Raw genomic sequence first — 252,104 nt, 5'->3', positions numbered from 1 at the left:
TATATTGTAACACTCCTGTCTGTTCTCCAACTTATTCCCTGGTCTGGTCACATCATTGCCAGAATCCTTAACTTTTTTTTTTTTTTAAGATTTCATTTATTCATGACAGGGAGAGAGAGGCAGAGACGCAGGCAGAGGGAGAAGCAGGCTCCGTGCAGGGAGCCTGATGTGGGACTCGATCCCCGGTCTCCAGGATCACACTCCGGGCTGAAGGTGTCCCTAAACTGCTGGGCCACCGGGGCTGTCCCGAATCCTTAACTCTTATATTGTTCTGCAAACATCGTGTTCTGCGGGTGTCTGGAAGTTGACATGGAAAGGTGAAAGCCGCTAGCTAGAGTTTACATGGCTGTGAGGAGGAGTTATTCCTGACCTCTGCAGGGGCTAAATTACATTTCCCTCCATGTTCAATGTCTCAAGCCTGTGCAGAATTGGGTGAGCAGGGTTTGGGTGCCAATAGGTGCTGTTCAGTGTAAAGACCATTTAGGAATCCCCAGTTTTCAGCCCATTTCCTCCTCCTGTTCACTCTGCACTCATATCTGCAGGCCCCTGGATTCCAAAAAAGCCAATCTTCTCCAGATATGTCTGTGGTTTCTTCATGGGCTTAGTGCTTTCAAAAACTCTATTGGAATATGTATTTTACTTTCTTTCACTAATATTTTATTTCTTCACATTTAAATTATTTTAATGGATAACAAAGTGTGTAGGAGACAGCCTCGATTATAGTCTCCCAGAGGGGAGTTTCGATGTCTTTTTTCCCTCTGATTTGTGAGCCCAGCGTGGTCCCTTTTATTACTTTGAGAGAATTCCTCAGGGTCCTTTTGAACTTTGAAGAAGTCTCTGTGGAGACTTGACAACCACACTTCTAAGATTGTTGCTTTCGGCAACCATTAAATTAAAAGCTGGAGTGTTCCCTTAAGATAGCAGCATGGTGCTTCAGAGGATTCCCAGGTGAAGGGGATTTGGCTCTGTACAGAAAGTCTGTGCATGAAAGCTTTGGAGTCCACTGTGCATCAGTTCTGACCTTGGACCAGTCTCCACGTAAGCTATGTCATGCCTCCATGTAAGCTATGTCATGCCCTGCAAAGTGAAGGAAATCACACCAGGAGGAGACCCCTGGGGTCAGTTTTCACAAGTTTTCCTCTCAAAAACAGGGGTTCCAAAAGACTTCTGTAGGGCTCTGGGAAAGGAGACTTGAGATCTAGCTGTTCTAAAGTGGGTGATTGTCAGTGTGGGAGGGGATATAAACTGGCTAGGGAGATGTTTCTGTTCCTGTTCTTCTACCCCCACTTGTAAATAATCCTCTATAATGATTTATAGACATTCTATCACAATTCTCCTGACATCAGCAGAGCTTGAATATGTGCATTTAATTTTTAAAAAAATATTTATTTATTTGAGTGAGAGAGAACTAGTGCAGATGGGGAGGGCAGAGGGAAAAGGAGTCCCAAGTGGACTCCTCACTGAGCATGGAGACTGATGTGGGGCTTAACCTCATGTCCCTGAAATCATGACCTGAGCCAAAATCAAGAGTCTGACACTTAACCTATTGCATCACCCAGGTGCCCCAAATGCATTTAATTTCTATTCAGAAAGACTTTCAAAGAGTTTCCTAATATATAGAACCTTTTTCCTCCCTGTGGGGGGAAATCTGGCAATGATTCTCTCTAAAAGGAACTTTAGAGTAAAGTAGTGGCTTACCTACTAGTTTATTTATCTAGACAACACATAGTAAACTGTCACAAACACAAAAAAAGAGACTTGAGAACAGAACACATATGATATCCTGTGACCATGCAGAGCTCTGGTCTCCTGTGAGGAGGTCTCTCAGTCCTGGGAGCAGCAGAAGAGGAACTTTTGTTGAGTTCATTGAGGAGAGCCAGCCGCCATCTTGGGGGAGCTGGAAACCATCTAGCAAGAATGACAGTCATGTGAGAGACAGGTCATCATCGGAAACCCGGCTAGGAAGAGCTTATTGAATCTCACAATCTGATCCTGTGCTAAATTACTGCTTGAGATGCCCACCTGGAACATTCTTACACCTGTGGAACTTTCCAGAGTAGCATCCGTGCACCAACACATCTCCCCTCACTTTCCCTTTACACTTTCTCTCTTTTGAAGTTGTAATCCTTTGGAGGTGTTTTGGGACACAGTCTCCAGTCATCAAAAATTCTCTAGTGAGAGGACCAGGGGGAAAAAAAGGAAAAACTCTCCTACTTTGTAATTTTAAGTTTTAGTATCATGTAATTAAAAGACCTCTGACTTTGAAAAGCCATTTCTCTCATGTTTGAGGTTAAAAGTCCTTTTCGTAGGCTCCTGGAAAAGCAATTTTGATGGAGGCTCAGAGTAGGTAGTTGCCCTTACCTGAGTGAATATTCTAAGGAGAGCTTATGAGCTTTCAGATTGACTCCTGATTCTGCTTTTTGGTAAGACCACCTTGGCATATCCAGAGCAATAATTTTTTGACCCAGCTGCATATCAGAATGACTTGTGACACTAATGGAATTCTCAGGTTGAGAATACCCCTGAGACCCAGATCTACTGAATCAGAATCTCCAGCTTGTGGGGCAGGAACCTGCACAGTTTACAATATCCCCAAAGATTCTGAAGTGGAGATATTTGTAGGTCGCTGTCTTAATATATATTAATCCCTGCTAGCAATCTGTTTATAAGCCTCCAAGATCTGGATGCCATTTGATGAGCTTTTGAATTTTATTTACTCTAAGCATCGGGACTGACTACATAATTTGTAGGGCCCAGCGCACAATGAACATAGGGGCCCCTTTTTTAAAAAGTAAGAATTTCAAGATGGGAGCAGTAGAGCATTAAACCAAGTGCGGGGCTTGGGGCCACTACACAGGCAGCAAGCCTATGAAACCAGCACCGCTAAGCATCTAACAGCTGGCAATGATTATAGGAGACATGAAGGCTGGGATTAACAACACTTCCAAAATTCAATTAGCAGCAAACCTGGAAGGTGAAGACCATTTATCTATGGGCAATTTTCATAGAAGATAGCTCCCTGTGTGAGCGAACAAAGTATTTAGCCAAGTCAGGCTAGCAGGTAGGGCTGGGTTGTTCTGCTGTGTGTTGCTCTAGAGGATGTCAATCTGTGTGATGTCATCCTCTTGTGTATGCAGTGCTCAGCCTGCATAGCCACACAGGGTAACCCTGAGTCAAGATAGATGCTGACTGGTAACCTGTGGGACATGGCTGGGAAGGAAAATGCATGGATGTCTCTGGTCAAGGTTAAGATGGATCGATTATTTAAATTTAAAGTCCTTATTTATTTACTTCTGTATTAGATAATTAACCAAGGCTTCACTGAAAATGATTACATCCCCTTCAAACTTGTTCTTTTAAAGTCTGACCAGTTGTGTAACAGGAGTTTAGAAACTATAGGGAGAGAGATTGAGCTGGACACAAGATATAAAGTTTCTTTAGGAACGTTTCAAAACCTAAAGAAGATCCAGTACTGTGCTTGAGGTATTTTGGAAAGGGCTTCTGCACTAATAATACCAATTGAGATTCACATGATACTTTCAGGATGTTTTCCTCTTATACCATCTTATTTAATTATATCTATATCATATTTGCCATTATCTCCTTTTGATAGATGAACAATCGAAGGTTCAGAGAAGCTAGAGTTTAGAGGTTAAGCAACATCTGGAAGGACTCTAAAGCAAGCGGGTGGGAGATCTGGGGTAGGACCTGAGACCCCCGATACCAGACCCATTTCCTTCCCTTTTAGAAGGGATTTCTTTTCAGCGAGGGCAGTTGGCTCATCCACTTTAAAATAGCAGATCAATCATAAGGAACTGAATAAGACTTCAGGAAAAATCTCTCACCATGAAAAGAGATTATTTAGATCTTATCCAGAATGGTGGGTCTCAATTCTTGCCAACTTAATTTATCCCAATTTAGAAACCCTCTGGTATAATCCTCTTGGACTGCCTGTAATTGAACTTCACTTTATGTCTTAGCCCAGGCTGCTATAACAGGTATCACAGGCTGGGTGGCTTAAACAACAGACATTTATTTCTCACATTTCTACAGGGTGGAAGTGAGGTGCCCACAGATGTGTCAGATGAGAACTATTTCCCTGTTTAACAGACCTTCTCAATGTGTGCTCATGGGTCCTTTCCTCAGTACACACCTGTGAACAGAGAGAACTCTCCGTCTTTCTCTGCTTCAAAGGGCACTAATCTCACCCTCAAGACCTCACCTAGATCTAATTATCTTTTCAAAGCCCCACCTTTGTCCAATACCATCATCCTGAGGGGTAAGGCTTCAACATACGAATTCTGGAGGTGGGGAGGAGCAAATATTCAGCCCAGGGCACTTGGTTCATACACACGTAAAATTTCTCTGATCCCAGAATTGCCTTATCTACATTCATTTTTGCTTACATTTACTGAGTGCCAACATTGTGACAGATTATTTTATTTTTATTTAAATTTTAGTTAACATACAGTGCAATATTGCTTTCAGGAGTAGAATTCAGTAATTTACCACTTACATGCAAAACTGTGTGCTCATCACAAGTGTCTTCCTTAATACCCATCACTCATCTAGCCCATTTCCCACCCACCTTTTTCCATCAACCCTCAGTTTGTTCTCTTTTTTTTTTTTTTAAAGATTTTTATTTATTTATTTATTTATTCATGACAGACACAGAGAGAGAGAGGCAGAGACACAGGCAGAAGGAGAAGCAGGCTCCATGCAGGGAGCCCGACGTGGGACTCGATCCCGGGACCCCAGGATCATACCCCTGGCCGAAGGTGGCACCAAACCACTAGGCCATCAGGGCTGCTTCCTCAGTTTGTTCTTGATTGTTAAGAGTCTGTTATGGTTTATTTCCCTCTTTCCTTCCTCCACCCTCCCATATATTCATCTGTTTTGTTTCTTAAATTCCATTTGAGTGAAATCATACAGTATTTGTCTTTCTCTGATTTATTTCACTTAGCATAATACACTTTAGCTCCATCCATGTCATGGCAAATTGCAAAATTTCATTCTTTTTAATGGCTGAGGTAGTCCAAGTAACATTATCAAGAATAGCCAAAGGTCCATTGACTGATGAATGGATAAAGAAGATGTGATATATATATAATATTTTATAATTATATATAATTATAATTATATATTAATATATTATTTATATATTTATATTATAAATATATAATTTATTATAATGTAAATAAATATATAAATAATATATTAATATATAATTATATATAATTTATATATATGATATATAAATTAGTATAATATTATTAGAAGAGATGACATTTTGTTTTGTTTCTTAGCAACACTGTCCTACATGCAGCCTGATGTGTGTGTGTGTATATATATATATATATACACATATATATATATCATATGTGATCCTTTGGGTAAATACCTAGTATTTACTAGCACTTGCTGGATTGTAGGATAGTTCTATTTTTAACTTTTTATTTTATTTTATTTTTATTTTTATTTTATTTATTTATTTATTTTTTATTTTTAACTTTTTGAGGAACCTCCAAACTGTTGTGCAGAGTGGATGTACCAGTTTGCATTCCCACCAATAGGGAGAGGGTTCCTCTTTCTCCACATCCTCACCAACACCTGTTGTTTCTTGTGTTGTGAATTTTTGCCATTCGGACAGATGTGAGTGGTATCTCATCTTGGTTTTGATTTATATTTTCTTGATGATGAGTGATGTTGAGCAGATAGATAGATGTTTTTCTTAAGTACTTAGTACTTTATGCACATAACTCATTTACTTCCCATGACAAGGCTGTGAAGTAGTTCCCATTTTTATCCCCACTTCAGGGATGAGGACATTGAGGCATATAGATTAAGTGACTTGCCCAAAGTCACACAGCTAGCAAGTGTTTGAACCAGGATTTGTGCTCAGCTTTTAAAAGCATATATATTGGAGTACCTGAGTGGGTCAGTGATTGAGCATCTGCCTTCAGCTCAGGTCGTGATCCTGGGGTCTTGGGATAAAGTCCTGCATTGGGCTCCTCACAAGGAGCCTGCTTCTTCTTCTGCCTATGTCTCTGCTTCTCTCTCTGTGTCTCTCATAAATAAACAAATGAAATCTTAAAAAAAAAAAAAGCATATATAACAACACTACTTCAGAATCATCATCAATAAAGACAATCTTTTAGCAAATCAAATTTCAGTTTTAAGAGGCAAAGAATAGTGATTCTCAACATTGGTTGCACATTAGAATTGTCTCAATAGCTATTAAAAAATACCTATGCTGGTGCCTCACCTGAAACTAAATCAGAATCTCTAGTGTCTTAACTTTCATTTTTTGAAATATGAAATTTAAATAATTAGAATAGCTGTTGGATTATTTGGTGTATGCACAGCTGCATTTAATGTCCCATTTCATTCCCTTTAAGTATACCTGGGCTGGTCACACAATCGCACTGTGGAAGAATATAAAATCATCCGGAGATAAATGTACTTCGTTTCCGGGATCCCTGTAGATTAGTATATCCCTAATCTGAGTATACATACAGATTGCTTGGGGATCTCATTAAGATTCAGATTCTGATTAAAGAGTTCTGCAATGGGTCTGGGATCCTGAATTTCCTAGATGAATCCAATGCTGTTGGAATCCATAGCAAACTTGTAACCAGATTTTGCTTTTCTACTTCTAGTCTTACTTCCTTTGATTCATCAGCCCTCTTTCCCCCTTGGTTTGGCTCCACTTGAACTTCCATTCTCTTTCTGTTCTCTTTTATTGATGAATCTGTTTGCACTTGATATGCCTGCAATATTTTCATAGCACATAAATTCTAATATAACCATCTGGTTCTAATACTTTACCAGGCATCTTAGTAACATCACCTCATGGCCATCCTAGACACTGTTTAACTCCTGCCAGTCCTGCTTTTTATCAGTCCTCCCCAATAGGGGAGAAGAATGGCCCAGCCAGAGCAAATAGGGATATAGATATACTTCTTTGTACTGGTGATCAGATTTTTGTATCAATATATCAGTCAATGTTATTAATCCTGGCTGCACATTTGAAATCACCTGGGGAGCTTTAAAAATGCTTTATGCCCATTAAACTTTTAGACATTATGAAACAATTGGTCTGAGGTGGGGTCCTAGGCAGCCATAGTTGTAAAAGCTATCCAGGCAATTATGTTGTGCTCTCAGGGTTGAGAATCATTGATCTATGCAAAGGCTTAAGAAGCTACTGAATGTTTGGGCTTATTAACAATGGATTAGTCAGCTACTGCTGTGTAACAGACATCCACAAAAATCTCACTACAATAAGCATTGTCTACTCATGTATGCATCTCTGAGGGTGACTGGGCAGCCCTCATGATTGTGGTTGGCTTCAGACCACAGGTTTAGTTTGTCTTGGGTTCATGTGACTCTTATTCTTTGGAGACCTGAAGGTTATTCAGAGCATGCATTCTTCATGGCAAAGACAGAATTGCTAGGAAAGTGAGTAGAAACACATGATGTCTTCTAAGGCCTATGCTTGTACTGCCACACTTTCACTTATGCTCATGCTCGACTGGCCAAAGTAAGTCACATGGCCTAGCCTAACAACAGTGGGCTCTGCAATCTAATAGTACTTTTTTTTTTTTAAAGGATTTATTATTAACCAATACGATTTAAGGTTCTTAACTAATTCAAGTAAATGTAACTTCATAACTAAAATTGTAAATATAATTGTTAGATAACAACATTTAAGTGGAAGTTCTATTGAATGCCCTCTGTGACCTCAGAACATTTATGAATATTTAGTTTTAATCAAGGATGATACATTTCTAGATAATATTACTAAAATGAGTTTTTTTAAGTCACCTTTTGTCAAGAATCTTGACAAAAACTTTTTTTTTACAATATCAAACAAAAGGATTTATTTATTTAGAGAGAGAGAGTATGTGAGCAGGGAGGGGGAGAGGGGCAAAGGGAAAGGAGAGAATCCCAAGCAGATTCTCTGCTGAGCATGGAGTCTGATGTGGGGCTCAATCCCAAGACCCTGAAATCACACTCTGAGATAATGGCCTGAAGTGAAATCAAGAATTGGACATCCAACTGACTGAGCCAGCTAGGTGCCTCTAATAGCTCTTTTAGGCTACTTTCCTTGGCTGTGGCCTCACTGGAGATATTTTGAGCAGAGCTACAACTGAGTTATTATCTCATGCTGCAATTCCCTCCCAGGCTTAACAAGATTCCAGGAAGGTAATTATTGTTTCTTCCATCTAGTGAAGCTTGTAATTTAAAAATAATCTCCCAAATCACCATCTTTCTACAGCCATGCATTCACCCTCCTTTTTTTTTTTTTAAATATTTATGTTAACTCTCCATTGGTCTCGTCCAAAACCATATTGGATCCTGAAGCAAAAGGAAAAAAAAATTAGTAACACTAATCCTGTGATTATTATGATATTTCATCAGGAACTTATTTTCACCACTTTTTATTTTTTTAAGTACTGCATTAAAATATTATTTATTTTATGGCTGAGTTTTTCCCTCCCCCTTAGTTTAGGCCCTGTTCTTCAGAAATGTATGCCTGGGTGAATTGTGGCTTCCAAGGATCTGATGCTGCGCCCTCTCAAGAGGATACTGCTGAGTGTACCCAAGAGATTACTTTCTACCCCAGCTTTTTATGTAAACTGCTTTTCTAGAACAAAACTCTGAAGTCTTTTCATCTGACAAGTAAATAGGTTCATGTGCTATGGCCCCCCTTTCTGTGTTAAGATGAGACAGGACACCCTCCCTCATTCACCACAAGGCTGACTTCCAGAAGTTCTGGTGTCTGAACTCAGGAATCTGGAAAACTCAGCAGTCAGTTGACACAGTTCTTCATATGTCCCTCCACAGGGCACCAGGGCATATGGCAGGTACAAATTAAACATGGTAGTAACCTGGATAGCTAATTATTCCCTGAGGCAAATATGTAGATGAAGCATGCTGAAAACGCTGGGTTACATACTTAAACCCTTTGCTGTTAACTTTATGAAATATATATATAGAAAATCTTCATCATTTGAATAGCCCTCAGAAAGGTGACTCTTGGATAAATAAAGTCCCGAGGTATGATGACACAACATGGATTTTGGAGTCAGAAAGAGAAGAGTTTGTATCTTGGATCAATCAGGTATCAAGTGTGTGACTCTGAGAAAAGTTCTTAACCTCTTTGAATCTCAATTTAGTGAAGACAATGCTCTCTCCCTCTGAGGAGGAGGAATAGGTACATAGCTCATGGCATATGACAGAGCTTAAGAAATGTTAGTTATGAGGTACTTGAGTTTTTGACCTAGAAAAAATATTGTTGATTTAAGCATCAAAGCTTCTTAAAAGTGTAACCCTTTAGATAAAAGTCCTTAAAAATTCATTACACATTCGCTTTCCTCCTTACCTAGAATAGACTGAGTTTACTTTATCTCCATGCTCCAAGGCTGTTAATAAGCACAGCTGTTCTTGAGCTCTGATGAAATGCCCCAGGACCTATTGATTCATGAAGGCCAATTTGTCCTTGTGTACATCGTTTAAGATGTCAGTGTGCTTATCTGCTTTTTCTGCTCTTTGGCCTTCTCCCTTGCTGTCACCAGTCTGCTGTCACTCGTCCTTGCTACCCTATTTGCCTCTCTTTACTTGTGAGTCCTGACTTGTGGTAGGTTTGCAAACCAGATGGCTAACTTACTATGCTTATGGGCATTTCAAAAGCATTACTAGGTTATGAGTAAGGACCAAGGGAATCTCCTCCAGGTAGGGCATGCATTTTGTGGCATCTATTTTATAAGGAGTTTGCTTCTTGGCTGGGTCCTAAATAGATAAAGCTGTCAGGCATCGGGATTGGGGAGGAGGAAAGTGGAATTATAACATTTCATGTGGTTTTGAATGGATGGAAGGGCTTAAATAGTTTCTTTTCTTTTCTTTTTAAGTTTTATTTATTTATTCATGAGAGACACACACAGAGAGAGAGGCAGAGACATAGGCAGAGGGAGAGGCACACTCCATGCAGGGAGCCTGATGTGGGACTCAATTGCAGGTCACTCCCTGAGCCAAAGGCAGATGCTCAACCGCTGAGCTACCCAGGCATCCAGGGCTTAAATATTTTTTTCAGTGAGGCAGATGGCTGCTTCATGAGAACCAGGACTCTGCTTTGTGTCACTTGCCATCATTCACAATGCCCAGCATATTCTGTATTCATAATCATTGTTAAACAAATAGTTTCTGTCTTAAAGTAATTTTAATATACTTGTCTAGAGAAAAGTAAATGCCCTCAAATCATATTAATAAAGAGTTATAAAAAAAGAGTTATAAAAAGCATAAATATTTTAAAGGGACTTACTTCTTCTTTTGAAAAATTTAAAAGTGATTTAAGAGAAACACTGTTTGTGAAATAGTGTTGATGGGTACAGAGATGCCACCTCTTCACCATGGTGTTCAGTTTGCCACTAACTGTACTGACTTATGTGGGAATGCCCCAGGCAAAAGAAATTTTAAACTAGAACAACACGTAGGTCAAATATCCTGGCCTTAAATTACTTCCTGTATGTATTGCTAGAGGTGGGTAAAAGTGAGCTATTGAGCTGTCTTGGAATTCAGGTAAAATTCTGTGCCTAAATATGCTTCTAGAGAAACTCATACTTCTTGAAGAGACACATGTCAATGAATGTTCCCAAAGGGAGATTATGTAAATGTCCATCAATGGTGAAATGGATAAATCATGGTACATTTACGCTATGGAATGCCATGTAGTTATGAATATTACATATAACATGATTGAATTTCAAAATATAATATTGAAAAGTCACAGCAGAGCATTCACCACACTTGCTTTTATGTAAAGATAATGGGCAAGCAAATGGAACTATATTTTACTGCAGGTGTACTTACCGGTGATGAAGCTCTATTGAGAAACCAAGGGTTGTATCAATCAGTGTATCCTTTATTCTCCTGCAGCCACCAACAACCTCAAAACTTCTGTGGCTGGAAATAAATTTTACCACTCTGCTTTCACATTATTATCTTCATTTTAGGATCCACACTGATGGAACAGCCACCATATGAACCATCGCCTGAGGCAGACAGAAAATGAGAAGGTGGCAAAGCACACACTGACTTTCAACGCTTCTACCCAGTCCCTTCTGACCACATTTTATTTGCCAAAAAAGTGATATGGCCAAACCAAACTTCTAATGTGTGGGCAAGTGCAGTCCTACAGTGTGGCCAGAAGGAGAGAGCCAGCATAATTGTGAGCAAATCTGACAACAAACAAAGGGATGATTTACCTAAAAATCAACATACTTTTAGAGGCTATAAGTAAAACACAACTTGGGAGGGACATCTGAGGGCTTCTGATATACTCAATGGTCTCATAATCTGGTTGGTGAGTTTATAAAAAAGAGTATTCTTTAAGCTGTACATATATATTTTCTCATATTCCTCAATATCCTATTTCATAACAAAAGATAAACTATAAAAGAAGAACCGTTCAAGATATATAGATTATATATATGATAATATAGTTAAAGTATTTGAAAGTATTTAAGAGATACTGTTAACTCAGAGAGGGAGGAGGTATTGGGAGATGAAATGGAAAATTTTGCATTTCATAGCTTTTGCTTCTGTCTAAACTTCTTTCTTATGGTGTATATGGTTTGCTTACACAATGAAAGACTGATTTGAAAAAAAGAATGAAAAAATCAAGACATGGGATAAAAATACGTTCCTGGCCTCTGTGTGAGACATGTGTTTGCTCTCCAACTCTAGATGATGACTGGTGCTGGAAGAAGATGGAAGAAGGCTCTGAAAGTGTTTCTTGAAACTAAGAGGAAGGAGTGGACAGTCTTCACGGTGGATGGGAAAGTATCATAACAGCAGGAAGAGGGGTGGATGTGATTTGGCACCAAGCCATCCCAGAGTGTGGACCTCTGAAAACCCATCCTTGGGGGTCACTGTCCAACAACTCAGAGCCTCGCAAGTCCACAGGATGTTGAAGATGAAGGCATTGGTCAATTTGTGAGGATGGGTATCCATCTTCTGGCCCTGGTTGACTGAACCACATCAACTGGAAATTTCCTGCTGGAGCAGTAGATTTATTATACCTGTAATGAGAAGTCAATTTACATAAAAATAGCCTTGAGGAAAATTAAAAACAAAATCTTTATTTAGACATTGAAATTTGAGCCCAAGATGTGGAGAGCATGACTTTTGAATTATTCCTTGAAGTCTGCATATGTTTTATTTTTGAGAAATAGGGCGGGCAGAGTGTGCTAGTCAGGAAGGCATGGTGATGGAGACATGGGTTGTATGACAGTGACAGGGATGCCACTGTGGCTGTCCTCAGGGGGCTTGAGGAGGAATAGAGAAAGAAGGAGGGCTTGACTCCCTGTATTAATTTCCTGTGGCTTATGTAACAAATTACCACAAACTGGGTGGTTTCAGAAACAGAAGTTCACTTTCTCATGGTATTAGAGGCCAGAAGTGCAATCTCAGTTTTATCAGGCCAAGATCAAGGTGTCCACAGGGCCATGCTCCCTTTGGAGGCTCTAGGAAAGAATCTGTTCCTTATCTCTTCTAGCTTTTGGTGGCTGCCAAAATTCCTGTATCAAAGGTGATACCTGCTTGTACCTGTATCACTCTGAACACTGCCTGTCTTCACATTGCCTTTCTTCTCCATGCCCAATCTCCTTTTCCCTTCCCTTTAGAAGGACACTTGCGATGACATCTGGAGCCACCTGAATAATCCAGGATCATCACTCCACATTGAGATCCTTGGCTTAATCACATCTGCAAATATCCTTTTTCCTTTTTTTATTTTATTTTTTATTTTTATTATTTTTTTTAAATTTATTTTTTATTGGTGTTCAATTTACTAACATACAGAATAACCCCCAGTGCCTGTCACCCATTCACTCCCACCCCCCGCCCTCCTCCCCTTCTACCACCCCTAGTTCGTTTCCCAGAGTTAGCGGTCTTTACGTTCTGTCTCCCTTTCTGATATTTCCCACACATTTCTTCTCCCTTCCCTTATATACCCTTTCACTATTATTTATATTCCCCAAATGAATGAGAACATATAATGTTTGTCCTTCTCCGACTGACTTACTTCACTCAGCATAATACCCTCCAGTTCCATCCACGTTGAAGCAAATGGTGGGTATTTGTCATTTCTAATAGCTGAGTAATATTCCATTGTATACATAAACCACATCTTCTTTATCCATTCATCTTTCGTTGGACACCGAGTCTCCTTCCACAGTTTGGCTATCGTGGCCATTGCTGCTATAAACATCGGGGTGCAGGTGTCCCGGCGTTTCATTGCATCTGTATCTTTGGGGTAAATCCCCAACAGTGCAATTGCTGGGTCATAGGGCAGGTCTATTTTTAACTCTTTGAGGAACCTCCACACAGTTTTCCAGAGTGGCTGCACCAGTTCACATTCCCACCAACAGTGTAAGAGGGTTCCCTTTTCTCCGCATCCTCTCCAACATTTGTTGTTTCCTGCCTTGTTAATTTGCCCCATTCTCACTGGTGTGAGGTGGGATCTCATTGTGGTTTTGATTTGTATTTCCCTGATGGCAAGTGATGCAGAGCATTTTCTCATATGCATGTTGGCCATGTCTATGTCTTCCTCTGTGAGATTTCTCTTCATGTCTTTTGCCCATTTCATGATTGGATTGTTTGTTTCTTTGGTGTTGAGTTTAATAAGTTCTTTATAGATCTTGGAAACTAGCCCTTTATCTGATATGTCATTTGCAAATATATTCTCCCATTCTGTAGGTTGTCTTTTAGTTTTGTTGACTGTATCCTTTGCTGTGCAAAAGCTTCTTATCTTGATGAAGTCCCAATAGTTCATTTTTGCTTTTGTTTCTTTTGCATTTGTGGATGTATCTTGCAAGAAGTTACTGTGGCCGAGTTCAAAAAGGGTGTTGCCTGTGTTCTTCTCTAGGATTTTGATGGAATCTTGTCTCACATTTAGATCTTTCATCCATTTTGAGTTTATCTTTGTGTATGGTGAAAGAGAGTGGTCTAGTTTCATTCTTCTGCATGTGGATGTCCAATTTTCCCAGCACCATTTATTGAAGAGACTGTCTTTCTTCCAATGGATAGTCTTTCCTCCTTTATTGAATATTAGTTGACCATAAAGTTCAGGGTCCATTTCTGGGTTCTCTATTCTGTTCCACTGATCTATGTGTCTGTTTTTGTGCCAGTACCACACTGTCTTGATGACCACAGCTTTGTAGTACAACCTGAAATCTGGCATTGTGATGCCCCCAGCTATGGTTTTCTTTTTTAAAATTCCCCTGGCTATTCGGGGTCTTTTCTGATTCCACACAAATCTTAAAATAATTTGTTCTAACTCTCTGAAGAAAGTCCATGGTATTTTGATAGGGATTGCATTAAACGTGTATATTGCCCTGGGTAACATTGACATTTTCACAATATTAATTCTGCCAATCCATGAGCATGGAATATTTTTCCATCTCTTTGTGTCTTCCTCAATTTCTTTCAGAAGTGTTCTATAGTTTTGAGGGTATAGATCCTTTACATCTTTGATGAGGTTTATTCCTAGGTATCTTATGCTTTTGGGTGCAATTGTAAATGGGATTGACTCCTTAATTTCTCTTTCTTCAGTCTCATTGTTAGTGTATAGAAATGCCACTGACTTCTGGGCATTGATTTTGTATCCTGCCACACTACCGAATTGCTGTATGAGTTCTAGCAATCTTGGGGTGGAGACTTTTGGGTTTTCTATGTAGAGTATCATGTCATTGGCGAAGAGGGAGAGTTTGACTTCTTCTTTGCCAATTTGAATGCCTTTAATGTCTTTTTGTTGTCTGATTGCTGAGGCTAGGACTTCCAGTACTATGTTGAATAGTAGTGGTGAGAGTGGACATCCCTGTCTTGTTCCTGATCTTAGGGGAAAGGCTCCCAGTGCTTCCGCATTGAGAATATTTGCTGTGGGCTTTTCATAGATGGCTTTTAAGATGTCGAGGAATGTTCCCTCTATCCCTACACTCTGAAGAGTTTTGATCAGAAATGGATGCTGTATTTTGTCAAATGCTTTCTCTGTATCTAATGAGAGGATCATATGGTTCTTGGTTTTTCTCTTGCTGATATGATGAATCACATTGATTATTTTACGGGTGTTGAACCAGCCTTGTGTCCCAGGGATAAATCCTACTTGGTCATGGTGAATAATTTTCTTAATGTACTGTTGGATCCTATTGGCCAGTATCTTGTTGAGAATTTTTGCATCCATGTTCATCAAGGATATTGGTCTGTAATTCTCCTTTTTGGTGGGGTCTTTGTCTGGTTTTGGAATTAAGGTGATGCTGGCCTCATAGAACGAATTTGGAAGTACTCCATCTCTTTCTATCTTTCCAAACAGCTTTAGGAGAATAGGTATGGTTTCTTCTTTAAACGTTTGATAAAATTCCCCTGGGAAGCCATCTGGCCCTGGACTCTTGTGTCTTGGGAGGTTTCTGATGACTGCTTCAATTTCCTCCCTGGTTATTGGCCTGTTAAGGTTTTCTATTTCTTCCTGTTCCAGTTTTGGTAGTTTGTGGCTTTCCAGGAATGCGTCCATTTCTCCTAGATTGCCTAATTTATTGGTGTATAGCTGTTCATAATATGTTTTTAAAATCGTTTGTATTTCCTTGGTGTTGGTAGTGATCTCTCCTTTCTCATTCATGATTTTATTAATTTGAGTCTTCTCTCTCTTCTTTTTAATAAGGCTGGCTAATGGTTTATCTATCTTATTAATTCTTTCAAAGAACCAACTCCTGGTTCTGTTGATCTGTTCCACAGTTCTTCTGGTCTCGATTTCGTTGAGTTCTGCTCGAATCTTTATTAACTCCCTTCTTCTCTTGGGTGTAGGATCTATTTGCTGTTTGTTTCTCTAGCTCCTTTATGTGTAAGGTTAGCTTTTGTATTTGAGTTCTTTCCAGTTTTTGAATGGATGCTTGTATTGCGATGTATTTCCCCTTTAGGACTGCTTTTGCTGCATCCCAAAGATTTTGAACGGTTGTATCTTCATTCTCATTAGTTTCCATGAATCTTTTTAATTCTTCCTTAATTTCCTGGTTGACCCTTTCATCTTTTAGCAGGATGGTCCTTAACCTCCACGTGTTTGAGGTCCTTCCAAACTTCTTGTTGTGATTTAGTTCTAATTTCAAGGCATTATGGTTTGAGAATATGTAGGGGATGATCCCAATCTTTTGGTATCAGTTCAGACCCGATTTGTGACCCAATATGTGGTCTATTCTGGAGAAAGTTCCATGTGCACTTGAGAAGAATGTGTATTCAGTTGAGTTTGGATGTAAAGTTCTGTAGATATCTGTGAAATCCATCTGGTCCAGTGTATCATTTAAAGCTCTCGTTTCTTTGGAGATGTTGTGCTTAGAAGACCTATTGAGTATAGAAAGAGCTGGATTGAAGTCACCAAGTATAAGTGTATTATTATCTAAGTATTTCTTCACTTTGGTTAATAATTGATTTATATATTTGGCAGCTCCCACATTCGGGGCATATATATTGAGGATTGTTAAGTCCTCTTGTTGAATAGATCCTTTAAGTATGATATAGTGTCCCTCTTCATCTCTCACTACAGTCTTCGGGGTAAATTTTAGTTTATCTGATATAATGATGGCTACCCCTGCTTTCTTTTGAGGACCATTCGAATGGTAAATGGTTCTCCAACCTTTTATTTTCAGGCTGTAGGTGTCCTTCTGTCTAAAATGAGTCTCTTGTAGACAGCAAATAGATGGGTCCTGCTTTTTGTCCAGTCTGAAACCCTGCGCCTTTTGATGGGGTCATTAAGCCCGTTCACATTCAGAGTTACTATTGAGAGATATGAGTTTAGTGTCATCATGATATCTATTCAGTCCTTGTTTTTGTGGATTGTTCCACTGAACTTCTTCTTAAAGGGGAATTTTAAGAGTCCCCCTTAAAATTTCTTGCAGAGCTGGTTTGGAGGTCACATATTCTTTTAGTTGCTGCCTGTCTTGGAAGCTCTTTATCTCTCCTTCCATTTTAAATGAGAGCCTTGCTGGATAAAGTATTCTTGGTTACATGTTCTTCTCATTTAGGACCCTGAATATATCCTGCCAGCCCTTTCTGGCCTGCCAGGTCTCTGTGGAGAGGTCTGCTGTTACCCTAATACTCCTCCCCATAAAAGTCAGGGATTTCTTGTCTCTTGCTGCTTTAAGGATCTTCTCTTTATCTTTGGAGTTTGCAAGCTTCACTATTAAATGTCGAGGTGTTGAATGGTTTTTATTGATTTTCGGGGGGGATCTCTCTATTTCCTGGATCTGAATGCCTGTTTCCCTTCCCAGATTAGGAAAGTTTTCAGCCAGAATTTGTTCAAATACATATTCTGGCCCTCTGTCCCTTTCAGCACCCTCAGGAACACCAATTAAACGTAAGTTTTTCTTCCTCAGGCTGTCGTTTATTTCCCTTAATCTATCTTCATGGTCTTTTAATTGTCTGTCTCTTTTTTCCTCAGTTTCCCTCTTTGCTATCAACCTGTCTTCTATGTCACTCACTCGTTTTTCCACCTCGTTAACCCTCATCATTAGGACTTCTAGTTTGGATTGCATCTCATTCGATTGATTTTAAATTTCTGCCTGATTAGCTCTAAATTCTGCAGTCATGAAGTCTCTTGAGTCCTTTATGCTTTTTTCTAGAGCCACCAGTAGCTATATAATAGTGCTTCTGAATTGGCTTTCTGACATTGAATTGTAATCCAGATTTTGTAACTCTGTGGGAGAGGACTGTTTCTGATTCTTTCTTTTGAGGTGAGGTTTTCCTTCTAGTCATTTTGCTCAGTGCAGAGTGGCCAAAAGCAAGTTGTATTGGGAAAAGGAGAAAAAGAGAGGAGAGAATGATGGAAAGAAAAGAGAAAGAGAAAAAAAAGGGAAGAAAAAAACGAAAAAAAAAAAGAAGAAAAAGAGAAAGAAAAAGAAAGAAAGGAGAAACAAGGGGGGTGGGGGAAGGAAACAAATCAAAAAGCAAAACAAAAAAAAAAAAAAAAGAAAGAAAGAAAAAAGAACCACTGGGGAGTATCTTCTGATTCTGTGTTAAGTCCCTTGGCTTCCCCTGGAAGTTGTCAGTCTAGCTGGTCTTCTGGGGGAGGGGCCTGCTGTGCTGATTTTCAGGTGTTAGCAGTTGGGGGAGCTGCTGTGCCCCTGCCTGGTGCAGGGCTCAGTGGGGGTTGTTTACCCCGTGAGGCCCCAGGAGCAACAGCCCTAGTGGCGGGGCCGCTCTGGAAACCTGGAGTCAGCTCCCGCAGGAACTCCGGAGCTCTCCGTCTGCAGGGCCTGGAGGCTCCGGGCGGGGCCGCTGATCTGCTCAGCTGGGGCAGGAGCGTCCTCGCGGTCCTGGGCCCTCCCGGCCTCTGCCTGTCCCGGGGGGAGGCCGGATCCTGGGCTGTGTCCCGGCGCCCTGTGCTCCGGAGCCTGCGCTGGTGGATTCGCGCTCCCGCCCCGCAGCCCCCTCCACGGAGCCGCCCCCGAGCCCCCCGAGCTGCTCCCGCCCCGCAGCCCCCTCCGCGGAGCCGCCCCCGAGCTGCTCCCGCCCCGCCCCCCCTCCGCGGAGCCGCCCCCGAGCCCCCCGAGGTGCTCCCGCCCCGCAGCTCCCTCCACGGAGTCGCCCCCGAGCCCCCCGAGCCCCCCGAGCTGCTCCCGCCCCGCAGCCCCCTCCGCGGAGCCGCCCCCGAGCCCCCCCGAGCTGCTCCGGGTCCCGCCGTGCGCGCTGCAGCCCTTAGGGAGCTCGGCGCACTCCCCCGGGGCGCAGGTGCCTGTTAGCGTCCCCGGAGCCCGAGGGCATCCCCGCCCTCCTGGGGTCCTGCTCCACCTCCCTGCGAGCCCCTTTCCCCCCGGAAGGTTGGTGCAGCTCCTGCTCCTCCGGGACGGGGCTCTCCTGTCCTGGGGACTCTCGCCCCGGCCTCAGCCCGGCTCCTCGCGGGGCCCCTCCCCCCTTGGAGGCCTTTTGTTTCTTTCTTTTTTCCCGTCTTCCTACCTTGATAGAAGCGCGAACTCTTCTCACTGTAGCATTCCAGCTGGTCTCTCTTTAATTCTCAGGCCGAATTCATAGATTTTCAGGATAATTTGAAGGTTTTCTAGGTAATTTGGTGGAGACAGGTGATTTGGAGACCCTACTCTTCCGCCGTCTTGCCCCTCGTCGTCCTTTTTCCTTTTAATGTGACATTTATAGGTTCCAAGGATTAGGATCTGGTGCCTTGGGGACCATTATTCAACCTATAAGAACCCAGATCATGAAAGTGAGCCCTTGAGCTTTCTGTGCCTAGAAAATGAGGATTTGGACCATGCAAGGATTTATGAATGTTATTATAATGTCATCTAGTAAATAAATCCTTCTGCATTCACCTTGGACAGGTACTTTTTATTGGCTTATTGCACCTACCTTGTGCCTTTGGGCAACAACAAGTATGTGGCCCTTGGACCTTGTAACCCCTTCAAGTTACTCTATGCCTGAGAAAGAGTTTTTATTTGATAGCTCCTGGTACTATTATTATTTCTTTAAAAAACAGGGCAGGGGACATTTGTTTTAGACTCATTTGGGAGCCAGCTGCTGTGTACATTTAAATGAAAGGGCACAAATCTTTTCTGAGTTCAGTTTCCTTGTAAGTGAGCATACAGCATATTTATTTAGAATTATAATTGCATTCCTTGGCAGAACCACACGAGCTGGTACAGGACGCTGGGGAGATCCTGGTATACATATTCCATTTATTTCTATTTCAGTTGGAATCAGTAGTGCAAATCACAAATAAGAAAAAAAAGCAATTTTACTAAATGTGTTAGTATGGGAAGATAGTTAAGTGTTGAAAAAGAGAATAGAACAATTGTTTGTAAGCAGGGGCAAGTGATATATATATTTCACATCGTGATCAATTTTTGATTCAGTAAAAAGTTGCTGCCTCTTCCATTATTGTTTCTGATGCCTCAATCTTTCATCCCTTCTGGAAGTGATTTTGTTCATCTCTCAGTTGAAAGTCTTCTTTAAACTTCTAAAATAGTATTGTTGGCAGTATTGTGTGTGTGTGTGTGTGTGTGTGTATAAGATTAATAAGGCAGAAATGGAATTAGTTCTTGTTTTCAGTGTTTCCTTGGTTACAGTGTTTAAATGTGCATTCCTTTTGCATTTTCAGGGTTTGCAAAGTGCACACCAAAGACTCCAGAGAAGACGTTGCCAGTTCATATCACAAATGTTGTTCTCTTGAAGCCCATGAGTGAGTGAAAGAAGGTAAGACCCTGTGTGAGGCCACAGAGTGGAAGGGACAGCCCTTGTAAAATTACCAAGTCCCAGAAGATGTTGCATGCAGCAAAGATATAAAATTAAAAAATGCTTCAATATCATGGGAAAATAATTTGATAAATCAGCATCAGGGAAGAATATTCTTAACATGTTATCCAGTTTACAAGTTTCTTTCATATATGAATATATTATAGTAATCTGAATATATACAGTTCTATGAGACAGGTAGAACCCAGTGTTCTTTTCACTACATTACACTACTGTGATGGTTGACAAAACCCTTCTCAAAGGCTTAACACTGACACACACACACACACACACACACACACACACCCCTACCTCTGCATTTCTTGTCTGAATGCTTTGACTGGAATGTACAACTTGCCCCAGTAAGAATGGCATGTTATAACAGGGAAATGATCTTTGTTGTTTAATCCAAAAAGATAGTGGGGCAACACTGCGTCAAATGATAAAGAAAAGGAATACTTTCTTCCTCAGATAAGTACCCCTCAGGCATAAGCTGGGATGCTTACTAAACATTAGGATTTTTCTTTGTTGCCCAGACCTCTGAAGCAGACGGTAATTAAGCATACTAATATTTGAGTAGCACTGTCCTTGACTAACTTGCTCTTTGGTTGATATATGTATATATATATATATATCTCCCTTCCCTATTACCTACCATGTCCATTGAAGATACCAATGTTGCTATGGTAGAGATCAATTACAGACTTATTTTGCTGTGGGCACTTAGCCCATAACTCCTTCATGTTTAACTAGTGATAGGAAAAGGAATTATAGTCTGATCTAAAAAACCTGCAAAGGGTGCTGAGTTATGCCCTAGACATCCATGTGGCTGCATCCCCGAGTCTGTCTCTTGAGTGCATTCCACATAGAGGATGGAGGTCAGACTTTGATGGGGAGAGGGAAGATAAGAGGGAGTCTCAGAGAGACTCTGGTAATTATCTGGGGACTGAGATCTGTTTTGATTCCTATGTGTGCTTTTTGTAAGTGGTGTCCTTTTAGATAAAAAAGACAAATTTTCTTTTGTTTATGTGACTTATGTTTGGGATTATTGTTTTTTTTTTCTATTAGCTGTTCTGCTACTACTTCCGTATCAGATTACTCTCCATCTCTTGCCTCCCCTCTCCCTTGTTAACCAAACACTATCTTGCACAAGTTTCTGCTCTTTACATGAAAGCAAGTGTTAGAATCAGCCACAAGGAATGGAAAATGGTTGGTCTAAGTCAATCAAAGAGGATCTGTGTCTTTGTCAAAGATTGGTCTAGGCAAGGTCATGTGACATCATTCTGGTCAATGCCATACAAAGGGAAGTCTGTGGAGGGGGTTTCTGGAGAAATGTTTTCTTCATTCTCAAAAGCAGATGTTCATGAAGAAGCAGATATTTTCTGCTGCTGACATATTTCTTCCTGCATGTGTTGCTTGGAACTGTGGCTATCATCTTGAGATAATAAAGGAACTAACCTGAGGAGACCATGCTAAGTATGACTGAGCGGAAACATAGAAGGAAACCTGGGTCCTTGTCAAGCTCATGGGGCTTTCTGATTGACTAAGCCTACAACCTCCTCATCTCAGGACCTCTTGTCATATGAAAATCGATTTTGATTCATGATCTGAGTTGGAAAGAAAATGGCACCTACTCACATTTGGAGTTCATGGACACAGCTCAGAAGTTTGAGGAGACAACTTGTACGTTAGCATGGAGATTCCAGGGCAGCATTTCCAAAAACTTAACGTGCATTTGAATCTGAGGAACTTGTTAAAGCACAGATCTGATTGAAGAGTTCTGGCCTCAGACCATAAATTCTACATTTTTTGTGTGGTCCCAGCAGATACCACTGCTATTAGTCTACAGACCACGATTCCAAACATTGGAGGCTAAAAACCCATTCAACTCAACTTTCCTCTACCAGGGTTCCATTTAGGTCAGGCCACCAAACATTGAGCCAATTACTATTCTGGAAAAAAAAAACACCAAACCCCTTTTTTTTTTTTTTTTTGGTAGAAAGTTTGAGATTGAGTTCTCTAGGATACAATACTGTAGAAATGCTATTTGACTCAGAGAATAGAAACCTGAGAAGTCTCATTTTGATTTTATGCTATCTTGTATCTGTGACAGAGACAAACTTCACCCCTCCTAAAAGGAGAAAGATTTTGAAAAAGTAATGCTCTTTTCCTTCTATGCATAAAGTGCAATAGGAAATGAGTGAGCACACGCCAGCAATTGAATGTAAATGTTTAGACAGCCATAGCAAACCTAGAATAATGGATGTTTCAACTTTAAGAAAATATGTTGTCATTTAAACTCAGGGATAATGCCACCATCAGTCCCTGCAAGCAGCACCTTTTCTGAATAGTGGTGAGGGAATGACACAGAGTCATTTAATATGAAATCTGACTTGTCTCATGTAAGTTATGAGGGCATTGGACTGGTCAAGGGTGCAGATGCTGCTGTTAAGGAAAATGTGACTAATGTGTCTATATGAATCTTGAAAGTGTCACTTTAGTCTCAGGAATACTCTGGTTCAACTAAATTACAGTCCTTCAGTTTATTCATTAATTCATGGAACAAATATTGAGAATTTTCTATGTGCCAGATACTGTGCTAGGTGCTATAAAAAGCTATAAACAGATAAGTTCTCTAATCTTTAGGAATTTAAATACAAACAGTGAAAAACACTGACATGGAGGTACATTATAGTAAGTTATAGTGAAGTTATAGTGAAGTTATAGTATAAGGCAGTCTGTGGATGTAGAAGCTGTGGGGTTCTGGAGAGTATTTGCCTCATCTAAAGGCACTCAACGGAAATGAAAATTAAACTCTGTCTCCCCATCGTATGCCTCACAGCACATCCGTGGCAGGATTTGGCTGATAGGTTTGTTATGTTTTGGTTACTCTTTTGGATTAATATTATTTTAAGGAGGAATATTCTGAAGTTAATACTATTTTGTTTGAGGCTAGGAGCATTAGGAGGCTTCAATCAGGAACTTGAGGGGCCTATTTTGGACCCTGTGATTACATTGGAGTCTAGAGATAAAATCGAGTGGTCAGAAACCTAAAACCTACATTGGATTCAGCAGATTGGCAAATGGTATCATGGCTGTAACTGGGGTCTTCAGATTTTAAGCTAACATTCCTACCCTCTACTTGCTTGGAAATAAATTTAATAACCAGCCTCTCATCACTGGAGTCACTTGGTAAAGCAAAAACCAACTTCTGTCTCAGAATGTTTTAGCATTCCCCCGGGTAATATGCAGGATTTCCTAAGTCTGGGTATCTGACTGTTCTGCTGGTAGGAGCATGGAGATGGGACCCAAATGTCAAAAGGGCTAAATCCTTCAGTGCATTTGAGAAGTGTTAGGGAGAGATCATAAGGCAAGTATAGGAATGGACCTCCTCAGAAACAGTCTGTGGATACCTACAGTGTTAAATAGGTGATGGGGTTGAAAGAAGGCACCTGTGGTGATGAGCAGTGGGTGTTGTACGGAAATGTGGAATCACTGTATTGTATATCTGAAACTAATATTACACTGTATATTACCTAGCTGGAACTTAAATAAAAACTTAAAAAAAGAGAGACACTTGCAATAGTAATGTGATCTATTCATTCCACCGTGAGCTACCCTAAGGGATGTGTCTTTAGGGACTTGAATCTGGGAGAGATTGTAAAACGTACTGGAAAATTTTTTTTTTTCTTTCTCATCAACTTTGGTAAAATTATCCATTGGAATACAGGCATATCTGATCTCCTGTGCAGTTGTAGGCACTAGGATATTAATCAAGTCCAGTAGGTTTTCACTATCTAAATCTGTCTCTGTTTTCACTGAAGTTGTCCCAGAAATCTGCAGGACCACAAGCCACAAAAAGAGGATCCATGCACTGCTGGAGAGTAGGGCTGCCAGATTTAGAAAATAAAAATATGAAACAGTCAAACTTGAATTCCAGAAAAATAATAATTTTTTTAGCATAAGTGCATTCTACATACTTCATTAGACTTCGGGTCTTTGAACATTATTGTATTCTACAGAGTTCTACCTAAGAGAAATTGTACCAGAAAGCCATTTGGAAATGGACTTTCACCTAATATGGGAATTAGCTATCAAGAAGTTCCTGGAATTATAATTACCCATTGTAAACCAGAAGCCTTTCCATCATTCATGTTCATAGAAGGAATAAACCTTTTATGCTACAGAGGGGCCTTTATGAAGGAGAGATGACCTGACTTGTAGAAAGTGTAGGAGTCAGTAATTAGGATGGTTTTATGACCTCCTTTCTCAGGAAAGAGGAGCAGTTGACAATTTGGCTTCTGATCCCCATTTACAAAAGGTGTCGGAAGTTACTGTTTTGAGGTTTGTAGCATTAACAATTTTGTAAGACTTCCAGAGTCTTCGTGATTCCTCATCTCTTTTATTTTAGTAATCTCTGATTTCCCAGAGCAACTGGCAGTGAAACCCTTAAAAAAATTAAAGAGTGGGTTTCTGGTCCAGGAAGCATGGCGAAGTAAATTAACTAAAAATTCGCTACTACGGTTTTCAGAAGTGTGGGGTAACATCTAATGCATATTATTCTAAATGCATAACTGAGAAAAGCAAGAAAATAAAATCTCAGGTGTTGGAAACTAAGCTAGAATGGGAAACCAGAGCAGAAAACATGTGAATTGCTGTGGCTGACTGAGTTGAGGCTGTCAGCTTTGATGTTACAGCATGGATTTTAACCCTTGTGAAGTGAAAGGGGATAAGTGTTGCTCCTTTGTGAGGTGGCTCTTACACATCTGCCCTAAGTTAGACACTTAAGTGACCCACCTGTGGACTAGAAAATTATTTCCCACTGGGACAAACAAAACACAAGGTATTTTTCCTGTTTGTTGGGTTCTTAGTAAGAAGTCAAAACTATGGATGTCAGCCTCCATCGTTTTGGGGTTTGAGTTTTATAACCACTGTAGTCTGAGACTTCAATTCTTCCACTATACAAGTGAGCAAAACAGATTTTGGTGGATATTTAAGCAATTTCCTCTGCATTATTCTTTTATATTTTAATAATTTCAGATTGTGGAAGGCCATTTTTATATAAGTTGCAAAACCCCTAGGCCATAAAGAGAATTGATTAATTTAGCTCTATAAATATAAAAAAATTATTATCTAGCAAAATCACCATGAAGAAAGTAAAAAGATATGATTAATCTGGGAAAAAATAAAACTCATTCTGTTAGAGAAGGTTCTAACTCCCAGATGTATGAGGATGGCCTGAATCAAAACAAAAGAACTATGTCCATGTATTCTTCTAAGGGTTTTATAGTTTTAGTTCTTACATTTAGGTCTTTGATAATTTTCTGAGTTCATTTTTGTATATGGTGTGAGGTCGGGGTCCAACTTTATTCTTTTGCATGTGGATATTCATTTGTTACAGCACCATTTGTTGAAAAGGCTTTTATTTCCTCATTGAATTTTCTTGAAATCTTTGTCAAAAATAAATTGACTATAAATGTAAATATTTACTTTGGATACTCAATTTTATCAAATTGGTCAATGTTTGCCCTTTTGCTAGTACCACACAGTCTTGATTATAGTAAGTTTGTAGTAAGTTTGAAATGAAGAATTATGAGTCTTCCAAATTTTCTTTTTATTTCTTTTTAACTGTTTTAGGTATTTTGGGCTCCTTGCACTTCTACATGCATTTTAGGATAGGCTTATTCATTGCTGCAAAAAATATAGCTAAGAGTTTAGTAGGGATTGCATTGAATCTGGGATTAATATGGGAAGTATTGCCATATTAACAATATTAAGTCTTTTGATTAATGGGCATGGAATGTCTTTCCATTTGTTTAGGTCTTTCATTTCTTTTAACTTTTTAAAGAAATTTTCAATGTAAAATTCTCACACTTCTGTTAATTTTATTCCTGTTTTATTTATTTATTTATCTATTTATTTATTTATTTACTTTTTATTTTTGAGAGAGAGAGAGAGGGAAAGAGAGAGAGAGAGTGTAGGTAGGGGAAAGGAGCAGAAGGAGAGGAAGAGGTACAGAATCCCAAGTAGGCTCCATGCCCAGCATGGAGCCCAACACAAGTCTTGATCTCACAACCTTGATATCATGACCTGAGCTGAAATCAGTAGTTCAACACTTAAATCTATTGAGCCACACAGGTCCCCCATTTTATTCTTTTTGGTGTTATAATAAATGAAGTTGTTCTCTTTTCTTTTCTTTTTTTTTTAAAGATTTTATTTATTTATTCATGAAAGACAGAAAGAGAGAGAGAGGCAGAGGGAGAAGCAGGCTCCATGCAGGGAGCCCAAGGTGGGACTCGATCCCCAGTCTCCAGGATCACGGCCTGAGCCAAAGGCAGGCGCCAAACCGCTGAGCCACCCAGGGATCCCCTGTTGTTTTCTTAATTTCATTTTCTTAATAATAGCTTTCTTAATTTTTTATTGTAAAGGTGTATAAAACTTCAATTGATTTTTGTATATTAACCTTGTATCCTGCAAATGTGCTAGATTCATTTGTTAGCTTTACTAGTTCTTTGTGGATTTCTTAGGATTTTCCTCATACAAGATCACGTAGTTTACAAATAGAGATAGTTTTACTTCTTCCTTTGCTTATCTTTTTTTAATATTTATTTTTTTAAATATTATTTTAATATTTTAATATTATTTTAAATGAGCAGAATTCATTTATTTGACAGGGAGAGAGAGAGAGAGAGAGCACACAAGTAGGGGGAGTGGCAGAGGCAGAGGCAGAAGTAAGCTCCCCACTGAGCAGGGAGCCCAGGATCATGACCTGAGCTGAAGGCAGGGGCTTAACTGACTGAGCCACCCAGGTGTCCCTCTTCTTCTTTTTCAGCTGGATAGCTTTTACTTATTTTTTACCCTGGCTAGACTCTCCAGTATAATGTTGGATAGAATGGCAAGCATAGATATCTTGTTTTGTTCCTGATCTTAGAGAAAAGCACTTTTAGTCTTTATTAAGTATGATGTTAGTTATAGCTTTTTTGTAAATTTCCTTTATCAGGTGAAATTCTCTTCTATCCTTTGAAAGTTTTTTTTAAATAATGGAAAATGTTAGATTCTGTCAAATGCTATTTTCCGTAGCTATTAAAGTGATCACGTGATTTCGTTCTTTATTAATATAGTATATAGCATTGGTTAATATTTGCATGTTGAACAAACCACGCATTCCTAGGATAAATCCCACTTGACCATGGTTTATAATCTTTTTAATATGCTATTGGACTTAGTTACTGGTATTTTGTTGATAATTTTTCATCTATATTCATTAGGGATATGGGTCTATAGTTTTCTTATATTGGTTTTGTCTAGTTTTGGTATTGGGATCTTCTATTCTTCATAAGAATTTGTGAAAGATTGGTGTTAATTCTTCTTAAACATTATGTAGAATTCACTAGCCATCTGGGCCTGGGCTTTTCTTTGTGGGAATTTTTTTGATTACTAATTGTTTCTTTACTTTTTTGTGTTTCTTCAGAGTTTTATTTCTTTTTTGGGTCAGTTTTAATCTTTTTATATGTCCAGGAACTTGGCCATTTTATGTAGGTCATCTAATTGGTTGTCATGTAACCATGATTAGCATCTTATTTTCACAGGCAGTTGTAAGAGTTGCTGAAGGTTGTAGTATGGGAACATATGATGAAGATAGTTATGGATTAGGGGAAAATAAGAAAGAACCCACCAAAATTGATTTGTCTATAAGAGATAGGGGGAAAAGTGTAACTATGATATTTAAGAATGTTTTGGAATAAATATGGTGCTCACATGCAGATGCCATGCAGTTGTACAGGTGTATCAGTTGCCCAGTCTACATCCATGGGAAGTGAGCTTACTTTCATTCTGATTGGTTAGTGCCTGCACTGTACCAGTCTTAAATTTTTAAAATATGACTCTTGGATAAATACTAGAAGCAAATGTAGGATAATTAGAATAATAGTAATGTTCATTTAATAGAATGCTTAATTCTAGAGTATGTGATGTGAAGAACTAGACATTATGAATTCTCTGCTGGACAAAATGAGAATGCACAAAAAGTTAGACCATTGATAGTCAGAAGTAGGAGAAGCTATTGCTAGAAACTAGAGCAATAAGGAGCATTTAGAATAGGTAGTCTTGTTAAAGGAGAAAATAAACAGTGACTAGAAAATAAAATCTTTTAGAACTTCAGAGAAATAAATGTAAGATGGTAAATTAGTTTAGAGTAGATATAATGGAGATAGCAGAGTTGATTCTTGTTTTATATATTGATGAGCTTTCCCAAGTAGGGTTTTCCCTTATGTATGACACTTAGAATTACAGAAGGGACATCTGAGGTCATGCAACTCCTCCATCTCTGATGAACAATATATGTTTGTAGTTATAAATACCAGCTCCTGACTTCCACACTTTCCATACTGTGTAAGGCAATGTGCTTCTGGTTCTCACCTGTGGTTGAAGGATCTGTTAGCCTTTTTGCTTTATGCTTAATATTTCTTGAGGCCTTCCAAGGAAAAAGCCATCTTTGCTATGATTTCTATATAAGATTAACATATCAATTATATTCTTAGACTGGATTTAAGACAGCTAAGAAAATGATCCCAAAGCATTTTGTGATTGGTCCACTTCCTAGGATACCTTACTTGTCTTAAATCTTGAAAAATTGAGCTACTCCATGTAACTTAAGTTTTCCCAAATGTTATTTAAGTATCATACTTTTTAATTTTAAGCATCTTAAACAGCATCTTTCTGAAATCTGTTACACTTCTCAGCCTTGTTGAATAGAATATATAGGACACGATTTTATCTTTTTTTCAGAAGAAAAAAGATTTTTTTATGATTATATAAAATATTTTTTATGATTATATAAATTTTTTTTATTGTTCACACCACTTAAAAGATTGTATACTATTCACTTGCATGAAAATTTATAACTTACCAAAGAGTTTTTTTTATTGTTGGTTAATAAGTCTATTTCAACTTTTTTCCCTCCTTTTCATGAATGCTATCATGATGAGCACCTTTATATAGGCTATTATTAAGCATATATATTATGTGGTGTTACTTAAAATCTGGTGTCTTTCAAGGTCACTGAAGAACATGGGGTTACTTGGCATTACCCTAAAGGTATAGTTAATTATGCTTTTATTCTCATAATTTCCTATTTTAATGGTTTTCTTTTCTCCCTTGATGTCAGACTGTTCCTCCCTCCAAATGTTCCTGTTTTCTTAACATTTATCTCCTGAATTCTATTTTTTCATATTTCAAATTAGTTGTAAAATGGGAAACCAGGTAACTGAGTATGATATACTTGCATATGAAGAAAGGTAGGTATAGTGTAAGGAGAAAATTACTCATGTTTTATTAAATAGAATTATTTACCCAGACTAGAAAAAAATTTTTAAAACAAAACTTCTGGTTTGTTGGATGAGGTTCTTGTTACTTGACAAAATAAAAAAAAAAATCTAAAAATAATAAGAAGGTTTCAGTTGAGGCATGCCCCTGGTCACAAGAAAGTCCGTTGAGATTTGTGAGTGAGGAGAAATATCTTATTTTTATGACCTGGTGAAGTGGTGTGAATCCAGGAGGGTTTAGGAAGAAGGGAAGCATTAGAATTTATGGATTTGAGGAGATTGGGATGATCTGCTTGGTTGCACTCTGGCACTGCTCACTCCCTAGATGTATAAACTGCCACCTGATTTAATGTGTTGTTGAATAGTCATTTCATCTAGGGCTCCATGACATTTGTTCCATGACACACAGGCCTCTATCTGATCTATTTGGAATGTAATATATTATCAGTCATGGCGGCTAATGCTAATTGCTGAATATCAAAGCTTATAAGCTAGCTTCCACTTCCTAGGTGATTATCCCAGCAGTTCACAAGGGAAAGTACAAATGTACAAATCATTATACATGACTTTGAACTCCCTTGCAAAAACCCTGGGGTGGTATTTTTGAAGTAGATTTGGCTGAATACAGGGCACAGAATTGCCAAATGTAAATTTTAAGATTGGATGCCAGGGGGTTTCTTACATGGCTAATGACACCTAGAAAGCTTTTCCATGAGAAACCAGGATCTATCTTCTAGAATAGAGTTGACCAATAAGGCAGGCTGGGATGGCCAGAGAGTTCATATGAGGCTGTCTCTTGTCCTCGGTAGACCCTGTGTTTGGCAATCTCTGTTTTACCCCAAGACGCCCCTAAATTCATTTGGGTGGGGATATGAAATATGACATCTCTGAGTGAAAATGATACGAGAAAATGTTATATAATATGAGAAGACAGCTTTTGAACTATTTTACTAAATGTGAAACTCACACATATACAGAGACACACACACAAACAGACAACACACACACATACACACTCACACACACCAAACCAGAAGATCTGAGTTTTAGTCCTGGCTATAGCAATCATTTATTCTTTGATCTTAAGTCACTTAACTTCTCTGTGTCTCATCTATGAAATAAATTGGAATAGATAATGGGCAATAGTTCAGTTTATAATAGATTAGAAACAGTGTGCTAACTAGGGAGTAGGTGAAGTCGTTATAGCAAAAAGATGTTACTGGACTTCCTTTAAAAATTATGGGGGCACCTGAGAAGCTCAGCTGATAAACTGTCTGACTCTTGGTTTTGTCTCAGGTCATGATCTCAGGGTCATGAGATGGAGTCCTGCATTGGGCTCTATGTTCAGCAGGGAGTCTGTTTCCCACACCCCATCCCCGGGCTCATGCTCTTTCTCTCTCTAACAAATGAATAAATCTTTAAAAAATTATGTAAAAGCTTTGATTTCCCCAAACTATATTTCATAAAATTTCATAGTACTCGCTAGAGTGGTCAGTCTAACAGAATGCAATGATAAGATATTCTTTATTGACTTTGTGTTCATCCATTCTTTTTTGATTCTATATAAAATAATTATATTCACAGATTCACTTATCTTAGTACATACAGATTTACAATCCATACTCATGTTAAGGTTCTGCTCACCTTTTGTGTTTACATTATTTTGAATTCCATCATTCATAGTCCTTTAAAAATATCTACTTATGCACTTAAAGGACCCTCCTTTGAGTCAGTGGTACATGTACTTTAATTGGGAGAAAAATGTAACCTAATGGTAATGATTAAAATAAAAAATTTACCCTCAAATATAAGCTAAGGATAGGAACCCCACACCTGAGATAAACTGCATCTTGTTAACTAAATCTAATCTGGAGCATAGTGACCAAACTGGTCCTTGCAGGGTATGCATAACCTTTGAAAAAATGACAATTAAGAAATTCATGAGATGTCTGTTGAAATCCTAAATACATTTACATTCAAATTTGTAAAACATAGTTGAACAAAAGAGTATCATTGCCTTTCTCCTCTGAAATCATCCCTTTATCCACCATAGTCTGGTTAAGAAACACCGGTCTTCACACAATACCTTGAGACAAACAAGAAGCTGCATTGAAGGCACTGCTACAGGTCACATGGTTGAGTCCCACATAAACCAGTGGTTCTCAAACATGGCTGGATGGCAGAACCCTGGGGGAGCTTCTAAAACATATGGATTCCTGGATCTTATTCCTATCTTCTGAGTTCAAATCTTGGGTTGCTGGGTCTAGAAATTGGTACTTTTTTAGAGGCTGGAGAGCTAGCCTAGCCCTTAGCTGCATGGAAAGAGGGGCATACACATTATTTTGAAAATTCTATAGGAACTTTTTAGTTTCCTCAGATATCTTTGGCTGCATGACTTCAAACTTAACAACTCTTATAGTTTGGAAATTCTTTTTCAGATCTAACCCATGTCCTTCATGCTCAGATTAAGTCTATTTTGTTTTGGAGACTAAAGAACAACTGATGATATTCAGGCATCTTTTGCATACGGGAGCCTGGCAAGCCTCACTATTTCTTTTGTTTAGATAGCTAGTTTTATTTCCTTTACTGTACTTTTTGCATATCATTTCTATTTCCTAACTTTTAAATTATTTAATATTCTCTTTCAATGCACATTCTTCTCCAGCTGGAGAGAAACAGGGGGAGTAGAATAAGCAAGAGACAGGACTCAGAAAGCCTTCCATGTGTAAGTTGCTAGGTATCTTACCCTTGTCAAGTCATTCATTTAATCATTCATTCTTTTGAAAAATATAAATTGGCTAGCTATTGCTAAATAACGAACAACCACAAAAAAAAATCTCAGTAGCAGATAATGAATGTATTTGGCTTACATATCCATGGTGTCTGTTGATCTCTGCTGAGTTTGTTCATTTTCCTGTGGGTTGGTTCAAGGTTACCCATGAATGCTGGGTCCAGCTAATGTGGTCCTACAATACACATCTCTTGTACTCCTGCCTGGCCCAGTAGACTGACCTGGACATGTTCTTCTCATGGAGATGATAGCGGGACAAAAGACTAATGGAATTATACATTGTCTTCCAGCATTTGGAACTGGTAATGAAACAATAATTTAATTTGCCTCAAGTGTCTACCATAAATGTCTTCCAGGGCCATTTCTTTTTTTATCTTTTGTAAAATTGAGACAGTGATGCCTGCTTTTGATTCCCAACCTTGGAAGTTTTTTGGATGAAATCTGAAACTGGTTCCTGTATGCAGAAGACAGAGAGAGGCCAAAGAAAGAGACCACTGCAGATCCATAGGTAGCAGCTGGGTTTTTTTGTTTGTTTTTTTGCTTGTTTTTTTTTTTTTTTTGTTTGTTTGTTTTTGTTTACAGAGAGGGCAGAGAGGAAGACAGAGAAAGGGAGAGAAAGGAGGGACAGAGGGAGAGAAAGAATCCTAAGCAGACCTGTGCCCAGGACAGAGCCCAATGCAGGGCTGGATCTCACAACACTGAGATCATGACCTGACCCCTGACCCAAAATAAAGAGTCAACACTTAACTGACTGAGCCACCCAGATGCCCCTATAGGTGGTATATTTAGTAAGTAAGGAAGCTGACACATGAGGGTTATTTTGGGGGCTGCAAGATGAGTAGATGTCAGTACCCACCTGCCAGATCTTAAGTTTATATAGAGGACTTAATGGGGTTAATTCATGTACACGGGGCAGATGGACTTAATAACACATTATTCTCTCAAGGCTGCATCTTTGAAAATGGCTCCAGCTATGGGGATGGTGGGTAGAGCATCCATTCCAAGGACAGGGGCCAGGGTGAGGAACCTGTGATTGCCTGTGTGCAGCTCTAGTGTCAACTAAAGGTCATGTCCTCTCGATGTCCTCCTTCAATACCTACTTTGGGAACTTCATCGTTTTGTAATAGGATTGAATGCGATGTTAAATAGCTTAGTCAGCTTTTTTACCGTGGAATCTTTGGGCTTTCCAGACCTGGTTTTCAGCAGAGCCTACTAAGGACAGTGGAGGGAGGGCAAAGCTGCCAGACACTAGGTAGATAATGGTCAGGATGGAGGCCTCTGACTTCATGGAACTTATAGACAGACATGCATCAGAGAGTCATAAATGAAACGCGCACACACAATTTAAGGTGCCAGGAGAGTATATATTGGGAGTGATTAACCTCCCAACACAGAGAGGTCAGACAGGTGTTCTCCAGGCCATTGAGATAGAGATGAGCCCTTAGAGTTAACTAAGACCTCACTTAATCAAAAAGGTTGTGCTGGGGAGGGGATTGGGAGCCTAGGAACATGGCCAAAACTGATAGGTGAGAGGGACCTACAAGGCATGAGGCCAGGCAGGTGAGGCGGGGAGGAATTTGAGGGACATAGATGGGCACTTTTGTCCTGTAGCGTGAATCCTAATGGGCTGTTTTCTAGACTGCATGCTGAGGTGCTCTGGGATGCCGTGATGAATTCACAGGGGTGTCGTGTTTTAAAATCTTGAGGGAAACAGCAACCTCTGTTGGACACCATGTGAACTACTACTCTAACTTGCCTGCACCTAATTATTTGATAAATGGAGCAACTAGGTATTCTTTCTGGCCTAGGGGCTCTGGGGAAAAAATGCTGGGACATAAAGTCACTGTGAGCTGAGCAATTTGGGAACCTGTCCTAAGGGTGACCTGTAGCCATAGAGGGTGACTTTTGTTCTAAAGAGGATGCTGATAAGATTTGCATATGGAAAAGAGGACTCCAACTAAAGGTGGGGAGTGGCTTAAGGGGAGCTGATACAGAGCTGATGTGGAAGCACAGGGATAATGAGACAGAAATAAGAATGAGTCTGGCCTGGGAGGCCCCGAAAGCCAGGTCAAGGGTACCCTTGGCTCTTCCTCTATGGTCCAACACATAGGTTCTAATCCTTATTTGACCTGCACAGAGCATGTGTCCTAATGGTTTTTTTTTTTTTTTTTTTTTCAAATGGGAAACTTTATCTTGGGTGTTTTTTCCTAGATATAACCTGAAGTTGAGTCTAATTGGCCTATAATAGGCTTGCAGAAAGTTCTGAGTTGGTGCAAGTTCCTATACCCTATGCACAGTCTTCCTTTACCCATAGTAAGGAAAAGGACATGAGATATATGACATATTCCAGACCAGATCACATGAATTGAAATTCCAGCTCTGCTACTTACAAATTCTGTCACCCTTGGGATGTCATTATGCTCTCCTGCCTCATGCACTTCACAATTGCAAAGATTAGAAGACAGCCACATGAATTGCTGAGAGCAGAGTCTGGCACACTGTTAAGATTTTGCAAACATTAGCTATTGTCATTGTTAGAATCATGCTTACCTCCCCTGGATACTTAGGTCTCATAAAAATTCCAGAGGCATATAGGGGTGCCTGGGTGGCTCAGTTGGTTAAGCGTCTGACTCTTTATTTTGGCTCAGGTCATGATCTCAGGGTCATGGGACCAAGCCCCGCATTGGGCTCCATGGTGGATATGTATCCTGCTTGGGATTTTCTCTCTACCTTTCCTTCTACCCAACCCCTCGCTGTCTCTCTCTCTCAAAAAGAAAACAACAACAACAAAAACAAAACAAAACAAAACAAAACAAAACCAGAGGCATATAATACCACGTACAATCTCATCCACAAATGAGAAATAATAGTTGGAATGGGTATAACAAGATTGGAGTACCGTGTTATGGGTTTTGATACCAGTGATCTGGGATGCCTTTCTTCTAGGTCAGGTTGGAGCAGATTCTTCTTGAGTTTGTGGTGCTCACACACCATACTGTGGTAGAGGTGGCCATCAAGACTCCATGTTCACTGCAGTGTAGGCTACAGGTTTGGGCATTTTCATCTGGGCAGCCAGTTTGCTCAGCTTTGTAAGTATGAGACCATGAAAAATCACGTCTGTTGTTTTTTTTTGGGACAAACACATTACTGCGTTGCTTTTGATCTGTGAGATTACAAAGGATGCTGTACTGTGTCCATGTAGTTAAATTAGGTAATTGTGATGAGTGGGAAACACCAGGCCCCTCACATTCTGTATAAGGTTGAACAGGGATTAATTTGAATTTTACCCAAGCATCTTTACTTCCATCAATCCTTCCCCCAAACCTCTTTAAATAAAGGGAAAACAAAATAAATTTCCTGATACAAAAAGGATAGTAAAAATGCTTTAAGAATAAATCCTTACAATTGTTCCTAATATTTAGATACATAAAAGATGTCAGATAAGACAGAGTCTCAATATATTCTGGTCACAACTGGTGGGTTGAAGACTCGCTTTTCACTGTTCTTTGTTCATGACCTTGTGACCAAGATTAAATAGTGTGAGAGTCAGCAAATGCCAAGGGTGACATTTTGAGCGGGTTGGCCTGCCAGTGAAGTGCCGTAGCGCGTCTCTTCACACTGTGCAGCTCCTCTCAGCCTCGGCCAGCTGCTTGGCTGTTAGATGTTTTTCTTGTGAAAAAACCAAACAAACAAGCCTGACCCTTAGAATGGTAAATAGGAACAGGCAATCACTGAAAACACAGCTAAAAAGAGAAACCATTTGAACAAATTCCAAGAGAACAAATGGCCTTGGACATATTCTCCTCACATATGGAATGAAGAGAATTATGTTTTTAGAGTAATGGTTCTTAACCCTGGGGCACATGTTAGAATCATCTAGGACTCTTACAGAGCACCAGTCCTGGAGCCATAGTGCTATGAAGTCAAGGGATGGGAATGGAGGAGTGGGAGGGGGAACAGGGGCACCATGTTCTACTGTAACTAGGGTTGGGTGCCCCCTCCTGATACAGGAATGTTTATGGAAGTAAGTAGTAACAGACGATCGAGAATCCTGAGATCTCCAAAATAGAGGGGCAGTATTTAGCATCTTGGAGTCTAAATCCTTATTCAGCCGATCATTACCCGAGTTACTTTGGGAAATTGTCCAACATCTGTTAGCTTCAATTTCCTCCTCCAAAAAATGATAATGATTGGCATGAGAATGCCTATTCCAACAGGTTTTTGGAGATGCCCATGAGATGTGGCCAGGCAAGTCTCTGTCCCCACCCCACCCCCCTCATATTTACCACAAAGCAGGACTCTGGCATTTTCTGTACATTGTTGCACACCCCAAAGCAAATCTAAAGTCACACAGCATTAGCAAGGGGGGAAAGATTTTGCTGACAGCCTCCCAGAGGGTAAGAATGATGTGGGAAACAAAAGAAAAAGAAAAATTAAATTTCCTTACTACCTACAGCCCACTGACAAGTCCTTGAAATAGGCAGAGTGACCTTCCTCTAGAAACTCAGCTGCCTTCAAGTTAATACTTTGCTAAGGGCAAAAGGCAATCTTAGCCCAACCCCCGGGATCCTGTAAGTCTACTTTAACATATAAAAATTCCTTTGGAAACTTCCTTTATCTCCCCTCCTCCACCCCAGAAATGTGCTGGCAATCATCCTCCAAGGATACGACCCACTGATATACCTCTGAAGGGTCTCATGACTCAGGTTTTATTAGACAATAATATCTAACCTTCTCCCAACAATAACTAGCCTCCTCCAGATCCTGGAAACCTTGCCTCCAAATTCCCTAGAGACTTAGGCTATCCCTAACCTCCTCTTAACTTGAAAGGATATAATGGGCCACTCCTCATGACCCCAGGGCAGCTCTTTCTGCCCAGGGGTCCTGTCCCCATGCTTTAATAAAACCACCTTTTTGCACCAAAGATGTCTCAATAATTACTGATCCTAGGCTTCTAACTCTAACATCTTTCCTGCATCAAGAAGACATGGCTTTCGTCTTCTTCATGTAGCAAAACTTAACAGTAACTTCTCTCTGACCTCTCTGACCTTCTCCAAATCCCACAGCTGTCCCACCTCCTCAAATGTCCCTCCTCCAGGAGATCCCAGTCTGTTTGGAAGCCTCATGGCTATCTGCTCTGTACCCCCCCTCCCCACAGCCCAGGTAGCTGGCTATGTGGTTGTTGGCCTAGAGTAGAAGAAACGTGAGGTACAATCTGAGAAAGTGGAAGGCCTGGAAGTTTCCTCCTTCTATTTCTTAAAAGTTTGGGAGACTGAGGGACATGGAGAACACATTTTTCCTGTAGGGTGTGGTTTCTCAGCAGAGGCACTGTTGATATTTTGGAGTAGATAATTATTTGTTTTGTGGGGGATGTCCTGTGTGTTTGTATTGGTTTTCTATGGCCATATAATGAATTACTACAAACCTAGTGGCTTTAAACCACATCCATTTATTATCTCACAGTTTCTGTGAGTCAGAAGTGCATATGGCTGGGTGCTCTTCTCTGGGTCTCACAACGCTGCTTGGGACAATGCTCACCTGAGGCTCTGTGGCCTCACGGTTGTAGGGCAGTGGCCTCTACTTCTTCCTGGCTGTTGAACGGGGCTTGCTCTCAGCAACTTGAAGCCGGGGGCAGTTCCTGCCTGATGGGTCCCTCCATGGGCTGTTCTCAACACAGATGTTTGCTCCTTCCAGGCCAGTAAAAGCATGTCAGCTGCAGCTCCAGACCCACATGGATATTCTCCCCTTTGCTCAATTCAAAGTCAGTTGATTAGGGATGTTCATGCAAAAAATTCCTTGTGCTATATCAAGAAACAATCATAGGAACCATGTCCTATCATATTTGTGGGTTTCCTCCTAGTTAAGTGGAGGGACTGATGTAGGACATATGTAGCAGCAGATGGAAGTGGTGTCCACCACAGCATTCTAGAATGTTCAGCAGCATCTTTAGCCTCTGCTCCCTAGATGTGAGAGCAAACCCTTTCCCTTTCCAAGTTATGACAATGAGAATGTCTCTAGACATTGTCAAATGTCCCCTGAGAAACAAAAATACCACTATCATGGAGTCTAAAATGAAATTACCTCAAAGATTTCCTCTTCACCAACCCAGGACAGACTAGCAAAGCGAAAGCATATGGAGATGCAAATGGGTTGAGCTTTCCTGAAGCATTCGTGGCAGGCACAACACTCATAACCTCTTCTATGCACCCACCTCTACTGGAAGGGAACCAAGAGCCAGTCAGCCTGCTGGGTGGGGCAATGCCAGACTGCACCTGAGGCCAGACACTGCCTGGAGAGCACTAGAGACTCCAAAGTCTTAGGGAGTGAGATGGTTCAAAAGTCCCATAAGGTAGTGGTCAAAGCAAGAGGAATGAGACTTTAGATCACACCAGCCACCAAATCCAGCCATGCGTGCCAACAGGAGGACTAGGGACACTGGCCTAGAGACCACAGGAGCCAGAAGACTCCTTCACCCCATTGCCAAAAAGTCACATGAGCCACCCATCTTCAAGAGAGTGATGCTGAGACACAGCACTATAGTTAAAGAGGCTGAGAAATCCAAGAGATGTGATTTAAACCGGCTTTGATAGGGATTGGACCCTGAACAGACTAACCAAAAAGAGACAATTTCAACCAGAAAAGACTAAAATGTTGATTGGCTGTTCTGATTTGTGCCTTTGTGCACACAAACATCATTTAGAAGCATAGGGGGTAATAAGGAATAGGGGGCTTTTAGTGAAGAAATGCTGACATGCATTTTTTTCTGAAGTTTTATGTGTAGTGTGAGTAACTTGTGACCCTGTAACAGTGTGATAAGTATTGTTAGAAGAAAAGTTCTGTGTAATAAACAATAGAGAGATAATGCTCATTGAGTTTTTTTTTTTTTTTTTTTTTTTTAAGATTTTGTTTATTCATGAGAGACACAGAGAGAGAGAGACAGAGGGAGGAATATGCTCCTCACAGGGAGCTGGATGCAGAGCTCAATCCCCAGATCTGGGATCATCTAAGCTGAAGGCAGACTCAACCACTGAGCCATTCACGCATCCCTGCTCATTAAGATTTGATACCATTGCTTTGTATTAATCCGGCATCCTTCCAGTTGAAAATAACAGAAAACACACTAACAATAGCTGAAACAAGTGGCTTCCAAGTTTAGTTGCATCAGAATCACCTGGAGGACTTGGTAAAGCATGGAATTCTGGGCTCCACTGTCAGAGTCTCTCATTCAGTAAGCCTGGGGTGATGCCCAGAAATTTGTATGTCTAGCAAGTTCCCAGGTGTTGCTGATGCTGGTCTAGGTACTTAATTTTCAGAACCACTGGCTTAACTCATTGGACATTCATGGTTTAATTAGCAAGAAGCTGCAGACAAGTGATTCTCAGGGTTGGCTTATCAGCTCAGTGATGCATTGGGGACCCAGCTTCTTTCTATGTTTTGAGTCCACCAGGCTTCATGTGCTAACTTTTCATGTCACGCATATCCTGTGACCGTTACAACACAGCTGCTGCTGTGCCATCATGTGGTCATCACACTCTTACCTGGCCTTCAAAGGCAGGAAGAGGGGAAAGGAAATGGGAAAAACCCATAAATATTTTTCAGGCTAGTTCCCTGGATACATGTGTAATTGGAGATAGCTAATGAGGCCATTTTAGGACTGGCACATTATCACACCTTGGGCATGTTTTCCTTGTCAGAGAGGGTAAAAATTGGGTTATTAGTTGATCTATGGTCATGTTGCTTTTATGGAAGCCACATTTACCTCCCCTGCTATTGTTTTGGAATTATGAACTATTGATATCCTTGAAGGAACTGACCCTGTCAATAGCTTCCCATAAGTTAGAGTCTTTGGATCTTTTTAATATAGCCTTGAGAACATCCTTGAAATGCTATTTCTGTCCTTATCTTGAACAGACATTGATTGAATTGGGAAAATAAAACCTCTTTGAGAAAACCTCTTGATACATGTACTAAATTTTATCATATGCCATATCTTAATATCTCATGTTTTTAAATCAGAAAGTCTTTGGCTTGTTTTGGTTTTGCTTCTGATTTTTCTTATCAAAACACTGTAAACATTTTTCTCTTAATCTGATCAAAACTGGCTAAGTCTGAAATTATAAATAATTCTTGTTTTTATATGTTTGGGATGTCATAAAATTGTGCTGTAGGCAGAATGCTATGGACTGAGAAGATAAGTCTGCTTGAAAGGGAAGGAAATATATGGTCTCTGAACTCCATCATTTCCTTAAAGGAAAAACTGACCTGTGCCTTTAAGATTCTGATTAATTCATAGGCTTCTGTTCAAAAATTTCAAGGGGGAAATGTGTCTTTGGGTTGGGTGTTTTGCTTCCTAGTTTGGGTTACTGCCAACTGGAGAAAATGCTGTTCTAGCAGTTTATAAGCCAACTGGAAGCACAGGATCTGTGTACTCTCCTGGGAAAGTATTGTCTTGAAATTCCCAGGGGTTGGTGTACATTGAAGCTAAGAGATTGACAGGAACATCTGGCTGGAACTGGTGTGTGTTTCTCTGCTGGGGGAGCCCAGCTAAGCTGGAGCCAAGTAGTATGTGCTCTTAAGGTGCTTACATGGGACCCCTGAGTTGGCAGTGGCTTTGTCTGGGGGCCACTGAGGCAGGGACTGTGCTTGATTCCAGCCAGATTTCTTTCTGTGCTCTCAGGACACTTACTGGCAATGTTTCTTTAATGGGCCCATTGCATCTCCTAAATTGGGAGTGGGAAGGCTACTTCTGAAGATGGACTGGGAACTTGGCTTCTCATTTCCAGTTAAAGTCTCTGCTTCTCAACCTAATGCAAACTCACAGACAAGGTGTGTCTCCTCTTCTCTTGTTTTATTAGCTCCTGTGGTTAAAGACATTGGCTATTGATTGAAACGATAGGAAAGAGGACAAGACCCTCAAACTTACAGACTGGTGGAGAAACTTGGTATGGGAGATTTGTAGATTAGAAGCAGGAAGGGTGGTGGGGAGACTTCTCTGGTGGAAATCAGGAGGAATGAGTCAAGAGTAGCATTCTTTCTAAATTGTATTTGTGGAATTTGAATCACAGGGGTGTTCTTTTAAAACAAAACAAAACAAAACAAAAAGAAACCCACAAAGGATCTTTGACCCCTGTTTCAGATTAATTGGATCAAAATGTGGGGGGTAGAGAGGAATATCTTACAGGCTGAATTGTGTCCTCCCAGAATTCATATGTCAATGCCAGCCCTGATCCCCAGGACCTCAGGATCTGATTGTATTTGGAAATGGGGTCTGCAGAGAGGGAAATGAATTAAAATGAAACCATTAGTGTGGGCCCTAATCAAAGTGATCTGACTGGTGTCTTTATAAGAAATGGTAAGACCACCTGAGGACACTTCGAGAAGGTGGCCATTCAGAAGCCTAGGGGAGAAGCCTCAAGAGAAACCACGTCTGCTAACACCGTGATCTTGGACTTCTAGCCTCAGAACAGCAAGAAAATAAATTTCTATTGTTTAAGCCACCCAGTCTGTAGTACTTTTTATGACAGCCCTCACAGACTATTACAGGTGGAAATGCATTTTTAAGATATCAAGCAAGTGATTTTTATGTATGCTAAATTTAAAGAATGAACATTTTAGGGTTTAGAGAATGGAATTGAGTGGAGCCCCATTTGTTTTTTAAATTCACCTGGGCAGCTGATTAAAATGATCAAGAAGAGTAGAAGGTCGAGGAGGGGTGAGGACACTCAAGCTCACAAATCCCTATTGAGTAATGGCAAAACACAGGTCCAGGATTATGTGGGGTTTGTTTGGCCTTCAAACCAAGAGGAACCAGGAATTCAGCAGACACTAGAACTTGGCAAAACACAGCAGAAATAAACAATTGGCAGTGTCCTTAAAGGTGGATGGGCTGGTTCGTGTCACACCGCATCAGGGCTTGGACCAGGAAGAGGCAAGCAGGTGACTAGGGCACAAGATTTCAGAGACAAGGTTGGACAAATGCCGACCACCTATGTATACACCAAAAAGCTTGGGGCAGAGAATATAAAAAGACACTCACTTCCAGGGTCCTACAAGGACAGGGTAAGCCCTAGTGTGACCTTGCCTTTTTAAGTTGCAGGATTCCTCACCTGCTTGTCTCATCCTGGTCCAGGGCCTGGCACTCCTGGTCCATTTCCCTCTGAAGAAATTGCCCACTGAATGTTTATTTTTGCAGATAAAGAAGGCAGTGTGTGGATCTGGCTGAGTCATAGAGGGTGGCAGGGACGTTGTGTCCCTGGAAGCTGTGTCCCTCTCAGTGTTGTGCCAGGGCTGGGTGTCTGCTTAATCCCCAGTTCTTTTTGGAACTGAAGACCAAACAAAACTCAGCATGTTTGTTGACTGTGTTCAGGTTAAGTGACGGCTTAGGGAGAGGTAGGGACAGTTCCTCACCCATTCTTTGTGCTTTGTCCTGGCGGCATCTTTGCCATCCTACCTGCTAAGTTTAAGAGAGTGCAAACAAAAGCTGGCAATGGTTTTTGTGGAGTTTTCTGTTGCCTGGGGTGTGTTTCTCCCACAAGGTAAAGTGTCATCTAGGGATTATCCAGTCCAAGGACCAACCCCAAGGAGGTTTCCAAGTTCATCTCAATATCAGCTCTCACAGTAAAGGATTCTAGAACTTTAAGGGACCTTAGGGATCATTAAGCTGATCCCTTCATTTTGTGGATGAGATCATTGAGACAGAAGGGAATCAAGATACCAAGCAACATAGTGGAAAAAGAGGGCCTCACAGCTACATTTAGACAGACCAATATCGCCTGTCCTACACTAGGCAGAGTCAGACCAAGCAGACAACCAGGTGGCTTCTTAAGGGATCCAACTGATGTCTTTATATGTTAAGGCCAAAACAGAAGGACATACTCTGTGCCTTCCTGATAGGCCTCAGAATCACATGTCTTCTCATGGGAGGTGCTTCTGAAATACTGTTGAATGAGTTAATGTGCTACGTTCCCTCTCAGCTGTCACCAAATAGGTGATTTCTTCTGAGAGTAAGCAAATGAATTAATTCGTCAAGAATGAAAGAATTGTCCTTGAGTACTACCCTAGAGTATTGCACCTAGAGACTCACGATTGCCCTAGAGCCAGGGGCTCATACCCTGCTGCAGGCAAGGAGTCTCTGGGCCTGTGGAGACCATATGGACACTGTTGTGTGTTTTACAGGTTGGGGTTCTGTTGGTGAATCTTTTGCATCAACTTGACTGGGCTAAAGGGTGCCCAGACAGCTGGTAAAACATTATTTCTGGGTGTGTTTGCCAGGGAATCTCTGGAACAGATGAGCATTGGCATCTGCAGACTGATAAAGACGAGGCCTCACCAGTGTGGTGTGTCTCACTTAATCCATCAAGGGTGTGAATAGAACAAAAAGGCAGATGGTGGGATTCTCAGCTTCCATAACTGCATGAGTTAATTCCACATTAAAAACAAAATAAAACAAAACCTTTGTCCAGGGGTGCCTGGGTGGCTCAGTCAGTTAAGTGTTTACGTTCAGCTCAGGACATGATCACAGGGTTCCTGGATGGAGTCCTGTGTCTGGCTCCCGGCTCAGCAGGGAGTCTGCTTCTCCCTCTGCTTCTCCCCCTGGCTCGTGCTCTCTCTCTGTCAAATCAATCAATCAATCAATCAATCAATCAATCAGTCAATCTCTCTTCCTCTCTATCTCTGTCAAATCTATCTATCTATCTAACTTTCACAAAAAACCCCGAAAACCTTTGTCCATTCTATATATATATATATATATATATATATATATATATATATCCTAGTAGTTCTGTTTCTTTGGAGAACTCTAATTCAAGTTATTTCTTTATTTGCATTTTCTTCCTCTTCAACAGCACTGCGCGTGCCTTCAACAACAACACTTCAAAATCGTGCCACAATTAACAGAAGCAAAGTAAAGTTTTATTTGTCTTGTGGATGCTTCACTTGGGAAGGTGAGGCCCCTCCCTGCCCTCAGTGTGTGGACTTAAGTGAGTACCCTTGGACCTGAAATGAGGTGCAAGCAACCTCCTGGGCCTCAGCTAGGAAAGATGGCACCAGTGGTGCAGTGGAGTAGAAAAAGAAGAATATCTGATCAGGGTACAAGGGCTTCCTGGTACGCATTCAAGGTGACCTTGCCTCTGATTGAGAGACAGCCCGTTGGGAGGAGTAGGGAAAACTGCACCATTTTCTGAAAGCTGACTCTGTTTGAGACCAGCTTTGTCACCAGGGAAAACTGTATGTTACAGTGGTTTCAAAGTGTGGAACAGAGAATTAGATTGATCGGGTCTCAATCCAATTCTGCTACTAGTTGGAGAGGTAACTGGGCCAGCTTATCCAGCATCTGTGTACCTTTAATTTCTTATCTGTGCAGTGATGACAACCCTAGCACCTATACCTCACTTGAGTGTCCTGAAGCTTAAGTCAGTGACAACACAGAGCTTGGTACATGGAAAGCAAACAAACATTAGCTGTTCAATTGCAAGGGACAATGATGTACATGTACCGATCCTGAGGGGAACCATCATTAGCTCTATAAAAATATATAGTCTTGTCAAGGTTTACGTGTCGTTTTTCTTTTTTAAATTTTTATTATCTACATTTTTTATTTTCTTGAAAAGACTTTATTTATTTATTTGAGAGAAAGCACAAGCGTACAAGCAGGGGGAATGGCAGGCAGAGGGAGAGGGAGAAGCAGACTCCCCACTGAGCAGAAGACCGATGTGGGGCTTGAACCCAGGACTGCAGGATTATGACCTGAGCCGAAGGCAGATGCTTAACCAACTGAGCCACCCAGGCGCCCCATTTTTTTTTTAAGATTTTATTTTTAAGTAATCTCTATACCCAATATGGGGCTCAAACTTACAACCCTGAGATCAAGAGGCAAATGCTCCACCAGCTGAGCCAGTCAGGAGCCCCTACACCTCAAATTTTCAAGTTAAATTACTTTATTTTATGCTTTCAGTAAGATAGTTTGGTTTGATATATTAAAAAAATTCTCATTCTGAGTAGCAAAAAGCATTAGAAAGGGGCCCATTGTATTAACCAAATGCATTACTTTGTCCTCATAACTTGGATTCTCCAAAAAGAGGAAAGTCTGGTGGCAAATTTAAGTGCTTGTTTCTAAGATTGTTGAAGTGTTATTTCTCAATCAAGTTCTGGCAGCATTACTGAAACCACCGAACTCTCCAGGGCAATTCTCTTCATCTTGCTTTTGGCCAGCGTGATGCCCAGTGGGCAGCTGACACGCTAGCACTGCCTCCTTAATCCTCCACAGAACTCTGTTCCCGTCTTCTCTATCACCCGCAAGCACCAACTGGGATGCAGTTAATTAAGTTTGCCCTTTGGAAAACTCCAGAGGTCAGGAAATTTAACCTGCTCTCTCCCCTCTTTGTTCAGGTAAGGGACCCAAGCTGCCAGGTTTTAGAACACTGAAGCATTTTGCGCCATACCACCTGCTCCTTAAATGTCAAAACCAGCAGCGGTGTTTACAGTTCTATACAACAGATATTCTCTAGCAACCCCAAAAGCAAATTTCAGGGCGTTATGTATCCACTGCCAGGTGAGAAGGTTAAAAGACTAAGAACCACGAAAGTAAATATTTGGCTCTCTATGTACACATAACACAAAAATCCTCTTTTCTTCACAGTAGCAGTTTTAAACTAAATTGTTTTATTAATGCTGATAAAATTAAATGATATATTTCTTTGGTGTTTAATTTTAAGACATATAAGAAGAAAGCTGGGGTTCTGTATTTTGCTATTGTATAACACTCTTGTTCATTTTTGTCCTTTGCTTTAGGCCTGGGCAGAGTCAAGATAGTGCTGAAATTTGGGGAAATGAATGTCTTTCCAATGCTGCCTCTGGTTTACTGATAACACTGATGCAATGAATAAATTCTCATGCTATTTTGTGTATCCTTCTTTGACCCCAGGAGAACCTTCCAATTTTATGTAGTAAGTCTGTACATCACAGGTGCTGTTGAAAGAGAGAGAACACCTGGGGACAGAGACCGGCCAGGTATCCAGTCTGCCAGCCTTCTGCATGGGTTTTGGGAGCCTGCAGAGAGTTGCTTGGGATGCAGCAGTGGTTCTGATGCTCGGAGTTCAAGGTGAGGTCAGATACTTACTTCACTTTCTTTCTTCCATGGGGACGGTGTCTCTGTTCTGGGCTGCTTGGGCTTGGGGAAGGGAGATAGAGGAGTATGAATCTATCAGTGAGTCCTTTCTTATCCCTGTGCTTCTTCCCTCACCTGGAAACCTCGGCTTTTGTAAAAGTATTTTTCTTCACGGCTAGTTGTTTGTGGTAATTCTGGGATTGGGGAGAGGGGAGAGAGAAAACACTGGAAATTTCTATGCTACCATTTTGCTCACATCACCCTTGTACATAGATTTTTGAGAGAATGTTGGAAGCAGCAAGAACTGATGTAGTCACAGAGTTTCAGGGCAGTGGTGGGGCTTGAATCAAACCTTGAAGAGTAATTAAGACTAATAGGAATATAGGAAGGAAGAAAACCTTTTGGAATTGAGATCAGCCTGAAGAACAGCCTGAGAGTGGGAAATAAGATGAAGTATTTTGAGGAAGATTATTGATTAGAGAAGAAATTGCATCATGAGAAATAATGGCTGATGACAGATTATAAATAGCCTTGAACAATCAGGCACAGTTGTTTGGAGTTTGTACAGAAGAGAAAAGGTGACGCTTTGGGTTCTTAATATTTGGAGTGATGTGAGAAATATTGTATTTTAGGAAGAATACTGTGAAAGCATTACTCAGAACATATTTCTAATGACGTGGTGGGGAGGATCTGGGATAGAGGGTAGAGAGACGGGTAACAAGAAGATAAGCATAACATCTGTCTCCCTGAAGCAGCAGTCTTCCTAACCACCTAATTTATATCAATTGAAGGTACTTTTACATCTTCTAGGCAAGAAAACTTGGAATCATCTTTGCTTCTCTAATCTTTATTTTCTGAGTCAGTGGAGTCACCAAATAGTTTAAAGTGGCACTTTGGCACATACATCTCTCTTTCCATTCCCAGTGTCTTGGATCATTAGTTTAGTTAGGATGAGAAGTTCATTTGAAAGTTCATTGAGGGCAGCCCCGGTGGCTCAGCGGTTTTAGCACCGCCTTCACCCCAGGGCCTAATCCTGGAGACCCGGATGGAGTCCCACATGGGGCTCCATGCAGGGAGCCTGCTTCTCCCTCTGCCTGTGTCTCTGCCTCTCTTTCTCTCTGGGTCTCTCATGGATGAATAAATAAAATCTTAAAAAAAAAAAAAAAGAAAATTCATTGAAAGTTTAGTTAGGATGAGAAAGTTCATGAAAGAGTTTCATTCAAAAGTTCATTTGAAAAATCACATCGAGACTGGATATCTAAATGGAGAGGTCCTCTAAGGAGTTAGAAATATTAGGTGTAATCATAAATCATATTTTCAGACTAGAGATGAAGACGTGGGAATCATCCACACACCCTGCTAAAGGAGTAGATACATTTATTGGAGAGTGTGTATGCAGGGGATATTTGTCCTGACAGACACCTATACAAAAGCATGTGTAGAGAGGGCAAGGTCCAGGCAGATAAGAGAGGAAAGAATATAGAATGGTTAGAGGACTAGAAGGACCATACAGAGCAAAAAGAAAGGAAAAAATAAATTGAAAATGCATTTGATGAAAATGAAAAGGAAATCTCGAGTAAAGAATTAAGAGTTGAATGTTTCAGAGAATTTAGGAAAGTGATGATGGAAAGAATACTGGGTTTTATTTATTTTTTAAATTTTTAAAAAGATTTTATTTATTTACTCATGACAGAGAGAGAGAGAGAGGCAGAGACACAGGCAGAGGGAGAAGCAGGCTCCATGCCAGGAGCCCGACATGGGACTTTGATCTCGGGTCTCCAGGATCAGACCCTGGGCTGAAGGTGGCGTTAAACTGCTGAGCCACCAGGGCTGCCTGAATATTGGGTTTTAAAACAAATACATTTTTGTTCTCCAGCAATGAACAAGGCAATTTGAATTAAACCTCATGCTAAGAACAACTAGAAAACCTGAACAAATATTTTTTTAATGATTTATCTATTTATTTTTTGGCATAAATATATTTATTTATTTATTTTTACATATATATATTTAATTGGAGTTCAATTTGCCAACTATAGCATAACACCCAGTGCTCATTCCATCAAGTGCCCCCCTCAGTCAGTGCCCGTATTTATCTATTTAAAGTCATCACAGAAACAACAGGGTTGACTCATGCTGAAAGGTGAGCCTTACATTCGGGCTGTTTTTCCCTTAGACAGATCTGCTAAATCTGGAAGAGATAATTGAGAAGTGAGGATACTGGGCAGAAATTTTGAAACCATTTGTGGTGAGGGATAAGAAAATTAAAGTTCAGAACCTTCTGGTAGGACATGGTAAAATTCCTTTTTTGGGGTTGAGAACCCAAATGATTAAATCCTGGGAGTTAAGGGGAATTGGAGGTAGATCAGTCTGGGAAGCGACTAAAGTCATGCTTTGGATGATCTCAATTCATGAGATTGAATCAAAGGCAATTCCATATGGAAATTAAGTACATGGGAAACCTACAGCTGCAAAATGCAAAGTGAAGTATGAAGAGTTAAAATTAGAAACAGGAGAAGAGAGTGTAAACAATACTGCAAAAGAGTTGGAGCCCCTGGAGCAGTGAAGACAGATAATGAGCCAGAAACACTGTGCAATCTGATCAAATCTGAGAATTTTCTAAGGTTAGCAAAAAGTATTGTCACATATTCAATCATCTTTACAGACTCCAAGCAGGAGAACAACCAACAAACCAACCAACTTAGGCTCCTTAAAATATAGCATCTGAAACCAAAAACAAAGAGGAAATCACAAAGGCATCCAGAGGATGGAAAAAGCCAAACTACTCTCAAGGAAGCAGCTATTAGAATGACAAGCTGACTTCAGAATAGAAACAGTCAAAGCTTGAAGGTAATGAAATGTTATCTCTAAACTGTTCATGGTAAATAAGTGCTGCTAAGAATTCTCTTGCCAGTGAAAATACCTTCCAAAAATAGATAAATAACATTTTCAGATAAGTAAATACTGGGAGAATTTATCACCTGTAATCTACACCAAAGACAGAGAGAACATTATTCAGGTTCCAAATTTGAGATACCGGAAGAAATAAAGTACAGTGAAAATGAGAAACAGATGAATAGGTTTAAATGAATAATGACTATGTTAAAAATAATAGTAGAGCCTTATGAGAAAATATGACAATATCACAGAAGAAGAAAGGGAATGAATACAATTAAAATCTTCCAAGTTCTTTGCACCGGTCTGGAAGAGGGAAAAAATACCAAAGAATATCAGACTTTGATAACTCAAGGGTGAGTATTGTCATCTTTAGGGACATCACCAAAAGAATTTTAAGGGCAGATATTACTACTAAAATAATAGTAAGAAAGGAATGGAATAATAAAATGCTTAATCCAAAAGGAGAAAAGAGAAAAAAAAATAATGAGGAATAGGTGAGGCAAATAGAAGGGACTAAGTCTGAAAGCAGATGGAAACCCAGATATGTCACTAAATATATTAACCATAAATGAACTAATCCTCCCATTTGAACACAAAATTTGTCAAATGAGATAAACAGTTAACTATACAGCTTATAAGAAAAACATCAAAAATACAAAATTAAAGATAAAAAGAAAGATGAGAGAAGATACACCATGCAAACTCCAACCAAAACAGAGCTTGTGTGTGTGTGTGTACACACACATACACCTGACAATATACATTGTAGGCAGAAACATAAACAAAAGAAAGATAGAGGGTTCAAAATAATATAATACTTCAATGAGAAGATATAAAAATTCTATTTCTGCGTACATCGAATAACTGAGACATGTAAGGCAAAAATTAACAGAAGTGGAAAAATTCCCAATCATAACAGAGAATTTTATTTTTATTTAAAATTTTTAAAGATCTTATGTATTTTAGAGAGAGAGAGAGTGGGGAGGAGGGGGAGGAGGAGAGGGAGCGGGACAAGCAGACTCCACACTGAGCATGGAACCCAGTATGGAGCTCAGTCCCATGACCTGGAGATCAAGACTTGAGCCAAAATCAAGACTTGGATGCTTAACCATCTGAGCCCACCCAGGCATGCTGTAACAGAGATTTTTAAAATGCTTTGTTCAAAAAATGTTTGAGGAAGCAGACAAAAAGAAAAAAAGTAAATGGAATATTTGAAAAATGTAAATAACTACTATACTTCCTAATTAGAGATATAAAAACTGTAACCAACAACTATGAAGAATATACATTTTTTAAGCACACAAGGAAAATTTACATAAATTGACCATATGCAGGGCCATAAACCATTTTCAACAAATTTCAAAGCACTAAAATCATATGGAAAATGTCACTCAATACAGAGCAATTCAACTATAAAAATAAGTAACACAAAGTTAACTAGAACATCTCTAATTTGGAAATGAATACAGTCCAAATGACCTATGGCTCAAAGAAGACGTCATAAGGGAAAATAGTACATCTTTTGAAATAAATAATAATAAAAAATACTACTTATCAAAATTTGTGAAATGCCATTAAAGCTGTGTTTTAAGGATAGTTGAGAGCCTTAAAAACACATATTTAGGAAAAAAAAAGTTTGAAAGTCAATGACATAACTATTTCCAAAACATGTATCTGACAAAAGGCTTGTATCTAGAATGTACAGTGACTTCTTACAACCTGGAAACAACCTGAAAGTACATCTACAGTATTATGGGAAAATTGTGAAGTAGTCAGTTATATAGTACAAATGCCTGCAAAACTATGAAAATGGAGGAACTTGTTCCTTACATACAGTGGGATGGGTGCATCCAATGGCATAGGTGAATCTCGCCATCAGAATGTTGAGTGATATGAGCCAGACACAATTCCATGACAAGGCCGACACATGATTCTGTCCATAAAAAACTGAAAAGCAGGAAAAACTAACCGCAGAGGATAAGGATAGATATCTTTGGGGAGGAGGAAGGCATTAGTGATTGAGAGGAAGCATGAGGGATTGCTTATGGGAAGTTGACAGTGTTCTATTTCCTGGAAGGTGGTGCACGGCTGTTTTCTTTGTGATAAATTATTGATGTTTTTGTTTTATTCAATTTTCTGTTTGTGTTATACCTTACAATAAAATAAGGAAATACTATAGGGCAGTCATTGGTGATCTTCAAGAGAATGATTTCAGCAATGCTACAGAGACAGCTTCATGAAGGGGAAAGCTGGGCAGAATGTAGAAACAATGGTGAGCCGACCCCTTTCACCGGTGTTTGGCAGTGGAAGCAAAGGACAGAAAATAAGATTTGCTCTATTCATTATTGTGGAATGTTTTAGTTTTTAGTAAACTCTTTTTTTGTCCAATAGTGGGAAGACATAATTCTGTGTTTTTACTTCCTGATACTTTTCTGTGAAATCTTAATGCTGTTGGTTCCTTATCTTTTATTTGAATGCCTACTTAAATCGCACTAATATTAGATTTTGGAAGAAACAGACTTTCTGTTATAAAGAGCTATTTGCTGTCATGTAGAATGAGCGTAATTTTGCTCATTCTGTATGACAGTGAGGACAGAAAATTGAGGGAAGGCAGGGGATATCTCAGCTGCACAAAAGAAAGATAGTTGCTCAAATTTTTCCATTTTTCCTTTGAGGATTGCTAAAAGGACCTAGTATTCCTAGTGTTGCATAGGATTCTCTCTGGGCGAGGAGACTTTGCTGTATCCGATGGCCCCTGAAAGCATCTCAGCTCAACCAGCTGTCTAAAACAATCCGTGTGCTGATAACAAGGGAAATTGAATAGAAGGGTGCCTACTGTTGTTAGGGCTTTTATCACATTTTATTGTATGAACTGCTTCCATATTTAAGTCTCGGAAAAAAAAAAAAAAGGTAAAATGAGAGTTAAAATTGGTTACACAGCAGTTTCTTAGAGAAAGACTTCTATCCTGGCTTGGAGATGAAAACAAAGTGGGTCAAGAAGAAGGAGAAAAGAAACTTCACAGATCCCCAGCTAGAAAAGAATTGAGCCAGAAATGGGTAGAATTCTGAGGGCTCAATAGAGGAATTGTTTTATTCAAATTCCTTTTGGTTGAAAGGAACCATCATTACCATGACTTTACTGTTTTGATCAGAGTCAGAAAATATTAGGAGAAATGCAAAATCTAATCAATTGTCATTTAATTGTCTCTATGTGGTGAGGCCCTACCAGCCAAAATTTCATCTGACCAAACATCTAGATCAGGTGACTAAATTAAGAATTTTGCCAGTGACCAAGAAAATTTATTACGGGTTTTATTACAAGAACATTAATATTAAGAATTTGATTTATTCCATCATTTTGTACCATGGAAGCACTGATACCATTCCAAGCAATTTGGGCTTCCTATCTCAGCAGATTGAAGTAGGAAATTCATTCTAAATTATAACTCAAAAACTTATTTCACCTGAAATATATGAGTCATCAACTTTTCAGAGATTAAGTTTGATCTTAAACAACTCCATGCAATAACTAAGGACCTATAGCTAAGTATTCTGTGTTAAACATCAAGCATTTAGATGGAGGGAACAGAATTTGTTTCAAAAACATTCAGTGCAACTTGAGCTATGAGAATCCTTAATGCACTGATCTTCAATCAGTGACACATTCCTAACCATTATTGTGAGGAAAATATATCTTTGATTTCTAATTTACTATGGCACATCATTATTTAGAATCCTGGTGACCTTGCACTGCACTTCTAAGCGTTGATTTTATGTTGTCATTTCAGAGGACCTTACTTTGTTGTTTCCATGTAACTTATATATGTCTACCTCCAGGTACAATCCTGATCCAACTCTCGTTCTTGTCCAGGACTTGCTATTTTGTTAGAGAATAATCTTGCATTGCATCAGATTAGGGCAAAGATAGATTTACCACAGTCTCATGGGTTACTGGGCTATGAGCTAATTGTGTTTAACTATTGGTAATTAAATCTCATCTATTTATAATCATGATTATTCAGTGACTCAGTTTCAACTGTTTTGGGGTGAGTTGACCAGATGTTCTCTTTTTTTTTTTTTTTTTTTTTTTTATTTTTTTTTATTTTTATTTTTTTTTTTTTATTGGTGTTCAATTTACTAACATACAGAATAACACCCAGTGCCCGTCACCCATTCACTCCCACCCCCCGCCCTCCTCCCCTTCTACCACCCATAGTTCGTTTCCCAGAGTTAGCAGTCTTTACGTTCTGTCTCCCTTTCTGATATTTCCCACACATTTCTTCCCCCTTCCCTTATTTTCCCTTTCACTATTATTTATATTCCCCAAATGAATGAGAACATATAATGTTTGTCCTTCTCCGACTGACTTACTTCACTCAGCATAATACCCTCCAGTTCCATCCACGTTGAAGCAAATGGTGGGTATTTGTCATTTCTAATAGCTGAGTAATATTCCATTGTATACATAAACCACATCTTCTTTATCCATTCATCTTTCGTTGGACACCGAGGCTCCTTCCACAGTTTGGCTATCGTGGCCATTGCTGCTAGAAACATCGGGGTGCAGGTGTCCCGGCGTTTCATTGCATTTGTATCTTTGGGGTAAATCCCCAACAGTGCAATTGCTGGGTCGTAGGGCAGGTATATTTTTAACTGTTTGAGGAACCTCCACACAGTTTTCCAGAGTGGCTGCACCAGTTCACATTCCCACCAACAGTGTAAGAGGGTTCCCTTTTCTCCGCATCCTCTCCAACATTTGTTGTTTCCTGCCTTGTTAATTTTCCCCATTCTCACTGGTGTGAGGTGGTATCTCATTGTAGTTTTGATTTGTATTTCCCTGATGGCAAGTGATGCAGAGCATTTTCTCATATGCATGTTGGCCATGTCTATGTCTTCCTCTGTGAGATTTCTGTTCATGTCTTTTGCCCATTTCATGATCGGATTGTTTGTTTCTTTGGTGTTAAGTTTAATAAGTTCTTTATAGATCTTGGAAACTAGCCCTTTATCTGATATGTCATTTGCAAATATCTTCTCCCATTCTGTAGGTTGTCTTTGAGTTTTGTTGACTGTATCCTTTGCTGTGCAAAAGCTTCTTATCTTGATGAAGTCCCAATAGTTCATTTTTGCTTTTGTTTCTTTTGCCTTCGTGGATGTATCTTGCAAGAAGTTACTATGGCCGAGTTCAAAAAGGGTGTTGCCTGTGTTCTTCTCTAGGATTTTGATGGAATCTTGTCTCACATTTAGATCTTTCATCCATTTTGAGTTTATCTTTGTGTATGGTGAAAGAGAGTGGTCTAGTTTCATTCTTCTGCATGTGGATGTCCAATTTTCCCAGCACCATTTATTGAAGAGACTGTCTTTCTTCCAATGGATAGTCTTTCCTCCTTTATCGAATATTAGTTGCCCATAAAGTTCAGGGTCCACTTCTGGATTCTCTATTCTGTTCCACTGATCTATGTGTCTGTTTTTGTGCCAGTACCACACTGTCTTGATGACCACAGCTTTGTAGTACAACCTGAAATCTGGCATTGTGATGCCCCCAGATATGGTTTTCTTTTTTAAAATTCCCCTGGCTATTCGGGGTCTTTTCTGATTCCACACAAATCTTAAAATAATTTGTTCTAACTCTCTGAAGAAAGTCCATGGTATTTTGATAGGGATTGCATTAAACGTGTATATTGCCCTGGGTAACATTGACATTTTCACACTATTAATTCTGCCAATCCATGAGCATGGAATATTTTTCCATCTCTTTGTGTCTTCCTCAATTTCTTTCAGAAGTGTTCTATAGTTTTGAGGGTATAGATCCTTTACATCTTTGGTGAGGTTTATTCCTAGGTATCTTATGCTTTTGGGTGCAATTGTAAATGGGATTGACTCCTTAATTTCTCTTTCTTCAGTCTCATTGTTAGTGTATAGAAATGCCACTGACTTCTGGGCATTGATTTTGTATCCTGCCACGCTACCGAATTGCTGTATGAGTTCTAGCAATCTTGGGGTGGAGACTTTTGGGTTTTCTATGTAGAGTATCATGTCATCGGCGAAGAGGGAGAGTTTGACTTCTTCTTTGCCAATTTGAATGCCTTTAATGTCTTTTTGTTGTCTGATTGCTGAGGCTAGGACTTCCAGTACTATGTTGAACAGCAGTGGTGAGAGTGGACATCCCTGTCTTGTTCCTGATCTTAGGGGAAAGGCTCCCAGTGCTTCCCCATTGAGAATGATATTTGCTGTGGGCTTTTCATAGATGGCTTTTAAGATGTCGAGGAATGTTCCCTCTATCCCTACACTCTGAAGAGTTTTGATCAGGAATGGATGCTGTATTTTGTCAAATGCTTTCTCTGCATCTAATGAGAGGATCATATGGTTCTTGGTTTTTCTCTTGCTGATATGATGAATCACATTGATTGTTTTACGGGTGTTGAACCAGCCTTGTGTCCCAGGGATAAATCCTACTTGGTCATGGTGAATAATTTTCTTAATGTACTGTTGGATCCTATTGGCCAGTATCTTGTTGAGAATTTTTGCATCCATGTTCATCAGGGATATTGGTCTGTAATTCTCCTTTTTGGCGGGGTCTTTGTCTGGTTTTGGAATTAAGGTGATGCTGGCTTCATAGAACGAATTTGGAAGTACTCCATCTCTTTCTATCTTTCCAAACAGCTTTAGGAGAATAGGTATGATTTCTTCTTTAAACGTTTGATAAAATTCTCCTGGGAAGCCATCTGGCCCTGGACTCTTGTGTCTTGGGAGGTTTTTGATGACTGCTTCAATTTCCTCCCTGGTTATTGGCCTGTTCAGGTTTTCTATTTCTTCCTGTTCCAGTTTTGGTAGTTTGTGGCTTTCCAGGAATGCGTCCATTTCTTCTAGACTGCCTAATTTATTGGCGTATAGCTCTTCATAATATGTTTTTAAAATCGTTTGTATTTCCTTGGTGTTGGTAGTGATCTCTCCTTTCTCATTCATGATTTTATTAATTTGAGTCTTCTCTCTCTTCTTTTTAATAAGGCTGGCTAATGGTTTATCTATCTTATTAATTCTTTCAAAGAACCAACTCCTGGTTCTGTTGATCTGTTCCACAGTTCTTCTGGTCTCGATTTCGTTGAGTTCTGCTCGAATCTTTATTAACTCCCTTCTTCTCTTGGGTGTAGGATCTATTTGCTGTTTTTTCTCTAGCTCCTTTATGTGTAAGGTTAGCTTTTGTATTTGAGTTCTTTCCAGTTTTTGAATGGATGCTTGTATTGCGATGTATTTCCCCCTTAGGACTGCTTTTGCTGCATCCCAAAGATTTTGAACGGTTGTATCTTCATTCTCATTAGTTTCCATGAATCTTTTTAATTCTTCCTTAATTTCTTGGTTGACCCTTTTATCTTTTAGCAGGATGGTCCTTAACCTCCATGTGTTTGAGGTCCTTCCAAACTTCTTGTTGTGATTTAGTTCTAATTTCAAGGCATTATGGTCCGAGAATATGCAGGGGACAATCCCAATCTTTTGGTATCGGTTCAGACCCGATTTGTGACCCAATATGTGGTCTATTCTGGAGAAAGTTCCATGTGCGCTTGAGAAGAATGTGTATTCGGTTGAGTTTGGATGTAAAGTTCTGTAGATATCTGTGAAATCCATCTGGTCCAGTGTATCATTTAAAGCTTTCGTTTCTTTGGAGATGTTTTGCTTAGAAGACCTATCGAGTATAGAAAGAGCTAGATTGAAGTCACCAAGTATAAGTGTATTATTATCTAAGTATTTCTTCACTTTGGTTAATAATTGATTTATATATTTGGCAGCTCCCACATTCGGAGCGTATATATTGAGGATTGTTAAGTCCTCTTGTTGAATAGATCCTTTAAGTATGATATAGTGTCCCTCTTCATCTCTCACTACAGTCTTTGGGGTAAATTTTAGTTTATCTGATATAAGGATGGCTACCCCTGCTTTCTTTTGAGGACCATTCGAATGGTAAATGGTTCTCCAACCTTTTATTTTCAGGCTGTAGGTGTCCTTCTGTCTAAAATGAGTCTCTTGTAGACAGCAAATAGATGGGTCCTGCTTTTTTATCCAGTCTGAAACCCTGCGCCTTTTGATGGGGTCATTAAGCCCGTTCACATTCAGAGTTACTATTGAGAGGTATGAGTTTAGTGTCATCATGATATCTATTCAGTCTTTGTATTTGTGGACTGTTCCACTGAACTTCTTCTTAAAGGGGAATTTTAAGAGGCCCCCTTAAAATTTCTTGCAGAGCTGGTTTGGAGGTCACATATTCTTTTAGTTGCTGCCTGTCTTGGAAGCTCTTTATCTCTCCTTCCATTTTGAATGAGAGCCTTGCTGGATAAAGTATTCTTGGTTGCATGTTCTTCTCATTTAGGACTCTGAATATATCCTGCCAGCCCTTTCTGGCCTGCCAGGTCTCTGTGGAGAGGTCTGCTGTTACCCTAATACTCCTCCCCATAAAAGTCAGGGATTTCTTGTCTCTTGCTGCTTTAAGGATCTTCTCTTTATCTTTGGAATTTGCAAGCTTCACAATTAAATGTCGAGGTGTTGAACGGTTTTTATTGATTTTAGGGGGGGATCTCTCTATTTCCTGGATCTGAATGCCTGTTTCCCTTCCCAGATTAGGAAAGTTTTCAGCTAGAATTTGTTCAAATACATATTCTGGCCCTCTGTCCCTTTCGGCGCCCTCGGGAACCCCAATTAAACGTAGGTTTTTCTTCCTCAGGCTGTCGTTTATTTCCCTTAATCTATCTTCATGGTCTTTTAATTGTTTGTCTCTTTTTTCCTCAGTTTCCCTCTTTGCTATCAACTTGTCTTCTAGGTCACTCACTCGTTCTTCCACCTCGTTAACCCTCGTCGTTAGGACTTCTAGTTTGGATTGCATCTCATTCAATTGATTTTTAATTTCTGCCTGATTAGCTCTAAATTCTGCAGTCATGAAGTCTCTTGAGTCCTTTATACTTTTTTCTAGAGCCACCAGTAGCTGTATAATAGTGCTTCTGAATTGGCTTTCTGACATTGAATTGTAATCCAGATTTTGTAACTCTGTGGGAGAGAGGACTGTTTCTGATTCTTTCTTTTGAGGTGAGGTTTTCCTTCTAGTCATTTTGCTCAGTGCAGAGTGGCCAAAAGCAAGTTGTATTGGGAAAAAGAGAAAAAGAGAGGAGAGAAAGAAGGAAAGAAAAGAGAAAGAGAAAAAAAGGGAAGAAAAAGAAAAAAAAAAACAAAAAAAAAAAAGGGAAGAAAAAGAGAAAGAAAAAGAAAGGAGGAAAAAAAGGGGGTGGGGGAAGGATACAAATCAAAAAGCAAAATAAAACAAAAACAAAAACAAAAACAAACAAAAAAAGAACCACCGGGGAGTATCTTCTGATTCTGTGTACTTTAAGTCCCTTGGCTTCTCCTGGAAGTTGTCAGTCTAGCTGGTGTTCTGGGGGAGGGGCCTGTTGTGCTGATTTTCAGGTGTTAGCAGTTGGGGGAGCTGCTGTGCCCCTGCCTGGTGCAGGGCTCGGTGGGGGTTGTTTACCCCGTGAGGCCGCAGGAGGAACAGCCCCAGTGGCGGGGCAGCTCTGGAAACCTGCAGTCAGCTCCGGCAGGAACTCCGTCTGCAGGGCCTGGAGGCTCCGGGGCGGGGCCGCTGATCTGCTCAGCTCGGGCAGGAGCGTCCTCGCTGTCCTGGGCCCTCCCGGCCTCTGCCTGTCCCGGGGGAGGCCGGATCCTGGGCTGTGTCCCGGCGCCCTGTGCTCCGGAGCCTGCGCTGGTGGATTCGCGCTCCCGGGCCGCGCAGCCCCCTCCGCGGAGCCGCTGCCCGAGCACCCCGAGCTGCTCCTGGAACCGCGCAGGCCCCTCTGCACGGAGCTTCTTCCTCTGCCCGAGCCCCTCCGAGCTGCTCCCAGGGCCGCGCAGCCCCCTCCGCGGAGCCGCCGCCCGAGCCCCCCGAGCTGCTCCGGGTCCCGCCGGTCCCGCCGGGTCCCGCCGTGCGCGCTGCAGCCCTTAGGGAGCTCGGCGCACTCTCCTGGGCGCGCAGTTGCTGTTACTGTCCCAGGGAGCCGGAGGGCATCCTCGCCCTCCTGGGTCCTGCTCCCACTCCCCACGAGCCCCTTTCCGCCCGGGAAGGTCGGTGCAGCTCCTGCGTCTCCGGGACGGGGCTCTCCTGTCCTGGGGACACTCGCCCCGGCCTCAGCCCGGCTCCTCGCGGGGCCCCTCCCCCTTGGAGGCCTTTGTTCCTTTATTTCTTTTTCCCCGTCTTCCTACCTTGATAGATGCGCGAACTCTTCTCACTGTAGCATTCCAGCTGGTCTCTCTTTAAATCTCAGGCCGAATTCATAGATTTTCAGGATAATTTGAAGGTTTTCTAGGTAGTTTGGTAGAGACAGGTGATTTGGAGACCCTGCTCTTCCGCCATCTTGCCCAGATGTTCTCATTTGAGTGAGTAGTGCTAGATTTTAGGGCCCTCAATCAGGGATGGGATGTGTTAGAAAGTAATCATTCAGCTGAGGATCATGGTTCAAACAGTAGAGGAACTGGCAGAAGGGAGTACAGTAGACTGACGGCATTAATGGCCTCATTCTACACCTCTCCCAGTTCCCACTCCTTTTGCCTTGTCACTCTGCAGTGTCCTCTTGATTGGGCATTCTATCCCATACCTCGACTCTGGGCTTAGCCTATGTCTTGCCTTGGACAATGGCATGCTTGCAAATGTGACCCCCCCCCCCCCCCGCCCCCACGTGGAGATCTGAACAATGCTTACATATTTTTCCTTGTTCTGTTGCTCCTCTCTGATTGTGGTGACCAGGTGCCTGGCTGGCCTGCTGTGAGGTGGGACATGTGGTCCAGAGCCCAGTTGTTCCAGACATCCCAGCTTGACCCCAGAGCAGCCAATAACCTGCTACCACCAGACTGGAGAAATCAGCCTAGCTGAGGCCAGAGCTGCTCAGCTAAACCCAGCCCCAATCAACAACACACACACACTCTTAAACAAAATAAGTGCTTATTATTTTAGGACCCTGGGAGATTTGCCATATATCATTATTGTAGGTAACTGACAAAAGGTAGTACTGTCAACATTGAGTTTTTGGTTCCGTTGGTGGTGTAGCACTTCCCAGACTCATTCATTCTGCTTACCTGATGGTCAGAGAGGGCGAGTAAGGACCTTCAACACATTTGAAGCTTAGTCACTTGGAAGTACAGAAACGTAAGGCAGAGATCATTTTGCCCCTTCTCAACCTAGCTTAGTTCTGGGTTTGGGGAACAGTGGGTGTCAAGTCAGATGAAGGACTCCTCCCCGAAGCTGTAGGCTTTCTTTTCAGCCCACCAGCAAGTCCAAATAGAAAATGATTGTTCTTCCTTTGTGTTTCATGGGCTCCCTTCTTCATTGATGGCTCAGAAGCCTCCTTACTTCATGTGAAGAGGAAACCACCAAGAAGCATTTGAAATGTGTACATCATGCCTTTCCAGTTGCTAAATAACTATTCCAGCTGGTTCAGTACATTATGGGGGACCTAGGATCACATACATTTTAAGATTTTAGATTTTAAGAAAGATGTTTAAGTCCATCTCGATGTTTTTACAGTGTAATGTGGAACATGGTGCAAATGAATTTCTATAAGTGGATTCTTATTTAATGATCCTAATAATACTTATCTTTTTTTTTCTATATTAGCACCATAAATTTCTGCATACTCATCTCAGTTAAAGTTATCAGGGAGAAAGGAAAAGCAAAAGCTCAAAATAACCCTGAGAAATACTGTTTGGGTGATTCTGCTCACAAATCATCTTATTTCACAAGATTTTGGAAAGCGTCATCACTCCCTGCTGCAACTGGGCCATTTTGCAGCTTGAAGTTTTGAGGTGAGTCACCTGAAAATGGAGCTAACAGCCGACTGAATGAGAAGGCTCAGCAAAATGACAGATGTGATGTGTGAGACTTACCAAGAGAGAGGCTGTGCAGTGTTCTCTGTACCTCACTGTCATTGCTTGTCTGTCTGCAGGGTTGGCCCACTTGGAGAACTTTGGAATTTCTAGCTCATTAGGTGGTTTAAAAATATTTATGTTATGACTTTCAGATAATGACGGCTATTATAATTTGTACACTATTCCACTTCTACTATCTTGACTGACAGAATAATGGAAAAAATTATCAGGAATCAGACATCACCACTTGGAAATTATAAAAAGGAAATGCTAAAAAGCTGGAAACACTTCTTTTCTACTTAATGCAAGTTTTTCCAAAATGAAGCAGGGCAAGGAGGATATAGGGTTGATTGATACGCTCAGAAATGTTCCACCAGTGGCCAGTTTGGCAGGTGAGCCCTACAGACCATGGTGGACCTTAAGGAAAGTCAGGTATATCCACTGGATGCCTGTTCGTGGATGGGGATCCACACGAGATGAAAGCACTGCAGGAGGGAGACTTTAGAGTTCACGCAAGATTCACATGAAGCTGCTAGTGAGGTGAGATTTCTTCTGGACACATTTCGTTTTCTATTTGATGTAGTAAATAGCAGCCTGGGAAAGCAGGTTGGGCAAGATTTTCCATGAACCTGGCATTATGGGTAAACCAAAAAGAAGAAAAGACCAGAAGCTGACCCTTAGCAAAGTGGATCCCTGGAAAGAGTTTCTTCTCCATTTCCTCAGCCTCTGACAGCTAGCTGCACATGGAATTTATAGACAGCAACCTTGCTGCCTAACGTTTGCAAGGAAATTTTTAAGAAAAATAGAAGAGTCAGCGATGGGGATCCAAAGAGCATGAACCATCCTTATTAACTATGGATGCACTGAACAGGGCAACTCAGCGTCAGACCAAACCAAGTGTTCTGAGGCCTGAAAGGAAGAAATGCTCAAGTTTTATTTCTAAAAGAAATAATTTTCCAGAGGAAGAAGAAAAGATTCACAATAAGCTTTTTGTGCTTTCAATAAAACTCTAGAAAATACAGAAGCATACAGTAATAAAACAAAAGACTGGGTTTAAAAAGGGAGCCGGGTAGGGGTGCCTGGGTGGCTCAGTCTGTTGAGTGACCTACTCTTGGTTTTGGCTCAGGTCATGTTCTCAGGGTTGTGGGATTGAGCCCCAAGGGGGGCTCTGCATTTAGTGTGGAGCCTGCTGGAGATTCTCTCTTTTCCTCTCCCTCTGTCCCTCCCCTGTTCTTGCATGTACACACTCTCCCTCTCTTTCAATAAATAAATGAAATCTTAAATAAAGGGGAGGGGGGTAAGCTAGGAGACAGAGCACAGAAACACACCATTGGACAAGGTAGGGAAAGAGGAAAGGAACTAACATGTAATAGCTGATTCAAAATCTGAAAATAAGTCAGAGAAAGACAAATATTTGATTTCACTTATATGTAGGATCTAAAAACAAAACAATTGAATAAACAAACAAAAAGCAGAATCATATCTATAAATACAGAGAATAAACTAATGGTTGTCAGAGGGAAGGGGTGGGAAGAGCAAAATGAGTGAAGAAGAGTAGGAGATACAGGTTTCCAGTAATGGAATGAGTAAGTCATGGGAATGAAAGATACTACATAGGGAATATAGTCAGTGGTATTGTAATAGTGTTGTATGGTGACAGATGGCAGTTATACTTGTGGTGAACATAGCGTAAGGTATAAACTTGCCAAGTCACCATGTTGTACGCCAGAAACTAATGCAACATTGTGTGTCCACTCTACTCATATAAAAATATATTTAAAAATCTGTCTGAGGGGCGCCTGGGTAGCTTAGTGGTTGAGCATCTACCTTTGGCTCCGGTCACGATCCCGGAGTCCTGGGATCGAGTCCCGCATCAGGCTTCCTGCATGGAGCCTGCTTCTCCCTCTGCCTATGTCTCTGCCTCTCTCTGTGTGTCTCTCATGAATGAATAAATAAAATCTTAAAAAAAAAATCTGCCTGAGAAGGACTAAAATTTGCATTAGGAGAATTAAAATGGAAAGGCTTTTTCCCCCTGATGCAAGGAGTTATAAAGGAGAGGACAAGTTTGAAAAGTTTTTTCAGAATTCAGATGAAGAAGATAAAGGGATGACATTCAAGAGGAAGAAAATAATTTGGTCCATGCATTCTAAAGATGTAATAGAAAGACCATGATCTTTCTTTCTTTTCTTCTTCTTTTTTTTTTTTTAAAGATCTTATTTATTTTAGAGAGAGTGTGTGTGAGCAAGAGAGAGAGACATACAGAGAGAGAGCCAGCAAACATATGAGCAGGGTCAGTGGGAGAGGGAGAAATAGATTCCTCCACTGAGCAGGGAGCCCAATGTGGGGACTTGATCTCAGGATCCTGGGATCATGACCTGAGCAGAAGGCAGATGCTTAACTGACTGAGCCACCCTTGTGCCCCAGGACCAGTCTTTCGAATGTCCTCACTTTTGGTGTCTTCTCCGAAACACAGACTAAAAGAATAAATGAATTAAGGCTTTCAGATTTTAAGGAAAAAATGTTTGTCCTGAGAATTTTATGTTTAACTGAGTTTTCATTCGAATGAGAATTAAAAAGTACATTTTTAGATGTTAATCAGCTACAAAAAGTATATCACTAATAATGTAAGTTATTTTAAGCCACAAGAGATTTATAAGAAGATAGAAAAATAAAGGCAAATTTAGAATGGGACTATTTTTATAAAAAACAATTAATGGCAAATATTGAAAAACTTTGCAGCAAAATAAAATCGAAAGGATTACTGTGATTATAGTATAAAATCAGTTATGGTTACTGAAAGCTGTTAAAAAATTTTTTAAATTAGAAACGAGGTCAGTTTAACAAAAACAAAGTAGGAGGTGAAGATAGGGTATAGGTAGAAAGATAAATGTTTTCAGTTATATGTAAGAGAATACATAGGTATATATTTTCTGATATGATTTTTGAGACTACAGTTATATGTGAGGTTTTTCTTCATTGTGAGATACAACATTCTATACAGAATCATGCACACAATGGATGTGTAATAATTGTAAAGTAAATACCAGTGTAACCACCAGTCACTGAAGAATGAACTTTATCCCAACCACTCAGAAACCTGCTTTGTTCTGATTATACTTCCATTCCTTCCCACTAACTTCCCCTCATCTGAACTTCCCTTGCCTTCAAATAAAATAGCATTGCCACCTATACCATATGGTGCACTTTCACCTGCTTTTTAGCTTTATGTAAATAGAACATAAGCATTATTTTGTATTTTATTTTTGTGTCATCCATATTGATATAGGGCAGTTTGTTTGCTTTTATTACTTTGTAGGATTTTATTATCTATTCATACAATTTATTATTCTTCTGATGTTTGTGAATTTTTGGCTTATTTGCAGGCCTTGGCTCTTATGAGAGGTAGATCTTTAAATATTTTAAAAGGTGATGATATAGAGAATTGAAAACAAGAATAGGTGAAAAAATGAAACATAATTTAAACATCAAAATAATGTTAAAACAGCAAGGAATCTTAAAATGGGCGCTATAAAGTGGAATGGCAAAAGTAAACCCAAACACATGGAATAACAGAAGATGCTACTTTTTATTAAAAGGTGAATACTAGAATTGGGTTAAAACATTATCTGAGAGCCTCTGATCACAAGTACTTATACAATGAAATAATTTAAAAAGGTTAAGTATGAAAGGTTAGGAAAATCTACATAAGCAAAACATGAACAAAACAACTGGAGTTACAATAATAAAATTAAACAATTAGGATTCATTGTGAAATCATTAAATAGGATAAAGAAGGTCCATAATTTTTTAAAAGAGTATAATAAATTGTGTGCTTCAAATTAAAAAACCTCACCAAATTATATAAAAACCAAGGTCCATAATTTTTTTAAAGAGTATAATAAATTGTATGGTTCAAATTAAAAAACCCCACCAAATTATAAAAACCAAGCTGTTAGAAATTCAAGAATAATTTTTAAAAATATTTTATTTATTTATTCATGAGAGACAGAGAGAGAGAGAGAGACAGGCAGAGACACATGCAGAGGGAGAAGCAGACTTCATGCAGGGAGCCTGATGTGGGACTTGATCCCCGGTCTCCAGGATCACACCCTGGGCTGAAGACGGTGCTAAACCGCTGAGCCACCGGGGCTGCCCCTAGAATAATTTTTTTTCAAGAATAATTTTAAAACACAATAGAAGTGTAAGATGTTAATATGTTTTCCTCAGTACTTGACAGATTAAGTAGGAAATAAATGGCAAAAACATATCCAAATAATAAAATAAATTTAGATAATTTATTAGATATATATTGAGCTATTTTTTCTATAACAAAGGGTGAAAAGAAAAGGTACTCAGCACATAACTAAAAAATTAGGTAAAGAATAACAAAATATAGCTTACAAAGGAGAATAAAAATTATGCAAATAGCAAAAATCAATGAGGTTAAAAAACATAAAAATAACTGATGCCTCACTACAAATGAGGACAGATATTGAGAGATAAAAAATTATAAGCAAATATTATTTGATTCTGCCCTAAATAATTTTCAAAACTCAAAAAACAATGAATAGGAGGAAATATAAATCATAAAAGGGATTCAATAAGGAGAAAAAAACAGAGTCTGAGCATATAAACAAACAATTGAACTACATATTGAGGATGTTTGTCAAAAATAACTTTCTGAAGGGGTGCCTGGATGGCTCAGTCAGTTAAGAGTCTGAGTCTTGATCTCAGGGTCATGAGTTCAAGCCCCCCTTTGGCTCCACATTGGGTGTGGATTCTACTTAAAATGATAAAGCAACAGCAAAAACCTATCTGAAAATGCTTTGGGCCAGAACACTGGAGTTCTGTTACTCTGTGAAGGATAGGTAAGAACATTCATCAGTACTGTGCTCTATGAACTCTGCTATGGCACAGAGATAACTGAAAAAACTAGTTATTTTACAAACCAGTATTTCCCAAATTGGATCATGAAAGCACAAACAAACGAAATAAAAACTAATTTCATTTATAAATATATGATCAACATTCAAAGTAAATTTATGGTAAGTTAAATCCCAGAAAAAAATCATACAGTTAGTTACATATTAAAAATAATTTTATTACAAACCTAGTAAAAAGTGTGGATGAAACTTTTGGAGTGGGCAAGGTCTATTTAAACATAACAACAAAGGTAGAAACTATTAAAAATAGTTCATAAATGTGTATCAACAATAGAATGATCCAAAATAAAATATAACAGCCAAAAAGGAAAATAAATGGCAAAGTTCTGTCAAAGCACTCATATGCTTAATATGTAAAGAGCTCTTACAAATAAAAAAAAATGCTTTAATAGAAAATTGGGCATAAGTGCAAGCAGACAATTTACCAAGAAATTAATGAGCATTATTAATAAACAACTCAGTTTCTCTAGTAATTGAAACATTAGAAATTCAAACAACTATTTGGTATCAAGCTATGGTCAGTTCATTTTGACCTTGTGAAATTCAAAGCTATTTAGGAGATCCTGATGTATTCTTAGGGTTTATATTCTCAAGTCATCCCTGACTCTGAGTTTTCATTTCCAGGAGTTGTTTTGGGAATCAATCTGATGCATGTTGATTTTGTCAACATAGGGAAAATTAGGCCCTTTTCAATAAACAGACAAACACATACACACATGCACACATACACACACCCTTCTCCACCATTTGGTGGCCTTTTTCAGGAAGATGCCTCAGCATTACCATACCAGGTTGTCTTATTTCTTCCTCTCCCACTGGCACTCTCTCTTTTTTCCCTGCACCGTCCCCCTTTCTTCCCCAGCAGTTCCTCCTATGCCGGTGGTAGAGCAGGTTAGCAGCCTGCTGCCTTAGCTTCTGCCTTCAACTGTCCTGTGAGAGTCTCATCTTCTATACCAAGGAGTTTATCAAAGCAATGTCCTAACAAGACAGTTCTTTAAGAAAAATCTGTTGGCTTTTAGGATAATAATGCTTCTGCTACTGTATTAAGACCAAACGCAAGATTTCAAGGAAAATGTATTCGCTGTGGACTACTTTAGATTACCTCCCACAGATCTCTACTAATATTTTCTTGGGACATTTGTTTGCTTTCTACTATCATCAGACAACTTTGAAAATCCCCCAAGTGAAGTATTATTTACCAGTTCAGGAATCTTCTTTCAGAATTTTGGTTTCCAAAGTTTAGGAGGACCGTTCTTACCTTTGTCCCCATGGTGACTAGTGACAACCTAGTGAGCTGGTCTTGGTCGTAGTTATGGCGATTTATATTAAGAGATCTAATCATCTTTAATTATATGGAATTTAATTATATGGAATTCGAGGATTTATGTTGGAATCCTGAGTCCTATTCATGGTGGTCCAAAATATGGAACTGTAACTATTAAGCATTTCAAGTCATTTGGGCTCTATATTCATTAATTGCATGTTATGTACATATGGCCAAAAAGTTATATGTGATTAAGACTCTACAATTTTAAATAAATTGAAATTTTTATTTGGGAGAAATCAGACCCCTGCAAATCCTTGACTTAAAGAAAAGAGGAAGGAGCATGGAGAATGATTATTTCTTGGTTATCTAAATGTCCCAGGTATTACTTTATTTAATGCTCACACAAACTCTATGTGGAGGGTCCTATTATCATTTCCATTTACAGATAAGGAAAGAAGTTTTGGGAGGTTACTGCTTTGCTCAAGGTCACACATCTAGTTAAGTCAGACAGCCTAGTTTTTGTATGTAATCTTCACAGGAAACTCTAAGATAATTTAGACAGTGGTTTTTGTTTGCTTCATCTAAATTACAGAAATTACCTGAATGAGTGGGTTTTCTGTAATGGAAATCTAGCAAGGCTATTGAGAACCTGGAACCAATTTTCCAGAAGTCTCTTGGTCACCCTGAATCGTATTAACTACCTTTGCTTTAACTTGTTTTTTTTTTTTTTTTTTTTAATCATTGTATTGGCTGCTTTTTAAAAAAAATTCCCTCTTTTGTTCTTTACTTATTGCTGACTTCTAGTCCCACTTTGTCTATTACAGCCAAGACACTGACATTCACCAGTAGATCATTGCACTTAAGACACCCTCTTAATTGGAAGAGGGTGAATGTTAATCATCTGAATTATTATTATGATATTTTCAGTACCAAGGGTGCCCAGGAGGCTTTTTAATATGGAAATCCACCAAATGATAATAGGAAAAAATTTATTTCTTCCCTGTGCAGTTATAATTTAAAGGTGAAAATAAGTACAATACAGCTAAATGGAATTATTAGTTGGTGTTAAACATTATAACTTTACAAGCTATGAATAATGAATTTCCCCACAGCCTCCTCCTGAGCTGTTTGTAGGAAATTGAAAGCACAGCATAGATACCTCACCATCACTATATATAATTTAGAATTCAGTTTTTTGGATTTAATGTCCTTGAGTATAAGAACAAATCTACTAGGACTAACTCTTAATTTAGTTACCCATAAGACATGAAAATTACTGCTTCAACTTCAGGAAATGTAAAGTCAACATCAGATTTCGGTAGGTGGCTGATGATTAGGAAGGTTTCTCATCTATAGCTCGCTTGGACTATATTCCAGTGGGTAATTGGGAAGTGGCACTTTCTTATTGCCAGATCCCAAAGCCAAGAGTTTACTTTATGGCCCTCTCAGTTTGTCTCCTTGTACTGATCTGTGAGTGATGTTTCTAGTTCTGGGGGAAAAAACCCCACAACAAACCAAACCAACAACCATGAATCAGCAATTGCCCACCTTAGTTTTGAAAATTCTCTGGCTCATCATGCTACTTTCATATCTTTCGGAGGCTTAGGATATTCATCTCTCCTTACTTGAAAACAATTGGGATGAACACGGTTGGTAAGGCTCAATGACAGCTTGCTTTCTTATAGTACCTTTTATGTATGAATCACAAAGCCTTTTCTAAATCATAACTCAGTTCTTGCAGCTCCTCAGAGAGGCAGGTCCCATTAACACTGTTTTACAGATGGCCATGAAACAAGTCCAGGGAGTGTCAATAAGCAGCCTAAGGTCAGGCAGTGAGTCAGTGGGAAAGTCTGGGGACCAACTTGTGGTACTTTTGACATGTGCCTCGAATTTGATGCCTTAAGAAGGGTGAAGAATTAATAAATGAGCAAGATAAATGGACATCCACTTGAAGAACTGTTTTGCAATAGGCAATAATTGTTCCGATGAATCATTCAAATTATGTCTTAGCTTAAGAGAATCTGAAATTGCAGAACATTTTTCCTGGCAGCCCACCATGGCATACAATTTTTTTGGTAAATTAACCTTTGGGTTTTAGCATTTAAGTTTATAAGTATATAAATGTGAGATCACAGGATCACTGCTAGGATGGTATTTGGTAGTTTCTGTTATGTGATGTAAATAACTAAAGAGGGAGATCTTTAAAATACCCCACAGTAGAAAAATGCAGTGGGAGACACAAAATAATTTCAAGTAATACAGTGTAATATTTGGAGATGCAACAATAAACAATTAAAAATTGGAAGCTACTTTTTTCTAGAGGTCATTTGGTTTGTCCAACCTCTGCTACCCGTAAACCATTTTACTTAAAAGAGGATTATTCTATTTGCTAAGAGCACTTGGAGAAGGAGGTCTTCTTTAGACAACGTTATAAAATGGTCTATTAGCAGGATGTGTAGCTCTCTGGTGCAAATAAAATTATTTCATCATTGAGGGAGGTAGATTGGCTATCTAAATTGGGTCTGTTGTCTGTACTATGTTTAGAGTCACTAGAAGGCCAGGGCCTGCTCCTCAACTTTACACGCTAGGCCTTTTAGTTTTGTTAGTTTACCCAGGGTTAGCAGCCCCTGGAGGACTGGGTCAAGTTAGCCAAACCTTAAAGAGACTGATGTATAAACTACACTGGCTATTTAACTCACATGAAAATCAGATTAGCTTATTTGTGCTGGATACTTGGTACATTTTATTTCTAATAGGCTAGGCCAATTGGAAAACCAAATTAATATCAGAATTCTATTTGAGAGTCCAGTTCGAGAGGTGAATGATCTGAATGACATGTTTATTATGTCTGAAAAAGATGTATTTGCCTAGTGGCCAATAAGAACACCTGCTTGGCTCTCAGATGCCCTGCAGGTCTCTACCCTTCTACAAAGATCACATTACCCTTCAGATGTTTGCATTAGTTGAAATGCAGTTTCTCAAATAATGATTATCATTTTGCCTCAGTGTAGAAGATGTAGATGACAATTTAGTCTAAAGAAAAAAAAAACATTTAGAACCTATCTCTTCCAAAATTGATTAATTCTGAAGATGTCCACACATTTCATTCATTTTATCTCTTTCAGTTTTGATGGATTCAATTAACCTCTATTTCCATTCCCACCTTCAGATTCCGGGTCAGCACTACATTGGGGACTACTATTATTCTTGAATTATATATAATACATAATTTAATCCCTTACATTGAAAATTAATCATTGCTTTTAGCTCTTCTTAGTTATTTTTTAGTTTTTTTTCTCTTGTGCCCATTTATCCTCCAACACATTAGCTATTTTTGCATCCCTCTTAGAATAGTATCTCTATCTGAAAGCTACAGACTGAAAAGTTGTTTTGGCTGTGGAGCCCCCAGTGGGTTTCTAGGCAAAGAAAGAAAACTTTGTAGCTGTATTAATATCAAGAGGGGAAAAGGATGCTGAAGTTAAGAGATGATGTGAAAGATGAAAATGGCTATCTCGGGTCCAGTTGATTCTTTTTCTGTAGGGTCATTTTTTAATCAACCTTTAGTTCTTTTGTTATTTAACAAAAGTAATTGCTGGCTTTAGGTTCACATCATAGTTCAGTAACAGAGATAACTGTGGTCAGAAAAGCAAGGACTGAGCAATAGTCTATGGTTAGTTTAAGAAGACTGAGCCTTGACCTTGAGCGGCCATCTTAACTATGGCTAAATTGCATGTGGGGAAAGACATTATCTTAAAACACAAAAGATACTTGTGTTGTTTCACCCTATCCCTAAATAATAGGAATTCAGTAACAGTAAGAGACATCCTGAGGACACCAACTCTTAGAATATAAAATTGAGGCCAAAAATGAAAGGGCAATCTAGTAGTTGGGAACAATTCACTCTTTCTGGCATTACTGCTGGTATTGAGTATTTCTAGTGTTAATTCCACCTTCATAATTTTCAATCCACAACAAATTGCAAAGCAATTTCACTGAAAATCTAACACTGCATTAGTCTTCCAAGGGCTGACCTAGATTGGTAGAGTTCCCATAGTTTTGAGTAACACCTGGGGGTCCCATGTGTCTCACTACTCCTTCTGTTGTGGAAGGCCTTGAATTCACATATTCTCCATAGATTCTGGAGTTTCATAGTGTTTCATGAGAAATAAAACCAGAAGAAAGATTATTTCGAAGGGCTGAAGCTACTTGAAGCACTGAGGACTGCCTTTAGCTAGACTCACTGCCTTTGGAGCATACACCTGCAGCTAAGTGACTGGAATCCCAAGGCAAAGCCTTGTCAAACTGGGGAGTCAGAGAGAGCTGTTTAATGCACAGGTACTAATTCCTATAGGAGTCCCCATCATAGGAGATTCATGGAGGTAATGAACCACCTATTCACTTTGAACATTCTAATAATGAAGAACGTGAAATTCAGATTTTCTGAGAGGAAACGAAGTCTCTCACAGAGATTTCTAGTTCTGGCATCCTGGCAACTCTGTCAGCACAGTAATTTTGATTTCATGGCCAAAATGACATTTTCAGTCCCATGTACTCAGCTGGAATTTTGTTCCTCCCTCACCAACAAGGAGTCTATTTTGCCTTCCCCTAGACATGAGCCTCTGGGACACCTGTGACAGAGCATGTGGAAAAAGGAATGCCCCATGACTGTGAAGCCCAGGTCAGAAGAAACACTAAAGCTTCATCCTAATTCTCTCTTCTGGGACTCTGGCTTTTGAAAGTAGCCACTATGTTGGAGAAGTCCTTCATGGTCACATGAAGGGCCACGCATGGGTATCTCAGCTGCCAGTGTCAGGGAGTGAATGAGCTTTCAAGTGAATAAGTCCCCAGATGCCCCATCTCTTCCTTGTGTGGGCAGCAGAGGCAACCCAGCCTTGGGGTGCTTTGCCCAACATCTTGAGCCACAGAACCCCAGGGCACCCCAAATTTGCTCTTTTAGCCATTAAGTTTTGGGATAATTTGTCACAAAGTAATTGATAAGCAAAAAAGAGAGAGGGGTCTTTTGGAATATATATGCATGTGTGAGCGGGTCTTATTAAGTGGTCACATTTTCTGAATACAGAGTGAGTTGAATTTTTAAAAATATTTATGAAACCACTTAAAATATTTATTATTTAGATATTTATTCAACCATCTTAGTACACCATTAAACCATTTAAATACTTTTTAAAACACCATCATGATTCTTATGCTAACATTTTTGCCATATTTTTATATCAAGTTCATCATTATCCAATTAATACTCTTATTTATATTAACTCACTTTCTAAACAAAAAAGCTTGCTTCAGCCTCAACCTATGTAATGATATCCATAAAATTGTGGCTTAGATAATTCAGCCATATTTTATTAATACATTTGAAAATAAATATGTGACAATTAAAAGTAAAAAGTATTTATCCATTATTACCTAAAATGATCTTGCATTTCATAGTTAGCTCACATCTCACTTTGGGAAAAATGGGTCCTAAATCTTAAAAACAACTGTGATATCAAACTGACAATAATAATGTCTTTGGGGTGTCAGTTCTTTTTTTTTTTTAATTTTTTTTTAATTTTTATTTATTTATGATAGTCACAGAGAGAGAGAGAGAGAGGCGCAGAGACACAGGCAGAGGGAGAAGCAGGCTCCATGCACCGGGAGCCCAACGTGGGATTCGATCCCGGGTCTCCAGGATCGCGCCCTGGGCCAAAGGCAGGCGCCAAACCACTGCGCCACCCAGGGATCCCTGGGGTGTCAGTTCTTAGGGACTAGCCTATATTGGGAAATAACACAGTGTGATTGGCATTACTTGGAGGAAATTTTTATAATCTGCTTATGATCTAGCTGTGTTTAAGAAATCTTGTAGTTTTTTATTTGCTCTTTACAGAAACTCCTCTGGAAATCCAACTGTTACTTGTTTGATGCTCAGTTTGCATACAAGATTTTTCCTAGGGTTGCATAGATAGAGACATGGATGTTTCTTTAGGGGCTCTGAGTTAGGGTTTAGGACTGTTTTTTTTTTTTTTTTTTTTAATCTTTCAGATGGAAAGTGTTTGAAACATGGTGTCTTGGTCTGATTTCCCCTAAAAGCAGGGCTTGAAATAGTTCATTTGGAAATTTTATTTCAGGGACTGCAGCACATGGGGAGTGACACAGAGGAGGGGGAAGACACCACAAGAAAGTTTTAGCAAGTTGGCCATGATCGTGAACAACTCATGTGCGATTCCAGGGGACTTTTTGGAAGAATTTCATACCTGTCTACCTGGAGTTCAGAAGGTGGAAGGATCTGCCCATTGGTTTGCATTCCCCATTGCTTAAGCATCGGTCCACTTCTGGGTGGGCCCAGAGCATAGGCTTCCCTTGCCATGACATAGAGAAGACACAGGACAAGAAGCAAGAAGTAGACAAATGACCTTGACATGAAGAAGCAGTGTACTGGTGCACCCCCATGGAGCTGGCTTAGCCTGTGCAAGAAAGTACTAAGAAATGGAATGACACGAGTTTGAACCAACGCACAAGAAGATCTGATACACTTGACAAAGATACTCCCTCTCTGGGACTTATTTTGTTATCAGTCAGAGGACAGCATTGGACTTTAAGACCCAGTTCTGATAGTCTAATTATTAGCGTGAGGTAGCGCTGGCCCACACTACGCTCCTAATCAGGCAGATGGGACCAGGGAGGCAGGAATGTGTTGAAAGCACAAAAGCATGGGTGTTGGGAAGGTCACCGAAAAGACATGACCACCGACTGACCCGAGAGCTGGACTCGGGCACTCAGAGTCTCCTCACCCCCTCCCCTATCCTTTGATGTGGGTTCTGTTGTCCTCTCCCACTCCCAGAGGCTGCTTCAAGGACACAGCCTTGAGATAATGATATGGTGTTGAGAACACCTACACAACATGTGTGAATGAACCCAGTTAAGGCCTCTTTATCAACTTTTAAGATTTGGTGGGCGGATGCGGGTACCATTTGTCTTGCTGCCGCCCAAGACAAGCCTTCTATATAAGTTCCCTTTGCTCATTAAAACTTGCTACCTGCCAGGTTGGAGTGGCCCGCCTCACTCTTTGCTCTCTCCCTGCCCTCCGCATTGGGGGTGCCGATTTGGGAAGTTCTGAGAGAGTTGCCAACCAACAACTAGGTCAGCTAGGTGATGTGAAGAGCAGATCTACTTTACACTTCTGTGTCCTACCTAGCTCCTAGCATCCTGATCCTGCTAGGTACCTAGTAGGTCCTCAGCAATCCTGAATCAGGGAAGGATAACACATTTTGAATGATTTGGAGTCTTTTGTCTCAGGCCTATACAAAAACATTACTCATATGTGGTCACAACTGGGTTTACCTCTCATATTGAAAGACTGGGAAGGGAACAATGCCAGCTACATACACATGGGACCCTCCCACATGACAGTGTGTCATACCCCAAACTTGAGATTCTGCTCATTTTTGTTGACAGCACCCTGATTTTGATCCCCAGTGGAGGCACATATGAAAAATTACATGAATTTGCAGACAGGTATCAAGAGTAAGAGAATGGTGGTTTAATTTAGGATTTTTCAGCCTTGACGCTGTCCTTGGAAGGTTTATTTTTATAGAAGTCATGTAGCTGGTGACTGGTATTCTCAAGTTCTAAATGCAGAAGTTATTTTGCTGGTTTTCATTTGTGTCTCTCACCTTCTGCTTTCTGCCCTCCAGTCCCAAAGACTCAGACGTTCTGTGATTAATGCTTTTTGAAAAGAGTTTGGAAAATAAATTTCAGTTCAGTTTTGTGGTGCAAATCACTCAGCCTTTGGGGGTTCATAATGTCTTGGTTAATAAGGATTCTGGTGATTCAACTCAGAGGTCTGTGTGAAGTGGAGAAAAAAAAAGGCAGAACAATTCAGCCAAGATGTATTTAATTTTTAAAACAACCATTATGTTCTGTGCTTAAATTTTGAGTTCCTTTTTTATATTTCTTAAGAGATAATGAATAGCTTCAATTTGAGAGTGTGAGCATCCTGGAAAAATACAGAATGACAAAATCTCATTTAATTTTTATTAATTTTTCAGCAAGTCCACTCTTCTCCCATTGATGAGACTAAGTAGGTTTTTTGAACTGGCATTGGTCAACATTATTACCAACTTTGTGATGAATAATATCCTTCTTGCATATCAAACGTTCAGCCTCCCACACATGCTTAATTCATTTTATTCTCAAACGCTTGGCCTTGTAAGTGATTGCTGTGATTCAGTTTTGAATGAAAGAATTGCTCAGTTGCAGCCTGTGATAATTATTGTATAAGGCTTAGATTGTTTTTTACAACCGAGAGCAAATTCTCCATCAGTGATGAAGATAATGGGTAGCAGGTCTTTAATCTCTCCTCACCAGCTCTCACCACACCTCCCTCACTTCACACTCTACAGACATGAGGACAATCCTCCTAAGGCTTTTCCTGGAGTTGAAACTTCATGTTGCATGTAACTACATGGTGATAGCTGCTGGCCAGATCTTTCTTACATGCCAAAGAAGGGATGATTTGTTGATCTCATATAACAAGGTTGTAGAATTGTGTGGAGTTTCTTCACTGTTGCAACTTATAGTCAGTCAAAATGATGTGTCTAAATGGTTGCAACTAAAAATAGAATGCACATGGGCATTAGTAGCTTTTCTCACTCTGCGGTGGATAGAGTAAGACACCAGTCTTAGCTGTTACCTAGAGAGCCTGCCTGCCCTTTTGCAGGTGTCAAATAGCAATCTGTTGAGTAGGTCCCTAAGATTTAATTACTGAATGAAATAATTGATTTGGGGTACCTTGTGAGTGGAAGAAGACTACTTATGTAGTCTTCCATGTAGACTATATGTAGTCTATATGTAGACTACCTATGTAATGATTTCAGAGTTTGTGAATCCTGTTGCTTTTTTTCCAAAAGGTCTTACAACTTAGACCTGCAAACTCAGTTCACTTCTCTGCTGTTGCTGAACAATTAGTTGCAAGTCTTTGCTGTTATAGATAATTGTAATTTCAAATTGTGGCTCCAAGCTATTGATGGCTCTCTGTCTTTTCCTGCTTGCTTTGTAGTAACCTTGCATTTCATTCTAATGAAGGAAAAATTGTCAAAGGTGTATAAATGAAACAACACATGAAGTACAAGGACAGCAGTGCTTTTAGCTTACTATTTAAAAGTTTTATTTATTTTTTGTTATTGAGAAGCTGGAAGAGAAATGAAAACTATATTCTTTGTAGTATCATTAATGGAACATCGATCGATTGGTTCTTTTTAGAACTTTTTGCTGGAGCTTAAATGAAGGCATCTCATCATATTTAAATATACCCAGTGCAGGTTGATAGTTCGTGGCTCTGTCTTACTTGAATCTCAACTTAGTCAAATATAAACTGCGTGATCTTGGGAAGGCATTCAACCTCCCTGAACATTAGCTCCTTTGCGTGACATGATACCTACTCCATAGGGTTGCTGGAAGTATTTAATGTGATGGAGAATGGAAAGCCTCTAACTCGCTGCCTGGAGGAGGGTCATGTGCACAAAAAATGTTAATTTCCTTTTCTCCTAAAAATGTTGGAAGAGATTTTCTAAGATGCTTTTATTTGCAATTTTCAACTTTCAGTGGAAAAGAGGAATCAGGACAGAGTAATGTTATACAAAAATCTCTACCATCTCAGAAATGTGGTAATGGGTCCTGCAAACCAAACTTCTGTGTAACCTTACTACTGACTCTCTTTTTTGCTTCTGTCACTCGATTAATTTGCATGATTAAGTACTTTTCCATCGCAGGCAATGAATTCATAGCTGGTAGAAGCCTGTAAACTACTCATCTATTTAAAACAAGGAAGCCAGCCCCTGTGACCAGGGACTCTGACCTTCAAACACTAACTGGGACATTCCCCAAAGTGGGAAGAGCATAGTTATAACATTGTGGAAAGCAGTCATCTTGTTAATTTCTCCCTTGGCCTGAGAACACGCTGCGAGTCACTGAGGGAGAATTGGTCTGATCCCTGGGAATTATAATACAGCTCACAGCACAGCACTGTCTTATTTGGGTGTGTTACTGGCTTCCAATTAGAAACTTGGGGAGCTTCCGACATGGCTTTAGAGTAATGAGTAGCGATGGATGAAGCCTCTTGCAAAGGGACTTCTAATGAGTCCTAACATAAAGCTGTTTACTTTGTGGATGTCTAAAACATAGCCTATCTGTAACCGTCAAAACTATGTAAATCCTTGATTGTCCCTCTCTCCTACTCGCCCCCCCTCCCGCCCCAAAAGCCAGTTTACAACACAAGTTGGGTCTTACAGCTGTTTTGATATAGAAATATCCCTGACCCCTTAAGCTATGACAGTGAGCTATGTTAAAGTGACTTATTTTGCCAGAGGCAGAATGGTTGTGAACAGGTAGGTGGAGAGGATCGGCCTTTTAGGTGTTCAGAATTGACTGTCTTGTAGGGAGACGAGATAAAGGAGAATGATATCCTTATATGGTTTCCCCAGGAATAAAAAAGAATAATTAAATATTATAGGGCACTGTTCACACATTCATCCATTACCAAATACTGACTAAGTGCCTGCTTGTTTACGTGCTCCTCCCCATATCCCTGATGTAGACAATCCCTTCAAGAGCCTTTCGTTTGTCCACGATAAAAATGCATGCTATCTACATGTGTCTGTGCAGAAAAAAGAAAAATTTTGGGGGTATATTGAGCATCTTGGGAGAAAGACACTGTACCCTTTTAAATTAACATTATAATAATTTTAAAATTTAAGCCTGTTTCACTGGCATATTAATGAGTCTTATGAGTCACTCTTATCCATTGTTATTAGACTAAAAATTTTAGGAATAAAGCTCATCCGATTTATTTAGAAAGAGACTTGGCTACAAACGCAGACCCACTTAATTAGCTTCTAATTTGTTTTGCTGCTTGAACATAATAGGTGAGTCCCACTGCCCTCTACCCTTCCTGAATGTGTCTTGCTCTGGTCACTTGATTTATCTTCTGAGCCAGCTCATACTCTAAATCTAGGTCCTTGTGTCCTTTTTCCTGACAGGTGTTCTCATGGTCATCTTGAAGCCTATTCAAGGAGGTTCCATGTCTATTAGAAGCCCCGTTAGCTATGGAAGAGTGGCTGATTAAGTTATACTTAAAACATATTAAGTGCCAACAACAAACCAAACAGGGCGTGGGTTTGTAACGAGTCCTGGCTGGAAGGGAGAGAGTGTGTGATGGTAGGATGGTGGCATGTTTGGTGTTACCATCAGATCACCACTCATTGTATCCAAGCGAGATGAATAAGGGACAAAGTGTGGGCTGGGATGACCTGTAACTTTGAAGCTGTCAAGTAACCTTCTTAATCCTGAGACCGAGTGCAGTACAGAAGCCTTATGATTTAGTTACCAAACTACTAAACTGTCTTTATGAGGATGAAGGCTTCTCAAGACACAATTAACCTAGAGATTCACAAGATGTTCTAAAGCATGCTGGTCTGAGCCAAAGAGGCCAGGCAGACCAGGGCGGGAGCCCCACCCACCTGCAGGGATATATAAAAGCTCAGGACCTGAAGGGACATTCACAATTCAGGAGCTAGCTTCAGCAAGTTACCCACTGCTCTCTCTCTCTGGCACCATGTCCTTCAACTGTTCCCCAAGGAACTGCTCTTCCAGGCCGATTGGAGGACACTGCACTGTCTCAGTAGCTCCAGCTGCCACAGCTTCTACCCATGATGCTGACTGCCTGAGTGGCATCTATTTGCCCAGTTCCTTCCACACTGGCTCCTGGCTCCTGGACCACTGTCAGGGGACTACCTGTGAGTCTGCTGTTTGCCAGCCAACCTGTTACCAGCCAAATTCCTGCAGCTCCAGCTCTGGACAGGTGACCTGCTCTCGACAAACCACCTGTGTCTCCAATCCCTGCTCAACTACCTATAGCCGACCACTCACCTTTGTCTCCAGGGGCTGTCAGCCCGTGGGTGGCATCTCTACTGTGTGCCAACCAGTGGGAGGAGTCTCCACTGTCTGCCAACCAGCCTGCGGGGTCTCCAGGACATACCAGCGGTCCTGCATGTCCAGCTGTCGAAGAACTTGCTAAGTGTGTAGGAGCCAGTGAGCGAATCAAGACTCCAGGACCTGCCAGCGGTGTTTCCAGGCTCGTCCAGCATGCTGCCTGTCCCTGAACAACTCTTCATTGCTGACCACTGTTCTGACTGCCTGACTGCTTTGGCTGCTAGCTCTGAAGAAGCTGCCTTTGGCAGTCTATGATTTTTCTGGCTAGCACCAAGCTTATTTTAAGGGTTGATCACTGGTGGCGCATATGCCTCTGGAAGTTTCCAGAAGCTTTACTCCCCATATCCCAGTCTCTGGTGGTTTTAACATGTTTTGACCTTGCTGCTGTGTCTTCTGGCTTCTGTTTCTGTGCCTCTGAGGAAGGGAACTTGTCTCGCTCTGTATTTTCTCAATAAACCTGCTTACTTGGCATTGCAAATGTACGTCTCAATAGAGTTCTTTATTTGCCAGGGTTTTCGCTGTCTATGAATCATCCTTGCGGATCAGAGTTTGACTTTCTTTTCTGAGCATAGAGTATGGGTTCAGTCATTGTATTTCATGACAAGCAAAGGAATAAATGATATTTTACCTGGTAGGAGAGTCTTTGGACATGTAGTGATAGAGAGTGATGGGTCCTCTACATTTACTCTGGATTTTATGGGTGCACAGAAGGACTTCCATGTAGGAAAAAGAAAAGTTACCCAAGTAGTTTCGGAAATTATAGAGTGAAGGAAGCAGCAGAATCAGAGTCTCAGAGTCTTACTTTACCAGAGGACTGCAGTGGAAAACTCTGTAGAAGATGCCTCCATGATCAGACGAGATGGAGGGGAAGGAGGAAGGGTGGAGAAGTTGTTTTCATGGCATCAAAGGGTGGTTCCAGCTTTCGATATTCCCCTCACTTCCTGCAGAGGTTCAGTAGATCCCCCACACCCTTCCCCTGGCCAAATGCTCTGAATAAATCCAAGCTCCAGGTATTAGTAAATCTGGGCAGGAGAGACTTAAAAACAAACTTCAAAAACACATAGGGGTTTATTTTCATAAGAGCCTTGTTTCATGCTTATTTTCCCCAGGAACCAACCCGTGTACTGATAAAACAAACCATCTAGACTGGTGGTCCACACCCTAACTCCTTTATTTTGTTTTGTGTTATACACATAAGGTGTGTGTGTGCTGAGAGCAATGGGCACCTTTTCTTATAATGAGGAGCTCAGTACCTGGAGCAGACTGATCTGCAACCCCTGTTGTCAGCAAAATGGTTTTCTCATTTCACTCATGGTTTTTCAGAGAGGTACAGATGATTTCTGGATAAATGGAATATTTTCAAATTTTTCCTACTGCTCATTCTATGCTTAGAATTAAGGCTCTCTTTAATCAGACATGTTAGGATGTCTGACTCACAGTAATATCTCATTAAAGTAAGATATGGTTTTTGTTATATATTATTCCCAGCCCCACTACCTTTATTTTTTTTTTATTTTTTAAAGATTTTATTTATTTCTTCATAGAGAGAGAGAGAGGCAGAGACACAGGCAGAGGGAGAAGCAGGCATCATACAGAGAGCCTCACGTGGGACTCGATCCAGGGTGATCGAGTGTCTCCAAGATCACACCCTGGGCTGCAGGCAGCGCTAAACCACTGCACCACCGGGGCTGCCCCTATCCCCACTACCTTTAAAAGCAAAATTCTAGGTTTCAGATACATTCTGGTTTATTCTAAATTATAAGTCACCAAGAGAACCCTTCATGGTTGCTTGAAAGCTGTTGCTTACATGACTGAGATATAGTCATTTCACATATGATCCGGAAAATTCAGTTTTTTAGAGGTTGAAACATTATTTAATTTTTTTGTTTTTTATTCTTTAGCTTTCTAAGCTTCAATATAAGTTATAAGGATGAAGATGCCTTCCTTTTCTTTCTTATTTAGATGGCTAATCCTCTTAATAGATCCATGTATTAGTAATTTGTAACTACAGGTTTTATGGGCTGCTATGAATAAACTTTTGCTTGGGCAATTTATTATGATGGTGTGAACATCCAAGGATGATGTAGCTATCCTGCCAAGCTGCTTCCTTGCCTTTATTTCTGTTTGGGGAATTGTTCTATTTGTACTTGAACTTTGAAAGTTCTATTCTTTGCTTTATCTCACAAAAATGATAAAGTTTCTGTGTTTGCCTTTGAAGACCATCTTTTACAAGATAGGGCAATGATTTCTTTCTCTTCTTGGTCTGGGGCAAGAGAATATGTATGTATGTATGTATGTAATATCCCATAGCTGTGGGGAAGCAGATCCAGGGCCTTTGGTTCAAATCCTTGTTCTGCTGCTTGGCTGCAGGTTTGTTAAGCTACCTAAGCCTTAGCCCATCTGTCAAATGGACATGATGGTGGCATCTCCTGCCTCTGTCTTTGGGAATAAACTGAGGTAACATGTGTATCTCCCAGCTATCAGCTGAGGCATCCTACATTTTATATTAAAGTGAACCTGGTGTTCTTGGGGCACCAGAGTGGCTCAGTAGGTTAGGCATCTGCCTTTGGCTCAGGGCATGGTCTTGGGGTCTTGGGATCAAGCCCCAAGTCAGGCTCCCTGATCAGCAGAGAGTCTGTTTGTCCCTCTGCCCCCCCTCCTGATCTCTCTCTCTCAAATAAGTAAATAAAATCTTAAAAAAAAAATAGTCAACCTGGCATTCTCAACTCCTTTGGCTCTTTCGTAGAAGTCCTGGCTCTTCCTGGCATCTCGGGGGGGTCTGAGTCCAGAAGCTGGGAGGAGTTGATTTACTGTTTTCTTTCCTCATGCCTTTGGCTCTGAACTTATACTTTAGAAGAATGAGTTCATTTTACAGGTCTTCTGATTCCATAGTCTGTTTCTGTTCAGACTATAATGATTCAGACATCTTAGCACTACTTCTTTCCCTTGATGTCCATGAAATCCATTTACACAGGGCATCTGTGTTTCTAATAGACTTTATAGAAAGTTTGAGACCTAGATGGCATTTATGTTTTAGTGAGGGAAACAACTTAAAATGGAATTTTAGACATTAAGAAGTTCCTGGGCCATTGTTTCTGGAACATTATCATATTCAGTTCAGAAGCAAACCTTTCCTTCCCTTCCTCCCCTCCTCCATCCCACCCTTCTTTCCTCAAATCCCAAACCTCTAGTATTCCAGCTTCTGTGCTGAGTTTGGCTATGTGGTGGTAAAGAAAACCTCCGGGATTCTTGCCCTCATGAAGTTCATAGCTGAGCTTGAGTAATTTCTGTAGAACTTTGATATTTTCTTCTGTATCTTCCTCTACAAATGCTTATCATTGCTTAGCAAGGTGCTGTATTACATAAGTAGGTTCTTTGAAAAGGGTAGGTTTTTTCACCTTTTTTCATATATGATGCTTATTAATATTACAACTATGATAAAAGCTGAGAATACAACCAACCCCTGGGACATTTGGCTATAAATCCAGGAGACATAAACTTGTGAAAGTCAAGGGAATGTGCTGGTAATCGATCAAATGGCAAGAATAAAAGGTTGACAAACTGGGATGTGGACTCAGACTAGTGCCCTCTAAAACAGCACTCTGCCTTTTAGAGAAGGTAGGCTCTGCTAGAATATCTGCTTGGTCTCTTTATATTTTTTGGAAACTACCACTCCTGCTTAAGAATTTATAAATGCTTTCATATCTGAAGGGCATTGTACTAGCTTTCACGGGGTCAGGATCTTTATTTATTAGGATCACTAGCTCCAACTTCTTTTATATGCTCTATTTTCCTATACCTAACTGCCTGCTAGACATTTCCAGAAATATTCTTTATAGTAAAATTAAAAGAAATTTTCAAAACTCAGATTGGTCATAATGTAACATTAATTGGGGATATAATTTGTGTTGCATATTTCAGATTATATAACAGTTGTGATCAGGAACCAGCTCCCATTAGCACAGGCCAAGAGCTATTATAAGCAAATATGAAGGCTTTATGGAAGTTGCTCTGTGCTTTATTATGGAAATGGATGATAAAAGGGACAACACTAAGAATTGTGTAAGAATTGTGCTAATGGTAGTCCTGGTGACTGTGAGAAAGGCTGGCGATCATCTTGAGCAAAAACTGAGTGTGGTCAGGGTAGGATTTATTTAGAGGTGTGCTGGTTTCATAGCTACAGACTTTCTACCATGAAACAGTTTTCTATTAAAATTCCTTCAGAAAAAGTGACTTTATTAGCTTGGATCTGAAAGTTGAGTTCCACTAAACCACCTTTTCCAACAAACGTTTTATTTTATTTTATTTTATTTTATTTTATTTTATTTTATTTTTTTATTTTATTTTTTCCAACAAACGTTTTAATACAAGTTTTCTTGGGAACACATCAATTGCAGTGTGGCAGAGAAGACCTATCACTCAAATGAGATATTCTTTTACAAAAACTTCTCATTATATTAATTCTTGCCTCTTGGTTATTGCTGCCACTATCTTCCAAGTTAACCAGGATGGAAATCCCATGACTGTGTTTTACTTCTCTTTCCCCTAACTTCACACATTTAATTCCTTTTTTTTTTTTTTAAAGATTTTATTTATTTATTCATGAGAGACACAGAGAGAGAGCGAGAGGCAGAGACACAGACAGAGGGAGAAACAGGCTCCATGCAGGGAGCCTGACAGGGGACTCGATCCTGGGTCTCCAGGATCATGCCCTGGGCCAAAGGCAGGTGCTAAACCACTGAGCCACCCAGGGATCCCCACACATTTAATTCCTAAGAGATGTAACAATTCTTTGTTTCCTCAGCATTTCCTCTACCTCAGCCTGCTGTGGGCAGTCGTGACTTACACTACAGTAGAGAATTAAGCTCATAAGAGATTTTAGCATTTCTATGTCCTTTCTGGAGAGCTCTAACAGATCTGTCAGTATTAGCTCACCAGGGCTGCCATAACGAAACACCAGAAACTGGGGAGTTTGAACAATAGAAACTGATTGTCTCCCGGTCTGGAAACTAGGTATCTGAGATCAGGTGTCAGCAGGGTTTGTTCCCACTGAGGCTGTGAGGGAGAATCTGTTCTATTCCTCTTCCTGAGGTTCTGGTGGTTTGCTAGCAATCTTGGGTGTCCCTTGGCTTTTAGAAGAACCCTGATATCTGTCTTCATCTTCATGTGCCATTCTCCTCGAGTGTGTATGTGTCTGTGTCTGTGTCCAAATTTCCTCTTTAGATAAGGACACCAGTTATGCTGAGCTAGGGGCCCACTCTACTCAAGTATGACCTCATCTTAACTAATTATATCTGCAATGATCCTATCTATTTCCAAACAAGGTCACGTTCTAAAGTCCTAGAGGTTAGGACAGCAACATAGAAATGTTTGGAAATAGAAAGCAACTCATAATACAATCAAGGCACAACTCTGATAATGTCACTTTTGTACTAAAAAATATCAAAACATGCTTACTGCCTAATGAATGCTGTTTAGGCTTGCTAGCCTAGCATTCATAATTCCCAGCAGAGTACTTAATAAATGCTCAGTAATCATAAGAAGAGTATAATGTTTGAGTTTTGGGATTCTTATTCATTTCTATAATTGAAAGTCTAATTAATATTTGATATACTATATTCGTTGTGGTTCTCCAAAAAAATAGAACCAATAGAAATATGTAAATATATGTTATATATATATATATATATATACACACATACACATATATTTATATTTATGTTTCTTATATATAAAAGAATACTTATGTTCACACTCCATTGGCAAGTTCCAAGTCATATGACTACACTAAAGTGCAAAGAATTTGTTCATATGGTCCAGATGTGGGTGAAAAAGGAAGAGAAAATGGGTTTGGTGAACAGAGACCCTGTGTCTGCAACATTTCATCATGTGGTTATAAGAATGAAGAGTGTAATATGGAAGTCTGACTCATTGCTGGTACCCAGAAAGTTGTGAAAAATCTGAATTAGACTTCCATTTCCATCTGTCTATCAGAGGAGACCTGTTGCAGGAAAATATCCCTTTATGGAAGGGATGTTTGAGCAGTAATCTAATATAGTCAGGGGTTGCTTGTAGCAACAGATTTAAGGATCTGTCTTTCTAGGAGCCTTTTTTTTTTTTTTAAATCCAAGGAAAATCCTTCTAGACAAAAATTGAATGTAAACAATTAGTGCTCATTTAAAAGGAGTTAATTCTCATAATGGCTACAATGAGTGGGAATAATTGAGATGTTTCTAACTTGAAATAAAATGGAAATTGGCCCAGCAACAGTTCCGTAAACGAAACACTATTCTATTTCCCTCTAGTTAGCATAAACTACATAACATTATCTGAAATTATCTAGTCCTCCATTCTGGCCCCTGTTTTCATTGTTTAACTATTTTCTGAGAGATGTCAGTGCTAGAAGAGACTTCCAGAGTTACATACAACTCCGTTATTTAAAAATGAGGAAATAGAAAGGGAAGGACTTTCTTGTCCAATAAACATAGTTAGTAATAGATCCACTAAATGCCTTCTGATTTTTTTTTAAAGAAATATGAAGATTTTGTGGCTTCTTATTCATTCTCCTTTCTTGTCGAGTTATCCTGCAAGTAGTCTATCCAGGAGTATCATGTGCAATGGCACCACTGTTAGTTTCTATATTCTTCAACAAGAGCTTCATACACTTGTAGTTTATCTCAAATTCAAATGTAACTGGGAGTCATATATATATACACATATGACTTTATTTAGCCAGCATGTGAGCAGGGGGAGGGGCAGGAGGAGAGAGAGAGAGAGAATGTCAAGCAGACTGAATTGAGTGCAGAGTCTGATGCAGGATTTAATTCCACCACCCTGAGATCATGACCTGAGCCCAAATGAAGAGTCAGCTGCTCAACCAACCAAACCACCTTGACACCCCGGGATTGTATATTTTCATTTGGTAAACCTGGCCACCCTAGATGTGGCATCCACATCTAGCGTCAGTGTACACTTAGGGAGCTGCTGTACTCCAGAGGACTTAGCCAACTATCCAACACAAAGGCTGACCAACTCTTCTTGATGTTCGGCCTATCCTGTTTGACATGACCCTCAATAGTCCTCAGGGGCATATGAAGGTGTAATAAGACTAAATGGACATACAACTGACCAGTAACAAATTGGTCAAGCTGAAGATTCTGTTGTAGCTTGTTGTCCTTACCCACCCAGGACATCTTCCCTATGCTCTTCATCCTCCACTGTGTCTAATTATCTGTACATCTAGCCTTAGTCTTTTTTTTTTATTGAAGTTTGATTTGCCAACATATAGTATAACACCCAGTTCTCATCTCATCATGTGCCTTCCTCAGTGCCCGTCACCCAGTTACCCCGTCCCCCTGCCCACCTCCTTTTCTGCAACCCTTTGTTCGTTTCCCAGAACTAGGAGTCTCAAGATTTGTCTCCCTCTCTAATTTTTCTCACTCATTTTCTTTCCTTTCCCTTATAATCCCTTTTACTATTTCTTATATTCCCCATTTGAGTGAAACCATATGATGATTGTCCTTCTCTGAATGACTTACTTCACTCAGCATAATACCTTCCAGTTCCAACCACACTGAAGCAAATGGTGGGTATTTGTCCTTTCTAATGACTGAGTAATATTCCATTGTATACATAGACCACATTTTCTTTATCCATTCATCTATTGAAGGACATCAAGTCTCCTTCCACAGTTTGGCTATTGTGGACATTGCTACCTAAACATTAGGGTACAGGTGTCCCAGTGTTTCACCACATCTGTATCTTTGGGGTAAATACCCAGTAATGCAATTGCTGGGTCATATAGCCTTAGTCTTTTTTAAGTAATTTTTTTAGTATTGGCATGCCCATTTGGGACAAGTACCAGGACATACTTATATTAAAATTTTGTTGCTTATCTGAAATTCAAATGTAACTGGGATTCCATGCTTTTTTTTGCAAAATTCAGTGGAAGTCTTGTTTGATATCGTGTTAATTTTAGAATGGAAAAAAGGAGTCTGTTGGGCAAATGTTTGAGAAGTTCAGATTCAATTACTTTTGCATGGTTTGTTTATTCATTCCTTTCAGATTTTTAATATTGCTACAATGTGCTGTGAATCTCTACTAGAGAGAGCCATATGATGCAGGTGTTCATCTATTAACTATCTATTATCCATCTAATTAACCTATTTTCTTTTCTTTATTACTTCTTTTTTTTTTTTAAAAAAAATGAAACCTTTTATTGCAGAACATCTGGCAGGATGATCATTTTCTGAAAGTATTTTGGAAAACACCGATGAGGAGCTACAACTGGGTGACTCCGGGAAGTCAGCCAGCAAGGTAGATTCTATGCTTCCTGTAATGGAAGGTAACAGTGAAAAGACCAAGACAGTTACACCAATCTTAAGATAAAATAGAAATATCCATTTGATTTGCACAAGAGCCAGTGCAGCAAAATTTTGATGAATCATTAAATTGTTCTATCTTCTACACTGTGTAATATGAAGAGTCAGAGACAGGCTGGTTGATCAAATTCTTCTCAGATTCAAAGTTAAGGCCATTCCACAGGTACTGCTAAATTAGCATGTCTAAACCATGTTCTCTTTGAATGGCTCTCAAGGCTGCCTATATCTCTGGTGCAATGGCAATTGGAAAGGCAAGCTGCATTTATGAGTGAATAGTGCTGACTGAGCTATGTAATACTTTGATGGGTAGTTTTGGGCCTTTCAAAGTGAAATGTGACATTTGAATGCCAAATAACCCCTTTGCAAAACAACCCCAAACCTTTGGCATTTTAGAATAGTTTCCTGATTCTTTTTCTTCAGAGAACTTATTTTTGTGTAGAGCCTATCAAGTGAGTGATTTCTCAAAGCTGCTGACTGGTCTTCTCAAGGTCAAGGGAAAAATTGATGGTTTAGAATTATGATTAGATTCTCCACCTACTCCTTTCCTTCTTTTATTTCTTACTTGATGGCTTTATTTTCTCATTTTATCTCCTAAGTTTGCATATTTCCCTGGGATGGAAGGTGGCCTCAGAGACTTACTGAACAGAGAGTTTCCAGTATTTTTGAGGTATCATTTACACATTTAAGATCAGAGGACGCTAAAATGACCTTATAGTTTAAAGCAAATGTTCAGTTAATCATTCATTCATCTAGCTAATATTTTTGAATATATGATAGCTCTTTGACAGTCTCTCTTATGAAGATTTAAATATAGTGAGGAAGCAGATATATAAATAACCAAGTAGCATGAAGTAAGTGTTATAATAGGGAGGCATATATAAAGTGAAATAAATTTGAAAAATGCTGAGTGAAGGAAAGTTAACTTGGTTTCTCTACTGTAGATTTTATCTAAGTTTTTAATAGAGTAGTATACGATATGACTCTCTAAGAGTGGAATAGAGCTTGGAACGTATCTGAAGCATTTTTCCCCCCTGGAATATCTGGAAGGACCAAGGTCCTGTTAAACACATTCTGTAAAGCCATACATTAAGGTGTATATACCCAATTGGAAATGGATGATTTTTATTAGAATGTGGCTTTCTATATTAGCTACCATTTTTTTTTGAGTTTTCAAGGTGTGTCCAATCTCAATATTTTAAATAATTACTGTATAAAAAAGTAGTTATTTTGAATTTCAGGGTTCAATCTTAACTTACTCTCTCTCACGCTCTGCCAGACCAGAAATAGTTTCTTTTAGTTCTTTCTATATGTGTGGTACATGTCATCAAGGAAAGCTTTTTGCTCATATAGGTACAATATGTTTAGGTATTGACCCATGTGTATATATGTGTGTCCAACCGATTTTAATAGTAGGATTTTTTTGTTCGATTTCAAATAGGCTAAATCCAACCTAATATTAAAGGGAGGTTAGGAGTTGCTAGTCCTTCTGGCGGAAAAAGAGACATGTATTAAATTGCTGGAAGATTATGCTAAATGGATAATCAGGAAGAAACATACTATAGTCCAGTAGAAATGAATGCACATAATGTTTATATACAATTTGAAGTGGGAAAAGGATTTAAGAGAATGTGACAAAATTTAGGGAGACAGAAGACACTATTTAAAATATGTTGGCTCTTTCTCAACATTTCCCTCATGCACACTTGTGTATTGGCAGTAACACCGCCTTGACTCGGGTCCCTTATTATCTCATACCTAGCTGTTATAATAGCTAGCTAATAAGTTTCCATAATTATAACCTCTTATCCAAATTAATTTTCTTACTGCACTGTTGTGATCTCATAATCAAGCTTTATGAGCTCTAATAATTTATTAAAATCATCAAGGTGTAATGGATAAGACATTGAACTTCGAGTGAAAAAGTTATGTTTTTGAGAGCTACTTATGAGGTGTATAACCTTGAGCCTCTTTCTCAACATCTAGAGGCAAAACTTTTTCTACCTATAAAATTCATATAATAATACCCTTGCTACCTAATTAATAAGTTTGCCATAGAATTTCAATACAATGTGAAGGGTCTTTATAAATCTTGAAGCAAAACATACATATGAACTTATTGTTTTTGCTCCACAAAATCTACATTTCTTAGGCTGGCAATCAATGCCTTCCAGGCCATGATTTCCTTTCCACTACATATTGACCCTTTGCTTGCATGAATAGGGCAATTCATTCAAACTAGAATGCCTCAGGCTTTCATAGCTAAACATCTTTGTTAGTTCCTTTCCTTTCTCCTGCTGATTATTCTTGCATCCTTTAAAGTATTGTTATATCTCCATGATGCCTTCTGTAGAAGTTTCCTGTGGCTACTGGAAAAAAACTACTCCACTTTGGATAGTTGAAGACAACAGAAATTTATTCTCTCACAACTGTGGAGGCCACAAATCCAAAGTTAGGGTGTTGCTGGGTCATGCTCCCTTGGGAGGCTCCTGGTAAAAAAAAAAAAAAAAAAAAAAAAAAAATCTTCCCTTGCCTTTCTTTACCCTCTGTTGGCCCCTGGCATTTCTTAATTTGTAGAAATATCTCCAGTCTCTGTTTCTCTCTCACTTGGACTTTCCCTGTGTCTGTGTCCTCTCTTTTGCTGTCTTTTACAAGGAAGGGTATTCGTCTTGGAGTTAGGGTCTACCTTAAATCTAAGATGATCTCATCTTAAAATCCTTAACTTGATTACATCTTCATAGACTCTATTTCCAAATAAGGCCATATTTATGAGTATTGGGGGTCAGGACTTGGACATATAATTTTAAGGCCACTATTCAAACCACTACACCTTCTTTGGTTATTCCAATCTGGTTTGTTGTTGTGTGGCTAGCATGTACTTCATACACAAACTTGAAATAGCTGAGAGGAAACCACTGATGATGAGCCAATTAAATGGGCAAATTGCAAGAACTATTTATGAAGGAAGAGTTTAGTGTTTGGGTCATCCAACTTTTTTGTTTTAAGATTTTTATTTATTCATGGGAGACACACACAGAGAGAGAGAGAGAGAGAGAGAGGGAGAGAGAGGCGGAGACACAGGCAGAGGGAGAAGCAGGCTCCATGCAGGAAGCCTGACTTAGGACTCGATACCGGGTCTCCAGGATCACGCCCTGGACTGAAGGTGGCGCTAAACCGCTGGGCCACAGGGGCTTCCCTGGGTCATCCAACTTAATTGTTTCTCAATCATAACTACATCCCAAATAAAGAAGTAGCACTATTTAACTTTCTATCAAGAAAGTTGAATTATGTAAGTACTTTTTAGAGCTTTAAACACTAGAAAGAAATTTCCTCATTTTTCACACACAACTAGTAAAGCAGAACTATACTTAATTGTAAAATATAAACCTTTTAAAAGCGTTATGGCTCAGCAATTTAGAAAAAAAATTGTATTATTATTATATTATTATTAGAAAAGCTAATGCTATTACTCTCACAAAATTATCTCTGAACTGGGTACAGATGAAAAGCCCAACCTTGACATTGACCTTTTATTGAGATAGCATAGACTGCATTAGCTCAATACACTAGGGATTCATGCTTATTGTGAGCAATACTTCTTGTGAGCTCAAACCCATTGCCTTCTGTAATGGTGGCCAGAACTCCTCCTCTCTGTTCTCATCCCTTTGGTGGGCTTGTTCCTCTTTGGTGGCATTAAAGACCAGAGAGTACATCTATGGCTACAAACCTTGAAATTATTCATAGCCCAAACCAATTTACAAAGCTTGGGTTTCTGTAGAAAGCTGATACCAAGTAGAGAAGGGGGCAATGTATGTTCATGATTATTTTGTTTATTTACATGGAGTAGTCCAATATTCTAGAACTTGCTGTGCAGTATAATCCTTTTTATTTGTAATAGATTCATGATCTCACCCTTTGCTACATTGCAAACCTGTCCCCAACATTTTTTCACTTGCTTTCCTAAGGTAGAGTGAGGTAGGCAATGAAGCTTAAGAGAATCATGTGGTTTTTGTTTTTATGGTAAGTTCAATATGGAATGTTGCTTTTATGACACTTCACCAAAAGTTAACATTTTCGTCACTCACAAGAATGAAAATACACAGTAGCTTCTTCATCTTGTCTCTTTCCTTGGCCTTGGTAAATGATAGAGAGAGGTCTTGCTAAATGATAATCTTTTGTATTTACTTAGCCAACATTATATTTCTACTAATACATTTCCAAGAGCTTTCCCAAGTGTCCATAAACATGTAACTTTTAACTTTACAAATCTTCTAGCTAAACACATTGCATTGCTTAAGTTACTCTAATGAAATAAGTTTCTCTTTGGTTCAATACTAACAGTCCTTTTTGACCTTTCCTTTCCCCTGCTGAAACATAGGGAGGTGTTGACCAGAGGTGGAGTGATGAAGAATGGTGTCTGGCCACTCACAATAATGGCCTTCATGATAATATTTCAAACATTATCCTCTTGCTAGTAAGGAGTGGATGACTAGAGAAGAGAAGCCAGGGTACAGGTGGCAGAGACATGGCCCATGTGTATCTTTTTCTGTTCCAGCCACAAGAAAACCATACCAAATCCCTAACTGGAATGAAGTGTAGAGTCCTTCTTCACATACCTTGAGAATAAGATATTATATTAGCCTAACTTTGAGTTTCTCATTTGAATATATATATAAAATTGTGTTTTAAGATGTAACAGGAAGGAAAAATAAAGTGCAAGTAAGTTAGCCAAGGAATTAAAAAATTTGCTTCTGAGGAAGGGCAGAGTAAAGCATTGTGCCTCTTCTCCCTGCACAGATGAAGGTTTGTAGATGTTTCCTTTTAAATGTTATATATTTGATTTATAGAAGTTAAAAAATTTTAAGTCCAACTTTGCTCTTGAGATTTTTCAATTTTATGCATAAAAAGCATTTCAAAAGTTATTCTGCTTATTTTCAAATTGTTTTGGGAGCTTGATATTTTTAATTTAACTTCAAATCAATTTATAATTTAATATGGTTTATGGTGTAAAGTTATTTTTTCCCCTTCAAAAGTTGACCAGTTATTTTGGCAGCATTAAATGAGTAAATGCTTTTCTTACTGATTTATGGTTCTGCATTTGTCATATATTAAAATTTAAATCTATGAGAGTATATTTGTGTGTTTTGAGGCTCATAATCTTAAATAATATAATAATAAATCTTTTTTACGTCTTTTCCTGATCTTTAACAAACATTAAAATATGATAATCAGCATTTAAAAAAACATTCAAAAATTTAATCTAAGCAATCATGCAAATTAAGCAATTAAATAGCACAGGGTGACTTTTAATATAAAGTAAGAACCGTTTTCTCTACTCCTTTCCAGGCTTGATCCCTAGAAGCAGCCACCTTATCTTATTTCTTTAATAGTTATTGCACTAGCCTTAATTAATATAGTGTGCTATTATTCTTTATTTTTCAGATATAAGATTATCTATAGACTTCCTATATGATAGCTGAAAATTTAGCTCTCTTACAAGACCCATTCCTGGATAACTCTGCATTAACAAGTTCTTCCTTTTTTGCTATTATTTGGTGAGTCAATAATCATTTTTACAGATATTTTGTAGAGACAAGTAGTACACTACTATTATATTGCTTTTCTTAAATAGCTTTTTATTTTTCATGTACATTCTAATCTTGTTTTTTTTCTTGCACTATGTCCTTTATCATATCTTATTTTTGACGTCTCTTTTTCATTGAATTGCATGTTTTCCCATTTCTTCCAGTGAACTCCGTATTTTCTGTCTTCTTTCTGCTCAAATGAAACTGCTGCTCTTTCTGATGCTCAGGTGTCATCCTAGGATTCTACTCTTTGGTTAAATCCTTCAGTTAGTTGGAGCACGTTCTCAAGGCAATCTCTAAGGGTGTGTAGAGAATAACTTTCTGAACCATTGGGTGCATCTGACAGTGACTTATTATATTTCATACTTGAGTGAGAGACTAGTTATCAAATAATAGGTTGAAAATAATTTTCTATCACATCATAGACAATTTTCCTTCTCTGTCTTTAGCTCCCTGTGTTTTTGATGTACTATCTGTTGTCAGATTGCCTCTCTTTCCTTTGTACTCACAAAGTACACAGTCACTTAAAAAACATTTTTCTCTGAAAGCATTTAGAGCTTCCTTTTTGCCTTGGCATTCTGAAATTTCACAGCAGTGCAGGTAGGAGTTCTTATTTTAAAACCCAGCCCCCAAATTCTTTGACATTTTTCTTATCAAGCCATGGGGTCCATATCCCCTCCTCTTGAACCTGTATAGGATTGGGACTGCTTCCACAAATAAAGTCAGTCTACAGAAAGTGACACTGGGTGGCTTCTGAGGCTAAATTATAAAAAATTTTGCCCTTTTACCCTGGTTCTCTGGAACCCTTGCTCCCCAGAAACTCCAACTTGGAATTCTCCCTCTTGAAACCTTACTTGCCCTATTGTAAAAAGCCAAGACCATGAGAAGTCCTATGATCTCTTGATAGTGTGAGCTGAGATCAATCATTGAGTTATCCCAGTTCAGGTGGCAGACACAATGAGTAGAGAAATCTTTAGATGATTATACCCTCTAGCTGTTTGGGTCACTCTCAGCCATTCAAATCTTCCCAGCAGAGGCTCCAGACATCATGTGGCAGAGTCAGGCCATCCCTGCTGTGCTCTGTCTGAATTCCTGACCTGCAAAACCATGAGCATAAAAAAGTGGCTCTGGTTTTAAGCCACTGACTTTTGTTGGGGTGAGAGGAAGGTTAGTAATAGATAACCAAAACTCTTATTGTGGGCAGTTCATAATCTGAAAGCTTCTTCATTCATGTATCTGGCACTTGGGGTGTTATTCAAAACATTTCCAATTACATACTCAGCCTTAATATTCTACAAGGCAGAGCAGTATCATCCTTGATTTTATTCTTCTCGTGAATTTAATATTATTCTTCTTCCCCATCAGTTATGCCATCTTCCAGAAATATGTTGAAACATTATATCCTATGATGGCCCCTAAGAACAGTTCTGCATTATTGCAGACCCATTATTGCAGTCTATTATTGTGGATCAATGGCTGTTTTATTCCTTTACTACCATTTTAATGGACTCTCAGAAGGGGAAGAATATAAATTCATATGATACGTCTATTATCTTGGAACTTCTGAAGATTGCATAACAGCAGTGTTTTGGGGATTATGAAAGACTTCTAGTTGGTTATCAATATCCATTCTCTTTATTTTCCATGACAACAGAATTTACCTGGCCTGTGGTTGCCCAGTTAAAGCCTACATTTTCCAGCTTCCTTTGCAACTAAATGTGACCATGTGACCAGGTATTGACCAATAGAATGAGAGTAGAAGTGATGTGTCCTCTTTCTTTAATTTTCTTAAATGAGCTGGGTAGTGTATTCCTTTGGCAAGCTACTTGTTTGCTGAGAGGTGGCAAAAGTTAGGATCAACTAACTTGGGCCTCTATGTGGAATCTATTTTTGGAGATGGGAGAGCTGTCTATCAACCTTGCCTACCTTTGTAATGTTGTACGAGAGGAAAAAAAAAAAAACTTCTAACCTTTGAAATCATACTTATATGGCCTCGGTAAAATATAACTTACATCATGCAAATATAAACCTCACTAGCATAATGTTTTGTGATCAGAATTTAGAGGCAAAATTTAGGATAATAATTATAGTAATATAATAGTAATGCTAGCTAGTGCTCGTTTAGAACTTACCACGAGCAAGCACTGTTCTAAGACCTTTAGTGGATCAACTAATTTACTTTTCACACCCCGACCCTACAAAGTAATGCTGTAATTGTTCCTATTGTGCAATTGTAAAATATTGCAAAGATGGTTAGCTAGTGTGCGAAAACCTCCATAACTAGTAGTATTGAGAGAGTTAGGTTCAACAGGTAATCTGGTTCTGGAGCCCAAACTGTCAATCACCTTGATACAGTGTTTGTTCTTTGTGGTATCTGGCCTTTGTAGATTGGAAATAGATGCAGTCGGGAGCCATTTTACCAAATGTTATAGTCAGATGTTAATTTGAAACCATTAGTGATAGGGAACACTTACGTCCAGGGAGATATTGCTAAACATATTAAATATGGGCTAAGAGAAGCTAATGAATAAGAACATACTTGATCTACTAAAATCACTCCAGTGAGGAGTGAACTGCAAGTTTATTCCCTTCCCTTGACTTTTTAAATGTAAAATGCATTGAAATATAATGTGAAAGCAAAAAAGTACACATTAGTTCGGCAACACAATCAATTTTCACAAAATGAACGCACTCATGTCATTTGTACCCAGACAAAGAAACAGGGCATGACCAGCCCACAAAGGATCCCTGTGCCCATTTCCAGGCAATACACATTTTTTGAAGGGACATTCCTTTTTTTTTTTTTCAAATTTTTATTTATTTATGATAGTCACACAGAGAGAGAGAGAGAGGGGCAGAGACATAGGCAGAGGGAGAAGCAGGCTCCATGCACCGGGAGCCCGACGTGGGATTCGATCCCGGGTCTCCAGGATCACGCCCTGGGCCAAAGGCAGGCTCCAAACCGCTGCGCCACCCAGGGATCCCTGAAGGGACATTCCTAATTTATTCTGTCAGTAGTTAGACTTCTATCTTGTTGTACATTTGTATAAACTGTATATGTATTCCTGTCTCCTTAAAGAGATAAATCTTCCAAATAAGCCAGATATGGACTTTGAGAAAGAAGAGCTTCAGATGAAGTCACATCTCCAGTGACTGGGAGAAGAGCTCTAATAACCTGGCTCCACAGACCTCATCCCCGACTCTGGATACACAGAGCCAAACCTCATATTCTGGGAATGCCATGCTCTTATGACACTATTTTCCCCTCTGGTTCTTCCATCTTGGGTTTTCTCTATGCTGAAGTTTATCAACCTGGCTATATCAGCTCTGCAGGTTTTTGATAATTTCTTCTTGGGCTATCGTTTGAGTTTGGCAGTGTTAACTCTGGTTTTTGTGGCCTTGGCTCTGGTTCTAGAAAAAAGAGAAATGATGGCAGTGCTATGTCTTTGGGATCTGGCTCTGGCTTAGGATGTGGCAGTTACTGAAAATTGAAGATTCAGCTGAATTTGAGCCAGTGGCATCTATCAAGTTCCATGCTTTGGATTTTAGGGATTCTGGATATATATAGATTTATCCTATTGTTTTACATTTACCAAGCTTCAAAAACCATTTCTTAGCTAATGACAGACTATCATCTTGGTCTTTCCAATGTAATAGGAACAATCTGTGATAGTCAAAATCTGGATTTTATTTACTCACAGCTGAGGTGCATGTATGTTGATTGATTAATAAGGTCACTGTTCTTTTTTAAGAGAGAAAGTGCAAGTGCAGGGGTAGGAGAGGGGCAGAGGAAGAGGGAGAGAAAATTTTAGGCAGGCTACATGCCCAATGCAGAACCTGACTGGAGGCTGGATCCCAGGACCCTGAGATCATGACCTGAGCTGAAATCAGGAAGCTTAACCAACTGAGCCACCCAATGCCCCAATAAGGTCACTTTTTCTAAAAGGAAATTTGGAGCATGTCTCCATCTTCATTTCTACTCTACTTCTCAAATAAATATATTGACCTCATCATACTCAAAAAGATAATCATATTCATCTTTATTTGGTTAGTTTCATTAGCAGATTTTGTGTTTTCCACGTAGGAATTTAAAATATGTGATAACGAATGTTGACTACAACTCTGAAGGAGGACTTTTTAATTGTGACCTTGGACACTTGCTCAGGCTTCCTCTGACATTTCTGGCATTTGAGAGGGTGTGTGTAATTCCAGGCTCTTGCCATGGCCCAACTGGGTCTGGAGTGGGGTTGCAGGAGGTCCAGTCCTGCCCAAAACTGTCAGGGTAAGGAAAAGAAAGAATTGTCAGATCAGCTAGAGGCTCAAGAACATCAAAAGGAGCCATGAATTACTTTCTTTTACTGGGCTGGGTTATTGGTCAGAACTCAGTTTTTATATTAGAGGTTGACAATCCCAAAAGAGACACATAAAATAAATCATTTCCCTTCTAACTAACAACTTTGTTGACTTACATATTAAGATTATGAGAGATTTTAGTACAGAAAGTTTCTATTCTGTTTCTACCAAAATCCTAACTACAAATTTCATGATCAATGTGTCTAAGCATAAGAGATCAGCTAACTTTTAGATCTGGGATCATGGAGCTCTTCCAATAGTCTCTGTGGCATTGGGAACTTCAAGTCCATTCACTCTAAATGGAGCTAGTTTTGAAACCAACATTGTATTCAGGTGTTGATCATGTTTTTTTTCTTTTGCTTGGGTTTCTGAGCCCAGCTTTTCTGTTTCACCCCTTGATTGGATACAACTAATTTGTTCAAAGTGAGACTGTGAATTCTCTTCATATTCTTCCTTTTGGCGAAGTCACAACTGATAGATCTTGAAGTATGATCTGATTGGATTCCACACATCTTTTCAGACCTTGTCCCTGATTCCAAAACTGAAGCCCAGTTAAAAGAGAGCCTGCCAGGAGCTCAATTCAGTGCTCGTTATGAGTCAACAAGGCTTCAAGATGCTTCTTTCACCCTATTGTGTCACATGGCTCTTGTTTGCAAACTATATTATAGCAGCCCTTTTATATATCTATACTTCTTTTGGAATTAGTTCAATAATTCACACCATTTTAGAAGTAGGTATGGTCATATATTTATAGGAAATATGTGCGGTATGTATGTATACATGGGATTATAGCTATATATAGTTTTATACTATTGTTTTATGTTTTCTGAGCTTCAGTAACATTTCTTGGTTAATGACAAACTGTTGTCTTGGTTTGGGTCATATGTATATATATGTATGTAGGATATATGTGTAGGATATATATAAATATATAATATTTGTATATATAAAGGAAAGAGAGAAAGATAAAGAAATTTAACATAAGAGAAATTAAGTTTTGGGCAGGGGTTGACAATTGGCAGACAGTAGGCCTCATGTAGCTAATCTGCATCCTCTTTTGTGCACGACATTTGTAAGATTTAACTTTTGAGGGTGTTTAAATAGAGCATGTGTTCTCTCATTTGCTGGAGTCCCTAAATAAAGCCTTGATCGTCTTTCATTCACCACAACTCAGGTATTTATATTCTTGTATAACTCTTACAGAAATTTAAGTTTATCATCATTGTTCCGGAGCTTTTAATAAAAAAGCAAGCATTTTTATTTTTTTAAATATTGAGTGTGGGATTTCAGACTCCAGAGTTACATCTCCGTTCCATTCTGTTGTGGTTCATTCATTTCCAGGCAGAACTAGGACTATTATTACTTTTCTTATCCTTTAAAACAAACAAACTGGAGCAGACTGCTCAAGTTCATCCTTTGTTATCCAGACTTACTTTTATATGCTGTTAATTCTGCTCTAGATTCAATGTAATAAAGATTCAAATGCTACTACTCCATTTGGGGGGGGAGATAATATTTTATTACATTTTTGGCAAACTTTTTGTTGCTACTTGCATCACGAGAAAGCTCCCCCACTCATATCATTTTGTCTTTTTTTTATCTTATTTTCATCTTTTACTTCCTATTTTATTTATTAAATTTTATGGAGAGCACATTTGCATTCTTTAAATTTTTCTTCTCTTTCCTACAAGAGGTCATTTGCAAAAGAGTTGGCTTTCTTTCTTTGAGTGCAAGAATTTTTTTTTTCTCATTTGTCACAGAATTGTTTCATAGGCAATAAAACAACTTCATTTTGTGGTGAGATTTTAGCATTTCTAAGACCAGCTGCATTTCACCCAACCATTTATAGTAAATCTGCACTAAACTTTTTGCCCTAAGTTTACGCAAATAGCTACCATATATAATTTTTCATAATCCAAATTGTATCTATATAAGGAACAAAATATTCACTGTATGCTGAATAAGGATTTGGTTTTTTTCTTTTCAAATTTAGCATGTGTCTATTTCTTTCCTGCTTTTTTGGGTTTTGTGAATGTTTCTGTTTCCCAAATAAATATGCTTACTCCAACAATGCCACCCTGGGTTTGCATATAATGTGCTATATCCCTGTCATTTGGGCAAAACTTGTGTGGGTTTTGGAAGCAAATGATAAATCATCTCTCTTCCCTTCACCACATTATATAGAGCCAATTTCAGAAAATAAACATAGGTTGCTGACAGATGGGGATTCAAGCAAAAGTCACAGCTTTGTTACTTATAAATAAAATTAGAAAGTGCAGCCCAGCCACACCTGGACTCTAATGCTTCTCTGCTGCCACCTGCAAACAATGCTTCTGGCATGGTCGCAGGTAAGTGCTGGACACCTGCAAGTCACTACATTAGGCAGCTGGAAAGCCACATGGCAAAGGAGAAGAATGTATGTATCTTCTGAGACAGAGCACTAAAAGAACTGATTCTCAGGGCACCTGGATGGTTCAGTTGGTTAAGCAGTTGACTCTTGATTTCGGCTCAGGTCGTAATCTCAGGGACCTGGGATTGAGCCTTGAGTCAGGCTCCACATTCAGCAAAGAGTCTGCTTAAGGATTCTCTCTCTCTCCCTTTCCCTCACCTCTCTCTCTCTCTCAAATAAATAAATAAAACTTAAAAAAAAAAGAAGGAACTGATTCTCCCCTGCATAGGTTTGAATTCCAGCCTCATCGATAAGGTAATCAAAGGGAATGAATGGGGCTAGAAGTGTTATTCCTACACCTGTCCCTCTCAAGAAGGGGAAATTTTATTATTCTTAAGGAAATGGGAGGATTAGGGAATAATTGCTCTCCCTCATAGCACAACAGATCATCTAGTTTTGATTAGCAGTGGGGATACTGAGGGACACTGCAGCAGGGAAAGCCTGCATGGGTCCTTTGTATGTATCTCATGGAAGGACATTTAGCACATGGCCTGGTTGTGTGTGTTTGTGTTCTTGTGTGTATCAGAGTGAGATAGAGAGAGAGAGAGGGAAAGAGAGATATAGGAGTTTTTTTCATATTTTATGTTTGTGAAAGGACAGTTTTTTCTACCTACAAAGCATAATGTCATCTCTAAGTTATAGAGCTATGCCAGTAAAAACTGCAAACAAGGACCACATAAATTGTTGCCACACTTCAATGGAATATATACTGTATTTCTTTTACATTAGATTGTTAAAGAAACAAGTTACAGCATCATAAAATCTGAATTGTGAGGGACCTGAAATGCGAGGGAATGTGGCATAATTTTTTCCTTCCTCAATTAATATTTAAATTCCATCAACAGGGAACCCTGGGTGGCGCAGCGGTTTGGCGCCTGCCTTTGGCCCAGGGCTCGATCCTGGAGACCTGGGATCGAGTCCCATGTCGGGCTCCCGGTGCATGGAGCCTGCTTCACCCTCTGCCTGTGTCTCTGCCTCTCTCTCTCTATCTGTGTGTGACTATCATAAATAAATTAAAAAAAAAATTAAATTCCATCAACAACATCCACATTGTCACCCATCCTCTTCTTCAATATCATTCACTGCTCTTGAAACAGATGAGATCTATGTGCCTATAGTTACCTGCAGTTATTCCTAACTCTCTTGTTAGGGAGTAATTATAATGGCTATTTAAATATTTGGAGATAACTGTTATTTCTTCCTTGTTTGAAAACCTAGACTCAACAGTCCAGTCCCTTTAATCTTTCTGGACCGCATTAATGTTCATTAATTTTCGTATTAAAGTGTAATTCTAAGAACTCACCATAGTGCTATAGCTATTTTCTGGCACAAACACAATATAACTTTGTACAATATGATTCTATAAATAAAATCTAAGGGAGAGAAATAACTAAATCTTAAAGATCATTTTAATTTTTATTCTCTTCATAACATAAAATCTATTATTGAAGCCTATCTAAATAAAAGTTTCATTTATTTTGTCTTTGTGATGTTTGTATTATATTATTAGAATATTAATTATTATATTTAATAAGAATATTATTAAAATCTTACCCATTGATCAAACTTTGCCAGATTTAATGTTTATAAAGTTTAGAATTCTTTTTTTAAAAGATTTTATTTATTTATCCATGAGAGACATAGAGAGAGGCAGAAACAGAGGCGGAGGGAGAAGCAGCCTCCTCACAGGGAGCCTGATACAGGACTTGATCCCCAAACCGGTATCATGGCCTGAGCCGAAGGCAGATGCTCAACGGCTGAGCCTACCCAGGAATCCCAAAGTTTAGAATTCTTAACATTGGATAACTTATTTCTGATTTAATATGATAAAAATTTATTAGACAGTGACTGTTTAGGTTATGCCCTATCTCATTTTCTAGTTAATATGAGATTTTAAGACTCATTTTTTTTTGTCCTTGAGGTTTAAATATATAACACAAATGAATTTTATTCACCAGGTTATAGAACTCACTCTTGGTTGTAGGAGTCCCGCATTAGTTATGAGTAGTTGACAACGACAAATTATGCTTCACTATTTGTAAGATATAGTTCATTCCTAATCATCTCATTTAACTGTTAACATTTTCACATTAGAGATGAGCAAACAATGGCTAGTTAGTGTCTGATTTAGGGAGACTTCGACCCCTGCTTAACCAGTTCAGACTCTATGTTTTTCCTTCTGCCACTGTGACTGCTCTGAAACACGGATTTGAATTCATCCATCCATTACTAATGCCTTCAATGGGATGTCCATGTTGTTAGCTGCTGTTCATGGGGCTGTGGTATTGTGGGGCTACCGTAGGTTGCAATGACCTTGAGTCCCAGGTCATGCACAAGGTGCTTCTTTGACTAGCTAGCACCTTTGGCTATGTATTCTCTGCAACAGCATTTTCCAAACTGGCTCAGTTTCAAAGATCAATTTTTAGTTAATCGTTGGTGTCAGCACATTAGCTGCATTCATAGTTCTTAAGAATCCAGCTTGTCTTTATCCAGAAATTATCCAGAAATTAATGTTGAGTGACCAAGGACAAACTGGAAATTTTCCTGTTTATCTGTTTTCTCCATTTGCTCTATTTAAAGGATTTTTCTCTTTCTGTTCTCTAGTAATCACCAATGGTAAAGCAACTGTGGTGTTCACATCTTTTCACTTAAATTGCTTCAAGTGGTATACCTTGGGCCTGCCGATTGCACCCAACTCAAAGAATCATTTTCATTTCTATTTTCTTCAAAGAGTTTACTCTTAGGTGACAATAATGAGCAGTATGCTAGAAGTATATACTTTATATAAAAGATCAAGCCTTTATTAAATGTGATGTGCACATTAATTCTCAACTCCATGTTGTGAGATCTTGGATTTATTATCTCAGTCGAAAGATTTTTAATCTTGAAAGTGTAGAAGCAAGTATGCTATTTTAAATGTCAGCATTCTTCATTAGCCAAGTTTTTGACCGGGCTAATTCAGTTGCTAATTCAGTAGACTGCAAGCCAGGCATGGAAGAGAATGAAGAATATTGCAGATTTCTTTCCTACAAAGCCGTGCCCAGAGTCAACTCAACTGAGGAGGGAATAGTACCTAGGAGGCGATTTACAGTGCTCTTAAGGTCCTTTGAAATGAAATTTTCACCTCATCAAGTTCTTCCCTTCCTCTATGACTAAAATTTCCCCAATTAGAGATTGATGGTCAAAAAATTAATTCAATATAATTGATTTATTTAGAGTCTTCTGCCTGTTTTCCAAATCCCACATCCCACCGTTCATACCCAACTGGCCTTGAGAGAATGGAAATCTTCTGAGGAAGGAGAGATGCGATTTTAGATTAAAGTGTTAAGTATTAAAAATAATTGGCTGTGAGGGACTTGCAGTATCTTAGGGTTTTCTTAGAAGACAAAACATAAATTTATTAATATAGTGATGGATAAAAACCTCATTGACTTAAGCTCCTGTTAAGTTCAGTTATGATTCTTGCTTGAGACAAATGAGTTTGTTTTATTCATTTATTTATCCCTTAGTTAATCAAAAAATAATGACCTTTGCTAGGGTAAAGTACAGCCCACCCAAGTAGAGCTAGACCTTGTCCAAACACAATTCTGCTTCTTAGGATTCTGAATATTTGATGGAACATGATGGCACATATTAATTCATTCCTTAATTCAGTTAAGCTACTGTTTTTCTTTGATGATACCTGATGAGTTTCATTTTATATAGGAATCTTATAAAGACAATGACATTAATAGTAGGGAATGAATGAAACAGTATCTAAAACCTAGTTTTAGCAGAGTCAGCCTATACACCCAAACCAACCAATGATACACCAATGTTGACATTGTGTGATTCTGATTGAACCAAAACACAATGTAGCTGGATTCCCTTGTATCTGCTATGTTCTCACCAGCACTGACCTAATGCCAAAGTCTTGCAAGATGTCACATTATCACACATTTCAATGTTAAGGCATTTGATGGAGAATGAAGAGAAGGGGATTATATTGCGCACCTTGCAATTTCCCAAATCCCTCTTTTCATCATTCTCTCCTTTTCCATGTTTCTACTGCTGTTATCATTGTCACTTGATGTCTTCTCATCACCAGTGTTTTCATCTTTTCACCCCTTACTCTGCATCCTTCTCCTCCACTTCCTCCTTGCTTTCTTCTTCAATCATAATTCCTCCAGTCTCCTTCCTTCCTTCTGAGCCTTCTCCTCCATGACACTTCCTGTTCTCCCCATTGTTAGGTAAGTTAGTTCACAATTCTCTCTCTTAGTTTCCCAAAATTTCACCCACATGCCTCAGTCAGTCAACAAAGCAGCAATAATTCAGAGGTATCTACTTTTAGAGCATTCAGTTAGAGAGGATGGGTGGGTCTGTTTTTTATTTTTAATTTCTCTTTTTCCTGTTGCATAACCCCCTTTCATTAGAACTTTTGCAAACCCACAACTGAGTGAATCTAAGAAACAAGTCTGCAATCCTCCCTTTAAGGAACCCATAGTTTAATTCAGGTAGAGAAAAAAAACAGAAGAGGGGTGCCTGGTTAAGCATATAATACTTGATCTCGGACCACTTAGATGGCTCAGTAATTGAGCATCTGCCTTCAGCTCAGGGCATGATTCCGGATTCAAGTCCCCTGCATCATGCTCCCCACAGGGAGCCTGCTTCTCCCTTTGCCTATGTCTCTGCCTCTCTCTCTCTCTGTCTCTCATGAATAAATAAATTCAAAAAATCTTTAAAAAACCAAACCAAAACAAAACAAAACCACTTGATCTCAGCTCAGGTTTTGCTCTCAGGGTCATGAGTTCAAGCCCTGTATTGGGCTCCATGCTGGATGTGGAGCCTACTTAAAACAAAAAACAAAACCCAGAAGAGGTACATTTGTTCTAACAGTGGTCCAAAGAGCTTGGCAAAATCATTTATGTTGGATTGGTCAGGTTACTTTCATAGAAGTGGCATTTAAGTGAATTATGATTTAAGTGGGGGCATCTCAAAGGCAGAGATGAGTTTAGAGAAGGGGCCTTCCAGTAAGCAGAGTCAGTGGGAACTAAATTTTTTAGAGCAGGAATCAGCAATGAACATATGGAAATGGTAATAATTCTGGCTGCCTGGTGCACAGGAAGGAAGAGGGATAATGGATGATTTGCTTGGAAAGTCTGGCTGGGGATAAATTCTGATGGGGCTTAGCAGCTAATGAGAAGTTTAGACTTTAGTAGCAATGGGGAACCAATGATAGGTGTTGAACCTGCAAATAACATAATAATGCAAGGCTTTACAAAGACATATTTGAATAAATTAAAGGACGGGTAGGAAGAGGAAAGAGTCTGGAGGCAGAGGTATTAGAAGTCATTGTGATATTGCAGGATAGACATAAGATTTTCAGTAATTTCTCACTGTAGTATCTGATATTTCTTCATCAAATGTGAAGAAGAAAGATTTTCTTTTTTTCCCCTCACAAGCTGATTTAGAGCTCACAAATTTTGGCTTCCTGTTTGAACAGATGTGTTGGTTCATTTGTTAATATCTCCTCAAAGTTCAATCATTTACTTGGAAAGATGTTTTAGAAGTTTCATATTCCCTTGAAAGGAAATAAAAGGATAAGACTACAGTATTTCTTAGAATAGTATTTCAAAAGTGAACAAATGACTTGAACAGTACATGCCAAATATGTAAAAAGTATAACCTATTAACTGTTGTCGACTATTTAATCAGTTTTTCTACTAAGAGATAACATCCAGAAGAGTGTTTCTGGGAATATTAGAAAGTTAAATGAAAAATCTTTATCCTTTACTTAAGTGTTAGAACATACCATGTCACACTATTATGCCTGTGTAAGTTCCTGAGTTTTTTGCTAAAGATAGCAAAAACTTTAAAATGTAAGGCAGGTTTCTATAATTCAGCGATTATGATAGCTGACTCTGGAGGACTGTTCATTAAATTAACATTTATTCACTTATTTATAAAATAAAGCCATTGTAAAAAAAATTTGTTAAACTTTTAAATTTCTCAGATGGTTCATCATTCATTGGTAGAAGCCAACGTATTTTAAGGAAATCTTTCATTTAATGGTAAGATACTGATTTTAATTTCTCACACTCCATACAAAATACCCCTCAGAAAGGATCCCTAGTCATTGACACAGGTCCAAGTACTCTTATAGCACAGGATGCCATTTTGCCTCAATTTTTCAAAGAGAAACTACGGGTATTAAAAATTATTAATGAGGGGAGGAGAGGCGAGATGGCGGAAGAGTAGGGTCTCCAAATCACCTGTCTCCACCAAATTACCTAGAAAACTTTCAAATTATCCTGAAAATCTATGAATTTGGCCTGAGAATTAAAGAGAGACTAGCTGGAATGCTACAGTGAGAAGAGTTCCTGCTTCTATCAAGGTAGGAAGACGGGGAAAAAGAAAGACACAAAAGGCCTCCAAGGGGGAGGGGCCCCGCGAGGAGCCGGGCTAAGGCCGGGGCGAGAGTCCCCAGGACAGGAGAGCCCCGTCCCGGAGGAGCAGGAGCTGCACCGACCTTCCCGGGGGGAAAGGGGCTCGCAGGGAGGTGGAGCAGGACCCAGGAGGGCGGGGATGCCCTCGGGCTCCCGGGGACACTAACAGACACCTGCGCCCCGGGGGAGTGCGCCGAGCTCCCTAAGGGCTGCAGCGCGCACGGCGGGACCCGGAGCAGCTCGGGGGGGCTCGGGGGCGGCTCCGCGGAGGGGGCTGCGGGGCGGGAGCAGCTCGGGGGGCTCGGGGGTGGCTCCGCAAGGGGGCTGCGGGGCAGGAGCAGCTCGGGGGGTCTCGGGGCGGCTCCGCGGAGGGGGCTGCGGGGCGGGAGTGCGAATCCAACAGCACAGACCAGGGCACAGGGCGCCGGGACACAGCCCAGGATCCGGCCTCCCCCCGCCCGCCCCCGGGACAGGCAGAGGCCGGGAGGGCCCAGGACAGCAAGGACGCTCCTGCCCCAGCTGAGCACATCAGCGGCCCGACCCGGAGCCTCCAGGCCCTGCAGACGGAGAGCTCTGGAGCTACTGCGGGAGCTGACTCCAGGGCTGCAGAGCTGGCCCCGCCACTGGGACTGTTCCTCCTGGGGCCTCACGGGGTAAACAGCCCCCACTGAGCCCTGCACCAGGCAGGGGCACAGCAGCTCCCCCAAGTGCGAACCTGGAAATCAGCACAACAGGCCCCTCCCCCAGAAGACCAGCTAGATGGACAAGTTCCAGGGGAAGTCAAGGGACTTAAAGTACACAGAATCAGAAGATACTCCCCCGTGGTTCTTTTTGTTTTGTTTTGTTTTGCTTTTTGTTTTGTTTCCTTCCCGCACCCCCTTTTTTCCCCTTTCTTTCTTTTTCTCTCTCTTTTTCTTTTTTTTTGTTTTTTTTTCTTCCTTTTTTTTTCCCTCTTTCTCTTTTCTTTCCTTCTTTCTCTCCTCTCTTTTTCTCCTTTTCCCAATACAACTTGTTTTTGGCCACTCTGCACTGAGCAAAATGACTAGAAGGAAAACCTCACCTCAAAAGAAAGAATCAGAAACAGTCCTCTCTCCCACAGAGTTACAAAATCTGGATTACAATTCAATGTCAGAAAGCCAATTCAGAAGCACTATTATACAGCTACTGGTGGCTCTAGAAAAAAGCATAAAGGACTCAAGAGACTTCACGACTGCAGAATTTAGAGCTAATCAGGCAGAAATTAAAAATCAATCGAATGAGATGCAATCCAAACTAGATCCTAACCATGAGGGTTAACGAGGTGGAAGAACGAGTGAGTGACATACAAGACAAGTTGATAGCGAAGAGGGAAACTGAGGAAAAAAGAGACAAACAATTAAAAGACCATGAAGATAGATTAAGGGAAATAAACGACAGCCTGAGGAAGAAAAACCTACGTTTAATTGGTGTTCCCGAGGGTGCCGAAAGGGCCAGAGGGCCAGAATATGTATTTGAACAAATTCTAGCTGAAAACTTTCCTAATCTGGGAAGGGAAACAGGCATTCAGATCCAGGAAATAGAGAGCTCCCCCCCTAAAATCAATAAAAACCGTTCAACACCTCGACATTTAATAGTGAAGCTTGCAAACTCCAAAGATAAAGAGAAGATCCTTAAAGCAGCAAGAGACAAGAAATCCCTGACTTTTATGGGGAGGAGTATTAGGGTAACAGCAGACCTCTCCAGAGAGACCTGGCAGGCCAGAAAGGGCTGGCAGGATATATTCAGGGTCCTAAGTGAGAAGAACATGCAACCAAGAATACTTTATCCAGCAAGGCTCTCATTCAAAATGGAAGGAGAGATAAAGAGCTTCCAAGACAGGCAGCAACTAAAAGAATATGTGACCTCCAAACCAGCTCTGCAAGAAATTTTAAGGGGGACTCTTAAAATTCCCCTTTAAGAAGAAGTTCAGTGGAACATTCCACAAAAACAAGGACTGAATAGATATCATGATGACACTAAACTCATATCTCTCAATAGTAACTCTGAATGTGAACGGGCTTAATGACCCCATCAAAAGGCGCAGGGTTTCAGACTGGACAAAAAGCAGGACCCATCTATTTGCTGTCTACAAGAGACTCATTTTAGACAGAAGGACACCTACAGCCTGAAAATAAAAGGTTGGAGAACCATTTACCATTCGAATGGTCCTCAAAAGAAAGCAGGGATAGCCATCCTTATATCAGATAAACTAAAATTTACCCCGAAGACTGTAGTGAGAGATGAAGAGGGACACTATATCATACTTAAAGGATCTATTCAACAAGAGGACTTAACAATCCTCAATATATATGCCCCGAATGTGGGAGCTGCCAAATATATAAATCAATTATTAACCAAAGTGAAGAAATACTTAGATAATAATACACTTATACTTGGTGACTTCAATCCAGCTCTTTCTATACTCGATAGGTCTTCTAAGCACAACATCTCCAAAGAAACGAGAGCTTTAAATGATACACTGGACCAGATGGATTTCACAGATATCTACAGAACTTTACATCCAAACTCAACTGAATACACATTCTTCTCAAGTGCACATGGAACTTTCTCCAGAATAGACCACATATTGGGTCACAAATCGGGTCTGAACCGATACCAAAAGATTGGGATCGTCCCCTGCATATTCTCAGACCATAATGCCTTGAAATTAGAACTAAAACACAACAAGAAGTTTGGGAGGACCTCAAACACGTGGAGGTTAAGGACCATCCTGCTAAAAGATGAAAGGGTCAACCAGGAAATTAAGGAAGAATTAAAAAGATTCATGGAAACTAATGAGAATGAAGATACAACCGTTCAAAATCTTTGGGATGCAGCAAAAGCAGTCCTAAAGGGGAAATACATCGCAATACAAGCATCCATTCAAAAACTGGAAAGAACTCAAATACAAAAGCTAACCTTACACATAAAGGAGCTAGAGAAAAAACAGCAAATAGATCCTACACCCAGGAGAAGAAGGGAGTTAATAAAGATTCGAGCAGAACTCAATGAAATCGAGACCAGAAGAACTGTGGAACAGATCAACAGAACCAGGAGTTGGTTCTTTGAAAGAATTAATAAGATAGATAAACCATTAGCCCGCCTTATTAAAAGGAAGAGAGAGAAGACTCAAATTAATAAAATCATGAATGAGAAAGGAGAGATCACTACCAACACCAAGGAAATACAAACGATTTTAAAAACATATTATGAACAGCTATACACCAATAAATTAGGCAATCTAGGAGAAATGGACGCATTCCTGGAAAGCCACAAACTACCAAAACTGGAACAGGAAGAAATAGAAAACCTTAACAGGCCAATAACCAGGGAGGAAATTGAAGCAGTCATCAGAAACCTCCCAAGACACAAGAGTCCAGGGCCAGATGGCTTCCCAGGGGAATTTTATCAAACGTTTAAAGAAGAAACCATACCTATTCTCCTAAAGCTGTTTGGAAAGATAGAAAGAGATGGAGTACTTCCAAATTCGTTCTATGAGGCCAGCATCACCTTAATTCCAAAACCAGACAAAGACCCCACCAAAAAGGAGAATTACAGACCAATATCCTTGATGAACATGGATGCAAAAATTCTCAACAAGATACTGGCCAATAGGATCCAACATACATTAAGAAAATTATTCACCATGACCAAGTAGGATTTATCCCCGGGACACAAGGCTGGTTCAACACCCATAAAACAATCAATATGATTCATCATATCAGCAAGAGAAAAACCAAGAACCATATGATCCTCTCATTAGATGCAGAGAAAGCATTTGACAAAATACAGCATCCATTTCTGATCAAAACTCTTCAGAGTGTAGGGATAGAGGGAACATTCCTCGACATCTTAAAAACCATCTATGAAAAGCCCACAGCAAATATCATTCTCAATGGGGAAGCACTGGGAGCCTTTCCCCTAAGATCAGGAACAAGACAGGGATGTCCACTCTCACCACTACTATTCAACATAGTACTGGAAGTCCTAGCCTCAGCAATCAGACAACAAAAAGACATTAAAGGCATTCAAATTGGCAAAGAAGAAGTCAAACTCTCCCTCTTCGCCGATGACATGATACTCTACATAGAAAACCCAAAAGTCTCCACCCCAAGATTGCTAGAACTCATACAGCAATTCGGTAGCGTGGCAGGATACAAAATCAATGCCCAGAAATCAGTGGCATTTCTATACACTAACAATGAGACTTAAGAAAGAGAAATTAAGGAGTCAATCCCATTTACAATTGCACCCAAAAGCATAAGATACCTAGGAATAAACCTAACCAAAGATGTAAAGGATCTATACCCTCAAAACTATAGAACACTTCTGAAAGAAATTGAGGAAGACACAAAGAGATGGAAAAATATTCCATGCTCATGGATTGGCAGAATTAATATTGTGAAAATGTCAATGTTACCCAGGGCAATATACACGTTTAATGCAATCCCTATCAAAATACCATGGACTTTCTTCAGAGAGTTAGAACAAATTATTTTAAGATTTGTGTGGAATCAGAAAAGACCCCGAATAGCCAGGGGAATTTTAAAAAAGAAAACCATATCTGGGGGCATCACAATGCCAGATTTCAGGTTGTACTACAAAGCTGTGGTCATCAAGACAGTGTGGTACTGGCACAAAAACAGACACATAGATCAGTGGAACAGAATAGAGAACCCAGAAGTGGACCCTGAACTTTATGGGCAACTAATATTCGATAAAGGAGGAAAGACTATCCATTGGAAGAAAGACAGTCTCTTCAATAAATGGTGCTGGGAAAATTGGACATCCACATGCAGAAGAATGAAACTAGACCACTCCCTTTCACCATAGACAAAGATAAACTCAAAATGGATGAAAGATCTAAATGTGAGACAAGATTCCATCAAAATCCTAGAGGAGAACACAGGCAACACCCTTTTTGAACTCGGCCACAGTAACTTCTTGCAAGATACATCCACGAAGGCAAAAGAAACAAAAGCAAAAATGAACTATTGGGACTTCATCAAGATAAGAAGCTTTTGCACAGCAAAGGATACAGTCAACAAAACTCAAAGACAACCTACAGAATGGGAGAAGATATTTGCAAATGACATATCAGATACAGGGCTAGTTTCCAAGATCTTTAAAGAACTTATTAAACTCAACACCAAAGAAACAAACAATCCAATCATGAAATGGGCAAAAGACATGAAGAGAAATCTCACAGAGGAAGACATGGACATGGCCAACATGCACATGAGAAAATGCTCTGCATCACTTGCCATCAGGGAAATACAATTCAAAACCACAATGAGATACCACCTCACACCAGTGAGAATGGGGCAAATTAACAAGGCAGGAAACAACAAATGTTGGAGAGGATGCGGAGAAAAGGGAACCCTCTTACACTGTTGGTGGGAATGTGAACTGGTGCAGCCACTCTGGAAAACTGTGTGGAGGTTCCTCAAAGAGTTAAAAATAGACCTGCCCTACGACCCAGCAATTGCACTGTTGGGGATTTACCCCAAAGATACAGATGCAATGAAATGCCGGGACACCTGCACCCCGATGTTTATAGCAGCAATGGCCACGATAGCCAAACTGTGGAAGGAGCCTCGGTGTCCATCGAAAGATGAATGGATAAAGAAGATGTGGTTTATGTATACAATGGAATATTCCTCAGCCATTAGAAACGACAAATACCCACCATTTGCTTCGACGTGGATGGAACTGGAGGGTATTATGCTGAGTGAAGTAAGTCAGTCGGAGAAGGACAAACATTATATGTTCTCATTCATGTGGGGAATATAAATAATAGTGAAAGGGAATATAAGGGAAGGGAGAAGAAATGTGTGGGAAATATCAGAAAGGGAGACATAACGTAAAGACTGCTAACTCTGGGAAACGAACTAGGGGTGGTAGAAGGGGAGGAGGGCGGGGGGTGGAAGTGATTGGGTGACGGGCACTGGGGGTTATTCTGTATGTTGGTAAATTGAACACCAATAAAAAATAAATAAATTAATTAATTAAAAAAATAAAAATTATTAATGAATTACAGAGTTCTCCTTTTGGTGTCTGACATTCTAAATTTCTTTCTGAAATGTTTTCTTACTTTCCTCTCCTACATTATAAACATAAATAAATGTACCTCTCTCTCTTTTTTTTTCCTCTTAAGTACACTCTCTTTATATTTCTCTTAGCTTAAATATTTTAATAGGAGTTAGATATTTAGGTCGAGTCAGAATAAAAGTACTGTTTCAATCAGATTCAAATCCTGTGTGTAGCATAGAAATGTAGAATTATGTAATTTTCATCTGTTACTTTATTAATGGTGAGGGGAATAAGCTGAGGAATATTTGTGAAGCCTCAATACTTAAGGCAAATGAAAGAGATGGAACTCTCAGAAGTCAACGGATTCTTGTAATAATAAATAAAATATAATAGTGGTTAGTGCCATTATTTTTTATTAAATTTTATTATGAAAAATATAAAACTTACACAAAACTAGAGACTAATAATATATACACTCTTAAATTCTTGTACCCATCATAGCTTTAACAATGATCAACACTTGCCTATATTATATTGCTTATCTTCCCTCATTTTTCTTGGCTTAAGTATTTTAAAACAAATTTTAAGAATCATTTAACTTTAAATAGCAGATGTCCTCATGTCTCTCTGCATGTTGCCATACACCAGTCCCTATAATCTCTGGGACTGAGTGCTTGCTTTCTTTCCCCTGGAACTGCGGGGAGCTGTTGAACTCTTGCATGAACAGATTGGAATGATACAAGGAAGTCAGTGTGTAACAACTCCAGCTTCCTTTTTTCTTTCCTCTCCACCCTCCTTTGCTTCCTACTCCTTCCCTGTGGGACTGATGTCTCAGGCTCATTTTGTACATTTCCTGTTCTGGACCCGGAATGTCATTTTCTTTAGAATTTCTTTCTTTTTGATACAAAATGGTGCTAAGAGCACATAGTCTGGATACTATGTGTCCTCATTGCTACTGATCTGTCATTGTAGACATTTTTAGTAGATGGAGCCAGGAAATATTTTTTAAAGAGAAAAATATGTAATGAATTTCTTTCTGATATTTCTAATTCAAATTGTAAGCAAATATGGATAAATTCCTTGTAAATCCCCATTTCTTACTCAAAATGTAGCATAATGACAATACTCTGCAGTGATCTTTTTTCCTTAGTAAATTTTGGATACAACTCCCTATGAGAACATAGAGCTGTTACCCCATATTCTTTAAGTTGCTTGCTACCAAATTATATGGATGAAGCATAGTTTATTCAAGCAGTCTACTGTTGGTAGATATGTGGGTTGTTTCCAATATTTTACATTACAAGTAATGATGCAGTGAATTGCTTTGTGCATAAGTCATTTCTAATTTTTTGTCATCCCATCATTGGGATGGATACTTAGAAGGAAATCCCTGAGTCAAAAGTTAATGCATGTGAAATTGTGCGAGAAAGTGCCAAATAATCCTGCATGAGAGTTGTGCCATTTTGCTTTCCCAATGATGACATTATTAGTCATTTGCAGTATTAAGCAAGTTCTTCTACTATGAAAGTTGCACAATGAAAGAAGGCTATTTTCCTCTTCCCTATGTACTTATATGTCAATCCAGTTTTATCTAGATACCACTGTTACTCAACTTAATTAGACTTTTAAAAATTAGTTTCAGAGGTAGAATTTAGGGATTCATCAGTTGCACATAACACCCAGTGGTCATTACATCAAGTGCCTCCTTAATGCCCATCATCCCATTATCCCTTTCCCCCCACCTACCTTCCCTCCAGTAACCCTCAGTTTATTTCCTAGAGTTCAGCATTTCTTATGGTTCACGTCCCTCTCAATTTTCATCTTATTTTATTTTTCCTTCCCTCCCTCTGTGTTCATCTGTTTTGTTTCAATTTAATTAGGCTTTTTTGAGGTAGCTCAGCATCTCTTGCCATCCTTAACTCCTTTCTTTGTCACTAGAATTCAGACATAGGGGATTCACCAATCCCCATCTTCTATTCCTTCTTGCTAAACCACTGTTTATTGCTAAAAAGTTCAATAAAGTCAGAATACAAAATACAGATTCATGTGACCCAACTCAAATTTTAACCTTGATTTTGTTCTAAAATATATATATTTTTAGACTCTTATTTATCCCATCACTTCTTTTTATCATTCCTTTAGAATACTTGGGTTCAACTCCTGGCTCTGATGGTTAAGAGCTATGGGACCCTTGGCAAATTATCTCACCTCTGTATTCCTTAATGTCCTTGACTGCACTGTGAGAATAGTACTAGTAGGTACCTTACAGGGATTTTGTGAGTATTAGAAGAAATAATGCATACCAACTACTTAGAGGAGTGACAGACATTATAGTGTGTTCAATAAATAACCATTTTTTAATTGTTATTGGGGTCCATTTTAATATTAGTAATAATGAGTCTGTCAGAAAGACTTCTTGGGTCTATGGGAACTCTACTGATGCTCCAAATACAGCCAGAAGGTGTTTGTGTTGGGAAGGTAAAATCATAATTATTAAAAATTAAAAACTCCAGGAGCATCTGGGTGGCTCAGTCAGTTAAGTGTCTGACTCTTGGTTTCAGCTCATTTTTTTTTTTTTTTATGATAGTCACAGAGAGAGAGAGAGAGAGAGAGAGAGAGAGAGAGGCAGAGACATAGGCAGAGGGAGAAGCAGGCTCCATGCACCGGGAGCCCGATGTGGGATTCGATCCCGGGTCTCCAGGATCGCGCCCTGGGCCAAAGGCAGGCGCCAAACCGCTGCGCCACCCAGGGATCCCTCAGCTCAGTTCATGATCTTGGGGTTGTGATTTAGAGCCCTGTATCTGGCTTCAGGCTCAGCAGGGAGTCGGCTTCAGATTCTCTCTCTTTCTCCTTGCCCTTCCCCTGCTCTCTCTCTCTAAATAAATATATCGAAAGAAAGAAAGAAAGAAAGAAAGAAAGAAAGAAAGAAAGAAAGAAAGAAAGAAAGAAAGAAAAAAGAAAGAAAGAAAGAAAGAAAGAAGAAAATCCAGGTCTTCATCTTGACAAATGATCACAATTTCAGCTTTTTTTTCCCTTTTTACTTCTATCTCTACCTTTCTTCCTGCCGAATGAAATAGTGATATTTCTACTTCCTTGCTTTAGGGAATAATCTGAATTTTATAGGTTTTTGGAAGACATCTCAAAAAGCTATAATATATTAATCCAGTGCTCAGATTCTTTGTGTAGGAACAGTTCTCTTTTCTATCCATGCCATGAGAGAGTGCTCAGCAAAGAAAAGATGAAAACAGCCTATATCTCAAAAACATTTGGGCAACTTGCCTGGGACTAGTGAAAAGTAAGTATGGTTTTATTGGTAAGGAGATGTTTCAGTTTTCTGTTAGACCTCCGAAGACAGCTTGCTTCTTCAGGCTTCATAGTAATACTCTATTCCTCTGTGGGTTCATTAAGCCAACTATTAGTATTATTTCAAAGATCAAGTTTTTCTGGACTTGCTACTTGTGTTACTCTAGTTTATAGAAGTGATATTTTATCTTTATTTTTATTTACATCACAGGTATCATCATGCCATCCTTCATTGCCCTGTCTGCAAACAATTTTCATGAATTTCAAGTCACTAATCTGACTTGCATCCACCCCCACTTTCAACTTAGACGAGTGAATTTTCTAATGCTACTTGGTGTTCTTACATATTAACAGAATTTTGATCTATCTCCTTCATTCCCTGCCCCCTTTCCATCCCATTCACAAATTTCTTTGAGATTGTGACTGTACTTCTAATCTTGATATTCCTAACAGTGATTAGGAAAGTACTTTGTACACAAAGAATGCTGAATCAATATTTGTTTACTGTATGATTAAATACATTTAATGATTATTTTTCTTTTGAATTGTAAACCAAACCTTTTTTTTTTTTTTAATCTTTTAAGGGTTCTTTAGAAAAAATCTTTACTTATTTGATGCTGGTTTTGAAGTGTCCAAATTTTTCTGTCAAACTTCAATTTTATGGAAGGTGTCAAGCCTGGTGTAAGAAAATTCTTACAGTTTTGATGTAGTTGTGGGCACTGCAAGAGTGTTCTGTTGATTCATATGAAAGAATGCAGAGTCACAAGACCAATCACTGCAAGGTAGCCTAGGGCTTACTGTTTGGGACATTTAGGAACTCTGATAATCTGTTGTTTTTAATTTTAATTTTAATTAATTAATTTATTTTTATTAATTTTTATTTTTAAAGGAATCTCTACATCCGACGTGGAGCTCAAACTCACGACCCAAGATCAAGAGTCCCATTCTCTACTGACTGAGCCAGCCAGGTACCCTGTTGTATTTTAAATTAGCTTGTATCTCCTCTTGGGAAACTGGGGAAATTGGATATTTTTAGACTAAATGAGCCAACAGTTATCTTTCAGTCCTGGCTAAAGCCCAATGCTATGTTGTTCACTAGCTGAGGAATGGAGAAAAATAGGAGAAGGGATAGCAAGGGACAATATCATGACAATTGTTCTAGGACAACCTCTTCTTTAACAGATGGATCAGAGACTCAGAAAGCTAGGTGAGTTAAAGTAAAGGTATTTAATAAGGATTTATGGATTGCTTTTGGAGAGCTAACATTTTCTGGTCCTACAATCTATATGATGCCTATGGAGATACAGGGACAAGGAGATCAGGGCTAGTTCAAAGTTAGCTGACTTGTGAGGACAGCTCATTGACTGAAGACTGCCCAGTGCTGTGTGGCTCCTGTGAGTGGGGTCTGTGATAACTGCTCTGTCTGCAGAGGGCCGTGGGCTCTAGGACAGGCTCCTAAGAGAGTTCAGCGTTAGTATCACCCGGCTGCTATTGAAATGCTATAATATTGATTATATTCAGAATAATTTCTTTTTTCCTTTACCAATTAGTAAATTAGCACCAGTTTATTAATATATTTTAAAAATTGTTATTGGGCCCTTTTGTGGGTCAGGTTCTATGATGCCAGTGTCTCAATGCTTAACATTTTAGCGCTTTTCTCATGTTCCTCTTTCTTCCATTGTTCCCTTGATCTGTTGTTCCTTTGTTCAATTCTCTTGGGTCCCTTCTGCTCAGGCCCCGTTCTAGTTCTTTAAGAATCAGCTTACTTGTATCCTACTCCAGGAAGCCTTCCAAGATGTCCATAGCCTTGTTTAGTTACCCCCCCACCCCTTTCCACATCAGCTTTCCCTCCCTCTGCATCTCCTCTCAGTCTCATATGCTTTTCCAAGATCTGTTCTCAGCCCCCCTTTCTATTTCTCTGTGGATATCATTCTTGTGGACATCATATGGTTTTAAATTTTGTTTCAACTAGGAGGAAGACTCAATATACAGGTTTCGTACCATGTTATTAGTTATCATTGTTGTGTGAGGATTTGGCAATGTCATTAAATATTCTTCATAAATATAATTTGTAGTGGCTGCATAGTGCTTGCAGGAACCATTATGAAAAAGTCCCTGCCAAAATTCAGTTCCAAGAAAAATATCTACAAATGGATTTTGGGGGAGGCAGCATAATACAGTAAAAATTATTCTGGAAGGGGTTTTGTATCAAAATGACAGACTACACACAGATGCCTACCTCCTACTCCTCCATATCCCTAGAAATGATAGAGTTTTTTTTTTTTTTTAAGAAAAAGAGAGTGAAAAAGAGAGTGGGTGTGCGAACCAGTCAGGGGCTGAGGGAGAGGGAGAGAGAATCAAGCAGGCTCCACACTCAGTGTAGAGCCTGATAGGGGGGTTCCATCTCATGACCTGGAAATCATGACCTAAGCCGAAGAGTTGAACACTTAGGGTGCTTGGGTGGCTTAGTCAGTTATGCATCTGCTTTTGGTTCAGGTCATGATCTTAGAGTCCTGATTGAGTCCCATATCAGGCTCGCTGCTCCCTCTGCTTGTGCTTTCTTACTCGAGCTTTCTCTCATAAATGAATAAAATCTTAAAAAAAAAAAAATCACATGCTTAACCAACTGAGCCACCCAGGTGCCCTGAAAAGATTTTTTTTTTTTTTTTTTTTTTTTAAGAAGAGGACAAATCATAACAATCCTGGAAAAATAAAAAGATCACCATCAGAGGAGAGGAGAAATATAGAATTCTTTAAAGACAGAAAGTGGCCAGGGTTGGCTGTGTGCTGGACTGCTGAGACAATGGGAGCAGTTTTGATAACCCAGCACAAAGGTGAGAGGACAGTTATTTAGGAGCAAATGGGTGAGCTGGCCTGTGCCTTTTCTTTCTTATGCCAAGAAATGTGCAGAAGAGTAACTCACCTCAAGTTTGAAGCAGTGAGTAAAGAGCAAAAAGATGGGCAGCCTGGGTGGCTCAGTGGTTTAGCGCTGCCTTCAGCCCAGGGCATGATTCTGGAGACCCGGGATTGAGTCCCATGTCAGGCTCCCTGCATGGAGCCTGCTTCTCCCTCTGCCTGTATCTCTGCCTCTTTCTCTCTCTCTCTCTGTCTCTCATGAATGAATAAATAAAATCTTTTTTTAAAAAAAGAGCAAAAAGATACTGCCTGTTGGTGGCTGGTTATGGTGGAGGTGGAGAAATGTGAACAGATTTGCACATATTTCAGAGCCTATTGGACAGTGGCAGACTGGATCTGTGTGCGTGTGTGTTGGGAGGCGCATCTTAGTGTTCTCTTGCTGTGTAACAGCATCACCACAAGTAGTGGTTTGAAACAGCACACAGTTATCCCAGTTCTTCTGGGTCAGGATTGTGGGCACAGCTTTGTTGCTTCTGTGTTTCAGGGTCTCATCCGAAAGCTGCAACCAGGGTGTCTGCTGGGATTGCATTCTCATCTCAAGATTCGATTAGAGAAGAATCCAATTCCAAATTCATATAGTTGTTGGTAGAATTCAATGCCTTGTAGCATTGGACTGAGGGCCTTAGACTCTTTTGTTGGCTGCTGGCTGGAAGCGGATTCCTGTTTCCTGCAATGTGGGTCTCTGCAACATGGAACTAGGTTTCCCGCAAACCAGCAAGATCTCTTGGCAAGACAGAGGTTAGTCTTTTGTAATATAACCACAGAAGTGACGTCCTGTCATTGTCATTATATTACAAAACATCATATTCTATCCATTTTATTCATCATATTCTATACATTTATTATATTCTACTCATTCTATTTTGTGCAAGTCCCAGGTCCCACACACACTCCGGAGAAGTATTTCTCAAAGGTGTGAATATCCGGAGACAGGGGTCATGGGGCCACCTTAGGTCTGCCCACTACAGGAGGGAAGGTGCACAAAAGGAACCAATAATTTTTTCTGAGAAACTGGTTGGATTCAAGTCTGTAATGGAAAAGGACAAAGGCTTTTTGATTTTAAGCTCAGATCAGCACAGACAATGCAACAAGGGTATGACACTTTCTTTCCTGAATCTCATTTTCCGTGTGTATAAAATGCAAGAGTTGGACTAATGTTTCTAACATTCAGATGTCTTACATCATATATATATAAAAGACCCTACAAATAGCAGAAACTACTGCTTGATCCTTCTACCATTTAAGCTATCTTTTCTCATCATTTTTCTTCCCTGCCTTGATGACCATCTGTGAAGGATAGTCTACATTTTTTAGTTCTTCTTAAAATTAGTGCTGCCAGGGCAGTGCCTGAGTGGCTCAGTTGGTAAAGCATCTGACTCTTGATTTCGGCTCAGGTTGTGATCTCCGGGTGGTGGGATTGAGCCCCATATGGGGCTCTATGCTGAGCAGATCTCTCTTCTCCCTCTGCTGCCCTCTCCACATCATGTATGTGTTCTCACTCTCTCCAAAATAAATAAATAAATAAATAAATAAATAAATAAATAAATAAATAAATAAAAATTAGTGCTGCCATTCTTAATCACTTATGGTGCAGATTCTCACCCTTTAACTGAATATTTTTTCTCAGAGATCATTAGTAACTATTTTTGCCAAATTCAGCAAAGTGGTCTCATTCCTCGTCCTCCTTGATTCTATTGCAGCATTAGGTGCCAGTGACTTTTCTGACCACGAATTTTCCCACTTATTATAGCACATATTGGCTTTCTGCTACTCTCTGAGTCTTATTGACTGACATCTCCAAGTTCCCTTGTTCCTCATCCCCCTGGAAACAGGTGTTCCACATGTTCTATTCTGTCTTTCTTTTATCTGAGGGATCTTTTTTTAAAGATTTTATTTATTTATTCATGAGACACACACACACACACGCACAGAGGCAGAGACACAGGCAGAGGGAGAGGCAGGCTCCACACAGGGAGCTGGACATGGGACTAGATCCCTGGTCCCCAGGATCAGGCCCTGGGCTGAAGGCGGTAGCTAAACCGCTGAGCCACCTGAGCTGCCCTTAAGATTTTGTTTATTTATTTATTCATGAGAGACACACACAGAGAGAGGCAGAGACATAGAGGGAGAAGCAGGCTTCTTTTGGGAAGCCCGATTATGGGACTCGATCCTAGGACCCCAGGATCACGCCCTGGGCCAAAGGCAGGTGCTAAACCGCTGAGCCACCCAGGTGCCCTCATTTGGTGGATCTTATTTACCCACAACATTTGAAGTATTACCTTAAGGAAGTCAAAGGCACAATTGTTTCATTTAGCTTTTTTTTCTTCTAAGCTATTCTTATTTATTTTCAAGATTTAATTACAGGCATGCCTTACTTTATTGCACTTCACATAGGTTTTTTTATATGTTGAAGGTTGGTGGCAGCCCTGTGTCGAGTGAATCTATCAGCACCAATTTTCCAATAGTATTTTCTCACTTTGTGTCCCTGTGCCACATTTTGCTAATCCTCACCATATTTCAAATCTTTTCATAATCATTATATTTGTTATGATGATCCGTGATCATGCTTACAACTTGCAGAAATCTCTGATGATGCATTTTCCAGCAATTTTCAGCAATAAAATATTTTTTAATTGAGTGTGTACATTGTTTTTGTAGGCAAAATGCTATTAAACACTTAACAGACTGCAGTATAGTATAAACGTAATTTTTATATGCACTGGGAAACCAAAAAAAATCATTTGACTCATCTTACTGGAATATTTGCTGTATTGTGGTGGTCTGGAACTGAATCTGCAATATCTCTGAGGTGTATGACTATATCACTTCCTTGGCACAAGTGACGCCTCAAAATTAACATCCTCCTCCTGACTTCCCTATTGCCATAACCAGATGTGCATTTGCCCTGTGCCAGGAGTGAGTCTTTGGGTTCTTTTCTTTCCTTCATGGTGACATCTTATTCATTGCTAAATAAGTCTTATACAGTTTTCCTCTACAGTGTCACTCAACCCTGTCTTCCTACCCTATTTTTATTGCTACCAGCTTAATTCAGATTCTCAATTATTTTTTGAATTAAACAATTCAATGGAATACTAATAGCTGTCCCTCCCTCCATAGCTCTCTCCTGCAACCTATCATTCACAAGAAGGCAGGTCTAATCACATCATTTCTTCAATTAAATTCTCTAGTAACAGCTCTTTATCTATCCCCACACCTGTCAAGTACATAAGGCTATCCCTTCTCTAACACTGACACTCATTTGCCAGAATTTTCTTCTTAATTCCCTGCATAGTACAGTCCTTCATCTGAATGGATCAGCTCATTGATCCCCAAACAAACCAAGACAATCCTGCTCTGCCTTTGCCTGTGATATTCCTTACTCCTAAGTACCTTTTTCCTTTTAGCCTTCACCTATTGATAGCATGCTGGTCTTTGATGGCACACTCCAACAACCATCTTATTCATTCCTTCACTGAAGAGATTAAGATATCCTAATGAGTTCCAACTATGTGTTAATCAGGCACATATAAGACAAAGTGCCTCCCATCAGGGCATTCTAGTGAGGAAGACACACAATGAGGATCCATTGTGGCTGGATGACAGGACGGGAGGAAAGTAATATGAAGTGAGGTCAGAAGGTTGACAAGAATCAGACCTCTTAAGAAGTTTGAATTTTGTTTCCCTAAGAGCACTAGGAAATCACTAAAGGCTTTTTGACTAGGGTAAAACACACCTTATTTTGAAAATGTCCTACTAGTTGATGTTTAAGGAAAATTCCTTGGAAGAAGAGTGAATGTGGGAGAAGGGGACCCAGTGAGGATGCTATGGCAGGAATCCTGAGTAGAGACGGTGGCAACCTGACTAGGTGATAGCAGATGGGAAAGGAGAAATGTGCATGAATTTGAGGTGTATTTTGGAGACGGAACTGACAGGTGGGATGAAAGAATTATAATGAAGAAAGAAATTAAGTTTTTGTTCTGAGCAATTAGATGGCAATGCTATTTTATGAGATAGGAAAGACCAGGAAAGGAATAGGGATGTAGGAGAAAATTAGGAGCTCAAGTTTTGACATGTTAAAATCATTAGTACATGAATGTTCATGGCAGCATTTTTCATAGTAGCCAAATATTGGAAACAACCTAAATATCTGTCAAAACTGATGAATGAATAAACAAATGTGGTCTATCCCTACAATGGAATGCTATTGGCAATAAAAGGGAATGAAATATCAACTCATGCTGTAACATGGAAACTTGAAAACACACTAAGAGAAAGAAGCCAGACACAAAAGGATACATATTATATGATTAAATTTATGTGACATGCCCTGAATGACTTAACTATTCAGGTACTTAGATTAGTGACCGTGAATGGGGAGTGACTTTTAATGGTTATGAGATTTCCTTTTTTAAAAAATATTTGTGTGTGTGTGTGTATTTTAAAGATTTAATATTTATTTATTTATTTATTTATTTATTTATTTATTTATTTATTTATTTCGATAGAAAGAACACAAGCAGGCAGAGAGGCTGGCAAAGGAGAGGGGGAAGCAGACTCTGAGCTGAGACCTCCTCCCCTCGCTCCCCACCTTGGGCTCTATCCCAGGACCCTGGGGTCATGACCTGAGCCAAAGGCTGATGCTTAACTGACTGAGCCATCCAGGCACCTCGGTTATGAGATTTCTTTTTGGGATGATAGGATGATGAAAATGTCTGAAATCAGATAGTCGTGAAATGGAAAGTTTGCACAAATCTGCATATACAAAAGTCACTAAATTGCACACTTTAAAAGAGTAAATGTTATCATGTGAATTATTTCTCAAAACAGGTATTATTTTAGACAATTTTTTGAGCTACCGTTCTGGTCTACGTTCTCCAGAAAACAGTTTCAGATAAATGGCTTATGCATTACTTATTTTTCAGAGAACAGCAGTGAGGGGCAAGAGGATGAAGCAGAGAAGGTGTGGATAGTACCAATCAGGATGTGTTACTGAGTCAACCTCAGCTAAATACAACTTTGTGCTTGATTCTATGGAACCATTCACCAAGAAGATGTCTAACTGTTAGGACATCCCATCTGCAGAGCAGATGGGAAGCCTATATCCCCTGACTCTCATCTCTCTGGATCAAATAGAAACATTGATTCCCCTACACTTCCAGATTATATACATGCCTGGGCACCACATAGGCTTGCCAGTATCTTTCCTAGATGCGAAAGGTGAAGTCCCTGGATGGGAGGTATGAGATGTCTGATGATGGAATGAGGCAAGTACTATTATTTTATACCAGCTTGACATAGGTTGGAACCTATACAAAGATGATTTCTGTAGGAACAGAAAGTCTGTGAAGTGGAGCATCCCTGTCTGATAAACATGCCCATTAAATATCCGAGTGACTATGTCAAGCATGCCTCTTCTTCCTCATTTCTCCCTCATAGACACTATTGTGTTGATTCATTTTCTCTTTTCCTTAAATTGAATATACACATTCAAATAAGTAAAATGAAATTTGGTAGTAGAACTCATTTCTTTTTTCCCAAATCAGTTGGTATTGAGGGGTTTTCTTTGTAAAACTATTTCTTTTTTTTTAAAGATTTTATTTATTTATTCATGAGAGACACATACAGAGAGAGAGAGAGGCAGAGACACAGGCAGAGAGAGAAGCAGGCTCCATGCAGGTAGCCTGATGTGGGATTCGATCCCAGAACTCCAGGATCACGCCCTGGGCCGAAGGCAGGCGCTAAACTGCTGCGCCACCCAGGGATCCCATAAAACTAATATTTATGACAACTGTCCCCTCAATTAGATTACAAAGTGGCCAGGCCGATAAGGAGGAAAGAAGAGAAAGAGAAAAAATTAGAAATATCAAGCAATTTACGACCACATGAAGACTGACGGTGAATTGCTTAGAAAGCTGTATATTTAAAATTGCCCAGTATCAGAACTATTTTAAATTATACTCTTATAATCAAAATAAAATAGTAAACTATGCTATTTTAATTCTATGGTTGTATAATTATGTTAGTCTTAAAAAAAAACCCTTTTTACTTCTGTGTTCATCTTATCTTCTAAACTGTGGGAAATGTGTTTAAAAACATTAAAATATGTTTTACAAATTTCTTCATGTGCGTCAGGAGGAATAGAAGCTCTCTGTGGAAGACATTAATGCTGTTCTGTGAATTATGGATTTCTTGCTTCTGGGTATGTAGCATTGTACTTCAGGAACCGAGAAGCTTGGTGTGGCTTGGAACTGACTTTACAGAATGAGAAGACTGTGAAGCCAGTGCATGGCATTTGGCGGAAGTCTTTGGGAACTGGCACGTGATTTACCACTTTCTCTTCCCCTGTCAGCAGGATTCTAGATAACGAAGGCTCTGTCAACTTGCGTCTGTGAATGAGAACGATGCCTATCCAAGACACCCACCAACCTGCGAGAGATGTGTCCTGTGAGCAAGAAATAAGCCTCTGATCTTAACAAGCATTGAGATTTGGGGTGGTTTGTTACAGCAGCAAAACTAGCCTTTCTTTATTGATGTGTTCTTCAAGAAAATAACAAAGTGATCTCAGGCATTTTATAAGCTGAAGCCCTTTCAAGTATTAATGACATATCAAAGGCATTTCAGCAAAGTCGCTAAGAGCATGGCTTTGGAGCTTGATTCTGCTTATTAGCCATGTGACAGTGAACAATTTATTTAAACTCCCTGGCTTCAGTGTTCTTATGAAATATCACAATACCCACATCATAAGATCACTGTAAAAATTAAATGAATTAATACGTGCTAAGTGCTTAGAAAAGTGCATAGTAAGTCCTCTCACTGTGTACAGTGATAAAACATAAAATAGTACATGTGAAGGGTTCAGAACAGAATCTAGCATACAGTAAGCCTTCCATGAATATTGATTATTACCAATATTTATTTATTTATTTATTTATTTATTTATTTATTTATTTATTTAAAGTTTTATTTATTTATTCGTGACAGACAGAGAAAGAGAGGCAGAGACACAGGCAGAGGGAGAAGCAGGCTCCATGCACCGGGAGCCCCATGTGGGACTCCATCCTAGGACCCCTGGATCTTGCCCTGAGCTGAAAGCAGTTGCTCAACCACTGAGCCACCCAGGTGCCCTGATTATTACTAATATTTAAAATAAAAACAAATAACGATCCAATACTTGGCTGGGAATTTTTCTCTGGGGATGTCTAAAAGCAGATAGGAAATGAAAACAAGCAAAAGGGGAGTGAGTAGGAAACAAACTCATGGTTCTGCTCTGGTGGGTTTTGCCTCTGGGGAGATGCCTGGCTACATCCCTATTATTCCTTTTCTATTCAGGTATGTCCTGAGAAAAGAAACAGAACACAGGGGAATGGAAAACACAAACTAAGTTTTTTCTTTAATTATCTCTGTCACCCAGAGTAAAAGGAAACAGGCCACCTGTGACTGACACCGCACATGCCTGTCCACGGCAGATAAGCAGCTCCGGGCCATTTCACATAGCCAAGCAAAGACAAATTCCTTGAAACCTCCTGAAAGGCTGGCTGGGAATTTATCAGGATGATTTATTCATGAGAATCACTTGAGATGTTCATTAAAAATATTGATTTCCAGTATCTCATGGTGGTAGTGGGAGAGGATTGCTCTGGAAATCCAAATTCCAAACAAGTTCTTTAGGACAATTGTTCTTCCCACTTTTTTGAGAGCCGGGGGCAAGTCTGGTTCTGCAGCTCAGACTGAGTCGCTAAAGTACCACTGCCACCAGGGGGCAGTAGATCCAAATTACAGGTTCCCATGGCATTGTGTGGGAGAATCAGAGGTTCAGTGTTTCAAGGAACCACCCAACTGCCGCATTAAAATGAGGGCTGTTGGGATGCCTGGGTGGCTCAGTGGTTGAGCACGTGCCCCTGGCTCAAGTTGTGATCCTAGGGCCCTGAGACCAAGTCCCTCATGGGACTCCCCATGGGGAGGCTGCTTCATCCTCTGCCTATGTCTCTGCCTCTTTCTCTGTGTCTCTCATGAAAAAAATAAATAAAATCTAAAGAAAGAAAAAGTGAGGGCCATCACCTCACCAATATAGTTCGAGTTTTCTGGGTTAGCTGATGTAGAGTTTATATATATCTTGGAAGCTATATAGACACAGACTTTCATCATTTTAATTCATTCCTTTTGTTAAAAACTGAATTTGGAAAAATAGACCTTATCTTTGGAGTCTCTCCAACTCTAAACCCTCACAGCATGTAATCAGTTTGTAGAATGAAAGAAACCATATTTACTTATGGAACATTACCTGTAAAAAGTTCTTCTTTTTTTTAAGTTTTAATTTAAATTCTAGTTGTTCATGTACAGTGTAGTATTAGTTTCAGGGGTACCATACAATGGTTCAACATTTGCATACATCACCCAGTGCTCATCACAACAAGTTCATACTCCTTAATCCCCATCACCTGCTTCTCCCATGCCCCACCCACGTTCCCTCTGGTAGCCATCAGATTGTTCTCTATCGTTAAGAGTCTGTTTTTTTTTTGGTTTGCATCTCTCTCTCTCTCCCCTCCCACTTTGCTGTCTGTTTTGTTTCTTAAATTCCACATATGAGTGATATCATCTGGTATTTGTCTTTGATGACTTATTTTGCTAAGCATTATACTCTCTAGTTCCATCAATATCATTGCATGTAAAAAGTCCTTCTATCAAAGAAATGAGAGTGGTGACATCGCAATAGAGAGATAGATGTTTGACTGAAATAATTAGTTTTGACTGTTGGACTTTATGATTGTCCATAAAACACAAAATAAGCACAAGGACTTGATATTTACAGCATTTTCTTTTTCTACTTTCAAAGAATCCAGACCCTTATTCACCAATAAAACAAGATTATTTCCTAAACATTTGAATTGGAATAGATTTAGCTTTGCTGAGCTCATATTCTTTGGGTTTACCTTCGTCGTGAGAAATGGTCACACAAGGCAAAATGTGAACAGAAATAAGTGTTGCATTCTTAAATATAACTGACCTTTCATAATGGATCACAGCATCCAAGCTCATTTTGCTAGGAGTTTGTAAGAAGCAAGCATAGTACAATGTGATTTTAAAATTGAGCATCATTCCACTCACCCTGCACCCCGCATGGGGCAACTCCACAAGTCAGCTTGGCAATGTTCAAGATAATTCACAACAAAGATTGTATGTTCTTCATGGGGGAAAAATGCATTAACATGGAAGATGCTCGTAAATTAAATACACAGCCATCCTATTATTTGGTGTCCCTGCAGCCTCTGTAAAAAGACTTGTTCTGATGGATGCATGTAGCAATGTTTTAAAAACTAACAACTAAAAAAGAAAAAAAAATATTGAGGCAAAATCCGCATAAAATAAAATTGAAGTATCTTAAAGTGAACAACGCGGTGGTGTTTAGTACATTTACAGCATTTTACAACTGTCACCTCTAGTTCCAAATAACTTTCTTCTCTCCAAAAGAAATTTCACATCCTTTGAGCAGTTGGTATACCCATGTTTTTGAATGCGGTAGGGAGAGAATTTCAAAACTCTGTAGAACTGCTCACATTGTTGCCAAAGCTGTTTTAGTCTATGTCTTGGGAGGAGTTTATAATCAGAGGATTTAAAGAGTCTCACATGATGCAATCAGTATGGTAGTTAAACTATGGGACACTGATGAAAAGAATTCAGTGGCCTGTCAAGGATGGCCCTTGGCTTTGAAGATACAACACATTCCTTTGCAAATAGAAAAGCCAACAAAAATGTGGGCAATGAGTCTGTGGGTTTCTTTATATGCATTTTATGACCAAATAAGAGACTTGTTTATGCAAATTAATGGAAAGATGTTTAGACAACTGTGTCATGCCCACCAGCTGGAGGTATAAAAAGCCTTCTGCAGGAGGACACCTGCATTCACTCTTGGGTAACTTGTCCTTCTCCATCCATCCTAATCCTCCTCAACTCCTGCCACCATGACTCGTTTCTTCTGCTGTGGAAGCTACTTCCCTGGCTATCCTTGCTATGGAACCAACTTCCACAGGACCTTCAGAGCTACCCCCCTGAACTGTGTCGTGCCCCTGGGATCTCCCCTGAACTATGGTTATGGATGCAATGGCTACAGCTCCCTGGGCTACAGCTTTGGTGGTAGCAACATGTACAACAGGGGCTGTTGCTATGGTGGCAGCTTTTGCAGGCCATGGGGCTCTAACTCTGGCTTCGGCTACAGCACTTACTGAGAGACCTATGGCTCCAGGCAACTGCAGAACTCTCCATGGATTCTTCTGTGTGTGAGACAACCTGAAGAGCAGCGACTGTCTTCCCGCCTCCAGATGTGCTTGGGAAATACATCTTCCGTCTTCTTGCTGTCTTCTTACCAAGCTCCTGGTCTTTGATGATGCTGAACAAGCCACCCACGCATCAAATGCTGAACTAATAACACCTACAGCCAAAGAGGGCAAGATGTATTTCTCTGACATACCTGAATTTTAGCTGTGAAGCAAGTAGTTTGCTTCTTCTAGTTGCTCGGGCCCTGTATTATTAAATTCTACATCAATTTCAATGTATTTCAATTGGGTGTGGGTAGAAAGGGGTTTTGCTCTCAGTCTCTTAATAAATCTATTTCGTTCAGCACAAATATTTTTGTTTCTGGTTATTTATTTTACTCTGCTTTTATGCTTTTGAATTTGTCAGTCAGTTTCAACCTATAATGGCTGACTTTAAGCCAATCTTATTTTGATTTCAGACTATAGACCAGGATAGGGTAATGCCTTATCATTTTGTCCCTTTATGTTGAGATTTCAATTTTTGTGAAGGCCTTAAAAATGTCCTCAATTAAATCCAAGATACACTGCCACTGTCAGTGTTTCTCTATGCTGATTACAAATAGGAACATTTCTTAGCTGTTGAATGCTCAAAAAATTTCTTTCCTTCTTTCTTTAGTGATACAACCCTGTTTTGATTCTTTCTCCTTTTCTCTGCTATTTATAGAACTCAGCTTTGGAGAGATTTGAACCCCACAGCCTATTGGAAGAATTTCAACTAAATGGACTTAGTTATGAATCTTTGTTTTTAGGGATTTCTAAGATTTGGTCAATAAAAGGAAGCCAGCAGCTAAAATCACATAATATTTTTTTTTCCCTTTTTGATAGATGAGTTTTATTTTTCCCATCCTCTTCACTTCTGATTATACATATAGCTGTATATAAAATGAAGCATTTATTCTTTAGAATGATAGTTGCCATCAAAAGCACTTGAAATGATATGTGGTCTGTATTCAGAAAATGCTTCTTGTCTTGCCTCCCGAAAAATCTCTGCTTTATTGAAGCAAAACACTTCGTTTGAATGAAAGCTTATTCATTCACATATCAAGTATTTATTGCACCCCTGCCTCTTTCAGAGAAGGTACTCAATAATTGTTCATTGACTTGTTAAATCTCTGCTTTATGGGTACAAAATATAGTGTAGTCTAATAGAGTTCATTCACATATGCATGAAATACTACTGGGCTCTGGCCACTGTGTTAAGAATTTGGGGACTATAAAAAACACACCTAAGATAGAGATTGGCCTGAGAAGCTGAGTGTTTTCAAGAGATGCTTACTCTAATAGACACTCACCAAGTAGACACAATGCAAAAATTGTCTTAAGATTTGGGGGACATAGAGATAAATAAAACATAATCCTTGCCCTGAAGACTTAAATATACTTTATTCGCTATATAAAGGGCACTTCATAGTCTCCTATTTTATACCAACTCATGTGCTATAAATGATTACTCAAAGATAAATAGATATTCTTTACTCATTTCCTTCCAAGGACTTAAAATATAGCCAATGATAAGAACCATATATGGCACTTAGCCTAAGAGCAAGGAAAGTATAATTATTAAAATTAAAAAATTTAATATTGATATAATATTATCTAATATACAATACATACTCCAATTTTTTTTAATCACTCCAATAATATCCTCTGGACTTACTATTTGCCCATCCTATATTGTCCCTATAACCATAGCATAAACAGTGTGGTAAGCTTGTATAGAAGGGAAGTTCGAGTACATAGACATGGCCATGAGAGAGGTGAGTTAAGAATTACATATCAAAACAGATAGTGGTGTGCAAAAGGGGAAAGAATAGGATTATCTGGAGATGAAATGGGCCTTCACTGGCAAAACTCCAACACATAGGTAGATTGACCTACTCGTGGGGAGATTTGGGCATCAAGTACTAAATGGATGATTGGGGATCTCTAACAACCATAAGATTCTAGATTCTATCATAGTGCCTAACATTTACCTAAAGCCATAATTGTTTTTGTGTTTTGCCAATTATATTTTTTTTTAATAATTTCAGATGCACAGAAAAGTTGCCATGATAGTACAAAGAAGTTGTGAATGCCCAGATTTATTAAATGTTTCGCCTTTCCCTGATGGCAAGTGATGCAGAGCATTTTCTCATGTGCATGTTGGCCATGTCTATGTCTTCCTCTGTGAGATTTCTGTTCATGTCTTTTGCCCATTTCATGATTGGATTGTTTGTTTCTTTGCTATTGAGTTTAATAAGTTCTTCATAGAACTTGGAAACTAGCCCTTTATCTGATACGTCATTTGCAAATATCTTCTTCCATTCTATAGGTTGTCTTTTAGTTTTGTTGACTGTACCCTTTGCTGTGCAAAAGGTTCTTATCTTGATGAAGTCCCAATAGATCATTTTTGCTTTTGTTTCTTTTGCCTTCGTGGATGTATCTTGCAAGAAGTTACTGTGGCCGAGTTCAAAAAGGGTGTTGCCTGTGTTCTCCTCTAGGATTTTGATGGAATCTTGTCTCACATTTAGATCTTCATGCATTTTGAGTTTATCTTTGTGTATGGTGAAAGAGAGTGGTCTAGTTTCGTTCTTCTGCATGTGGAACCACAATGAGATACCACCTCACACCAGTGAGAATGGGGAGAATTAACAAGGCAGGAAACCACAAATGTTGGAGAGGATGTGGAGAAAAGGGAGCCCTCTTACACTGTTGGGAATATGAACTGGTGCAGCCACTCTGGAAAACTGTGTGGAGGTTCCTCAAAGAGTTAAAAATAGACCTGCCCTATGACTGAGCAATTGCACTGCGGGGTATTTACCCCAAAGATACAGATGCAATGAAATGCTGGGATACTTGCACCCCGATGTTTCTAGCAGCAATGTCCACAATAGCCAAACTGTGGAAGGAGCCTCGGTGTCCATTGAAAGATGAATGAATAAAGAAGATGTGGTTTATGTATACAATGGAATATTCCTCAGCCATTAGAAATGACAAATACCCACCATTTGCTTCAACGTGGATGGAATTGGAGGGTATTATGCTGAGTGAAATAAGTCAATCGGAGAAGGACAAACATTATATGGTCTCATTCATTTGGGGAATATAAATAATAGTGAAAGGGAATAGAAGGGAAGGGAGAAGAAATGGGTAGGAAATGTCAGAAAGGGAGACAGAACATGAAGACTCCTAACTCTGTGAAATGAACTAGGGGTGGTGGAAGGGGAGGAGGGCAGGGGTGCCAGTGAATGGGTGACAGGCACTGAGGGGGCCCTCACGGGATGAGCACTGGGTGTTATTCTGTATGTTGGCAAACTGAACACCAATAAAAAATAAATTTATTATTAAAAAAATTTTGAAAATAAATAAATAAATAAATAAATAAAAATGTTTACACCTTGCCTCATTTACTTTACCACTGTATATAATATACATACAGTACTGCATCTGGGTACATATATATATATATTTTTTGTAATATATATAATATTTACAGAGTGGCAAATTCATTTCAGAATAAGTTTCAGGTATCATGCCCATTTATCCTTAGAACAAAGGCAGAAGAATTATGAATATTAGAGGATTTAATATTAATACTGTTCTCTACTCCACAGTATGTACTCAAACTTAGTTGATGGTTCCAATTTGTCCGTAATAGTTATTTTTCCCTTTGTCCCTGCAGGATTTGAGCCAGTATCCTGTGTGTCTCCTTTGTTCTTTAATCTGGATCAGTTCCTCAGCCTTTCTCTGTCTTTCTTGACCTCAACCAATTTTCAGGCTGCAGGTTGATTATTTTATAGAATGTCCCTCGATTTGGGTTTGTCTGACTTTCCTCATCTTTAGGTTCATGTTAAACATCATTGGTAGAAATGCCATAGAAGTGATGCTGTGTTCTCCTTTATGCACCCTTTTAGGAGTCACATGACAATGGTTTATGCAAATTTGATTGGTATGACTTGTGATCACCTGGTAAAAGTAGTGTCCTTCATGCTTCTTCACTTCCTTTGTCATTAGTAATTCGTGTGTTGATACTCTGACACTATATAAGCATCCTATTGCTTATCAAGCTTTTACCCACTAAATTTAGGATCCATTTGTAACTTTCTGATTTTATAAATATTTCTACTATTTATCATTTGACATTCTACCATAAGAAAGAACTTTGAGAGAAAGAAAGAACTTAGTTTTCCCAACTAAGTTTTTTGTGTGCTTATTTATTTGTATCAATATTTATATCAACATAAGCTTGTGGATTCTTATTTTACTCGGTATGTTATAATCTGTTAATGTTATTCTTAATTTTGATGCTCAGATTGCCCCAGATTTGGACAGTGGGAAAACCTTCACACAGGCTCCTTAGTTCTTTAGAAATGGCCCCATCACTATGCGATCAATTCTTTACTTTCTGGCTCAACAGAATATTCCAGGCTCATCTTTAACTCCTCTGCTCCAGCGAGGGAATCAGTAATTTCTCCAGAACTTTGGAACCCTTAGGTGAAGACTGCAATTTGGAAACTGTTATTGCTATATGTGCTCATTTATACTTTATCATGTGCTATAACAATTATCGCTATGACTGTCAATCATCCTTTCACATTTAATAATAACACACTAAGAAGCTTCACTGGAGCTCTGTGTATAAGGGGAAATTTTTTTTTTTTAAGATTTTATTTATTCATGAGAGACACCGAGAAAGAAAGAGAGAGATGCAGAGACACAGGCAGAGGGAGAAGCAGGCTCCATGCAGGGAGCCTGACATGGGACTTGATCCCAGGTCTTCAGGATCAGGCCCTGGGCTGAAGGCAGTGCTAAACCGCTGAGCCACCCAGGCTGCCCAAGGTGAAAGTTCATAAAGGACCCATTTAAGGTAAGAGAGGGGCTGTCTGGCCTTTAGGTTGGGGGGGTTCCTCCCGAAATGCCAGAGTGTGAAGGTCATTTGCTCTAAAGTTTAAGTGACCATACCTGTTGCCCTAGTACACCTCTATTCTTCAACTAGATTTTCATTTAACCACCCTATCTCTGTTTCAGCCCCCACCCTTATACTTTTCTATGTGTTGCAAGTCCTGATTCTCTCTGAGGATTTGAAGGGGAAGATCAGCTTGCTCTTTGCTTATAGCTTCCTTTCATGGTCTCTGCTGTAGCTTCCTCTTTCTGTTTTCTTCCTATCTCCTTCCTATCATCCCAAAACTTAGCTAATCCATCCTCAAACAATACTGTTCCTACAATTCTGTCATTGTTGGCTTCTACCCTTTACTATAATTGAATGGATTTTAGGGAGGGGGAGGGGCAAAGTCTGTTTGGTCTGTCTGCCATTTTTTTTTTTAAAGATTTATTTATTTTAGAGAGGTGGGGAGGGGCAGAGGGAGAGGAAGAGAGAAATTCAAGCAGACTTCATGCTAGACATGGAGCCCCACACAGGGCTTGAGATCACAAAACTGAGATCAGACCTGAGCCAAAACCAAGAGTTGGATGCTTAATTGACTGCACCACTCAGGTGGCCCTGTCTGCCATCTCAAATCTAAAAAGTATAAATACCTTAAAAAGCACAAGAAGGGATTAAGTACAACAATTTGTCTCCTTTCCTCCTGTATTAATGATATGGCAGGCACAAGAATAAATAATCTTACTATTTATTTGCATGACAGTGTTTTTTGAGGTCATCTTTATTACCTACTCATGTTACCAAAGAGAAAAGTGATATTAGAAAATTAAATAATTTGTTGGAGCTGTCTCATCTATTTATAAAGAAAAAATTCCAAGGTATAGCCAAGAAGTGTCTAACTCCAAATCCATCCCTCTACTCTAAAATGAATTATACAGCATTTTTAAAGTTATACAACTCTTTCTCAGAAATATCCTAGTTTAATATCACCTCTAACACCATTGATAATTATGTCTTATATTTACATAGTGATTTACAGTTCACAAAATATTTTCATGGAATCTTATTTAATTCTTTTTTTTTTCTACACTCTACATGCTCTTTATTACAAGACTACCCAGCATATTATTTAATTCTTTTTTTATTGGGATATAATTGACAACATTATATTAGTTTTGATAGTACAATATGTTTTGATATTTATGTATATTATAATCATCACTGTCTAGCTAACATCCATCACCTACAGGTATATATATTATTTCTTGTGATGAGAACTTTGAAGATTTACTCACTGAGCAACTTTCAAAAATATAATACCATATTAATTATAGTTACTGTGTTGTACATTATATCCCCAGAACTTATCTGTAACTAGAGTTTGTACATTTTTACCACCTTCATTCATTTTGGTCACCCTCCTTGCTCCGGCAACCACCAATCTGTTCTTTGTCTATGAGCTCAGTTTTTGCTTTTTCTATCTTTAAGATTCCACATATAAGTGACATCATATGGTATTTTTCTTTTTCTGTCTGTCTTTTTCATTTATTTCACTCAGCATAATGTTCCATTCATGTTGTTGCAAATGCTAAGATTTCCTTTTTTCACATGAATGGAATTCCATTATATATCATATATATATATATATATATATATATATATATCCATCATATACCTATCTATATCTATATCTATCTATCACATTTTCTTTATCCATTTATCTATCAGTGGATACTTAGGTTACTTTCATGTTTTGGTTATTGTAAAAAAGGCTGCAGTGAACATGGAGGTGCAGATAGCTTTCTGAATTAGTTTTCATTTTCTTTGGATATATATCCACATGTGGGATTGCTGGATCATATGGTAATTCCATTTTTAAGTTTTTTGAGGACCCTCCATACCGTTTTCAAAAATGGTTGCACCAATTTACATTCCCAACAGTACAGAAGGGTTCCTTTTTTCTCCACATCCTTACCAACACTGAATTCTGTTTAATTTTGAAATTATCTTGGGAGATTAGGTATCATGAGCAAATCGGTGGAAATTAAGCAATTTTCCTGTGGACAAATATTCTGCAAACGACAAAGCTGAGACTTGAACCAACTATCGAGCTGGGATTTACAATTCTTTCCCAACCCATCATTCTAACAATGATAAGAGTGGCAGAACAGTTAACTCTGTGTTTGCTGATTTGACCGTAACTGAGATTTTCAAGACCCTCCATTATTTCACAAGCTTGCCCAATAAATTTTAGTGCCAATTGGGCTCCATTTTCTATCTTGATATCAAGTCCTTAGATTTTTCCTCCTCATTATGCCTGAGGGATGCTGTTAGATCTTTATTCCCAATATTTCTGCCTTGATTCATACCTTTGTCATTTCATGCCTGGATTACTATACCAGCTCCCTATCCAGTCTGCCAATCAGTCCTCAACCTAATCACCTCTCAAAGCATGAATCTAATAATATAGCTTCCTTTTACAAACTCAGGTTATTTTTTTGGTTACTTACAGATTCGAGGATAAAGATCAACTAGTGGCCCACCAGACTACTGATTCCTCTAGCTCCATTTCCTTTCTGTCCCTACCATACTTTGTTTTCTCCCACAATTGGACCTGCTGTAGTTCTTTGCTCCCTCTTGCCTTCTTCTTCATCTATGAACTCCTACAGATCCTTCAGAAGGTCTTCCTTTACCACCAGGAGCTTCCCTTGCTCCAGATTAAAAGCCCCACCTCTATCCACTTTTATATCATACTCTTCACACTGCTGCACTGCCAAAGCCCACCAAGACCACCAGGAACACATCTGCAGTCAAAGTTGGGTTTATTAACTTGTTGCAAGAGCAGAAATTATGCAACATGAGAAACTGTAGGGTTTCTCAATAAGGGGGTTTTAGAAGGGGCTTGTTCTAAGATTTGGGCTTGAATGAGGTCATTCTGGAAAGGACTAATGGAGGCAGGGTCGTTTCTGGATTGTATACTCCCTGTAAAAAAATTGCCACAAACTTATTGGCTTCAAATAACATGAATTTATGCTCTTACAGTTTTGGATGTTGGAACCAAGAAATAGGTTTTACTGGGCTCAAATCAAGATGTTGATAGGTTTGCCTTCATTTGATTTCTTAGCCTTTTCCAGATTCTAAAGGCTTTCCCTCAATTCTTTGGTTTGTATCCCTTCCTTCATCTTCAAAGACAGTAGTAGCATGACATCTTCAAATACTCTCCCTGATTCTGACCCTGACATTCCTACCTGCTTCCTTAATTTTTTATTACACTGGGGCCACTCAGATAATCCAGGGTGATCTCCCTACCTTAAAGCCAGTGGGTTAGCAATCTTCATTCCCCTTTGCCACGTAGTATAACAGATTCACAGTTTCCAGAATTAGGATGGCAACATCTCTGGGGGAACTTATTCTGCCTTCCAGAGGTACTGTCAAGCACAGACCTAATTCTATGATTGGGTGTTTGAAAAGTTTTTGCTTAAGAGGTGGAATATGGCTAAAGATGTTATTAGTCAACAGGCAATGGTCACAGACAATGATTCCTAGTCATTTGGGTTTGAATAGTGTTCCTATTTCCTTCTGTTCTTGGACATGATTACAGAGTGGCCTTGTTTTTGTCTTACTACATCGTCGCAGACTAACTTCATCTGATTTGATGTTCTGAAGATTGTGTATGAACATAGGGAATGTTCTGGTTTATCATTAATGAGGTGAGGGCTGCAGATTATTTCTTGTGATCATTGGTTCCCTCGCTATCTTGTGTACGCTGTAAGTCCCTTAAGGACAGCATTGTGCTGAATTCACTGTTCTATGACCAGTGCTGTGTCCTACATAGTTGATAAATATTTGCTGGATTAATAGAATTATTTAGAACCCTAGAGAAAAAGCTCAATCCTTTGCTCTTTAAAATATGGTCAGAGGACAAGCAATGTTGGCATCACCTGGGAGCTTATTCAAAAGGCAGAATCTTGGGTTCCTCTGTTACTCTGCACTTTTACAAGATCCGAGGTGATTCATGCACACATAAAGTTTAAGCACTGGCCCAGTCCTTTTGATTCTTATCCCGAAGGCAGTAGAGAGGGACATACATCTCACTCTTGATTTTAAAGTATAGATGAAATGGTATTAACATTTTCAGCAAAAAGTTAAAGTTTTTACAAGTATGATTTTTCCTATGCTTTGGTTCTATTTTTATTACTATTTACAGAAAACTAGTTTATGTTTTTCATTTCCATTGTGAATAGGGGAAAAACCCTTAAAATTGAAGCAGAAGAACATTCTATTAGATAAATGGAAATATTTTTTGCTTCTAAAGCCTGCCGGGCAGAGACCTCTGAGGATATTCTATAAGACTCCTGAATGAGTTGAGAATCGTTGTCTTCAAAAATACCCTGTTATTTCTCAGACACCAGTTCCTTTGCAGTGACTTGTCTCTGAGACTCCTGACATTTTCTTTGACAATAGTGTTCGCAATACAGTGCCCTGTTCTTTCTTCTTCCCTTTCCAGTCATCCTCCCCTCTTAGTAATCTCTTTACAAGTGTGCCTCATTATCTCCATTTTGAAGCTTGGGTGCGCAACGCACTTAGTTGCAACTGCAGAATTTTCAAGTCTTCCCTAATCAGTAGACTTTAATTTTAAGATAAAGAAAACTTTGAGACATGGGTCCTAACTTTTAAATTTAAATTTATTTATTTGTATACTTGGTTTCTGGTCAACAAAGATTTGTGGACATGATACTCCCAGTAGCTCAAGATTGCCATCATTTATTGTGTGGTAATAATACAAAACACGATTTTAAAGGTCATCAGAAAGACAAAACCTTAGGCCTTCCAAAGGGTAACCAATGAGTAAATATGTTGAAGTGTCATGCCTCCAATCATCAGTGAGGGTCTTTAGCACTGACATAGCACAATAGATCATAATTTCTTTTATTTTTGGACTAAATCAGCTTACAGGTTGGTGCTGTGCTTTCAGTTTGCACACATTCCTAGTTTCTGGGTCTAATTCTCCCTTTGTGTTCAAAAAGTGGACCTCAGCTCCTTGTTTTGCTACTAAGGATAGAGAGTAGATGCTAAAAATGACCTTTACATACCACCAGTGACTAAAAGCTGGTAGCAAAAACATACCTTCCTTGTAATGACTTTTCATGTTGGTTGTTAAACACCTGTGAGGTGTTTCTGACAAGAGTCAGTGAGCTTATTATGCAACCAGGCATTATTGTAGTGTCACATTATTTCTTAAGGATACATCATGGGTCCTACATCAAATAGCAAGCTTCAGTAATTAGGTCTTTGCTCTGATCATTAACCAAGTGGCCTCACAAAGTGGCTTAGCCCCACAAGTGCTGAGATATCAAGGCATTGAAATTGTGTCTCAAGTTAGCCCTAAGACTTGGTCAGCAAGTTCTGGCCTTGTCATGTGACGCTTTGGAGGTATATTGTCTGGCAATCATATTTGACTGCATGCAATCTTGTCGTCAATCCATTGTTTCTTGACCTTGTCTCTACTGACATTTTGGGCTGGATATTTTTTTGCTGTGAGAATTCAGGGGGTGGTGTTGCCCTGTACATTGTAGTCTATTTGGCAGCATCCTTGGCTCCCACCCATTAGATGTTAAGCAGCATCCCCCACTCATGACAAACAGAAATGACTCCAGAGATTGCCAAATGTCTCCTGAGAAGCAAAGTTTCCCATAATAATAAGTCACATTAGCTCTGGTTTATTAAGCCTGGCTAAAAAGATGTCTCCTTTTTTTTTTTTTTTTTAAATATCTTATTTATTTATTCATAGAGACGCAGAGAGAGAGAGAGGCAGAGACATAGGCAGAGGGAGAAGCAGGCACCATGCAGAGAGAGCCTGACGTGGGACTTGATCCAGGGTCTCCAGGATCACGCCCTGGGCTGCAGGCAGCACTAAACCGCTGCGCCACTGGGGCTGCCCAGATGTCTCCTTTTTATCCTTCACCATCTTATGCTCATCTTATTTTGAGTTTTGTGTTTTATTAAAGAGGATACCTTTTCAGATAACTTACCTTTGAATACAACAAATTTCTCAAGGTATGATCACTGCCTTTACTGGAATCTCTTGGGCTCTTTATTCCTTAGTCCTACCCTCCCCCACCCCCACCCAGTGAGTAAGAATCTAAGGAATGGAGCTTGGAAATGTGCATTTAAAACAGATATCCAGGGAGATTCCCCCACGGACTAAACTTTGAAAACTATTGTAGTGGAACCTTTTGCAGAGATTTCAACAATTCTTTTCTGTGATTCCACCATTGTATTTTGTTTTTTAAAGCGATGGCAGCTGGGAGCCCATTACTTTGTCTTAGCAGGGGTATGAAATATGGTGAGCAAAAGTGTATAGTTGTATCCTTAATTGACCAAATTCCAATGAGAGAGGGTTGCATTGCTATCTTGGCTCATCTGTGATTTTGCTGTGAAAATCATACCATGGTTGAGGTGGTGAGTCCTAGGAAATCAACTTACCTCATTTTACAATCAAATGGCTTGGGGCCCAGAAAAGTGATTTGCCTAAGTGAGTGGCTAAATTAGGTTTAGAATATTCATTCATTCATTTACTCAGTTGATATTATTGAAAATTTACACATGACTAGTAGTGAGCTAGGCACTGAGGGATCAAGGCTGATGGTTTAGCAGGTTAGTGAAGCAGCTTATCAGTCACAAAGATCAAGTTAAAGGACCACTGTGAAAAGGACTGCAGATGTGGGGGAGATGGTGGTCTGCCATAATACTGTAGATGGATTTAGCTAATTCAGGGGAAGGCAGAAAGGCCTTCCAAAGGAAGTGGTTGAGCTGGTGTCTGGAGGTTGGTGGGAGAGGGAAAAGAATTCCATCAGAATAAACAGCAAGTGCCAAGGCTTGGGAATAAAGAACATGGTACCTTTGAAGCACTAGAAGACAGTGAAGGTTAAGTATTGAGTTGGGGGCTTCTAGGTTAGTTAAAGATACATTTTTAAAATTATTCTAAAAACAATGGGAAGCTATTGAAATATTTTAAGTGTGTATATGTTTGTATGTATGTTTGTGTGTGTATACCTGTTGTAAACACTTTGGTTGTTGAAAGCAGATTATAAGGAGGGAAATTGTCACCTGACTAGGTCTGAGGTGTAGGTACATCAATAAATAACTTGCCGTGGGTAATGTGGCAGGCTGAAAAATGGGCTCCCAAATTGTTTACTCTAATCCTCACAACCTGTCTATATGTTAGGTTGCCTTACCTTACCACTACCATACCTGCTAGTGAGGCAGAGGTGAATAAATTAAGGATCTTGATTCAGGGAGATTATTTTAGATAATCCAGGTGAGCTCAATGTGATCCTTAAAAGAAGGAGGCAGGAGGATCACAGTCTGTTGTGTAGAAGAAGCAAGACATTGGAGGGGGGCAGGGAAGGAGCTATGGGCCAAAGAATGCAAATAATCTTTATAGAAGCTAAAAAATACTAGAAAACAAATTCTCCCCTTAGAACCTGTAGAAGAAATTAGTCATACATACATGTTGATTTCAGACTTCTGACCACAGGGGTTTTAAGATAATAAATTTGTGGGGGTTTAATTTTTAATCTTTTTAAAAAAGATTTTATTTATTTATTTGAGAGATATGAAGAGTGAGCATGAGAGGCAAAGGGAGAGGAAGAAGGACAAGTAGACTCCCCAGTGAGTAGGGACCCTGGTGTAAGGCTGGATTCCAGGACCCTGAGATCATGAGCCCCTGTCAGCCACTTAACTGATTGAGTGACTCAGGTGCCCCAAATTTGTGTTCTAAGCTACCAAGTTTGTGGTAATTTGTAGCATTATGAAATAATAAGATACAAACAGACATAGTGAAATGGAGATTCATAGAAATTAATGGATTCAAAAGATTTTTAGAAGGCAAAATTGACAGCACTCTGCAATAGATTGGATTTGCAAATGAGGGGGTGTTGAGGGTGACTCTTAGGCATTGATTATTATTGTTCAGATAGTATCATCTCACAGCATGGGTGTAGATCTCATTTTCATATTGAAAACCAGATACGGTTTCTGAGTAGGAGGACCTAGACGATAATAATTAAATTAGTATGCAAGTTAGTAAATTAACTGAAGGGAAGTCATATTTTGAAGATTATGGTATTTGATTATCAGAGAGTAGTAACTGAAAAGCAATGGTTAGGAGGATTAAAATCAAGGGTCTGAATGAACATCTTCCCTGGGATAACTTTACATTATTGAAGTATGACGGTTTTCTTTATATGCTTCCTGTAACAGTAATTAGATGTTGTCTCTACAGGCTATTTTATTATCTCTAATTGTCCCAAGTACCTTACAGACCTTCCTAATTGGAGGACCTCAGCACTGAATTACAGGTGTGCTAGAGGTGTGCCGGTCTCAGCCCTGGCTGATTTGGGCAGGATCTGGGTTTTTCAGAGTTAGGGGCATGGCTCTATCCTCTCAGTGAGTCTCACCTGATTATTCCACTATATCCTAAAGACATGTAATATACTGGGTGTGCTATATGGGAAGAAGAGCACTGACCTTTGGTCTTCCTTCTATAATGTCTCCCATGGGTGTCTATCTTCAGAATCCCTGGTGGGGATATTGGGTGACAATCCTGACAGACGATTGTTAACAATTGTTAAATCTACCCCTTTAACAATTCTTAAATTCATCCCTGTGTTCATACTGCCGCCTGAGTTAGGCTCCCATTCTCTCTTGCCTAACTTAGTGTGATGGTTTTCATGCACTTCTATTGATTACCAATCCAAAGACCATTCCTTCCCCCTCTTGCTAGGTTGGGAGAGACAGCTTTGCACTACGGCAGCAAGAAATGCCTGGTACATGCTTTTCCAGCTTTCTCTGTAGCTCAACCATGAAATATGATTCAGTGCTAAACGATGGGAGCCATAGGAAATCTACTGTAAGACAAATGTGAAATGAATTCTTTGGGGATTGTAAATACAAAGGAACTGTGGGAGAAGAGGTCCTCTTTTTTTTTTTTTTTCATTTTTTTGCCTCCTGGTTTTGGATGTTGATGCATATGAATATGAAGCATGGCTGCAGAGATCTTGCAGCCATGGGGAGAGCACTGAGAGGATCCCATCGAGCCAATGTGTCTGACATTATCAACACTATATTCTTGTCTCCTAGTAGTTGTGAAAAATAAACCCTTTTTAAGTAGACTTTAGCTTGGGTTTTTGTTACTTGCAGCCAAAAGCATTGCTAGTGGATACGATTTTAAACCCAGCCTTCATACATACCTCTAGGATTTCCTCATTCCAATTCATCCTCTACACTGATAATGTATTTCTGAAATGCAAAGCTGATTATGCCACCCACCCCTTGCTTAGTGCATAGGTGGCTCCCTTTGCCTCCATGGCACATATACTCTCACATGCCCCTGACTACCTTTTCAGTCCCAGCTTCCATTAATTCTCCTGTCTCTATGGATATGGCCCCTTTGAATTGTCTGTGATTCCTGCAAGACACTGTACTATTTAATACCTTTGACACTTTGCTTTAAAACATTTCTTCCTGGAATATCTCCTAAATCCACTAACCCCCTAAAGAATACTCACCTATAAAATACCCATTTTAAGATCTAGCTCAAATATTTATCCCTTCCATAATGAAGCATTCCATGGCCACTACTCCCTAGTTCAAGGAGACTTGTTTACTCTCCCCATCATCCCTGAAGTCTATGGAAGGCAGTACAGACTTCCAGGGTAAAATGCATAACATTGTTATATATACATTATTCATTTGTTTATTGTTTTCCTTTTAATTACCATTTCTCATTCATCTTCAGATCCCTAGAACCTAACAACATACCTGGATCATAGATGTCAAATAAATGTCTGTAAGAATAAATGTTTGAAAAGATGAATGGCAGATAATTTTTGTATTACAGAGTAACCACTGATGTGTATTTTAAAACTCATTTAAAACATTCTCTTGTAATTTCTCTCTCATTACTAATGAATTATAATATTTTGAAACTGGAAACTTTATAAAGTTTATAAGACAAGAACTATTTTTTTATGTGTGCTGGAATTATCTCTGCTTCTAAGATCTGTACACAGTATGTTCCTTGCTCCTCTGCCGAAAATCAAAGAGCAAGACTTTCTCCTATCTTTATTCCTGTCAGACCTTATTTAAAATCAAAGAAATATGAAAGGAGAAATCAAGTTATTTATTAAATTATATCTTAAGATTGTTATTAAAAAAGAAAAGGATCATGAACTTTATCCAAACCAATAAGTATCCAGTAATGATTAGTCCAATACTGAGTCATTTCTTATGTGACAATATAATGTATTTTTCTTTATCAAACCTCCGTGTCACATGACCCTGTTTTTTTGAGAAACTCACAAAAGCAAGCCATTTTTTACTACAACTGGTTTAGATAGTTATTGCTTTCTATGGGGGGTTTCCTACATCACACTTCCCCTCATGTTGGGAGGCTCTGGAGGGCCATGGGCCTTTCTGGCTTAAGGAGAAGTTGACTAGTCCTCTGGTAGCAGAGGAGCAAGGAACATACTGTGTACAGAACTTAGAAGTAGAGATAATTCCAGCACGCATAATAAAATAGTTGTCTTATAAACTTTATAAAGTTTCCAGTTTCAAAATTTGGATAAACTTATGTGGTTGGCAGTCACTTCTGTGTCTCATTGGGCTATTTGGAGCCATCCTTGTGTGGGATGGTTTCCAGGAATTCTCTACCATCCATTCCCCTAATTCACCCAAAGTTTTTGACATGATAAAATGCAGGACCAGAGGTCATATGCCAATATGAATTTGCACTATGGCATTCAGCACAGGATGGGTAGTAGAGAAAACAGAAAGCTAGTCTATGGGAAAAAATTATAGAAGTATGACAGGCAGTTAAGTAGTAAAACTACTTCAGAATTTTGAAATATTTATGATTTTTGTCACTGTTTAATTTTTTGTGATTTCTTTTAGCATTTAACAAAGGTTTAATTTTGTACTTAATTTTTATATTCTTTTTAATTTTTTTTATTTTTAAAGACTGATTTGTTTATTTATGATAGACACACACACAGAGAGAGAGAGAGAGAGAGAGAGAGAGGCAGAGACACAGGCAGAGGGAGAAGCAGGCTCCATGCCGGGAGCCTAATGCGGGACTTGATCCCGGGACTCCAGGATTGCGCCCTGAGCCAAAGGCAGGCACTGAACCGCTGAGGCACCCAGGGATACCATATTCTTTTTAAAAAAAAGGGTTCTCAACATTATATAAACTTCATGCTTTACAAAACCTAGATCTTCCCTAGATATACCTATGTCAGAAGATTGCTTTCATAGAACCAATGTAGAATTGAGCTAGCTATTGGTTATGTTTTTATTTTATTTTCCTGTTCACTTTATAGAGGTGGAGGACATAGATAAATCCTCCCTCTCTAGATCATGGCAATTTTAATTTATCCCAAATTTAGTTATGTTTTTAAATGACTTGTTGATAATGTGTCTCCCTAAATTTTTCTTGTGTTAGGATTTTAATAGACTTTCTGGAGAAAATTCAAGATGTTTGCTGTAAATAGGGCCTAAGTTATTTTTATTTAAAAAAATTTTTTTTAAAGATTTTATCTATTTACTTGAGAGGGAAAGATAGGGCACAAGCAGTGGGGAAGGGCAGAAGGAGAGGAAGAAGCAGACTCCCTGCTGAGCAGGGAGCTCTGCAATGCAGGGTGGGCTGGATCCTAGGACCCCAGGATCATGACCTGAGCAGAAGACAGATGCTTAACTGCCTGAGCCACCCAGGCCCTCCAAGAGCCTAAGTTTTTAAAAATACAGCATATTTTAATTTTTATTCACCAGTACTACTGAGAGACAAAGCTGGGTATTGTGCCTTACAGGGCATAGCTCTAGCGTCTCACCAGACTGTGTAGGCAGATGTGGGAGGAACTCATTTCAACAGAGCCTCATAATTGAACTTTGGCAAACCTTTTTTCCATCCCATTGTATAATGCTATTTTTTTGTTTCATTTTTCTTTTTTTCCTAAGGTTATTTTTTTCTTTATGGAACAGAGCAATATGATGACAGTAGAGATATAGTGTAAATCATTCTGTGATTTTCAGGGGAGGATCTGCTGTTGAATACCTTTATATTTTGGGAGCAAAGCTAATTTTAATTCCCTGAACTTATTTCACTGTAAATCACATGAAGTGTTTGAATTTTAAGTCCTGAGTCACCGCAGGTGGTCATGGAGCTTGGTTTCTGAAGAAAGATGGTAGCACAACCCCGGGTATTTTAAAAAATGCCTCTCCTGTAATTAATCAATTAGTGGTTAGAATGCTGGCATAGTTTTGTGTTTTTCCAGATATTTCACCTTGCCTTTGGATTCAACCTGTGACTTCAGTATACTCCCAGAAATTTAGGTCTTAGTTGCTGGTGACAGGGACGAAAGCTATCTCTGGGATCTACAGTAAAATTTGGGGGGCCAGTATGTAATACATATTATTTCCACGGCCTTCTAAGAATGATTCATTATAGCTCCATGCCTTTCTGTTTCTCTGCCATGTGTCCTATTTCTGGTGTATATTCTGTAAATTTTCTACCAAGGGCAATCTCAATGTAAGTATCTGGAATAGTTTATTAGGTCTTGCATGACCCAAAGTAGTTTTGATCAATCTTGTCCCTTCTTTCACTCCTATTTGAAACTAAATTTCTATTTAGAGAGGAATGACTTTCCTTCCCACTCCTGGGGTGTGAGGAGTGAAATGTTGACTATATGCCACCTGGCCCCTCACAAGATTTGACATTTGTCGGATAATCTGCTTTTATTAGATCCAACAACAAAAAAATACATTTCAGGATAAAATTTGTCATTCTTTTTTTTTTTTTTACTTTGTTACTATTTTTAATATTTATTTTAAAAAGTGTACCAGATCAACAAGTCATATTTTTTAAAATTATTTTATTTATTTATTCATGAGAGACAGAGAGAGAGAGAGAGAGAGAGAGGCAGAGACACAGGCAGAGGGAGAAGCAGGCTCCATGCAGGGAGCCCGATGTGGGACTCGATCCCGGGTCTCCAGGATCACGCCCTGGCCAAAGGCAGCGCCAAACCGCAGAGCCCCCTGGGCTGCCCAAAAAGTCATTTTATTTGACCATTCATTTCAACGCCTTCATTGACCATTCATTTCGATGCCTGAGTGGCACGGTTGGTTAAGTGGCTGGCTCTTGGTTTCAGCTCAGATCATGAACTCAGGGTTCTGGGATCAAGACCTGCATCAAGTTCCACACTGGGCTCTGCGCTTCCTTCTCAGCATGAACTCTACCTCAGGATTCTCTTTCTCCCTCTGACCCTCCCCCAGCTCACTTGTGCTCTCTATAAAATAAACAAATCTTTAAAAAAATTAATCCACAATCTAATTTTTTTTTTTTTTTTACAATTATAAGATTATTAGTTCAGACAGTGGTCTCAAAATGTGATGTAGATATATAGTTCAGGTGGGGATTATAATTAAGATTACATTTTTAACCAGTTTTTAAAACAGAATAGCTATAGGGGCACCTGGATGGCTTATTCAGTTAAGTGGCTGCCTTCTACTCTGGTCATGATCCCAGGGTCCTGGGATCTACTGGCCTCAGCCTTCCTGCTGAGCAGGGAGTCTGCTTCTCCCCTTCCCCCTTCCCCCTGCTCCTGCTCCTGCTCTCTCACTCAAATAAATAAAATCTTATAAAAAACAACAACCAAAAAAACTAGAGTAGCTATAGATAGGGAAAGAATAAAAAGGAGACTTTCCTATGAGCCCAGTGGCATTTGTCTTGCACACTACCAAAAAGAATTCTTTTTTTTAAAATTTTTATTTATTTATGATAGTCACAGAGAGAGAGAGAGAGAGAGAGAGAGAGAGAGATTGAGAGAGAGAGGCAGAGACACAGGCAGAGGGAGAAGCAGGCTCCATGCACCGGGAGCCCGACGTGGGATTCGATCCCAGGTCCCCAGGATCGCGCCCTGGGCCAAAGGCAGGCGCTAAACCGCTGCGCCACCCAGGGATCCCCCAAAAAGAATTCTTTAACCAAGTGAATACTATGAAATATCTCGAGTTTAGTTGGACTTACTATGTATTTATCACTTCATTTATTAATTTATTCCAACACATATTTACTGAACTCCACCAGTGCATTCTGGAAATTCGGTGAGAAAGAGGACTGAATAAGAGCTAACAACCTCAGAGCATTTCTTGGTTTTATAAAGTCTGCTTACAGAGAACTCTATCTAGGGTCTATAGGACCCAGGGCTTTGAAGTCACTGCAATGCTTTTTTAGTAAAGGGTCACACTTTGAAGGGATCCCGTCCCTATATTCCATGACGTGAGAGGTTTCTTAAGCAGCTGTAAAGACATCTAACGCAAGAGCAAATCAAATTAACGAGCTTTTTGTGGTGTCAAGAATGAAAATTGGTGCCAAGAATGAAAATGAGGGCCTTGTGCTTTTAACCACACCCCATAGGCAGGGTATATAAAGAAGGTTCTGAGACTGGAGAATCATCACACAGAGGAGTCACCTTCTCCTGCTACCTGAGCCCTCCACTCCTGACACCATGCACTGCAACAACTTCTCCGGTGCTGTCTTCCCAGGATGCTACTGGGGCAGCTTCGGCTACCCCCTGGGGTACAGCGTGGGCTGTGGCTATGGCAGCACCTACTCCCCAGTGGGCTATGGCTTCGGTTACGGCTACAACGGCTGTGGGGCCTTCGGCTACAGAAGATACTGGCCATTTGATCTCTACTGATTTGCTGAAATTGCCGAGGCATAGAATCTTCTCTCCCAAGGTTAAGAGGCACCCTCAACGTTCCTCCTTTGCTCCTTGACCTCCCAGTTGCTGCTTCTCAGACCTAGTACCAGAGTCCAGAGGGAAAGAAATGAAAAAGCAGACGATGCCTTACCTGCCTTCCCTGGATGATGTTCTTTGAGACATTTTCAGAAACTTTATACCCAAACATGTATTTCATCTGAATTTTTCACCATGCTCACGACTCTTGATAAAGTTGTGGATATGTGTGTTGAATTCTCAATAAACTTGTCTCAGCCAGCATAATACTCTTACTTGAGCAGAGTTTCTTTTCTTGGCATGTGCATATTTTCTGTTACATTGAATGGGGAAGGAAGTGGATTTATTTTTTCTCACCTGGGCTTTAGAAGCAGTAAGAAAGCAAATAATCCTTGATCTAGTGTGATAAATAGGCAAGAGGGGGCTGCTTGTGAGGAGGAAAAAAAGCCTGTCTTAACCTTTTACCTCTGACATCACCTCCAATCCTTGGTCCAATGGTACACCATTCAGTGCTTGGTGTTTCTCATCTCACTGCTTATTCCCTCCTCAAGGAAACCCAACATGGGGAGGTGGGGGGCTTTTCAGTTCTTTCCATATTAGTGCAAATGAAATCCACTGTGTTCCTGCTCCTGGGGAGGAGAGAGTGTAGAATAAAATACCATTTTCCCTATTAAAAGATTCTGAAGCCTCAAGTCATAGAAAAGCTATAGACATATTTTAGGAGTCTAAGAGTCTTTTAGGGGAAGGGATTATTCCATAAAACCTATGGTGTTTATTTTACAGCTTAGAAACTCCAGGTTAGAAACAAGGATGGGAAGCTTCTTAATCTTTGTACAATAGATACTAGGTAGTAAGTTTTACTCTTTAAAATATGAGTAACTTTTCATAAACATAGGGGAAAAGTAACCATAAAGAAGTGTTTCTGAAGATATATTAGCCTTTCTCTGTGTTCCTTTAGAGAAAAGAGCTACATTCCTTTTATAAACCAAGTCAAAAATGTACCAATTATTCCTGTTGAAAACATTTTATGTATAGCACAAATATTCTTGGTGACAGCAGGATTGGGCTTAACCCTGCTCTTTTATTGAATATCTGCACATGGCTATATTGTCTCTGATTCACCTTGTAGCCAAAAATGTAAAGGCTATTTGGAGAGATTATTTTAGAAGAGAGTATTTTCTCCACCATATTTCATCCAACAGATATCTTTTTTAAAAAATTCAAAAAGATATCCTGTTCAAGGATTTACTTAGTAAATTCTTTCCCAGTAGACTATTGTGACAGCTAATAAAGTCTCCAGTTTGAAACTTTCTAGCAGCCAGATATTAATCAATGCTGAGAATTATAATTTAATCAAACAGGCATGTTAGAATAGTATAGGAAAAGTAAAGAGAGAAATTACAGGGTCAGATTGAAACTAGATGTCTAGTTTCATCATTCTAGAATGATGACTGAGCTATATAAAATTTGTGCTTGAAGAGATCTCAGAGAGGTATCTTACCTCCGTGTTTCTGAAATTGTGTGTACAAGAGAATCACCTGGGGAGCTGGCCTAAAGTGTAAGTTATTATGCTTCACCTCTAGGAAGTCTGACTTGATACATATGAGATGTGGTCCAAAAATCTAAATTTTTCTCAACTTAATTGAAGTATAATTGACAAATAAAAATTGCATAGATTTAAGATGTGCAACATAATGTTTTGATGTGTGTAGACATTGTGAAATGATTACCACAGTCAAGCTAATTAACATATTATTCACCACCTCATATGGTTATGATTTTTATTTCAAGTATATGAAAGGGTGCTCAATATCACTGGTCATTAGAGAAATACAAACCAAAACATAATAAGTTATCACCTTACATGTATTAGAATGGCTATTACCAAAAAGATAAAAGATAATTGTTGGTAAGGATGTGGAGAAAAGAGAACCTTCACATACCATGGGAATATAGATTGGCTTTACCACTATGGAAAGCAATTTGGAGATTTCTCAAAAAATTAAAAATAGATCTACCATATAATCCAGCAATCCCTCTTCTGCGTATATACTCATAGGAAATCAAGTCATCATCTGAAAGAGCTATCTGTATTTTCATGTTCACCACAGCATTACTCATAGTAGCTAAATACAGAAATAATATCTCTTTATGGAGAGATGAATGGATAAAGAAAATGTAGTATATATACAGTGGAATATTATTCAGCCTTAAAAAAAGAAGGAAATCTTGTCATTTGCAATAACATGGATGGATCAAAAATCTAAAGTTTTTGGAAGTATCCCAGGGCTTCTAGCTGAGGTGGCATAAGTTCCACAAAGTAAGAAGCACTGTTTCAGGCCATTACATGAGCGTGCGCGCGCGCACACACACATACACACACACTTGTCATCTATTAATCTATCTAAAACGAAAATCATTTACATCACAAACTAAGGACAAAGGAAGAAATCCTTTATATTGACAGATGTATGAGATGTACATTGAAGTACACCTTGCTTGGGACTTTCCAGTCAAATTACTGGGGCTGAAGATACTGATGCCATGTTCTGCTTAAAGGAGAAAGGGTATTATTGGATGATTTTATAAACTCGTATTTCCCTACATAACATGAAAATGCTCTACATTACTTGATATCATTCAGCGATTTTCAACTGTAATTCATTTCTCCAACCTATGGTTTTAAAAAAATGCATATACTTAGTCCCTGCTTTTCACCTCCCTTCTGATGAGAAAATCTTATACAGGGTCTGGGAATTTGTATTTAACCAAATATCCCTAACTATTACCTTTGCCCCCAATTTGGAACAATTACAGAGTCTTTTATTATGAATTGCATTTCCCATCCTTTTTAGTTTCTTCTATTTATTTTGAATCTGGGAACTAATATTTTTCATCTATATTGATGTAGGATCCATAAAAATGAAAACAGAATAAGTAACATTCTACAGATATAGTGAAAAGGAAATAGGAAGAATATTTGATGCTACATCCAGGCTTAGCTGTGATCTTTAGGGGGTGTAGTTAGCTATTTCTTTCTTTCTTTCTTTTTTTTTTTTTAGAGGAGGAGAGAGAAAGAGAGAAAGAGAGAGAGAGAGAGAGAGAATATAGAGAGAGAGGAAGGGCAGAGAGTGAGTGAGAGAGAATCTTAAGCAAGCTCCATGCTCAGCTTGGAGCCCAACACAGGACTCAATCTCAGGTTCCATGAGATCATGACCTGAGCTGAAATCAAGAGTTAGTCATTTAACTGACTGAACCACCCAGGCCCCCTTGATATTTGTTTCTAATCGTACATGAGTTTTGCCGTTGAACTGAGCCAAGTTTAGTGCCCTGCACATAGTAGAAACTCCATAAATATGGGTTATCTCACAGATTTCTTTAAAAAGCATGAAAAAGATGTTAAACATCCATTTGATAACATCTCATAACTCTCCTTTAATTCATAGCCATTTGTGGATTGGAAGTCTGATGTTTGCACATTTGATGGCTTGGATTAATCTCAGGTCACACATGAAAAATATTGTTTTTCTTTTTTTTAAGATTTTATTTATTTATTCATGAAAGACAGAGAGAGAGAGAGAGAGAGAGTCAGGCAGAGGGAGAAGCAGGCTCCATACAGGAAGAAGCCTGATGTGGGACTCAATCCTCGGTCTCCAGGATCACGCCCTGGGCTGAAGGTGGCGCTAAACTGCTGGGCCACAGGGGCTGCCCTTTCCTACCTTCCCATTGTTTATTGCTCCTAAGTATCTGAAAAACTAACTATTGTATATTTAAGATTTCCCTCCTGAATAGAACCTGTAGAACCCAGACCAGTTATTTGAATATTAAAGGAATCTTATCTACAGAAGAACATTTGAGAGAAAGAGAGAGGGAGACAAAGTGAGAAATCTTTTCCTTCAAATTTTGGGATAGTACAGAGTAATTTTTCCCAGAAGAAAGGCATGCCTAGAGGATATTCCGATGTACTCCTTGAATTATGAGACTGCGACTAAATGTTGCACAGAAAAAAATTGCATGGCATCAGCCTCACTTGAAAGCAGAGGGCAGTGTTATTTCTACTCTGCTTACCATTTTCTTAATGACTTATTTCCATCTCCATAAAGGAGGGATGTTGAATGCTGCAAGTTTCTTTGTTTTGAGCCTTTTTACATTCTATATGTCAAAGATATATTCTTAGGTCTTTCACTAATACCCACCACCTGGTTTCAGGCTTCCTGTCCACTCTCCTAAGCCCTCTGCCTTAATCGTTAGGCTCTCTGTTCCTTGATTACTCAGAAGCAATGATTCATTAGTTGTAGCTAAATATATGAATGCTAAGTATATTGACCCATTTGGTTCACAGGAGAGGTTTAAAGTCCCAAAGAATTTTCCAGGGCTAATTTGATAGAAAATATGTTATGTGATTTCCTGTTCAACATTTCCCAAATATTCTCTAAAGACTATTTTGAAGGTTTCTAATATCTGCCCTTATCAAATGGTTGGTAGAGAAATGCTCTTCAAATATTACTTCTTATGTGAGCACAGTATTTGATGAGTATCCAATGAAAATTTTGGCTATGAAGTTATGACCATCAAGAATGTGAATGAAGATGGTGGAGTCATAGTGAGTCTATATATGTAGGAGACCCTATGCCATATGTACATTGTTTTTGCATATGTGAAGTGACCGAATGATTCTCCCTTTCTTTCATTTCTCTTTTGCCTGCATTTTCTTGTTTTTTGTTCTATACTTTTGTGCTTAAGTTTCTTCTTCTATTTTAAGATTTTATTTATTTATTCATCAGAGATACAGAGAAAGAGAGAGGCAGAGACAGGCAGAGGGAGAAGCAGGCTCCATGCAGGGAGCCCAATGTGGGATCATGCTGAGCTAAAGGCGGACACTCAACTGCTGAGCCACCCAGGCATCCCCTTAAATTTCTCACTTCTTAGCGAATCCTAAGAAAACAGAATTTTCTTCTATTTTCACAGATCATATTAAGGCAGGGCTAATTCTTAAGCAGATTTATGAACAGATTCTAAGAAGAGTGATCAAGAGGAGCACCTTCCCAGTACAGAGAAATCTTACAATCAAAATAAGTCATCATTTTCAGAGATTCACACCGGCCCTGCCCCCCAAACCGCCTCCCACATAGGGCTTTCAGCTACAATGAACACCTCAGGAAGACTGTTAAATACCTTACAAGTCAGAGTTTTCCTTTACTTACTAAAGATACAAAAGAAACATAAACATGTATCACTGAGGAATAAATGGATGACACAGGCATTTGATAAAAAATTTTAAAGTGAAATTCTTTTTTTCTTTTTCCAAGAAGGGTTTGCTTGCTCTTTTGCCCAAAACTTCAGACACAAAAGCAAAGCAGAAACTGGAAATGCTTCATACTCACATGGATGTTATTTTTGATTTTCCATAATTCTCCTTTAGCTACAGGGTGGTCTTTCTCAGAGCTAGCCAAGCTATAATAGTTGCTGCCCAATGGACATGTTCAACTCATGACTTTCTGATGGCAAAGGTGCAAATGAATCATACTTAAAACTAACCAACCAACCAACCAACCAACTTATGTACTCGACAACAGCATATCTACTTTTGAGCTAAATGTTTATTTAGTAAACATATATTTCTTCCCATTGATCTCGTATGACACTGAAAACCTTCTAATGTGGGTTCATCCCAGATGAAGCCATCATTTTAAATCTGATTTTTCAGTCGTTCCAATGACAAAATAATTAGGCAAAGAGAACTAATATTTAGTATGTTCCTGAACTTGTAGTAGTTCATTACTCCTCTTTATATCCTCAGGAGGTTGGTTTTCTTCCAGATTTTATTTGCTTCATGAGGAAGCTGAAATTTAGAAAGTTCAAATGATGTGTTCATGTCTCAAGGCTGGAGAAAGACAGAGTAGGGTTCTAATCAGGTGTGTTTGATGCTAAGGCCTTGCTGCCTTGCTCTTACTAACCAGAATTGACTTCAATTTTATCCTGTAGAACTGTATGCTCCATGAATGGTTCTTAACTGTCTGTTCATCACTGTGTCCCCAAAATAAAGCACAGCAGTGAGCTCATATTGAGTCTCCAATAAATACATTATGAATGGAAAGGCAGGATGTTATTTTTTTTCAAATTAAACTAAAGAATCCCTAATCATGCAATAAGTTCCTTTGAAAATCATTTGTTCAAGTCTGAAAATGTTACTATATGGCTAGGGTTTTTTTGTGACATCCAAGAGAGATTTCATAAGTGTGTGGACTCTGAGCCCAGAAACACTCCTGATGTGGAGGAGAGGGCTATGGATGCCATTTGGTCAGGAGTACCAAAAGCATGAAGTGATAACACCATGTAGCAACTTCACTTCCCCTAGCTCGGTCAATGACATTCATTCAACTATGTCTCTTAGAATTTTAGAGAAATCAAATACAGTATATTTTTCAGTACAATTCATCATAAATGTAATAATGATTTGATGTTCTGCCTAAGAATGATGAGATGAATGAGCTGTTCAAAGTTGCACAGCCCAGAAATAGAAGGCCAATGGAGAAGGCAATAAAGGGAAGGAGAAGAGGCATGTTTATCTGACAAAGATTTTCAACTTGGCCAAACTAGGCAGGCTCCTCTGAACTCTCTTCTCAACTACGCTCTGACTTTTGGTCTTCCATGTTTGTCTCTGCATTGTCAAATTTATTAAGAAATCTGCTAAGTGAGTTAAGCCACACAGACCAACCCCACCCCACCCCCATCAATATCTGATGACCCTCTATATCAGGCTCCTCATCCTCCACCATTTACCAGGTGACATCTGATCACCTTGGCCTGCCTTCAGCAAGAATCCTACTAGATCGATTTAGCCTGAAACCAACCCCCTTCCTTCTTACCCTTGATACCTCCCTCTTTGTAATTTTCCATCCAGTGACTCCTGCCCTGTTCCATGGCTATAAATGCCCACTTTTCTTTATATTTGAAGTTGAGCCCAAGCTCTCTTCACTATTTTAAAACTCATACTACTAAACTATAGTTGTTCCCTTGAATAAAGTCAGGCTTTCCGATCTTTAGCAAGTGTCATAAATAATTTTTTAAAGCACCATCTCAGCTGTCCACATTCCTTGTCTGCTTTCGAATTTTGTTTTTGTAATTTACAACATCAAGAGAAACTTTACTTTGTCACCTGAGTGCTATGCTACACTCTTCCTGGTCCTCAAGGCTTAATTTACTGGGCCATTTTATATATACACAAACTCCTACTGTAATCCCTGCCCCACTGTGTCCACTCAACATTTTATAATTATGGCATTTAGTTGTATATATTTATTTTGATTGTAGGCTTATTTGTCTTGCTTTTGCTTCTAGTTTAAAAGGTTTGTTAGATCTATAAACTCTTTAATATCTATACCTCAAATGCTGGAATAGGGTTTTATGAAGCATGAGGACATTCAGTAAATTCCTGTGGACTAAAAATATGGTTTGATATTGCAGCAAGCATATTTTTTGTTGTTGAGAAGTCTGATAATTGGAGGCTTAAATTTGGAGTCTGTTTTAATCTAAGACTTTGAAGACACAGCCGTAATTTCTCATTACAGGGACAAAACCCATAAAGAAGAATTCCTTTTTGGCAGTTAGTCAAGCTCAAACTTTTTTCTAAAATAATGAGGATCTCTTGTTTTCCCAATGAGATCTAGGAGATTAATGAGAACTTTAATTCCCTTGATTTAAAGAATTAGGGAGGTACATTTCTTCATCATAGCCCTCCATTGAGGTTATACAAGTCCCATAGGAAGAAAGATCCCATTACATGCTGTAGCCCTCAGCCCTAATGCCTGATCAAATCTTTATCCTTGGGCAAATATATTGTGACCTCTTCCCTGAGGACTTCAACTCAAACGGCTACTGGAGAAGTTTTGGGTATTCCCTGGGCCACAGTCCTGACTATATATATGGTAGCACTTTCTTACCTGTGGGCAATGTCCTGGATTATGGCTATAGTAGTTATTGACCACTTGGCTACACTGGGCAACAGCAGTCTACTGGTTGATCTGCATGTCTGAGACCTTGGCACTTCTGGGACACTTTGTTCTTTTGTTTTCAGTCTGATTCTATCTTTCTTTGAGTCCCAAGATGGTGCTTGGCCAAATGCAGCTTTTGCATACACTGGACCAGATTCACTTCAAGACACATCACCTTCAGCCTTTATGTCTTTGAACCTTTTCCAGAAGTTCATCATTTAGGTTTGTGATTCTTATTTGATGCATGTTCTCCCCTAGCATATTTGTCAGTAGTTCTTCATCTTGAGGGCACTTCTGTTTTCTTCTTAAAAACTTATCTGAGTTGATATAGGACATGTGGTTTAAATACGTTTCTGGCAGGCACATTTTAGTTACATCGTACAAAGAAACAATGTTTTAAATCCGTAAAATGAAGATTGACTTTTATATTTTATCAGAAGGTGTTAGCCCTAATATCCAGGCCAATTCAAATGCGGACTTGATGATGTCCTGGTTAATTTTGTTTGCATTTCAAAATCCAAAGTCTAGTAACAAAATCCAACCAATTCACTTTGGATCCCAAATAATACAAAATGACTGTCTATTTTGAAGTATACCTCACATACTCGATCAATTTGAAATTCACTGAAATTAAATGTATTAACGTGTGGTTATGAACATAGATTTCTCTATCATATTATTTAATTTTATCTCATCTCTAGAACCATGTTTTTCAAAGTGTGGTTTCTGAACCAGTAACATTAACTCTGGGAATATTTTAGAAAGAAATTCTCAAGCCTTCTGCCTTTTTTCCTCTAAGATCTACAGAGTCAGCAATATGTGTTTTAATAAACCATTTAAGAGACTGTGATGCTTGCTGCATCAGTGCAATACTGCTTTAGAACATTAAGTGCAATGGTTTATCAAATTAATATAGAATAATTTTAGTTAACCACTTTTAAGAGTTAGATTTGGGGCAGACCTAGTGGTGCAGTGGTTTAGCCCCGCCTTCAGCCCAGGGTGTGATCCTGGAGACCCAGGATCGAGTCCCACGTCGGGCTCCCTGCATGGAGCCTGCTTCTCCCTCTACTTGTGTCTCTGCCTCTCTCTCCCTCTGTCTCTTATGAATAAATAAATAAAATCTTAAAAAAGAGATTTGGAATAAACAAAAGAAAACAATGATTTTAATATACATATCTGTTGTACCTTATGATTTCACTGTATACTCATGTAGATTGCTTTTTTAGAACTTCACAAAACCTCTTAAATTAGAAAAGGCACTTATCTCTTCTTTACAACCTTGCGACCAAGGCACAGAATGTGGTGTTACTCAAAGGTCAGGCAAACAATAAGCAGATCTCAGAACAGAATTCAATTCTTCCAATTCTACTACTGTGGTTTTGTCATTATATTACATATTAACCAAATTACATTCTAGTAAGTGATAAAAGAAATACAAGCAAGTCCATGCAAGGTTGAGATACATCCTTGGACACGTTATACATTTTATTAAAGGAAATAAAGAAGTACATTGGTATATTCCCAACTTTGAAGCCAACACTTTGTTCTTCCACCTCATATTAAAAATAGTTCCAATAGGATTCTTTTTTTTTTTTTTTAAGATTTTATTTATTTATTTGAGAGGGAAAGAGTGAGAGCAAGAGAGAGAAGACAAGCAGAGGGAGGGGCAGTGGGAGAGGAGCAGACTTCTTGGGAAGTGGGGAGCCTGCTGCCTCAGTGGGGCTCAATCCCAGGACACTGGGATCATGACTTGAGCTGAAGGCAGAGACTTAACCAACTGAGCTACCCAGGCACCCCTGCAATAGGATTCCTGATATGATTTGGATCCTTATACAAAGGTAGACTTAAACATGAGCAATTCGAGGTTAACTAAAAATCTGAATATGTTCTTTTCATTAACTTTTCTAAAATATATATCAAGTTCCATACCATCTTCTGTTACACTTTTCTAAAAAATGGGATATTTTAAGAATTAAGTAAAAATTAGAAGAATTATTTTTATTTTATTAAATTTGTACTTTGATATTATAATCTAGGTTTTTTCTTATTTCAGTCATCTCATGGGACTTTTCCCAGTAATAATTGATTATATTCTTGGGAGTATTTAAATAAGTGAAAGCCAGTTGGCTTGATAATTTAAAATATGTAAGATGTAGAGAGACTGTTCACAAAATCTTTAAGTTTTGGTTGAAAGGCTAATGTTACATTTCTGATATATTTTTCTCATTCTGAGTGCTGACCTATAATTAGTTATACAAAGTCATGTTTCTTGAGGATAGATTATTGAGAGAAACTATATCTGTCTTTTATCTCACATGGTTGGCCCTCTGAAATACTTCGTTCTTTTCATTATTTTCTCATGCCGGGTAGATCTTGGTTAGAAACAATGTTATTTAATAAGTTAGAACCTAAACATGGTTCATAATTCCATGAAAAAGAAGGAACAGTTAAGAAACTGAAAATTCATTAAAAAGTTAAGGAAGGTAGCGGTCATCCTCAAAAACTCATAAATATAAAATATATTTCCTCATAATTGATAAATATCAAGCAATCATTGAATGCAAAATATTTGGAATTACATTGTGGAATAGATTTTTTTAAAAGATTTTATTTATTTATTCATGAGAGAGAGAGAGAGAGGTGCAGAGACACAGGCAGAGGGAGAAGCAGGCTCCATGCAGGGAACTCAACATGGGACTTGATCCCAGGACTCCAGGATCATGCCCCAGGCCAAAGGCAGCACTAAACCGCTGAGCCACCCGAGGTGCCCAACTTTTTAAAAAAGATTTTATTTATTTATTCATGAGAGACAGAAAGAGAAAGAGGCAGAGACACAGGCAGAGGGAGATGCAAGCTCTCCACAGGAGCCAGATATGGGACTTGATCCCAGGACCCTGGGATCACACACGGGGTGATCTGAGTCAAGGCAGATGCTCAGCCACTGAGCCACCCAGGCATCCCTGTGGAATAGATTCTTAATGAGAAATAAACACTCTGGATCTCATGAGATATGATTAACAAAAGATTTGCATTAGTTTTGGAAATATCTATAATGGGCTCAATCATGTATTAAAAGAAGGAGAAGAATCTCTTAGTATCTTTATTTAACCCCATAGTTTAGACAGTGTTAGCAGTCCATTTTGTGTGACCAAAAAATATCTGTAATCTGTAAGCAATGTTAAATAATACAGTAAGAGTATTTACGATAGGGGGCATCTGGGTGGCTCAGTGGTTGAACATCTGCCTTTGGCTCAGATTGTGATCCCAGGGTCCTGGGATGAAGTCCTGAATCAGGCTCCCCTCAGGGAGCCTGCTTCTCCCTCTCCCTGTGTGTCTACCTCTTTCTGTGTCTCTCATGAATAAATAAATAAAATATTTATATAAAAAAAGAATATTTTTGATTATTTGGAAGCCTGATTTTTTATGGTTAAATGGCAATCTCCTTTTACCAAAGACTAATGACTTTCCAGTAGCTTCTCCATTGAAGGGCAAACTCAATAGAGGTGGTTGTTAACCTCAAATCATTTTAAAGACCAATGAAGACTCCAAGGAATAAAGGAGGTATTTGTTAGGACATTGTCTAGTGGGGGTGTATGAAAGACCTTAGACAGATGGATCATTCTCAGGAAACATGGTCTTTTGCTACTAAATACTCATTTCCTAACAAAATGTCCTTTGGCTTCTTCAGTAGGTGCATCTACCCAGGATCCTGCTGAGGCAGTTAGGGTTAGGGGGTAGGTGTTGGCTGTGGTTATGGACACACCTACTCCCTAGAGGGCTATAGCTTTGGATATGGATATGGAAGCTTCTAGCCACTTGACTACAGGAGATATTGGATATTTGACCTCTATTGATTAACCTCTGACCATGTGAACTATTTAATAATCTGCATTCTCAGGAGCCAAACTTGAAGCGATGTTTTATGGACAGCTTTCTTGAGGATAAAATGTGACCTTCAAATTCTCTTTGTATTTAATTGTGTAAAGCAGAGTGATCTTGAATTTTGTGGGTTGAACTTTAATTGAAGTCTTAATTTTTCTTGATAGAATGCTGTACCTTAAATTCCCTCAGAGTTTTTATTTGATTTTTAGTTTTTCCACTAAATTCTGGTTTCCTTTTTTTGGGTTTCCTTTTTTTTTTTAACTGATTCCTTCTTCTAAAAAATATGCTTAGCTTAGGCTATTAATATGATTTTCAATTTTGTTCTTTTCACTTGATTCATTCTTTGTGGATATATTTTTCAACTGCATTTTGCAATGAACACAATACTTTGTTATTCAAAGCATTCTATTAAAGGGGTATTGAGATTTAAGAAAAAAGCAGACATTCTATGGTAACTTTGCATGGACTTTTCTTGCCTTCCTCTTTTTCATATTGTACTCTCAAGTAAGAAATCTGGGGACTAATTAGCCCTAACCTCTCTAATCTCCAGATCTCCAGTGTGTTGTGTTGTTCAGCAAGGCTTTTTTAGCCTTTCCAAAAATTTTCACTTTTATTTTTATTTTTGAGAGAGAAAGAGAAATAGAGAGTGAGTATGGGAGGAAAGAGAGAGAAAAAGAATCAGTCTCATGACACTGAGACCATGACCTGAGCCAAAATCAAGAATTGGATGCTCAACCAACTGAGCCACCCAGGCGCCCCAGGTTTTTTTTAGCTTTTAAAGAATGGTTCCAGTTTCCTGTTGTCTTTATTCTGCCTCAATGCTTACAATGTCAACTAGAAGAATCAATGTACAGAAGCTATCTTGAAATTTACATCCTTTCTATGTCCTATCATATTCTGCTTTCAGTTCACTTTTTGTTTATATGGCTATTTTCTTGAGTATGTATATGAGTTTAATGGTTAAAACATTACTAATAGAAGGACAAAATTGTGAATTACAGTAAACTCCAATGATGTTAGTGTGGTATTTGCCTCACACAGCAGGCTCAGAAAAAGTTATTCTTTTAAGTATTCTTGACTTATTTCATTGATTACATGAAAGAAAATGAGAAATACATTTTAAAGTCCTTTAAATATAAAAGGTCAGGAAAGGTGAACTTTGTTATAATGAGTTGTATTTCACATTCTGGTTTATTCCTGAATCACCAAAGTTGACATCTTAAAAATTGACAAAAAAACGACAAACGGCAGAAAAATTCACTGTGTTAAGGGATCAAACCAAGTCCCCAGAATAATATTTGTATCACCCTGGATCCCAGGCATTGTGCACTCATGGTCTTGCATTGAATTAGATGTTAATGCTAAATAATCTTCTTTAGTTTTAAAAAAATATTTATTTTTAGAAAGAAGGAAAGCAGGGGGTAGCAGCAAAGGGAGAGGGAAAGAAAGAATCTCAAGCAGACTCCCCTCAGAGCATGGAGCCCCATGTGGGGCTCAGTCTCACCACCGTGAGTTTGTGATTTGAGCCAAAATCAAGAGAGTCTCAACCACCTAGGCATCCTTAACCAATCTTTTCTTTCTTTCTTTTTTTTTTTAATTACCATCATTACTATTAAATACCACTTAAAGAATACTTTCATAATTACCGTTATAAGGAGTTTCTATTTCTTATAATCCCCTGCAATGTCAGCCTATGTGGCAACATCAAAGCAAAATTTCATATAAGGCATTTGTATAAGTAGTAAAACAATATAATATAAAGTTAAAACTCTAAGAAAAACAACACTTTAACAATATAATCTGTACCATCAAAATGAATGGAGGATTATGATGCCTTTAGGGAAATTCTCTATCAAGCTAGATTTTAAGTTTTTTTTTTTAATCAAGATATAGTAAAATTGTGAATGTGTTTTGAAACATGCCTGAACCTATATATTCATCAGTACAATCAGGATACAGAACAATTCTATCACCTCAAAATATCTGTCATACTGAAGTGATTTTAGTCACACTCTCTCCCTAATTCTTGACAACCATTGATCTGTTCCCTGTCACTATAGTTTTGTCTTTTTGAGAAGGTTGTATGAATGGAATTACATAGTATATAACCTTTGAAATAGACTTTTTTTTTAAATTTTTTTTTTTATTTATTTATGATAGTCACAGAGAGAGAGAGGCAGAGACACAGGCAGAGGGAGAAGCAGGCTCCATGCACCGGGAGCCTGACGTGGGATTCGATCCCGGGTCTCCAGGATCGCGCCCTGGGCCAAAGGCAGGCGCCAAACCGGTGCGCCACCCAGGGATCCCCTGAAATAGACTTCTTTAGTTGTGTCCTATATGGGGTTTGCTAAACTCCTTGAATCTGTCTTTGGCTAAGAATAGCCTAAGAGCAGAATTCCTTCAAGAATTTGGGGTAGACCTGAACTTCCAGGTTGACTGGCCTAGTCATTGAAGGAGAAAAAAATATAGGGATAGAAAATCTCAGTTTCTGTAAGTGTCTTATCAACCTTGACAGTTATGTAACATACACAAAATTATTTTAAAATAACCTGGATTCCATGCTTTTCAGATCTGACCATGCCCTTCCTCAGCCCTGTTTTATACCATGATGTGAAATTACAGAGCTTCCTGCCCAATGATGATAAAGATGAGGCTGTCTATTCATAAGAGAAAAAAACCCACCAGCATTTACTGTATGATTATGTGCCAAGAACTGAGCCAACCTTTTTACGCAGATTTCCAATCCTTACAACGACCATTATATACATTCTAGCCAAGCTGTTACAGGATGCACACTTCAGAGTTCTGCCTCCATAGATTCTGGGGCAGTAGTCCAGGGGGCACAGTCTATTTACCTGTGGTTTTAACCAGCACCAAATGATCATGAAGCAGGTGGTGTCAATTTCAAAGACGACTCAAAGAAAGTGAAAAGCAGAAAGGAAAGTTGGCACTAAAGGGACAAGCACGAGGCAGTGCCAGGGAAAGATGGAGAAATTTTGGCTCAGGAAATTACTACAGAAACCAAATAAGTCATATACCAGGAATGAATCAGCAATGTAATGTGTAATTAAAAAAGAACCTGATGCAAACGTGAGTTAATAGAATTAGGACATGTAGGAGGTGATAATTAATTCTTCTGCTATTTGGCACTGTCCAGACCCATATTAGAATACTGATTCTATTTTATCATCTGAATTTCATTAAGAATGTAGGAAATTGAGGCAGGGTCTAGAGAAGAGCATTACAAATTATAAAAGGGAAAGAAATTGAGTCCCATAGGGAAAGATTAGAAGACTATGAGGTTGTGATTTGCTTTCATAGAAAAACAAAAATATTCTATTTTTTAATGAGTAATTGCTCACTGAAAACAGTACAGAAAATAAAGAACATAAAAATTATCCATTAATCAGAAGTAACTAATAGCTCCTTTGTGACCGCAAGCAAAATAATTTTTTAAAAATATTTTATGGTGTGATTATTTTGAATGCTCTCTTATGTAATTAAAAATTATTTGAAAACATAATTTTAAAATGACTATCATATTTCTCTACATAAAAACAGCATATTTGATTTATTTAATCTCCTATATTTCGGGTATTTTCAAACATTCATCACTTGCAATACTGTTTCAATCAACATCACTAAGTAATCACTATTCCCATTATAATGATTTCCCTTAGACTCCAATTAGAGCCAACACACCAAATCAAAGGTCAGAAATATAATTAGGGTTCAGGACACATGTTCTCATCGAATGCCAGGCTATTAAAATGAAAATAAATTCTACTCCTTCCTTCCTTCTAATTCTTCTATCCAGTGATAACCGTCTTCAAGCACCTCAGACATTTTTTTTACACTTAATCATATCTACAAAGTAATTTTATTCTGTCTGAAGTTTTCGTTTTCTCAATTTTACGTATAATTTATTGGCTTCCTATTATGTGAGATAATAGGATTTACTTCTCTTTTTTCTTTTAAGATTTTATTTATTTCTGATTTGAAAGAGAGAGAGAAAGCATGAGACCAGGGTGGAGGGATAGAAGGAGAGAGAGAAGCAGACTCTGCACTGAGCAGGGAGCCTGATGTGGGGCTTGATCCCAGGACCCCGGGATCATGACCTGAGCTGAAGGCAGATGCTTAATGGACTGAGCCACCCAGGTGCCCTGAAAATTTACTTCTTTTATATATACTTAGTCCAGGATACATACACTTTCCCCACTCAGCCTTCCCAGATGGTTATATCACACACCAACCTGACTACTTAAACAGCATTTATCCTAAAACCATGGGGTGTCAGAATGGTGTTTGCTCTCTAGGAATTAACAAATTCCCTAAGTTTACCACAAACAAGCCCTCCAATCTCTTGGACAGAACTGTAAGATTCCTTACCATAGGTTTGCACATGTCAGGATCCATTGGTTCCTTTTTCCTCCTAGAAATATTTCTTTAGGAACTCTGGCCTTCTACTGCCTCTCAGACCTGAACTTCTGCTCTCTGGGCTGGTGGCATAGCTCAAACTGCCATACCCCCCATTTTTCACCCCACTTATTGCCTGGATCCATGTTTAGATCTCTGGGTGTGTCAGAGTACATCCTCCAGCAGTTTTCTGAGCTAACAAGGATTTAGGTAAACTTTCTGAGATCCTGTGTGTCTGAAAATATTTTATTTTACCCTGATGGTTCGTTTGTAGATTGATTAGTTTTCAAGGTTAGGGATAATTTTCTTTCATTTTACTGAAAGCACTGCTTTCATTTTTCTTCCGGCTTTCAATGCTGCTTTTGAGATAATCTAAAGCATTCTGATCTCTCATCCTTTGTACTGTAGGGCCCCAGGGTGGTCCATCCCAAAATGTGCCACTTTGGTATCTTGATTATTTTAAATAACAGGTAAGACACAGCCTGTGCTGTTTCAGACCCTTTGTCCCTCTGGAAGCAGGAAATAAATCTCCCATGTGAAAAGCATGCACTCTCTGTCAGGAGGTAAAGATGTATCTTTATCACCAGATATAGGAAATTTAAAGCTGAGAAGGCTGTATAAACAATGTTGGTTACTTTTTATTAATTTACTGCCCCAGTCCAAATTCTGTTTAGAATTCCTTCCTAATCTAAGTTCCCAAAGTTAAGGTTTCTTTGTCCTGGCAATTCTTCACAGATTTATGGTCACATTGTTTAAAAAGTCTTATACTGCCTGCCTCGGTCACTTCTTTGGGTCATAACATCATTATTGGGCCTCTATGTACAGGTAATTAAGCTTTTTTTTTTTTTGTCCTGCTATTCTGTCTCATGTCAATTTAGTTGATAATCCAGCTAGAGCCTTGGACTGAGGAAAATTTCTCCCTTCCCTTTGTATGCACACTTTTCCTCCTTTCTGTGAAAGCTTTCAAGGTTCTCTTTTTACAGGAAATAATTTTTTTTAAAGATTTTATTTATGTATATCAGAGAGAGACAGAGAGGCAGAGACACAGGCAGAGAGAGAAACAAGCTCTATGCAGGGAGCCTGATGTGGGACTCGAACCCCGGGACTCCAGGATCATGCCCTGAGCCAAAGGCAGGTGCCAAACTGCTGAGCCACCCAAGGATCCCCTACAGAAAATAATTAAAAAAAAAAAATAATTTTTAAGATAAATTTTACTACCAGGTAGATCACAGAGGACAGGCCCCTGTGATTTCTTTTCTTCTAGAATATTACATTTATGAATATATTTGTGTTCTTTTTTTTTACATGTTGAGGTATTTTCTTTTTCGATGCTCAATCTTTTTTCTTTTCTTCTTTTTTTTTAAATTCTGTTTCTCTGAGAAGATTCTTGCCATTTCTCATGAACCATGGCACAACTCAAAGGCAAAAAAAAATAAAAAATAAAAAATAAAAAATAAATAAATAAATAAAACCATTTAAAATTATCAATAGGATGAAATGAGATGATAGGGGCACCTGGGTGGCTCAGTGGTTGAGAATCTGCTTTGGCTTAGGTCATGATCCTGGGCTCATGGGATCGAGTTCTGCATCAGGCTCCCTGCTTCTCCCCCTGCCTATGTGTCTGGCTCTCTCTGTGTGTCTCTCATGGATAAATAAATAAAATCTTTAAAAAAGAAAAGAAGAAGAAGAAGAAGAGAAGGTGATAAAATATCAGTGATCTTTCCTGTAAGTTGACTGGTTGGTTGAACTGAACATTGTTTTGTCAGTCAATAAAATGGTAAGCCAGTGTTCAGGCCAATATGACACTCAGGTTAAACACTACCCTATGGGACGTGAACAACAATAAATCCTTATAAGAGGCAAGATTGGGTGTGAGAGCCAAGAAGTGTTAGTGACAATATTAAGGAAGATCACATTCTGACACTTGCCAACATGTTTCTTACAATCTTATATTTGGATGAATCCTGTCTTTAAGGTTTGTCTAATTCTATTGATCCTTCCTATAATTCTAGCCTTTTTTGACAGCCACTACTCTCCTGTCATGTGCCTGGGTTTCTGGCATATGATTTTTGCTAGCAGATATTATGTAAAACACTACCATAGGCTCTAATTTTGCTTTGAAAGTAAAAGGACTTTCTTTTTTACTGAACTACATATAGCAATTCCGGTTTACTTTCTACACTTCTATTTGTGATAGCAGAAGAGTTTGCCTTATGTTTGCACAGCAATTTAGAGTATTTCATTGATGGTGCTAGCACTTTGGTGATTGTCTAAGAATATATCAGCACTTTGTGGTTCTCAACATAATATTAAAATGAATAGAAAAGTAGAACTCTGAAGCCAGGATGAAATTTCTGTAGGTTTCGAGGTCCTGTCCACAGACCTATTGAATATATATGGTTTCTTAATGTTGCTTTACTGTTATGGTGGATGATAAATCAAAATGTAGAAGAGGCTTCTTTTCAAATGTGCTTCTCGAGCAGGACCTTGGTGTCTTTATCTGGCTTTTCCTCAATTCAGGGACCAGCAGCTATAAAAGTTTAATATGATCCCTATTGAGCAAGAGTAGTCATTAAAACACTGTAACGTCCTGAAAAGCAAGTGAAGCCATTTATCACCGGGATGCTTATTAAGAGAAATAGCAAGCCATGGTGACAGATCCATAGTGTTAGTTAATGCTGGCAGTTACCTTGCCTGGGATCTGTCAGTATCTCCGGACAATATTTGTGGGCAATTGCTACATTTGGTCATGTCCTGTTGGTCATTCAGTTTTCCTAGCAGGAGTATAGGTCTGTGCCAGCAGCATCCAAAGCCCTGTGTTGAGAAAGGCAACATCTTAATTAAGTGACATTTGTTTAGAGATCCCCATTTTTGGGAGAAGGTTCACCTTGTCAAAGGCTTTGAGAGGGGATGTGAGATTTTATTAGGAGATAAAGAAATTTCAGGATTTTTGAACAGACTAGAACACAGCCTAGTTTTGGAGATCTGGGGGTCACAAAGATTCTCATTTCGTGGTGTAGATAACACCTTGTGGTAAGTTTGGGGTCATTTTTCTATGCTGGTTTTTCTAAGTAGTACAATTGCTTTCTGAAAGAAAGCCAACCTCAAAGTTAGCTAGTAAATGCTTTATTCATTGTTTCACTGAGGACAGCCCAAGGGACAGGATTTCAGATTGCCCTGAAGAACTGCTCGGAAGCTCTAAACTCATTAGCTACAGAGAATTAAATATGCCAAAAGGGGAAAGGATATATGTGCTGGAAAGCAATTCTCCAAATACTTGGCACTGCACAAGGTATCATTTTTACAGTGGTAAAAATTAAGGTTTACTGATTTCCACATAATCACATGAAAGATCTTAGGTCATCTTATACATTATGTTTCTATCATATCTGATTGTTTAAAAAATATTGCATGCATGCCTCTGTGCAGGTTTTTTTTTTTTTTTTTTTTTTTCTGATTCTTCCAGGTTTTAATTATCTCCTGAGGTCACTTGAGACAGTCACGGAAGGCTGACACATCAGTTACCTACTCTCTACTTTGGGTAGCAATTGCTGATTCTTCTTTCTGGTTTTGGGGGTCAATTTTATTATATTATTATTGTTATGTATTTTTTAAAATTCTGCTTCAATTTGGATCCTGGGTTCATGTGTACGTGCTGGATCCCAGAATAGTTTATCTGCCAGTTTTGCTTACTTCTTTCCTAAACTTGCCCTCTGTTTGACTTGTTTGTGATTTTGAATTTTCAGATGTTCATATTTGGGTAGAATTTTTTTTTTTTTTCCTATTCTGAAAAGCTGCTCTGTTCTATGCCTAGGTTTTGGGCTTTCTTTTAAGATTGTGGTTCTCTCCGCGTCCTCTTTATTTATCACTGTTAAAACGGTGTTTTGACATGTATGGTGTTAAAGGACAAAAATTCAATTGGGTAAATGTGCAGATCTAATTGGTTTTATTAAATGATTTGTGAATCGGGCTGCATCCCTTCCCAGAGGGGGAGTTCTGAGTTGTACAAAATGGAAGAGTTTTATAGGAAGGAGGTGGAGCAAAAGAGTTATTAGTAAAAGAGAAGAAAGAAAAAAGGATTGATCCAGGTAAGGTCACCTTCTCTTAGGGAGAAGGGGCAGGGGATCTTACTGGTGGATGACCTCATCTTACTTTGGAGGATGGACAAGGCCCATTGGACAGATTACCTTGTTGGTGCTGATCAGAAATTCCTGGCTGACTGGTTAAGACTACATTTTCAGCAGAGGTTGAAATGGCAGTTAGGTTATGTCTTAAGCCCTGGATTTGGTTTCTTGGCCTAAATGATGCTATTTTGGGCCTGTGGTTTCCAGTTTAAAAGTGGTACCAAAGATGTACAAAGAGAAGCATTCCCGTGTCCTGAAATAATGTAACACCTCTCCTTTGGAACCAGAACTTAAATGGTACCTAAGAAATCCTACAGAGAACTGAACGTTTTGTTGTATATACTAGAATATTCCTAAAATTCAGTAAATATCAGCAAATAAATTGCTAATTATCAGCAATAAAAGATTGAAGTCCCTAAAAATTATTAGTCTTCTAGTTTTTAAATTTGTTTTAAGGGTTAAATACCTAGAGAGATAAATGAATAGCAAATACTCCTAAAATGTAGCATCAATAGGCTGTGAATAACGGCCATATAACTGATTCTTGCAGACTATATTTTCTGATTTGGTCCTGAGCATTTATAGATTACAGAATTGATTAAGAATCATGTGCATTCAGAGGACAAAATCGTATCTATTATATAAAGGCCTTTTAGTTATTCCTGTTAGTTTTAGGGTATATGGAGATAAAATCATTATTTTGTTTTAGATTTTTATTTTATTTTATTTTATTTATGATAGTCACAGAGAGAGAGAGAGAGGCAGAGACATAGGCAGAGGGAGAAGCAGGCTCCATGCACCGGGAGCCTGATGTGGGATTCGACACCGGGTCTCCAGGATCGCGCCCTGGGCCAAAGGCAGGCGCCAAACCGCTGCGCCACCCAGGGATCCCTGTTTTAGATTTTATTTATTTTTTGAGAGAGAGAGAGAGAGCAGGGGGAGGAGTAGAGAGAGAGGGAAAGAGAGAATCTTAAGCAGACTCCATGCTCAGTGTGGAGCCCTATGCTGAGATCATGACCACTGAGCTGAAATTTAGAGTCAGATGCTTAACTGGCCAATCCATCCAGGTGCCCCCTGGGATAATATTATTTCTAAAACTTATGCTATTTCATGTGATATTTATTAATTCTCATTCAAAAAGCACACTACACACAACAATCTTTGTTATCATATTTAGTGTGTCAAGTTGTTACTACAGATTATTTTATAGAAAAGAGTACGTGAGAAGATGGAATTCATCCTGGCAGAAAGACATAGCATGTTCTAGATTGTACTTTGAGAACATGTCCTGTACTCATACATGAGCAGATATTATGTTTGGAGAGGAAAAGTAACAGGGAAAGGGCAAAACTGTATATATAGAATAAATTTAACATTTGCCTTGGCTTCACCTTCCAAGATTCTGAGTGGCTCAATTTCCACTCGAACCTTACTTGTGGTGGTTCTGAACTTTTCATCTTTCTTGGTCCTGTGATGAATCCAGTAGTGTGATAGTGTTGGTTATCCTGATAAGGCTTATCGCTGAGATTTGTGATTATTGTCTAAATATTTACTTTCAGCTATTAGCTGGCAGTCTAGAGGTAAATTGAGGTGCTCTTGTTTTTGTATATTGAAATGCTATCTGCTCTTTGAGGTATTCGTGATCTTAAGAGAAACCTGATGCAGTAATGAGTGACGATTATGAAAGCTGTTGATTTTTGTATCTAAACTGTTAGGAACTGATAAGCATCTAAATAAAGAGAAACATTGACAACCAATCCATATACTATGAGCGTATGCTATGTAGATCAGTGTTTGTCAAAGTATAATGTGAGCCTGCTATAGTAATAAATGTCTAAAAAAAAAAAAAAAGAAACAGGCTCAAGTGATGTAGGAACGATGTTAGGGTTTGAAGCCAATGGTCAAGAAAGAATTCTTGAGATGTCTTTGGTGCAAAATGGTGGTTTTATTAAAGCACATGGACAGGACCCAAGGGTAGAAAGAACTGCTACTGCCTGCTGCTCCCTGCTGCCCTGGGATTGTGAGGAACAACTGATTATATACCTTGGTGTTGGGGGAAGTAAAGATCAGGGAAGTTCTAAAAGAATTTTCATATGCTAAAGAAGAATCCCTGGAACAGGAGGCATGGCAAACATCAAACTAAGGTTGCTTTTCCTTCTAGCAAGGCATTAACATTGAGTTAGGAGCTTCCTGGAGAAACATTATGCTCTGCCTGCCTTAAGTATTTGTCTATGGGCCGCAGGTTATAAGGACATTTAGTTTTATCTACATTTCCCTCTGCCTTAGTTTCCTACATCAGGACACATCAATCTCGTTGTCCTCCCCCCCCCCCCCACACACTCCTGCACGCACATTGGAATTGGAAGCAGAACCACTAAATTAGAACCTACATTGTGTGAGGTTTTTGTTAAAAATCAGACTGATGAAGTGGGTCTAGAATGGGGCCTGATCATCCTTTTTAAGTAAGCCTCCAGCGAATGCTGATATTGGCCACAGTTGCCATACCAAGGATCTAGATAACTTTAGGGTGGATACAGTGCACCCTTTGAGCTGATAAATATTTTTAAAAATTTAAATATTGGTGTAAGGCAGAAAAAAAGTTTGGTTTAGATATTTTAAACTTTGTAGGATTGTATGTCTCAGCCTACAGAGCACCAAATCACACTTTTTAGTTTTATTACTCAGATACAAGTGTTTCAAGGAAAATTCTATATGGGATTTTGATACATCTTCTGAGAATGAAGTAAAAATTAAGTATTAAAATATTGAAAGTCAGTACCAGCAAATGTTTTAGAGAAAAAGCATCCAAAATATCTTTGGCCTTCACTGTAAGATTCAAAACAACAGACTTCAGAAAAATGCTCAAGGAAGATACTGCTTTATAATTTTGACTTTATGAAAAATATATATGGAAATTGATGTAAGAAAGATGTTAGGGTTTGAAGCTGACAGCCAAGAAAGAATTCTTTAGATGTCTTTGGTGCAGAAAAAGGTGGTTTTATTAAAGCAGGGGGACAGGACCCCAGGGCAGAAAGAGCTGCCCTGGTGTCATAAAGAGGGGCCCATTATATACTTTCAAGTTGAGAGGAGGTAAAGGATATAGTAAATAACCTCCCAGGAATTTTGGAAACAAGGTTTCCAGGCTCCTGAGAGGGCTAGCTATTGTTAAGAAAAGTCTTTTATTAAACTTGGTCGTGACACGCTTCAAATGTATGTCAGTGGGTCATGGGTCATATGCTTGGGGATGTTTGCCAACATATATCTTGGGGGTGTAGAGATAAAGGAAGTTTCCAAAAGAATTTTTATATGTTAAAATAGACTGACAGGATCCTGAGGGTTGGGCTAAGATTACCTGTTGCCCTTAGCAAGTATTAACATGGAGATAGTTTCAAGGACTTTTTGATGAGCTGTAGATAGTAAATAAATTTAATATTTTTTCTTCTGCATTTATTTCCCACATGAGAAATTAGTGCTATAGGATCTTCAGCTGAATAATATTTTTTGGAAAAAAAAATATTCCTCAGGTTTCCCAAGATACATATTTTCTCCTAGAAAATATTTAACTTAAAATTATTCCCCTGAATTATGTTCTTCTGTTCCCCTACAAGGTTAATGATGATGAAGGAGCAGAGGGCAAGCCAAAGGCAAAGCACTGAGCTGACACCCTGCAACCTCCACCCGCACTACTGGGTGGGAAATGTGGGCCATTCCTTGGGTACTTCTGGCTGCCCTAAAACTAAGGGAAGGAAAAACAAATGATTATCTAATAGAGATCATAGTCCTGCAGATCATGAGTCTTCCTCGGTTTCCTATTGTCTTCGTGATTTACAGGAAATAAGCATTCTTATAAATAGCCTAACTTTCAGAAATCTATAGACTCAATTTCCTGGAGCCCCACCATCACCCTCCCAGTCCAAAATGAACTGGGAAACAAAGGCAGATGAGAATGTAAATAAAATTCAATTTCCTTATAACCTGCCGCCCACTGACATACTTGAGGTAGGCAGAGAATAACCTTCCTCCAGGAAGCTCCCAACTGTCTTAATGTTAATGCTTTGCTAGAGGGAAAACAACCTCAGTTTGACAATAGCCAGGCCTCCAGTATCCTGAGGGTGGTCTTTAGCATGTGAAAGTCCTTTTGGACGCCTTCCTTTGTCCTTACCTCCCCTAACTCCCAAGCAGATAATCATCCAACTCACAATCCTGGGGCTGCAGTTCTGCTTACAGGTCTTGTCCCTGTGCTTTAATAAAATCACCTTTTTTGGGACCAAAGAGGTCTCAAGAATTATTTTTTGGCTGTAGGCTCTGGATCTCACCAACATTCCAAAACTACATCAATGATATAATTAAATACATAGTTTTTGTATTTTATAAATGAGACATTTGGGCACAGAGAAAAAAATGAAAAAAATCTTTCTTGAGGTTGATAATAGATTGCATTAATGATGAAACCCACCATGATTCTATGTTATTCTTTCCTTAAGAGATCCCTGGAATTCACGCAGTGAACAATATTGTGACTCAGGTGGAAAAATATATTTGTAGAAAAAAAAATCAGTAAAGTGATTAAAACTGCCAGTAACAATAGGAAAAATACAGTGAAGGTGCTGAGTGATTTAGTAATTATGTACATTGTGATGTTTATCCTCACTCTTCAGTTTTATGTTCAGGGCATAATTGTAGCACACAGTAGAGAAACAGAATTATTGCCCACTGTAATCAGTAAGATAGTGAGCTAATTAAATCATTATTCTTTAGCCAAGGACAAACTGCATGATGTAAAGAAAATTTTGGAACTTCTTTGTCATGTGCTTATATAAGATGTTCCAAATAAGATGAAATAGTATTTATCACGTTAAATGGTGCTTAAGAAAACAATATTGCACTTGACTGATAATACAATATAGTAGGACACCTGATTGCTTACAAATTGTTAATCCTCTTGCCGGAATCTGCTGCCAAAGAAACCAAACTCATGCATGTATTTCTTCCATCATTTCTGCTTCCTGTCATTCTATTCTCCAAGTAGAGATGCTGAGCTTGGTATGCATACAATGAAATCTGAGGTATAGGTAGTTCATAATAGTTTATTTTGAAAATCATTAACACTACTCCATCACTATCTGATATTTAGAGAACAAATTTTCTCAAGTGATTGAATGCAACAAGTATGTGCAAGTGCATTAATCATGTCTTTTGTTTCCTATATTCTGATGCTTTGATATCTGGGGCCCTGCTGATGCTAGAAGGACCGTCCCTTTCTGGGCCAGCCAATTAATTTCTTGAGATAGCAAACAAATCACCATGAGACTACCTTTCTAGTGCAAACCAACCAGTCCAGAGACCACACCTCCAACTACCTTCTCCGTCAGGCTATCATGCTCCAGGCTACTCTCCATCTACTCAAATCACCCAAGACCAATTAGCAGAGGGCTAGGGACTGATCTTACTGCCCAGAGCCTGCTGAAAGGATCCCAACTAGCCAATTCTAAGCCTGTTTAACCTGCTTCACCATTTATTTCCATGAAATAATTCCAGGATCTGATGTGGGAAACAAAGGCAGAAGAAAAAATATTAAATTTCCTTACTACCTACAGCCCATTGAGAAGTCCTTGAGGCCAGCAGGGTGATATTCCTCAAGGGACTCAGCTGCCTGGATCAGTTCTTGGTCATGCCCCTTTCGAATGAAGAGGGAGACCAGATAGTGGTGGGCAACAAAGCAAGGTTTATTGAGCTATAGCAAAGTGATAGTACAAAGCTCCTGAGGAGGGAGGGGACCTGAGAGGGTTACAACTGGAGTTTCTAAATCTAGGAGTTCTTACGGGCTTGTAACAAGTGGGCTGTTTATTCGATTAACCCTCCCTATACCTGTCATCCAACCAGATTTTTGTCACCTATCATATGGGAAAGGCTGGAGGGCTCTTTCCAGGGTGGTATAAAATCCTTTTTAGGGTGGTTTCCTTTTAGGGTGGCACCCCCTCTGCTCACCGCCCCCTTACCTCCCCCCTCCCATCTCTGTCTACCTGCCTTCCTACTGTCATTGGTCAATACTTTGCTAAGGGCAAAAGGGAATCTTAGCCCAACCTCTAGGACTCTGTAAGTCAACTTTAACATGTAAAAATTCCTTTGGAAACTTCCTTTATCTTTACTGCTCCTCTATCTTTATCTCATATCCCCCAAGCATATGACCCACTGATATACATCTGAAGGGTCTCAGGACTCAGGTTTTATTAGACAGTAATAAATAACCTTCTCCCTCAGATCCCTGGGTGGCTCAGTGGTTTAGCACCTGCCTTTGGCCCGGGGCGTGATCCTGGAGCCCCAGGACTGAGTCCCGCGTTGGGCTCCCGGCATGGAGCCTGCCTCTCCCTCTGCCTGTGTCTCTACCTCTCTTTCTGTGTCTATCATAAATAAATAAAATCTTTAAAAAATAATAGTAACCTTCTCTCAACAATAGCTAGCCCCCTCCAGGTCCTGGAAACTTTGCTTCCAATTCCTTAGAGACTTACTCTATCCCTGACTCTCCCAACTTGAGAGTATATCATGGACTTTTTCTGCCCAAGGGCCTGCCCCACGCTTTAATAAAACGACCTTTTTGTACCAAAGATGTCTCAAGAATTCTTTCTTGGCTGTTGGATTCAAATCCTAACATCTTTCTGACATCAAAAACCACAATAAAGACACTTGCTCCCATTTCTCATCCCTCTCTGTGTCTCCTGGCTGACCCTACTGCTTCTTTACATGGCCTTCTGGGGTGTGGTGCACCTGCTCTTCTTGGGATATGTGAGTATAACAAATTAGCTTTTCATTGGTCTTATCTGTTGGCCTCACCATACCTAAATAATAAGAAAATCTATATTATGTTCAGCAAAGATATTAGGAATTAATTTAATAGAAAATTGAGGATGGAAACCTTAAGTCCATCTCTGAAAAAATTCAGAAAGTATCATGTGAAGTTTCATTTTGTGAGACTGCTTCACTAAAAATGCATCAATGCCAATGACCACATTTTTAAGTCAAGAGTTGAAGAAGAGATGCTGTTTCCTTAGGTCCTGAGAGAGAGGAAGAGAAGGGAGCCTCAGGGATGATGCAGTTGATGCAGTCTTCTGCAGAGCACTTTGTCAGTTTGCAGAACAACTTGCTTTCCCCTGCCAATGGACTTGTTGAACATCTACTTGGTTGTGCAAATGTCCTGTTTAATGACCCCGTGGGCAGTCTTTCAGGGGACACTGCTGAGAAATTTGTCTTCTAAGGCACCTGGGTGGCTTAATGGTTGAGAATCTGCCTTTGGCTCAGGTTGTGATCCTGGGGTCCTGGGATCAAATCCCACATCAGGCTGCCCACAGGGAGCCTGCTTCTCCCTCTGCCTATGTCTCTGCCTCTCTGTGTCCATCATGAATAAATAAATAAAATCTTAAAAAAAAGATATTTGTCTTCTAAACAAAAACACCAAACATTTGTGTGATTTTTTAATAGATTTTTTTTTTTTAGATTTAGATTTATTTATATACATCTGAACTTTATTCTGTCATAGTGGTATTTCATGTTGTTCTCTGCTTCAAATGAGTCTTTTTTTTTTTTTAAGATTTATTTATTTATTCATATGAGTAAGAGAGAGAGAGCCCAAGCTAGAGCAGGGGCGGGGGTGGGGAGCAGGGAGGAGGAGAAGCAGACTCCGCACTGAGCAGGGAGACCTATGTGGGTCTTGATTCCAGGACCCTGGGATCTTGACCTCGGTAGAAGGCAGACAGTTAACCGACTGAGCCACCCAGACACCCCCAGATGAATCTTGATTTTAATTATGGCCTTTGGGCTTCAGTCAAAATGTCTTTAGTTCACTTCAAATACTGGGCTTATAGTACAAGTACATATTAATGATTGATGGTAAGTATAATTTTTTATGCAGCTTTTCCTATATGCCTTGCAGGTGAATTTAATATAAACATGTTAAAGATGAATAATTGAACAAGAAGGGATAAACAAGTGTCATCAAGGAGATTTGTGCTCAAATAAAAATGGATTGGCAGTATCCAATATTCTTTTGGAAAAGTTGCTTAAAATATTTCTCACATGAGTCTGGATAGATGTTCAAGAAAATGAATAACACTAATTTACCTCTGGTATATGTTCTTTTTACGTGAAGATATAATAGTGATTTACTGGTAGTGAATATGGAAATTTTCCCCCCTCATTATTGATATCGTTCAAAATATGCAATAAGACCTAGACCAACATGTTTTAAGTTCCCAAATGTGCATTAACCCCTAAATTTCCATTTTCTGACCTTAAATTTCTCCTGCACGTCCATATTGCTTTGCTTCCTTATTTGCTCAACTGTCTTCTTAGAGGCACACAGATAGATTTCAAAGTTAGTCTCAGCTGAGTTTAATGTTTTCCCTCTCAACCTTAACCAGCTCTTCTGTGCCTACTACATCACTACCTGATCTGTACTGTTCCCCAGGCTAAAAACCACTCAGGTGGCCTTGACCATTCTCTCCTCAGTGCAATGAATCTCTAATTTCTGGTGACAGGTCTTCTGTCTACCTCAAAGTTTTCACTTCATCATGATCTTCACAACTCCTTACATAGTCTAGAACCATGTCCAACTTGGAGGGTTTGTGTTGGTGTCCTGATTATTTTCCATACCTCTAGTGTCTCTCTACTCTGTGTCATTCAGAAGTAGTTCAGCAAGTAAGTTTTGTTGCTATCAAATGCTCTCTTAAAAACACATGTCTGCCTATGCTGCTTCCCTATTTAAAGTCCTCTGATAGCTTCCAACTGCCGTTGGGAAAAAAATCCAAACTTACTAGCATGCCATATAAGTAGGGAAATTATACAATTTACCACCCAAACTGGAGTATTTTGGACAGGTTAAGGGAGACTGCTATGAATGTTTGTGCCCCCCATTCATATGTTGAAATCCTAATACTCAATATAATGGTATTAAGCAGTGGGACTTCTGGGAAGTGATTAGGTTGTGAGATCAGAGTTTTCATCCATGGGATTAGTGCTCTTATAAAAAAGATTCACTTATAAATGCTCTTATAAAGTTATCTCTAACCCCTTCCACTATGTGAGGTTATAAGGAGAAGTCTGTGACCCTCAGCTGACCATGCTGTGTGCTGGCATCCTGATCTCAGACTTCCGGGCTCCAGAATTGTGAAAAACACAATTCTGTCTGTTGTTTATAACTTACCTAATCTCTGGTATTTTGTTATAGCAGCCCAAAAAGAGTAAGACAAAGCCCTATTAATAATTATAGCAAGAACCACAGGGACTGTCTTTCAAACCAGAAAGTATGGTCACTTGTCATGTAATTATCCTTTTGTAAATACAGCTTAGATTTCAAGCTTCAGCCCTTATGGAACTTTGCCATATACCTTGTTCATCCACTAGTTATTTGTTCAACAAATAAGCTTTGGGAATCAACTCTCTGATAATTAGCATTCTAGATAAAAGTCACTATACTTGTAGAACTTAGGTTTTAGTATTGGAGACTTAAAACAAGTAGAAGATACCATGTCAGACAGTGAAAAAAAATAAGGGAGGATAATAGAGAGAGTGCCAAGGAGAGGAGCTGAAATTTTACTTTTTTTTTAATGACCCTGAGATCGAGACCTGAGCTGAGATCAAGAGTTGGGCACTTAACTGAGCCACGCAGGTGCCCTGGGGAAGTGAAATTTTAAGTAAGCTGGTCAGTGAGGGTCTCCCTGAGAAAATGGCATTCAAGAAAATCTTGAAAGAGGATAAAGTGTGACTCCCCTAAGAGGAAAACATTTGAGGCATAGTGAAGAGCAGGTATAGAGGTGCAAAGCCTGGGTTCTGCATAATGTATTGAAGAAAAATCTTGAGTCCAGACAGAGATCAGTGAAGCTGAGCAGGTGGTAGGAAATGAGGTCAGAGAACCTAGAATAGGGTTTTAGCTTTTATTCTGAGATGGGAATCCATTGCAGGGTTTGGAGAAGAGGGACAACCCGACTTACATTTTAATTGGCTCTCTGGCTGCTATGTTGATCACATCCTGCTAAGGAAAAAGGATGGGTAAGAGTTGAAGCAGAGAGACCAGTTAGAGGGCTATTGACTATTACAATTAGGTATTGGTGATAGCAGAGGAAATGAGGACATATTTCGAAGGCAGAATTTGCTAATTTTGCTGAATGATTGGTGTGAAATATGAGAGGTGTTAAGGATGATTCCAAAATTTGTGCTGAGTGACAAGAAAGATAAGACAGTCTTAAACTGAGATAAAATACACTGCAAGAGATGTGGATATGTGGGGCATGATTAAGAGATCAATTTTGGACTTTCTATATTTGAGAGACTCATCAGATATCCAAGTAGAGATGTTAAGCAATTGGGCATGTAAATTCAGAAGGAAGTGTGGGCCAGAGTTTTACATTTGGTAGTTGTCAGAGACATGGAGGAGTATTTAAAGCCATGAGACTGGATGAGATAATAAAGGGAATGAATGTGGGCAGTTAGGGAAAAGGACTAAAGACAGAATTCTGGGCACTCCATGTCAAAATACCTGTTGCATCCTAACTGTATCATGACTCTCCCTATTCTTTACCCTTATATACTTCTTTCTCTGTGGAATACTTTCTTTGGTTCTTTATTCTATGGGGTCTTATTTATCTTTTTGGGATTTTTCAGAACTCTCTGGCTTGAGTTAATACTTATATCTATGTTCTTCATGTCATATTATTTTGGAATTGCTTACTTACAAGTTTATCATATGTATGATCCTTGGGGACAGGGATTATATTGCATTGCCAGGACTTAAAAAATGACATTCAAGTAAAACATTGCACAGGGATCCCTGGGTGGCTAAGCTGTTAACATCTCCCTTCAGCCCAGGACGTGATCCTGGAGTCCTGGGATCAAATTTGTCAGGCTCCCTGCATGGAGCCTGCTTCTCCCCCTGCCTGTGTCTCTGCCTCTCTCTCTCTCTCTCTGTGTCTCTCATGAATAAATAAATAAAAGCTTAAAAACAAAAACAACAAAAAAAATTGCACGAATGAATATATACTTTATTTCTTTAATAAAGATTTTATTTACTTATCTATTTATTATTTATTTATTTATTTTGAGAGAGAGTGCAGAAGAAGAAGTAGCAGAGGGAGAGGGACAATCAGACTCCTCGCTGAGCACAGAGGCTGGCCTGGGGCTCTATCTCCCTACCCTGAGATTACAACCTGAGATGAAACCAAGAGTTGGATGCTCAACCACTTAAGCCACCCAGTTGCCCCACAAATGAATGTAGGCTTTAGTTCATGTAATGCATCTACTTATCAGACAGTTATAATGAAAAACCAGAACAAAGTTTTTGAAGATGAGGTCCAGCATGTATTTTCAATATTAACTATTTTAAAGACTACAGTCTTATGCTACTATGAAAGAGCCTTATATTTAGAGCAAGGAAACTTCAGGTGCAAACTTCAGGTGAAACTTTGCTCCCCTATTCACTATTTGTTTGGCCATCTTCAAATAGTTTAAGGTCTCCAAACTTTGATTTTCTTTTCTGTAAAATGGAATTCATAATTTTTAATCACAATACTAGTTTATATACATGGAAGCATTTTGCAAACTGTCAAATACTATAAAATATGTTAGTAATTTTCGGTTTGGAAAGATATCCATGATGAACCTATCTTCACCTGGGTATTGAGTGTTAAGATAAGGTCTGTTTAGGATTAGTGTGCTGTGTTCCAACGTGCCACTTATAGCTGACACAGCATATGGCAGTCGAGTTTCTATTAAGGCAAATCTTTCATTTCACAGACTGTAATGCTCCACCTGCCTGCTATTACATTTTATATGTTGTCAGTTACAGCTTCCAGAGCAAGCTATCATAGTGATGTCAGCTGCAGATTAAAAGAAGTTAGTACTGGCTTTGAATAAAAGAGATTGTAATGTTCACGAGTTGGATCCTTCAGTTGGAACATGTTTTTCTCCCTTGTGGCTCACCAGTATACATTCTGAGCATATGCTGGCTCTAGTCTGTGATCCCCTGTTGGATATCAGAACACATGCTGCTTTATAGAGTTGGGTGACATCAGGGAACTAACTGGCTTCTCTTTCATATTTGAACTACATAGGGATTATCTTTAAATTCTCCCTCAATGTCTGGTCTGGCTGCACCTAGAACAGACACCTGCCTTCACGAATGAAAGCTCCCATGGCTTCCTGCTCTTCTGTGAGGCTCCTTTTTCTCTTGAGTTCAGTTCAACAAAGACTAGTTGGATCCACTGCTCTTTGTCTCATGGAGGAGTAGGATTCTATTTTGTCCAAGCTTTTTTCGTTGTTATGGGAATGAAGACATTTCTTCATCTTTGATATGCTAACCAAAAGCAGAAACCTCATCTTATAGATCTCTTTTCACATTCTACCTGCAAATCCACTTGGAAGTTTTTGGATTTTTCTGAACTTTTCAATTTAATGATTGCGACTATTTTGATTTTTCTATATTTCCTGGCACAAATGAATTCTCTGCTGGGGAAAAGTCAGAACTTTGGAGCAATACAGAATGTAAAAAAGTATCTAGTCCGGGATCCCTGGGTGGCGCAGCGGTTTGGCGCCTGCCTTTGGCCCAGGGCGCGATCCTGGAGACCTGGGATCGAATCCCACATCGGGCTTCCGGTGCATGGAGCCTGCTTCTCCCTCTGCCTATGTCTCTGCCTCTCTCTCTTTCTCTCTGTGTGACTATCATAAATAAATAAAAAAAATTAAAAAAAAAAAAAAAAAAAAAAAAAAAAAAAAGTATCTAGTCCAATTAATGTTTCTTATCTATGGTTTTCAATAATGTGGGAGTCATAGGCATGATTCTTATTTCGGGGAATTGAGTGTAATGTATTCCATGAACATGGCAACATGCAAATCAAAGGTGATTAATTTGGATTGGAAGTTGAGCCATTTCCAAAGGGAAAAATATGTGTTAATCATTCCTAATCCCCTGTTGCTTCTAGAAGTAGTTACTCAAGTATACCAATGGCTTATTTCCATCATAAAAAGGAAAACCTGTGTAAATGCTAATAGAATTAGATAAAGCTGTTTAAAACATGCCATATACCTTCCTGAAAATGTTTTTAATTCCTAAAATTTTAGATTAAAATTCCTAGAATTTTATATTTTAATTCCTAGGTTTACCATAGAAATATTAGTAGGTAGCATATTAAACCATTCTGTAAATGAAAAATTCTAGAAATTGAATCAATTTTCTCATTTTGCACAATGCCTTCATAATCCTGGGGAAAAGTATCTTTAAGTATTGTACTTTGGGGCAGCCCGGGTGGCTCAGCGGCTCAGCGCTGCCTTTAGCCCAGGGCCTGATCCTGGAGACCCTGGATCGAGTCCCACGTGGGGCCCCTGCAGGGAGCCTACTTCTCCCTCTGCCCGTGTCTCTGTCTGTCTGTCTCTCTCTCTGTGTCTCTAATGAATAAGTAAATAAAATCTTTTTAAAGAAAAAAAAAAGTGCTCGATCTTTCAAAAATAAAATACATAAAATATTTCATTAAAAATTACTTATTCATATTAACAATAACTTATTTGTATCTGTTTCATCCTCAGAATTTTCTAAATGTATCCTATTTGTATTCCATGATTGTTAAACTAGAACTAATATTCAAATCCAACTGTTAACATTTCTATGGCATATTAGCATACATTTTGCCTCAGGTAAAATGTAGCAAAGCTAATAACTATTTCCTTCTAAAAGTTTTACAATCCCAAAGGTCCCTATTAACATTCTCTGTCCTTAATGCTATGCATAATCAAATAATACTGTTTTGGTTGGTTTTCTAGCTCATATTTATTTTACTTCTAAAGTGCCATAGGCCATAAGGACATGTTGCTCCCCTCTCTCTGGGTGTGTAATTGGTTTTAATATATGCAATGATAACCATAGCTAACACTTAATAATGTGATAATTACCATTTCTAGACACTGTTCTCAATGCTTTACATGTATTATTTCATTTAATTCTTAACACTTCTTATTCTCATCTTCAAGAATAGATAAAATAACTGAGAGACAGAGGTTGCACTTATCCAGATTAACACAAATGGTAAAAGACAAAGCTTGGGTTTGGACTTTGACAGCCTGGCCCTAAAAAGTCAGTGATAATAGGATACTGATATCTAAACTGGGATGCCCTTGAGAGTAAAAGATGATAATGTTAATAATTACACCAGCTAATAAGGTACATCGTCCTCCGAACTTTTACTTGTGAATGCACTGTGATTATGATGTCTCTGAGTAAAACAATACATTAAAGATGTATTGAATTTATGATTATGTCATTTCTTCATTTGAATACAGCTATATTTGATTCAGTTGCCAGCAGATGAATATGTTTGGTTATGGGAAAAGAGAAACAGAATGAAGGGCAGAAATTTGGAGAACACTTTGAGAGGTGTGAAACATTCATTACTAGGTTTACCATAGGAATACATTTTGAATGATAGAAAAACATAAGACAACTACATGAAGGATGGATAGGTTATCAAAACGTTATGAAGAGCCAACAAGTTAGGTAGATGAGATATTCCAAGGAGAAGAAATAAATTATATGTTTTTAAAGAATAATTTTTGACACACATGTTGATCACTTTTCTCATTAATTTATAGATTCGATGGCACATTTGACCTGATCAACACTGTATGTTGTTTTGAAAGCAAGTAAGACACAGACATAACTCTGTCTCAGTGGCTTTCTTCATGCATGTGAATACTGACCAATTTGATGTGTTAAATTGTAACAAGAAAGAAGCTGGGTTTATGGCGTTAGGTAAAATAAAAGGATGATGAAAGAGACAAAAGGGTTTGTTGGAGTAGTTCTCAAGAGGACATGTGTTCACATGGGAATTTCGCATTAAAAGAAGGTGTCACACTGCTGCTTAAGGATGATAAAATCTGAGAAGTGTGTTTCATAAAAATACAACTTACTTCAGAGTGAAGGTTTATTTGGGGGAAATCCAAGTTAGCAGGAGGTGACCTAAAAACTTCCTTTACCTTCTGTAACAAAACCTTTTTTTAAGAGAACATCACAAAATAAGGAAAGCTGCTACACAAGCTGATAGGAGGAGGAGATACAGAGTGTGTATGAGACATGCCCTGCCCATTCCTGGCAGTTGGTATGTGTATATATATAGGACTTGGCTCTCTGAACCATCAATCTTCCTTTATGACCAACTGAAACTTTACCAGCTGACTGCCAGGCATTCCAGTTATGACAGGAAATCTTGGGGAGCTGGTGGTTGTGGCCATGACTGTGGCTATGATATGGATGCAGAAGCAGCCCAGGAACAGGCTTCAGTTAAGGCTCTGGATATACTGGTGGCTGTGGGTTGAGCTGTGACTGTGGTTACAGGTCTGGCTCTGGTTAGTCTCCCTCCTAATCATCATATTCCCATAGATGTCAGTCACCTCGCTGCTAATTTTTTTTTAAAGATTTTATTTATTTGAGAGAGAGAATGTGCAAAGTGGGGAGGAGCTGAGGCAGAGGGACAAGTAGATGCTGTTCTGAGTGCAGAGCCCCCAGGGCGCTATCCTGCACCCCTGAGATCATGACTTGAGCCAAAATCAAGAGTCTGAAGCTCAACTGATTGAACTACCCAGATGCCCCAACTTGCTGCAATTTTTAACTTTCCAGAGTTCTTTTTGCCTCTCACAAGTATCTTTTAATGAATTTCAAGAAGCCTGTGTTGATTTTCCTTATGTTTATCTTCATCTCCTGTGGACAGCCACAGATAACATGACATTGCAGTTTATTCCCAGACTCTGGGGCAGTTTCCAACATTTTGATGCAATCAATTTTTAAACATTTGCTCTTCTCCTATTAAACTATAGCATTCTAACACCTGTATTTAGTTTATGTATTATATTATAGCGCAGTTCCTAAATAAATGCATTTAAATTCACCTTCCAGGATATTTTTCTATTTATGTTTGTCAAAAACTTTATGACTCTTTTTACCATTCATAAACCATGACACTCATAAGAGTTGAAATGGTCCAGAAAAATCTGTATACCTAGAGAGCTGGACATAGGAGCAAACCAGGATTAAACCAGATAAAAGAGCTTCTGTTGTTTTGGTCTCTGCTTCTAATCTTTTATGTCTTATATGCCCAATTTTTAAGTTTCAAGTCTTATAAAACAACACTAATTGGGAAATCTTAGTCTTGATTTGTTAAAACATAGAACAGTTATTTTTTTTTCCTATTGAGATGTTTATAAAGATCATAGGCTTTTTTTTTTTTTTTTTACTGCTGCAAACATGATAATATTGTTTATCAATTACCATTATATGACTTATCTTGAACACTGTTTATTGACCAATCTGAGCTGTGGATACATTATAAAATAAACTATAGATGCCTTTCTTGTAATTTAGAAAGTCTTTTCTTACCTCTTTTGTAGCTCAGGTATAATGTTCATACTTGACATGTAGCTTATATTTCAATGAATCTTTTTTTTTTTTTTTTTCTTTTTTTGTTTTTGTTGAATGAATCTTGATAGGAAATTCTTTGGGCAGGTGAGCCCAGATCCTTGAGAAAAAGAGAACATGAGAGAGTATGCTTATGAAAGAAGAAAATGGCATGTTAAAAGTAAAATGTGAGAAGCCTTTATTAAGGCTTTCAAAAATAATGTGTTCCAATAAACAATGAATTTTACAGCAAAAGTTCACTTAAAAACCAAGTTTGTATGTATAGGACCAAACATTGGGGCTTCTCCACCCCCTATTTTTACCATTTTGTTTATTGCCTTATTAGCCTTTTAGATTTTTGAGTAATTGTTAATGTATGCAAATTTGAAAAACAAAGGGGCACAAGGTCTAAATTTACAGCCATCAAGAGACTGAAAGTTTGTCTTCTAATTGGAAGCTCTATAAAGTCAGAGATTAGGTCTTATTTCTTGCTTAGCTTTGTATCCCCAGCCCCAGCACAGTATCTGGTAGATATGGACTCAATCCACTTTTGAGAGATAAATCATGTATGAATTCTTTATTATAATGATGCAAATTGTATTGTCTTCAGTTTTAATACAAAACAGATTTGCAAAACACATTTCATTTTTTTCCTCATAATAATAATCTAATGACATAGGCAAGATTGGCCTTAACATCTCACATTTTATTTTTTATTTTTTATTTTTATTTATTTATTTATTTATTTATTTATTTATTTATTTATTTTTATTTATGATAGGCACACAGTGAGAGAGAGAGAGGCAGAGACACAGGCAGAGGGAGAAGCAGGCTCCATGCACCGGGAGCCCGACGTGGGATTCGATCCCGGGTCTCCAGGATCACGCCCTGGGCCAAAGGCAGGCGCTAAACCGCTGCGCCACCCAGGGATCCCTCACATTTTAATTCCCCCACAATATGCTGTCCCCTTCCCCTCACTCATTTTAAAAATGGAGAAACTACATCTCAGTGAACTTGAATGACTTATTTAATGTCATATAAAAATGACTTTAGCTTCAGTGTGACTTTCTGATTTCCAAAGCCATGGTCACTTCACTATATGACTAATTATTATGGAATTCTAGGACATTATTTCATGTGTCTTAAAAATATTAAAATAATAATTTTTTGTGTGCTGATTCCCCCTGTACATTTTAATCTTAAAAATTTGTATGTTTTAACTTTAGTCCTCTGCATAAAATTCAGTATTAGTTGAATAAAAGAGAATGATTGAATAAATTAAAATAGTATCCTTAGATACTATAGAATCCTTATAAAACATGTTGCTATAAGTTGCATATTTTGTGACTGTCAGTATATCCTTTTCATAGTTATAAAAGAATACTTCATTCGACAAAGAATGCCAGAACAACTGGATGATCCTAGAACTAAAATATAGCAGTAAAATATAGCAGTAAATAGAAGAAAATATAGCAGTAAATCTTTATGATATTTAGGCAAAACATTAGTTAAGATCCTGAAAACACAAGTGACAAAAGAAACAAATAGATAAATTGGACTTTATCAAATTAAAAATTTCTTTTTTCAATGGACATGATCAAGATAACTCACAGAATGGGAGAAAATACTTCAGATCATAGATCTTATGAAGGAATTTATCTAGAATATATAAGGAACTCCTATAACTCAATAATAAAAGACAAATAACCCAATTAAAATATGGGCATAACATCTGATTACAAATAGCATCTGTTTATACAAATGACTAATAAACACATGAAAAGATGCTCAACATCATTAGTCATCATAGACCGGCAAACCAAAATCCCAATGAAACATTTATTTCATAGCCAGTAGGCTGACTATAATAAAAAAGTCAGGTAATAAGCATTGGTGAGGATGTACAGAAATTGGAACACCTCATTCCCATGCTGGTGGGAATATAAAATGGTGCTGGTGTTTTGGAAAATATTCTAGAGGTTTCTTAAAAGTTTTAAACAGAAAGATACCATATGACCCAGCCAATTAACTCCTAGGTATATATTCAAGAGAAATGAAAACATATGTCCACACAAAACATTTGTATACTTGAACATAGCCTTATTCATATTAGCCAAAAATTAGACAAAACAAAGTGTCTTCCAACTTATGAATGGATAAATAGATGTGATATATCCATACAATGGAATATTATTTAGCAATTAAAAAATGAAGTACTGATTGAAGAAAATGTAATTGTGCCCCTACCCGCCATAGGAAGCATTGTGTATATATATACCTGAGCATTAAAGGCTGTAAGACTCACAATAAGCTATTCTTCATAAGATAGGTAGAAAGAGGATTCATGATGGTTCTCTCTGCACTATGATACTTGACACTGCATTGTGACACTTGATAAATAAGCCCTATTTTTTTCCCTAAAGTTAAATTAGGCTTGCTGCTAATACCAAAATCTCTATTTTATAGGAGTTATTTCTTCCTACATCTAAGGGAGAGATGCCCCACATCTCCATAAGTCCTTGGTATATCCTCCCTCTTTTTTCTTTTGTTTATGTTCAAGTGTTTCTTGGGTCTCTGGCAATTCTTGCAGAAGTTTGTGTTATTCATCCACAAGGTGATATTGAAGAAATCAAAAAAGACTATTAAATAATATGGTGATTCCTAAGATAGCAAGAAAGAGAGATCTCATTTCATTAGTTATTGTTGGCACTATTATCATTTGATTTCCAAAGGAATTTATTGGGAAGCAGTTGACTTAACAGGCTGATGTTTCAAATCTTGTGTTTTTGTGGAAGATTTTCCCTTTATTTATTCATTTTATGTATGCCTATATTTCAGGATGTCTGTCTCCATAGATCACCCTGTACTTAGTGTGGACTGAATACCAAATGAAGTTTTCCCTTCTGGAAAAAAAAAAGATATGAGATTTAATACTATTTTATTCCTCCTCAGCTTTAAGCTGGAGTTCTTAAATTGCCAATAAAATCAGGGAGTGCTTAATCAGATGTAATGGTGTGGTACTCAATTGATTGCTTTAATCAATGGCTGGAGGGGTTCCTTGGAAGTGGTATGTTACAGTACTCCATCACATGGTCTCACTGATTTTTTTTTTTTTTATGTGTGTGTGGGGGGGTAGGAAGCATGACAAATATTTGAAAATTAGAAATTTTAGCAAATGTAGAAAGAAGTAAACATTCAGATTTTGAAATAGCTATAATACTGTCTAACACATTTTTTTGGATCTCAGATAAGAATTTGATCATGTAAAGACAGGGCCTGGGTATTTTCCTAGTTTGTTTGCTTATTTATTTATTTGAGAGAGAGAGAGAGAGGGATAGAAAGAGAGAGAGAACATGTACGAGCAGGGGGATGGGCAGAAGGGCAGAGGGAAAGGGAAAGAGAGAGAATTTCAAGCAGGCTCCATGTGCAGCACAGAACCCCATGCAAGGCTTGATCCCACCACTCTGAGATCATGACCTGAGCTGAAATCAAGAGGTGGATGTTCAATCCACTGAGCCCTGGTATTTTCCTAGTTTAAGTTGATGAAAGGCTCAAACCTTTCAATGAGTTGGATTATCTGAGATGCTGATAATTATTTCAATTTATCTTATATTTAATCAAGCATTTATTTTGTAATATATATTACCTGAAGTAATAGTTCACAACTTAAAACCTAGGTAAGAAGATAAAATCTTGCTAGTGTCACAGGGAAGGAAACAAAGGTACTTACTGGTATGAAAAAAAAAATTCATCTGCCAAATTGTATCACATTCAGAAACTATTTTCCCTTTGGACAATGTTTATACTATTTTTCATCTAAAATAAATAAAACAAAAAGTAAACAATAATCTCCACCTATCTCTGCTCCTTTTGTCTCACTCAACGATTCTCTCTTTTTTGACTTTCTAGTTTCTTTTAAGTATTTCTGTTTAACTATAGTAACTTTCTAACTATTTCTAACGATTCTTGATAGGAAATTGATTTGTTGCTTTCTGCATGCAATTTTTAAATAGAAAGTAAATCAATTTGGTTCTTGTTAAGATGAAAGTTTAGGAAGAGTCAAATAAATTAAAGGTAGCCTTGCAATTTCTTCATGTGTTTCTGAATTCTGTGGACTTGCAAAAACAAAATTTGGTTTTGGATGTAATTATTCCAATTACCTGTTAAAATATTAACAAAATACCCATAGACTTAAACAATAGGAATTTATTTTTCATAGTTCTGGAGGCTGAGAAGTCAAAGATCAAGTGTCTTCTTGGCTTGCTAGATGGCCTGCTTCTTCCCATGTCTTTTACATGGTAGGGAGAGAGAAAGTGAACTCTCTAGTATCTGTTCTTATAAGGACACTAATCTTTTCACAAGGGATCTCCTCATGATGTTATCTAAACTTAATAGCTCCCCCAAGCCCCATCTCTAAATACTATCACATGGGGGGTTAGGGTTTCAACATATGCATTTGAGGGTGGAAGAGACACAATTCAATTCATAGCAATAACCTTATGTTAAATGAAAAATCAGGCTAGTTTACCAAGTGTCATAGATAGTATAGAGAATCATGATCACTCTTACAGCCTGTTCTTTTTGTTTTGTTTTTGTTGTTTTTTTAGTATTTTTTGACTATTTTGCAGCATTCCTAATTGGTGTGAAAAAAGGAAGAGAATCCTTTTATTTTTCTGAGTAATCTAAATTTTAGCATTTTATCATGGACATTGTAAAACATGGATAAACCCCTCTTTTGACCATTCCTCCTCCCTTCCCCATCAGCAGGGTTGGGTGCAGATTTGGGAATGTTGCACCTATCAGTGCCCTCTGGGGTGGAGGGGAGACCCAGTGGTAACTTCATGGTTTTAGAAAGCTCTGGAAGCCAGGCCTGAAATTGCCCCCTTCCCTCCACATTGGCCCTGAAAATGGCAGCTCCTGAAGGGTCATGTTTCCACGGTGTCAGTTGTTGCTGACAGCATTACAGTGGCCTCAGTGGGTAAGCTAGGAACAAACTTGTCATCTGCCTTCCTCTCCAGACAGTGGAGACCTTTATGAATTTTCCATTTCTTACTTTGGATCATGTTTTCTAGGCATAATATTCCTACTGACTTCCTTATAGGTTTTTGCTTATTTGTTTAAATTCAAGGTAATTAAATATAGTGTAGTATTGATTTCAAGAGTAGAATTCAGTTATTCATCACTTGCATATGACACCCAGTGCTTGTCACAACACGTGCCTTCCTTAATGCCCATCACCCAGATACCCTATACCCTATCCCTCCACCCACGTCCCTCTAGCAACCCTCAGTTTATTTCCTACAGTTAAGAGTCTCTTATGGTTTGCCTCCCCTTCTTTTTTGTTTTTTTAAATTCTACATATAAGTGAAATAGTGATACTTGCTTTGCTTTAACTGACTTATTTCACTTAGTATCATATCCTCTACTTCTGTTCACATCATTGCAATTGGCAAGATTTCATTCTTTTTTGATCATCAGGTAATATTCACACCACCTCTTCTCTATCCATTAATCAGTCGATGGACATTTGGGCTCTTTCTATAATTTAGCTGTTGTTGATAGTGCTTACAGTCCGTTTTAAAGTCTAGTTTATTGTGAGTCTTTTCATGGATTTCAATTCTTGGCTATATACAGAACATTTCCTAGGATTATAAGGGCACAGTTGTATCTTCTTTGAGATAATTTGTTTTTCTTTCAGTATCACGTACAGTGTGTTGCCATAGTTTCCTCTTGAAAAAGCCAGCAAAATTATTTAATTGACAAAAAATATATTCTGGCTATAAAATGTCACATAGTTTGCCATTCAGTCCTAATTTTGGAGAGTTGTTGGTTGAAAACACAATGTTGGAGCTTGTGAAAAAAACATTTCTTGCTTTTCTGACATCAGTATCAGCACAATTTAGGCCACGAGACATGCCTTTCCTTGCATTTCTGTTCTGCACAATTTGGGAGCACGGTGCAACTGGCTTCCCTGGACTCTCCTATAATTTTTTTTAAAAGAAGTAATGACAAGTTATTGAAATTTATGGTCTTCCCGAAATTTAACCAATTACAGTTTGTTGGTGATCTGAAGCTTCTAAGAAATAAATTGTCTGATATAAAACTGGTAGTGTCATTCCTAACAGGAATACTTAGAGAAGCCTAAATTATACTTTGTCATGATTGCTCCACTTGCTGTTATACTAAGATGACAAAATAAATGATATAATGACTATAACTGTGTTTATAATAAGGAATTGTGGTGATTACAACAATAGCCAGAGGTGTAAAGTTAATAACTAGATCATTCTTTTTATGAGCATTTCCTGGGTGTGGAATACCTAGCGGAGATGAATTATCAGAGCTTTCATTACTCATTTTAATTATTGTTATTGCCAAGTAATATAACGTCTAGGCCATTTTCTCACCATGCTTTGTGGGAATCCTTCCTTGATACCAAAGAGCTTACACATAGAGAGTTGAAATTGTCTTTACTGTAAAGTAAAAGAATAAATATTAAAATTGTTATCATTGCCAAGTTGCAAAGTTCTGAAAATTTAACACTGTCATTTATTTCTCCTTTTTCTTCACTACCAGGACCAATCTTTTGCCAAATTTGGTTTGTATTTTTTTATAACTTCCTCTTCTTTGGAATGCCAGTTCAACTGTTCTTCACTAGAAATTTCTTGCCTTTTATTTTGTGCAATAACCTCATAAAGTTTCTCTGTGACTTCAGGTTGTCACCAATTTATACTAGACATTATGGCAAGAAATAATTTTTGTATCCAACCCAATTCCATTCTATTCCACAAATAATTAATGAACACACACACACACACACACACACACACACATACCCAGTTGCTGCATTTGATAGGCAATGGGAGAATATTAGATAAACAGAAAAAAACCACATTGTATCCATGGTATTGACAGACTTAAGAAAAGAAACATAAAAATAAGATGAAGATTTTAACAAAGTTAAACCCAGAATGCTATGTGATTGTTTTATTTTTATTTTTTTACATTAAAGAATTCATTTATTTGGGGGGGGGGCAGAGGAAGAGAGAAGAGAGTCTTAAGCAGACTCTATGCTGAGTGTGGGCCCCATGTGGGGCTTGATCTCATTGCTCTGGGATTGTGGCCTAAGCCCAAACCAAGAGTTGGATGCTTAACCTACTCAGCCACCCAGGTGCTCCTATGTAGTTGTTTTTAATTAAGACTTCTCTATGGTTCCTCTTTTCTGGCTGGAACCACGGAGGATACAGAAGAGAAGAAAAAGAAGTTTCCTGTGGTGCCAGAAACCCTTAAGAAAAAGCAAAAGAATTTCACAGAGTTGAAGAACAAGCATCTGAGAAAAAAGTTTGCCCAAAAGATGCTTCGAAAGGCAAGGAGGAAGCTTATCTATGAAAAAGCTAAGCATTACCACAAGGAATACAGGCAGATGTACAGAACTGAGATTCGAATGGCGAGGATAGTGAGAAAAGCTGGCAACTTCTATGTGCCTGCAGAACCCAAATTGGCATTTGTCATCAGGATCATAGGTATCAGTGGTGTGAGCCCAAAGGTTTGAAAGGTGTTGCAGCTACTTCGCCTTCGCCAGATCTTCAATGGCACCTTTGTTAAGCTCAACAAGGCTTCAGTTAACATACTAAGGATTGTGGAACCCTATATAGCATGGGGGGTACCCAAACCTGAAGCCAGTGAATGAATTGATCTACAAGCGTGGTTATGGCAAGATCAACAAGAAGTGAAATTCACTGACAGATAACACATTGATTGCCCAATCTCTTGGTAAATATGGCATCATCTGCATGGAGGATCTGATTCACAAGATCTATACCACTGGAAAACGTTTCAAAGAAGCAAACAGCTTTTTATGGCCCTTCAAATTATCTTCTCCACACAGTGGAATGAAGAAAAAGATCACTCATTTTATAGAAAGTGGAGATGCTGGCAACAGGGAAGACCAGATCAATAGGCTTATTAAAAGGATGAACTAAGGTATCTACCATGATTATTTTTGTAATCTGGTCAGTTAATAAATGACTGCTTTCAGGTGGAAAAAAAAAAGACTTCTCTATGAATCTTCACTCTGTATATTAGATTCAAAATGTAATAAAACAACAGATAAAAGTAATTCCTCTTCTTAATTCATGTGTTTACTCTTCTGAAAGTCATTAATGTAATGTCGCAGGTGGACACTGCCTGGTATGAAAAAAGGAGGTCCTAAAAACTTCACCAAAGAGGTGAAGCCTGGGTTTGCCAGACAGCCACCTGATGGTGACATTCTAGGCAGGCAAAGTAGCTGGTGAAAAGGTATGCAAGTGTGGAAAAACTGGGGTTCTTCCTCCAACCAAGGTCAATGGTAATTTATTAAGAAACTCCTGCAGTCTATGATTCACATCATTGTCCTGTGAGAAGTTTGGTAAGGTCAAGAATATACAGAGTATGTCATTTTAAGTTCAGAATTTGTGTTTCACTGTTATGGTGATGGGGAGTATTGAATTCATGAAAACACACCATCAAATTTATAGCTTGGAAAAATTATGGTGGTGGTTTATAGGATGGATTGGTGCCAGAATGATCAAATAATTTGTTTCAATAATGTGGGAAAGATGGGGCACTTAGGTGGCTCAGTCTTTTAAGCAGACAACTCTGGATTTCAGCTCAGATCATGATCTTGGGGTTGAGATCAAGCTCTGTTTAGGGCTCACACTGGGCATAGGGCCTGTTTGAGATTCTCTCTCTCTCTCTCTCCTTCTCTCTCTTTACTCTGTCTCTCAAGTAAATAAATAGATCTTTAAAAAATAATGTGGAAAAGATGATAATGATGATATATAAATAGAGGATTGCCTGAGAAGGTGGTACAGATTTTAGAGATAAATGTAGGAGGTAGAGTCAGGGTTTGATGACTGCTTACTTGTTGGTAGTTGGTGGAAATATTGTGAAGCATGACTTGGAGGTTTGTGGCTTGAGTGACTGAGTGTTACTTTAACTCACACATAGTGATAAGCTTGTAGAGAATGAGAAATAACTGGTGAAGGCCGAGTTAAGGCAGCCCTTAATTAAATAGTTAAAGGATGAGCAGAAGGTACATTAAAGTGAGACAATGAAAAATAATTTTTCAGAGTAGTAAGATTGGAGCTAGAAAAGCCTGTTATCAAGAAACCAAGGATTGCAAGTGTTTAAGACAAATCAGACAGATAAAAGAGGTACTGAAGATTGGAACATGGGTCATAATTAGCATTTTTACCAAGAGCAGTTGCAGTGGATGATAGGATTGGAGTACAATTCTGGTGTGGAGACAATGTGAAAAAGAAGCACTGCTGGGTCACAGATAGGTGGTGCGCAGGGTCAAAGGAGAGTTCCTGAAATACAAATTTAAACCTAGCAGCAGAGACACATATTTTTAAAATTCAAATCCTGATGCCTCTTATATTGTACATGTTTAATACATGCTTACCAGTTGTCTGATGACCATAGAAAAGCAAGTAAGAAAATTAATGCAAATAAAGATTATTGTAATAAAATCTACTTTGTGGTAATGATAATGGAAAAATACATTTATATTAAATCCTGGAGTCTAGAAGGATTGATATTTCAGAAGATTATAAGAAAGAATAATCATAGCACCTATAATAATTAAACAAAGATGAGGAAGCTTTGAATAAAAGGTGTGTCTTTCAGAGGGAGGTCGTGGATTTATGACACTTTATATGTTTCAAAGTCAAAACTTCTAGAAAAGTCAATGTTCTTTGTCCCTAACTCTTTGTTACACACCTCCTTGTCATAAAAATGGAGCCCCTTGCCTGCAGCCCAGGGAGTATCCTGGAGACCCTGGATCGAGTCCCACGTCAGGCTCTCTGTATGATGCCTGCTTCTCCCTCTGCCTGTGTCTCTGCCTCTCTCTCTCTCTCTGTCTCTATGAATAAATATAAAAATCTTTAAGAAAAAAAAATGGGGCCCCTTCCTCCAAAACTAGAGAATAGCATAGTGTTACCACAAACACAGAATGCCTTGAGTTTGAAGTGTTCACTTTGTAGCAAGTGTAAGAGTTAGTCAAGGTGGTCCAGATATGAAGTGTTAATGGTTCAACTATAGTGGTGAAGATCAAAAAAAGAGCTTAAAAAAAAAAAAAAAGATTTGGGATATAAATGAAAAAAGTCATCAGTGTTTGTTACTTGTCAGTGACAGTGTTTGTGATCTTGTCAGTGACTTAATCTCTGACACCAGTTTCTTCCTTTTTTTAAAAAAAATTTCTTTACTTTTTAAAGATTTTATTTATTTATCTGAGAGAGTGCCCATGAGAGGAGGGAGGGGCAGAGGGACAGAGAGAAGTAGATTCCCTGCTGAGCAGGGAACCTATGACTCAGGCTGGATCCCAGGACGCTGAGATTATGAACTGAGCTGAAGGCAGGCGCTTAACCGACAGAGCTACCCAGTCACCCTTGTCAGTCTGTTCATTTATAAAATGAGAAGAACAAATTAGAAAACATTTCATACAGAACTCTGAAAATAACATGGGCTAACATGTATGGGAGTGTTTACTGATCAAATAAAATTGTTCATATTTGTGGTTATTTTAACTATTACTGTTGAAATTTGTGTTTTTGTCTCTATATTAAAATAACAAAATGGAAATTAGAATTGAAAGGATCTTCAATATTATCAAATCTAATGATTCCTGTCTTTCATTCATCAACTAATTCATTTTCTCACTCATTCTTTCATTTAAAACTTCATTGCTCAGTGCCTTCTTTGAATCACACATTGGGTTAGGTCTTAGGGATAAATAAAATAAAAGGTATTTCTGGTAAGCAAATGATATTTGGCAAGAAAAATTGATAAAGCAAAAATTATAGTGTAATATGCAGGGATCATCATAGAGATAGTATTAGGCTATAACCTCAGAGAAGGGGTATGTGGATCAAATTGTGGGAATCAGAGAGGGCCTCCTGGAGAAGGTGAAGTCTGTTGAGACTCAAATGATGTTGGAATCTGCTAGAAATTACTCTGGTGGAAGTATGTCTTAGGCATTTGGAGCATCATATAGGCATGTAGGAAATGCTGAAGTCAGTTTTTGGCATTCCTGAAAGTGCTGTGGAGGCTAATGAATGTTGATGTTTAAAACCAAGGTTGTTGAATATGTTTTAATAGCACAGACATGGGTGATGTCGATGACCTTCAAGGCTGGTGACTGGCTTGACATACTTTTTCAATAACAGCAAATTAAACTGAAACTTTACAACGAATTTGGAGTCTCCAAAATAATGAGATCATATTATGCAAATTACTGTGGTGATGAAAAGCAGAGTCCTACTGAAGTAAGTCCCACCCATTTCTCACAGTATGGAAAAGTCCCAGGTGTGTGGGTGACATCCAGGTGTTAAGAAGTTCCTACTACAATTTACTAATCCTGAAACTGTGGGCTGTTACTGTTATGGAAACTACTATAGAGGCTGTGGTTATGTACCTAGCTGGGGCTGTGGACGGAGCTACAGAGGAATGATTGTGGATATAGTTCCAGATATGGCCATGGATTTGGATCCAGATATGCCTGTGGATATGGTTCTGGCCATTTTGCTGCAGAAGATGGTATTTTTCTTGCTCTTAGATCAAGCACATCCTTTGCTTTTGAAGTGATTCTTCCCAGTCAAATCTATATCAAGGTCCTTATCTGACAAAGCTATGTCCAGCTTAGAACTAGGTCACCACCTACTTGAACCCATTTGGGCTTAAATAGTTGTTCTCATGAATAGAGTCTAAGTCACAGACTTTGAAGTCAGTGAAGATTGGAGATCTCAGTTGGATTATTTTTATTATTATTATAATAAATATAAACATAATGCTATTATTTTTCATTTTCCATTATGACAAAAATGACACTGCATGTGATTTAAGGATTATTTAATAAATTATACTAGTCATTGAATATCCACAGTTTTGAAAAAGAAACTAACACCTGTCTTAAGCCATACACAAAAGTCCCTTAAAAAGAAGCATAGCACTGAGTACACTGAATATTGTATGTAAATGATGAATCACTAAATTCTATACCTGAAACTAATATAGTATATACTGATACTGTATATTAACTGGAATTTAAATAACAATTTGGAGAAAAGGGAAAAAAAAAGATTTTATTTATTTATTTATTTGAAAGATAGAATATAAATGGGGGGAGGGGCAGAGAAGAAGGGAGAGGGAGAAAATCCCTAGCAGATTGTGCACTGAGTGCAGAGCCCTATGGGGGCTCAATCTCATGACCCCAAGATCATGACCTGAACTGAAACCAAGAGTTGTATGCTTAGCTCATGGAGCCACCTAAGTGGCTAAGTGCCCCAAGAAGCATAGATTTAAAGTGCAAAAGGTAAAACGAGAGATTTTGACGAAAACATTGGAGAATATCTTCAGGATCTTGGAGTAGGCAAAGATTTCTTACAGATGCAAGAAGTATAAAACATCAAGGAAAAGTAGATATATGGGACTATATTAGAATTGAGAATTTTTGTTTAATTAAAAACATCCGTTAAAAGAATAAAAGGAAAGCTATAGGGTGGAAGAATGTATTTGCAATAATTATTTATATTTGTGAAGGACGTGTCCAAAACACATAAAGAATTATAAATTTATCAGGAGAAAACACAATCTAGTAGAAAAATTAATGCAGAACTTATATACTTCATCAAAAAAGGATATCAAATAGCCAATATATGTTGTAAAATGTGTTTATCTTCACTAGTCATTAAGGGTATGCAAATTAAAACTACAGTGTGATACTATTACATATCAATCAGAATGGCAAAAGTGTAACAGACAATATCAAGTCTTATTGAAGATACGGATAAATGACCCTTCCAGTTAACTACTAGAAGGCTCTCTAGTGATCCAACAATTTTGGCAGTATCTTTTAAAATGAGTTTTATCCCTATCTTATGATCTAATAATTCTATCCTTGATTATCCTGCAAAGAAATACATATTATGCTTATCAAAGGATGTACACAGGGATGCTCTTGGTGGCCTTATTTTTAGTAGCTAACACCTGAAGCCACTCACATGTTCATCAACAGTAAAATGCACAAATGAAATATGGTCTTTTCATAAAGTGGTTTACTGTGAGGAAAGGAGAACAAACTCATGGCTTTTATGTATGCAAAGTGGAAAGAATTACACAAATATATAATGATGAACAAAGGAAGTCAGTCACAAAATAATGGAGGGGTGTCATTCCATTTGTGTAATATTTAAAAACAGGCAAAACTAATTGATGGTATGAAGAGTTGGGATATTGGCTGTACTTTTGCTCTCTTTTTTGGGAAGAGAATTGGGGCATGTATGAGGGGGCTTTTGAGAAATTAATGTTAATTTCTAGATCTGGGTAATGGTTACTCAACTGCGCTCACTTTGTGAGAGGTTATTGAGCAGCACACTTTGATTTTGTATCTTCTGCATGCATGTTATGCTGCAATGGAAGGTCTATAAATATTCTGTCATCTGTGTCACAGGGGATTTATCTCCAGCCAACTATCGACTCATTAACGACAATTCATTATGCCATTTCTGTCCTCTATTTCTAAACTTTCTCCCTTTCTCTGACCCTTTTAATACTCAGGGTAATTTAGTTCTCATTGTAGCCATCACCCAGGATGCTTTTTAGGCTCTTACTTTTCTCCACTAAAAATAAAAACAGTCCACAAATTTGCACTTCTAAATTCAGAAATATTTATTTCCTGGAGATGAATTCTCTCCACTCCGTCATCTCCTAGAGAGGTGGAATTAATTAATTATACCACCTTTTTAATTGTAGATCCCTTTGAGAAGTGGCATTCAGGATGGGCCTAGGGGAGATTTTCATTTTTAGTTAGTAAGATTCACGATTGAATTAATTAAACTAAATAGGTATCGACATGGATTAAAACAAAATGCCATGGAGAGCAGTGAGGAGGATATAAGGGAATGATATATTTATAATCATGTGATATTTGTAATACTCTAATTCATAAGGAACATTGATTACTACTAAAATCTCCTGTTACAAGAAATGATTTCAGTTTGTTAAAATGGGACATTTCCGAGCTTAAACTTAATGACATATAATGATTAAAATTCCAGAATCTATCCGGAATAAACATTCCTGATTTCAATGTTCAAATCTTCTATCGCTTACTTGATTTGTAATCTTGGAAAATTTATTTTCTTCTCTAAACTTATTTGAGGAAATAAATTACAGGGAATAATAATGGCTGTTTATAAGAATGTTGTGAAGATTAAGCATAGCTTTATAGAGTAGAGTTTATTACAGTCTAAGAGCTAATTATCAAAATGTCATCAAAATCATTTGATGGTAATAGAATTTCAAGGCAGAATTGTAACTACTCCCAATCAAACACACAGAAATATCTCCAAATAGAATGTTATATTAGAATAAAAGTAATTCATCCCTTAGTTACTGAACTCCAAAGTATCATATGATACCAGATTGCTTTCCTTATATTTTAAATCATAAATAATTATTAAAAGGTTTTCAGGAGAAAAAAGGCCACTAAAGTAAGAGATTATATTTCCGTGGTTTGATCCTTTTTATTTTCTGCTTCTTCATAAAATAATATAGTAATTATTTCAAAATGTCCATTATAGAGCAGCCCGGGTGGCTCAGTGGTTTAGCGCTGCCTTCAGTCCAGGGCATGATCCTAGACACCCAGATCCAGTCCCATGTTGGGGTCCCTTCATGGAGCCTGCTTCTCCCTCTGCCAGTGTCTCCGCCTCTCTCTCTCTCTCTCTCTCTCTCTCTCTCTGTGTGTCTCTCATGAATAAATAAAACCTTAAAAAAATGTTGATTGCATTTGGCAATTAGTTCAATTATGGTGATATTAATGAGAATGTTGAATACTTAAGCAGAGTGGTGAAATTGAATATGCTTCACCTAATTTGTGAGAGAATGAATAGTAAAGAGAACAAAATGAGTATAGGCTACTGTTTTAAGAAGCTTCATGGTTAAGAGAAAGAGTGACTAGTGGTCATTAATCATTTGGGTAAAGAGGAACTTCCAAAACATATCTGGAAACAGAAGACTAAAATACATATTCTTCAATGTTGCGACTCCCCAGGACTTTGCACGTGTACTAATAATTTATTGCTATATAGCAAATTACTACAGATTTAGTTGATTAAAACAATATATATTCACCAGCTGCCAGTTGGTCAGAAGTTTCAGAACAACTTGACTGGAATTATGGTCAGGGTCTTACAAGGCTAAGAACAAGTTTTTGGTTAAGTTGTTTTGGTCAAGTTTTTGGTCTAGTTGTTTTGGTTTTCAACTAGAGGCTGAACTAGAAGGATCTACTTCAAGTTTCCTTGGGTTTGGGGCAAAATTCATTTTCTTCATGCTGTAGAATTCACACATGTAATTTGGTTCTTCAAAGCCAGGAATGGAGAGATGGAGAGAGAGGCGAGAGACAGAGAGATAGAGAGAGAGAGAGAGAGAGAAAGAGAAAGAGAGAATGAATACTGCTTTAGATTAGTGAGGTATATTCAGTATGACCTCCCTTTTGATTAACTAAAAGTCAACTATTCAGAGATCTTAATTACTTCAGCAAAATCCCTTCACTTTTGCTATATGAGGTAACCCAACCCTGGGAATGATATCCCATCACTTTTATAATAATCTACTGGTTACAAGAATGTTACAGGTCCTGCCTATATTCAAGGTAGGAAGATTATAAAAAAGCATAGATATTATCTGATGAGAATCATGAAGGCCATCTTAGAGTTTTGTCAGCCATTGCCTGCCACCTTATGTGTTATCTATGTTTAACAAGAGCTTGTTGCTTCTTGAGACATCCAACAACATTAATTAAAAATACTGACATTGTAAAACTTTGGGAGAAAAGAAATGTGATAAACAAACGCAGAAAAATACTTGGGTTCAGGAAGAATGGAGGGAAGATGGCTACTTTGTAATGGTTAGAAATTATCAAAGTCTACCAATCATGATTCAATAATAAAGACTTTTGTTTACCAATCATGATTGAATAAAGAATTTTTACAAATATTTGAAAACTGGAAGCTTTGTCTTTTGCTTGAGTATTTTTGATCTTTGGTACTATACTATAAACAAACAACCAAAAAAGAAAAGAAAAGAAAAAAACTCTTAGAGTGATCCCCCTTTTTCTCTCTATATATTCTACTTTAGTTTAATGTTTATAAGAGAACAAAATGATAATGTTCTTCTGTACCTCAGAGAAGATGTACAACAGGTTTATGAGCTAGTCATAGTGACCAACTTGCAAAACAAACTATGATTAAATCCTTAAAAATAAAAATAGAAGACCATAATGTGGGAAATACAAGAAAATAATTTAGTATTAAATTACCAGATATGTTGAGTATTGGCATTTGAAAATGAAAGCATGGACAATTGCTCAAGATTCTAGAATTAAAAAAGGCCTGTTTCATAGTATTTAAAATGGTTGGAATGAGGGGCCCCTGGGTGACTTAGTTGGTTAAGTGTCCGGCTCTTGATCTCAGTTCAGGTCTTGATCTCAAGGTTGTGAGTTCAAGCCCTAAGCTGGGCTCCATGTCCAGTGTGGAGCTTACTTAAAAAATAAAATAAAACAGAAATTAAAAAAAAAAAAAAGGAATAGGAGCAGGAAACAGTGTCTGTTGTGATATATATCTGAAGACTATTAGGTACTGCATTTCATTTGCTTTGTCTAACTCAAGAGACTATAATCATAATGAATATATGGAAGATTCAAGGGACTGGACTTCTTGACATAAGGAATTCCTCTAAAAATTAGTTCTGTCTACAGAGTAGATTGGCAGCATGCCTGGTTCATGTTCCTGAAGGTATTAAAGCAGTCCATGGCACCAATCTTTAGACATGTTGTGGATGGAATTCCAGTGTCCAGGAGAGAGTCAGGACTCATTGCCCTCTTAAATGTCTTCTTACTAGAGCACTCTGGAATTCTGTATGCAAAGAGTGGCATTGAAATATAAAACCTTGAGAAGAATGATGATGCTGAATCTAGAAACAGAAAAAAATTAACACGATTTTGTACAAGTTTGTGTAATGGAGGGAGAGGTCAAATAGTTGTAGTTGGTTTTAGAAACTTTATCACATTGTGGAGAGATACCTTCTAGCATTGAATAATTTGAGATCCAAAGTAGGGAGCAGATGATGTGTGTGTATGTCTGTTTTGAGGAAATCCAAAAATTCGCCTTCAATGGGCCAATCTCTATTCTAGTTTCTGAACTATAAATATTCTTTTATCAACATTTATGAGATGTATATTGAACTTTAGGAGGGGCTGTGGATTTAATGGTAAAAGATAAAGTTTTAGACTCTGATGAGTTCTCAGTTTGGTGCCCTGTATAGGGGAGATAACAAGACCATACCTTTAATCTTATATCAAAAATAAAATCTCTTAAATAGCACTTACTAGAGTCTGGGTTTATAGATACTAACTCAAGTTCTCTTCCACAACCTTAAGAGGTAGATACTACCATTATAGTCCTTCCATAGATGAGAAAACTGAAGCACAGAAAGTAAATAGAATTGTCTAAGATACTAGCACTATTAAGTGTCAGAGCCAGAGTTTGAACGAGGATCCATCTTTTTCAAGTGCCACACCAAGAGACCTCTCTTTCAGAGGTGTGCCATGGCCAGCTTACACCAGCTCATGAGTAACTATGTGTGCCTCTTCCCAAACTCACACCACGGACATCATGTTGATAGTTTGAAATTGGCTAGGATGGAAACATTTATTAAAATTTTTTTCCAGCTAGTCAGTTTGGCAGCACTCTATTGGCAGTTTATGGTACAAGTGACGTGATTGCTCTAAATGTTACACATGGGGTGTTTGAGGGGGGGAATCAAAAGATAGGCATTGAAATCTGACATAATGGGGAATGTGAAGTTCAGGATACTTGAGTTCATTCATTTCTTTTCCCAAATTTTTATTAAAATTCCAGTTAGTGAACATACAGGGTAATATTAATTTTGGATATAGAATTTTGTAATTCATTCTTGAAGAATGAATGGGAGGCAGACTATCAGATGACTGGGGAAATGACCTCATAGGCCAAAGAAAGGAAATAGAATCAGTAAGTTGTCACCTTATTGACAGATGTCTGGCCTCTCCTGGAAGGGCCAGATTAGGAGAGACAGTCCTAGGTTTCTCTACAAATATTCTCAGGGTCTGGGTATCTTGGAAGGCCTGGCCTATAAGATGTCACCTCAGCTGATCTACAGCAGTCAGCAGGACCTGCCTTGTCAATATGCAAGTGGAAACAGAGAAAGATCACATTAGGCAAGAGTGTTGCATCAAAATCCATAAAAATAGCTCTGAGAGGAACCTAGTAGACAATATTTCCATCAAGAATCTTAAGTACAGGGGCAGCTCTGGTGACCCAGCAGTTTAGCACCACCTTCAGCCCGGGGCCTGATCCTGAGGACCCTGGATCGAGTCCCATGTCGGGCTCCCTGCATGGAGCCCGCTTCTCCCTCTGCCTCTCTCTCTCCCTGTGTGTCTCATGAATAAATAAATAAAATCTTTTAAAAAAATCCTAAGTACACTGGAGACTATTCATTGTTGAATACTGAGAGACTCTGGGGAAGTTGGAACTATTTCTCAATAAATGAATGGATATGCTTGGGAACTAATTATCTCTTTGTTATAACAAGTCTTTGGTAAGAGACTGGGAAATCATTTTGTAAGACATGGATCAAGAGAATGAGCTCTGGATCTGGAAACTATTGTGTAGTTACTTTTGAGCTGAGAAACTTTGGGAAAAGTCCATTCTCCTTCAGTTTCCTTTTTATCGTCTTTGTAAAACTGGGATCCAAGTGACTGCTGTATCTTTTACAATATTTTTTTTTACTGGGGTCATATAATTTTGTTTTTTATTTGTAAAGTTACTGCATGATTTAAGCATACACAGATATTTCTGTTGGAGGATATTTCTTTGTGTAAGATAATGACTCAATAGTTTGACTTAACATTGATGGCATTTGGTGAGTTGCCATGAGGTAAAGAGTATATTTAGTATCAATGCAGTACTTTGCTTCCTGTGTACTATATATAGTAATGTTCCTAGGTCAGAAGTATTTAGCAGGCAACAACTATTCACATCAAGGTTAATGAACTCTGAATTATGTTATGATGCCAAGCCTAGTAACATATTGTTTAGCATTTATTTTTGGTAATAAATTATTGTACAAAATGCTCATGCAATGTGTTATAAAACTTCTAAGGCTAGTTTATTACCTGAATATTTGGTCTCATTCATTCTCAAAATATTAAGTAAGATACTTTTATAATAAAATGACAAGACTTTAACATATCAATTTGAAAATATATTTAAGAATATATTAGGGTGTGAGGTGCCTGGGTGGCTCAGTAGGTTAAACATCTGACTCTTGTCAGCTCAGGTTATGATCTCACGGGTTGTGGGATCAGAGCCTGCCTCCTCCCCCACCCCTATGCACACCTCTCTCTTTCTAGAAATAAATAAATCATAAAAAAGAATATATTATGGTGAGATCAGTAGAGCTATTACCAGCAAATATTGGTTAGTTGTATTTTGGGGGGATGAGAGTATTTTGAGGTGAAAATTGTTAAGTAAGGAATCAAAATGCAATAAGTAGGTGAAGGTTTATGTTAAATGCTCCAGGGAGGTTAAATAATATGGCCATCCTTGGTGACTTGCTGAGAGTAGTAGCTTTGGAGCTTCAATGGGTTGGAATGCAAATTGCAATGAATTGAAAAATTAATGGGTAATAGGCCACACACAGGGCACAGCCAACTCTTTGAAGAAGTTTCATTTTGAAGAAAAGCAGTGAGGTAGAGTGACAGTGGACCAGATTCAGGGCCAAGGACTAATTCCTAAAATATTTATGGAAACTTGAGAACACGTTTTTCCTACTTACATCCTTGTGGTCCTTAACTTTGTGTCCAGGGCCAGCTACATGATTTGCAAACTCAGTGTAAACTGAACATGCAATACCCCTTGTTAAAAAAGCTGAAGGAAAATCTTTTTCCTGTATTCTGTGGTCTCTTTTGACATGTCATGATGATTTTTTGTTCACTCTTTAGTGTCATTTGCTCTTGGGCAGAGGGATGTCTCTTGAGTGAGCCTAGATTCTCACAGAACCTAGACCCCAACCTCTCCCATGCCTGTGCCCGTGAGGGGCAGCAGGTGGCAGTAGTCACTGGTGGGGATGGGGCAGTGGACCCATTTGGGGAGGTAGTAGGTTGTGGGAGGTGGCACTGCCTATGAGAAGATACCTGAAGTCCCTAATACATGTCCCATGGTACCGAAGACTTCACTTACAAGCTGTAAATTCAAAGATAGAAGTATTAAGAACTTGTGCTTCATGTATAGTGTGCACCCAGTACATGTTTGAGAAATTGAATTGATTTGTCTACTGATTATCTAGGGAAGAATGTGATTACACTTGTGCAAGTTGACACCATTCGAGACTTGTCTGGGGAGAAGGCAGGCAAGACCTTTTGATCTGATGGCATCAGAAAATTTTAAAGGATTGTGTGTGTATTGAGGATTTGGAGGTAGGGTGGGAATTGCCACTGACAATCATGGTGGAAGTCTAAGCTTCAAGATGGTTTTTATCTTCTGGCTTAATTTTAGATGAATGGGATTAAAGTTAATGTATTTTTACACAGGCTTAGGTTCAGAATTAAAGTGCTTGTAAAGAGCTATATTCATTGTCTCTTAAACCTAAGTTGTCTTTTTTTTTTTTTCCAGGAGAAGAAGAGTAATTCTGATTAGAATTACTGAAAGTCAGAATTAAGCAATTCTGATTTCAAGATACAAAACCTGGAGGAATAGGTAATAATGGTACCTTGGTCATTAAGGGATACTTGGAATTCACAGAAGCATAGTTAAAAACAACTCACATTTGGTTTACATAAACCTGTGAAGGTCAAAACACAATGTATGAAATGGATCCATTAATATAAAAAAGCAAGTCATAGAGGCTGACAATTTATGAAATAAATATTGGCATTTTGCTTTTTAATGAAAACTAATTTATTGGATTCTGCTTGTCTTTTGAGGTCAAACATAAAGACTATTGAATTTGAAATCAAAAGACTAAGTTATATCTTATACAGGTGTGTGATTCTGGCCAAGTCCATCCCCCCCACTTTTTAAAAAAATATTTTATTTATTTATTCATGAGAGATATATATACAGAGAAGCAGAGACACAGGAAGAGGGAGAAGCAGGCTCCATGCAGGGAGCCCGATATGGGACTCGATCCCGGGACTCCAGGATTACATCCTGGGGCAAAGGCAGGTGCCAAACCGCTGAGCCATCCAGGGATCCCCACATCCCCCCCTTTAATGCAAGTCCTGTAATATTGTTTTGTATAAAATGAAAATAATGATAATAATATTACTAATATTGCCCAATAAGGATAAATACACATACACAACATACATGAGCATATATACACATGCAGATACAATTTCAAAGCCACTGAATTTCATTAGAGGATGAAACAACACATATTTTGGTCTATGTAAGGTCATGAGTTACATGAGAGATAGGTTTTTAGTAGAATTGGGGTGATGAAAAAGAAGTTATTTTTTTCCAGGCTCATTATTAACTAGAGATAAACCCTGGTTAAGAGCAAATTCATGACTTCCCAACAAAATTGGAATGCCTAGTAATATGAACTCATTTGAAACAAATTATTATGTGACTAAGTAGTCAGACTTTGTATTTCCAACCCAGCCCTGACAGTATGTAAAGGTCTGAGACTAACATTCAGACTTGCAGAACTATACTGCACCTGCTCCTCCTCCATATATTTACACCTCATTGACATTTTCACCCCCTAAACACCATGAGCTGCTACTACTCTGGAGATTCCTATAGAGGCTGTAGATGTAGCTCTGACTAGGGGAATGTCTGGGGGTGCGAGAACTCTCAAGAATTGGGATATGGATCTGGCTCTGGCTGTGGCCAAATGGGTCAAGCTCGGGTTCTGACTACCGTTGCCATGGCTACCATTCATTTTGCTACAGGAGATGCTTTTTCTCTTGCTGTTAGAAAATCACTACCAGAACATCCTTTGCTGCTGAAGTGGCAATAGGAAATCTGTTCCAAGGAGTAGTCCAATAACTAAAAATAGTTATTTCTTTTAACAGTTTTTGCCCCAGATGGGCTTTAAGGTCCATGGAAGAAAGAAGATAAAAATTCTAATTGTTTTCTGAAATTTAACCCTTCTGCCTTATGATTTCTTTCCATGCTGTAGCCTTAACCATAAGCATTAATGCTCTACACTGGAGCAAATCAGCTACCCAGAGAAATGCTTCTTTGAATCTGTTAAGTCTGTCACTTTAAATCATCTCACTTTAAATCATCAGTGAGTACAGGTTTTGTAATTTCCCTATCTTTTTATCTTCCCCATGACTTTATGAGTTTTTTCAAACATTTCTCAAAGTTTTTTTTCAATAATTTACTGTTTAGTGAGTAATTACACCTAAAATAACAAAGATACCCCACATTATATATATATATGTACATATATATATATATATATATGCACAGAAATCAGTGTTGTGTTTATGGGAAATGAAACTGATAATGTCTTATAGAATAGAATGCACTGGAAGAGGGAATTATATGAGTCGGGAGAATGCAGGGAAGATGTCATGTGGGCCTGAATGGAGTATTGGCACCAATAAAGGGGAACCCCTTCTGAACCCCTCTGGAGGTCAAATCTCTGAATTCTGGGTATAATGAGGGGGAAGATAGAAGAGAAAAGAAACTTAGTGGAATTGTACACTTAGAATATTTAGACTCATGAGGAAAGAAGTGACATGGGTTACTTTAAATCATCTATTATATCTAAAGTCTTATGTAGCAAGAGGGTTTTATTTGCTTCTTGTACCCCAGAGATCACAATTAGAACCAAAAGATAATAGTTATAGGAAGAATAACTTCAAAATGTGAGACATCTTTCCAGTAACTGTAGATGTAAGAGTCAAATTATCTACTCTCTGGGAATTCACATGATGGCAGCTGCCCAACTACAGGTATTGCAAGCAAGACTACCACAGCAAGAATTCCAGTTATGTGGTGGCCTAAGAGCCTGAGAACTGTTCATCAAGAATGACATGGAAAAAAAAAAAAAAAGAAAAAAGAATGACATGGAAATATAGAGCCTGGCTGGCAGAGAAAATGATGTTGGCACTTACAGAGACAAAAAAAAGAAGAAGAAAGGAGGAATATTCTCTCTTTCTCTCTTTGATTTGCTGTCTCCTGTATTTGTAGTAGGGAGTATGTACAAATTGGGGAGTCAGCTCTTTACACTGCAAAGTATTGTAGAAAAATAGGAAGATTATCATGGCTGGTGTGAATTTCAGTCATTTTTTCTTCAAATGAAATCAGGTCTTCTGGATGCTCAGCAGTGTAAAAAGGAGTTGTTCTCCAATTTAGACACTTAGGAAAAAGAAGAAAAAGCTTGTATTATGGTAGATATTGTGGATAATCTCTCTATTTATCATGTATTATCTATCTAAATGGACCCAGTGTTCAATGATTTTGTAATCTCGTCTAAGTAATATACCAAGATTGGCAGTAGAATGAAGTAATTATTTTTATAGTGGTATACTATCAGGGTTATACAATATAGGGTAGTTGTTTAGTAGTGTAAGAGTGAGAAGAGTTCCAAGCAAAGAGGACATGTGAGGCCTGAAGGATGAATAGGACTTGGCCAGTCAGACAGGAAAGCAGGATAATCAGTCTTCATGTGCATTTACGATCACTGCTCAGAGAACTGTAATCACTAAGCAGATCTGGAGAGGAATTCCCAGGCTTTCCCTGCTCTCCTGAGTATCTAGAGAGGCAGCACCTGCTCTTCTGTGAATAGGAGAGGGCAGGCCAAGAAGCATAGGCTGATGAGCCCATCAGCAGAAGACTAAGACAATTTGGCTCTGACACTCATCTGCTGTGTGACTTCAGGCTAGTGACATAATCACTATGCCTTAGCTTCCTTCTGTGAACACTTTTTGTCAAGTATCTGTTCTTTTCGTTTCAGATGGTATGAGAATGAATTGAGATAACACGTGTAAAAACACTTTACAAACTATAATATAGAAGCATTGTTTAGCGAGAATTGTCCATTGTTTAATGAGAGTTTAGATAAGAACATTTTGGGGGGTTAGAAGCTAGAAATAATTATACCATAAGAAGAAAATTAATGTACATCACAGATTATGGGGATCTGTAGAATATATTTCACATGGATATTAAGGATTTGCTGTTTAATAAATCTTTAATCTTGACCAAAATCTCTTATTATAAGATGATTCTTAATCAAGCTTACCAAAGAGACATAGTCCTAAAAATTAAGTGCATTTCTACTATGGACTGATCTTTTGACCTTTCTGGAATTTCAAAAAACCCACATCAACTTTGTATATGATGTGTACGAAACATGTTCTCAAAGGATGTATTTTGTAAATACAACATAAAATCATTCTCTAATTGCTGAACTTGAAAATATGCAGGATACTATATCTAATGACATTATGTTGACACTGTATTTTTAGTAACAAATTACTATACAGAATGGCTATGTCAGGGTATAAAAATGCCAATAGGAGAGTAATTTATTTTCTGAGGGGTTTTGCTTCTTCATCATAAAGATGTTTTTAATTAGAGTGTGTGTATATACATATATATATATATATGCTCCAAACTACAAGTTATTACATTAAGTGCCGACAAAAATCAGTCTTTCAGTACAGATAAATATAGATATTTGAAAAAAAATTATTAGGTGAGAATTTAAAACTATGGTGTGAGAAAAATAAGATGAAGGAAATAACATTGAGTACAATTCCTGCCCCCAAACACTGACTAAGCACAAAAAATATAGAAAACAATTGTGTAATATGCTTAGACCCAATTTTATAAAGAAGATACAGTGTTCAGAGGATTTAAGCATATATCCAAATTTTGTATAGCTTATAAGTGGCACATCAGTATTTGACCATGTGTTTGAATTAACCCATCTACTCATTTACCGCCCCCCCCCCGCAAAGATTTTATTATTAATGTATTTGAGAAAGAGCAAGAGAGAGAGATGAAAAGCACAAAGTGGCGGAAGAGGGAGAAGCACTTTAAAATTTTTTTAATTGGAGTTCAATTTGCCAACATATAGCATAACACCCAGTGCTCATCCCACTAAGTGCCCCCCTCAGTGCCCATCACCCAGTCACCCCAACCCCCTGCCCACCTCCCCTTCCACTACCCTTTGTTCATTTTCCAGCGTTAGGTGTCTCTCATGTTTTGTCACCCTCACTGATATTTTCACTCATTTTCTCTCTTTTCCCTTTATTCCCATTCACTAATTTTTATTTTCCCCAAATGAATGAGACCATATAATGTTTGTCCTTCTCTGATTGACTTATTTCACTCAGCATAATACCCTCCAGATCCATCCACATTGAAGCAAATGGTGGGTATTTGTCGTTTCTAATGGCTGAGGAATATTCCATTGTATACATAGACCACAGCTTCTTACCCATTCATCTGTCAGTGGACACTGAGGCTCCTTCTGCAGTTTGGCTATTGTGGACATTGCTGCTATAAACATCGGGGTGTAGGTGTCCCGGCGTTTCACTGCATCTGTATCTTTGGGGTAAATCCCCAGCAGTGCAATTCCTGGGTCGTAGGGCAGATCTATTTTTAACTCTTTTAGGAACTTCCACACAGTTTTCCAGAGTGACTGTACCAGTTCACATTCCCACCAACAGTGCAAGAGGGTTCCCCTTTGGGAGAAGCACTTTTCCAACTTGGATTTCAGAGTTGTTACAGTAAATTTAAATTTTGGATCGTTCTGGATTCTGAAAATGTTGATCCAGGTAAAACCTAGAGAAGATAAGCCAAAAAAATCTTCCGCAAACAAACAAACAAAACCCTACTTTTTTTTTTTTTTTATAACTGCATATTGTTGATGGAAAGGTCAGGTATTTGCTATAGACTGAGAAGGAAGAGTATATTTGGATTTATACACTTGTGGGTATAGAAGCTTATTAGATGACTAGCTAGAAACTAGAATTTCTAGATCTCAGTGCTATTGATATTTTGGACCAGATATTTCTTTGTTTTTGAGGGCTGTTCTGTGCCCTAAAAAATAGCAGCATCCCTGGTTTCTACCCTACCATGACCAAGTCTTGACAGTGTCTCCAGATATTGTCAATTGTTTCCAAGCGTCCAGGTGGCAAAATCACTCCAGGTTGAGAACTATTGATACAGATATGTTAATAGCATCATTGTTTCTGTTTCTCTTGTGGTGGGGAAAGCAGATGAGCACTAAGGTAGATGTGGTGTAAAGGTAGAGTGGTCCAGAGAGAAACACTGAATCTTCTTTGGAAGAGTCTCTTTATGTGTGCAGATGCTTAATCCTGGGACAAGAACAATGTGTGACCATCTTTGCAAATTTCCATTTCCCAAGACAGCACCTCCGCTGTGGTGTGTGTTACTGAGTGTCTGTGGAATTCAGCTAAGTTGCTGAAGGAATTCCTAGCAAGCAACGCAATCAACCAAATTTGCAAGTTATCATTTAAAAACTATTATCATGTTAGAACTATGTGTGGAAATGAGAAAAACTCAATCAGGAAAATAATGGGATTCTGGGTAGGCCGAGTGAAAATTTAATATATTTTCCTTGGAAGAGGGGAAGCAGGTGAATAGATTTGTAGCCCTGTTCTTTGGATTAAATGCACTATTGGGATTTTAGGGCTACAGGCTTTTTGGGACTGAAAATCTTGGAGGGACTACATATTGCAGAGACCAAAGCACTGGGGGTCCTGATATTGTTTCTTTACTGCTCCACATCCAACAAGTAGAGTGTGTGGTCTTCCTAAGTTTGCTTCAAGAACCAGTTGTCTTTAGAGTTTATATTCAATTAAATGGAAGTTCATAGAGATTAAGTGTGAGTTCTTCTGAGATGGTGATTAAAGGCAAGTGCAGAAGGAAGCAACAGGAGAGGACTTTTCCATTTACTTGATTCTGACAGGACCTTATTGCATGAAAAGTGTCATTGACAGTAATGTACCCTATGGAACAAACAAGGTAAGTAGGAAAGGGCAAGGCAAGACACGATGCTGAGTTCTGCAGAGCACCTCATTTTCTACTAAGTTCTAAATCTTTCCTGAAATATCAAGAACTTGGAGCAGGTGTCTTACTGATCACTTCCCACTTACCTAAACCAACTATATCATTGTAAGGAAAATCACACATGACAAGTCTAAGAGAGGGTCAGAGAGGGGAAAAACAGTCTGAGAAATTCTGAAAAACAATGTTGAACTCTAGTATTTACTGTATTATGGATGTGGGTAAATTTTCTAATTTTTTAGTGATAGGGATAAAGTTGAAGTTCATTGAAAAATTTATTTTCCCCATGAGTTCTTTGCTTATCTAAGTTGCTTTTAGTATATCTGAAGGACATTTTGCAGTGGAGTGCTGAGTGTTGTGGAATTTTGCAAATGTGGTAATATATGGATGGTTTTATATGTGTATATATATAAAATCAGATCCAAGTGCTAATTACAGGTATCTTCCTGCAGAGTTATAATGGTTCAGCTGGGGCTGTAAATATCAATTAAACAGATTAGAGAAAATAAGCAAGTCATACATATTATACATTTTTGGAATGTGATAGAAATTTGAAGGTTAAAAACAAACAAATGTTCTACATCCTGGTCATGTTTTGGTCTTCAGTAGAAAAACCATTTATTTAATGTGGCATCAAAACACCTTGCTACAGTTCTTTCTCCCAGAAATGGCTTCAATTTGGATGTATACTTTAACTTCCACTATTCCTTAAATTTATCTTATATAAAATGTGGATCAAACACCAGCTCTGCATAAAAGTTCTAATGTGGAAGGGAATGTGCTTCCTTAAGAATGTTATGTGGTCATTAGTATTATCACAAATTAATCTGGGCAAGTGCTATGACATTTGTCTTCATATATGCAAAGAGGAAGATCATTCAGTCCAGAAACTAGCAGTAAGGAAAGGCATCCTGTAGGAAGTTATCACAAATTTGAATATAAAGAAAAGTTTTATAACTGAAAATTAAGGATAGCAGGAAAAATATTACTGGCCTTAGAAATGACATTCACTTTCCACTTTTCTTTGTTGAAAAGGTAAATCACAATGAACCTTTCTGTCATAGATTGAGAACTTATGTTAAATGGCTAATTTGGAGAACTTTGAATACAGTAAAATGGACATATAAATAGGGGCTAAAGTTGATTTATGTGGTACTTTAAGTCATGATAGTGTCAGGAGTTGAGAGTGGGCTTTGCAGTAGATATCTTAAAATCATTCAGTTACCTTCAGTTTCTGAACTAAAAATGCAATGAAGAATAGTGGTAGAAGAAGGAAATACTAGTGTGTTAAATTTAATAAATGTGCTAATAATATCTCATGATGAGAAACTTAGAAGATGTGCATTGGAAAAAAAAAGTTTAATTTTTGGCTTAATTGAGGTACTTTATTTTCTCATCCAAATAAAGTTGTAAAAGGCTCTGCATAATAACATTTATATAGCTACAAAAAAATGGGACAATTAGGAGGCTGCCCCACTCCCAGGATCTTGTTTGGCCTCATTGGGTATATGGAAGAAGAAAATATGAGATAACAACTCTACACTTATAAGTCGTCACTGTTCCAATGAAAGTGAGTGACTTATCAGATGCTGAGCTGCTTCTTGGAATTTGAGGAGAATTCAACAAGGGTGGGTATGGGAGTCAGAGTGGGTAGGAAAGCCTGGCAAAAGTTGTAATGAGTCCATAAAGGATATGGGAGAGATTACCTTTCCTACAGGCAGATATAGATATTATAGGAACGAAGAGAGATCAAGAGGGATAAAATTTTCCTAAATTCCCTCAACTTTGTTATATAAGGTATATTAAATGATAGGAAGTTGTGTCTTAGTGGTATGTAGAGCACATGATACTACTGAGACAATTATTTGGCAGAGTGAATTAAAATGCTGCTCTTTAAATAAAATAAAATGGGAGTCTCCAAAATAATGAGCTCATTTGTTCCCAGGCATTCTTGATCATTGACATGGACAGGTACAGCACAGTTGCTTACATATTTGTTGGTTGTGTCAGGGAATGAATGGGATGCTCTGCCAATTGCTGGCAGTATATAAAGGTCCAAGGGAAGTAGAGACTGCACTTCACCACATCCACTTGCAAACCACCTGAATTCTCTTCTCCTGACAACATGTGTTGCAACTACGGGAACTCCTATGGCTATGGCTGCGGATGCGGCTATGGCTACGGATGTGGCCCCTATTCTGGCTGTGGTTATAGAACTGGTTATGGCTGTGGCTATGGCTCAGGCTATGGCTGTGGCTGTGGCTATGGCTCAGGTTATGGCTGTGGCTGTGGCTATGGCTCAGGATGGGGCTGTGGAAGAGGCTCCTGCTATGGATGTGGATATGGCTCTGGCTGCTGGGGCTACCAGCCCCTTTGCTACAGAAGATGTTATTCTTCTTGCTGCTAGACCACCACTCTCCAAGCACCACTAGCTTCTGAAATGACACATCTAAAGAGACAATTGATTCAAGGATCCATACTCCAGGATTTCTATGTCCAGGAAACTGCATGCTTGACAGAGTCTTTGAGCCCCAGTGAACATTTGTTACAATGGCTTCTTGTGCCTGGAGGTTGTGTGGCATCATCTGACTATTTCCCAAAAGTTGTTTTTTACTCCCTTAATCTGGATTCCGTATTGTGACTGTGCCAGCAATCTTAACATCCTACAGTTGGGCAAAAAACTTATTCTCAATAAAAATGGTTCCTTGCTTCTAACAAATCTCTGTGTTCTTGCTTGTGAATTATTCCTTTCTTGAGGTGTGGTGACCCCTCTTGAAAACTGGGCTGACAATACATTTCATCAACGTGGGGGCACTTCCTTGATATAATACAAGCATTTCTTGTCACAGGTACATCAGAGATAATGTTTTCCCGGCCTATGTCTTGTACCCCACCCCCATTCTGAGGTACTCACACATCATACTGTTTTAGTACTGTGCCCTAGGAAATCACATCGACTCTAGAATGGAGCTGGAGGGGAAAGAGGAGAAGGAATGACACCTATTCAGGAGGTTGTGACAGAAGCCCAAGGGAGAGGAGGTGTGGCCTGAGTGCTGAATGGATGGATGAATAGCATGGGAGAGAGTGTTTCCAGAATTAACGAGGAATTAGAAGCAGACTCAGGAGACTAATGAAGAACTAAGGGAAGGATATGTTAGAGAAAAATGTGGTATCATATCATGTGCATTTTGATGGAAATATATATATGTATATATAAATATATATATATATATATATCTTGCATATATTGAGTTTGAAGCAATTGATTTAAATCACTTGTTTTACAAATAGCTTTGACTGTGACTGAAAGGGAACTGTCCTACATACTGAAGATATAGGAAAATTTTAGGTGCGTTTCCTGCTCTCAGAATGTTTACATTCTAAAAAGTGATAACAATAACAACAAAATAATTAAGATAGATAATTCTATGGAGGGAATTAAACAGTTTCCCAGGGGAAAAGAGTGAAATATTAGAGAGATAGTTCAGGGAGGTATTTTGACATTTTGAGTCACATGAACTGATGTCTGGTATAAGAAACACTAGAAAGTATGGTAGTAGTGTAAAAGAAGAAGAGAAATGGATTAAGTTTTGGGAATGATCAATGGTGCCACAATTTTTAATGGAAACCAGCAAAGACTAGTGCTTAATGGTGTGCTCTAGTGCCTTAATTAGTGCAGATATAAGAATGGGATGAATAGCTGAGTCTACTTTCTGAGTTTGAGAGCCTACCATTTTGCTGGATTCTAAATTCAGTGTCCTTTCCTCATGTGACTTTCCAGATCTCAAACACTCTATCCTATCATATGAATGTCTTGTCAGTCTTAGTTTTCTTGGGCAGTGAAAAATGACTCATTATTTTGTCTTCATGAAAAAGGTTACTGCACAAAATCTGAGTCTGAGGTCCTTGGAGCTTGGAGCCTCTACCCAATGGCCAATTGCAAGGAAAATGTCTCTGCCATCAATGTCAGCCCTGGAGTAAGGCTATGCCTAGGATATAATGTGTCCTACTGATGAAGAAATAGGGGTTCTTTCCAGATTTGGACAGTTTTCATGGACGGTATATCTGTAAGTCAGATCTGAGGACTGAAATTGTTCTGGGTATATCTGAGGTTGGGAAATCCCACAAAGAGGGCAATGGAATTCTAAATATTACAGTTTGCTGAAAATCTACTCATTTCATTATGTTTCTTGTACTTGAATTCTTTGAAACTAAAGAATATCAACTGTTAGGCATCTGTATCATAATTTATATCCAGTAAAGGGTCAATTGTTTATTAGGCATGTAAGGTAATTTGTACATCTGGAAAAATGTGCAAACACATATCCAGTAAAGGGTCAATTGTTTATTAGGCATGTAAGGTAATTTGTACATCTGGAAAAATGTGCAAACACAGTTTTTAAAATGTGAAATTTGAGACTCATTTAGTCAAAGAACATTTGAGACTTTCAGCTTGAATGAAATGAGACATTGTGAGAATGTATCCAAATATCTTCTAAGGGGCACACTGACATTAGAACATATATTTGTTTTAATACATATATTTTTTATTGGGAAAATGTTGAGTTCAAATTATGTACTAGGCATACTACTTAGAACTAAGTGGTAATTCAGGGATGCACAGAATAATATTTTTTTTCCTGCCATCATGGATCAGTATGCAGAGATCTGAATGGAAAGGTACTAGAAATTATGCAATCAAGTCAGAAAAATTTTCCAATAGTTACGAGTATTGTGACCAGAAGGTGGATGCTTGAAAAGTAATGTGTCTATTTTAGGGAATTTATGCATTAGAATTTATAGTTTTGAATTTCAAGAATGACAGAAAAGTAGAGAAAATAAAGGTCAAATGGTATGGGATATATTTTCTCCGAGCTTCTTATAAGGGATGGAACACAGGAGAGTGATCAGATAGACCAGTGAGCAATGGAAAAAAAAGTAGTCAGAAGTACTCTCACTAAAGAAAAAATATCTAGGCATAAAAGTTCTCAGAAAAGGAAATAAGCAGCTTTATGTAAATCTTTGTTGAAAGCATTCCTTAAAGGACCAAATGCCACACATTTCATTGTTATTGATAATAGAGTATTGAGTACAAGGAATCATCTTCCTGAGTTTGTACTTCTTTCCATCTTGAGTTTCATAGCTGTTATAGCAAAAAGTAATTTAAATTTTGAATATTTCTGATTTGTAAATGGTGATTTAAGTAAAACCTAGAGAACTAAGATAAGCAAAATATCCCAACAAAAAACCAAGCAAACAAAAGAATAGACTATATTTTTTTTGTTCTTTTTTTCCCCCCTTCACTTCATGTCTGGTGATGGAATGAGTAGATATTTGGTTTAGTTGGGAAGAACAGGAATATTTGGAATTAGACACCAGTAAAGAGAGAACCCAATTAATTGAGGTAAAGCTACACACCAAAGTTTCTAGGTTTCAGCACATTGACATTTTATGTTAGAAGTTTCAATGTTGTTGGGGGCCATGGTGCACCCTGAGACTAGCATTTCCCCATGTTTCTAGCACAAGGAGCCAGTAGGTATCTGCAGTAGGTATCTGGGTAAAAGAAGCTTGGCAAAGAGTTGCAATGATTCCAGAAAGAAGATGGCAGTTTTTCCCTTCCCTACAGGGAGAAGTAGATGCTTTAGGAAAGGGTCAAGAGGGACAAAATTTTTCTAAATTCCCCCAAACCTTGTTATATAAGGTATATTAAATGATAGACGTTAAGAGTACAATAAGATGTTGCCCCTTATATAAAAAGGAGTCTCTAAATAATGAGCTCACTTTACTGAAGACATAAAGATTATTGACAGTTGACTATCACATGAAAGTCGCTTTCATATTTGTTGGGTAAGTCAGGGAATGAATGGCGTGCTCTGCCAATTACTGGCAGTATATAAGGGTCTAAGGGAAGTAGAGACCACACTTGACCACATCCACTTGCAAACCACCTGAATTCTCTTCTCCTGACAACATGTGTTGCAACTATGGGAACTCCTGTGGCTATGGCTGCAGATGCGGCTATGGCTGTGGCTATGGCTCAGGTTATGGCTGTGGCTATGGCTCAGGATATGGCTGTGGCTATGGCTCCAAGTATGGCTGTGGCTATGGCTCAGGGTATGGCTGTGGCTGTGGCTATGGCTCAGGTTATGGCTGTGGCTGTGGCTATGGCTCAGGGTGGGGCTGTGGAAGAGGCTCCAGCTATGGATGTGGATATGGCTCTGGCTGCTGGGGCTACCAGCCCCTTTGCTACAGAAGATGTTATTCTTCTTGCTGCTAGACCACCACTCTCCAAGCACCACTAGCTTCTGAAATGACACATCTAAAGAGACAATTGATTCAAGGATCCATACTCCAGGATTTCTATGTCCAGGAAACTGCATGCTTGACAGAGTCTTTGAGCCTCAGTGAACATTTGTTACGATGGCTTCTTGTGCCTGGAGGTTGTGTGGCATCATCTGACTATTTCCCAAAAGTTGGTTTTTACTCCCTTAATCTGGATTCCGTATTGTGACTGTGCCAGCAATCTTAATATCCTACAGTTGGGCAAAAAACTTATTCTCAATAAAAATGGTTCCTTGCTTCTAACAAATCTCTGTGTTCTTGCTTGCGAATTATTCCTTTCTTGAGGTGTGGTGACCCCTCTTGAAAACTGGGTTGACAATACATTTCATCAACGTGGGGGCACTTCCTTGATATAATACAGGCATTTCTTGTCACAGGTACATCAGAGATAATGTTTTCCCGACCTATGTCTTGTACCCCACCCCCATTCTGAGGTACTCACAAATCATACAGTGCTTTAGTACTGTGCCCTGGAAATCACATTGACTCTGGAACGGAGCTAGAGGGAAAGAGGAGAAGGAATGACACCTATTCAGGAGGTTGTGACAGAAGCCCAAGGGAGAGGAGGTGTGGCCTGAGTGCTGAATGGATGGATGAATAGCATGGGAGAGAATGTTTCCAGAATTAATGAGGAATTAGAAGCAGACTCGGGAGTCTAATGACGAACTAGGGGAAGGATAAATTAGAAGAAAAATGTGGTATCATATGTGCATTTTGATGAAAGTATAAACATATTTGTTTGGATTTTTAAGTTTAAGAAATTGATTTAAGTCACTCACTTTTCAAATAGTTTTGAATGTTTTTATTACAAAGATATATTTATTTCATTTGTCAGAGAGAGAGGGGGGATAGAGAGTGAACACAAGTAGGGGGGTCTGAGAGAGAGGGAGATAAGCAGACTCCTGCTGTGCAGGTATCCTGACACCTAGCTCCACCCCAGCATCCTTAGATCATGACCTGATTCTAAATCAGGAGTTGGATGCTTAAGTGACTGTACCACCCAGGTGCCCAAGTTATTATTATTTCTGAAAGGAAATGTCCTACATACTTAAGACATACTGTAGATGAATTTCCTGCTTTCAGAGTATTTATATTCTAGTAGGTGATAATAAGAAAAACTAACAATTAATTGAGATAAATTTAGACAGATAATTGCTATGGAAGGAATAAAACAGCTTTCTGGAGAAGAGAGTGAAGATTGAAGTATTAGAGAGAGAGTTCAAGGAGGTATTTTGATATTTTGTGTCAAATGAACTGTTTGTTACAAAAAAAAACACTAGAAAGGGCTGTAATAAGTGTAAAGGATAAAGAGAAATGGATTGTTTTGGGGATGATCAGTGGTGCCACAATTTTTAATGGAAATGAGCTAGGACTAGTGTTTAATGGTGTACTCTACTGCCTTAATGGTTGCAGATCTAAGAATGAGATGACAGTTGCGTCTGCTTTCTGAGTTTGAGAGCCTACCACTTTGTTGGGTTCTGAACTCAGTGTCCTTTCCTCACATGACTTTCCAAATCTCTAATACCGTATCCTATCACATAGAATTCTTGTCAGGCTCAGTTTCGTTGGGCCTGTTTTATTTCCATGACCAGGGTCACTGCAAGATCTGAGTCTGAGGTCCCTGGAGCCAAGAACCTCTACAAAATGGCCAGTTTCAAGGAAAATGGATCGGTCATCAAACTCAGCCTCGGAATGTGACAGTGTCCAGGATATAATGTCTCCTACTCTTGAAGAAATAGGGGGTCTTAAAGAGTTGGGCAGTTTTCATACATGGAATATTTGTATGTCTGATGTGAGGACTGTACTCTGGGTAAATCTGAGGTGGGGAAATCCTACTAAGAGGAGAATGAAATTTGTATAATTACAGTTTTTGAAAATCCACTTATTGTTGTATTATGATCCCTGTCCTTGAAGGCTTTGTGAATGAGGGAAGAACATCATCCATTAAGCACCAATATTGTTAATTTATATATCCATTCATTTATTAGGCATATAAGATAATTAATGCATCTGGAAAAATACCTTCATAAAGTAACACACATCTTCAAAATGTGAAATTTGAGACTATTTTAGTCAAAGAACATTTGAGACTTTCTACTTCAATGAAATCAGAACATTGTGAGAATGTATCCAAATATCTTATAGCTTCCAAGGGGCACACTGATTCTTGAACATATATTTGTTTTAATGTATCTATTTTTATAGGGGAAATATTGATAGACATCAAACTATGTACTGGGTACTCAGAACTAAGTGGTGATTCAGGGATGCACAGAGTAAGAGATTTTTGGGGGCCATCATGGTTCAATACACAGAGATCTGAATGGAAGAGGTACTACAAACAATGCAATAAAGGTAGAAAACATTTTCAATTGTTCAGGGCTATTTTGATTGGAAGGTGGATGCTTGAAAAGTAATGGGTCTATTCTAGAGAACTTATGCATTAGAATTTATAGTTTTGAATATCAAGAATGACAGAAAAAGAGAAAATAAGGAACAAATATAGTAGGATGTATTTTTTTGAGCTTTTTTTAGAGATGAAACCTAACAATGATCAGATAGACCAGCATCCAAGTATAGAAAAAATAGTCATAATACATTCAACTGAAGGAAAAATGTCTAATAATGAAAGTTCTCAAAAAAGGATTTCAGTAGAATTATGAAAATCCCTGTTGAAGGCTTTCAGAAAGGAATAGATGGCACTGATTTCATTGTTGAAATTTGAGTGTGGTGTAGAAGGAATGATCTTCCTGAGTTTGTACTTCTGAGTCAGATATCATAGTTTTATGGTAAAAATTAATTTAAATTTTGGATCTGCCTGTTTCAGAAAATGGGAATAGGTAAAACCTAGACAAACAAGATAAGCAAAAAATCATTAAAAAAAGAAAAAAACAGTCATGTAATACCTTCCTTCTCCTCCTCTTCCCTCTTCATTGGCTACATGTCTGGTAATAGAATGTTTGGATATTTGGTTTAGATTAGAAGAAAAGAAATATTTGGAATTAGACATCAGTAAAGAGAGAAACTAATTTATTTCTACCAAGTTACAAACTAAAGATTCTAATCTCATCACTTGACATTTTTTCTTTCACTTGACACTTTTTATCAAATGTTTCAATGTTGTTCCTCTGTCCTGATACTAGCATTTTCCCTGGCTTGAACCACAAGGAGCTAGTAGGTATCTGCAGTAGGTATCTGGGTGCAAGAAGCCTGGCAAAATGTTGAAATGATTCCAGAAAGGAGATGGGAGTTATTTTCTTCTCTATGGGCAGAGGTAGATTTTTTGGGCAAGAGGAGAGATCAAGAGGCACAAAATTGTCCTAAATTCCCCCAATCTTGTCATATCAGTTACATTAAATGACAGGAGGTTTGAAGTTGGGTCTCAGTGATATGTAGAGCACATAATTCTGAGACAATTCTTTGGCAGAGGGAATTAAATTGCTGCTCTTTAAATAAAATGGGAGACTCCAAATAATGAGCTCACTTTTCCCAAGACATTATTGATTGTTGACAGTGACTGTCACATGAAAGTTGCTTTCATATTTGTTTGGGTAAGTCAGGGAATGAATGGCATGCTCTGCCAATTACCAACAGTATATAAAGGTCCAAGGCAAGTAGGGACCACACTTCACCACATCCACTTGCAAACCACCCGAATTCTCTTCTCCTGACAACATGTGTTGCAACTACGGGAACTCCTGTGGCTATGGCTGCGGATGTGGCTATGGCTATGGATGTGGCCCCTATTCTGGCTGTGGTTATAGAACTGGCTATGGCTGTGGCTATGGCTCAGGTTATGGCTATGGCTGTGGCTATGGCTCAGGCTATGGCTGTGGCTGTGGCTGTGGCTCAGGTTATGGCTGTGGCTGTGGCTACGGCTCAGGATGGGGCTGTGGAAGAGGCTCCTGCTATGGATGTGGATATGGCTCTGGCTGCTGGGGCTACCGGCCCCTTTGCTACAGAAGATGTTATTCTTCTTGCTGCTAGACCACCACTCTCCAAGCACCATTAGCTTCTGAAATGACACATCTGAAGAGACAATTGACATAAGGATCCAAATCCCAAGATTTCTATGTTCAGGAAACTGCATACTTGACATAGCCTTTGCATCCAATGAAAATTTGTTAAGATGGCGTATTGTGGCTCTGAGCTGTGTGGTATCATCTGACTATTTTCCAGAAGTTGGTCTATATTCCCTCAATCTGGATTCCGTGTTGCGACTGTGCCAGCAATCTTAACATCCTACAGTTGGGCAAAAAACATATTCTCAATAAAAATGGTTCTTTGCTTCTAACAAATCTGTCTTTGCTTGTGATTTACTCCTTTTCTTTAGGTGTTAGGGACCATTTGACAATTGGGCTGACAATAATTTCATCAACCTGGGGTGTCTGCTGTGATATAATACAAGCTTTTCTTCTCATACATGCATCAGAGATAATGTCTCTACCTAATTCACAGATCCTTCATGCCTAGGCACTCAGAACCCAACATAAATCATACAGTGTTTAGAAACTGTGCCCTGGAAATCACACTGCCTTCAGAATTAAGCTAGGTGGTGGTGGTGGGGTGGGTGAGAGGAGAAGGAATGATATTTATTCAGGAGGTTGTGACAGAAACCCAAGGTGGAGGAGGTGTGGCCTGAGTGCTGAAAGGGTGGATGAATGGCATGGAAGAGAGTTTCAAGGATCAATGAGAAATTAGAAGCAAACTCAGGTGACCCATGAAGAACTAAGGACAGATAAGTTAGAGGAAAAATGTGGTATCATCATGTGCATTTTGATGAAAGTGCAAATACATTTTTTTTACATATGTTGAATTTAAGGAAATTGATTTAAGCCACTTAATTTACAAATAGTTTTAAAGGTTTTTGAAAGAGAGCTGTCTTATACACTTTCGACACAGGAGCAATATCATAGATGAGTTTCCTGCTCTCAGAAAATTTACATTATAAAAGGAGAAAGGAAAAATAAAGATTAATTACGATATATTTAGAGAGATAATTGCTATGGAAAGAATAAAACATCTTCCTGGGGGAAGAGAGTAAATTTTGATATATTGGAGATAGTTCAGGGAGGTATTTTGACATTTTGTGTCAAATGAACTAATCTTTGTTACAAGAAACACCAGAAGGGGCAGTAGTAAATGTAAAGGAAGAGGAGAAATTTATTATGTTTTGGAGATGATCAGTGGTGCCACAATTTTTAGCAGAAAAGAGTAAGGACTAGTGCTTAATGGAGTTCTCTAGTGCTCTACTCAGTGCAGATACAAGAATAGAATGGAAAGCCAAGTTTACTTTCTGAGTTTGAGAGCCTACCACCTTGTTGGGTTCTGAGGTCAGTGTCCTTTCCTCACGTGACTTTTTCAGATCTCTAACACTATATCCTATCATATAGAATGCCTTGTCAGGCTCAGTTTCCATGGGCAGTGAAAAATGACTCATGGTTTTATTTCTAAGACCATGTCACTGGACAAATCTGAGTCTGAGGTCCCTGGAGCCAGGAGCTTCCCCATCCAATGGCCAATGGCAAGGAAGATGGCTCTGCCATTAAAGTCAACCCTGGAGTGAGGTTATGCCCAGGATATAATGTGTTCTTGTGATAAAGAAATAGGGGTTCTTTCAAGAATTGGATAGTTTTCACAGATGATATATCTATGAGTCTGATCTGACTACTGTCCATGCTCTGGGTAAATCTCAAGTGTGTAAATCAAAGGTGGTTAAATCCAACAAAGAGGGGAAGGGACCTCTAAGAATTACAGTTTTTTCACAGTCTACTCATGTTTCATTATGTTCCTGTGCTTGAAGGCTTTATAAAAGGGAAGAAAATCATTAATTAGGCATGAATATGGTAACTTATAGATGCAGTAAAAGGCCAGTTACTTATTAGGCATATAAGGTAACTTGTACATCTGGAAAAAATGTCTTCATAAACTATCACATATTTCAAAATCTGAAATTTGAGACTCAAAGAACATTTGAGACTTTCAGCTTGAATGAAATGAGACATTGTGTGAATGTATCCAAATATCTTCTAGCTTCTAAGGGGCACACTGACCTTTGAACATGTTTTTGTCTTCATGTATTTGATTTGTGTTGGGAAATATTGATTGAGTTCAGATTATGTACCAGGAACTCTACTTAGAATTAAGTTGTGATTCAGGGATGCACAGAATAAGAGAGTTTCTGTTGCCATAAATCAATACCCAGATATCTGAATGGAAAGGTACTAGAAATAAATTTATTTATTTAAAATAAAGATAGAATATTTTGCAATAATTTAGGGGTATTGTGAATGGAAGGTGAGTGTTTAAAAAATAAGGCGATGCTTCTAGGGAACATGTGCATTAGAATATAGAGTTTTGAATTTTAAGAATGACAGAAAAGTAGAGAAAATAAAGAACAAGTACAGTGGGATGTATTTTTCTTTAAGCTTCTTGTAGGGATGAAACAGAGTGATCTGATAGACCATTGGCCAACAGTAGAAAAAGTGAGATTAAGAAATAATCTCAACTGATGGAAAAATGTCTGATAATGAAAATTCTCAGAAAACAAATTCAGTAGACTTATGAAAATCTATGTTGAAGGCTTTCAATAAAGGACTGGATGGCACTCATTTCTGGCATTCATTTCATTGTTGTTAAAATTCGAGTGTGGAGTAGAAGGGATGATCTTCTGAGTTTGTATTCCCTTGCAACTTGTATTTGTTAACTGTCACAGCAAAAATTAATTTAAATCTTAAATTCTGCTTGTGTCAGAAAATAATGATTTAGTTAAAACCTAGACAAGCATCATAAGCAAAAACATCATAAACAAATATATAACATCTTTCTTTCTTTTCTTTCTCTCTCTCTCTCTTTCTCTCTCTCTCTTTTTTCTTTCATGTTAAGTTACAGAAAGGTTGAATGTTTCCTTTAGTTGAGAAGAAAGGAATTATTTGGTATTAGAGACCAGCAAAGAGAGAACTTAATTTATTGATGTGAACCTATACTCAAGGTTTCTAGATCTCATCACTATTGACATTTTTTTTTTTTTTTTTTATGATAGTCACAGAGAGAGAGAGAGGCAGAGACATAGGCAGAGGGAGAAGCAGGCTCCATGCACCGGGAGCCCGACGTGGGATTCGATCCCGGGTCTCCAGGATCGCGCCCTGGGCCAAAGGCAGGCGCTAAACCGCTGCGCCACCCAGGGATCCCTCACTATTGACATTTTATATCAGATGTTCCAATGTGGTTGCAGGCTGTTCTGTGCCCTGATATTAGCACCTTCCTTCATCTTTCCTACAAGGACCCAAAAGATATCTGCAATAACTTACCTGGGGGCAAGAAGTCTGGCAGGAAGTTGAAATGATTACAGAAGGGAGTATTTCTTTCCCTATGTGCAGAGGTAGACGTTTTAGGAAGAGCAGGGATCAAGATTGGCAAAATTTTCCTATATTTCTCATCCTTTTTATATTAGGTATTATAAATGATAGTGGGTTGAGAAGTTCGGTATCAGGGGTGTATAGACCACATGATTCACTGAGATAATTTTATGGCAGAGTGAATTAAAATGTGGCTCCTTAAATGAAATGGGGGGGAAAAATAAATAAAAGAGGAGACTGCAATTAGTGAGCTGATTTTTCCCAAGACATTATTAATTGTTGACAGTGACTGTCACATGAAAGTTGCTTTCATATTTGTTGGTTGGGTCAGGGAATGAATGGCATGCTCTGCCAATTACTGACAGTATATAAAGGTCCAAGGCAAGTAGGGACCACACTTCACCACATCCACTTGCAAACCACCCGAATTCTCTTCTCCTGACAACATGTGTTGCAACTACGGGAACTCCTGTGGCTATGGCTGCAGATGCGGCTATGGCTATGGATGTGGCCCCTATTCTGGCTGTGGTTATAGAACTGGCTATGGCTGTGGCTATGGCTGTGGCTATGGCTCAGGTTATGGCTGTGGCTGTGGCTATGGCTCAGGCTATGGCTGTGGCTGTGGCTACGGCTCAGGATGGGGCTGTGGAAGAGGCTCCTGCTATGGATGTGGATATGGCTCTGGCTGCTGGGGCTACCGGCCCCTTTGCTATAGAAGATGTTATTCTTCTTGCTGCTAGATCAGCACTCTCCAAGCACCATTATCTTCTGAAATGACATCTAAAGAGACAATTGATTTAAGGATCCATACCCCAAGATTTCTACGTTCAGAAAACTGCATACTTGACATAGCCTTTGTCATCCAATGAAGATTTGTTAAGATGGCATATTGTGGCTCTGGGCCGTGTGGCATCATCTGACTATTTTCCAAATGTTGGTCATTGTTCCCTTAATCTAGATGCTGTGTTGTGACTGTGCCAGTGATCCTAACATCCCACAGTTGGGCAAAAGCTTATTCTCAATAAAAATGCTTCTTTTCTTTTGACTAATCTGTGTTCTTATTTGTAAATTACTCCTTTTGAGGTGTTAGGACCACTCTTGAAAATTGGGCTGACAATATGTCATGACCCTGTGGTCTTCCTTGATGTAATACTAGCTTTTCTTCTCATCATGCTTCAGAGATAATGTCATCTTCACCTAATTCTTAAATCTCTCATGCTAGGCACTTACAACCCAACAGAAATCACACAATATTTTAGAATCATGTCTTGGAAATCACACTGAGTCTACAATGGAGCTGAAGGGGAAGAAAGGGAAGGAATGACACCTATTCAGGTACTTGTGACAGAAGCCAAAAGGAGAGGAGGTGTGGTCTGACTACTGAATAGATGGAAGAATGGGATGGAAAAGAGTATTTCCAGGATCAATGAGAAATTAGAAGTAGACTCAGTTGACTAATGAAGAACTGAGGATAGATAAATTAGAGAGAAAATATGGTATCATATCACTTGCATTTTTGGAAGTGTGTATATATAATTTTTATATATTGTGTTTGAGGAAATTGATTTAAGTCACTTGTTTGATAAATACCTTTGAATGTTTTTGAAAGAAAACTTCCCCACACACTGAAGATACAGTAACAAAATTTTAGAAGAGTTCCCTGCTCTCATAGTGTTCATATTCTAATAGGTGATTATAAAAAAGAACAATTAATTAAGATACATTTAGACAGATAATTGCCATGGAAGGAACAAAACAACTTCCTGGGGAAGAGAGTAAAGGTGGAAGTATTGGAGACACAGTTCAGGGAGATATTTTGACATTTTGTGTCAAATGAACTAATCTTTGTTACAAGAAACACTAGAAGGGGCAGTAGTAAATGTAAGGGAAGAAGAGAAATTTATTATGTTTTGGGGATGATCAGTGGTGCCACAATTTTTAGTGGAAATGAGCAAGGAGTAGTGGTTAATGGTGTTCTCTAATGCCTTAATTGGTACAGATATAAGAATGGGATGGAGGGACACCTGGGTGGCTCAGGGGTTACATGTCTGCCTTGGGCTCAGAGTGTAATCCTGGGGTCTGGGGATCGAGTCCCACATTGGGCTTCCTGTGAAAAGCCTGCTTCTCCCTCTGCCTACGTTTCATGTGTCTCTAATGAGTATAATAAAAACAGTCTTAAAAAAAAAAAAAAAAAAAGAATGGGATGAAAAGCCAGGTCCACTTTCTTGAGTTTGAGAGCCTACAACTTTGTTGGGTTTTGAGTTCAGTGTCCTTTCCTCATGTGACTTTCCAGATCTCTAACACTGTATCCTATCACATAGAATGTCTTGTCAGGCTCAGTTTCCATGGGCAGTGAAAAATGACTCACTGTTTTGTCTTCATGACAAAGGTTACTGAACAAAATCTGAGTCTGAGGTTCTGGAGCCAGGAGCCCACTATTTCTTCATCAGTAGGACACATTATATCCTAGGCATAGCCTCACTCCAGGGCTGACATTGATGGCAGAGCCATCTTCCTTGCCATTGGCCATTGGGTGGAGGCTCCTGGCTCATTTTTCACTTTAGGGCCGACTTTGATGGCAGAGCAAACTGTAATACTTAGAATTCCATTGCCCTCTTTGTGGGATTTCCCAACCTCAGATATACCCAGAACAATTTCAGTCCTCAGATCTGACTTACAGATATACCGTCCATGAAAACTGTCCAAATCTTGAAAGAACCCCTAAAGTATATAATGTGTCCTACTGATGCCCAGGATATAATGTGTCCTACTGATGAAAAAACAGGAATTCTTCAAGATTTGGACAGTTTCTGCAGGTGGAATATGTATAAGTCAGATCTGAGGACAGACTGTGCTATGGATAAATCTGAGTTGGGAGAAATCCTAGAAACAAGGGAATGGGATTCTAAAAAAATACATTTTATTTAAAATTTACTTAACTAATTTATTATGATTCTTGTCCTTGAAGGCTTTCTGAAAGAGGGCAGAGTATCATCTATTAGGCATGAATATCATAATTTACATACCCAGTAAAGAGCTGATCATTTATTAGGACTATTGGATAATTTATACAACTAGAAAAGTGCCTTTATAAACTAACACATAATCAAATTATGAAATTTGTGAACCTTTTACTCAACATTTGGGACTTACAGCATAAATGAAATGAGAACATTGTGATGATGTATCCAAATACCTTATAGCTTCTAACTGGCACAACAGTGCTTGAAAATGTTTTTGTTTTAATGTACCCTTTTTTTAGTGACAGAAGTATTGATAGAGGTCAAATTATGCACTGGGTACTCTACTTTGAGCTAAGTGGTGATTCAGGGATGCACAGAAGAGATTTTTTTTCGGCCATCATAGTTCAATACCCAGAGATCTGAATGGAAAGGTACTACAAATAATGCCATAAAGACAGAAAACATTTTCAGTAGTTCAGGGGCATTTTGATCAGAAGGTAGGTGTTTGAAAAGCAAAGTAGCTATTCTAGGGAACTTGTGCATTAGAATTTCAAGAGTTGACAGAAAAGTTGAGAAAATAAAGTTAAAGAACATGTGTAGTGGCATGTATTTTTCTTTAAGTTTCTTGTTAGAGATGAAACATAACAGAGTGATCAAGTAGACCAGTGTCCAACTGTAGAAAAATGAGTCATAATACTATCAACCGAAGGAAAAATGTCTCATAGTGATAGTTCCTAGAAAAGGATTTCAGGAGAATTATGAACATTCCTGTTGAAGATCTTTAATAAAGGACTGGATGGTGTTCTTTTCCTTGTTAAAATTTGATTGTTGAGAGGAAGGAATGATCTTCCTAGTTTGTACTCCCTTCCAATTTGGATTTCATAGCTGTTATAAAGAAAGTATTTTAAATATTGGATCCTTCTTGATTTGGAAAATGGACAATGAAGGTAACCCAAAAAAAAAGAAAAATCAAAGAAACAAAAACAACAATAACAACAAATAGCCAAACAAATTCCAAAAGAGTTTTTTCTTTTTTCTTGGTTCATTTCTTTGTTTTTCTCTTTCTTTCTACATTTTTGATTGATTTATGTTGATGGAATGGTTGGATATTTGGAAAATAAATATTTGATACTAGACACCAGTAAGAGAAAACCTAATTTATTGATGTGAAGTTATACACACCAAGGATTCTAGATCTCAGCACTATTGACATTTTATATTACATGTTTCACAGTTTGGGGTACTATTCTGTGTCCTGAGATTAGTATCTTCTCTCCTTTCTACCATAAGGAGCCAACAGGTATCTGTAGTAGGTATCCAAGATGCAAGAAGCCTGAAAAAAAGTTACAGTAATTCCAGAAAGGAGATGGCAGTTATTCCCCCACCTCCCCCCGCACCCCGTGGGCAGAGGTAGATGTTTTAGGATGAGCAGAGATCAAGACTGGAAAAATTTTCCTAAATTCCACCAACATTGTTAGTTATATAAGATATCGTAAATGATAGGAAATTGGGAAATAGGGTACCAGTTGTATGTAGAGCACATGATTCTACTGAGACAATTCTCTGGCAGAGGGAATTAAATTGCTGCTCTTAAAATAAAATGAGAGTCTTAAAATAATGAGCTTATTTTTCACAAAACATTGTTGATTGTTGACAGTGACTGTCACATGAAAGTTGCTTTCATATTTGTTGGGTAAGTCAGGGAATGAATGGCATGGTCTGCCAATTACTGACAGTATATAAGGGTCCAAGAGAAGTAGAGACCACACTTGACCACATCCACTTGCAAACCACCCGAATTCTCTTCTCCTGACAACATGTGTTGCAACTACGGGAACTCCTGTGGCTATGGCTGCAGATGTGGCTATGGCTATGGATGTGGCCCCTATTCTGGGTGTGGTTATAGAACTGGCTATGGCTGTGGCTATGGCTCAGGTTATGGCTGTGGCTGTGGCTATGGCTCAGGCTATGGCTGTGGCTGTGGCTATGGCTCAGGCTATGGGTGTGGCTGTGGCTATGGCTCAGGCTATGGCTGTGGCTGTGGCTATGGCTCAGGCTATGGCTGTGGCTGTGGCTATGGCTATGGCTCAGGATGGGGCTGTGGAAAAGGCTCCAGCTGTGGGTGTGGATATGGCTCTGGCTGCTGGGGCTACCGGCCCCTTTGCTACAGAAGATGTTATTCTTCTTGCTGCTAGACCAATGCTGCTCCAAGCACCATTTGCTTCTGAAATGTCACATCTAAAGTGACAATTGATTCAGGGATCCAAACCCCACAATTTCTACCTCCGGGAAACTGCATGCTTGACAGAGGTTTTGATCTTCAGTAAACATTTTTGTGCCTGGATGCTATGTAGCATCATCTGAGTGTTTCCCCAATGTTAGTCTTTATTCTCTTATCTGGATTCTGTGTTGTGACAATGCCAGAGATCCTAATGTCCCACAATTGGCAAAATTGTTGTTCTCAATAAAAATGGTTCTTTGCTTCTAACAAATCTGTGTTCTTGTTTATAAATTATTCCTTTTTTGAGATGTTATGACCCCTTTTGAAAATTGGGCTGGCAATATGTTTCCTAAACCTGGGGTTCCTCCTTGACATAATACAAGCATTTCTTTTCATACATGAATTAGAGTTAATGTCTTCTTCAATATCTTGTATCCCTCATGAACAGGCATTCAGAATCCAATAGAAATCATACAGTATTTCAGAACCATGCCTTGGAAACCACTATGTATGTAGAACTGAGATGATGGTGAAAGAAAAGGAATGGCACCTATTCAGGAGGTTGTGACAGAAGTCCAAGGGTGAGGAGATGTGTCCTGAGTGCTGAACAGATGAATGGCATGGAAAAGAATTTCTGAGATTAATGAGAAATTGGAAGCAGACTCAGGTGACACATGAATAGCTAAGGAAAGGATAAATTAGAAGAATAAGGTGGAATTATATTATGTGCATTTTGAGGAAAGGGCAAAAATATTTGTGTATATCAAGTTTAGGAATTTGATTTTAGTCACTTAATGATATGTAGCTTTGGATTTTTTTTAAAATTTTATTTATATAGAGAGCATGAGCAGGGCTAGGGGAAGCTGGAGAGTCAGAGAATCTCCTAAGTACTCCAAGTTGAGCACAGAGTTCAATGTGGGGCTCATTCTCATGACCCCAAGATCATGACCTGAGCTGAAATCAGGAGTCAGATGCTTAACTGACTGAGCCACCCTGACACCCCATCTCTTTGTATGCTTTTTTATTTTTGTTATTTTTAAAGATTTTATTTAATATTTGTGTGAGTGAGCGAGTGAGCAAGGGGCTAGGGTCAGAGGGAGAGGGAGAAGCAGACTCCCCAGTGAGAAGGGAGCCCTATGCTGGGCTCTAACCCAGGATCCTGGCATCATAACCTCAGTCAAAGGCAGCTGTTTAATTGACTGAGCCACCCAGGTGTCCCTTTCCATGTCTTTGAATGTTTTTGAAAGGGAACTGTGCTATATAGTACAAAGCTGCAGATGAGTTTTTTGTTCTCAGAGTGTTTATATTCTAACAGGTGATAATAAAAAAAAAGGTAATAATTAAATTTAGATAGATAATTGCATTGGAAGCAATAAAGCAGCTTCTTGGGGAAGAAATTGAAAGTTGGAATATTGGAGAGAGGGTTCAGGGAGGTATTTTGGCATTTTGCATCAAATGAACTGATGCCTGTTACAAGAAACACTAGCAAGGAAGGTAGTAAGTACAAAGAGAGAAGAAAAATGCATCAACTTTTAGGGGTGATGAGTGGTGCCACAATTTTTGTGGAAAAGAGAAGGCCTACTTCCTTAAATGGGCTCACTTTGTTCGGGGAATATATGAGAATGGGATGAAAATGTCTGGTTGACTTTAGGAGTTTGAGAGTCAACTAGTTTGTTGGGTTCTGACTTCAGTGTCCTTTCCTCATGAGACTTTCCAGAACTCTCACATTTAGATCTTGTAATAGAAGATGACTTTTCAGACTCAATTTCCACCATGAAAGATAAATGAGTCTTTGTCTCATCTTCATGACAAGGGTCACTGCATAAAGTCTGAGTCTGAGGTCAGCTAGAAATGAGGAGAGTCCACCAAATGGCCAATTCTAAGGAAGATGGCTCTGCCATTCAAGTCAGCCCTACAGTAAGGCTATTCCCAGGATATAATGTGTCCTATTGATGAAGGAACAGGGGTTCTTCAACGCTTGGACAGTTCACAGATGGAATATCTGTTAGCGGGATCTAGGGAATGACTGTGCTTGATGAAATCTGAGATGGGGAAATCCTACATAGAAGGGAAGGGAATTCTAATAATTACAGTTTGTTGAAAATATACTCATGTTTCATTATGTTTCTTGTACTTGAAGGATTTGAAAGAAAATTTTTTTTTCAGTTTTTAAAACTTTTTAAAATTTTTTTAAGTTTTTATTTTATATTATCTACAAAGTAAAAGTTTTTCCCTTAACTTAAAAGTTGAACCACTGTAGACAGTGATCACTCCATCAAACTTGATTTATAAATAATAACCCATCATTTTGACGGTAAGAATTTACTGAACCTTTGTCAAGTTTAGTAAAAGGGTGTTCCAAGTCTTGATTATTATTATTTTTTTAACAGTAATAGCAGCAAGAATCACTCTTGTTACTTTTGCTAGCTGATGTGTTCATGACTTTCGAGGGTCATTAAAAAATAAATAACTTCCAGTTTCAGCAAGCAGAGCTGGGGTACTTGCAGGACTCTGAAACAGCATATGGAATTATGGAACAGCCCACAAGTTCCTAAATGACCGAGTGGTCAACTTGGCACCTGTATTGTAATTTATATTCAGTAAAGGGTTGATCATTTATTAGGCATATAAGATAATTTGTACATCTAGATAAGTGTCTTCATAAGCTAACACATATCTTCAAAATGTGAAATTAGAGACTCAAAGAACATTTGAGACTTTCAGCTTGCATGAAATGAGAACATTGTGATAATGTATCCAAATATCTTACAGTTTCTAAGGGCCACACTGACCTTAGAACATATATTTGTTTTAATGCATCTGTTTTTTATTGGGGAAGTGTTGAGTTCAAATTATGTACTGGCCATGCTACTTAGAACTAAGTGGTAATTCCGGATGCACAGAATAATAATTTTTTTCTGCCATCATGGATCAGTATCCTGACATCTGAATGGAAAGGTATTATTCATTATGCAATAGAGCTAGAAAAATTTTTCAGTAGTTTAGGGATATTGTGACCAGAAGATGGGGGTTTGGAAAGTAACATGTCTACTTGAGGGAACTCGTGTACTAGAATTTATAGTTTTGAATTTCAAGAGTTGATGGAAAAGTAGAGAAAATAAGGGTAAAGAACAACTGGAATGGGATATATTTTTTCTTAAACTTCTTAAGGATGAAACAGAGAGATAAGACGTACTAGTAACCAATGGTAGAAAAACTAGTCAAAAATATTTTCAACTGAAGGAAAAATGTGTAATAATGAAAGTAAGAAAAAGAATTCAGAAGCTTTATGAAAATCCCCATTGAAGGCCTTTTATAAAGAGCTGAATGGATTTCATTTTGTTGTTGAAATTTGAGTGTTGAGTAGAAGATATGATCTTTCTGAGTTTGTACTGCCTTCCAACTTGGATTTCATAGTTATAGTAAAAAATGATTTAAATTTTGGTTTCTTCCCATTTTGGAAATTGGTGATTTAGGTAAACCTAGACAACCAAGATAAAAACATCACAAACAAACATAACACCTTTCTATCTTTTTTTTGTGTGTGTGCATGTTAAGGGACAGAAAGTTTAGATGTTTGGTTTAGTTGAGAAGAAAGGAATATTTGGAATTAGACACCAGTAAAGAGAGAACCTAATTTATTGTTGTGAAGCTACACATCAAGGTTTCTATATCTCAGCACTACTAACATTTCATATCAGATGTTTCAATGTTTTAGTGTTGTTGGGGGCTGTTCTGTGCCCTGAGATTAGCATCTTCTTTCCTCTCTACCACAAGGAGATAGTAGGTATCTGAAGTAGGTATCTGGTTTTGAGAAGCCTGGTATGAATTGCAAGGATTCCAGAAAAGAGATAGTAGTTACATCCTCCAGTATGGGCAGAAGTAGATTTTTGAGGAAAGATGAGAAATGAGGAGGGATATAATTATCCTAAATTCCCCCAACCCTATTATAAAAAGTATATTAAATGATAGGTTGTGAAGTTGGGTCTCAGTGGTATGTAGAGCACATGATTCTGAGACAATTCTTTGGCAGAGGGAATTAAATTGCTGCTCTTTAAATAAAGCAGGAGACTCCAAATAATGAACTAACTTTCCCAAAGACATTAATGATTGTTGACAGTGACTGTCACAGCACAGTTGCTTACATATTTATTGGGTAAGTCAGGGAATGAATGGCATGCTCTGCCAATTACTGACAGTATATAAAGGTCCAAGGCAAGTAGAGACCACACTTGACCACATCCACTTGCAAACCACCCGAATTCTCTTCTCCTGACAACATGTGTTGCAACTACGGGAACTCCTGTGGCTATGGCTGCGGATGTGGCTATGGCTATGGATGTGGCCCCTATTCTGGCTGTGGTTATAGAACTGGCTATGGCTGTGGCTATGGCTCAGGTTATGGCTGTGGCTGTGGCTATGGCTCAGGTTATGGCTGTGGCTGTGGCTATGGCTCAGGATGGGGCTGTGGAAGAGGCTCCAGCTATGGATGTGGATATGGCTCTGGCTGCTGGGGCTACCGGCCCCTTTGCTACAGAAGATGTTATTCTTCTTGCTGTTAGACCATCACTCTCCAAGCCCCATTTACTTCTGAAAGGATACATTTAGTGGGATAGCTGATTCAAGCCTCCAAATCCAAGATTTCTATGTCTAGGAAATGGCATACTTGACAGAGGCTTTGTCTTCCAGTGAACATTTTTTTTAGGATGGCGTCTTATGGCTTGAGTTTATGTGGTATCATCTGACCATTTCCAGAAGTTGCTCTATACTCCCTTAATCTGGATTCTGTGTTGTGACTGTGCCAGTAATCTTCACGTCTCACAGTTGGGCAAAAATTTATTCTCAATAAAAATAGTTTTTTCCTTTTAAAATTCTGTTTTTGTTTGTGATTTATGTATGTATGTATGTATGTATGTATGTATGTATGTATGTGTGTGTGTTTGTTATGGCCACTCTTGAAAATTCACTCACAATATGTTTTATAAACCTGGGGTTCTTCCTTGATATAATACAAGCATTTCTTGTCATATGTACATCAGAGATAATGTCTTCTCTACCTATTTCTCATATCCCTCATGCTCAGGCACTCAACCCAACAGCAATCACACAGTATTTCAGAACTGTGCCCTGGAAATAACCCTATGTCTAAAATGAAGTTGGAGGGGAAAGAGGAGAAGGAAAGACACCTTTTTAAGGAGTCTGTGAGAGAAGCCCAAGGGAGAGGAGGTGTAGCCTGAGTGCTGCATGGATAGATGTCATGAAAGAGAGTTTCCAGGATCAAGGAGAAATTAGAAGCAGACTCAGGTGACACATGAACAATTAATGGAAGGGTAGGATGGAGGAAAAATGTGATATTATCACCTCTGCATTTTGTTGGAAGTGCAAATATATTTGTTTGCATACCTTAAGTTTGAAGAATTTATTTAAGACACTTGTTTGAGAAATGGCTTTGAATGTGTTGAAAGGGAACTGTCCTACATACTGACAATACAGTAACAAATTTTTAGAGGAGTTTCCTGCTCTCAGAATGTTTGCATTCTAATAAGTGAAAATGAAAAAAAAAAAAAAACAACAAGATACTTTTAGGCTGATAATTGCTATGGAAGGAATAAAACGACTTCCTGGGAAAAGTGTGAAGGTGGAAATATTGGAGAGATAGTTCAGGGAGTTATTTGGCATTTTGTGTCAAATGAACTTATGTTTGTCACAAGAAACACTAGAAATAGTGGTAGCAAGTGTAATGATGAAGAGAAATTCATCATGTTTTGGCAATGATCGGTGATGCCACAATTTTTAGTGCAAAAGTGTAAGGACTGGGATGCCTGCGTGGTTCAGTGGTTGAGTGTCTGCCTTTGGCTCAGGGTGTGACCCCAGGATCCCAGGATAGAGTCCCACATTGGACTCCATGCTGGGAGCCTGTTTCTCCTTCTGCCTATGTCTCTGTCTCTGTCCCTCTCTTTCTGTGTCTCTCATAAATAAATAAAATAAATTTATTTTAATAATTGTAAGGACTAGTGCTTAACGGTGTTCTCTAGAGCCTTAATTGGTACAAATATAAGAATGTGTTGAAAAGCTGTCTACTTTCCGTGTTTGAGATCTTACCACTTTGTGGGTTCTGAGTTCAGTTTCCTTTCCTCATGTGACTTTCTAGATCTCTAACACTGTATCTTATAACATAGAATGTCCAGGGTAGCTGGGTTGGGGAATGGGATAATTGGGTTAGAGGCATTAAGAAGGGTATGTGATGTGATAAGCACTGGGTGTTATATGCAACTGATGAATTACTGAACTCTACATCTGAAAATAGTGATGTTCTACATGTTGGTTAATTGAATTTAAATTAAATAAACATAGAATGTCTTGTCATGCTCTTTTTCCATAGGCAGTGAAAAATGATTCACTGTTTTATCTCCATGACAAGGGTCACTGCACAAATCTGAGTCTGAGGTCCCTAGAGCTCGGAGACTCCACAAAATGGCCAGTTGCAAGGAAAATGGCTCTTCCAAAGTCAGCCCTGGAGTGAGGCTATGCCTAGGATATATAATGTGTCCTACTGATGAAAAAACAGGAATTCTTCAAGATTTGGACAGTTTCTACACATGGAATATGTGTAAGGCAGGTCTGAGGATAGACTGTGCTCTGAATAAATTTGAGTTGGGGAAATCTTAGAAAATCTTAGAAACAAGGGAATGGAATTCTAATAATTACATTTTGTTGAAAGTCTATTCACGGTCCATTATGTTTCTTGTGCTTGAAGGCTTTTGAAAGACAGAAGAATATCATCAATTAGACATCTATATCATAACATATATTTAATAAAGGGTCGATCATTTTAGGCATACAAGAATATACATCTGGAAAAATGTCTTTGTAATTTACACTATCTTCAAAAAGTGAAATGTGTGTATATTAGTAAAGAACAAAATTTGAGACTTCCAGCTTGCATGAAATGAGAACATTGTGATAATGTATCCAAATATCTTAGAGCTTGAACATATTTTTGTTTTAATCCATATATTTTTTAATTGGGGAAATATTGAGTTCAGATTATATACCAGGCACTCTACTTTGAACTAAGTGGTGATTTAGAGAAATACAGAATGACAGATTTTTTTTTTTGCCTTATAGATCAGTATCCCGACATCCCAATGAAAAGGTACTAGAAATTATGCAATAAAGATAGAAAAATTTTTGATTACTCAGGGGTATTGTGACCAGAAAGTTGGTGCTTAAAAAGTAACTTGTCTATTCTAGGGAACTTGTGTATTAGAATTTATAGTTTTGAAATTCGAGATTTGACAGAAAAGTAGAGAAAATAAAGGTAAAGAACAACTGGAATGGGATATACATATATATGTATAGAATATGCACATTTCTAAATATATATCGTATATATATTTTAAACTTCTCATTAGGGATGAAACAGAGAGATGAGATATATCAGAAACAAATGGTAGAAAAACTAGTTGAAAATACTCTCAAATGAAGGAAAAATGTGTAATAATAAAAGGTCTCAGAAAAGGGATTCAGCAGCTTTATGAAAATCCCTTTTGAAGGCCTTTTATAAAGAACTGGATGGATTTAATTTTGTTGTTGAAATTTGAATGTTGAGTAGAAGATATGATCTGAGTTAGTATTGCCTTTCAACTTGGATTTCATAGTTAGAGTAAAAAAATAATTTAAATTTTGGTTTCTTCCCATTTTGGAGATTGTTGATTTAGGTAAACCTAGACAACCAAGATAAACAAAAACATCACAAACAAACATATAACATCTTTGTTGGTTGTTTGCCTGTTTGTCTTTTGGTCTGCATGTTAAACGGTGGAAGGGTTGGATGTTTGGTTTAGTGGAGAAGAAAGGAAATATTTGGTATTAAACACCAGTAAAGAGAGAATGTAATTTATCAATGTGAAGCTACATAGCAAGTTTTCTAGATCTCAGCAGTATTCACATTTTATGTCAGATGTTTCAATGTTTTTGGTGGCTGTTCTGTGCCCTGAGATTAGCTTCTTCCCTGGTTTCTCACACAAGTAGCCAGAAGGTATCTGCAGTAAGAATCCAGGTACAAGAAGCCTGGCAAATATTTGCAAGGATTCCAGAAAGAAGATGGCAGTTATTTCCTCCCCTATGGGCAGAGGTAAATATTTTAGGAAAGAGGAGAAATCAAGAGGGATGTAGTTTTCTAAATTCTCTGGAACCTTGTTATAAATGCTATATTCAATGATAGGAGTTTATAAAGTTGGGTTTCAGTGGTATATAGACCACATGATTCTACTGAGACAATTCTTTGGCGGAGGGAATTAAAATGATGTCTTTAAATAAAATGGGAGGCTCCAAATAATGAACTTACTTTTCACAAGACATTATTGATTGTTGACAGTGACAGTCACATGAAAGTTGCTTTCATATTTGTTGGGTAAGTCAAGGAATGAATGGCATGCTCTGCCAATTACTGACAGTATATAAGGGTCCAAGAGAAGTAGAGACCATACTTCACCACATCCACTTGCAAACCACCCGAATTCTCTTCTCCTGACAACATGTGTTGCAACTACGGGACCTCCTATGGCTATGGCTGCGGATGCGGCTATGGCTATGGATGTGGCCCCTATTCTGGCTGTGGTTATAGAACTGGTTATGGCTGTGGCTATGGCTCAGGCTATGGCTGTGGCTGTGGCTATGGCTCAGGCTATGGCTGTGGCTGTGGCTATGGCTCAGGTTATGGTTGTGGCTGTGGCTATGGCTCAGGTTATGGCTGTGGCTGTGGCTATGGCTCAGGATGGGGCTGTGGAAGAGGCTCCAGCTATGGATGTGGATATGGCTCTGGATGCTGGGGCTACCAGCCCCTTTGCTACAGAAGATGTTATTCTTCTTGCTGCTAGACCACCACTCTCCAAGCACCACTAGCTTCTGAAATGACACATCTAAAGAGACAATTGATTCAAGGATCCATACTCCAGGATTTCTATGTCCAGGAAACTGCATGCTTGACAGAGTCTTTGAGCCCCAGTGAACATTTGTTAGGATGGCTTCTTGTGCCTAGAGGCTGTGTGGCATCATCTGACTATTTCCCAAAAGTTGGTTTTTACTCCCTTAATCTGGATTCCGTGTTGTGACTGTGCCAGCAATCTTAACATCCTACAGTTGGGCAAAAAACTTATTCTCAATAAAAATGGTTCCTTGCTTCTAACAAATCTCTGTGTTCTTGCTTGTGAATTATTCCTTTCTTGAGGTGTGGTGACCCCTCTTGAAAACTGGGTTGACAATACATTTCATCAACGTGGGGACACTTCCTTGATATAATATGAACATTTCTTGTCAAAGGTACATCAGAGATAATGTTTTCCCAACCTATGTCTTGTACCCCACCCCCATTCTGAGGGACTCACAAATAATACAGTGTTTTAGTACTGTGCCCTAGGAAATCACATCGACTCTGGAATGGAGCTGGAGGGGAAAGAGGAGAAGGAATGACACCTATTCAGGAGGTTGTGACAGAAGCCCAAGGGAGAGGAGGTGTGGCCTGAGTGCTGAATGGATGGATGAATAGCATGGGAGAGAGTGTTTCCAGAATTAACGAGGAATTAGAAGCAGACTCAGGAGTCTAATGAAGAACTAGGGGAAGGATAAATTAGAAGAAAAATGTGGTATATATGCATTTTGATGAAAGTATAAACATATTTGTTTGGATTTTTAAGTTTAAGAAATTGATTTAAGTCACTCACTTTACAAATAGTTTTGAATGTTTTTATTACAAAGATATATTTATTTTATTTGTCAGAGAGAGAGGGGGGATAGAGAGTGAACACAAGTAGGGGGGTCTGAGAGAGAGGGAGATAAGCAGACTCCTGCTGTGCAGGTATCCTGACACCTAGCTCCACCCCAGCATCCTTAGATCATGACCTGATTCTAAATCAGGAGTTGGATGCTTAAGTGACTGTACCACCCAGGTGCCCAAGTTATTATTTCTGAAAGGAAATGTCCTACATACTTAAGACATACTGTAGATGAATTTCCTGCTTTCAGAGTATTTATATTCTAGTAGGTGATAATAAGAAAAACTAACAATTAATTGAGATAAATTTAGACAGATAATTGCTATGGAAGGAATAAAACAGCATTCTGGAGAAGAGAGTAAAGATTGAAGTATTAGAGAGAGAGTTCAAGGAGGTATTTTGATATTTTGTGTCAAATGAACTGTTTGTTACAAAAAAAAAACACTAGAAAGGGCTGTAATAAGTGTAAAGGATAAAGAGAAATGGATTGTTTTGGGGATGATCAGTGGTGCCACAATTTTTAATGGAAATGAGCTAGGACTAGTGTTTAATGGTGTACTCTACTGCCTTAGTGGTTGCAGATCTAAGAATGAGATGACAGTTGCGTCTGCTTTCTGAGTTTGAGAGCCTACCACTTTGTTGGGTTCTGAACTCAGTGTCCTTTCCTCACATGACTTTCCAAATCTCTAATACCGTATCCTATCACATAGAATTCTTGTCAGGCTCAGTTTCGTTGGGCCTGTTTTATTTCCATGACCAGGGTCACTGCAAGATCTGAGTCTGAGGTCCCTGGAGCCAAGAACCTCTACAAAATGGCCAGTTTCAAGGAAAATGGATCTGTCATCAAACTCAGCCTCAGAATATGATGGTGTCCAGGATAGAATGTCTCCTGCTCTTGAAGAAATAGGGGTTCTTAAAGAGTTGGGCAGTTTTCATACATGGAATATTTGTATGTCTGATGTGAGGACTGTACTCTGGGTAAATCTGAGGTGGGGAAATCCTACTAAGAGGAGAATGAAATTTGTATAATTACAGTTTTTGAAAATCAACTCATTGTTGTATTATGATCCCTGTCCTTGAAGGCTTTGTGAACGAGGGAAGAACATCATCCATTAAGCACCAATATTGTTAATTTATATATCCATTCATTTATTAGGCATATAAGATAATTAATGCATCTGGAAAAATACCTTCATAAAGTAACACACATCTTCGAAATGTGAAATTTGAGACTATTTTAGTCAAAGAACATTTGAGACTTTCTACTTCAATGAAATCAGAACATTGTGAGAATGTATCCAAATATCTTATAGCTTCCAAGGGGCACACTGATTCTTGAACATATATTTGTTTTAATGTATCTATTTTTATAGGGGAAATATTGATAGACATCAAACTATGTACTGGGTACTCAGAACTAAGTGGTGATTCAGGGATGCACAGAGTAAGAGATTTTTGGGGGCCATCATGGTTCAATACCCAGAGATCTGAATGGAGAGGTACTACAAACAATGCAATAAAGGTAGAAAACATTTTCAATTGTTCAGGGCTATTTTGATTGGAAGGTGGATGCTTGAAAAGTAATGGGTCTATTCTAGAGAACTTATGCATTAAAATTTATAGTTTTGAATATCAAGAATGACAGAAAAAGAGAAAATAAGGAACAAATATAGTAGGATGTATTTTTTTTAGCTTTTTTTAGAGATGAAACCTAACAATGATCAGATAGACCAGCATCCAAGTATAGAAAAAATAGTCATAATACATTCAACTGAAGGAAAAATGTCTAATAATGAAAGTTCTCAAAAAAGGATTTCAGTAGAATTATGAAAATCCCTGTTGAAGGCTTTCAGAAAGGAATAGATGGCACTGATTTCACTGTCGAAATTTGAGTGTAGAGTAGAAGGAATGATCTTCCTGAGTTTGTACTTCTGAGTCAGATGTCATAGTTTTATGGTAAAAATTAATTTAAATTTTGGATCTGCCTGTTTCAGACAATGGGCATAGGTAAAACCTAGACAAACAAGATAAGCAAAAAATCATTAAAAAAAAAAAGGTCATGTAATACCTTCCTTCTCCTCCTCCTCCCTCTTCATTGGCTGCATGTCTGGTAATGGAATGTTTGGATGCTTGGTTTAGATGAAAAGAAAGGAAATATTTGGAATTAGACATCAGTAAAGAGAGAAAATAATTTATTTCTACCAAGTTACAAACTAAAGATTCTAATCTGATATTTTCTATCAAATGTTTCAATGTTGTTGAGGACTATCCTCTGTCCTGATACTAGCATTTTCCCTGGCTTGAACCACAAGGAGCTAGTAGGTATCTGCAGTAGGTATCTGGGTGCAAGAAGCCTGGTAAAATGTTGAAATGATTCCAGAAAGGAGATGGGAGTTATTTTCTTCTCTATGGGCAGAGGTAGATTTTTTTGGGCAAGAGGAGAGATCAAGAGGCACAAAATTGTCCTAAATTTCCCCAATCTTGTCATATCAGTTACATTAAATGATAGGAGGTTTGAAGTTGGGTCTCAGTGGTATGTAGAGCACATGATTCTGAGACAATTCTTTGGCAGAGGGAATTAAATTGCTGCTCTTTAAATAAAACGGGAGACTCCAAATAATGAGCTCACTTTTCCCAAGACATTATTGATTGTTGACAGTGACTGTCACATGAAAGTTGCTTTCATATTTGTTTGGGTAAGTCAGGGAATGAATGGCATGCTCTGCCAATTACCAACAGTATATAAAGGTCCAAGGCAAGTAGGGACCATACTTTACCACATCCACTTGCAAACCACCCGAATTCTCTTCTCCTGACAACATGTGTTGCAACTACGGGAACTCCTGTGGCTATGGCTGCGGATGCGGCTATGGCTATGGATGCGGCCCCTATTCTGGCTGTGGTTATAGAACTGGCTATGGCTGTGGCTATGGCTCAGACTATGGCTGTGGCTGTGGCTATGGCTCAGGTTATGGTTGTGGCTGTGGCTATGGCTCAGGATGGGGCTGTGGAAGAGGCTTCAGCTCTGGGTGTGGATATGGCTCTGGCTGCTGGGGCTACCGACCCCTTTGCTACAGAAGATGTTATTCTTCTTGCTGCTAGACCATCACTCTCCAAGCCCTGTTTGTTTCTGAAAGGATGCATTTAGTGAGATGCCTGATTCAAGCCTCCAAATCCAAGATTTCTATGCCTAGGAAATGGCATACTTGACAGAGCCTTTTTCCTCCAGTGAACATTTTTTTTTTAATATGGCATCTCATGGCTTGAATCTATGTGGTATCATCTGACCATTTCCAAATGTTCTATACTCTCTTAATCTGGATTGTGTTTGTTGTGTGCAAGCAATCCTAACATCTCACAGTTGGGGAAATCACTTATTGTCAATAAAAATGGTTCTTTGTTTCTAACTGATCTCTGTGTTCTTGTTTATGAATTACTTTTTTTTTGAGGTTTTAGGACTTCTCTTGTAAATTGGGCTGACAACATATTTTATGAATTAGGGGGTTCTTCCTTGATATAATACAAGCATTTCTTGTCATAAGTGCATCAGAGATAATGTCTTCTCCACCTATTTCTTATTCCCCCATTGTCAGGTACTCATAACCCTACAGCAATCACACAGTATTTCAGAACTCTGCCCTGGAATTACACTATGTCTAGAATGGAGCCGGAGGAGAAAGAGAAGAAGGAATGATACCTATTTGGGAGGTTGTGACAGAAGTCCAAGGGAGAAGAGGGGTGTCCTGAGTGCTAAATGGATAAATGAATAGCATGGAAGTGAAATTTTTCAGGATTAACGAGAAATTAGAAGAACACTCAGGTGACACATGAAGAACTAAGCAAAGGATAAATTAGAGGAAAAATATGGTAGCATATCATGCATTTTGATGGAAGTATATATTTGTTTGCATATATTGAATTTGAGGTAATTGATTTAAGCCACTTGTTTGACAAATAGTTTTGGGTGTTTTTGTAAGGGTACTCCCTTACACACTGAAGACATAGTATCAAAATTGTAGGCCACTTTCTTGCTCTCAGAATGTTTATATTCTAAAAGGTGATAATAAAAAAAGCATTAATTGAGATACATTTAGACATAATTGCTATGGAAGGAATATGGCAGCTTCCTGGGGAAGAGTAAATGTTGAAGCATTGGAGTTAGGGTTCAAATAGGTATTTTGACATTTTCAGTCAAATGAACTGGTGCTCATTGCAAGAAAAACTAGAAAAGACAGTAGGTAGTAAGGGTAAAGGAAGAAGAGAAATTCATTATGTTTTGGGGATGATCAGTGGTGCCACAATTTTTAGTGGAAATGAGAAAGGTGCTTATGCTTAATGGTGTTCTCTAGTGCCTTAATTGGTGCAGATATAAAAATCGGATGAACGGCCAAGTCTACTTTCGGATTTGAGATCCTACTGCCATGTGGGTTCTGAGTTCAGTGTCCTTTCCTCATGTGACTTTCCAGATCTCTAACATTGGATCAGACAACAAAGAATGTTTTCTCAGGATCAGTTTTCATGGGCAGTGAAAAATGACTTACTGTCTCATCTTCATGATGAAGGTCACTGCACCAAATCTGAGTCCTGAGATCTCTAGATCTCGGAGACTCCACAGAATGGCTGTTTTCAAGGAAGATGATTCTGCCATCAAAGTCCAGCTTGCAGCGAGGTTATACCCAGGATATAATGTGTCTTACTGATGATGAAATGGAAGCTCTTGTAAGAGTTGAACACTTTTCACAGATGGAACATTCCTTCTTAGAGATAAGGAATGACTGCTTCGGGTAAATCTGTTATTCTTACAGAGAAGGCAATTCTAATAATTATTGGCTGAAAATATACTCTTTTTCACAATGACCTTTGTTTTCGAAGGCATTTTTTAACAATCCAAGACTACTATTTATTAAGCATGTAAAAGGTAATTTATATTCCAGAAAAGAATCTTCATAATTTAACATTTATGTTTAAACCTCCAATATCATTACTGTCTTAGAAAACAATTGTGACTTTCAGCCAAGTGAAATGAGGAAATGATGATAATGTTAAAAGAGAGTTCATTATGATAAAATTAGAGAAAATATGTGTGTGTTATGTATGTCTCATTGGTGGATGAAGGCTGGGAAAAGTGAAAATACAGTTTCACATATGGATCACAATAAAACTGAATACTTTCTGTAGTCAGGAAATGATTTAAGTTTTTAAAATTCTTCATGAAGGAACACAAAATCTTTTTCTTTGAAGAGCTATTGCATATTATCAAGGTACTAAGTTTTAAAATCATTCATTTGTTGTTATGGTCATTTAAAAAAACCTTAACATCCATGTTCTAGCTTCATGTTATGTTTGGCGTTGCAGATAGAAGCCCAAAACACGTAATTCTTTCTTTCAACAATTAAAAATGTTCCTTGGGTACAAAATAGTAAATCACACATTCCCATTATAGTATATATGTTTATAGGTGTTACAGGGCTCCTGAGAAAGAATTCGAGGGGGAAACCAAAATGCGTCATGACAGAAAGAGAAGACTCCAAAAGAGTTAGAAATAGCTTCTAAAGGAGAATGACATATAAGAAGAGCCATAAGGGATGACTGAAAATTGGTCTGTTACATGAGCTGGAAAATAAAATTCAAGGAAGAGGTATTAAAAAAAAAATAGTAACTGCCAACTTATTTACGTTTTAAGTGGCAACCTCTATTGGAGAACTTATAATCAGCATGACTCCCCTATGGGAATTCTGAAATTCTCTTTTAGTTGCATTGTTTAACATGGTAGCCACTAGACAGATATGGCACTGAGCACTTGAAATGTGGCTAGTCCAAAATGAAACACATCGTAAGTATAAAATACACACTAGATTTCAAAAACTTAGTATAAAAAGTAATGAAAACTATATCAAATAATTAAAAATATTGATAATATATCCAAAATATTACCACAATATATAAAGTTAAATAGAATATGCTATAAAGTCGATTCATCTGTTTTATCTTTTCCAAATGTGACTACTGGAAAATTCTAAATTTTATGTGTTTCATGATACATTTCTATTGTACAGTTTAGTTTTATAAAGGTCACAACAATCTGTTATCCAGGTATAAGGAATAGATTATTCTGAGACAGTAAGAACACAATAGCCAGTGCTAAAAACTTCAGAGGCTGCCTAATAAAAGTTTTCATCTGAGATAGCAAATTGATTATCTTAAACAGTTTATTCAATAAATGGGATTAAAGAAAAGATAGATACCTACCTTATACCATACACAAAAGAAATGCCATGTTGAAGTTGTAAACATGGAAGTTAATTTATTAAAGTATTAAAAGATGTTATAAACTTTCAGGAATTTTGTAAGCCAGTTAATTTGAAATTAGTCATCCTAAGAATATTTACACCATGGAAATTGGCAATTCCGACTCCCTACCTTCAGCAGAGGTCATTAAACAAATAACAGCAGACCACTGTCCACATCCCTCTTGTTATTGAGAATATATTTTTTGAAAATTTTACAATATGGATGTATTATTTATGAGCCTGAAAACAAACCATAGAAATTGATGACAGGTTACAATATTGCTTTATGTCCAAAAATCTTTAGAGCCTATGTTAAATTGACCTATGTTTCCCTGTACATGACCCATTTTATTTAACTACACTCTCCTTCTGCAAGATATCATTCCCTCCAGGTCATCCCAATGACTCCACTCTAGGAAGAAAATTATGAAGATAGTGATTAAAAGTCTAGGTTCCAGAGTCACACTACTTGTCCTCTGGTGTAATCCTCATCAGCTATTAGCTGTGTGATCATGGTACATTAGTTAACTCATTTAACTCCACTGAGTCTCTGGATATTCAGAGGTAAAATGATAAAATAGTGCTAGGTCAGGATTGTTGAGAGTACAAAACAAATAAAATATGCAAAACCCTACCACTGTGAGAACTCAGTAGATTTTTGTTATTATATTTATTATTAGGTTGCTCCATATGAATTGCTGACACAATCATAACAAAAATTTTTATGGCTCAGCCTTACATATTATTTTTATTATACTGGCAATATTTTGATAATTCCAGAATTTCATAATCCTTCATCTTAATTTTCTCATGTCAAATACATAGGTACACTCCCAAGTTAGATGTTTTGTACATTTATCATACATGTATTCCATAGTTATGAACCCTAACAAATGTTCTGATACCAAGTAAATTAACAGTGTTTGTCAATGTATTTTTCATAATAAATTAATGAGTTTTAGTGAAGTAGTTTATTTTCTGATAATTGGGTCCTGCTTTTTATTTTATCACCAAATTCTATTAATTACTAGAGAAGTTTCCATTAGATTTGGCAGATAGTATGGGATCTATCATGAAAAAAAGCTTTTTTTAATGGGGAAGTGATAATAGTAGGTATTGGCTGCAGTATATTGAAAAGTGAATGGGTAAGGAAGAGCAAAATTGAAAATAGTCTAATCTTTCATGTAGCATGAGGTGGTAGGATAGAGAATGGTACAATGGAAATGATGATTCAGGCTCCCCAGATTTTTTTTAAGATTTTGTTTATTTATTAATAAGAGACACGGAGAGAGAGGCAGAGACATAAGTAGAGGGAGAAGCAGGCTCCCTATGGGGAGCCTCATGTGGGACTGGATCCCAGGACACTGGGATCATACCCTGAGCCAAAGGCAGATGCTCAACCACTGAACCACACATACATATGTCCCTCCCCAGAGTTTTTAAAGCACAGAGCTCATCATTGAGCTTTTGATATCTACTTTTTATTCAATATTCTCTGCTCTGGAATATGCATGAAGTAGGTTTTCAAAAATTCTTGTAAAATTTAGTTGCACTGTTCAGTCACTGTCAGGAAAAAGACTCAATGGAACAATGAAGGGAAAAACAGTCATGTCAAAGATATCTTAGAAAGAAAGCAGGTGATGTGAAATGTGGAGGGGTCATGGAGTTTGTAGGAATGGAGCCAATATTGAATATAGTTTAGTGGAAAGATCTGTGAAATTAGGAGAGTCATAATTAGAAGGCAATTAGAATCTGAGGTTTTAATTGTGACACGGGATTTGTAGGTCCAGGTGCTTTTACACTATAGACTAAAATTGGAGATGTCTAGAAAAGCTATCATCATTTCTACTTAAATTCTAATTTACAGAATATTACCAAGATTGTACTCTCAGTAGACAGATTGCAGATGCTGAGAGGCAGCTCTAGTACTGCAGTGTGATGCTTAAGAGGGGTCATGGAGCAGGTTTGAGAGAGGGCTGAGTTGTCTGCTGTGGCTGTGAGGTGAAGATCACAAAGAAAGAAAATCCAGATGATGGAAGTGTAAAATATTGGTGATTTTAGCCAGAAAATATGAATATTTTACATTTGAGAAACTACTGGAAAAAATAATTCATGAAAAATAATTCACAGGTCCTGCCCTAGCTTATATGTTATAAGGGGAGATTGAAAAAATTCAACTTTACCCCTAAAAACTCATAGTTCTTGGGCAAGACTTAACTATCCTCAGCCTCCCTTTTCCCATTTGTAATGTATATGAAAATACACAGCACAATGTCCTACTTTATGTTGTTTTAGTCAGAATCAGATGAAGTGATAAATGTGAGTATATCTCAAAAGCTGTGGAAGGAAATATAAATGTTAATAATTGTTATTCTTATTATTTTTTCTTATATGACATCCTATACATTAAAAGAACCTTTTTTTTTTGCTTTGATACCTCACTTTTAATAACAGAATAACTAAACAGAGAACAGAAGATGTGAACAAAACTGGAAACCAATTAGATTTAACAGAATCTCTAAAACACTCTACACAACAATAGCAGAACACACTTTCTTCCCAAGTGCCCATGGAACATTCTCCAGGATTGATCAGTTGTTACACCATAAAACAAATCTCAATAAATTTAGTAGGACTCAAATCATACAAAGCATGTTCTTTAACCACTTTGGACTAAAAGTGCAAATCAATAAAAGAACCATTTTTACGGGTGGATGAAATCTCAGACCGTCATTCAACAGTTACTGAATCTGGCCCCATGAGAAGTGGCCCGGCACCTCCCCCAGCCACCATGACTGTGCCCCCCTGCAAGGGTATGGCCAGGTCCTAGGGGCTGCAGCCCCTCTGCTGTGGCCCTTTGGATGCTAGGGATGTGGAAAGAGCAGGAAGGAGGGAAGGAGCTTTGATCTCCTTGCCTAGTTCTTTATGTTCACATAAAATAAAGACAAAGTTATTGGTCTTAAATAACTCACAATTGACTGAGGGAATCAGATAATTAAAACAGTGTGTGCTAATATAACATTCAGTATCATAGTACAGAGAAGCCATGGAAAACCAGAGGAATTATGCCTAATACTTGTTTTCAATGTCCAGGAATGCTTCCTATATAAGGTATAGTCTAAGCTGTGCTTTGAAGAATCCGTAGGATTTGGAGGAGATAAAACTTTGGTGATGTAAGTTGCAGGTGTTTCAAAGAAAGTATCATTCTGAAAAATGTCTTAAATAGAGTAGATTATGTTGTATTGGTGAAAATCATGGTTGCTTTTATTTTAGCATATTGCATCAGACTCCTAATTTGCACCAATTTAGATCTTCTCATCACCACAGTGAGCTTCATCCACTTTCTTGTAGATATAACTTGAGAACGTTTCACCTTATACACCTGCTGTTTGCCTCTCACCTCCAGCCAGGGTGTTTTCCTGTCGAACCCCAGGAGATGCTAGAGCATCTCTCAGTGCCTGTGTGTTTACCTGGAATTGCAGGAGGGTTAGTGCCCCTTAGAGTGAAAAATTTAGATTGGGTTTGATTACATTCCACAAACATACTTATTCAATATGTAGGTTACATCTGTTTTCTTATAATTCTCATGACTAGTGAGGAACAAATCCTGGACATAACTGCCTGAAAAAAAAATTGTCCTTAGAATGATGAGCTTTATAAAAATGAAAATTGCTGTGGTAAGAAGACAATGTGTTCTACTCATTTCTATCAGTATATAAAGGTCTCAGAGCAAGAAATGATATTCAGGCTTCAGAAACTGCCATCTGCTATTCTAAAGAGCTGCTGAACCTCCATTTCTTGCCACCATGTGTTGCAACTATTCTAGAAACTCATGTGATAGCTGTGGCTGTGGCTGTGGCTATGGCTCTGGCTGTGGCTGTGGATACAGCTCTAGCTCTGGCTGTGGATATGGCTGTGGATATGGCTCTGCCTGCTGTGGATGCAGGCCATTTTCCTACAGAAGGTGTTATTCTATTCATCTTTCTGCTACAGCATAACTGAAATACACCTTTTCTTCTAAGAGGATTATTCCAAGGCTCTTTTTGTTTCAATGTCCCATCAGATCCAATTAAAAAGCGTAGTCAGAGTCTGCAGAAAACTGATTATCTTCTTGAAAGTCTTCTTTGTAGTCAGGGCTCCTGAGTTACTCTATGATGTTTCTGGAAGGAGGAAGACCTTATCATGGCCGTAGTCCAAGGTTAAACCCATTACTTTCTTATTCTATGTTTCTATATTGTGGTGATTTCCAAATAA

General features: G+C 38.5%; 3 protein-coding genes, 1 long non-coding RNA gene and 1 pseudogene across 11 annotated transcripts; 4 read left to right on the top strand and 1 right to left on the bottom strand.

Annotated features, from left to right (window-relative positions):
* The first annotated feature begins 20,151 nt into the window (after positions 1-20,151).
* On the top strand, positions 20,152-124,910 carry KRTAP11-1 (keratin associated protein 11-1). 7 transcript variants are annotated; one of them, XM_072806713.1, is made up of 5 exons: positions 20,152-20,247; positions 44,247-44,345; positions 46,366-46,501; positions 61,050-61,237; positions 78,547-79,976. In XM_072806713.1, exon 5 carries the CDS (start codon positions 79,122-79,124, stop codon positions 79,581-79,583), a length of 462 nt encoding a protein of 153 aa, XP_072662814.1. In that variant the 5' UTR covers positions 20,152-20,247; positions 44,247-44,345; positions 46,366-46,501; positions 61,050-61,237; positions 78,547-79,121; the 3' UTR covers positions 79,584-79,976. The 7 variants fall into 7 exon arrangements, 5 of the variants coding, with proteins under 5 accessions (XP_072662814.1, XP_072662815.1, XP_072662812.1 ...); XM_072806711.1 differs by lacking the exons at positions 20,152-20,247; positions 44,247-44,345 and adding exons at positions 45,453-45,789; positions 49,173-49,357; XM_072806714.1 differs by lacking the exon at positions 44,247-44,345.
* LOC140621552 (uncharacterized) lies at positions 74,963-82,529 on the bottom strand. Of its 2 annotated transcripts, none has more exons than XR_012021296.1 (3): positions 82,212-82,529; positions 79,436-80,546; positions 74,963-76,121 (listed from the first exon to the last, which is right to left on the bottom strand). It is a non-coding gene; the product is annotated as an uncharacterized lncRNA (long non-coding RNA). The 2 variants fall into 2 exon arrangements; XR_012021297.1 differs by lacking the exon at positions 74,963-76,121 and adding an exon at positions 76,146-76,585.
* Positions 124,911-128,782: 3,872 nt separating the features above from the next.
* On the top strand, positions 128,783-129,579 carry KRTAP7-1 (keratin associated protein 7-1). The gene has a single exon (XM_072806426.1). The coding sequence runs from the start codon at positions 128,918-128,920 to the stop codon at positions 129,179-129,181; it is 264 nt and encodes an 87-aa protein (XP_072662527.1). The 5' UTR covers positions 128,783-128,917; the 3' UTR covers positions 129,182-129,579.
* Positions 129,580-148,650: 19,071 nt separating this feature from the next.
* Positions 148,651-149,188, top strand: KRTAP8-1 (keratin associated protein 8-1). Its single transcript, XM_072806425.1, has one exon. It carries the CDS (start codon positions 148,691-148,693, stop codon positions 148,880-148,882), a length of 192 nt encoding a protein of 63 aa, XP_072662526.1. The 5' UTR covers positions 148,651-148,690; the 3' UTR covers positions 148,883-149,188.
* Positions 149,189-193,027: 43,839 nt separating this feature from the next.
* LOC140621320 (large ribosomal subunit protein uL30-like) lies at positions 193,028-193,806 on the top strand (annotated as a pseudogene).
* Positions 193,807-252,104: the final 58,298 nt, after the last annotated feature.

Source organism: Canis lupus, chromosome 30 (assembly GCF_048164855.1).
Source record: "Canis lupus baileyi chromosome 30, mCanLup2.hap1, whole genome shotgun sequence".
Lineage (NCBI taxonomy): Eukaryota > Metazoa > Chordata > Mammalia > Carnivora > Canidae > Canis > Canis lupus.
This window is presented reverse-complemented; position numbering and strand designations above follow the sequence as displayed.

What these genes read in the sequence shown, in the direction of transcription:
- KRTAP11-1 (XM_072806714.1), top strand. Translation starts at nt 79,122, where the DNA reads ATGTCCTTCAACTGTTCCCCAAGGAACTGCTCTTCCAGGCCGATTGGA.
- KRTAP7-1 (XM_072806426.1), top strand. Translation starts at nt 128,918, where the DNA reads ATGACTCGTTTCTTCTGCTGTGGAAGCTACTTCCCTGGCTATCCTTGC.
- KRTAP8-1 (XM_072806425.1), top strand. Translation starts at nt 148,691, where the DNA reads ATGCACTGCAACAACTTCTCCGGTGCTGTCTTCCCAGGATGCTACTGG.